This window comes from Sinohyriopsis cumingii, chromosome 15, assembly GCF_028554795.1.
Source record: "Sinohyriopsis cumingii isolate HCF-2022 chromosome 15, ASM2855479v2, whole genome shotgun sequence".
NCBI classification, from domain to species: Eukaryota; Metazoa; Mollusca; class Bivalvia; order Unionida; family Unionidae; genus Sinohyriopsis; species Sinohyriopsis cumingii.
Window position 1 is genome coordinate 75,800,646 of NC_142975.1, and position 288,358 is coordinate 76,089,003.

A 288,358-nucleotide genomic window follows, 5' to 3' on the forward strand; every position below is an offset into this window, starting at 1 on the left:
GTTGGTGTCCTGCAGATTGTTATTACGTTTAATACGTATTCGTCGGACTGCAGTGACACCTTCATCTTTCATTCCTTCGATGATATCAGCGTCGGTGACTCCAGCTAAGTCACGGCAGCGAATCACGCCTTTGGACGTATTCAGTGTGGTGTGAGCGAATGAGGTTACTGGGATATCAAAGAACGTTTTCATTTTCCTGATATTGTCTGATTGACCTCGTCGCTCACACTCAATAAGAAGACAACCCGATTTCAACTTTTTAACACTTTTAGGTGTGCCAATCGATCCTGTGATAGTCTTTTCGATGACAAATGGAGACAGTGCGGCAAGCGGTTTCGTGGCATCTTTTGACTGTATGACCATGAAGCGTGGAAATGACTCCACACCACATGGTTCATCGTCAGACTCTGATAAGGGTTTCGATCTTTTATTTTGATTTTTTTTGGAATTATCCATGATGGCTAGATTAAAAATTCAGCACCCGTGCTCCCCACCCACCAAGGAGCCCAACAAGGGGACACTTTTCAAGTGTCAGGGATACACAGATGCCATACTCAGTTGATAAAATTACCTTTGAATGACCCTGAAGTCGCCAATTTCTAAGGTCGGTAAAATTACCCCCCGATTGACCCGTTAAGCCACCGCCTTCTAGGAAGCCTTCTAAGACTTGGAAAAGGGAAATATAAAGGAAAAGAATATAGGGGCAACGGTGGTATCAAGAGAGATACAAGGAGAGAGAGAAAGAAGGTGAGAAAGTTAATAAAGACCTCTTAGGGCTCGGCGTGACCAGCCGATTTGTCGGAACCGGGCCCATCCCGACCACCCGTCTAAGAGAAGTAGAGGCCAAAGTAGTGTATTGCAGGGAAAGCCACTGCTCAACTACCAGGATCCTTTCCTCCCCCGACACGGGACGCAACCCACGGCAAACAGGTTGCCTCTACTTAGTCGCCTTTTACGACACGTAGCGAGGCACGTCGGGCCAATTCTACAACCCCGGACCCGCAGGGGGATGGTTGAAATTAAAAACGGTAAGATGGTAACGGTGCAAAATAAAGCTTCCCGATCAACGGGAGATGTAAAAAAGATGAATAGGTATTAAAATGGGACGGTATATATATTGCATAAAACTGCACAAGGTAATAGCATAAAAGTCAGAGTTTAGAGTAAATATTTACGGCTTTCAAGAACTCTATAATACGAGTGATGTTTATATTATCAAAAAGTTCTTTCATGTCATGCACAATGTAATAACGATCGCGCGTAGGTTGTAGGTCAAAGCACTCTATCATAAAGTGCTTGACAGTGAATGGTTCATTGCAAGAAACGCACTCTGGTGGGTCTTCACCTTTTAGTATGTGGGTGTGGGTGATATAAGTATGACCAATTTGGATTCTTGCAATGACTACCTCCTCCCTACGAATGGTTCTGTAGGAAGGAGTCCATTCTCCTAGAGTTGGTTTGATTGCATGAAGTTTGTTATTTACAGCATCATTCCATGATGCCTGCCACTTCTGACGTAAGAACTTTCTGATACAAGGTTTAAAATCAGTATATGGTATTTTAAAATCAGATGGTTCTTGAGAAAGGGCCATTTTAGCAGCGCGATCTGCTTTTTCGTTACCTTTAATACCAATGTGGCTAGGTAACCAACAGTATATTATATTGTGGGAGACACTCAGCTCGGTATTTTTGACGAGTATGTTTTTCAATAATGGGTTCTCCAGTTTTCTATTGTGTAGTGACTGGAGTACTGATAGCGAGTCGGAGAAGATGATACTGTTTAAAATACGGTTCTTTTCTATATGTTGCAGAGCAAGGTCTATTGCTCTGATTTCGGCTGTAAAAATTGATGCTCCATTTGGTAAGCGAACTTGCGTTGTGTGATTTCCACAAACAAAGGCTGCAGCAGCCTTTTCCTCATCCTTTGATCCATCAGTGTAAATTCTCGTGTAGTTTTTAAATTCGGTGAGGAGTTCATGGTAAGAGTTGTGGAAGATAGAAGGGTTTGTTTCGGAATTTTTTCCATCGTCTAGCGTAAAACGTACTTTTGGTTGTTTAATTAGCCAGGGTGGTGTTTCGGAGATGGATGTTTTCTGAATTTTTGAAAGATCTATATTTGTAGTGTCAAGGCTGGATGATATTCTAATGCCAAAGGAAGGTATGGCGTTTGGTTTATTTTCGTATAAAGTTTTGTATTTGGGTTGAAAAACAGCCGAAAAAGCAGGATTCAGAGGGTTTGATTTTAATTTGAGAGCATGCTGTGCGGAAAGCATTTCTCTACGATGCGATAACGGTGGTTCATTCGCCTCAGCTAGAAGGCTTTCACACGGGGATGTTTTAAATGCTCCCAGAGCCAGTCTTATTCCCTGATGATGAATTGGATCAAGCATTTTAAGATACGATTTTCTGGCAGAACCATACACAACGCAACCATAGTCTAGTTTGGAGCGAATAAACGTTCTATATAAATTCAGGATGACTTTTCTATCAGCACCCCAGTCAGTGTGCGCTACTACTTTAAGTAGGTCAAGTGCTTTTAAGCATTTGGCTTTCAAGTTTTTTAGGTGTGGAATAAAGGTCAGTTTTCTGTCAAAGATAATACCCAAAAATTTTGTTTCCTCAACAACTGGAATAGGTGTTCCGTCCAGCGTGAGTTTAGGTTCATCGTGGTGTCGTCGTAATTGACAGAAATGCATACATACCGTTTTTGATTTCGAGAATTTGAAACCGTTCGTACTGGCCCAATTTTGAATCTTGTTGATATTTTTCTGTAGTTGTCTTTCAATTGTATGCATGTGCTTTGACCGATAACATATGAGAAAATCATCAACATATAGTGAGCAATCCACAACAGGAGTCAAACACTTGGTGATGTTATTAATTTTGATATTGAAAAGTGTCACAGATAAAATACTGCCCTGGGGCACACCCATCTCTTGCTCGTGCAAATCTGAGAGAGTACAGCCCACTCGTACCTTGAATTCTCTGTCGGAGAGGAAGTTGGATATGAAAGAGGGCAGACGGCCTTTAAGACCTAGATCGTGTAGGTCTTTTAGTATCCCGTACTTCCATGTTGTGTCATAGGCCTTTTCTAAATCAAAGAAAACCGCTACTGAATGTTCTTTCTTGATAAATGCATCGCGAATGAATGTTTCTAGTCTAACCAGATGATCGTTGGTGCTCCGTCCATAACGAAAGCCACTTTGGAAAGGAGACATTAAATTGTTAGTTTCCAGGTACCATACAAGCCGAGAATTGATCATTCGTTCCATTGTTTTGCGCATGCAGCTTGTGAGTGCAATAGGTCGATAGTTGGTAGGATCTTCACTATCTTTACCGGGTTTGGGAACTGGTATTACTGTTGCTTCTTTCCATATTTTAGGTAGGTTACCAGTAATCCATAAATCATTGAAGAGTTTTAAAAGAGATGTTAAAGATGATTCTGGAAGATGTTTTAAAAACTGGTAATGTATTTTGTCAGGCCCAGCGGAAGTATCATGGGCCTTGTCTAAAGCCTCCATAAGTTCTGATAGTGAAAACAGCTGGTTGTAGCTTTCCGAGTTGTTGGATGTGAATTTTAAACGTGACTTTTCTTTTTGAGTTTTCAATTTTTGGAAGGCTTCGGAATAATTAGATGATGACGAATTTTTAGAGAATGTATCAGCAAGAACATTTGCTATGTCACGTTTTGAGCTAAGATTGTTATTGTTCACTTTTAGATGTCGGAAAGAATTGTGTTTTCTCTTTCCGTTTATTTTTCGGATCGTGTCCCAAACATTCTTAATTGAGGAACGAGAGTTTAAAGAGGAAACATATTTCATCCATGATGCTCGTTTACTTTCTTTGATTGTGCGGCGAGCTTTGGCCCGGAGAATACGATATTTACTTAAATTCTCGGGCGTCGGATGATTGTTAAATTTTTTCAAGGCTTCTCGGCGTTGCCGTATGGCTTCCTTACATTCCTTAGTGAGCCAAGGTTTTAGGGTTCTTTTACAGTTTGCTGAGGACTTGGGGATAGATTCTTCTGCAATGTCGGTTAAAATAGATGTAAAATGCTGAATGGGGTCGTTAACATTGAAAACTGTATCCTCATTCAGCCTGGTTTTACAGAGTGTTTCGAATTTGGCCCAGTCGGCCTTCTTTAAATTCCAATGTGGAATTACTTCATCAGTTGTAGAGTTATGATTTACAAGGGAGATTGGGAAGTGATCACTGCTGTGAAGGTCATCAGCGACCTTCCATTCATAGTCCAAAAGCAGCGAAGAAGAACAAATTGTCAAATCGATGCATGTGTATGTACCCGTGCCTGGGTGTAAATATGTAGGTGTTTTGGTATTATATAGACACAGATCGTGTCTAGAAATAAAGTCTTCAACTTTGTGACCTCTGTCACTTACATGATTCGATCCCCATAAAATGTTATGGGCATTAAAATCCCCGAGTAAAACAAAGGGTGCGGGAAGCTGTTGAACAAGATTATCGAGTTCGTTTGGTACTAGGTTAGTGTCTGGTGGTAAATAAATAGAGCAAAATGTAATCACTCGATGTAGAGTGACGCTTACAGCAATGGCTTGTAAATTGGTGTTTAAAGGAATGAAACTATGTGGAGCTCTGTTGTTCACAATAACAGAAACTCCTCCTGATGCCCTATCAACATTTGGAGAGCAGGTGTTAAACAGGGAGTAGTTTTTAAATGTGATGTTGTCCGTATCTTTCAAGAAGGTTTCTTGAAGGCATAGTACCGCAGGATCATGTTCGTTTAAAAGCAGGAGAATATCATTGTAATTTGCTTTAAGTCCTCGACAATTCCATTGTATGATAGTGTTTTTCATTATAAATTTAAATTAAAGATTGTGGAGCTAGGTTAGACCTTTCGCAGAGGGAATTTGTTTTGTTATTTCTCTGAAGGAGGTACGGGGGTGAATTTTTTGTTTGTAGGTCTGGAGTTCCCTTGAGCGCATGGAGCAGATTCTTCTGCATCCATGCTCTCGATGTCTCCAAACCTGTTATAAAGTTTGATGGGGTCATCTGACCCCTTCTGTTGCCTGTTTCCATGAGATTTATTTTTGTTTTTGGTGATTTAGTTTGTTGGGTATTGCTGAATGTAGTTTGTGTAGATGCCGTGTTTCTCTGTGATTGGTAATGAGGGGTGTTTGAGCTTGGTGTTGAATCGGGTGCTTCTGTTTGTGTTTGAGCGTCCTTCGTTGTTTTAGGATTGCTCTTCACTACAGTGGAGAAGGATGGGCCAGGATGGGCTGTTTTCGCCTGTACAAGTTTTCTGGCTTCTGGATAGGGAATATTATTTGTGTATTTTACCCTCTGAATTTCCTTCTCCTGTTTCCAGGTATCGCAATGCTTGGAATTTGCGTGGTGCTCTTTTCCACAGTTGACACAATGCGGAGTTGCTCTACAGTCAGCTTCCTGATGAGAATTTTCTCCGCATCGGCCACATATTTGGGTTTTAGAGCAGCGGTCTTCGTGATGGCCGTATTGTTGACATTTGTAACATCGAAGGGGGTTTGGAATGTAGATGTCAACCTTCACTTGCAAGAAGCCAACTTTGACCACTTTGGGTACAGTTGGCTTGTTGAAGGTGAGTACAATGGTGTTGGTGTCCTGCAGGTTATTATTACGTTTGATACGTATTCGACGGACTGCAGTGACACCTTCACTTTTCATTCCTTCGATGATATCTGCGTCGGTGACTCCAGCCAAGTCACGACAGCGAATCACGCCTTTGGACGTATTCAGTGTGGTGTGAGCGAATGAGGTCACTGGAATATCGAAGAAAGTTTTTATTTTCCCGATATTGTCTGACTGACCTCGTCGCTCACATTCCACGAGAAGGCAACCCGATTTCATTTTTTTGACGCTCTTTGGCGTACCAATCAAACCTGTAATTGTTTTCTCAATCACAAACGGAGAGAGTGAAGCAAGGGATTTTGCGGCATCTTTAGATTGTATTACCATGAAGCGTGGAAATGTGTCCACACTACATGGTTCGTCGTCCGAGTCAGATAAAGTTTTGGTACGTTTATTTTGATTTTTTTGGGAAATATCCATTTTGGCTAGATTAAAAATTCAGCACCCGTGCTCCCCACCCACCCTAGAACAACAGTACCCAAGCAATAATCACTTAGTAACACTTGTTTTTATGACGAATAATTAACACAAATTTACTGATTTAAAATTACGAAATAGCTATACCTGCGACATGGAAAGCGAGCAGGGAAGACTGATCTGCCGAGGAAGAGAACGTGTCATCGTATCATTCCAATGTGGTTTAGCTTAGGGGTTTTGAACCCAACCTAGGTTGAGAAGGAATTCCATGCTTTCCTAACATAAGGCCAAGGGACTAGTTATTAACCATTACAGGCCATGATAACAGTAAACATTCTTAACGTCAAAACAAAATAAGAAATGCCATTATACAACCATACATCTCTAAGCGATGTCAATAATGTAACAGGTAACTATCGCAATGCATGCAAATATTATGTTGACATTTTTATACAACTGATTTGCTAGACAATTGCTACTAGTATGTGTACAAAGTATGTATAAGATAATTATTTAACAGGTTCATCCGCCAAACTTTATACACTCATGTATTCTTCTAAATGTTAAAAAAAACAAACAGAACTATAACATATTACTAACACCTACTTTTCTCTCACTATACTTTATCACTGAAACGGTGAAAGGCATATACAATCAGCATGTAGGACACTAACCAGATATATGCAGATAATACATGGTTGTTAAGAAAATCCTTGAAATCAGGCCCCACCATACAATTCATAAATTAAAGAATAGCTCAGTAAGGCACAAAATTAGATGATATAAGGTGGCAAATTACCCTGCCATCAAATCCACACGCACAAGGCTGAACTAAAGTGATCAAAGGTTTACATATGAATCAAAATATTAACGAACTATACTTAATTGCCTCGGCATTGCTACCCAAATTAAATTAGAACATAGGAAGCCTTAACCGTTTCAGTCTTATTCTCTCTTAAAAATAGCACAGTTACCTCCCTTCAACTTTTGTGTCAAAACGACATTTTCAATCCTTTCAATCTAAAAATACCTTCAACTGGACAGCTAGTCTAGTTAATATCTCTATCATACAATAACTGTTCTAATATTCACTAATACTCTTGTCCAAGTACTATTAATACAAAATTAGAAATGTCGAAAATAAGCATGTATCACCCAAAATAAATATCAGAAATCACACAGTTATGATTAATTTAAATAACTCATCTCTAGCATATGTAGGCACAATAGGAATAGGCAATAAGGCGAACTTTAGGAAATAACACTAAACTTTAATGCAATCATATCTTTCCCAGGGAAGTACGATTTGGAAGTCATCTTGAAAATGAATGAGCCCCAAACTGACACCAAATATAACATAGAAGATACTATCCCTATATCGCTCAGTCCCATATACAAATCGAAGAGCGAACCCATCGTCCTTAATCCCCAAGGTGAGGAATATCATTCGGAAGAAGAATAAAAATCGAGTACAAAAACATAGTGTTACATTACACATGTTATCTCTATCCTCAGAAAAGAATTTTTTAAAAAAATTAACCTAGCACAAACACCCAATCTCAACTCTCAGCAAAACAAGAGCAAACGAAGGAATAGTGTCACGAACAGCATATTCATATGTCGCGATCACTAAATAATCAGAACCCACACATCCAAAACTCCCTCCTCAAAAATACCATTAATTAATAAAACCTTGCTTTTAAAAACAGCCCTTCCAAAATTGCAGTTCACCGAGGCAAACAACACTTAAAGATCCAGAGCCACAAAAAGTACAAAAACTCCAAACATATAATCCAAAGAAAGTGTAATAACTAACCGAATACAACATGAAAATGTAAGTAGCAAACAAAATAACCATGACAAAAAATATTCAGCAGTCAAACTCCTGGGCCATCAAACACAAGAGAGAGAACCGTAGCGAGAACTGCCACAACAAGGTAGAACACCCCAAAACGTACACCATACCACTAATTAGGTAAGAAAAACAACCCCTGTCAGGCTCAGACATTCAGGAATAACAACACAACAAAACCAAAACATATCCAAACGAAACGACGATAGGCATGGAAAATAACAATAAAAGGAGACTATCAACTACAAAAGAGAGTAACGCAGAGACCAAAAACACGAATATGCAATAGAAGGGTTTAAATAGGTTCATGCATAATAAAGAAGCCCAAGATTTCCTTGTTTATAAAGAAAAGAAAACTAGCATCCAAATTAAACTATAGTAAAAAATGTCTTCTCATCATTAAACCATTCAACTGATTATAAAGAAGCATCATCATCATCATCATCATCATCATCATCATCATCAATCTCGTGGTCTGGTAGACCGTTGAGACATTGCGCAAGACCGAACAACCATCTTCCTCCATTCCTCTCGATTTTCCGTCTTTCCGTCTTTCTCAGTGAGTCGCTCAATGTCAAGCCTGTCGACTCTCGAATATTTTCTTCCCACCTCTTTCTTTGCCTGTCTCTCTTTCTTCTTCTTTGTACAGTGCCTTGCTGAATTTTCTTGGCAAGTCCTGATGATCGGGAGATATGCCCATACCACTGCGGTTTACATATTTTCACTGTGATCAGGAGGTCATCTTGAGGCCCAATGGTTTGTCTTATCCTTTGACGTATTTCTTCATTGGTGACATGGTCTTTATATGTGACGCCGAGGGTCTTTCGGAAACTTCTCATCTCTTTATCCTTTTCTCTAAGTTAGCTGTTATGGTTCATGATTCGCAGGAGTAGAGAAATATGGAGGTCACCAGTGAGTTTATCAGTCTGACCTCTGAACTGAGTGCGATGTTCTTGTCGTTCCAGATGGGCTTCAGTTTTGCCAGCGATGCTGTTGTATGTGCAATACTGGAGAGTACTTCAAGCTTCTATTCTACATCTGTAACAATTGCCTCCAAATACTTGAAGATTTAGAATGTTTCTAGCTTCGTACCTTGGACCCCAATGGCAGTGCTGATGCCTTTTGTGTTGTTGGTCATCATTTTGGTCTTCTCTGCACTGACTTCCATGCCGTAGGCTGCAGAGGTTTTGTCGAGGCTCTTTACTAAGCGAGCTAATTCTTGCTAATTTCCTGCTAGTCGACCAATGTTGTCGGCAAACGTAAGTTGTCAATTGTTCTGCCTCCGATGCTGACCGTCCCTTCATGCTTTTCAAGCGCGTCTTCCATGATTCCCTCCAGAAAGATGTTGAATAGTGTGGGAGAAAGCAGACAACCTCGCCTGACTCCTACTGTCGTTCTGAACTGGTCCCTTATGCTGCCGTTGAAGTGTACCGCAATAGTGGCCTTTTCATAGATGTGCTCTATTAAATTGATGAGGTTGGCATTGATGTTGTACAGTCTCATGATCGCCCACAAGACTGCATGCCCTACCCTGTCGAAAGCCACAAAGATGTGATACAGATCTTGCTGGTGTTGAAGGTACTTCTCCCAACATATCCCGAGGTTGAAGATCTGCTCTATTGTGCTGCGCCCAGCTTTGAACCCTACTTGCTCTTTGGCAATGACCTTTTCAGCCTGTGGCTTTAGTCTGTTCAGCAGTATCCTTAACATGACTTTGGTTGGATGGCTTATAAGACTGATTGTACGGTGGTTTTGACACTGATGCAAGTTGCCTTTCTTGGGAAGGATGAAGATCAGTGATTGGGTCCGCGGCGATTTCCATTCTCCTGTTTGCCAGATGTTGTTGCAGATGTTTGTGAGGGCGCTAATCATTGCTTTTCACCAAGCTTTGATCAGTTCTGATGGGATGTTGTCCACTCTTGTTAGACGTCCTCTTTGTCAGCGATCTCAATGCGGTTTTTACTTCTTCACGTAGGATAGGGTGGTTGTCGTTGTTTGTTATTCGTGGGACATTCAGTACCTCTGGATCTATTGTGACTCGGTGGTTGTAAAGTTCTGCGCAGTACGCTGTACATCTTTCCAGAATATCTTTTTCTTCTGTGAGGCAGTTTCCGGCATCGACGTGTAAGGAGGTAACCCGCCGTTGTTTTGTGCTTGTTAGAACTTGGACCCTTTGGTATGCTTTCCTGATGTTGTTCCTTTTCAAGTCTCCTTTCTATGTCTTTGGACTGTTCTTCTATCCAGATCTCTTTTGCTATTTCATGCTTTTTTGACTTCCCGGTTGACTGCGTTATACTGCTCTGCCCCTTCTATATTGTTTTGTTTTCTTCAGTTCCCTGCTCTTGCCACACAGGTTCAGGACTTCAGCTGTGACCCAGGGCTTCTTGACTTGGCGATGTCTACCAAGGGTCTCCCTGGCTGTTTCGGTCGTTGCTCTATTGAAGGTGGTGATCAACGCGTCCACGTCGGTATTGTCAGCATTGAGGATGGTGAGAGGTGCAAATTTCCCACCAATCATTGCCCGGAAGGCTTTTGCTACTTCGAGATCGAAAATTTTCCTTGTGTGGCTCTCTTTCTTGACCTTCTTTAGATGTAGCCTGAAGGTCACCATCACCATATCATGGTCACTTTCTATGTCCGCTCGGGAAAGCTTCTAGACTTGGCTATGTTTACACTTGACTGTACGCGTCTCTTCACCATGATGTAGCCGATCCGAATGTGATGGTCTCCGCTTGGGTTGTGCCATGTCCATCTTCTGGATACTTTGCGTTGGCAGAAGGTGTTTACCAGCATAAGGTCGTTGTAGCTAGCAAATTCCAGGAGCCTCAGTCCTCTCTCGTTCGTCTGTGCATTCCAGCAGCGCACACATGTTCCTTTCCAGTTCATGCAAGCATCCTCGCCTATCTTGGCATTCCAATCGTCATGCACAACCCAAAGTCTTTCTTCGGTGTTTTATCCACATCTACTTGTAGCTGGTCGTGTAAGTCTTCCTCATCCGCTTCATCATAGTCTAATGTTGGGACGTATGCCTGTATTATGGTGGCGTTGCCTTGAGGAGGATGGTGATGAGCCTGCTGGAGACTGGCCGACATCCTATAGCAGTACTCACACTGTCCTTGTGTTCAAAGAGCTCAACTCCAAGCTCATGTTTATCTTCTCTACCAGTGAAGTACAATTTGTGGCCTTCAATGTAATTATTTCTCCAATGTTCTTCCATCGTAACTCACAGTCCTAGGATGTTTCAGTGGTATCTGTTCATGTCATATGTAAGCTCCTCAAGCTTTCCTGTTGCTCGCACATTCCAGGTGCCAATGATGATGTTCCTGACATGAATCTTGCTGCTCTGATAAACATGGACCCAAAGAAATAAAATTAAGAGAAAACATAATCACAACCGCAAAACTCTCCGGGTTACTTACGAATAAAGAAAAAGCCAACAAAAATTGCAGCACATTTTCATACAGACCTATCTCACTTTAAAACAATATGTGTAAATAATGGAACAATATTATAATTGGCTGAAACACCATTCAGAAGATAATTTTCTGTTACAAAATCAAAGCGGCTTCGACAATAATAGTTCCAATAGAGATCAAACCATAAGTTTGGATTCAGGCATAAAATTAGCTTTCGATGCTAAAAGGAAATGCAACAGAAACCTAATTGCAGTGTTCCTTGATATAGGAAAATCTTCTGATCTTATATGGACGAAAAGGTTAATTGCTAAACTTAACCACTACTGATTAACAGGACGCATATACAAATAGTTAGGGGCCCCGAGTGTCCGAGTGATCTAAAGCGCTCACCGTTCTGGATCACTGCTATCTCAACTCTGCGTGGATTCGAGTCTCAGGCTCGGCTAACGTGGGTACATGAGAAAGCTTGCCAGGAACGTCTCGTGGGTCAGTGGTTCTTCTCGGGGTTTTCCAGGGTTCTTCCTTGACCAGTTATACTGGGCACCATGTGCTGACAAAATGGCGTTAAACCTTACAACAACAACAACAATAATACAAATAGACTGCAAATTTACTAACATATCAAAGAATCCAAGTTTATCAGACATACACCAACTGACAGGTTCTTACCAAGTAGAAATGCAACAGGCACCAACCTTCAACACTGTCCCAACCACAAAATTATTGAACAATTAATCAATATCCAAACAACCTAGTTTAGAGAAAACATTCAGGAAAAATAAATGATATGCAAAACCCTATTAACCCATCCTGAATTCCTAAAACCAGGAACTATATACATCCATGACATATATCAAAATTGCCTGGGGTATATTTCGGAGATAGAAAAAATAAAAGATATAATAATCAGCTATAAAACAAAATAATGACTCAATCTGCAATAAACAACTCACCAAATTCAAACCCAAAACATAATAATTTACCAGAAGAGGCGGGGTTAGGCGGGGCTAAGGGATGCTAATCCACCGGACAAGGAAACGAGGGTTGGCCACTAGAGTTACAGCATTGATAATGCGTGCGGGCCTAAACATCCGGTGGAAATGAACACCCAATGTCCATATTATTGAGCTATTTGCGTACGTCTTTCAGCTACAGTACTGAACAAGAAAAACTATACATAATAGTACTGTGATTTTAAAACACCGGCAAATATATTATATGCAACTCAGGTTATGACCTAATCCTACATAAACAATCAGCTCATAAATACTAAACCAATCTCTTCAGTCTAGCACCTCTATGCACTAGTATCGGAGAAATGACCGAATAAAACACCCAATCAAATTGCTATTCGAGCAAACATTTAAGCAATATAAGGTGGTCATTACTCCATACAATCAGGTCCAGCCGTACAAGATGGCAAAAGATTAAACAAACATTACTACCCAAACATAGTATTTAATCTGACCCCAGTATATCAGTGTTATAAGGAGGTTCAAGCCCATTTATATACTATCCAGACAAGAAACAATGTAAGGTCCATTAAAACCGATCCCAGATTAAAATATTATAAGGTGTTTACAAGCCCAAACCACCATGCCCAACCCACACATTATATTATATATACTATTATTATTATTAAGCATATGGATCTATACTCTTAGGATAAAATATTCTACATAAATTTAGATGACATGAGGTGGTTAAAGACCCTAACCGTCAGACCCACCCATACAATGTGGCTATGATTGAACTAAGTCATGAACGATCTTAAAACTAAATTAAAACATTGCAACATAAATCAAAACTTAGTGGTTTGGCTCGATACTATCTCACGACTATTTTGCATGTCCTTTCTCACAAACGAATAACCTACAGCACACAACGGGTATTTTCTAAATTTAGTGCAACTCAGCTCGTTTCGAGCCAGTGATCCACGCATGAGTGGAAACAACCTGTGACATTGCAGCTCTTGACTTCCATGTCCACGCCCAGACATCCAACTGAGTAGTATGCTGTGCATACAGTAAAGTGTCGGTGGGCGCTGAAAAGTTACACACTGACAAGAAATTAACTGGAATGCGTGCGACATTAATCCAAGAGAAACAGCTAAGCAGGAGAGAGAGAGAGAGAGAGAGAGAGAGAGAGAGAGAGAGAGAGAGAGAGAGAGAGAGAGAATGAATTTTCTTAACATAACAGGCCATATCAGTGCATTAGGGGAGAAATGTTGCAATTGTCCAATTCTCCTAATGATGCTGATAATAGAGGAGATGAACAGAACCTATGGTATTCCGACCCAGTCCATCCGGTGCTGGATACAAGTGGACGACCTGGTGATGGTAGATCTCATCACCCACACACCAAACAGGGGCAGATTAGACAGACGTTTATACTGCCCGAACACTTAAAGCCGTTCCTGTTCCTGCTTTTAGAAGTTTGACCTCAGCCCTTTTAAGGATTGCTAATAAAAAGTTGCCATGGGGCTCCATTTTGGCTTGAAAATCCATTTTGATAATAACTGATCCAATATTCAAAATACGATCCATATGTCTACCGCTCAAAGAGCACTTAAAATTTACCAGACAAGGCTACAAAAATTTAAGAGGTCACTCAGGCCTATTCACTATTTCTTTTTCGGAAAATATTAGTAAACTAGTTACACACAATTATAAATTCACAATGATTAGGAAAATTTATAACTGGTTAACAACATCTTTATTACAATGTGTCAATTGCACATAATTGCTAGTAGAGAACAGTAGAGATAATTTGACAGAACTTGCCAGATAGTAGACCTATAGCGTTTCAGAAACGTTCCTTACACGTTTGGGGTCTCCGGGAGCACGTTTGCTTCATTTGCCTTGCCCGGACATGATTCCAGCTCGTGTGCGGTGTAAACCAAGAAAAGCAAACCCACGACACGTACTTACACCCTGAACTTAACGTCAGGTGGTTGCTCCTGTCTCACACGTGACGACTAATTCAGAAACATGCAGAGCATGTAGTAATTTTAATCCCCGAAGAGAGTGCTTGAAACGTATAGATGGGGTTGCTCGTCGAGTTGTGGCTCCATTCCCACTCTACGAGAAATTAATTAGTTCGCCGTGCGCACATTATTTTTATAAACTCTCCAAACTGGTGCTAGCACGCAAAATGGGGGTAAAGTCCCGTTGAATGGTGGCTAGTTCCACTCATACATGGCTGAATGGCCGATCACGTCCCAAATGTAAAATCAGTCATTCAGTATTGATATCATTCCACATTCATTCATTCCATTCCATCTTTTGGTCCAAGGGGACGGTGACGGACGTGGCCGGCGTTCTCGTAAGCTGGGAGAATAAGAATCTTCTTACTCTCCATTAAAACCACTGACCGCTAAGATCCGTTAGAAGTTACTCCAAGAATAAGCAGGCAGTGGTACAAAGCAGAAAGACTTCACCAACATCACCAAATCTTTCCACATCTAACCAACCCATCAACTAGAGAACCATACAGACAGCCATCCAGACTGCCAGATATCTAGCCCACCATCCAGTCAGCCACCAGCCTCCAACCTCGCCAGCCTCCCAGGACTTGCCAGCCAGCCTTCCACTTCCAGTCAACTCTGAAATTCAAAGCACGACATAATTTAGAAAGTGTTTTATTGGTTTGGATATAAGGTATGAATATTTAACAGCAAACCTTCGGGTGATACAAGGTCTTTGTGCGTTTGGCGAAATAGGAATTTTAATAGCTAAGCTAACCTATTATAATCTTTCCAAACATCTTAACAATGCCCCATCGTATTAATATAAACCAATAATATTGAACTACGCATCCAACCTGAAAGTAAATTCAATTCAAATTTCAAATTCTCCATTGACAAACCTTTTTGGTACCAAATTATGTATTCACACGTTATATAATTTTGATCTGATCGTGATGTGAGATACTAGGCAAAGCAAGGGAACGTGGTAGGTAACATATTAGCGTATAACTGGACAGAATCCTCATAAACACTCCAAATCTAGGAGATTGCTTTGAGACTATGTCACTCTGAGCACCGAACCCTGGATAATGAAGGTAATTCATGGTTGAATCTTCGCAAACGTAGTAAATGTTAATTTATACAACGAATAAAGATAACAAACCTTTATCATCCAATACTTTATGTCTTGTAAAAACCGTTGTTCATTATATCTACTTCGTTAACAAGTATTAGTACATTAGTCCCAAGTTATCTCCCTAGCAAAACATTGTCACAAATGAAGAAACTTTCAATATACTCTTAGTGAAGATCAATTACTTAACAAGAAGACAAGAATAGGATGAACAATTCCATCCCAACACACTTAGGGTCAATAACAATAGGTATCAATGAAAACGTTAGGGAAAACAGAATTTAGCTCCATTCTATCAACGCCAGAGAAGGAGAACTCATAAATTACCTTCAGAATCAAAGAGTCCAAGAATGATTCGAACACCAGTCTAAACGATAACATCCCTATGTCGTCTACACCCATACTCAACCCTAGATTCGATAACTCCAACTTATAACCCAAAGCGAGGGAAGAGTCCAGAAAATAGATCAGGCCCCAAACCTGTGTGTAAAATTGCCCATGTTATCCCTGTCAATAAGAAGAAAACATATAACAATAAAACTAATCGAACTTAATCTGACCACAACCAATAGGATAGATATAAACAAAATAACTATAACTCAAGACTCGCCAGTATCTACTCCAAGAGTAAAATGAGAGATCGGAAAACCAAATTTGCCAACATATGCCATTGGTATAAAAGAACAGGACCAGCCCTACAAAAACCTTCTTCAAACTATAACATTCATAACCCCCAAAACCCCATTAGACACAAAATCAATCGAAATTGCAGTGCAGCAAGGCGCATGACAACCAAGCACATAGACCTTCCAACAACGGAATGGCAAACCCAGAGAAAGCAACAATAAATATGACCGGAAATCAGAAACACCCCTAAAATCCAAACATCCAAAATTTCAGTGCACAAAAGCTCACAGCAGTCTAGTACCTAAGCAATCAAAAATAAGAGAAACGTCCAGTCAAAATAACAACCTAAACAAAACCCCAAACTAATCAGTGGTAAGGGAAAACAACCACTAAAAGACCCACCAAATCTAATAACAAAAAACCCCTAAACAGTTAAGGCAAATGTGAGTTACCACAAAAGACCGTTGAATCAAACAAGAACAACAGACCAAAAAGTTTACTAAGTAGCAATCCAGAGATTAAAAACAACAATAAAAATAGCTTTAAAGACCAGCCAATCCAAATTTAACCTACAAAACAAAACATAAATTTCACCCAAAGGAATTAACCATCTACGTAGTTTGTAAGGAAACCTACATCAGTATGATCAGCGACAGAGCTTCTTACAAACAGGAGGAAGCTTGCAAATTATCCACATAAAGCAAAACTACTTTATAGTTAAGTGTGCTACCACAAACAAGTTGCCGAATATGTTGAAATAAACAAAATTGGACCAATTGGCTGATTTAACCCCAAATGGGTCGTACTTTTTACCTAATATAATGTGTCTGGTGCCAGTGTTTGTTTGAATGAATTGGAATTCCGGAATTGGATCCGAGTCTTGTAGAGGTCGTATGTGTATGTCCTCAAAAGACTCACTTGAGATGGCGTCACTGACGAATGTAGCCAATCCACCTACTATCTTCCCTTGGGCCTATGCATTAGGAAGCGATTTGAAACTCCCTTGATTCTTGGGACTTGATTTACCGCTCAAGTTGATCCCCTGAAGGCAAACGATTTTTGGAATACTTTGCACTTGTTGGATTTTGTTTCAAAGTTCCCGATTATTGAGATTAATTCCGTTTCATGTCCACTGTTATGTAAAAATAACGCTTTTCGAGTTCATTTTCGGTAATAGAATTTAATATTTAATTCGGCTTAGATTAGCCTGAATTGTCTATTTTCTCTGGGAAAGAATTGTACCTCTTTTAGTGATCTTACAAAGGTACATATGGTATCGATGGGTATTTGGTTATCCACTTTGAGTTTAATAGCCCCATCGATTATATCACGGATAATCTCGAGCAATTTGAGTTGCTGATATAAATTTATTTGGTTGTTGGTTTAGTCAACTATTTGTCCGAGCTTAGTTTGTTTTAGTGAGGTGTATGTCGTCAAAAGTTTTAATACATTGGTATTCTGTATGTCGTTTTGGAATTGTTTTCTTCTGGGTGTGAGTTAATTTGATTTTGAGTGTTAATTGTTGCATATACTTCTGTCCTCTACGTTTGATTGGTTCTATTATATTTTGTAAGTCTCTATTTTGACCAGATGTGGGCGAGTTCCTAGACTGAATAGTTTTACTACTGGTTTACTTGTTTCCTAGCTGTAGTACATGAACTATTATATTGTTCTGTGTACTGTATTGTGTTGGGGTTTTTGCTTCATCGTAAAAGGGCATTTTTCTGATTTGGAATGATAACGGCTCCTGTAGTTTGCGCAATTTTTCCCTGCATAGTTACATTTTTGTACACGTGATGCTCGATATCTATCAAATTTGTGTTGGTATCTGCATCTGATCGACAAACGTCCCATCCGTTGTAATTATTTCAAAACATAGCTTTATTTTTATAGTCATGTAGTCAGTAACCAAAGCTTTTTGAAAGTTTGACCACTCTTGGGTGAGAAGTTGTTGTTTAAACTACAGCAGTAACGCAGATAATTGTTCTCCTTTTGTGACTTGGAGTCAGTTTGCCTTTTCAGTTTCAAGCCCCTTTTGTGTCATGTCATCAATTAGTTCTTGGGTGTTAATCTCATTTATAGTTTGGATGATTTTTTGAAACACATGTTAGGCTTGTGGCTTTTGTATATAACCGAGGAAAATATTTAATTATGTGTAGATTCAAATGCCAACAGTGAACAATGGGGACCCACTTGGATAGGAGAGAGAAATGTTGAAAAGTGGATCACGTTATCTAATTTAGTAATACTAAATAATGAGTCCGGCACCAGAATAAATGAACAAAACAGGACTTTAGTATCATTTGGTTTAACTATATGCCCTCCTGAGATCGCAGAACTTGCCGGCTCGGAAGTTTATCAAACGAGCACACTACGAAGTGACCACTTCCCGATATTTATCACTGAATTTATCAGTATAAATATCTAAAATATAAAATATGCCTAGATCGACTGACCTATCACCACTAAACAAACATAATGGAAGGACTTCTGCCCATCATTACATTATAAGTGTAAAGCTAAACAAGAATGAATACAATTTAAGAAAGTAAGGAGAAAACAAAGTTACAACACCTAAACTCCACGGATTAACACAAAATAAAGAAAATGCTGACAAAATGCATCCGATTCTGCCGGAATAAGTAGTAATTAAAATCAGTCAACCATATTCCAAAAACAACTCAAGCTCCCTAAATAATAGGCTTCACAATTCACGTATGTAGAAAAGCCCTTAGCCGAAAAAAGCCCCATACTTCTTCCAGGGAAGATGCACTTAAAATGAACGGCCTGCGTTGCACGACACTGGAGGTGTGACCAGTAAGAGAGAGGAATGGGCTACTCTGATTTATAGAAACAAGAGGCATTGTTCAGAATTATAGCCGATATGCTATTGTGTGAGTGTGTGTGTTGGTGTAGCGTTTACTGTGTGTATGTTTTCGCGTTGGGCTTAGCGCGGCTATAGAGACTCATGCACTTGCCCGCTTGTGTGATAATATTCTTGTTTATACGTAAATAGAGCATGTGCACAAAATCCTCTACCCATTTCGTTAAGCAGTAGACATTTATACTGGATAGTATATAAAAAAAAACGAAAAAAGCCCCATACTTATTCCAGGGAAGATGCACTTAAAATTAACAGCCTGCGTTGCAGGACACTGGAGGTGTGACCAGTAAGAGAGAGGAATGGTGGCAAAAAATTACACGGCCCTTTTCAGGGCTACTCTGATTTATATAAACAAGATGCATTGCTCAGAATTATAATACAGGTAATACACTTCTTCTTTTGACACGTCCGTCGAATGGGAACGGAACACACCGGGAGGTCCAGTGTAAATGAGTCAATCCGATGAGCATCACGTAAAGCTAATAAAAAAGAGTAGGGTAATATCCCGAATGTTCATGTATCCTTCCCTTCTCTCTATGGCGACTCAAAATAACCTTAATAATGCATTGCTGAGCGGTAAAATAACAATTCAATTCAAAATTGATCAATGTATAGAAACCTTGCTTTTATACATATTATACATATTTTCAGATAATGGTATAATTAATGATTTGACACCGTATTCAACTTCAATATAAACTGAAAAAATAAAACTTCAAACTTTTTGGAATAATTTTACTTGAAACTTGCAATATTTCGCCCGAGCATCCTAAGCAAGAGATTGCTACCAACAGAGAGCAAATAACATGATAAAATAATATTGAGCAACTTTTATTTTTATTTCCATCAGTATGGGATATCTAATAAGCAGAACTATTACTGGCAAATTCAAAATAACACATTCCACTATAAGCTTTTAATAAAGATTGGTTAATACAATATTTAACCCACAAAATCAATGTGGCCCAACCAAACAAAAAAAAGACCGCTCCAGTGGCTTAAGTGGTTAAAGCGTCTGCCTCAGAAGCTGGATGTCGCGGGTTGGAACCCTGGACGATTCACATCAAAGACTTATAAAATTAGTACTAGCAGCTGCCTCGCTTGACCATCAGCAATAACAGGTTAGTGTTAGGACTGGTCTGCCTGCTGTCAGTATAATGTGGCTGGGTGTGACATGATGCTACATGTCTGTGGCATGATGCCCCAGTGCTAGACATCATTATAAACTGCCACGCTGCAGACATCGCAGCGATATGACTGAACAATATTCATAAATATAAAACACACAAACAAACCAAAAACGAATTGCATGTTGTCTGGTTTCTACGGATGTAATAATAATGTTAGACCTTACAGATAATAAAACAAAAATAAACTGGTATTTTCACTAATTATACGTATTTACTATGTTTATTATCGTGCATATCTAATGTTTTAGTACATTTCGTTGATATATCCTTGCAAAACATCAATAACAATTCAACGTATATATTTATTTGGGAGCCTTATTTGCCTGACAGTTGGGTACCTTAACATGAGAATATACAAGGCAGTAGGGTACCTAAAAAATTGTTATATACCCAACAGTAAAGAACGTGGAAATGGCTAAATACTCGACAGTAGGACACCTTGAAATGTTTCTACACCCGCCAGTCATGTATATAGCTTTGGCCAAGTGCCAACTGCCATGGCCCCATGGAGAAAACAAACCTTCATTCTACGAAAAAATGAAAAAATGTCGCAGTTTGTCCCTAATTAGCTCTTCTATAGTGTACATCAATGCAGTTATGTATGCACATTCAGTCAAATTAAATATTAACCGTTGTTCTAAAATATAATAATAAATCAGTTAACCAAAGTCTGTTCAATCCTGAGTGGTTAATGCTCTGTACCTTAAATGTCTGAAGACACAAAAAAAAACTTCCAGATGAAAATTAGTGAGCGCTATGGACTTTTACAGTGGTAACCAGGCAATACATTGGATAAACAAAAGAGGACACCAATAATATCATAACAAAAACAGTGTAGTGTGAAGAATTTGTTTTCAGCACAAGCTGCTTTTATTGTGACATCACAGTGCGCGACGTTCAATCCAGTTTGTACATGATAACACCTTAGGTTGACCTCGTCCAAAAATATCCACGTATTTGAACATTGATTTTGCGGAATATATTTCGTGGGCCCCGTACAGAATGACTTTCCAAAGGTATGTGGGATGTATGACGATCCAAATGAAGTGAATTATTGCCAGTTTAAATTGTTTGTAATCTAATTCTTAAAATGACACTCGTTACTGGATTAAGTCGGATCTGAACGCCCACATGACCTACATGACCAGTGCCAGACTACCAAATAGGCAGCGTAGGTACCGGCCTAGGGACCCCGCGACAACGGATAAAAATAATATTGATAAAATTTATTAGAAGATAATTTGCGAGGGGGCCCCAAGATGTCGACTGTCTAAGGGCCTAAGGACCTCCACAAGTTTTAATCCGGCACTGTACATGACTTACTTTATGAACTTTCTATTCGCGCGGCTATGGTATACCAACTTTTGGAAAGACTATTCGCACGGCTGCCCGCCATGTGCGACAATAGACTATCTGCACACAAACTAGTAAATGGATTAAAGACGAGTTCAGAAAATTCTGGATGATGTAAACTTCACTAAATATAACATATACCCCTCAATATCATCACAGGTTTGGCGACAGATTTATCGGCAGTGCACGATTAACAAATAGGCAGAGTAGGCACCGGCTTAGGGGCACCGCGACAACGGATCAAAATAATATTGATAAAACGTATTAGAAGATAATTAGCGAGGGGGCCCCTAGATTTCGACAGCCTAAGGGCCTACACAAGGTTTAATCCGACACTAATTATCGACTTCAAAACGCCATCAAAAGTAAACTGTTCCATAGCATCTATTTCGTGTACTAAGTTTTACAAAGACTATTCGAACCGCTGCCGAGTTCCTACTGTCTCCTTCTATATTCGCACTGCCACCGTTTTCTGTCTCACAGTTTAGACTATAATAATTATGATATGGTGTAAGCACTTAGCGACTAGTCCATGAATTTGTGGTTTTTATAAGAGAAAACATTTTGATAATTCAATTTTACTTTAACAGTCCATATTTTTGTTTTCAATATACAGCTATAACATAAAGAAATAAATATCATTTTCTGTAGGCGAGCTGAAATATGTCGACCTGTCACGACAAAATCCATGATCGACTCTGATTCTGCTATTTCCTGTCGTGCTAAAGATGCCAGATTGAATCCCATTCAATGCATTTTATTTTTAGTTTAGTGTATGTTTTCTTATCTTAAATTTAGAAAGAAGTGCTACTCAGATTTACTTTGAGAATGTATGCAAAAAACTGCAGAACATAAACGATAAACACTGACATTACGTATGAATCTCGAATTTTAAAATTCTTAATTCACTTTAGCTAGGCAACTCGTTTGAGCATAAAACGAAGGAAAAATTGCTTGTTCTGATTTAATAACTGAAAAAGTTCATCGATTAGGTGATAATAAACTGGAGTTTTTCACCCACCATGCTAACCCAATACGTGTTCAAAAATTTATATTTCTACTGGCGGTGAACGAGTATAGCATTCTACAAGTTTTAGCAACAATGACCTGAACATATGAAATTAAAGATAATCAGTTGCCAAAATGAGTATATATCGCATATTGGGTACGTGTAAGTGTAAAGCACGAATAACCTTACGTAAATCATACATAAATTACATACACGGCGGCCTTACCAGATGAGAGACACGTCAGCTGTGCGAACAGTCTTTCCCACTTGAGGTTTACAGCAGCCGTACGAATAGGCAAAGTCTTTACATTAAGAAATATTCATTGTTATCAGTTCTTCGCTCATCCAACCATTATGAGATGTAATTGCACGTCATCTACACAACTGCTTGTGTTTCTTGAGGAATTTACCGTCACCAGCTGGATACATTCTGGCACATTAATAGATGATGAGGGTGATTATGATAGGTCTATCCATTATGTAATGGTCGCATCTAAAACCATCCACTTAATCTAACGTTATTTCATTACTGAGATATATAATCTATTTATAACATTGGAAGGACCGAGATTGTTTGCTATGACAAACACAACAAAACAACAACAACTTATGTAACTTTTCTGAGAAATTTGTACAAGCTGTTTAACCTGAAGAATTAGAGGTAACACGTCCACGAACTTCAGTTTAATATTGTTCTTTGTGCGCGGTGTTACCTCCCTTACGCCATTCATTCAGCGGTAGAAAAGATTCTACGTATAAACTATTGTTTTCTCCAAAGCGTACAAAATATATCTTGTCTACATTGCATTAAATCCAGCTGCTTTTAGTATAATAATCGCTACTAAATGAACAACTGTGTTTATACATTTATTTGAATTTTAGGTTGCTGCGACTCTTGCAAACGTACAAATAGACGCTTTCCAAGACGTTTCCGAAAACGAGCAAATATAGACCTGGACGAAGCAAAATTTAGGGTTGATATGAAGTGGAGTAGTACACCCAATGAAGAACATTATATAGATAATAATATTCGACCTTACAGCGAAATACTTTTGAAAGCCTGAAAGGAACGTTACAATCTTGTGTAACAGTAAGAATTTGATCATTTTTCAATGGTGTCTTTGTTTCAAATCTCCATAGAAATTTGTTTTTACTTTTCCCTTAAAGAAGATTGTACTATTAAACATTCGAGTTCTTCCTTGAGCTAAAATGAAAGCTAAGAGAAATAGTTCAGCACATTTATATATTAAGTTTTAAAATTTAAACTGTATGCTGGTGTCATCTATATCAGTTGCATATTGAGCACATTACCCAAGTATAGCAGAGTTTCTTCTATGAAAATGTTTAACAGTTACATTTTACATACTGATAAACCTACTAAAATTATATCTCTGATTATTTACAGGTGCATTTCACAAATGTGCATGTTTCTGGAGGGAAATCTGGCTTCTTTTTCGATTATACAGCAATAACGCAATGCGACCTATGCAACACAATACAATTTGCCTGGCAGAGATTACTGTGTTTTACAAAACAAACTACTACATACCCATAGCGTCTTCTGAAGCGAGACTGTCTATGCAAAGTGTAACTGGAAATAAAAAGAACATAAATTGCAAGTAATGTAAAACTTTCAGAAAACTGTGTCACAGTTCTGAAATGAAATGAGAGTTGACTAGACGTCACAATATGCAGCGCAGCCTGCAAGTAAATGGCGATCTTTCTATGTAGAAAAAATTGAGAAACTGGGGACCGATTTTTATTCTAAAGTGTTAAATCAGCGGTGCTCTTATTTTACACATGTAATAACGAAAATTATTTCTACTTCATATGATATCTTAAGCCCAGACTTTCCTAATAAGGTTGTTGTGGTTATATTAGTTATTATTGTTTGAGGATTCTCTTGAGCCAAACGTGCGTGAAGTTTCAACTGACATACATAGTTTCTTAAAGTGTTAATACCTGAGTATAATTTTAGTAAAGATAAGCTATTAATTCATAAAGGACGAAACATACATTCCAAAGAAAGTAGTGTTGAGGATGCTGAGGACAAAGTGGACTGAGGGGCTGAGGGAAAGGGGGATTTGGATAAAGTAATTTTAGAAGATAGTATACAGACCTCAATTCAGCAATTCGTAGGTAGCAGCTACAATATGGAACAGCATCAAACAAAGAAAGAAAGCAAGGAGACAAATAGAAAGACATCCGTTAAGACCAAATCGTATTAAGTTATGAAACATATTGTCGTAATGGTATCTAAAGATTACCTTAAAGACTTATATCACATACTGGCCAATGAAGACCTAGAAACTACATTGATAATAGTGAAGGAGGAACTTAAAAAGAAATATTAAAGGATTAAATTAGTTAAATACAGATTTAGAGAAACTAAGGGGATATTGGCCTTAAGCTACATTTTGAAAACAATAAGAAACATGGAAACGCTATTAAGTAAAACAATGAAGGATTAAAGAAACTACAAGAGCTACTAAACAAAAAACAAAAAACAAAATTAATAAAACTGGGAATATTTCAGAGGGGGCAATCTTTATATATATACAGGTTGGAATACATACAAAAGAATTAAACTTTTCTTGACGGTTAATGCGGGTAGTGGGATCTAAACAGTGCACGAAGAGCAGCTCCACTGAAAGAAACTGCTAAGAGACGAAATTCGTTGAACATGGAAGAACTAAGAAACCAAATAAAGTTGAAGGGTTCTTCCGAAATGATTAAGGAAGTCATCAACAAAAAAGTATGTCGCTAGCAGACAAACTAGCAGAGCAGTTTTATGTAACATCATCGTGGAAATTTGCCTGCAAAGTATGTGCAAAATTCATCAATAAAATAACTTTCAGGATTTGCTCAATAGAAGATTTAGGTAAAGTCAAGGATAAAATGTATAAAAAATAAAATAAATAAAAAACACCGGTTGAACACGTGCAGTGCGAAAAGACAAACCAAACTTGATGGTTATTATGCCACTTATGTAAACAAACTCGCATCTCAATGCAAGACAGAAGAATCATTTGAACTATGCTGGAAAACGTACAGTGGTATTTTATGTTTGATTGCACTACAAGTTCAAGCTTTGGTCGCCTCAGGTGCAGTATAATGAAGAATAAATGTGTCCGTTTGTTCTGCAATGTATGTCAGTTTGTGAACACAACTTTAATAATTGCTGATTGAAGTTATGAATTTTTGACGTAATTTCTCGCATAGTTTACCGCAACCGATAAAAATGCCCAGACTGTATCTTCAGAGAAAATTTGCAGATATCAGACTTTGAAAGAAAGAAGCACGATCTTCGGCCAATGCTGTTGGTGTTCCTCAAGCGGATACTTTTTACCATATCTCTTTAGAAAGTGATTGATTGATTGATTGTATTTTAACGGCGCATCAGCACTGTTTAGCTATTTAACGCCACACAAATATTATATGTATAATCTTTTAAAAATTATAAGTCTCATATCGACCAGCGATATAAAAACCAAATAGTTGAAATTAAAACGATAAGATGGTAACGGTGAATAATAAAGCTTTCCGATCCACGAGGAATGTAACTGGTGAACGTTAATGAAGAGTGATTTAAAGGTATTGAAAAAAGGGGCGGTATATATTTTGTATAAAACTGCTCTAGGTGATAGCATAAAAGTTAGAGTTTAGAATAAATATTCACTGTTTTCAGGAACTCTATAATACAAGTAATGTTTATTGTATCAAAATGTTCCTTCATGTCATGTCCCTACGCATGAGCCTGTAGGAAGAAATCCATTCTCCTAAGGTTGGCTTGATGTCGTGAGGTTTATTAGTCACTGCATCCTTCCATGATGCCTGCCACTTCTGACGTAAAGTCTCTTTGATACTAGGTTTAAAATCATTATACGGAATTTTAAAACCAGATGGTTTATGTGATAGGGCCATTTTGACGCGATCTGCTTTTTCATTTTTGATTACCTTTAATACCAACATGGCTAGGTAACCATCAGTATACGATATCGTGGGAGGTACTCAGCTTAGTATTTTTGACGAGAACATTGGTTAACAATGGGTTCTCCAGTTTTCAATTGTGTAGTGACTAAAGTACTGAAAAAGAGTCAGAGAAGATGCTGTTGTTTAAAATATATTTGTTTTCGATATATTGCAGGGCAAGGTCTATTGCTCTGATTTCGGCTGAAAAAAAATTATGTGCCATTTGGTAAGCGAACTTGCGTTGTTTGATTTCCACACATGAAGGCTTCAGCAGCCTTTTGCTCACCCTTTGCTCCGTCGGTATAAATTCTTGTGTAGTTTTTAAATTCGGTGAGGAGTTTATGACAAGAGTTGTGGAAGATGGAAGGGTTTGTCTCGGATTTTGTTTCCATCGTGTAGCTTAAAAAATGCTTTTGGTTGTTTAAGTAGCCATGGTGGTGCTTCGGAGAGGGACGTTTTCTGAATTTTAAAAAGATCAATATTTGTAACTATCAAGGTTGGATGATATTCTAATGCCAACGGAAGGTATGGCGTTTGGTTTATTTTGGTATAAGGTTTTGCATTTGGGTTGGAAAACAGCCGAAAAAGCAGGGTTCATAGGGTTTCGTTTTAATCTGAGAGCATACTGTGCGGTAAACATTTCTCTACGATGTGTTAACGGTTGTTCGTTCGCTTCAGCTAGAAGGCTTTCACACGGGGATGTCTTAAATTCTCCCAGAGCGAGTCCTTTTCCTTGATTATGAATTAGATCAGGCATTTTCAAATAAGGTTTTCTGGCTGAACCATAAACAACGCAACCATAGTCTAGTTTGGAGCGAATGAACGTTCTATATAAATTGAGGATGACTTTTCTATCAGCACCCCATTCAAAGTGCGCTACTACTTTAAATAGATCTATATATTTTAATCATTTAGCTTTCACGTTCTTTAAATGTGGAATAAAGGTCAACTTTCTGTCGGAGATATACCTAAAAACTTTGCTCAATAACTGGAATAGGTGTTCTGTCCAGCGTGAATTTATGATCATCGATATGTCTTCGTAACTGACAGAAAGGCATACATACCGTTTTGGATCTCGAAAATTTGAAACGGTTAGTACTGGTCCAATTTCGAATTTTGTTTATATTTTGCTGTAGTTGTCTTTCAATTGTATGCATGTGCTTTGATCAATAACATATTATAAAATCATCAACGTATAACGAGCAATCCACACCAGGAGTCAAATACTTGGTGACGCTATTGATTTTGATATTGAAAAGTGTCACAGATAAAACGCTGCCCTCGGGCACATCTATCTCTTGCTCGCGCATATCTGAGAGGGTAGAGCCCACTCGTACTTTGAATTCTCTGTCTGAGAGAAAGTTTGATATGAAAGAGGGCAGACGGCCTTTTAGACCAAGATCGTGCAGGTCATTTAGCATCCCGTAGCTCCATGTCATGTCACATGCCTTTTCTAAATCGAAGAAAACCACTACTAAATGTTCCTTCAAGGTGAGATATGAAAGTGATCACTGATGCGAAGGTCATCAGCGATCTTCCATTCATAGTCCAAAAGCAGCGAAGGAGAAAAAATTGTCCAATCGATGCATGTGTATGTACCCGTTCCTGGGTGTAAATATGTCGGTGTTTTGGTGTTATATAGACACAAGTCGTGTCTAGAAATGAAATCGTCTACCTTTTTGCCCCTGTCGCTTATATTGTTTGATCCACATACAATGTTATGGGCCATACCATCCAGAAGTAAAACAAATGGCGCAGGACGTTGTTGAACACGAATGTTTAATTCGTTTGGTACTAGGTTAGTGTTCGGTGGTTTGTAAATAGAACCAAAGGTAATCACTCGATATAGAGTGACGCTTACAGCAATGGCTTACAAATTTGTCTTAATAGGGATGAAGCTATGAGGGGCTCTGTTGTTCACAATAACAGAAACTCTTCCCGAGGCCCTGTCAACATTATGGGAGTAGGTGTTAAACAGGGAGTAGTTTTTAAGTGTGATGTTATCCGTATCTTTCAAGGAAGTTTCCTGAAGACATAGTACTGCAGGATTATGTTCGTTTCAAAGCAGAAAAATATCATGGTAGTTTGCTTTTAAGTCCTCGACATTTCCATTGTATGATGGTGTTCTTCATTACAAATTTAAAATGAAGATTGTGGTGCTAGATTAGACCTATCGCGGAGGGAATTTGTATGGTTGTTTATCTGGAGGAAGTATGGGAATTAATTTTGTGTGTGTGGGTCTTGAGCTACCTTGAGCAGTTTCTTCTGCATCCATGCTCTCAATGTCTCCAAACCTGTTATAGAGTTTGATGGGGTCATATGACCCCTTTTGTTGCCTGTTTCCATGAGATTTGTTTTTATTTTTTGGTGATTTCGGTGGTTGGGTATTAATGAATCGGGTAGATCTTTCTGTGTTTGAGCGTCCTTCGTTGTTTTAGGATTGTTCTTCACTCCAGTGGAGAAGGATGGGCCAGGATGGGTTGTTTTGGTCTGTACAAGTTTTCTGGCTTCTGGATAGGGAATATTAGCTGTGTACTTTACCCTCTGTATTTCCTTCTCCTGTTTCCAAGTATCACAATCTTTGGAATTGGCGTGGTGCTCCTTTCCACAGATGACAGAATGCGGAGTTGCGCTACAATCAGATTCCTGATGAGAATGGTCTCCGCATCGGCCATATATTTGGCTTTTTGAGCAGCGGTCTTCGTGGTGGCCATATTTCTGACACTTATAGCATCGAAGTGGGTTTTGAATGTATATCTCAACCTTCAATTGCAAGAAGCCAACTGTGACCACTCTGGGTACTGTTGGTTTGCTGAAGGTGAGTACGATGGTGTTGGTGGCCTGCAGGTTGTTATTACGTTTAATACGTATTCTACGTACTGCAGTGACACCTTCGTTTTTCATCCCTTCAATGATATCTGTGTCGCTGAATCCAGCCATGCCGCGACAAAGAATCACGCGTTTGGATGTATTGAGTGTAGTGTGAGCGAACGAAGTCACTGGAATATCGAAGAAAGTTTTCATTTTCTTGATATTTTCTGTCTCACCTCGTCGCTCACATTCAACAAGAAGGCAACCCAATTTCATTCTTGTGACGCTCTTTGGTGTACGAATCAATCTTGTGATTGTCGTTTCGATCACAAACGGAGATAGTGCTGACAGTGGTTTTGTGGCATCGTTAGATTGTATAACCATGAAGCGTGGAAATGACTCCACACTACATGGTTCATCATTTGACTCAGATCTAGTTTGGGTGCGTTTATGTTGATTTTTGTTTTGTTGATTATCCATGTTCGATTGTATAACATGCAGCAGCCGTGCTCCCCGCCCACTATGGAGCCCAACACGGTTTCACTTTGCTAGTGCCATGGATACACAGATGCTACATTCATTTGATAAAATTACCTATGATTGACCTTTGAAGCCATCGCCCTCTAGGGTCGGTAAAATTACATCCTGATCGACCCGTTAAGCCACCGCCTTCTCGGAAGTCTTCTAAGACTTGGGAAAGGGAAAGATAAAGGAATATAATGAAGGGGCAACGGCGGTATCAAGACAGATACAAAAAGAAATATAAAGAAAGTGAGCGAATAAATAAAGACTTCCTTCGGCTCGGCGTGACAAGTCGATTTGTCGAGACCGGGCCCATCCCGACCACCCGTCTAGAAGAAGTAGAGGCCAAAGTAGTGTATTGCATAGGAATGCTCAACTATCAGGATCCTTTCCTCCCTCGACACGTGACGCAAACCACGGAAAACAGGTTGCTTTTACTTAGTCGCCTCTTACGAAACGTAGTGACGCACGTCGGGAAAATTCTACAATCCAGGCCCGCAGAGGAATCTTTAGAAAGTGTTCACATCGTTGAGATTGTAAAGTCATTGTGCATAAAAGATGATTAGGGCTGTATAAAAGACGATCGGGTTGTATAAACGATGATCGGATTGTTTAAAATACGATCGGGTTATATAAAACAAAATGTTTTTTCAACAATCTTTCTGACTAATTTAAATCTGAAATTTCTTTACCTTTTTCTTTGTTAATTTATTTACCTCTATCAAAATTTATAACGCCATCTGGGGCCTCAAAGTTTTGGGCGCCTCTATAGGCTTCACTTGTATTTTCCCCCAAAGTTCTGCTTTTGGAATTCATTGTATAGCTATGAAAAGCAACATGGGTCAGGCGATCCAGGATATTCGGGTTTTTTATATACCTTTTAAGTCAAACCTAAGACTTGGTAAACTTCATGGAAAGTGTGTGCAGCGTAGCTAAGCAAGTCACCAATCCATATTTGCAAGTGTTTGTACATGTGTACGTGTGTGTGGGTGTGTAATATAACTGGTTTCATGGAAATTGTTTTATTCCTCACAGTGGTTTACCTCCCCTTGTTAGGATAACGTCGCTGCTTGGTTGGGTTCCGGCTCGTCAGCAAGTAGCGTGCAACTTAAGTGTTAGGTACAATTAGGTCTGAATACCCTTCTACACCACACGAAGAAAACTGTCCTTCTTGATATCTTGCTGAGGACTCTTCCTTGAAATAGATTTTTACTTTAATCTTTTGACAGAGGTGACTAATGCACAGGATATAAAGATGTTTGTACAATGTGTCTGTGGAAGCAATTCCTTGGATTTATTGCTTTCGGTGATGGACAAGGAGGCAGATAACGTTATAAGCTTACACACGAGTATGCATCATAATATGCTGATGACGTAAGTCTCGCATAACCAGGTTGTTTCTCTTGACTTTGTGTAATCTCCCCATTCTAGTGTATGAGAAAATACTTCATTGATTTGTATTACTGGTCGAAGGAGTTTCGGTCAAAGGTTGTAGTAAAACAAATTCAAAGATGGTTGTTCCCATCTCCAAATTTATCTACACATAATTTACGCAATCATCTGAGCCAAAATCCTATTGTAAGCTTTTTAAAAATAAGTGTCACTGGACACCGCTTTCTTATCCGATGACAATTATGGAGACGTGTATCAATCAATCAAGAAAACTATCTGAGTTGACAAAAAAAGATGATAATATATTGTCATCAGAATGACATAGTATGTCATTTCATCAGCCAATGAAATAACTTTTCAAACTTTGCGTAAACTTCTTTCTGCTAGTCGTTTTGTTGTTCTTCTAGAAATTCGTTTGGTGTAGGTTTCACGGTTACATGCTAGGGCTGGTTGAAAGTGACTAATACATGGCGTCACAAGGTAATGTGCTTTGGCCGCCACATTAGTCTTGTTTGTTTTACCTTGTTCATGGTACGATTTCATCACATGACACGGGAATAAAAGTTTGACTAATTCAGGGGTCTTGTGTACTAGCAGTTGGGTCGTTGGCACTTACCGGGTTTTCCCGGGTTCTTCCTCCACTAATTTTTTTGGGCAGCATGTATAGTCTTGCGCTGAGAAATGGTCTTAAAACATAAAACAAATAAACATATCTTTATCACTACAGTCGAGCTTTAAAATGATACCTCAAGACAAAGCTAACCCGTTAGGTTTGCTAATCATGGCATAGTCACGGCAACGATATAGTATGAACGAGTGCAAGCTGTGAAGTGCGTAAGAAAAGTCGACCCCCTCCAACCCAACCCCGCACACTTATATTGTTGCACAGAATATCTTACCCTTTTGCGAGATGTATAAGTATATAAAATGTAGGCTATCTCAAGTTTCAAATAAGAATTATAATAAGCAAAAGATCATAACCAATCCCTGAACTACACATGCACTCCAAACCACCATCCCCACCTATGCCAATATAGATAAACAGCGGTCACCTTCTAAGACATACATGTCAGAAAATCTGCGCCAAAGACAGTTTTGTAGTCTTTTCTCCCTCTCTTATGTCCTGTTTTCATTGCTTTAGTAAGAATTTTACCCGTCAAAGATACACCTGTCATTTTTAAGACTGAACCGAGGCATTTTGTAAAGTGTAAATTTCGAGTCTCACCTGTATACTATATGTCACATAAGTCTTACTTATCTTCCCCAGTAATTGGTAGTGAAAACACACTCAAACTAGGTTATGCACTAGAAAAATTAGATTTGGGCCGGTAAGATCGAAACGTTTATTAATATATATTCGGCATATATATATTACCATCAGCGTACACTGGGTAATTTGATTAGTATCAAAAATATATGATTTCCGAAAATTTCCTACTCAGTGTCCATTCTTTATCCCCGTTAAAATTACAGCAAATATAGAAACTCCGTGTGCAAAAATGTGTTTACCGCGATCCTAGATCGATATTACACTTGATTACTCTGTCGGAGCGAACTGTAATGCATCCCAAAATAGTTACGCTGCTGCTATCGCATGTGTAATCTACGCAGCTTACCATTAGATTGGTGTAAATCATATAAGACTATTGTAAAAATAAAATGACATCATTCAAGGTTGTCCTAACTAGAGTGAAATAAAAAGGGATATTTTGTTTTGCTTAACATGTCTACCACCGTTGTCATGCAGGCCACATTCGGAAATCCCAGTGTCTATAAATAATCTCTGCTACGCAAACTGAGCTTTACAAATGACGGATCTCCTGTTTCATGTCAATGCTTACTGTCAATGCAACATGCTAGTGGTTATGCAGTGATATATAAAACCCTAAACACATAACTGTGTTCAAAGAAAAAGAGGGACAGGTGAAGTTACCTATCCAAAGACCATCGGGGTATCCCTGATAACAATACTCTTTATTACAGAGAAGATGTGGACAGAAAATGTTGTATACAATATGTAAGTAAATACTCTACCTGTGTATTATATTTAATTGCCATGTACTTGCTTCATATTGCAAGATATATGCGTAAGTAACCGTGTAAAAGATCATCTAATATAGTTTGGGTTGGATTTGTATCATAACAAAAATTGCAATTAGCTTAATTCGAACAAAGATAATTCCATACGCCCATTAATTTGTGGATGCCTCCATAAAAAGTAGATTGATTGTTTAGAGTAAATATTTACGGCTTTCAAGAACTCTATAATACGAGTGATGTTTATATTATCAAAAAGTTCTTTCATGTCATGCACAATGTAATAACGATCGCGCGTAGGTTGTAGGTCAAAGCACTCTATCATAAAGTGCTTGACAGTGAATGGTTCATTGCAAGAAACGCACTCTGGTGGGTCTTCACCATTTAGTATGTGGGTGTGGGTGATATAAGTATGACCAATTCGGATTCTTGCAATGACTACCTCCTCCCTACGAATGGTTCTGTAGGAAGGAGTCCATTCTCCTAGAGTTGGTTTGATTGCGTGAAGTTTGTTATTTACAGCATCATTCCATGATGCCTGCCACTTCTGACGTAAGAACTTTCTGATACAAGGTTTAAAATCAGTATATGGTATTTTAAAATCAGATGGTTCTTGAGAAAGGGCCATTTTAGCAGCGCGATCTGCTTTTTCGTTACCTTTAATACCAATGTGGCTAGGTAACCAACAGTATATTATATTGTGGGAGACACTCAGCTCGGTATTTTTTACGAGTATGTTTTTCAATAATGGGTTCTCCAGTTTTCTATTGTGTAGCGACTGGAGTACTGATAGCGAGTCGGAGAAGATGATACTGTTTAAAATACGGTTCTTTTCTATATGTTGCAGAGCAAGGTCTATTGCTCTGATTTCGGCTGTAAAAATTGATGCTCCATTTGGTAAGCGAACTTGCGTTGTGTGATTTCCACAAACAAAGGCTGCAGCAGCCTTTTCCTCATCCTTTGATCCATCAGTGTAAATTCTGGTGCAGTTTTTAAATTCGGTGAGGAGTTCATGGTAAGAGTTGTGGAAGATAGAAGGGTTTGTTTCGGACTTTTTCCCATCGTGTAGCGTAAAACGTACTTTTGGCTGTTTAATTAGCCAGGGTGGTGTTTCGGAGATGGATGTTTTCTGAATTTTAGAAAGATCTATATTTGTAGTGTCAAGGCTGGATGATATTCTAATGCCAAAGGAAGGTATGGCGTTTGGTTTATTTTCGTATAAAGTTTTGTATTTGGGTTGAAAAACAGCCGAAAAAGCAGGATTCAGAGGGTTTGATTTTAATTTCAGAGCATACTGTGCGGAAAGCATTTATCTACGATGCGATAACGGTGGTTCATTTGCCTCAGCTAGAAGGCTTTCACACGGGGATGTTTTAAATGCTCCCAGAGCCAGTCTTATTCCCTGATGATGAATTGGATCAAGCATTTTAAGATACGATTTTCTGGCAGAACCATACACAACGCAACCATAGTCTAGTTTGGTGCGAATAAAAGTTCTGTATAAATTTAGGATGACTTTTCTATCAGCACCCCAGTCAGTGTGCGCTACTACTTTAAGTAGGTTAAGTGCTTTTAAGCATTTAGCTTTTAAGTTCTTTAGGTGTGGAATAAAGGTCAGTTTTCTGTCAAAGATTATACCTAAAAATTTGGTTTCCTCAACAACTGGAATAGGTGTTCCATCCAGTGTGAGGTTCGGTTCATCGTGATGTTTTCGTAACTGACAGAAATGCATGCATACCGTTTTTGATTTCGAGAATTTGAAACCGTTTGCATTGGCCCAATTTTGAATTTTGTTTATATTTTGCAGCAGTTGTCTTTCAATTGTATGCATGTGCTTTGACCGATAACATATGAGAAAATCATCAACGTATAACGAGCAATCCACACCAGGAGTCAAACACTTGGTGATGATATTAATTTTGATGTTAAAGAGCGTCACAGATAAAATACTGCCCTGGGGCACACCCATCTCTTGCTCGTGCAGATCTGAGAGGGTAGAGCCCACTCGTACTTTGAATTCTCTGTCGGAGAGAAAGTTGGATATGAAAGAGGGCAGACGGTCTTTTAGACCTAGATCGTTCAGGTCATTTAGTATCCCGTACTTCCATGTCGTGTCATAGGCCTTTTCTAAATCAAAGAAAACCGCTACTAAATGTTCTTTCTTAATAAATGCATCGCGAATAAATGTTTCCAGTCTAACCAGATGATCACTGGTGCTCCGGCCATATCGAAAGCCACTTTGGAAAGGAGATATTAAATTGTTAGTTTCCAAATACCAGACAAGCCGAGAATTGATCATTCGTTCCATTGTTTTGCACACACAGCTTGTGAGTGCAATTGGTCGATAGCTGTTGGGGTCTTCGCTATCTTTACCGGGTTTGGGGACTGGTATTACAGTTGCTTCTTTCCAGATTTTTGGTACATTACCAGTAATCCATAAATCATTGAAGAGTTTCAAAAGAGATGTTAAAGATGATTCTGGAAGATGTTTTAAAAACTGGTAATGTATTTCGTCAGGCCCAGCGGATGTATCATGGGCCTTATCTAAAGCCTCCCTAAGCTCCGATAGTGAGAACAATTGATTATAACTTTCCGAGTTGTTGGATGCGAATTTTAAACGCGACTTTTCTTTTTGAGTTTTAAGTTTTCGGAAGGCTTCTGAATAATTAGATGATGAGGAATTTTTTGAGAAACTGTCAGCAAGAATATTTGCAATGTCACGTTTTGAACTAAAGTTGTTATTGTTCAGTGTCAGATGTCGGAGAGGGTTTTGTTTTCTCTTTCCGCTTATTTTGCGTATAGTGTCCCAAACTTTCTTAACAGAGGAACGAGAGTTTAAAGAAGAAACATACTTCTTCCATGATGCTCTTTTACATTCTTTGATTATGCGGCGAGCTTTGGCCCGGGCAATGCGATATATATTTAAGTTTTCGGGCGTCGGTTGATTATTAAATTTCCTTAATGCTTCTCGGCGTAGTTTAATGGCTTCCTTACATTCCTTAGTGACCCAAGGTTTTGGGGTTTTTTTACAATCTGGCGAGGACTTGGGAACGGATTCTTCTGCAATCTCTATTAAAATAGATGTAAATGCTGAATGGTGTCGTCAACATTGAAAACTGTATCCTCATTCAGCCTAGTTTTACAGAGTGGAATTACTTCATCGACTGTAGAGTTAATATTTACAAGAAAGATTGGGAAGTGATCACTGCTGTGAAGGTCATCAGCGACCTTCCATTCATAGTCCAAAAGCAGCGATGGGGTACAAATTGTCAAATCAATACACGTGTATGTACCAGTTCCTGGGTGTAAATATGTCGGTGATTTGGTATTATATAGACACAAATCGTGTCTGGAAATGAAGTCTTCTATTTTGTGACCTCTGTCACTTATGTTATTTGAACCCCATAAAATGTTATGGGCATTAAAATCACCGAGTAGAATAAAGGGTGCGGGGAGTTGTTGAACAAGGTCGTCTAATTCATTTGTTACTAAATTGGTGTTTGGTGGTATGTAGATAGAACAAAAGGTAATCACCCGATGCAGAGTGACGCTCACAGCAGTGGCTTGTAAATTTGTGTTTAGAGGGATGACGCTATGAGGGGCTCTGTTGTTCACAATAACAGAGACTCCTCCTGAGGCTCTGTCAACATTATGAGAGTAGTTGTTAAACAGGGAGTAGTTTTTAAGTGTGATGTTATCTTATCTTTCAAAAATGTTTCATGAAGGCATAGTACTGCAGGATCACGTTCGTTTAAGAGCAAAAGAATATCATTGTAGTTGGCTTTAAGTCCTCTACAGTTCCATTGTATGATGGTGTTCTTCATTACAAGTTTATATTGAAGATTCTGGAGCTAGGTTAGACCTTTCGCAGAGGCAATGTCTTTGGTTATTTATCTGGAGGAAGTACGGGGGTGAATTTTTTGTTGTTAGGTCTGGAGCCACCTTGAGGACATGGAGCAGATTCTTCTGCATCCATATCCTCAAAGTCTCCAAACCTATTGTGCAGTTTTATTGGGTCATCAGACCCTTTTTGCTGCCTATTTGCTGTCGACTTTTTCTTACTCTTTGGTGATTTTGATGGTGGAGGATTGTTGAACGTTGTTTGCGTCGATGTTGAGTTTTTTGGGGGTTTGTAATGCGATATGTTCGAGACGGAAGGGGATTCAGGTGGGTCTGTTTGGGTTTGGGCGTCTTTCGTTGCTTTTTGATTGCTCTTTACTATGGTTGAGAAGGATGGGCCGGGGAGTGATGTTCTAGTTTGTACAAGCTTCCTGGCCTCTGGATACGGGATATTGGATGTGTATTTGATCCTTTGGATTTCCTTCTCCTGTTTCCATATATCACAATCTTTTGAATTTGCATGGTGTTCCTTGCCGCAGTTGACGCAATGCGGAGTGGCTTTGCACTCGGATTCCCGATGAGAAGGGTCTCACATCGTCCATATACTTGGTTTCTGGAACAGCGGTCTTCATGATGACCGTATTTTTGACATTTGTAGCATCGGAGGGGATTTGGTATGTATACCTCAACCCTAACTTGTAAGAACCCAACTTTGACAACTTTAGGTACCGTTGGTCTGTTGAAGGTGAGTATAATGGTGTTGGTGTCTTGCAGATCGTTGTTTCGTTTGATACGAATCCTACGAACTGCAGTGACACCTTCACTTTTCATCCCCTCTACGATGTCTTTGTCGCTGACTCCAGCCAAGTCACGGCAACGAATGACGCCTTTTGATGTATTTAGAGATGTGTGTGCGAAACAAGTCACTGGGTTGTCATGAAATACCTTAATTTTTTGAATGTTCTCAGTGTGTGCTTTACGTTCGCACTCCACAAGCAGACCACCTGATTTAATCTTTTTAACGCTTTTTGGTTTGCCGACTAATCCAAGTATAGTCTTTTCGATTATAAATGGCGATAGTGCGGCTAGGGGTTTGGTTTCATCTTTTGATTTGATGACCATGAAGCGAGGAAAAGATTCCACACTACATGGTTCATCATCTGAAACAGTTCCCGTTTTGGTACGCTTATTTTGATTTTTTTGATTTTCCATTTTGGCTTGAATAAAAATTCAGCACCCGTGCTCCCCGCTCACCAAGGAGCCCAACAAGGGGGCACTTTTCAAGTGCCAGGGATACACAGATGCCATACTCAGTTGATACAATTACCTTTGGTTGACCCTGAAGTAGCAAATTTCTAAGGTCGGTAAAATTACCCCCGATTGACCCGTTAAGCCACCGCCTTCTAGGAAGTCTTCTAAGACTTGGAAAAGGGAAAGATAAAGGAAGAGAATTTAGGGGCAACGGTGGTATCAAGAGAGATAAAAGGAGACAGATAAAGAAGGTGAGAGAGTAAATAAAGACCTCCTAAGGCTCGGCGTGACCAGCCGATTTGTCGGAACCGGGTACATCCCGACCACCCGTCTAAGAGAAGTAGAGGCCAAAGTAGTGTGTTGCAGGGAAAGCCTCTGCTCAACTACCAGGATCCTTTCCTCCTCCGACACGGGACGCAACCCACGGCAAACATGTTGCCTCTACTTAGTCGCCTTTTACGACACGTAGCGAGGCACGTCGGGCTAATTCTACAACCCCGGACCCGCAGGGGGACCATAAAAAGTAGATACTGTAGATTTAATGTAAGTGAAAATCATCAACACCACACGCTTTGCGACTGAAATATATATTAAACGTACTCTACCGTGACTAAGTTGTTTAAAGAGAGCTACAACTTGATTGGATTAGATCATGCAATACAGCCCACGAGACGTATTTCTACCTATCTCAAATGAAGCAAAAGATGTAATATTTCCAGAGATACAACTAGCCATATAACTAATAAGAATATCATGAAGACACAACCATCTAAAGCGTTTGCATTACCTAATACAATAGCTGACGGTTCAATGTACAAGTCATGACTATCAAATTAGGCAATAGGCGTCAAATTCCTGGATGACGAATAAACAAACCTTTACAACATCAAAGTTTTGTCGACGTCTTCCTCTGTAATGTGAGCATTGTGTTAGAGCAACATATATTAAGTAACAATCCAAAAACATACAAAAAATTAAAAGAAAACCAGTTTTATGATTATGTATCCAAAAATATGAAAAGCAAGTTAACAGCCAACAATTTCGTTTTCTTTAAACCCTTAGGAAGGAACTTAGCTCTGTTTTGATAGGACCTTATTTGCCAAAACAATTTCGGCTTGGAACCTGTTTGATAATAGAGTGATACTGCGACAACGGCGGATCTGTTCAAGTCTGTGTTCAACAAGTAATTTGAAATTATATTTTATGCTTTTACAAAAGTTCATTCCTTCTGTTTATACGCCAGTAATAAATACCATACAATGGAAGTCCAAGTCCATATCTGCAACACTTGAATGCTTTAACGTACTTTCCTCAAGGAACACATAATGAACAGTGTTTAAGAAAACAAGCGTTGGTGGTAATGTTAATTTAGTATAGCATCAATTCATTTAGACACATCGATATTGATTTACTTGCTGTATTTGAGTGGATACGTCACGACCTCTAGACATTAGGAAGCTATAAGTCCTGTGAGGGTCATAGTCCTCCCTTCCAAATTTGAAAGCAATTTATATGTTTGTCACCACATACGCACAATCTATATTCGTCGGTATAGGTGAACAAAATCAAGCAGAAATTTGGGTAAAAAACCCAAACAATCCAGTCAAGTTCACTGGATCCACCAAGGGATCACGTGTGTCAAGGATTGATTAAGATAAATACAATAAACTGACAACGAACAGTGCGAAACTCGTATCTAACCAGCCTGAGCGCTTTCGACTCTTTAACGAGTCTTTTTTAAAGGCAAATACAAAACACAGACTGCTCTGTATGTTCATATTGAGGTATACTTGGTTTCATGTTTCTTTTCTTCTCATATCCCAACTGGATGAATAGATTTTAAATTTTGTGTCAAGACTATAGACCCTCTTCTATACATCCATGCAATCAATTAGAATGTGCTATCAATAATGCCTAAAACCCATACAACAAAAAGTAGGCTTGAACCATTATCTCTTTATAACTAGTTTTCCAAATGAATAGTACAATATTTTAGTATGTAAACTTACATCACCTGTTTATATTCAATATCATGTGGGAACCATTTAATATACCTGTTACACAACTACAAACCGTATACATTTTAAAAAGAAGAAAAAAATCTCTTCGCCGCTCGTAACACTACAAAGTTTCCACTTACCTCGTAAAATATTTCCGTATGTCTATTCAAGAACGTAGATATACATGGTATGTCAAAAATATTAAACCATAAATGAGTAACTACATGACTTGTGCACTTAAAATAATTATGTCACTATGAACATCAAGTAAAGGATGGACAAGTTTAGGTAGGTTCGGCATTTATTAAAGTGTATTGCATAAGGACAAAGTACAGCAGCCGCCTCGGCCTGGGCTTATGAATCAAACACGGCATTCCTGCGTAAGGCTCCAGCTCGCCAACCTCCAATCTACTGTCTTTTGTGTTTGATATAGTAAGGTTCATACTGTGCTTTAATTATAGCAGCTAACTACATTTAAAAATCTTTGTTAGCAAACGAACTAGTAATACAAATTGTCTAGAAAATAACATTTAAGTTCAATGAACAAACTTAATTTTTTAGAGGCTCAAAAGAAAACTTCACAAACACACAATGATACGGCGTACATACATTGTATTCATATCACATACAAATACATATATTTGCCATTTGAACGGAGTTAAGATTTAGTACAGGCAGCTGTGTATTGACCGAGTGAATGAACTCCTTACATCCCTGTGTCCGCTACAAAATGTAGTTATATGTCTTTTGTAGCTATTCACAATCACCTCTACAGATTGATAAGTTGTTTTCTTTTTTAGTTTCTATTTTTCTTCGCATTGATTAAATCAGTATAATATATACTTATGACTGAAACATGAAAGATGTTTTTAATGATAAAAGTAGAGTGCTACAAACGCATGGCTTGCTACGTCATTCACATGAACGCTAGCCATGCACGTATCGGCACATGGAAATTAGTGTGGAATATAAACTAAACGAACTGACGAACCAACATGAGGTAAATAAAATATTTTCATATATTTACAGTTAATCCAAGTTATTATTCTGCTTTAGTAACAGTAACACCGACCATACACACTCTCTTTCTCTCACTCTCTGTCTTCGTTTGGTCGGTTTTACTTAACTTTTAGCATCATTCATACGTCCAGAGGCATCGTAGAATTACACAAACGAAAATCCTCTACGCTAGTCATTTCATAGATTTTAACCCTTATCTTGCTACGATGGTCCAGAGAGAGAGAGAGAGAGCGAGAGAGAGAGGCTTTGGGACATTTTAATATTTATTAATAATAATCGATTTTTAGAACATTATAATATGTTTAAGAAACTTCAACAACAGAGCATTAAAAGCACCACAGTATGTGTACCACGTAACCGAGAAATATACCGTATAATGTCGACATGGACTGCAACTTTCTATCATTGATAAGCACTGTAGAAAAATCCCAAGGAAAGTACACACATATCGTTATGACGAACCATATTCTTTTAGGTTACTTGGTGTAATTTATATTCAAGGTTTTAATCCACCCAAAATTCCTTTTTTCTCTCACTCCACATATCTGCGTAGTTTTTTCGCTATGCATGTGAGGCGAGCGGGGAACAGAAAGCAGAAAGGATTGTGAAAAAATGTTGTACCATTTTAAATTCATTTACAAAACGGGGATTGTTAATACTTTTTATGGTGATTTTCATACGTCACTAATGATCTAGAATCAAATGCAGACGATTGTGAGAATGTTTAAATATGCGTATTATTACGCATGGGCGCATTTTTCCTGGATACAAGATCTACACACGATATATAAAGCATACTTATGATTATATTGAAGAAATACTGGGTCTATTGCTTATATATATGGTTCCTTTCCTCAAACATTCTGACATTTTCTAACAGTACTGAGTTTCAAAAGCGTGTGATTATCGTATTCCGCGTAGAAATGCTTGACGAACGCCTCTCCTCTCACAATAAGCTTTCTTAAATCTAGAGCCACTGTATCTGTGACAGGTTTACAGAACACATATCCAAACATCATTTGTCGCAATTGCTGTCCAGGTATAAGCTCTTTTTTTTTGCAAGGCCTAAATAGCAAGGTGACAATTATTTCTGTATCACATCTATCGACGCTGAATTCGCTTTGCCTCAAAACAATAAAATATGTCCTCCTTCATAGTTTTATACCTATCTGATGACTCACTCTCTCTCTCTCTCGCTGCATTTTATTTCCCTAATGATTGATTGATGGTTCAATTTGTTCTACCCCTCTAGAAGATAATTCAGTTGTTAGTTTCTGCACTATACTCTCAGATCCCGATAGTAACAGTGCTTGCATCCACAAACAATAATCTCCTTAAGTATAGCATTGAATGAAATCATCGAGAAGTGAGAACAAAAAGACAACAACTTTAAAAACAACTGCACATTGGGAATAACAAATTGCTGTAACCACATGTAATGTGCACAATCTTTCCCCAGAATACAGTTTCGACGCGATCTAATTAAGCACTCGAAAAGTAAATAGTCTTACTTTGTGAGTCAAAAGGAAAGATATACGCTTCCATAAATACACATGGATGATAATTTATTCCCACAGTGTAACAAAGAGTCAACGAATACACCAAGTTAGGTGTAAATTTATGTGAATCAGTTTGTTATCACTGCTGACAATGACGAGAGAACGTGTCAATACGTTTTTATCGCAACATGTTTTATTACAAAGTATAGCAAAGTGCAATATTATCATAAAGGTATATTATACAAGTCAGAATGGATAGGAAGAATACTTGTATGTTAATTACCAAAAATATTTTAATTTATATGCCCACCCTTCCCCTACCCCACCTCATCCCAACCTATACCAACCCAACCTATACCACAACACATAAGATGATATAAGTATAGAAAGACAGAACATGTCTAACATTCTCATGCAATATGTCCAAATTACCAAACTTAACCAGTTCCTAAGAAAGATATGCACAGGTTAATACCAGCATACCTCAATAGCCAAAATGTATGTTACGGATGCATATAAACATATATACCAAAGTTGATTTATACCGGGCCTCTGCATCACGAAATTGCTTACCGAAAGATCCATACTTATTATTACTTAGGTTCATAGTTTATTTCCATGCATATATAGCACGTTAATTACATCTGGGTGCAAAGATTTCAGCATGTTGCTTAAACAAATATAGCACAGTCTGAAGTAAGCAACAATCGTGCTTTCAGTTCTTCCGTGAGGCAACTGGTATATACCCCGATGCAAATAGCACCTTCGGAGAATGAGTGGTAATAACCTACACGATGCAGTTGAACGGACAAAATTCAAGTTTTATGGATGAATGCACACAAGCAAATGAATACGGTCTTTTGTTAAAACGCACAATTGGTATCAAATACGTGACGAATACATACAAGTACGTTTACCATAAAATATCAATAAACTTCAACGAGCCCTTGCGTAAGTCATCTTGTGTGTTGTCGACTTTATGGAGTGTATTTTCACCCTCATTACGAACCTCGTACACACTCTCGGGTGGGACATTTCGAGACACTGCGACTTTGTATCAGCCATTTTTGCCGGACACAAGATCCACATACCATCCACGAAAGATGTGCCTCCCAAATAATTTGGTATCCATGCACATGTTTGAAGAAATACCGACGACAGTGTTAAGTGTGTTGTCTGCAACAATCAGACATAAAGGTAAAGTCAGTACAACTTATTACATTAATGGTATGTTTCCTATATATGTGTACCTGTACAGAAATACGCAACATACAAGGAAATACCTATATGTATTGGTTTCTCAAAGCCATACAATAACATCAGTAATTTCCTCATCTTACAGTTTTGGACGGTATTCGTTTACATATATTTACTGCAACCATGGCAAATACACCATAACATGCTCACAATACACCATAACATGCTCACAAGTCCACTCCCAGTAATCAGGGTTTCAGGACTGTCGCCATTCCCTGCTTTCTTCCATGCCCCATCACTCACATAAAACAGAATGAGTTGAGATCTAAATGGCATGCTCTTCAAGACACTCTAGGTTTTTAATTACGTAGCCATCCAAAACATCAGAAGCCTGCTTGTTGTGAAACGCTGCATTCTTCCTATTGTGATGCAACACATACAGCTGCATTTTACACTGAATGATAATATGGTGAACAATAGTGTTTGTTACTTTCTCTCTAGCACACACCACTTTCTCTTTTGCCAATTGACATGAAGGGTATCAGATCTTGTCATCGCAGTACTGTTAAACCTTCCCATCCCTTGATACACAAAATTCCATTCGGGCTTGCCTATATTTTGGGCTGTTTAGTCCACCAGCATTCACATCATTATATAATGCTTTTTAAAGCAATTCGTGTCTTTGCAAATGACTAGACTATATTACAATAAACACCAACTCACCCAAAGTATCCAAATGTCACATACAAATCAAACTCAATAAATATTTATCACAAAACCCAAAAAACATTTCACCAAGCACAAATGTATGTAGATAGATATATCTGTGCAAAAATTGTAGACCGGATAAAAAAAGCTTTCACTGTATGAATACACATACAATATGAAAGCAGACGCTGGGTAGCACCTGAAGAAAGATATTTTTAAAAATTGCGTACGGTGTTTATAACTCGCCGTCAGCAGTAGTTTTCCCTTATTTCACTGACAGAAATGAGTGCGTGTGTGACTCAGCCCATGTCCGCGCCAAATGGTTACATTATTTTGCTGGCAGCTTACATTATTATGTTGCAAAATGTTTCGATTGCCTTTAAAGGAACACTTTGGAGTATTAGGTCAGTCAATGGCACAGTGAAACTTCTCAAAACCGAACATCCCTGGGACCCAATTTGTTCCGGTTTTGAGAGGTTTTGGGTTTACTGAGGCTTTTGCAGATGTGAAAAAAATCTCTTTCTGAGCGCGTATCTGACGAAAGAGAGAGAGAGAGAGAGAGAGATCGGTTACGATAGCATCAGATTCTGTGTGTGTGTGCAAATGTACAAATTTAAGAAAGCTGTTATTTTTATCTTTTATTTTTAATACAAGCTTTTAATGAAGAATTAGCTGAGCAATATACATTCCAATCGAAAATTGTATCCTTTCACAAGGATACGTACAGTTGCTCCACACTGAAACACAGTCTTCGACAAAAGTAACAACTGATTAATGAAACAGTACTTTTATATCTTTACCATAAGTCCATTGGAATTATGAAATAATACTACTCTGTATAATGCATAATGTTCACAGTTCAAGAGCATGGATGGAAGAAGGCATGGACGTTTGCCTGTTGTTTTACTTATCGCTTTATAATAACTGTAGCTTGTGTTAATGACTTCATTTCTTGTTTCATAGGCAAATAAAGGTCATTTTTTGCAAACGTGAAGTTTTTAATCTCTTTATAAACTCTGAAATTTCGGAGGATGTCCTTTCCCAGGCAGGTGGCTCAAAACAATCATTGTCATCATCATATCGCTTTCATCTTTGGCCTGATTGCATTCACGAAACTGCGAAATAAGTTCACTCTCAACGTCATCGGAATTATCTTCGACATGAACATCATTGTTAAAATTTACCTAGGCACTCAGGGTCAATGTCCACTAGTAATTCATGAGCCAGTCGAGCTAAAGGAATATCGTCTTCATCGTCATCCTCAATGACGTTATCATTGTCTGCCGGACAGGGCTTTCGAAATTCAGTGGATGGCATCATACAGAGCAATTTGCTTACGAAGTTCACTAACATAGTCCGCAAAATTAATGTCAGACACAAGACAATGCAGCGAATGTACACCTATAAGCATTTAGTTCCTTATACATGTAATTAGCCATAAAAGTCGACTCTTTTGAATGGTACATTCTTCAGATTAGGCTTTTGTCATCCCTAATCTGTGTCGACGCGTATCAAGTGTTGTTTTAACTATGCGTACCCTTGGGGCAGTTTCCAGGTCATTGTCTCGTAGATTAGACTACTCTAGCACTTGTTAACCGTAATTAATCTATTCCAACGTGTGCCAGGAATTTAGCAGCTAAAATATATTTCCAAGTTTCAACTAGGTTCGGTTTTGTGAGGTATTTTAAAGTGTAAAACTAAGTTTTGGGATCGCAAATTGTTCACACGTTCAGAGTTTATGGGTTCCTGTTTACTGGGGAAAAATGATATTAAAGTAGGAAAATTTCGTGACTAAAAGAAATAGGCTTTGTGGGGATTCCGGTATCCTGAGGGTTCGGTTTTGAGAAGTTTCACTGTAGTTAATATTGTTTGACTCTAACTGTACAACTGATCCCAATGAGGCATAATATTACATGTTTCAGAGAAGAAAAGAAAGTTTGTCATTATTTTTATAAACACTTTATAGTGTTACTGTCAATACTTTGCCAAGGCAGAGAGGAGATAGCTTATGTCTCTGGAACACACATTAAATAATTTATCGGCTTTAACCAAGGACATTAACAGACGGTCGCTATTCAATATTCGAACCAACTGCCCATTTAATGAGACGATACATATGTCTGTGCCAAATTAAATAAAAAAGTACAAACAAGAAATGAATTTCTCCCCCGATGTGATGGAGCCTACACTATTATCCAGTTTATGCCGGAGTTTCAACGTTTCGTGCATTTGGCCTGACTTTTGTAGATGATTCTTGTGTCCAATAGCCTTTTTGTTGTTTTTTTTCTTCTTCTTCCCTTTGTCTAATATAATCTTCTGAAATTAGTAACGGGTGTAGTTCGTGTCAAAGATCTCTCACGTAAATGTTGACTGAAAGGTCACCTTCTGTTGTAGTGGATAATTTCAGTGAACCAGATGTTATCACATACGTGTGCCACTTCTATTTGGCGACTGCCATTGTATTGAGGAAAGCAATATCTTACGTCTTTTTTTTATTTTCCACGGATACTATAATTCAGTATTGTCCGTTCTATGTACCCTTTTACATGCCATCAGATCAAAGATTTCATGTGGGGAAAATGTGTATCCCACTGTCCTAGGTCGACATTACACTGGATGGCTTAGTCGGAGAGAATTTAGATGTACCTTTATTCCAAACCAACTGCTGCACTGTTGCTGTCAGATTGGTAATCTAAACAGCTTTCCATAAGATCGGATTTAATAATCAAAGATTCCGGACAAAACGAAATAGAAGTTTTGAAGGCTGTCCTAAACTAAAGCGAAAATTAAAGTGGATATTTTGTTTGACTTAACATGCATTCCCCACGTTATTCAATATGCTTTCGGAAATCCCCGTATCGATAAAAAATCTTAACTACGCCTACTGAACATTCCTATCGCTATTAGGCATATACTACGATCAATGCAGCCTATAAAACATGCTGGCGGTTATGCAGTGATACGAAAAACCTAAACATAATACTGTGTTCAAAGAAACAAAGAAAAGTGAAGTGTTCTATCACAAAGATACCCGGTTACAATGCCAGTTTTTTTCAAAGATGTTGATAACATACGTTGACCCATAATGTAAGTAGATACTTTAACTGTGAATTACTTTCACTTGCCATGTATATGCTTCAAACTTCAAGACTTATACATACGTATCCGTGCAAGGTCTCCTCTAATATAAATTTGGTTGTACTTGTATTGTAATAAAATGAGTCATCAACTTAAACAAGGAGATTTAAACACGCCCATCAGTGTATCGATGCCTCCATAAGCAGCAGATAATGCAGACTTAATATAAGTGTAAACCATCACACCACCTGATTTTCGACTCTAAAATAGATTCATACTGCACTAGCCATAAGTAGGTTATTTTAAAAAAAAGTGCAACTTAATTGGATTAAAACGTGCAACAAAGCCCATGCAATGTACTTCTAATTATTCTAACTGAAACGAAAGAATAAATATCTATACTGAAAACATCTCCATTAGAACTGAAAATTATATTTGTGGATACAAAACCATCTCAACTATTTACATTTTTTAATACTGTGTCGGATCTTTCAATGTAAGAGTTATGACCATCTGACGTCAGAAGCAAATTTCCATATATATATATATATATATATATATATATATATATATATATATATAAAGTGCACTGGATGCAGCAAGGGATCACGTGTGCCAGGTATTTATTAAGATAAATGAAATAAACTGTTAAAGAACAGCGCAAACCTAGTTTCTAACAAGCGTAAGCGCTTTCGACTCTAAACGAGTCTTTTTCAAAGGTAAATGAAAACACAGACAAGACAAACAGAAAGCATAAAAAGTACTGAGGTTGCTAACTTTTGCATGACTATTTAAATAGGAATAAAAACTTGAAGTTTCGATGCTTCAACTGGATGGCTTCAACTTGATGCTGCTGATGATGATGGTAATACAATTTAGGTCGCCTATGCAACTAGTGCTTTCGCGACCGGTTAAGTCTGAAGGTCAGGATTCTAAATTGGTCGGGGCTGTGAGTATGGTGCCACCACAGTCCCGTTTTTATGTGCAAATTTCGCACTCCTTAATTTTGGACATGTTTAGGTGAGGCAAGTAGGAAAGGCACCCCCGGGACGCGAAAAGTCGCAAGAAAACGGTACGCCCTAAAAGATCAAAGCGCGTATGCTCAGATTTTAGTCCAGTTTTGTTAGTGGACAATTACTTTTCCAATAGTGGGTGGGCCAACTGTGCGAGTTTCCAATTTCCTTGAACTGCATAATTTTCTTTACTATTTTGACAAAAAGTTAGAATTTTGTGTACCTTCAATTAAATAAATAGTACCAATCAGATGGATGTCAAGCACCCTATGTACTTTTTGTGTCATGTTATGTTTTTCTTTGGTCTTGAACTTTGATAGCGGTAATGAAAGAATCAGATCAGGATTTTGTGGACAGAGCTTTTATCAAAAGAGGACTTTATAAGCCAAAGGATGAACCTAATATAAGATGTCGGTTTTCTTTTCCTTCTTCTTTGTTTTCTTTTTTCCTGTTCTTTCTCCTTTCTGTTGGTATGATGTTGGAGTTAGGTGTTTTGGTTCCGACTCGACTTTCAATGTTGAAGGCCGGCCATGATTTTTGCGACTGGTCCATGGGCTGTCATTTCTTATTTACTTGTTGGAATATTGCGAGTACATTGTGCCTCTTAGTTTGTTATTTAATAATATAAATATATTTGTCTGAGGGGTAATGTTGGGCTTTTAGTGTTGTGTGTTTATAATAATTTGGGGTCTGTGTATCTGTTATTTATTTTATTTCCGCCTTGTGCGGTAGGCCTGATGATTGGGCTTTTGTCACCTTAGAGTCTTTAATTCTTTTGGGGACCTAAAACTTTATGTTATTACAGAAACAGATTTTATACGGACCTAGAAATAGATAGCCATATCGCCATCTGTTTTTAATGTACATTTGAGTAACCGCAAATTAGATCCCGGATATATCATTGTTTTAGTAGTAATTGTAGGCTGTTGGGTAACTAATAAGCAAACTGAAAGAATTATTTGAATTAAAACGCGTCTGCTGCAAAAAGGTGACGATTTTATTTGCGCGTGGTTTCCTTTCCCCGTTTTCTTGGTTTGAACTACTTGATTTCAATGTTCTAAGGCAGAGAATCCAGTACGATCCCTTTTCTTTCCTGGTTTCGGAACTCCATTTGGGGTTATGAGCAATTGCAATATGTGCGACATCACTGGATGTGTAGCCACAGGAAGAGAAGTGTTCTGCAACTGAACTTCTGTACACCTTCTTAGTCGTCCAATCAGATCTGTGAAGATTGATCGTTTGGGGTAACTTTTCAGTTTCTCCGATATACTGATGGTTACAGATCTTACATGTGATGAGATAATTTAGATTCTCTGTTTGCACGTTCTGTTTGGACCACGTATGTTCAGTTTTTCGCTAGTTGCTGTGCTAGAAAATGTGCTGGTTTATATAATATGTTGACATGTTTTGCACCTTTTATCGCCACTGGGGCCAGATTTACTAGGGTGGTCTTGGTTAGTGGTTTGCGTTAACTTCGCTCAGGCTAGGATGTCTTTGAGGTTTTGTTGTTGTTGTTGTTGTTGGGTTTAACGCCATTTCTCAGCACACGATAGGCTATGCATGGCGGCCAGTATTAATAGTGGAGGAAGAACTCGGGAAATCCCCGGAAAGAACCACCGACCCACGAGAATCTACTGGCAAGCTTTCTCACATACCCACATTGGCCGAATCCTAGACTCGAACCCACACAGACAGAGGTGAGATGGCAGTGATCCGTAACGGAGAGCGCTTTAGACCACTCGGCCACTCGGGGCCGCCTTGAGGTTTTGTGGCCTCTGGTAGGCTACTACTGGTTTATTCAGATAATGATGAGCCGGGTATTGCTATTAATTAGATAGTAGTAACAAAATTAATAATAATTCGTCAAAATTAATACATAGGCACCATCATTTCTTGTATCATACGTTAGTCACGCATATCTGCCAGTGTTTAAAAATTTAAACACCCCTTGACAACAATGACATACAGGTAATCGTTATTTGACATGTTGAAGTAAGTGCTAAAAAAGTATGGATACTGTCGCTATGTCCGTTTTGATGAACCTTTCAATCATATCTTTGTACCTGTAAAGTTTCGCTGTAATGCTGCGAAGTGTCAAATACATGTTTGCTAGCAGACGATACTTGACGTCTGTTTCAAGCGGATTGCGTTGCCGAATATTGATTTTGTATTTCTTTTAGTTTTGTTGTACAAGAATTGGTTGGTGTGAAAAGTGACTTTCTCGCGAGTGGGTTGGTGTGAAAAGTGACTTTCTCGCGAGTGGATTGGTGCACAAAATCTACTCGCTAGAACTGTCAATTGTCCTTTGTATTTTGAGGTTTGTTGTATCCATTCAGGAGTACGCATGAAATTTTCGGATAGTACATTATATGGTCCTATTGCTAGAGCAGTGCGTTGGGGTAATAGTTACTACTCGTTTTTAATGTTAGCATAGTAATTTGTAATCTGGATTTGTTGAGTTCTGGTACACAAAAATATTGATCCCCAGAACTGTCAACATCTATCTACTTGCGCGTTCCCGTACATTCGTCTGCCTTTCTCGTTTAAAATTTCAAATTTTTAATTAATGATTTAACCATTGATTGATTGATTGTTTGTTTTTTAACGGCGCATCAGCACTTGATTTAACCAATTAGTAAATTGTGCTAAGTCACCTAAAATCCATTTTCTGCCATTCCACTTGAGTCCATTTTATGTGACACCTGCGTTGCTCTTTAAGCAATCGAATGGTGTTGCAAATGGGGAAACTCGTTTCGATCTTTGTCTTCGTTTGAAACGGCGGGAAAACCCATCTGATTCCAGCATATGTCATTAAAATGTATTGACTTAGCTCCATATGTATATGATGCTCTGTGATAAAAATGTATTGTTGAAATAGAAAATTGTAAATGATAATATGTGTATTCCCCATTCCAGGACATCTTTTTTTTATCACGTAAGGTATCATTTATGAAATGTAACTCTTAAAATTTTTTTCAGCTGAAATATTCAACATGTTAAATTCATTTCATTGCTCTAGGCATGAAAAATTCAATTTGACTTCATGATTTTAATTAACTCGTAGGGTCGTAAATCATATTGGAGAGTTATAATTCCGGATTCATTATATACCTGCCCATTGTATTGAAGCCCACGTCAGGACCATATTTTCCACTATTTCTATACCGAACAGGCGAAAAATACCTACTTGCCGCGATACATGCATACTAGCAGAGATACATACCTATTTGTAGTGATACATACCTAGTTGCAGTGATACATACCTACTTGTAGTGATACATACCTATCTGCAGTAATGCATACCTACTGGTAGTAATACATACCTACTTGCCGCGATAATACCTACTTGCAGAGATACATACCTACTTGCAGAGATACATACATATTTGCAGTGATACATACCTACTCGTAGTGATATATACTTACTTACCCTCATGCATACCTACTTGCAGTGACACAAAACTATTCGCAATGATACATAATTATTTGCAGAGATGCATGAAATAACACGATGAGACAAATCGCACTCCCCAAGCTGAGCACAACGCAGTCATAGCGGTAGTTGTGGGTTTATTTTTACCTTATCGAAACTTGATAACTACTTTATCGAAACTTGATGAATGCAAGATTAATTGTGCGATGATAAAGTCAAGCCTACGCCAGTACTTAAGTCTTCTAAAGGGAATGTACTAACAGAATTGCAGTATTACTATACTGGATGTCTATTACAATTTCTTACATACAAAAGACAAACAGTGCAATCCGTAATTTAACAAAATTCGTTTTCCTGTACTGGTATTGTAAATCAACGTCTGGATTTATAAAGTAAATATAAAGGAAGGATGCTTGACCTTGATACCATTCATCTGCCCACGTGTTGTTTTTATACCTCCCTATGGGAAAGTCCCATATCTAAAAATAGACCAGCACACGCGCACCCACACCCTAAGCGCAAAATCACAATATTAGGCATGATGCGCATATATTTGTATGCACAGTATAGGTAAGTTTCACAGTGGAAGAATGTTAACCTAGCATGACCTATACAGGTCTCATGGCTTGTTAGTTATTGTACAGGGATGTTCAAGTGACATTATTTATTAGGAGTTTCAAAAGGATAAACCTTCCTCGGTTCGTCAGCATTTCCACACAGCGAAGATGGAGAGAGGGAGTGAAGTATTCGTAATGTAAGTATATATAAAAATACCATTTTCGTATGAGAATGACGTTTTCAAAACATCTGCATTTAAACACTGGAGACGGAAAACAAATGCTAGAAGTTTGATAAGCCGGGCCGCGTTGACGGGGTTTGTGGTAATATTATGTTAAGAGACAGTATATTAAATCGAAATATTACATGTTGAATTCATTGTGGAACGTTCATAACAGTGTAATGCTATATAGTATATGTTAGAATGACTAGACCCCCTTCAATTTAATGTTCAACACATGATCCATTATATCGCACGTAAACTACTTTGGATATCACGACAATGTTCATATCACAAATAAATAGACCGCTTTTAGTACATTCTGTGTGGCAATACTACCATTTACCACCATTTGTAAATCAGAGGCCCCAGTTATTTTTTATTTTGACCCCATTGTTGGCACCAAGGTTTGCTTTTCATTCAGTTTGACACCCATCCCCCTTATGACATCAAGGGGAATTTTTGTCTTCAATCTTGCACCACTATGGTAATATTTAGTGAAAACCCTCGAAAGCGAAAATAATAAATTCGGTTTGGAGAGACTCCCAGTTTACTGGTTTTTATGCAGAAGTGATAATATATGTCTTTCACACACAAACACACACACACACATCATGTATGAGATTGGTGTAGTTTTGGTCCGATCTCAGCTAAACCACACACGGTCATACTGTTTGTCATATCTGCAGGCTTCGTTGAAACGACGCTTGATTGCGTCACTGTCCTTTGCAAATGCATTCTTGTCGAATTTCATTTTTATGAGACGGTGGATATTCCTATGTGGTACTTAGTTTCTTCAACATAGGTGTCAGCACAGATTAAGTCAAATTGATCACACTAATGATATCCTGTATGGATAGTTCAATTCTACAATGTTTAGCTGGTCATTCTAACATATTGACTTATGAGTGAAGATAAAAGACAGTTATGACTTCTTAAATACATGTAGGTAATAATATTTTTCGATTGAAAATCATTTGAGTGAATCCAGCTTTTAGAATATTGTTTTGTCGGTTTCTTGCGGACAATCGTCAAAAGCGATTCTACGTGCCTGCTTAATGAAGCCCTGAGTATTAAAAAGGCAAACAGGAATATCTATATATATGCATCATGTATACAAATAAGTAGCATCAATTACAAATAAATAATAAGAAAATAAACATTATCTTTCTTCCATGACTTAACTATAAATATTTTATTACGAATAATTCGCTTTAATAGCTGTTACTTTTAGAAGGCGCAGAGACTTCTGGGTAGCCTACTTTCAGTCACACTCTGCATAAGTGATCCAGTCAAGTATTGTTTTAACATCGCGTGCCATTGAGGTATTTTCCAGGTGTGTTCTAGTACTTGTAAACCGTAATTAATCGGTTGCAGTATAAGTCAGGAATTTAGCAATTAAAACATTTCCAAATTTAAAATACTTTCGGTTTGACGGGGGTTTTTAAGCGTAAAATTTAATTATGGGATCGACTTTTGTTTCAGAGTTTCGGTTTACTGGGATAAACGATGATATTAAAGAGGGAAAAAGTTTGGATTCCCAATAAATTTGGGTATGGAGTTGTTTTCAGTAAATGACGCTTCGCTTTTGAAGATATTCGCTACACACAAACACACAGACACTCACAACTTTTACTGCTGGGGCGTTTCTTGGAAGAAAATGGCATATTCGTATTTGATTATTCTACTTACTGGAAAAAATACTAATGTGTAGCTGGTTTCAGGATCGTATCTGGTTTGTGGTTCGTGCACATACTGCGTTGCTGTTATCGATTGGCTAATGGAATGTGGAATAAAGAATTTATACGAATTTTGAATCGATAAAATATAGAATGGTTAAGGGAAACTGAACACGGTCATTTTCTACCCTCCAATCAAGTGCCCCATTATGTTTTATTCTTATAGTTAAATGAGTAATTTTGGTTTCAATGACACCACCGAGATTACACTGATTAGGAATAACGTATCAATTTTGTTTAAATAATTTGCCAAATGATGGTTAGTCTTACATATTATTAGGTTTTCTACTGTAATGTAAATCATACATATACCATCTTGGGCTGTGTTTTGGTGGTACGTGAACAATTATTTTGCCCGAAATTTCTCGCAAAATAAATTATGATGAAACAAGAATCAAATCGGACAACCGAGGATATTTCTGCGATGCAAATATATACTTCAGATACAAGTCGGGGTACTAATGTACAAAAAGTCCATACACTTGATTGCCGGAAATGTCTTTGCAAAACAAAAAGAAACCCCAATCTATTCGGAGAACCTCGGCTATTTCTATGATTGGACTGACAGTAGAACTTGCCGAGATGTTGCGCTCGAAAAGAATGGCAGTTATTAACATATAATTATGAGCCATTAGATTGACTTTGTACTTGAGAATGGTATGATCCGTTGAACGAGAAGTTGTGAATGGTTTTATGCTTGGTTCAGCGGAAGCAAGGATACCACCAAGTTAAATGCTAGAGCAAGACGGCGAACAGGAGGTCGACTTCTTTGTTGCTGTACTTCCCGTTTTTGCACTAACAGACTGTTTGAATAAAAGTCGCATGTCGACAGTTCGATCATGCGAAGTTACTTTGGGACCAGCTATTTATAATTCTTAAGCCACCTAATAGCTTTTAAACAAATTCTTCCTCTGGCATTTAGAAAAAAGAATTTATTATATCCTTTATATTAGTTCAAAAAAATTATCTTCAGGTACACGATGGAAAAATATTTTGGCTGGAAAGAAAGTTCAACCTAACCTCATGAAAATTATATATGTGTGTGTGTGTGTGTGTGTGTGTGTGTGTGAAAAGCTCATTATTTCATTTTTTACAGTTGTGATATAGCATGTCTGGCATATCGAAAAGGTCAAAGGGGAGCTTGGAAGAGGAGGTGCAGACGCTGCGAGACTAACAAAACTATTAGCCAGCCTTGTATTTCTGGTCCACTTAATATTGGTCAGAACAAACACTTTGGGGTCACAGCACCAAAATTTACACCTGTATAACTTTGGCGGTTTTCTTTTTTTTTCAGTTCATATTAATAAGGTAGAGTCCACTTCAATACTATGCAGTGCATGCACATTGTATAGTTTTCCCGAATGAATGATCTCATCCATTTTGCATACGTTATACCCATTTTAAGGGTGGACTTGTCCATTATGACAGCACATCAGTTATAGATCTTCCACATGACGTGATAATAGGTGAATTCAACATAACGTTAGAAGCAAAATCGAGCCTTCCAATCGCAAAGGCCAATGAAATATAACAAGCACGTTTGTTTTCCTAATCTGTGAAAGCAAACAATTCGTTGGCTTTTATATAACTCATCAACTTGCAATTAGAAAGACCAAAATCAACAAAGCTGTAGTCCTACACTCATTTTTTCTGACTTGAATAGAATCGCCTCATGTGACGCCATTTTCAAGCCATCTTACTCAATGTTCATTTCATAATAGCGGCCTTCTCGTCATGACAGTGTTCTAATTCTAGTAACACACAGCTAGGCCTTGTTGCCCCAGTAATTGGTATTCCACGAATTGGCGTTACTAAGTGAAATATGGATTAATTATGTCAGTATCATTGATCTATATTAGAATAAGAGAGAGAAGAGATTTTGAAATCGAACCAAGTTGTTTTTAGGTCTTTGAAAAATTTGTTGACTAAAATTTGTCAGTGTATATAATGATTTTATACGCTTTTGAGCCAATACTTCCGCTGTGAAATTCTTTTGAATTCATGATATAAAGATTACGATGACGATGACGATAACGAAACATGTTTCACTCTCCTTCCTTCTTTTGGTATTTTTCTTCTTTTTTATTCTATCCTTGGATTGACTTGATCCGAGTGAGAAATACGGCAGTTACGTAAATCTACATGAAACCTCTCCTTATAATAACGCATATATGATGTCGGTTATATTACACACACAAGTAACTTACAATATCCTTGACTTCTTCTGGTACATTTTGTACTTACACACGCTGCTGTTTATGTAATTTAAACGACTTGGAAGCGTATCATTTTGTCGATCTGACCTGGGCTCTTCCAACGTTTTAACGATCAATTGAGCCATTTATATTGACACAAAACAGCAGTTTTGGCACACTATACTAAACACCAACAGTTGATGATTATCTTTTTTTTTTGCGGAGAAAATGCTAGGATTTTGTCATACTGCTGTGGTTATGTACGTGTATGCACGAGAAGTGTCACACAGTGCAGCTATACCGTTCAAGACATACACGTTCAAACCTTATAATTTACCAATACACATGAAATACCAGTTTAGAACTTTATATATCTTTGGAGCGGAATGTAGGGAGTGGATATACTGTTTCAGTGGCGGCATTAAGTATACCTGAGAAAAGCATGGTGATATGCCGCCTTCCTACAAGTTTCATCACAATGGACTAGAGATAATTATAACGTTGGAGGAAATGATCTTCTTTCGTATTGCAGTCTTTATAAACAAGTTCAGCATTTATGCATTAAAACATAGTTACATATTAAATTTTCATGTCAGACTAATATAAGTTTGTTTCAAACACGTACAACGTAGGTATGGACATTAAAGAAAATCAGTTTTCATAGTCATTTTTAATTGGCTGGTATGTATTTTCACTGGTCACTTTTAATTGGCTGGTATGTGTTTTAACTCGTGTGACAATATTACGGTATTAATCTTTGCTTGTTGTATATGAAGCATGTTGAGGTATTTTCTGAGTTATTGACACTTTTAAACGATCAGTATTTGGCTTATGATATGCTGTTGTTGTTGTTGTTGTTGTGTGTGTGTGTGCGTGTGTGTGTGTGAGAGAGAGAGAATAATTATGTCAGTTCAAAATAGTATTCGGCAAATTTCTTCGGATTATTACACTTTACAAGATGCCGCGAAGCACTTCAAGTCTTTGGAATAGTGTGGCTTGCACAATATACGAAGAATCGGTACTAAACTGTACTAAACTGTAACCGTACTAATAGCGCAAGAGAAAAAAAATAAGATTCATTGGTCACTTGCACACGTTGTACAAGAAAAAGTAATGCTTACATATCTACGATCATACATAAAAATTATGGATATAATAATCATTAAGTGTTTAGAATATACTAAAAAATGAAACAAGACAGCACAAGTGCAGGTTCTTGAACAGTGGAAAGTCTTTTCATGTTTAAAACGGTCAAACGTGTATGAAACATCAACCAATTATGATCGTTTAACTGTTTATATATTTGAATGCAAGTAATGTTTTGTTCATAAAGCAAAAAGATGCAGCTAACGTTTGTATATGTGTCACATCATTAATCAGAGTAGGTTAACGTATTGCCAAAGCATAACTACGGTTGAAACACATGAGCTAAAATGAAATTACAAATATCTTCTTTCCTGGTTGTTCCATAGTTCAAACCCTTCTAACTTGCAAACATTTAATATTTTGGAAACTTTTTACAATTAGGTGGATGTTGTTTATGAAGTAACTCCGAATTATTTCTAATTGTATCTGATTACAGTATGACACGACATACCTCTTTAACTGAAGTGTGAACAGGAATAGAAACATAAATACAATGTTCGCTATAACTTTCAATTTCTATTACACTATTTGTAATGTTACCATATTTGTAATATTACCCTGCGTGTACTACTGTCCAGTTTGTAATTTTACACTGTTTATAATGTTGCCCTTTAATATAACAGCGTCATGATATTGCCAGAAATGTCATTGCATATCGGTGTAATGCGTTGTAATATTCTCACAATGTTTTGCATAACAGGCTTCTTAAAGGTATGTATATAAACAACTTGAATTTCGCGCTGCATGTCACCATTCTCTGTGAATGAATAATCTAGTATAGTGTGGCAGGTTACAGCATACATCACATCACCGTAACAGCTGCTAATGTGTAGTTCACAATAGTTTCGTTTTTGACCTCCTATTACTCTCGTTGTTTATTTGTGCCATTTGTAAAAAAAAAGTAACCCATTAAATATTTGTGACAATGCCGCAGATGTCGTTTTCAGAACGTGAAATGTGAGCTTGACAGCTAAACAATGTTCATGTAAAAGATCGAAACAAAATGACATTAATAGCAATGTATGTGGTACCTATTTACGCATATATATATATATATATATATATATATATATATATATATATATATATATATATATTTATATATATATATATATTAGACCACAAAACTCATTCATTGTAGATATACCTTAAATTTGATCCTGTCTTGAATACTTCTAATGGACTGATTTATTGGTCAAGGTACAGTTCTTTATCGGGTGTCTTACAATCAGATCACGTGGAGAGTAAACTTTACAATACATCTGTGCGATTATCATCTATACATTTAGAAAAAGAAAATAATTAAAGTCGGAGCTTTATACATGCTTAAACACGTAATTTTAGTGAACTCGTACAACCGGCTATGTGTAGTCAATAAATGAATAATGCATTAGGACTGTACTGAATGTAAATATCAGATGGGCGTAGTCTTCAAAACGTTGTTGACACACTTTAACTTATAGCACGGTTATGTGATGAGAGAGAGAGAGAGAGAGTACTTTCTTATGGTTACGATATTAACGCAGTACTTAATTGTCATAAAAAAACACTGATTACTATCGTGGAGCTCACAAGGATGCACGGATCGCTTATCTATTAAGTTAAAAATAGTTGTAATAGTTGAACAGCAATAATACCAACAAACAATAACCATTCCCATCTGGCTGCTAGGACGTTTAAGACGCTGGCATACACGCCCCATTTAGAAACTGAACAGAGAGACAGTCATAGTATGTGGGGCATCTACTCTCCAGTCGTTTTCACAGATTCTAGAAATAACACCCATCCTTTGCGTGCAACTTACTAAAAAGGACCAAGACAATGTGTGCATTTCCCTATAGCTCAAAGTACAATGTAGACCACACCTATATGTCGTATACAGATATTACTTACAATGCATACGACTCATTTGATGTAAAGACATCGAACAATAAATATCCAGATGATGAGTGTACGTCATCATTGTGAAGACCCTTGTCCGCAGATCAGCGTCAAGTTCAATACAGCGCACAAAAATCAATGTAAGGATTACAAACCAGCGATAAATGCACAGTGCAACAATCAATACTTTGAAACAGTTCAAGACTAACGAAAATTTCAATGCAGCGTGCGAACATCAATACATTGCAAGGGTGATAAGATCAGGATGGTGTTCAATGCAGCATCCAGAAAGCAATGCTTCGAAAGGATTACTAACCAGAATAAGGTTCACTTCAGCGTGGGAAAATAATACGTTGAAAGGTTGGTTTTGCAACCTTGCAAGTGTGGGAAAATAAAACGTTGAAAAGATTGCAAAACCAGCAAGCAATACATCACTTTTTTAAAATAACATTTCCAGCTAAATTTCTACACTTTTTGTTTCAGCAAAAAGGTGATCAGTTCATAACCACGCTCAATACTAACATAGGTTTAAATAACTTAAATACAGATAACATCTAATCAACCTTTACATTCGTTCATATGGCTGTATTATGTAACCATTATTTATCCATCAACAGAACTCAATCATTATTAACTGTTATGATTTTTAGCATGGTAATTTATTTTACTATATAACATACGACATTATTCGTTTCCAAAATTATTTAAATACACAACACAGTGTGTAAAGATTGTTTGGAGGAAAAAATCTGTTTGTGTTCTTCATATTTCACGAAAAAATCTTTACACCTCTGAAAAGGCCTCACTCATGACAACGGATTCAACACGCGCATTCAAGACGGCAAAGCGTTATTTCCTGGTTTTCTTAAGATAATTTCCTTACGAGTTGTCTTATCATGATAAGGGATATATTTTTCTAAAGTTATTGAACCTGGCCTAGGTATTGGACATACTTTCCAGAAGCAGCCTTTCTACAAAACATAATACTATGTAACATTGTTAAATGACTAGGACGTAAGTTGACATTATGTACAGATGGGCCTTTTTGATTTGGCGGTATTCTCTCTGGGCAGGCATCAGAGATTGACCAGATACGCTCGCGAAGCTGTCAATCAAAATATGCAAAACCATCGGTAATGCAATTTCACCGCTCCATCTCCTTAAAAAATAATGAATACACCGCTTGAACAGAAAGTACTTCTTAGTTAAATAAATTATCATAATAGCTTACTCAGATTGATATTTCCCAGTACCTCATATAAATAAACGAAACAAGGTTTATCGGATGTTCATAAATTACATATTGCTTCCTGTTTTAGTATTAATATTTTTGTTGTCCCTTTGACCTATTTTGTAGTTTCATTTCGTTCATTTTCGGTTGCAATTTGCTCATTTTTAGCCCATTTTAATTCATTTTCAGTAAATCTACTTTCGTTTTCGGTAATTAGACACATTTTACTTCAGCCATACCCTTTTGGAGACCCTCACTATACCCTAATTATTCTGGTGAGAAACTCTAAAGTATACAAAATTCTCTCCAGCTTATCAAATTTAACTAGATAAGATAAGCTAAATATAACATCTGTTTAATAAACATTTTTTTACACTAGTTATAATTTATCATTATTAAACATTTAATCTAATAATTCAATGTATATGACGCTATGCGCTATTTGTGTTGCAATTAGTTCAATTTCGTTTCTTCCATTTTTATTCATTATTTAAAATTTTGGTACTTAGACATGTCATACATGTATTATGCTCATTAGGTTTTATTGTGCTGAGTAGGTTCCACTATGTTCATCAGGAGCCCACACCTGTGGACCATATTTATGTTTTCTAGAAAATCAAATCGATGGTAACATCAAAAAGACTTAGATAAAGGCGACCCAAATTTTGTTTCAAATATGGATATTTGTCTGCCTTATGTTAGACGAGCGTTCAAACAGTCCTGGAGTTCCTTTGCTGTTTTGTTCTTCTTCAGCAAATGATAGGACTATACATGAAGGTCAGTATATTTGGTGGATTAAGAACCAGGGAAAACCTCGGGAAGAGATACCGACCCAAAGGAAACTACTCACATAACCACGCTGACGGAGCCTTAGACCACTCGGCCATCCGGAGTATCCAGACAACTAACTAGACCACTTCTCGGCAGATCGTAGGCAAAATTAACACAACTTTAGTCATTATACATGACCTCTGTCAGTCCAACCCTAATTGAACCGTACAGTATGACCTATTTATCTTTGAAACAAGCGTGGAGAAGGCTAAAAGAGCAAAATTCTTACATTCAGATGACATATTTTTCAGCTAGGATTATTGTTCTGCATAATATTAAAGGTTATAACGAAATGTGAAAAAGACGTTAAAATCATCCCTCAGTAAAAATGACAACATTTCCACGGCACGCTGCACGCGATTTAGAAATCAAATACTAGTATAGAGGTGGCCACCACGAATCTAGCTGGAGTATGATATTAGTTGTCAATGTTATAAATTGCAATGTTCCATTTTTAGGTGACTTTATTCAGGTATTAATTTACGATAGCTTGAATGCGCAATCTTGCAATTAGTGTACAGGATGAAAAATCTTATTGTTATGTGCGGAATGGGATCTCTAATTTGCGATCTTATCTTGGCAAACAAGGTACAAATTATATCAAGCAGCAAAGGGGATAATTTCTATATTATTAAGATTGAATGAATCTATCTCGCAAGGGGCAATGGGTTGCCGAGTGGTCTGAATCTTTAGCGCGTACCAATTACACCCACCTCACCTCTGTCGGCGAGAGTCTCATGCGCGGCCAGTGTGGACATGTGAGAAAACTTGCCAGTAGCTTCCCGTAGGTCAGTGGGTCTTACGGTGGTTTTCCTGGGTACTTCTTCCACTAGGTATAGCCCATCACGCGCTGAAAGATGGCGTTAAATACCAAACAACAACAAACAACCCATCTTACATAATTTTATCTAAAGTGAGCGTATGTGTTGATTGGATGCCTACACATGTTGACGGGTAATCTCAATGTCTTTTAATTACAAAGGGAACATATGGCTCACAGAAAGTAGAAGCTTCTATATGTTGTGCATAGCACATTTTTCTATCGCAGAAGATAATCTCATTTAACCACTGCCCGCTTTAGTTAGAGTTCGATAAATGTCACGCCTGTTTTGTGTTAGTTGTTGTTTACTGAAGCATTTTATCTAGCAGAATAATCTGTGCCTTATGACAGAGATGACAGGAGAAACACTCACACGCACGCAAGCACACACACGCGCGTAAGTTCTTAAAGCTTCTAAGTTATACTATATCTATGTTTATAAGATAGGCACCACAATTTCACAACTAGTATTGTAGGTATATACGATTTGCATTTGCTATTTATAACTAAATTACGAAGGAGTGAAATAATTCATTTCGTGATAATTATAGCTTTGATAAGACAGCCATTATTGATCGCATGGCAAGGGAGGTGAATGATGTATATAGTACGTTGATAACACACAATTATCAATAAGACTTTATTGTATCTAAAATAACCTGTTACGGATGAACATTGTTATCGTTCCAGGTAACGCAAACTTGTTTTTCCTATGCAAAGTTAATACAATAAAACATATTTTAAACTGACTTCTGAATTCTCTACACATTTCAAGCTGAGAGGTTCATATAGTAATGTAACCACTTTAAACGTGCCACCTTTTTGTAAAGGTCCATAACGTCCGGTTTAAAGATGGATCCCTTTATGAATCAAAGATTAGGCGAACTTGAAGAGCGATATGTATAGAGTACTAACTGGCTTAGCCGACATCACCTTATGTGTCAGGTTAATGTGATTGAGTGGAACATCATGTTATGTATCTGCGGCATGATGCCCCACTGATAGACATCACTATAAACTGCCACGCTACAGAAGTCGTAGCGATATGACTGAGGGCTAGATTTTTGTTTCCCTGAATTGTCGAACGGATATTCTATTAATAGAACTCTTTATCAGCCACCTTCTTTTGCCAGCGGACATTAAGGCCTTCGTTGGTTGGCATTTATTTGATGTTGGAGAACATTTATCGCAATGAAAACATTAAGGTCATCTACATTCATGAATGTCATGTACTCATTGATTATATATCTCTTGAATAGTTCAAAATGCACTCGAGTATTACCTACAGGTACGGTAACATACATCAGAAGAGCTGTATGCATTTTTTTTTCACTCCAAAATCCGCATTTAGACCTTATATCCCTTCTATGAGATGTACAATGTTTCCAGAATGTAGAAAATAAACAACATTGGTATATGATGAACTAACATTATTACTAACAGGTGCTCTTTAAAAAAATAGCACAAAAGTTTTGTTTGTTAGCTTCTTGTATAGAGGCACTATAACGTATATATCTCTCTCACAGAGGGACCCCGAGTGACGAGTAGTTCAAAACGCTCAGCGTTACGGATAACTGCTATGTTTCTTCTGTCTGCGTGGTTCGAGTCTCAGATTCGGCCATTGTGGCTGTGTGATAAAGCTTGTCCATAGCACTGTATGCAGGGTGCTTATTGTTCGCAGTTATTATATTGCCTATTTACAAAGCTTTTTCTGTTTTAATTCAATGTTCAGGGTAAGTTTGGGTTGTGTGCTACACATAACATTCTCTTTTCATAAACATTGGTTGTCTATTAACTCGACGTGAACGTTTCCGATTTCATCCATAATAGGGATGCAGAGGTTGCAACATCAAAAGTATCAACGTGGCATTCAGGATCGTAGGAACAAACAGCTAATATAAAGCGTTACGGCGAATGACTGTAACCAAAGAAATTTAATAACATGAAAATATAAGTGTACTTTTATACTGGAGAGTTCGGAAATTTTCAATCACGTTCCATTTAATGGTACTACTCTGTGAGATGCCAGAATAAATTGTTTTAAAAGAATTCTAAGCACTGCGTCGACATTTTCTGAATGAATAGTTTTAAACGAAAATTGAAAAGGTAAATATTATCACGTCTGTACAGTGTTTCATACACTTGTATATAAGCTATCAAGCAATTATCTAAAATTCTTTTGTGCCTCTTTGATACACTTAGATAGTACACACACACACACACACACACACACACATATGCACGCACACATATGTACTAAATTTATATTACTGTTCATTACTTAAAAATCTGATGAATCGTGTGATGTTTAGAATGATTTAAGATATACGAGACATTTTTAATGTACTAATTGAAAATACGTGATTTGTTCGCACGTTAATAATGAAATTATGTTGCTCATCTGGAATGAGTTACCATGGAGACCTAATGTGTCATGATGATATCAGAAGTACATAAACCTCATAACAACGTATAATTTCAATAGATTTTCGCTTCTTTCAGTACCCAAATATCTCAGATCGGATGAAACTTTAATTTCGTTACAATATCATAAGTTGCATAATTAAGAAGGTGTATATAATATAAGTCAGTACCTCCTTTATCGAACTCAGTATTTCTGTCATTAACCTGAAATCTATTTTGGGGTATTGCCTACAAATCCATTTGACCTCATTATTTAGAAGTATATTAAGACCCTTGAAATCGTTTTAGTTTGATCGAATTCGTTTCAGGAAGATATAAATAGTGTTTGCAATGTTCTCCTTCAGTGGATTCATGAAAGTATGCGATTTGTTGATTGTGAAAATAAAATAATTACAGCAACAAGTATAATACAATGAGGCACGTTATCATTTAAAACAGGATCTGACAACGATACTTTGCTTTAGAAAGTGGCGTTGGTACACATTCTAGTTCGATCATATAAAGCATACGGCCGTGTTTCAAGACAACAAAGTTAATCGATTTAGCAGTATAAGGGCAGCAGATACCGTCTGTACTTGCTTATGAAATCCGAATCCAACTCCAAAGAAAAACCAAAGTCGTGTTTTTGCCGTAGCCTAACATTTATCCGAAGAAGGTCTATTTTCTTTGTTCTACTGATTAGTGTCATAGCATACTACATGGACCTAGATCTGTCAGCACATTATTCAGCTGCAGATCTTTGTCTATATTACTTCTACTACGTGATTATATATGATAAGTTGCCTGCCAGGGCTTGCTCGTAATTCCAACAAAGGGTTTGTATGCTAAATAAGTAGAAATCTTAATTTTGAATGCTAACTAAATAGGTTTCTGACCGCTCCGGTGCCTAGTGGTTAGAGCGTCCGCCCATTGATGCGGTAGGTTGTGGGTTCGAATCCCGGCCGAGTCATATCAAAGACTTATAAAAACGGTTCTAACAGCTGCCTCGCTAGGTGCTCAGCATTAAGAGGTTAGTGTTAGGACCGGTCGGCCTTGTGTCAGGATAATGTGACTGGGTGGGACATAGTGCTACATGTCCGCGGCACGATACCCCAGTTCTAGACATTACTTTTAACTGCCACACTGCAGACATCGTAGCGATATGATTGGATAATTGCTAAAGCTACGTTAAAAATGTAAATCACATCACAAATCAAAACTAGTTTTCTGTTGATTTTATATGCTAAACAAGCAGCAATTTGTTGATTTTTTATGCCAAATAGATAGGTATCGGTTGATTTTGACTGCTAAATAGGTAATAATCGGTTGATGTTTATCTTAAATAAGTAGCATGGTGTTGAATTTTGTATGCTAAATAGGTAATCTGTTGATTTTGCACGCTAAATAAGATGTATCTTGCTTTATATTTAACCCAGAATATATGTAAGCATGTACATTTGCGTGTAATCGTTTTTCTGTTTCTTAAATTTCTAATCCTTACATTAACAAATTTAGTCCAAAGTCACTAGTTTTGTACAAGGATATTATTATGTATTGACCTACCTTTATCCAATTGACACTGCAATAAAAACAACCTTTAATTTACTGAAAGCCTTTATGTGACTAACGTTAGCAATTATTTTAAGATAAGAAATGGTTTCCAATATATATTTAATATTTTCATACATGTATGACGCTTTCGAAGCACTGCTGTACTCCAGTCATATTGAAATATTTCTTTATGTCGTCGGTTAAAAAGAGATAAATGGGAAGGCATATGGACTGAATTATGATAATAACAGACTTCTCAGAATCCTGAGATCATGAGTAGAGTTGAAGCATTAGAAGCCCGGTTCTTATAATTCTTCCCTTTGTAATCGATAAGCATTAAATGGCATAGTTTTCAAAGAATATGCTTATTTGTGTTTTTAGCAACTTGAGTCAGTACTTAATGATGTGCACGTATCTACTTAGTTAAAGTGGTAATCAACGCCACTCTTTATAACATCACATAATGCTGGTAGAACGTTTAATATCTAGAAATTATTGGCCATATTTTCTTTGTACCCGTTCTATATTTTCTACTTTTTAAAACTCCCGAATTTCACAGTAAATAAAGAATAAATTGGAGATACAAAATAATAAAATAAATGACACTTTATCTTCACTTGACATTGAAAATTATTAGAATTATTGAGGAGCACGTTCATTACTTTGTCATCTTTTCCAGCAATATTCTCTTTGGCACATCGAAACGATCCACTGTTGAGAAAAAACAAGTCCTGAATAATTAAAATTATCTACTATGTATATAAATATTTTTCCGTATTTAAATGAAACATCTAGTCTGCTACCACTTTTGTTAAATATCATAACCTTTGCGCTTGTTTTGTCACTATTTATAAATATGTTCCATCTTATACAGTATTCATGTAAGATATTCAATTATATCTGGTTTATCTCAGTATCTACTCCAGAAACTTTAAAACGTTCAAAACACAGCTGCTCGAATCATACTTAGAGTACCACGCTCAGAGCACACCTCCCCGCTGCTCTGTACCTTACACTGTTTATCCATTCAATCCAGAATCAAAGACAAAATTTGCTCTCCGTGCTACGTTTTACTGACGGAATCCAGTCCCTCATACATATCCTATCTCACCCATGTGTACACACCATCAAGATACATACGCTCCTCTTCTGACAATCATGTACTCATTATTCACACTATGAAAACAAAGTCATATGGACAGCGTTCATTGCATACCAGGGCCCAGCAACGTGGAATGAATTGCCCACTGATCTTAGACACAAAGAAACAGTGATCCCATTTAAGAGATCTCTTAAAAGTCACTTATTTCGACTGCAAGAACACACTAACTTAAAGACCTAATAATGTTTCCTACCATAAATATTTTCAGCATGTTTTTTATGTTTTCTAATTTCATGGTGTTTGTTTTTGTAATCATATCATTATATGTTTCTATGTTATAGGTGTTGCCTAATGTTGTAAAGCACTTAGAGCTTCTAAAGATTAGGCGCTATACAAAGTCCTCATTATTGTTATTATTATATCAAAGGATGCACAAAGACAATGTGCTGTCTCTCGAAATATCGTCGTATCATCAGCAAACAATAAAATATATAAAGACATTTATTATATAATGATACCCGCCTCTATATTTGATTGGAATGCAATTTCCAGATCATGTGTATAATTGGCAAACAGAAGTGGAGATAAACTTTCTTCTTGAAGAACCTCTTGCAAACAATGGAAATACTTTAAAAGCGTGTGTATGTGCTTTACTCATTAATGTACAGCACTGTAAAAATATCTTGTTATTGTTAACATTGTTCCAGCATTCAGCACTTTACTACTCTTATATCCATAGACTTGTCCTTTCCACATAATGAGATGTTTATATAAATCAATAAAGATACTAAAAATCGCTTTCTTTTCATCGAGTAGCATTTCAATTAAAAGTAAAGAAATATAAAATGGCGACTACTTCACTATTATTCTTCTTAAAACCAAATTCGTTAGTAATATCATAATTAATTACCCAAGAGGACAGTCATTGATTTAATATGCAAGTGGAAACATTTCCTTACCAAGTAAGCAATGTTATCCCTATATACGTTATTGCATCGGATGCATCACCTATTTTAAATAATTGGAATCATTAGACCTTTCTCCAATTTGAAGGATAAATACCGCTGCTAAATATCATATTAAAACGTTTCAGCATGCAAAATGGATAAAAGTGGAAATGAATCAATAGTTTATTCAAGCAAACTGTTTCAAGACCAGATGCTTCATTTTTTTTACAGCTGAGCTAAATTCTTCAATCGTAATTGGAGCATCAAACTCTACAACTAGGTTGTCTTAAATCCACATATACACCTTTCTTCTTTTATGGAACATATTATTACGTATATTTAATATTCGATCTGTTTTCTTGCTTTTCTTAATGATTAAATGATATATCTGTATTTTATACTTAACCTATGTCCAAAGTCAAGATAATTGTGTATCTTACCAGAGATATGTATTTTGGAAACAAGATAATACATAGCTAATATTTCTCTATAAGTGTAGCTTGAATATTCAGATTATTATTAATTGTAAAACATGTTTATTTTAAACTGAGTTAAATATACTGTCTTGCCTCTGACCTTAGAAACTTCCAGAATGGATATTTCCCATCAAGTTGACATATTATTTGAGAAAACAGTAATTGCGGCTTAGCTCAACTAGAGAGGTATATAATCTTTTTTATCTAAGAAATATTCATTCTTGCTTTAAACATCTCAAGCATGTTGTGCTCGGTTTTGATATGGTTGGATTTATTTATTCAAATTATTTTTCACTGGAATTACAAAGTTCTCAATATTATTCGTGGACTAAATCATTAATTTGGAATTATTGTGAGTTCAGACAATGACGTTTTGGATTATATTATTGTGATAGATCACAAGACTGTTAGCACATCACCATAATCCAGGCCATTGGCACATTTGCACATTCGAGACTACATGCACATCAACACATTCACTATCAGAATTTTTTTGGAACAATATTGAAATTCAATTGGAACTTTATAGATTTGGACTTGTGATAAAAAATTAAACTATTTGGGATTTAATTCACATAACTGACAATTCTTTTTAAATTTTCACTTTGTATTCTAGAGAATAAATTTACTGTTTGAAATTTAGAAAACTTGTTAGTTTTCGCGTTATTATGTTCTGTTAGTTTCGTAATAATACACTGGGTGAGCAATTTGTGAACACTGAGAATACTATGAGTTTTATGGGTATTTAGCACCAGGTAACCGATTGTCAGACTTAACCGCAATCTTTTTGCTCTTGTTGATTTGGAAGTCCTTGTTGTGTTTTTATGTTTCATGAGATTACCGTTAAAGATGTACAACTGGATACTTACTTGCAATGAAGAAGTTATTCACCGTGAATGTATCCTTACATTTGGACAAGCAAACGTTTTTGCATAAATCCAGCTTAATTTTGAATATATTAAAAAGAGGTATCACTAAGCTATACATATTTGTTTCCTTAAGTACAATTATCCATTCTTGGATTTTTTACAACATTATTATGACATTAAAATTCTCGAGTTAAAATGCAGAAATACAAATGTTGCATAAAGTTTGAATAATTATGGTCCAAGAGTGCGATCAGTTCCAAACGAATAATTCTAGCAAACCTGAATACCAATACAAAATTGCGAGAGTAAACGTTATTAATTATTTCGTATTACAATTAGTAGATATCTATCAATATATTACGCAATACGATTTTAATATACCCGTTATTATTTTCTCTTGTATAGCATTCGAGCAATTGTTGTATTGCAATTGATCCACGGGACTTGTTTTTGTCCATCAGACCAAATATATCACAATGTGACAGAGTCTTGTTGTTACCCAGTTTTTAACTGCAGACCTGGTAAGTTTTCTACAATGAACTTCTCTGTTCCTACTCACGATTCATAATCGTATTGTTTTCTCATGAAACATTATTCTGAAACTCAAGCCGGAAAAGAGAACACAAACTGTTCTTTATTGCGCTGCTTGCCTTTGCGACTTTAAATCTTGGACCTGCAGTCATTCGAATCTCCATTCGAATTCATCTTGCCACCACAAATCACCAATAATTAAATAAGTATTATGTTTACCGGTTCGTAATTCAAATCACCGACGTGTAAATTGCAAATAATGATTGCTGACTCATAATGCAAATTACCTATAAGTAAATTGTTTCACTTATTTATCATGTACATGCTTCAGTTGTGCAGCTTTTTTCTGACTGTTTTCCGAATGAAACAAGACTTGAACTTTCATTAGCTAATTTGCTGTTATATATTAAACGAACTATTTTGTTTGGTAAAGTTTCTGATTAATAATAGTTCTATCTCATTTTTATGTACCACAATATTTATAAAATTTATCAATCATACATTCTTTTTTATTGATTGAATTATTGCTTGTTTCCCTCTTTCAATCTGATGTATAGTCATGATCTTTCAAAAAGCTAAATTTATTTATTAAATGCAAACAGCAGTCATTGATCAATTTACATATTTTACACTGAGGAGTTAAAGTCATTTATTTAATTTTCCTCTCTATGTAAAACTCGTTTCTGCTAAATTTTTACTCTAGGTAATGGAGTGGTGTTTTGTACCATAAATGGAACAAGCGATATGTGTACACCTTGCCCTAAAGGTGAAATACAGCCTCAGCTTGTCTCCTCTCTAGATGGTATTGATGCCACCTGCTTCAGGGATGAGACTCAAGATGACTGTAACAATGGTAAGCCTAGTACAAATGTTAGATGAGTGTGTGCATTTGCATTTTCATGCCCAGCAATCATGGATATGGTTAAACCTTATGTATCTCTGTGGTGTCTACGGTATGACCCTGGATCTCAGTCCCTCGCGGAGTAACGATGTACCCGGGGATCAGTATCATCAGCATTTAAATTTGTATTTGTATGCTTAGTTGTATATATGCTTATGTGTTTGAGATCTCAAAGTTATGACCCAGCGGCTAAGTTACTCATGCAGAGATGGCCTCCGTGATTAATATCAATTGTATGCTGACATTGTCTCTCAATTATCTCTCTCTCTCTCTCTCTCTCTCTCTCTCTCTCTCTCTCTCTCTATATATATATATATATATATATATATATATATATATGGAAATTTAGATGCTAAATGATAATACGGCAGTTTCGATTCTGTGACACAGCATCACGTCGCAGGACATGACCCAGTGGTCCCAGGGCCAAGAGTGGCATTGGTTGGTTGTTGGGTTATCAATCAGACCAGTCTATTCCCAGATATGTGTGAAACAAACCGTTATGCAATTATTGATGCGAAACTCATCTATGATCCCCTAACTTCTTTTCCATGGGAAAACGATCAATATTTCAGAATTGCTGACACAATCTACACCCATAGGACTATCAATTATCCAAATCTCATCCGACTTACCCTAACGATGTAGGAACTTGCAAAAGGTGTGCAAGCTCGTGCAGACGGACGGATTGGCTGTATAATAATAACATCTCCGCGTTCTCAATAAAAGTAAATAATAATAATAATAATAATAATAATAATAATACATTAAGAATGTTTTACTGTATTTATCGTAACTAGTATGACTCTTTCTTGCCAAACAAGTATTGGAACTTGTATTCTGTCATTGGGCTAGAGGCAAGCTTATTATGCTGAAAATAATGTACTAATAAAGTGTAAGTCGCATGACCGATATAAATGCTACGAATGATCTGTGGAGTACTGCTTGAAACCTTGGAAATGTATATTTACAAACGTTATCTGCATTATTAGCAAGACTTTGCCATAAAACGCCATAGCATGTGCTATTTGACCTCCCATCGATTGTGACGTCATGGTTGATGTATGATTTTACTGTAACGGTTGTTGAAATGTATTTAATAGCGAATGTATTTAACGAAATAACGATATAGTGCACACAAATTGACTATTATTGCATTAAAAACAATAAATATATTCCAAAAAGAAACAATACTATTGGCTTTTTAACAGTAAAGATTCGGTCGATAGATACTGATTAGAGTGTGGTATGAAATTTGAGTAAAATAAATTCAATTGGGCAGTATGGATTGGTAACATCAGAATCTGAAATATAACATTGTCCTTGATAAGATAAAAGTATACCCGAATTGGCAAAAGCTATATATATATATATATATATATATATATATATATATATATATATATATATATATATATATATACATTAACGGGCAAAAACGCAAAATGGTTATAACTCAGATGAGAAAAACATACGATTTCAGGCTCATATTTCGCGATATAAATATAAACTGCACTATACGGCAGGTCGTACTTGTATATTCGTATTACCAAGCGACCAGGTGATGACAATAAATAGCATATAAGGTTCTAATACATTTTTTCAAAGTTCATAAGTTATATTTGTACTAAGAATAAATGCTATTAGAAATATCAACATAGTAAAAATATAATACCAATATGTTGATATACAGTGTGTAACAACACATCAGGGAACAGATTATAAAATAATAGAACTAGGTCCAGGATTGGTTAATAATATTTATGAGGACAGAACGGCAGGACTACTAGGTAAGAATAATGAATTTCTTGTACCTCCAGATACACACACACATCTAATATACTTCATAATTTGAAATATATGGATCGTGCAATGAGTAAAGAAGCGTTTATTAATATGTCTATAAGTGTGTGTGTGTGTGTGATTCGGATTTTAGACGTAGCTTTAACAATCTTTCTGTGATATCGCTACGACGTCTGCAGTGTGGTAGTTTATAGTGATGTCTAGCACAAGGTCATCATGTCGCAGACATGTAGCATGATGCCCCACCCAGTCACATTATCCTGACACTAGGCCGACGAGTCCTAACACTAAACTCTTAATGCTGATTGCCTAGCGAGGCAGCTGCTAGTACCATTCTCATAAGCGTTTGATATGACTCGGCTGGGGTATATAATTGCAGGAGCTGGCGCAACTGTCTTTTTAAAGTAACTATCTAGTTCATCTCTATTCCATTCTCCTACTACAAAGTAGGCCTTTAATATAATTGCATTATATTATAATATTATTATATTATATTAAATTGATGTTATTCCGGACAAAGCAACAAAATACCACATTTCTCTATATACGAAACAAGGAAAACTTTCACATTTTAATGGTATTTTGGATATATTTCTTTATGTTTTAAAAACAATATAAACAGTTGCTACTCCTTTTTGATTTGACACCACGTCTTGCTGCGTACATGTTATGCCGTATTGAGATCATCGAACAGTATAATGATATACGTCGGGATAATATTAAGTTGCTGTATGAACTTCTATTTTATTCACTTTGAATAAGGTCATACTTGTGTAGAGAATATCAGTGAAGTTGTATTAAAGACTTACTTTGAGGAGTCCAACAAATAAAATAATAGAATAATCGAATGAAGAAATGTCAATTAGAGGGAAACAATTGTTTCAATTATAGCAGATGGAGATATGCATCGGGGTTCTATGTATTTAGATTTTAATATTAGTGAAGATTTGAAATTTTATATCACTACATATCAACAATAATGTCGAAGCTGAACAATAACATCTTTTAATTGTATGTCAATTATATATTTAGAATTTAAGTGAAGTTAATGTGCTAGCGCATATCTCGTGTACGGTATGGAATCTCATGCAACGGCATATTGATTTGCTTATTTCATGTGCAATAAATGACAAATAGCATTTAGCAGACATTCTAATATTTACCATCATTACATAGGAATAGCGGAAGTTATCATCGAGGAAGGAACTGCTAATTTTTGAACATTCACAGGAAGCAATTATCTGTGCACAGAATTTGATCCTAATTAAAGAAACATAGAGAAGAACTAATGAAATCAACTGAAAACAAAACAAAACATAACCAACTGAATACTTAAACGAAAGAGTAAGTAAGCGTGCCCAGCTTTTTCCTGTCTTTGATATATATATATATATTGATTCTCAGTCAGATGCTAGTATCGCTTGTAAACAATCTCTCGCAACCTAAATTAATAATCCTTACCAACTTTCTGATAAACATATTATTTTTCAATTAATGGCAACAAGTGTTTATCTTGGCTATAAATATAAAGTTCTTAGACGTCCTAGATGAACACAATTTAACTAGATACATACAATGAAGAAAATATCGCTTGAATTATAAAGAATACATTTGAAAAAGGCTTAAAAGTGAGTAAATACGACAGAAAAACAGATGGCGAGTAGGAATATAATTATTTGCAAGGGTGTCAATTAGATCTGTAAGTTATAGAATCAACCAAATATTTCTTTGAGGTGCACCAATAGGGTAATACATTTTATGAAATAGAACACAGATTAGTAAATAAACAATAAAAAAAATAAACATACAGTTAAAGAGAAAACAAAACTGAGATGCACACAAAGAATATATATATATATATATATATATATATATATATATCTATATATATATATATATATATATATATATATATATATATATATATATATATATATATATATATATATATATATATATATAATATTGCTGATCGAAAGGTTAATATCCTGAATTGATTAAAATCCATTCTCTCCGAAAGATGTGGACTGCTGAAATTATCATAACGTCCATATTAAATACTAAATATGCACCGAAACAACAACGCTATAATATGACTATATGTCGCACTGCAGAGAAAGTATACACTGGGTTTGATTGAAGCACACCATTTAAACTGTTTGCTTTTTTATTGTAATTGTCTGACCAGCCGTTATGTACAATATAACTTATAAAATAAACTGGTTTGTAGAGACAACTGTGGAATTCTAATCGATTCTGGGGATGAATTATATAAATGGCTAGGCTTATTTATTACTGTATACCAGAAAACTAATATTTTGTTTCAGATAGATAGGTGCCTGTTTAGATGATGATTATATATATGACAATAACATTTCTTCCTGAAAAGGTCTTTTACTCAAAAGCTAAATAAGCCATGGAAAACATTTGGATTAAATTTACGTTGTAACAGCTGTTACTATTGATGAAATATTTACAAAAATAAGATAAAACCTTTTAATGAGGCTGAAAGTTTTGTTTGATTACAAGGCTTGATGAGATTAGCTACGTTGTATCCCATGGGTCAACATAGCCCCACAGTAAAGTACACATCTAATCCATAACGTTTAATCCTTGTTACCGCGGCATTGTATTTCGTATGATCTCGTTATATTCAATTGTTGATGGTTTATTATCTTATTTAGCAGACAGTCTTTTGTACGTATCTGATTTGAGATTATTTTAAGCAACATATTTTTTATTTCCCTTTCATTCTTTTTTTTTTTTATGTCGGTTAAAAAATCATATGCTTCTAAGGCCAATAATTCTAGTAATGGTTCGTCATTCATCTCATATTTGAACAATCCATCGCTCGTATTTTAACTAATGGTATTCCATATATTTTATCCCTGTTGGCTTCTGTGGGAAAATTATTTATTTTATTTAACATCATTTTAAATATTGTCAGTGGCAACATTAATGCAAGCAGAATCTTTATAAATACTTAATAACTTCATTTTATCATCATACTGATACCTTAGCAGGTTATAAAAAATTCAAACATCGGCAACTTACTTCAACCTGGGTAAAGTTGCTATAAATTGGTTTGATTAATTGTATTTTGTTGTTCTTTAAAATACTGCTAGACTTTCATTTCACACTATTCTTCTTCCAAGTGGAATATTCGTTTGAAGTTTAGAATATTTCTTTTCAACAACTCTTTTTTTCAAATTGATCAGGTGTATTTTGTTTTAAAGATGTAGTTTTACTGTGTGATTTTATCCGCGGTTCGTGTTGAAATATAAATCCTCCACGAAACATTTCAGTCTACTAATAACTTATTTTCTTTGCATTGAAGGAACTCAAAGTTTTGTACTCTTTTATCATCGAATAATTTTATTTATTTGTTCTTGTTTTATTTTGGTTTAGTGTTATTTTTTGTCGTAAAAATACATTTTCTTCACTGTAACGTTTTTGACACCAAAGGATACTCTTTAAAATAGTGGCGAAACGTTTTGTATGCTTTTAAATATAATTTTTATATTCCACCTGTTTTAGAATCTTCATTTCAAGATAAAAATTGTTTCTTCTAATTGTTGTATCACTTCTTGGTTAGCCCATTTAAAGTTTCTAACGAGCATTAGCTTGTACAAAGTCTTGGCATTACTGCATACAAATTTTCAAACGCTGGGTACATAACAAATGCGTTACTTTGACATTGATGGATCGTATTCACCATTATCTTCTTTATAATACTTATGCTTTGCTATAACATATCTATAATATAGCATTTAATCCTCCTCTGATTCCGGATTTAATCATTAAGCACATATCATCTTATTGATATCTACGTTTTTTAAGTTGATGTAATGATGTAAAAAGTAAAGAAGATATTTACAAAAAATTTGAGCTAAAGGTTTAGCCATGTTTACAATTAACAATGGAATTTCAATTGAAATGTTCAAATTTCCAAATGTGTCGCAGGTCGAGTTATATTTGGATATAAAGGGTTTGGTAAACAAAGTTAATTTTTCCTGTCATTTTGATTGGTCTCTGAGAATTTATTAAGCTTACAGTTGTGTTCAGATAAAATTTGAGGTTAATTATCGAAATCAAGCAATGGAAATTACAAAGTGCTCATTGAGTTTTGGACTAAAACACTACTTTGGGATTAATGTTAATTCGTTCTAAGATATTCTGGGATTTTAGTTCTAATCCTGTTTTGGTGTATCAGTACATTCAAGACAACTGTGGTACCTCTGGACATTCAAAACTATTGAACTTTACTCGGAACATTCTTTATTTTTGGACATTATTATAGGAAATTGAGGAGTATTTGGGATTAAGCGCACAATATTGTGTCTTCTTTTATTTTTTTGGTATTTTAGAGAAATCATTTTTGTTCAATTGTTACTTGAATTGTTTGTCTCATTTCTTTAAGACCTAGGATCGTAAAACTCTAACAATGTATTCAACTTTAACGTTATAACATTTGTCATTCATCGAATTGTAATTTTTCCTGGATTTCTATTTTCAAATAAATTTCTAAACGTTCTGCATATATCATCTCCCATTTTTAGTTTTACTCTCGTAGCTCAGATATGCATTGCAAAGACATATATTACCTTCAATATGTATTTGTATTTATGGTTGCTGTTAATAGAAAAGTAAACTCTTATTTCAAAGACGTCGGGCAGGAATTTGTCATTTGCAACGTTATCATAGTCCCATTTTTTATATCTTTGCTTCATCTCTTTGTGTGATATGTAAGTGGACTGATTTATATGTCAGTCTTAATTTCAGAATATGTTATAGGACCTGGAACTGCTATTGTCGTATTACCCCGTCTAATCTGCCTGGCAATTGAATACTATTTGCGAAAGCAACTAGACTTTCAATATCATGGAATAGATGTTTAGATGTTGCAAATATTGTTCTTGGTTAGTTTAAGTTGAATTCATGTTCATTTAAATATATAATTCAGCTTCAAGTAATTATTAAAAATGTTTGAAAATGACGATCTGCCCATACGTTGCCTTTCAGTCGAGAAAACAGACAACTTAAGAATTGTTGTGCACTGGGCGTTCTCGTGACGAAATCCATTTGGCGACCTAAGAAGCTTCAATCAATTAAAATATACAGTTGACAAAAACCCAATTGGATTATCTTGGCTGAAGACAGAAAACTTTAGAGTGTAGTCAGTTTGTAGTGATCTGCGAGCCAACCTGAAGTCTTAGTTGCACCTGAAGCTCCTAAATCACGTGTATTTAAACAATCTCAGCCCATATTGTTGCCAAATTGATTTTACACTGGCATCGCGGTCAGCAAGACTGTGTACGTAATAGAAAAAAATATGCTATAACACAGACTCGAACGCTCACCATTATAGTTTGTGAGCTAACGTTCTGCAGCTTCTTTATCCAGCCACAAAACTAGCGTAGAACACGCTTTCTTAATAACGAACACGAAACCACTAGTTGTTAATTCATCAAAATAACTACATTTAGTTTTAAAAAAATAATAATGCATACGTTCACGATAAGTTTTTTTGAACTTAATTACCTCAGCAAGATATTTTGCATATTTAGACATCTGAAAATGGATTAAAAGGACTTTGAGATATTAAAATTCTGTGAGAATAAATTAGATCGAAACTGTAATTTTTTTAATTAATGTTAACATAAATTAGTAACATAGGGAATATAATCTGCTTCTGGTTATTTGGAGGTCATTAGAGATATCTAGTAAACTTCTAAATTTGAAGATCTCTGGTTTTTTTTAAAAAAATTTGCAGACCATTGGCTGTGTGTTTGCAAATAAAATTGTGAAGGTCATTGTTTGAGGTTTGTTTCACACAAATTTTGAAAACCATTGCCGCAAGTTTCATCGCAAAAGGATATGAAGAATGCTGATACAGGCTTTTAAATTCCCCAAAAAACAGCTACTCCAGATCCAGATTGTTCTCATTAAATTTTGTATACGGGTGGTGTAGGTGTCCTAATTTTCTTAAGAAAATTTTTGAGGACTACTGGTGTTAGTACTATATATATATATATATATATATATATATATATATATATATATATATATATATATATATATATATATATATATATATATATATATATATATATATATATATTCTAAGGACGTTAACGTAGGTGACTTATAGTTATTCTGTTTTTGCTTCTTTTGAAAATTAAAGTTTTGATGCTTCGTAGCACAGGATGTTTTATTCACTTCTGAGAACCAGTGGCCTAGGATGAAGGTCAAGGATGGAAGATTAGATAAGTAGGTGACCTAGCATATGTATAATATAATGACTGTTCGTAAGCTGCAATTAGATGTGAAATCCCGCAGTTTTCAGTTAATTTATTTTAATTACTATAAATTTCATTTCGCATTATCCCGGATAAGACGTACTTAAATGACGGTAACTGCCACTTTGTCTCATGTGTATCTTTATTTTTCGCACATCTTTTACTTCTTATGCAACAATCCAAAATAATATTTACCCGACTTTGAAACGAAACTAATACTTTTTATTTCAGACGAAATGATGCCTGCTAGAACGAGACATCCTTGTGGATTTCAATGTCTCTGCAACCATAATAACTGTTACTATGGTTTTGATCCATGCAGGTGCCCCCCAAAAAAATCCAGTAGTTGTGAAGTTGATATGACTTTGGACAAAAAAACGGGAGGTAAGAGACTATGGACAAAACAACGGGAGGTAGGAGACTTTAGACAAACAAAGGGAGGTAAGAGACTATATACAAAACAAGGGGATGTATGGAACTATGCACAAAACGAGACGTAAGAGACAATATACAAAACAAGGAGAGATAAGAGACAAGTGCCAGCTGTGAAATGGAATTTTTAATTTTTATATATTTATAAAAGATAAGTAGAATTATATATGTCCTCTCATACTAAATGTACACCTCCTTGCATATATAGTCACAGTAGGTGAGCTACTATATTGATGACCCTTGTTGCTATGAAAATAATTCGAATGCTATAAAATGCAGGGAAGAAACGAATAAACAAAACCATGGGAGATAAACACAATAATTTGTGCTATTTCATAATAGCTACTTAAAATGAAAAGTTTTTAAATGAGTACTCGAGGACTCTGATATTTTATACTGATATCACTCCAGGACACTGAGACACGAGGTTCATTCATGCATATTGTTAAATCGATTTTCAAAACTTCGTAATATATGAAATTAATTTGTTTTAAATACAAATAATTACAATTATGCTTATTTCAGGAAATCAATTTAAAAAATCTGTATTTGAACCATTGTTTGCAATTATTGTCCAAGCACTCAAGAGGATGGCATGAGTACGTAAATTCTTTATGGAGTGATACATTAATAACTTCTAGTTTTCTGATGTCATGTGATGCGAGTTTAACCAATCTAAAATACTTGATACAATGGCTTGGTAGCAATGTGTAATTACGTAATGGAAAGTCCTGCATTAACGATATTTATAATGTATACTAAATGGCGGCCTAACTTTGATGCACCAATGCTTCGTCCTTTTTGTACTTTTACTGACTTTTCGGCATGGGAAACTATGCCTTAAATAATTATTGCAATCTTTCTTAATTGTGTCTTTCAGAATGCGTGAAATGTCCCAAGTACACGTTCAAGAACAATACCGGATGTGGATTGTGTCATTACAATGAAACGGAATGGTTGTAAGAAGAAAATATTTGAAATTAAAGCAAACATGTATCAGATATATTTGTACGGCACGATTTTGAGGAGCATTCGTTTAAGGTGAAACCGCGTAATATCTATAAAAAATTGCTTATCCGGCAAATTTAAATGAAGTTTAATGCTTTAATTTTAACATCTTATGACCAAAATAATATTTCTTGCTAATAATCCTTATAAGACACACGGTACTAATTGCATGGAAAAATGGGTGCCAGTCTGGAAATGGGCGAAGATCAGATAGAGTATATATGAGTTTGGCTGGTCAGGATTCGTTGATAATGAAAATTAGACATTATTTAAAGAAATATTTTGAGAGCTTATCCTAGTCGTAACTGAGCAAAATATAGAGATATTGTTTTGTTGCTGGAATTTCAGACCTATAACAGTCTTGAGTTTTGGAGCACTCATTACTGAAATTAGCATCTGACTTTTTGGTGCCGAATTGGAAGCACATGTTTCAAACACATGTAGGTCCAGAAGATACCCCAGCACATATCTTTTCTCAATACAGAAGCTGTCGTCCAGCACTCATCTATACTGATAACTATAGGTTTGATCACGAGCACGCAACAATTTAAAGTTATTGAAGTTTTAATATCATGGTGTTTGCATGGGTGTACTCTGGTAACTGAATTAGTATTGTGAGTCCTGTATATTCGACAGAGTAGTTTCCCTTTTTGCTGGAAACATTTTCTCTAGTAAGCCTATGAAACATCTTAAGATTAGAAATCGAATAGCTTTCAATTTTTAAATATTCATGACTAAACTTATAGAACCATTCCTTTCTATACTTTTCTATAGAGAAAATATATCTGAGCTGTAGCCTTTTTTAAACTACAGATGTACAACATGCAATGTATAGCCTATTTAGGACACTACCAATCACCTGTTACATTCATTAAGTGTACCTGAGTCAAGTCTGTAAAAAGACATGATTAACATCAAATAAAGATATGAACTTCTGAACAAACTGCACATTCCAGATCTAATGGGATGTTGTAAGTTCTGTGCTTAATTGTTCATTGCCTTTGACAAAAGTTCCATAAGAATCAAATGTACACGGGCTATTTGAAAACTAGTTGGCAGTTTTATTACATTTATCGCAAATATACATGATCCGGAGCTTAATCCAAAAGTATTGCCAATGTTATGGATGAGGTGTCCTGTTTATTTTTGTAATATTTATTTATAAACTTCAACTCCAATGTGAAGTACGCATGTCGGTTTTTGCCATAATTGTAACGGACTGCGGGTATTCAGGCCCACTTGATATCTGCATGTTTTGAAAAAGATTCGTGCTTATGGTGTTCATTGTAATGTTAAAATGGAATTATGGGCTGAAGGATTTTTATGCTTTTCAGAGAAAAGAACTTCTTTGTAAGATCTTCTTGAAATTTATGTACCAAATATTATGGGATGGAATAATATAGTATTATTGGCCTGGATAATACAATATTTCGTTTTAAGAAGATGTTTTGCTGACTGAGATATTGGTCTTGACAGGTTTCACTGGTTAGTCCTTTTATATATGTGCGTGTTAAAGTGTATGTATGTATGTATGTGTGTGTGTGTGTGTGTGTGTGTGTGTTGGAATCTGGAATATTACTTGCCCCTACTTATTACAAAGATTGACTCTAGTACCGAAAATATTCTTTCATTGCAATCCAACATTTTCGACCTTTGTGTATCAAAGTAGATAAATATGATTTAAATTTCTCTCTTGTTTTCTTTCATCTAGCAATGATCACAGAAAAGGAATCTCCACCATGTTTACACCGTTGACTTCCAGTAAGTTTATATTTGTGTCTCTCTTCAAATTTAAATGATCTATAATCATTATTAGTATAACAGCTTGTCATGACGTAAATAAAGTCAGATATGTTTTCATGTGTTTTGTACAGATTTATTCTCGGAATGTGTTTTAAAACTCCACAACAAACTAAACAAACTCCCAAAACATTTTAGAGTGTATAAACATATGCATAAAAAGTGATGCGGTGACAGTGAATCATGAGATAATTTAATGTATGTATGTATGTATGTATGTATGTATGTATGTACGTACGTACTTACGTACGTACGTACGTACGTACATACGTATGTATGTATGTATGTACGGTTTCTGCCTCCTAGCCGCCTGTTAAAACTTCTGCCAATGCAGATTGTCCATCCGAATTCTTGAATATTGGACATTTTAGTTTGTCTATATTAAAAGAGTCTTTAAAAAACAGTTTTTAGAACAGTTTTTATTTAATGTTAACGGAATGCAAATATTCAGTTTTTAGAACAGTTTTTATTTAATGTTAACGGAATGCAAATATTCAGTTTTTAGAACAGTTTTTATTTAATGTTAACGGAATGCAAATATTCAGGCCCACTTGATATCTGCATGTTTTGAAAAAAGATTCGTGCTTATGGTGTTCATTGTTTGGATAAGAAGGCATAAAATGTTTAAAGCCAAGGAATGGAAACGGGTAGTATTATTCTAATGGTGCAGACAAAACCAAAATGCTAACGTCTTGCTATGTCTCTTTGGTGCGAAGAGTTAACTCCCATCACAACCAAGGAATACTTTCCTCGATTTTCCATTATCGAAATGACGATATAAATCAGAACAAAGTCATTTCATTCATTTCTGCAAACTACGACTTATCTCCACTGAAGGTCTGGACCCTTTGCTTAAATTGAACGATACGTTAGTTACGACGTAGTTGAATACAAGAACCTTCAAACTACTCTCTTGAGTCGCAATGACTCACCGCATGCGCCAGATCTATTTCCTATTCATTGAAGCTACTGCAGTTAGAATCAGTGGGATACGCACTTCATTCGTCTACATGAATAAACTGCGGTTTCGCCATGGTGGTTTGGAACTTTTCATTGCTAAGGACAGGCTCCCCTTAAAGGGAAATTATACCTCTATCTGGAAACTGTCGTTCATTTTGGACTCGTCATATCAGCGATGTCTGCAGGACCACAGAAGGGTTGATGTGGTACTTGAAACCAAACTTAGCCGATCAAAATAACGAAGTTTTATTTGTTCTCACTACTGAATAGCTGGAGGGACAATATTTCTACTCAGACTCTAACGCCCTGGGCACATTTGGTTATCAGATAATACAAAGAGATTAACCCAAGACTTTATGCTCACATCAGCCAATAAGGTTAGGGCAGTCTAAGGTAGCACGAGATCGCAGATGCTCCCAAGTTAACATCATCCATGTTAACCAATGGTGGTAAGAGACGGCACTGTCAGGATTTTACAAGAAAGGGTTCAGTTTGACCGGATTGGGTCTATGCCAGCAACACCACAGGAGGAATTGTCTGTCATTCAACAACTTCATAGCGACACTGGTTATTCTATCTCTACTGGATGTGCGGGAACGACACTCCTCTCTGAAAACCACGTTCAATCATAGTCAAAGTGCTAATTCTATCCCGTATCTCCAACTGAACTCGAAACTGTTTCGCGCGTTGGAAGAATGTACATAGCTAAATTCGGTGTCAGTAGATGTAACACCCGCCCAATCTTACTTTTTCTCCCACGTATCATGAATTGGTAACATATTTAAAGAATATAACATTATTTGAGGTAAAGTATGTTTCATTTCGAAAATACCTTCTATCCGATGCCATCCCTGCAGGGACATTGCTGGAAAAGTTTCCACATTCTTTCCAAACAGTAACTGTCGATTGATGGGTTTTTGCGACAATCCCTCCATCCAAACGGAAACCATTCAGGCCTGGCTTCTGCCTAGGCAAGCATAAACGTTTTGGTGCTTTGATACAGAGAACTCCTTTTATTATCCTGGGAGCGATTGCGAGGTCTAAGATGTACTCCTAGCGTAGTATCATTGGGTACTTCGTATCAACGCAACATATTATGTTCCAAACCTTGGCTTGTCTACATTTTTTATTTCAGTCGGAGTCATTGATGAAAGCAGATACAATAATAGCAGGCATGTGGAAACTTTGAGGTAACTATGAAAATGTTATTGATCTTCTTATGTATGTTTTGTAGCTTTATTAGATTTGGGTTCCTGTTTACCTGCTTTGGTTCCTTCTTTTGCTAATAACATTTGAATCAGTTATGGGTTTCTTACATTTACACTATTGGGAAAGATATTATTGTCATCTGGTCACATTGTTATCTGTTGTTTGTTTAGTTTTACTTTTTCTTTGTATGTTTTCTTTAAAACAAAATCTGATTGCTGACAGATGCAATCCTCGTGTAGAATGTACAGTGTTTTATGTAATGTTTCTTCATTTTCATAATGCCTCTACTCTAAGCATTCTGTAAAGCCATGCTTTGTACAATTCGTTAATATTCCAAGTCGGACAAGAACACGATGTTGTCATAACATCTGGAAAAAGGTATTCTATACACTTGGTTGTCCTGTCATATTGTATTATGGGCAATGATAGAGCAGCTAAAGATGTCCTGCTGACACACGTTTTTAGTTGTTTAACCGGTATTAATCGACATGTCCTATCTGCTTGGCAAAGGATGTGGTATATATATTTCAAAGAAAATCCTAGGAACAGCATACCAAAACAAATTTACCCTATATTAGTACGATTTTCATTTTTACATTTGTATTTAATTTATTATACCCTGTGCCGAATTGTATCATCTTTATTCTTTATCTTGCATGCTCCCCTGTGGTTGATGTCATTTGCATGCTCTCCTGTGGTTGATGTCATTTGCATGCTCCCCTGTGGTTGATGTCATTGAAAAGACGTTAGTACATTTGATAAACAACCAGATAATGAGTGACAGAATTCTGGTAAAAATGATCGACCTCCCTCCTCCCAGATCCGTCCATCTCGTGCACACACACGCACTACCTTAAAATCTAATTAGTAGTATAATAAAATTTAGAGTATGTCCGATTATAGCCAAGGTGAATATTCAAGTAAGTACAACAGTTATGCACGTCTTGTGTCGATTTTAAAAACTTTGAAGAGTGACTGACCAATTTACATTCGCTTTTGACTAATTAGGTATGTGCATGTGTTTGACAAATAAATCTATTTGATCATAGGAGACCATCGTTGACCATTTAAAGACCACACTTAATTTCATGACTTTTTCCATCAGTGGCTTGGTCATTCCTATTGCTGCAGTGATTGCTATCAGTGTCGTCGTTGTTTTCGGAGTACTTCTGATCTTGGCGTGTATCTTTCGTCAGCGCCTGAAGGAGAAGTGGTTATTGCTGTACAGACAATGCCAAAATAGATCAGCTGATGACGATCCAGGTGATTATAATACTATCATGAGGCATTGTCTCTTATCATTTTCAACCATCATTTTTCTTCTGTTCTGTTCTTTTCATATTAATTAAATGCAGATTAATGTCAGCGGTGCTTATTTGGTTCAGTGGAAATACCGGATTTGTGGCATGTCGAGAACGTTATCATGCGCATCTCCTTATTTTAGCTGCACGTACTAATTTCTAACCTAGAGATTTACGCCTGTATTCGAATATATTGTGAATATTAGGTATTTATGCAGCATTCATCTTAAAAATAGAGAGGTAGGAAGTCAAAGCGATAGACATAAAACTTTCAAATACTTGAACTCTAACAAATAGTTTTAATTTTTTGAATTGTGACAGAAACTTTTCTATAATTAGAATGTACATATATTTTAATTTAGCATACAGGAGAACTTTGAAGCTGATGATAGTATTGAGAAATAAAATCTCCCGTTTATGTCTATATTTTGCAAATAAAAAAATTGTTGTTAATTGCAGTACGCATCATTATGATCCCCGTGTATACATCAAACATTTGTTCACTTTATTTGTATAAAAATACATATTACAGTCACTAATATAACTTAAGTAATGGATCATCATAGCTTTATTGCCTCCCTCCTTCTCGCGAAAAGCGTGGAACTTAGTATTTACAATTCGTTCGTCCATTCGTTTGTCCAGCCACCAACATATTTGTTTCAAATTTACAACTGTGTAGCTTTTAGAGGTTAAGAAATTTTACCGTTTATACTCTTTTCATCTTCCATGGAAGGTTTAACACATACTTTATCGGTGGATCCTGATTTCAAGGTCGAGGTTAAGGGTGAATATTTTCATCGTTGTATAACGTTCCTTTCCGATCAACTGATTAAATTTTGATATGTTTATATGCTATCATTAAATGACTTATTGCATATTAAATCGGGGTTCTGTCATTAAGGTCAAGGCTATTTGTTAGTTTGTTTTTTTTTCGCGCTTTATAACTTTAAAACTTCTTGAGTTTAAGGATGAAATTTAATTACTCAAAATAATATTTATTAACGCCTTATCTTGATGGTTAAGATTGTTATTTTATTGATTTACATTTCTCTTTCAGACTTTTCTTTGACCGCTAACTAAAATTGTATCCATTTGAGTCCAAGAGATGAAATTCAGTACATTAATATGAAGCTGGGAACTTACATGTATTATTTAATTTTCCGTCCGACCTTTGTTCGGTTCATCTGTCACGTTTTATTTCACTTCTTAATCTTGAATGTGTTCCACGTAAGTAGTATTTTTGCAAACCTGTTAACATGAATGAGTATCATTTGTTGCTTCTTTTTCAGAAAGTGAAACCCCTGTGATGGAAGTAAGACGTAAGTTTATGTTAGATTGGCAAACATGTTGGGAGTCTTTCTAAAATCATGTCTTAAGATTCCAGAATACAATAAACATTACTGAAACGATTTTGACTATAAAAGAAACACGAGTGGAAGCAGAAAGAGAGCTAAATTATTGGATAGACGTTATAAATTTAAATAGGGCGGTGTGCTTTCTAGTGAAGTATTTGTTTAGACAGTCATATAACGATGTTTACAAAATAGCAGTTAAAAGTTAGCCATGGCAAGTACTCTGCCAGGGCATGCTGCACGTACTTAACATATAATTAATTCGATGGTTGGGAAATCGCCGTAGAGAGAGTACTTACTGCCGCTGTCCAATGGTCGCTAGACAATTCATCCGTGACCTATAACTAAGTATACCAATTAAAGTATCGTATCATAATAAATGGCAAGATAGGCATCTCAACAATTCTTGATAATAATTTATCAAAAGCATGTCTTGCTATTAAAATCACCACGTACCTTTGTGAAAATAGTATCACTTTTAGTCCATGACACAAGTGATTCCCGAACACCTAACAAGCCAAGTTGAATGATACATGTGGATGCTTGTGGTATTACTATTATTTTACTCTGTTTGGCACTGCAAAGGATTGCACTGAGAAGGAACTGATCTTCAAATACAAGACAATTCAGCTCTTGATCAGTGTAATCTGTTCTGTACAGCATATCTTAGCTTGTACTATTAAAATTGTAACAGTTATTATCATTGTTTTGTTCGTTAACAAGCATAATGTTTGCATTGCTAATATGGCATACTCACTGACTTGGTGGCGTCCTCATCAAACGTTATTGGTGCGCGCATATGGTGTACACCACACAACTTCTCTACGAAACCTCTCAAGACCAGAATCTCATAAGACCAAATTACACTAAAATATGTAGACAGATGTTTATCTCTCTGTAGCATTCTGAAGAAGAAAGTCCAGAATCAAATGTTTACAACATTTGAAAGATCGTCGAGTTAAGTTTGATAAATGGGAGCCTAAATAAGCAAATGAGCTCCTAGAACCAGGACCTATCACGAGAGAGAGCAGTGCTGAAATCATTTTCATTGCAAGAAAGTTCCCTTCTTTCAGTAACATTATCACGAGATTCGCGAAACGTCTCCCCCAAAAAAAAGATTTGTGAAGGAAACATGGTGTCACCCTAATCATTCCGTTCGTATGTTGTCCGTTTTTTAAATTGACATAAATTAAATATTTAACTTTTGAATATATTCTTGTTGGTTTGTCGTAGAGCAGTGGACCATAGGAATTTACATACACGGAACTGGCTTTTGTTCAAAATAGACAATCATGCGAGAGAGAGAGAGAGAGAGAGAGAGAGAGAGAGAGAGCATTTGGAAGCGATTGACGAGCAATATGGAAGTATTATGTTATGGAAATTGTAAAATGTTTAACACACTGCTCGTAAGAAAAGTGTGTTTGTGTCTGATCACATTGTTATGCACATCATTAACAAAAAAAAAATATGTAATAACAGTAAGTAAAATAATTATTGTGTCTTGAAATGAGTTTACAGACTCAGATATTGTTTAACTGCATGCTTCAGTATGGGAAAACAACGATGAAAAGCCATTTGATGATCACTCATTCGACATATGGAAAAGAAACATTTACATTTGTGGAAGGTTCAGTTTGATAACAATACCCCTTTGTGATAAGACGTCTCATATAAAACTTTGTCACAAGACTTCTCATATAAACCCTTGTAATAAGACCTTTCATATAAGTCATGGTAATATGACTTCTTATATAAATCATGGTAATAAAACGTATCATATAAAGACTTCAGTCCTACCAAACCTCCGGATCAAATCCGATTTCTCCGGCTTTCTAACGCCGTCTCAGGATCTTCGGATTTATTTAGGTTCAGGTTTCAGCAGAGGGTTATGATACTAAATTTCATTGTATTAATGTTTTTCTCCTATACACCCGATGGGCCACTTTTGATTACTAACAATCGAAAGGAACAAATAGTTATCAATTTGAAAAACAATACGTGTGTTTTAAGTTCGTTTTCTGGGTCCTTTTTCAGGCCATCCAAATCTCCGGATGAAAGTTGGGTACTAAATAAAACCTCAAGATTTATGACCAAAACATTTTGACAGGCTGACTTTGTAATAAACTTTTAATATAAAACCTATTGGGCAGGTAAAATAAACAATTCCCTCAGCTCGAGCTTCTGGATTTAAATGTTTGGTAATGATAATAAGATTTATTATTATCTAAAATTTGTCTCTCAGTGATTAACTTGGCTAGAAAGAAGTAACGTTAGTGTCAAAATGATTCACTTGTGAGTATATATTATCGAACGAAGTGGAAGTTAATATCATTTGCAAACTTACCTAATTCTGATACAGGCAGGAAATTAAGGATAAAATAGACTTTTGTATGTTTCCAAATAATAAACGTATTACTTTCGATGCATCGTTTGTCACACATCGTAATTACCTGATATAGGAACTTTTGTTATTACCGCCATATCAGAGTAATGCCCCTTGCATAGCCTGGAATCTACAAGCGTATCAATCGTTCCCCACAATGATCAGATTTAAACTGAAAATTAAATGCATGATAATATAGACCAAAGAACAACAAATAGACATATATAATATCTTGAAGGTTTGTAATGAAGAGATGGTTTGCCCCAGAGACAATTTAGTATGTATATGCATTTTTGTGAGTATAATGCCCTCCCTGTCAACATTAGGTCATTTTGAACTATATTTGCGCTTTAATGACTTCGGTTAAGCTTTTCCTTAAGTCAACTTCGCAGATATTATTTGTCATATAGTCATACCAGTTGGTAGTAGAAGCGTCTTGTTATTTCGATCGATCGATCGATCGATCGAGATTGAACCATAAGAAACAACACAAACGCCGGTAAATAAATATTTATACATAATTGTATGTATGAATTCGTTGTTTCTACATTGAGATTCAACTTTCATGGTTGTGACATCAGACCTGAGTCGGTGTTTTAACTGTTGGGTGTACTTTGGATACGAGCAAAAACAAAGATGGCAATCAAAATTTATATCAGTGATCTTCATTGTAACGTGCATCTAATACAATGCAATAAAAGATATATAAACCGGTAATTTATTATTAATTGCAGATTTAATAGCAATTAATTTTTGTTTCTAACAAATTTCAGCTGTTGTGCAGAACTTCAATGGTGCCCAGAATGCACAAAGTGATGGTAAGAAGTCTCTATAATGTACATTATAAACATTTTAATATTTTTAGGTTTCATTAATTGAACAGTCATTCTACAAAACAACATGTCTCCAAATATTACATACAAACACATGTATTGTCTTTTTCTGCGCTTGAAGTTAAACTCATATATACACACACACATTCTTACAACTCTATGTCTGAAGTTACGTAACAGAAAGAAGCAAAACCAATAAGTTAAACAAAATCAACTAATAATTTGTCTCCCTGGAATACAAAGTCAAAACTCAAAAGACATTTTATTGTGAATCAAACTCCAAATAATCCTGACTTTTCTAAGTCCAAGAGTATAGAATGTTCCGGTTGAATTCTGATAGACTCAAATGTCCTCATGTTCTACAATGCTATAATCCAAAATGTCTTTGAATGAGTTCTCAATAATCACAAAGTAGTGCTTTTGTCCAAAATATATGAGCACTTTGTAGTTCCAATAAAAAATTTAAATAAGTAATTCCTCTTAAATTGCATCTGAATACAACTAAAATCAGTCCCAGCTTGGTCTTAAACAGGAAGAAATAATTGTTTAAACATTTTTATGCGAACTGTCACCTGACTTCTGACACAAAAAATATTCTGGTAAACGCATCATTTCTAATGGAAAAAATAACTAGATTGTAAACAACTTCACTTCCAGCACCTTTTAAAGTCGTAAACAAGGTTAGGCCTTGAACTCAGATTTTGTTAATATCTTGTTTACGTCTTAGAAATTATGACAAAAATCAGGTAGGCATAAACCCCATTTTCACAACCTTCAATCACATACATGATAAGAGTCAGATACGCAATATAAATTGAATATACATAACATGTATTAAATTAGTAAGATCGTACAACATACTGTTTGTAGAACCCGACTGCCAGAGCTCCAGAAGGTCATTTTACATGTGCGTCTTTACGTCTGTCTATACGTCCACGTTCTAAATTAATCATAATATGACAGTCTTGTACTTTCCTATTGGTTCAGTAACATTTTGTCCCACCATTCTTAGATTTGGTATGTAGCTTTAGCGGGTACTGATCTTGATCTTATACCATTATAGTTCATATGTCAATCCATAGGGTGAAGATAGTTTCTTTTCTATAGTTCTGGTACATTCAGAGTGAGTGTAACCTTGACATTTACCTTTTAACTTTGCTTAAACCTTAATAATGCATTCAGCTTCTCCAGTATAGTTAGGCACTGGGTCATTTAACTTGATTTATGAATACTGATTGATGTGTAAGACACCAGAATAACATAAGTATATCTGTGTAGCCTACATTTCACTCTTGCCTGGATCTGGTTAAACCTTTTGTTTTCTTCAGTTTCTTCTGTTCTATTGGCTAGGCAGTCATACAGCTTAGCTCCTTGATATATTTAGATCTGCAAAATAACGGACTGTCAAAATCAAGTCAATTTGACCTAGATTGAATTGTTCAGAGACTTTGTTAAAATTTTCCATTTTAGTCAGATTCTTTTGTTGCACTGGTCTCATAGTACCATAAATTGATATGTCAATGTGTTTTGATGATGGCAACCCTTTCACACAAAAATTGCGTTGTTATAATGTAATTCATGCTCTTTTGATTTCAATGCCATTCTGACACAGATATATCACTTTAACTTATATTTCATGCATCAGTCACTTGCCTTCTATGCATGAGCATCCATTGTTAGCCCTTTGAAAGTTGAAGGAGTCAAGTATTAAGGATGTATTTTCTTGCTAACTAAATACCTCAATGTCTAATCTCTGGAGATGACCCACAATGCAGGCCACGGACAATTTCTTTTATAGATAGTGGATCGAACACGAGTCTTTATTGTATAATGAGATTTAGGTCACGTGTTGAACAATAGAATACTCCACGAACTGCTTGCATCGAGTAGCATATTCCATTATTAGTCGAGGTAGATGCATGTTATGACACGGGCTTAAGATTATATTTGTCATATAATTTAGGACTTCGCATTACACAATGGCATTGCTGTGCGTTGAATTATTAGTGGTAAACACCCTGAAAATACTGATAAGGTTGATTAAAGGATTGGTTAGCATTAGTATTATGACCGTCTTTGAAGTCGCATGGGTTGATAAATCATTTAATTATGCCAAATTAAATCATTTGTTTTATTTTTTAATAGTGTTTAATTTTCTGATTTCCCTTTTCGTTTAATATCCATGACCCTTAATGAAGTTTGATCCCTATACTATAAAAGGTACTACAATAGGTTACTACAAAGAAGGAATGTTTTAAAACTTATTCACTAATGTAAACTTCATTATTGAATTACTAAAAGTTCAAACGATCAAAACGAGGACAAATAAAAACCGGACAGGGAGAAAAGAAGAAACAAACAAACAACATATATAATTGTTTCTCCTCCACTGATTTTTAACGCCGGAAGAACTTTACTTGAAATAAAAACGTGGGTGCAGACGAAATACTAGGCGGCTGAACAAAAAAGACAGATAGATAAAACGCCAGATGGATAGCTATATAATGCGTTTTATTGCCATTGTTTGATACACGATGCACGCATTATCACAACTATATATTCTGTATTGAACACCGATAACAGGTGTGTTCAACCGTTAGTTTCACATGTTAGGCTGATAGTGTCACATTACGAGGGCGAAAGTTCCTGTAAGTAGTGAATGAACAAAATTAATTATTCTAAATAACCTTTACTCTTTAAACCATTTAATGAATGGCTAAGATGATTCAGATCAACGGGATGTGGAGGCACAACTGTTATATATTCCCGTTAAAAGATGGAACGTGCAGTGTTATGACGTTCTCCATCTGCATGCATGTACAGTGCCAGGGCAAAGGTGAGTAGCCACCCGAGTCAGAAATGTCGACATCATTTAGCGAAATATGGTTTAAAATAGCCACAGCATAGATACAAAAATCATTATGCAAGAGAACTAGAGAACATCTTAACTGTAGTCTGCATTTTTTAGTTCGTAGCAAATGCTGTTTCGAGGCTTCTTTTTAAAAAAAAAAACGTTCCCACAAATGGGGTCCATAGAATTGGAAAAGTAAGCGGTCCAATAACTACGAGCACGATCAATGAACGTGCACTTTCTCGTCTTGTTCATTGCAATAGCTGATAATCAAAAACATTATTCACAGGCCTTGACCATAATGTTTAATGATTCAGTTTGTTAAAGCAATTTCGACAAAATATTAAACGGTTTGGGATTCAGAATAAGCACTGTAAGGAAGCAAACTATGATTTCTCAACAGAATCATAGAACGAGTATTTGTCTTACATGAATGCTGACTCGACCGTTGATACTACTACTACTACTACTAATAATAATAATAATAATAATGAGGACTTTGTATAGCGCCTAATCTTAAAAGTTCTAAGCGCTTTACAACATCAGACAACACCTATAAGATAAAAAACATAGAATGATATGATTACAAAAACAAACGCCATGAAATTAGAAAATATTACAAAGCATGCTGAGAATATTTAAGGTAGGAAATATTATTAGGTCTTTAAGTTTGTTCTTGCAGTCGAAATAAGTGAGTTTTGAGAGCCCTCTTGAATGTGATCACTGGGTCTTTGTGTCTAAGTTCAGTGGGCAATTCATTCCACGTTGCTGGCCCTGGTATGCAAAAGAACACTGTCCATATGACTTTGTTTTCATAGTGGGAATAATGAGTATACGATTGTCAGAAGAGGAGAGTAAGTATCTTGCTGGTGTGTACACATGGGTGAGGTCGGATAGGTATGTTGGACCAGAGTCCGACAGTGAGACGTAGCACAGAGAACAAATTTTGTGTTTGATTCTGGATCGAATGGATAGCCAGTGTAGGGTACAAAACAGCGGGAAGGTGTGCTCTGATCGTGTTACTCTAAGTATGATCCGAGCAGCTGTGTTTTGAAAGTTTTGAAGTTTCTGGAGCAGATATTGAGATGAACCAGACATAATTGAGTTACAATAGTCCAGTCTTGAAAGTACTAATGAACATACAAGTGTTTTAGTGGCATCAACTGAAAGATATTTGAGGAAGGAGCTGATGCGTCTCAGCTGAAGATATGTAGCCTTGCATATGTTCATGACATGTTGGTGCAATGTGAGAGTACTGTCCAGAGTAACACCTAGGTTTCGTACTGATTGTGTGAATTTAATGTTGGTGCTACTATTATTTATTGTTTGAGGTAAAGGATATGAATGAGAAAGTCTTTGTGTTGTAATCAGAATGGCCTCAGTTTTATCATCATTCATCTGCAGCTTGTTACGTGTCATCCATGATTTCAAATCAGAAATGCACCTCTTTACACCTTTGGATGGTAGCATGAACTTCAGTTGGGTTGCTAGATTTGTATATTTGGGTGTCATCAGCGTAAAACTGGTGAGACACTGGATGATGATCTATGACACTTGAGAGCGACTGTGTGTATATAATGAAGAGAACAGGTCCAAGAACAGACCCCTGTGGAACACCACAACATAGATCAATTCGGCTGCAGTATATTCCATTTGCAGACACAATTTGTGTCCTGTTGAACAAGTAGGACTTGAACCACAGTAAGGCTGCATCATGAATGCCAAATGCATGCTGGAGACGGTAAATTAATATATCATGGTCTATTGTGTCAAATTCTGCAGAGAAATCAAGAATGTGAGGATGGTAATCTTTCCGCTATCCAAAGCAGAGAGAATGTCATTAACTACTTTTAGAAGATTAGTTTCAGTACTGTGGAAAGGGCGATATGCAGATTGTACATTGCTAAAGTGTTTTAGTGGCATCAACTGAAAGATATTTGCGAATTGAGCTGATGCGTCTCAGCTCCAGATATGCAGCCTTGCATATGTTCCTGACATGTTGGTGCTATGTAAGAGTACTGTCCATAGTAACACCTAGGGTTTGTATTGATATTGTGAATTTAATGTTGGTTTTGCTGATATTTATTGTTTGAGGAAAAGGATGTGAATAAGAAAGTCTTTGTGTTGTGGTCAGAAAGCCTCAGTTTTATCATATGCAGATTGTACATTGCTAAAAAGACTGTTTGAACTTAGATGAGATACAAGCTGGGATAGAACAACCTTTTCTAAGATTTTTGATATGAATGGGAGATTAGAAACTGGGCGGTAGTTCTTTAAATCGTTATGGTCTAGTGTTGGTTTCTTCAGCAAAGGCTTTACAATGGCAGTTTCAAACAATGATGGGAATTCCCCGGATGAGAGAAAGGTATTAATAGCATCAATTAGTGAATGAAATACTGGATCTAAGCACTCAAGCAGCAGTGATGTTGGAATGGGATCAAATTCACATGACTTTGGTGCACTCTTTATCAGGATTGTACGTACGAAATCCATAGAGACAGGATCAAATGCTGCTAATGGTTGCTGCTCAAATTCTGTATCCCAACTGTATGGTGACGACGAGTCAATTGCAATTGTGATGTCCAGCTTATCTCTAATGGTTTGTACTTTGTCACGGAAGAAATTTGCAAATTTGTCCGGAAGGTCGACTGGAGAGAAGGTAGCTGGAAGTGGTGTAGATTTGTTCCTTGACATTAGCTTGTTAGTAATCTCGAAGAGCTCTTTGCAGCTGAAACTTTCCATGATCTTACTAGTATAGTGGGCTGATTTCGCTGCATGGACTATATTTGTGACATTCTTCTTAGCGGCTTCATAGAGTTGCTTATGAATAGTGAGTCTGGTGGAAAGCTAAAGCCTCTCGGCTTTACGGCGGTCTCTTGTATCAGTGCAAAGCTGGTCCCTAACACCGTTATACCATGGGTAACACTTTTGATTTGATACTCTGCACTCGTAGCTGGGGCATGTTCACTAGTATTCAAGTGCAACTTTTAGTGATGATACCAAAATTGTTTTGTACAAAGTTCAAAAGCGTATGCGTGGAGAACACTCGAAGAAAAATGGCAACCAGAGTTTTTAGATCTGTACAATGCAAACTAGCCATTCATAAAGAGTTCGACTGGGTCAAGATGGCTGAGTGATCGTAATCGCTCGCATTTACCGATTACTGCCATCTCACCGCAGCAAGAGTTCGACCATACTTTTAGGGTAGGTACGTTGCCTACAACGGTGTTTGAAATCTGGCACCAGAGGAGAGAAAAATTGATTCTGACAAAGGTACAATAATTGTTTAAAAGTTTGGACAGATATTGCAAAATATGTTTCCAAATGGGAAATGGACCTTCCTGGAGAATACTTGTCTGGTCCGTATTCGTACGATGTTATAACAGTGATAAATGATAAAACAGCGAATCCCTACCCTGGCCAAACTAGAATCAGGACCCTAATTTTACTGAAAACATGAAATTGAATCAAAACTCGAGAAAAGAACTATATTAATGAAATCCATTTTATTCTTGACATATATGACTCTTTCAGTCAATCTTAACCAGGGGACTGTATGACGCTGTATATAAGCGATTATGATAGGAGGCAAGATCATTTATCATCTTTATTTTCATTTATATTTTTGTCAAAACATTCTTCTGAAATTGTATTGATGTTAGTTTACGTCGTAAGTCGCTATTTGCATTTGACCCAGTACTGTAAGTCCATCTGTATACCCAATATGTATACTCTTTTGTTTCTTCACAGTAACTCTAGCTTTGTGGTATCTACCTTTATCCAACTTTGCTGAATGCTTGAAAATTTGTTAAGGAAGAAGCGTACTGAGTTGCCAAGGTGACTGAAATGAAGATATAATTGTTTCTGCACAACAGCATTATTTCTTCAAAATAGGCCTGAACGAAAATTATTTGTCTGAATCTGATGTAATGAAGTTTCGTATGGTGGGGTTAAACTGTCAAATGTTATGATCACTGATACTGAACGAAGACACATGGTTTTCGCATAATAACGTTAATTCTATGCATCTTGACAATGGTTGGTGGAGAGCCAGCATTTAAGGCAACATAGGCGTTCATTTGATTTGTGGTCAAAAATACAAATCTCAAGGTCACTTGAATGAAAGTGAAATGGATTTTGCACATGTTTTCGAATGAGTTCCATGAACAGAATTTGTGAATAGCCTTCACTTATGGTAACAACGACACCTATCTGTTTTGGGATATAAAATTCAGAGGCTAAGACCATGATAAGTCTCAAAAATGGTGATCTATTTGTACCGTGGGGAAAATGAAAGAGAGAGAAATTAATAAATTACGAAAGCTTATCTAATTTTATAATATTCGTAGTTTCTTTACTTTGACAGAAGGTAGTCCCAGAAGCGATACTGCCACAGTGACGGTTCCATTTTACTGACGCAGTGGGGATGTTCTTGCTGCTCTTAATTGATACATTTCAGCATTCCATTATCAGAATTGGAAACAAATTGATACCAAATATGTGTTCCAGATCTAAATTCAGTTTGCGGTGAAAGACCACCTGTGATTTTATCTGTTGCAGATCCCACCCTAGACAACAATTCGTGTCAGCGGGAAGAACCCGAAAGAGATCAGACTTATGTTAAGGAAGTGGTTGGTAGCCAGACTCACAATGAAGAGGATGAACTTCACAATATGACCACTGAGAGTAAGTAAAAGAGCACTTGCCTCCTATATACATATTGTCAAGTCTCAGGAATCATACGCAAAAGTTTAAAGAAAAGTTTCACATTGTTTTATTTTGTCTCTTGGACGTAAAGTCCTCTTTAACGTCTCACAGATATTCCAACACGGCTAGAGACCTCAAACATTTGGATTTAATTAAGAGTGATCATTATATTTGCAAAGTGGTCGATCTATAGGCGGTTTTGGGTTGGGTGTGACACGTATGCAGCATCATGATGGGTTTAAGGAAAACTGAGCAAGATAGGGATGCTACTGCTTTGCTGCATATTTCTAACTCGAGCTATATTTTCAAGTACATGGGAATCCCTGCTATAACACGCTTTTTATAATACATGTTCGATTTAAAACGGTCGTGACAATAAAACCTCTTCAAAAGTTTCTTCCAAGAGAAGTTTGATCTACTAAACTGTAGTTCCAAAGTAAATGAGAATGTATTTTCGTAATCTAGCGAGACGTTTTGCAATCTGGAAGAAAAAAATTATCTAAGCATTCTTTTTATAGAATCAATATGTTAATGATGTCAAGGTTATCGTGGGTGCTCATTTTAAATATACATATAGGCAGCCACTCTTTTGTTATTTTATAGTTCCAAGTATATGCCTAAACCCCCACGCCAACCCTCAATGCGTTTTGTCAGTTAGACGGAAGCTGTACAAAATGAAGAAAGAATTATATTTCACATGTATCAAACTATTCCATGCTCCGTGATGTGCTTTTCCGTCACAGTGGTAGTAGAACTTATTTGTAATGAATATTTTCTCCAGTATGCTCTATGATATACTTGTTTATGACATCATTGGTAGGACTAATTTGCATGAATATTTTCTCCAATATGCTCTTTGATGTGTTTGTTTATCACAATTGCAATAAGACCAATATTTAATTAATATTTTCTCCAGTATGCTTTGTGATGTGCTTGTCAGTCATAATGGTAGTAGGACTAATATTTCATGAACAGTCTCTAATATCAATAAGGGACCGTGTGCGCTTTAATTCTTCTTTGTGTTGTTCTCATTGTAGTATCGCTACTGCTTTATCCAGCGCAAACAGTAGATGCGCTAATATTTTTTCAATCAACCGGCAAGCACACCTGTGCGCCAAACAACGGCATTGTTGAGATACGTTTATCACCAGAATTTAAATATGAATTTATAAAAATTAAAGTCGATATCTCGGCGAACTGTTGCCGCAACGTTTGCTGCTGTATAAAAAAACAGTCACAAAATGAAAGCTGCCTTTATGCTCGCATGGCTTGTCCATGTTGTCAGTAAAACATGTATGATCGCCTAACAGAGGGATGACAATCAGTTAATTTCGAATGTCTGACCCCGATAACTAGCATGATATGTTTAGTGTTTGCGTATCTTATTTCATTAGTTTATGCAAGTTCATTAACTTGGAAAAATATATTTAGACCAGATTCGAATCTAGTATGTAATCTGCTACTGGTATGAAATTTATACAGACGCAGCTTTGAGATCTTAACTGATACACACGTGCGAACAGGACCATAATTGTGATCCCTCACTCCTGAGATAATGATTTTGCCCTGAATTCTGATACATCATGATACACGTGGGAATAATGTGAAAGTATTCTTATTTAAACTGTTTGCAATCGACTAAAATCGCATACTTGACAAAAATTTGTTCTAATCCAGTAAATATTAACAGCGTACATCACTGCTGTCGTCTGCCATCTGCCACCGCTGTCGTCTGCCATCCTCCACTGCTGTCGTATGTCATAGGTTTTCCTCCTGGGTTGTATTAACAACTAGATGATATTATAAGTAATCTTTAAATTGCGAATTTGTTTTAAAACCAAGAATATTTCGTCCCAAAAGTTGGACTTATTCGTTATATCTTTTGCATTGTTATATAATAGAATACAGAAGTATATGTTGACCAGAAGCTACTTGTTTTACATTTGAGGGGTATATATTAATATAATCGCATCTGACTGATTAAAGGGGAACTATTGAACACTACAAAATGGGGGAAATTTTGTTTACTTGTCTATTTTAAATTTCTTAATTTTTAAAACAATTTTATCAGGAGTTGATGATTTTTTATTTTTACAACTTACCTTTAATCGTGAATTTTTCTGTCACCACTTTTCCTTATAAAGGCTCCAAAACTGGTGATTGACGTCCGTTCAAACAACTTCGTAAATGGCTTATTGTTGACCTTAACTCTATGGGAATAGATTACTTGTTGAATCAAAAATAAGATATATTACCATCCTTATTAGGAATGTGCTATCATGAAACAGTTTTGGAGTAATATAAGCCAGCGGATCAGAAACAACACTAAAAGTCCACACACCTGTTCAGTGAAATGAATAATTGATGGCATGTTAGAAGTCGGCAATGCAATGTAGTTGATTTGATACTACTGATATTTAAGTGGGCAATGTAATTATTTTTTCTACTGCTATCTATGAGGAAGATGTAATTTTATACTACTGATATCTAAGCGGACAGTGTGACTAATTTTTCGTTTTTGATATAAAAGAGATGCGTATAAGTTATGCATCATGTGAGAAGTACTAGATCTTTATCTTTGTTTAGAAAACGTTTGAAAATGTTACTACATCTGTCGGACGGAATTAGCCAGGAGAAACAATAAACTGGAATGTTTTGAAATTGTATGGCACACGTATATTAATGTAACAGTAAAGAACAGCTATAGTTCTGTAAATTGGTTGAAAGTGCTTAAAAAAAATTGTACAAATCAATTTGTATCTACAATCTCGTATCGTCACTTTCGTTTTATACATTGTACATACTATCGTTAACTAGTTTAATATAATTTACATTTACATCCATTTTAAACTTAAATCTTCTTCTCTAACAATATTTCATTTTCTTTATTTATTTGGTCATCTCATTTTTAGTTATTTCTTTCACATTTTAGTGATCTCGAAAAACCTGCTTTTGACACACACACACACACACACACACACACACATATATATATATATATATATATATATATATATATATATATATATATATATATATATATATATATATATGCTCCAAAAGTAAGCTATGTACTATTGTTATATGTACAGGGATAGCACTATGTATAATTACCTTTTATCAATATATACTGCCTTCTTTCTTCTTGCTATCTACTGTTTATCTGTGTTATACTATATATTTTCCTTTCCATGGCCCAAAGTTTATATGCTTGACATGTTTATATCGACAACAAACACCAATGTGCGACAAAAATGAAATTATAAGGTAATCAGTGGGATGGCCCCTAACCCACCGCAATCTATAAAGTAGTAACACACATTTTCAAAAGTATATCATTCATCAAGTAAACATCAACTTGAAGCAATAAGGTAAAACTTTGGGATGAAAGGTTTAAAAGAAATCATTATCGCTATTGCACATATGTGCGGGAATAGTTATGTATTAATGTATTCAGTGAGATTAATTGATAAGTATACGTATGCACTTGAAACATTCATACCATTCATTTGTCAGTTTTATCTGGAAAATTGTATGCATTAATTATGTAATAAACCTATTGTATACATTAATGATGTAATTACCATTTTTCACTATTTCACGTATAATACATGTCAATATAAATCGACAATTTCGTCACTGACACATTTTCGTACTCCACCTGACACGAGTGAACACTGCGCGATTCGCTACATAGCACATTATAAGCTTATGGACCCCGACGATTGTGTTCCAGATACATTTTGTTGTATTGTTTTAATATGATGCATTATGCTGCAACGACGTATCATTAGATATTCAAACATTATCCGTTCAAGGACAGCTGAATTAAATGTCATTTTAAAATATAATACCATAGAGTGTGATGCAATTAAAATTTGCGTACTTTCATAGGTAAAGAGTGAAGCAAAACTATAATGGAATACAATAGGTAAATAAATATTAGACTATTTACTAATTAATGATAATTACCTAATAGAATGATACATATGTGATTCTTTAGCAAAGATGGAAGTAAATATAACAGCACACATGCACACACACACACACACACACACACACACACATATATATATATATATATATATATATATATATATATATATATATATATATATATATATATATATATATATATATATATATATATATATATATATATTCATAGCGGAAATGACCTAACATCTCCTAAGCTAAATGGGTTGAAAAGAAAAGACCTTTCTTTTGAAGATGCTTTTAGGACGATCTGTGCTACATTGAATTTATGTTAGCAATTTAAAACTTATGCAGTTCTCTTATTTTATATCTTACTTGAGGTAAAACAAAATGTGTTCCGTTCTAAAAGTGTTAAGCTCCTTTTTTAAGGAGTTTAAAGTTTACTTAAAGAGATTGAACTCGTTACTTAGTTGCATCTTTCTTCAATATGTTAGCACAGTTTAATGCATTCATAACTATGCATTTAATCAATATAATGGGTATTTTTATAGTCAATAGTACATAATGTACACATTAAAACATATTGAAGGCGAACATTTAAAATCCTCAGCAGTACTTCACTGTATGCTTGATTCGTGTTTTATCTCAAAACACATAGTTCTTAGAATATTGCTGGAAATATACACCTGAGTAAAATAAAAATGGCTAATAACCTCCGATTCAAAAATAAAAATATAAAATTTATGACCGATATATATGCGGTGACTGTATAGAAATATATTACTGTGTGATTTTTTTCTAGATGAAATTATTTTCCAGATAAAGACAACATTTGATTTCATTTATGCCAACTCGCTATTTGGAATATGTATCGGCCCATGGGAGGTAACTGCTTCAACCGTTTGTACACAGCTGTGTGCGGGATATATAGTGTTAAAGATGGCAAAATTGTTCCTTATACTCCGATTAACTAACATGTATATTACATATCACTGTTATATTGCACAGGATGCTGGATTCGGATATGCGAATTCACATACACAGTAACTGAAAGATAACTGTATCTCTGCTAGTTCTTCAGTAAACTGATGTGTTACAATATTTCACCAACAAGAGACTCTTCTAAATCCAAATGATTAAGTAATCCAGGTCATTGTCATCCAATCAGCATGGACCTTACTACACATATTAAACTCTATCCAAATAAATTTTGAGCTTTTTGCGACGATATTAAACCATCAACTTATAAAAGATTTCGTAGCTTAATAGGACGTAAGATTATTCCTGTTATTAGAAAAGATCTTTATAGGCTTTGAGACTTTGGCTGAAAGTTTGCCACTCCCAATACCCTATATTGTTCTGAATAGATTAGTACAAGCATTACAGAGAATTCAGCAACCGTCCGCGTCGTTTGATTTTTTGATGACTATTCATCCATTCGAGCTATCTAGGAAACTCGTCCATTTAAAACTATCGCTGTTTGTAGCTTTGTATTTAATTCGTTTCTGACTGCGACAATCAACTGAATTTATGTTTGCAATGGTAATGAAATACATACCTCAAAATTTGTAAGCATTGCGATGAGACGAATCATTGTTTGTGCTTTATAATCATCCTTGAATAAATCTATATTTATCACAAGAGGCCATCTTTAAAAAAAATCCTCACAAGCACAAAATAGGAGGTGAAATTCAAGAAAGACATACAAATCTCAGTCACGTGCATTTTGTGTTGTGACATTGCTCTCACGTGCAATCTTAACACGACAATTGATTTCAATGAAAATGGACACTTCGTACTAATGTATTCCACATGACTTAGGTACTGAGCTTGGTTTGCAACATGTGCGAACCCTCCACCCCCAATTATCAATTCAGCGACACAGGTTTTTGTTTTGTTTATTAGGATCCGGCCATAGCGAGAGAGAAAACATCGTCCTGAAAATAACTTTGTCAATGTAAATTTCTTTTGATTACAAATAGGTTTTAACCGGTGAGTAACGTACAAAATCGTATTTGGACAGTTTGATTAATATTGCAATATTTACAAAACAAAGTATGGGGGTATAAATTATCAACCTGTCTGCACAAGCAAGCTCATGTTGGCACTGACACTTTTGTTATCGTGGGCCTAAAACAGTGCCAAGTTTTGCTACTATGGTTCACCTCCCTCTTGTTTATGCTCTGGTGAAACTTGGAACTTGACTATACCAACTTTCTGTGGCGCAGATATGTTAGAAGCTTGGTACTTGAATGACTGAAATATTTTTAAAGCTACTTTAAAAATCCAAATCACACACACTTAACTGGTGTAAATAGTTTTCTGCTGCACAGGCAAATGCAAATGCGCAAGGATTCCAGCTCCTTGCTTATTCATCGGTGGCAGAATGTAACACAAACTCACGCGATTAACGAATAAGAAAACTGTTTTTTTGTGCGGCAAATATTTCGTGGAATTTTTCTTTGGTCAGATTATTCATTATTTCGGGAATAGTTCATAGCACAAAATTATTATTATTATTATTATTATTATTATTATTATTATTATTATTATTATTATATAGCGTCATGGCAGTCATTCGATCCCTGTAAGTGACTATGGTATTGTATGGAAAGTCAGTAGCCAACTTAATTGAGTTTATTTTACTTGGGATTTAAATTGTCGAAGACATTGTTCGATTTTGTAGCAACCGATTGGAATAATGTCAACTGAATATATAGCATTTTAGTTCGTTTGGTACAAACATAATTTGGTCTTTGTCGCCATGCTCGTTAATGTTTATATTTATAGAAGTTGTGTTTCCTATTGTTTTTAACTGCGTTTTCCTTATTTTTGTCTTGTCAGTGAATGGCGAATCATGTTCACCACTTTACGGACAACCATGCCAAGAATCATACGGGTTTGAGTATTTGAAAGGTATAAGTCTTCTAAATACATTGTTGTTTCAACCGATATTCTGGTATAATATTACATTACTATATGGCCTTATCAGGAATCCTAATATGCTAAAACTTCCAGTCTCTGCTGCATTAGCAAGAAGTTCATAATTAAACCATTTACGGACAAAACAGTTTGTTCCAAGCAGTCCTTTTATCATATTTTTACTCTCGTTGTATGCATGCTCACCCGTAGCCGTTTGTATCTTCACCGTAGGTGCGTGTACTTTCACTGTAGGTGTGTGTATCTTCACTCTAGGTGTGTGTATTTGCACTGTAGATGTGTTTATTTTTACTGTAGCGTGTGTGTATGTTCACTATAGGTGTGTTTATTGTCACAATAATTGTGTAATTTTGTTCTACAACTTCTTTTCAGACCAAGTGTCGGAACCTGTCGAAGCTGCAAATGACCATTGTATCAGTGACAGCGCTCACATCCTACCGGAAGAGTCTGTACGACAAAGAGAGGAAGATCAAGAAAATCAGGAAAAAGAAGTTGTACCCCTTATTGCTCAATAGAACAAACAGTCCCATTTAAGTGAGTATGTCGGAAATTACGCTATTTTGTACATTTTCGACTTCTGCCGAAAATTAAAAGTCCATAATATTAAATCTCACTTAGTAACATTTTCTGTGCAGATAAATTTTATTCCGAGTCTGAGTGAATACAAGGCTGAATGTGAAGCGACTTCAGTTGGCTAAAATGAATCAGAATGAAAGTTTGACACGGTGAAAACAACTTGCCAGACATGGCATGCAGGAAGAGCAACAACTGCAGCAAAATGAAAGTACAAAATATACATATAATATATTTGTGGGACACAAATCGTTGAATTTCGTCCTCCGATACCATTGTGTAATGTTGTATACATTTTGATGCAATATTGTACACTGACTACATGCAATGTTCTGTGGCTGAAAAGGGCAATATGCTTGGTAGTCCCTTAGTAGTATGATAGTCCCCTAATAGAATGATAGTCCTTTAGTAGCATGATAGTGCCTTAGTAGTGTTATGGTCCCTTAGTAGTAGCATGACAGTCCCTTAGTACTATGATGGTCCCGTAGTATTATGATGGTCCCTTAGTAGTATAATGGTCTCTTCGTAATATGATTGTCCTAAGTAGCATGATAGTCCCTATTTAGAATGATAGTCCCTCAGTAGTATGATAGTCCTTTAGTAGCATGATAGTGCCTTAGTAGTGTGATGGTCCCTTAGTAGTAATGATAGTCCCTTAGTAGTATAATGGTCCCTTAGTAATACGATTGTCCCTTAGTAGTATTAAAGTCCGTTAGTAATATGATAGTCCCGTAGTAGTATGATAGTCCCTTAGTAGTATAATAGTTCCTTAGTAGCATGATTGTCCCTTAGTAGTATAATAGTCGCTTTTTAGTATGACTGTCCCTTAGTAGTATGCTTGTCCCTTAGCAGTATGATAATCCCTTAGTAATATTATAGTCCCTTAGTAGAATGATAGTCGTTTAGTAGTATGATAATCGCTTAGTAGTATGATAGTCCCATAGTATTATAATTTTCATTAGTAGTATGATAGTTCCTTAGTAGTATGATAGTCCCTTAGTCGTATGATAGTCCCCTAGTAGTATGATAGTCCCTAAGTAGTATGATTGTCCCTTAGTAGTATGATTGTCCCTTAGTAGTATGATAGTCCCCTAGTGGTATGATAGTCCCCTAGTAGTATCATAGTCACTTAGTAGTATGATATTCCCTTAGTATTATGATAGTCCCTTAGTAGTATGATTGTCCCTTAGTAGTATGGTAGTCCCTTAGTAGTATGATAGTCCCCTAGTAGTATGATAGTCACTTAGTAGTATGATTGTCCCTTAGAAATATGATTGTCCCTTAGTAGTATGATATTCCCTTAGTATTATGATAGTCCCTTAGTTGTATGATAGTTCCTTATTAGTATGGTATTCCCTTGTTAGTAAGATTGTCCCTTAGTAATATGATAGTCCCTTAATAGTAGGATAGTCCCTTAGTAGTATTGTAGTCCCTTAGTAATATAATAGTCCCTTAGTAGTATGATAGTCGCTTATTAGTATGATAGTCGTTTAGTAGGATGATTGGCCCTTAGTAGTATGATTGTCCTTTTGTGGTATGATAGTCCCTTTGTTGTATGGTAGTCACTTATTAGTATGATTGCCCCTTAGTAGTATGATAGTCCATTATTAGTATGATAGTCCCTTAGTAGCATGATTGTCTCTTAGTAGTATGATAGTCCCCTAGCAGTATGATAGTCTCTTAGTAGCATGATTGTCCCTTAGAAGTACGATTGTCCCTTAGTAGCACGATAGTCCCTCAGTAGTATGATAGTCCTTTAGTAGCAAGACAGTGCCTTAGTAGCGTGATGATCCCTTAGTAGTATGACAGTCCCTTAGTACTATGATGGTCCCGTCGAAGTATGATAGTCCCTTAGTAGTATAATGGTCCCTTAGTAATATGATTGTCCCTTAGCAGTATTAAAGTCCATTAGTAATATGATAGTCCCGCAGTAGTATAATAGTCCCTTAGTAGTATGATAGTTCCTTAGTAGCATGATTGTCCCTTAGTAGTATAATAGTCGCTTTGTATTATAACTGTCCCTTAGTAGTATGATTGTCACTTAGTAGTATGATAGTCCCTTAATAGTATGCTTGTCCCTTAGTATTATGATAGCCCCTTAGTAATGTTATAGTCCCTTAGTAGAATGATAGTCGCTTAGTAGTATGATAATCGCTTAGTAGTATGATAGTCCCTTAGTATTATACTTTTCCGTTTGTAGTATGATAATCCCTTTGTTCTATGCTTTTCCCTTAGTAGTATGATAGTCTCTTAATAAATGATAGTTGCTTAGTCGTATGATAGTCCCCTAGTAGTATGATAGTCCCTAAGTAGTATGATTATCCTTTAGTAGTACGATTGTCCCTTAGTAGTATGATTATCCCTTAGTAGTATGATAGTTCCTTAGTAGTATGATAGTTCCTTAATATTATGATAGTCCCTTAGTAGTATGATTGTCCCTTAGTAGTATGATAGTCCCTTAGTAGTATGATAGTCCCTTAGTTGCATGTTTTGTCTTGTTAAAGTGTGAATGTCTCATGTTTATACACTTGTATGCTAAGAGTAAAGCCATCTAGGAATATATTAGGGTAATGACATTAAGAGCATTGATTTATCAGGAAACAGTCGGGTCATGAAATGAGCTTACGTAGGAATACAGTAGGGTCATAAAATGAAGTGCATTGATTTATCAAGTAATAGAGTCGGGTCATGTAATGAACTTACGTAGGAATATAGTAGGGTCATAAAATGAAGTGCACTGATTTATCTAGAAATAGAGCACGGTCATGACATGAAGTGTACTAATTTATATAGAAGAGAGCAAGGTCATTAAGTGCATTGATCTAATTAAGAACAGAGCAAAATAATAAGATGGAATGCATTGATTTATCTAGGAATAGAGCAGGGTCATGAAATGAATTGCATTTATTTATCTAGGAATAGAGTAGGGTCATGAAGTCAATTAATTTATGTAGGAATATAGCTATGTCATAAAATGAATTGATGTAGGAATAGAATAAGGTCATACAAATGGTGTGCATTGATTTATTGAAGGAACATAACAAAATCATCAAATGGTGTATATTGATTTATCTAGGATTAGAGTAGGGTGATGAAATGAATTGCATATATTTATCAAAGAACAGACCATTGACATTAAATGTATCGTCTTTATTTATGTAGGAATATAGTTCTGTCATCAAACGAATTTATGTAGGAATAGAGTAGGATAATACTATGAAGTGCATTGATACATGTAGGATGAGAGTAGGGTAATGAACTGAATTTATGCTGGAACATAGTACGGTCATGAAATGAATTTACGCTGGAAAAGAGAAGGGTTATGAAATGAATTTACGCTGAAACAGAGGAGGGTCATGAAATGAAGTCCATTGACTTACGGACTGTGTTCATCCTAGCACGTTTCCGATTATCAGTTTGGTCCAGCATAAGTCAGTTTCATGAAAATAATCCATCAAGGGATCGCGTGTGACAGCGATTGGTTAAGATAAATGCGATAAACTGACATCGAACAGTGCAAAACTAGTTTCTCACTAGCTTGAGCTTTCCGACTATGAGTCGTTTCCAAAGGCAAATGGTGAACATACAAGCAATAAAAAAAAATGCGTTGAAATTACAAAAGTTAACATACCTATTTCTAGTGGAATCAAACTATTGAAAATGATTTATGTTTCCACCAGTTGGCAAAAGCTTGACTGATGATGATGTGTATTTATTTATATCGACTTAGGTTCCAGGGGACAGTTTCGTAAATTGGCCCATGGCAAATTGCTTAACTTACGGCTTTTGTTTGACTTTTTGAGCTATTATTGTCTGATAATAACATACATGGATATCTTTATGAATTTGGTCTGTCCGGCTTGTGTTATTCTTGAAATTCATGTGGGGCATGTACACCTCATGTAGTCATTGCACAATATGTAGCCAGTGAAATACATGTACCAACACCTCTGTCTGCGGCGGTTCGAGTCTAAGATTCAGCCAATGTGGGCATGTGAGAAAGCTTGCCAGTAGCTTCTCGTGGGTCGGTGGTTCTTTCCGGGGTTTTCCGGGTTCTTCCTCCACCATTAATACTGGCCGCCATGTATAGCCTATCGTGTGCTGAAAAATGGCGTTAAACCCCACAACAACAACAACAACATGTACTAACAGTTGGTTAGGAAGCAGAGCTAGCCACTTATAGTAGCACACACGCTGGTTCAAGGCAGGTAGAATATCTCAAAAACTGCCTGGATTACAAATATTTTGAATTGCATCAAGCTATTAAGTACACAATGTTTTTCAAAATTATTACCTAGGGAAAATTGACCTTCGGACATGAAAAATAAATGTATAAATTTGGAAGTGGGGTGAATCAACTGTTTTAATGTATGAATTTCTACTGACTTGTCAGAGCAAGTGAATGATATTCTTATGTTTTGCATTATCATATATATCCAGAAATATGGACCTTTTTTTTACCTCACTCATATATTGTATTTGTTATGAATTTGTATATTAGGTAGGTGTATGCAACATCAAATCTGTGCACCCTTACAAACGGAAGAGTCATATCGGTATGTCTTGTTTTTTATTTAAATTGGTGTAGCCGTAAATTATATCCCGGATGTTTTATTGTTTTAATGTTAATCAAAGATGAGTGAGTGACTAACAAAAAAAAATGAAAAATAACTTTTTAAAATGTAAATGTGTTGGTTATAAATGGTGATTTGATTTGCGCGCAGGTGTCTCTTTCTATTCTTCTTCATTTAGGCCGCTTTGTTTCACTGTTTAAAGGCGGCGTATCCAGAACGCATTTTAACACGGTTTAATTTTCATTATTTTAAACGAGTTAACGACACAAATTTCTGACCATAAGAAAGATGCATCATTAGAATTTGCTAGGTTATTTGAACTATTGTATGCGGATGACTTCGTTGCATTTGCCAAAACTGATATTCAGCTACAAAGAGTACTAAACAACTTTAAAAAATATTGCAAAATCTGGAAGCTAAAGGCAAACTGGAAAAAATATTTTTAGTGTTTTAAAAATTGGAATATTTGATAATGACAATGACACAAATTTATTGGTTATGTAATCCATACGTCCTTAATACTACAATTGCACAACAATATTGCGATGATGTAGAACACCATTTTAGAAATAAATCTAACACAGTGAAGGTGAAAAAGGAAAAACAAGAGTAAAATTCCAGCACACACAATATAAATATATAAGAAAATAAAACGGAACTAGCATTACACAGCTGCGATCTTCAAAAAAATGACAATAGTGTCACATTTACAACTCACCTCGTCCGTAGAATGCTGTAAAAATTATTGTGCAAGTTGAGATATAATAACAGGGTTCTTAGACTTTATACAAAATTAAAGATTTCTTAACATTTGTGTTTCTCGTTTTCCACAAAATTCCTGGTATTAATCTGTTTATAAGATCTGCATAAAATGGCACTGCAAAACAAAATGATATTCCTCTTCTATCTGTGTTTTTAATCACATACGATAAATATACGTTGATTGGAGTGGGGGTGGCGTTATATCGCTCTTCCTCTATAGCTAAATCTTAAGCAGAACATCGGAGTATGATTAACTCATTTTGTAAATGGGTAGGTAAGTTTAAGGTTGCATAAAACTGAACTGAAAATTTATCATAACATTTAATGTAGTGATATATATTTTATGCGATGTATTTATGCCTGAAATCTAATCCCGAATTAAATTGTATTTAAGACGTTGTCTGAAACTGAACAAAAATAATTTTTCATTTCTTAAATCCTGTGGGAACCAGATATAGCCAACTCCACATCATAGAGGTATATCTTTAACTGTGGAAATCCATGTAACTTTACCTGACTAGTCCATTTTTTGGCAGCTATAATATAACATTGCTTTTGGTAATTCTAGTCAACCCAATCCGATACGTAATAAATTTACCGTAATAAGTAAAATATAAAGGCGATTGTCTACATTTTCCTAGTGGTAAAAGTGTGAATGTTTGCCTCGGAGGTTTTAAGAATCTAGTATGGAACCTATCATGCATCTTTCGAATTGTATATGAATAGTTATGCCAACAAATTTCAGTAATATATGTTAATAAATGTGTGATCATAGTTTGAAAGCTTCTGCTACGCAAAATTCCCCTAATATATTTTGAACAATATTCACTGTATTTAGAAACTTGTTTGATTTAATTGCTTTGTAAAGAAGTGACTTATCAGCAACGTCATGCGCATACCATAGCGCAATAATGTCGGATATGTGTAATACAGATACCATTAAGACACTTGTACTGGATATCTGAGAGTACGTCATTTATGAATAGAATGAGCAGAAGAGTGATTTGCACGCAGGCTTGTCTGGTGCCAATATTGCCGATGAAGACTTGTGAATATTGCCCTTTCATATGAACGCGTGAACGTAGATTTTGTAGATAGTCTAGAGCATTAAGCAACTTACAACATATACCTTTGTTGACAAAACATTTTAATAGTTTTATATGATCTGTACATCAAAAACTTTGGCAAAGTCTTCAAAGAGATAATCAAACGACCTCAATTTTACTTGGATATTTCTGAACCATTGTTAAAAGCGAAAATATATGATGTATTGCAGGATAGCCTTTTCGGAATCCCACACGTGCTTCTTCAATTTTGTTTTTAGCTTCGCATCACTGAACGAGGCGTTGGTTTAAAATACTGGTAAACTTTTATTAAATTTGTCATTGAGAAATACCCCTGTAATTGTTCAGGTCATCTAAAGAGCATTTATTGTGTGATGGGAAGATACGTTTTCGTCCCATGGTTTAGAGAAGTGTCCAGTTAAAACATTTCGTTAAATAATATAACTTAACAGGGACCTATGTTTGAAGTCATATTTTTTTTAATCATTTCAGCTATTTTTTCCAGCCCGTCCTCCAGACGTTCCAGATTCAGCATTCGGATACTTTCGAGAACTTCAGCTTCAGTGATAGGAGTTTCAAAACTTTCATTTGAAGTTTAAGCAATACAATTAAAAGGGAAATATTTAAGAGGATATGAAAGTTGGTGTTAGGGTGACTGCTTAATATAGACAAAACGTTATAAATATCTAGTTTGTGTACTCTCTTCTAAAACCAGGAGTGCATATGTCACAAAAAGGCTAGATGTACAATGCACAAGCAGCATAGGAACTTTACATAGACACACTCATTTTGATAAACTGTCCGCAAACACTTTGTTCTAAATATTTGTGTTGAAACAATATGCCACTATTTGACCATCGCACGATCATTGTAATGTAAATCACATAAGGTTATAAAACTTTTATAAAGTATCGATATTAATGATTTACATCCTACATATTCTTGATGTTTGTTAAGCAAAATCTATAAAAGCCGGTGGCTTAAATTACAAGAAGAATAACTATAGAAGATATATATATATATATATATATATATATATATATATATATATATATATATATAGACATAGGAATTAGAAACCCTCATATATACATGATACCAACGAGTGATTTATTAGCAATTTCTTTAGTTGCCCTGAGTATTGTTGTTGACGTTTAATTAGTAGCATTTATTATTGTACAAGTTTCTTCATTTTTAACTTTTTGTTGTGTGACATATTCTCAATATTTTTATAGGTTACATCTATTGCTTTTTCGTATTCACCTGTCAGTCCACTCTCTTTGCTGTTAGTAACGAAAAATAGAAATATCTAGGAAATAAATATGGGAGTTACCAATAAACGTATTGGGTAATCGAGGAGACCATGCATGGGAAGAATCTTAATGGGACATTCCAAAGTATTGGAATGTCTTCCACATGAACTACGTTTAAAAATATTGAGATATTTCTGTGATATTAAATACGCTTAACACAATGTGTGCCCAGTTACGTCGAATTGCAATGCATAAGAAACAGGAATAAGATTATATTCAGAGGTGATGTGCTGTAGTGAATGATTTGAACAGTAATATTATCGACCAGATGAGGTCAGTTAAGATGTGTCGTATCCATTGTGGCAAAGCCTGTAGATATTCAGAGTTATAGTGCATCATAATGCCATTGAAAATACACTTGAGTTGTGTTGACATTGTTATCAGAAATATAAATATCATTCAGAGCTATGGTAACTGTGCTTTTAGTGTTATCTTACTGCCATTAAATCTAATCATTGTTGCTGTGTCGATAATAAACGTGCACTTATGTAAACACAATAGTAAGCATTATTTGTTTATCCAGCAGTATTGCTTATCTAAAGAAGATAAATAAAACTAATTATGTCAGATAAATTGAGTAGAACGCATTACCGTCATATATCTTAAAGCAGTGATCCTAGTACCACAGGTTGTGCGATCTATCTTTATTAGCTCACCTGGCCATAGGCAGTGATCCTGTCTAACAGAAGTTATTTAATAGGTGTTTATTAGCTCACCTGCTCATAAGCAGTGAACCTATTCACGTACTTCATTCAATCTTCATTAGTGTACTTTAAACAGTGATTCTATTAATACATTGTGGACAATCTGTCTTGTTTTGCTCATCTTGCCATAAGCAGTGATCCTATTCACAAATGTTATGGAATCTGTCTGTATTAATTCACCTGTCCATAAACCGTTATTCTATTCACAAATATTGCACAATCTATCTTTATCTGCTCGCTAGGCCATAATGTAAAATCTGAATTATTAAGTCAGTCAGTGAGATATATGTAATATTAATCATTGCCTAATCGAGATTGTACAAATAAACACATAGAGGCATAATATTGCTAAGGATGAAGATTGTACGAAAATTGGAAACATAACTTTTATAAATATTTGCATAGTAATAACCTCATAGCTACAACAAGATAGTCGTTCTTTCCTGTTCTAGATATAGCTTGTGTTCTTGAACAGTGTATTGATATTTTCAAGGTTTTAACATATCAGTGGACATTCATCATTAATTATTTCAAATGTGATTGAACCCAAAACTATATGTCAGTTTACAAAATCATTTCAAACGTTAGATGTACCTGGCTTGCTTTTGTGGATGACTCTAACGTCGAATAGCCTTCAGTGTTCTTCAAGTGCCCTATATAACATACCAAGAGAGAAACGGGAGTACTTCAAGTTAATATATCTCAAAAGAAGTCGACATAAATATCACCTGCTTATGCAACGAATATTCTCAGTGCTCACCAGAGCGTTTTTAACGACTCATACGTGTGTCACATTTAGCCGATGTTGCCGTTGTTTTTCGGAAACGTAACTTTTCTACATTTTCAGAGGATGACGACATTAAAGAGTTATTGCTCGGTTTTCATTTACTCGTTCTTTGTTCCTTTTTAAAAGTCAGAAAGTGTCGAGATGTCATGCGGGAAAATATGGATTATGCGTCCCTTGATAGACATTGCTCATGATCACTCAGCGGCGTGGAGTTCCATTGACCTTCTTCCAAATCTAACCGATTGCGGTGTTGGTGTCAGAGATGTAATCAACACAGAATTCTTAATGATCGATTTAAATTATACTTTCATCCAAATATAACGATTACATGGTTACTATCAAAGTAACCCACACAGTTTTCTAGTTCATCGGTTTTAACTTACATGCCTTCCACCCACGCCATTCAGCCCACTTTCGGAAATTCTCATATCTGCAAGCAGTCCTTACCAAGAATACTTCGCGATCCAAACAATATTAGTCATGACTCTTCTCCAGCTCTATGCACCAGCTGCATATATACGTGATTGCTGAAGTCGACGAAATTTAATGTTACTACGTACGACCAGTGCAACTGATAAAATATGCTAGTGAATATGCAGTGTTAAATAACAACTGAAACAAAATACTGTGTTCAGAGAAAGAAAGGGCGGAAGGTGAAGTAACCTATCGAAATACTATCACAGATTCCTCGTTACAATGTCATTCTTTGCAAGGAAGATGTCGATAGAAAACCTTGTTCCCATAATGTAAATAGATAATTACCTGTGCATTTCTTGTACTTGTCGTGCATTTTGCTTCAAGCTTCAAGATATACACATAAGCAACCGCGTAAATAGCTCATATACTATATTTTGGGTTGTAAGTTTGCTATACTAAAATATGCAATCAATACATAGCAGCTTACGAGACGGTCTTAAGCGCATCAATTTGTCGATCCATCTGTAAACAATAGATAGCGCGGACTTAAGTGAGTGCAAGCGATAACCACCACCCAATTTGCAAATCCAATATAGTATGAAAGTATACTGGCAACAACTATGTTATTGTAACAGACTTACAACTTAAATGGATCAGAACCTACAATATGGTCCGATGGGACTATATACTACTTATATGAATAAAGATGAAAACGATAGAATATTGAATATTCCATATGAACCAATATGAATTTTTAAGGCAAACGTTTTGAAAGCATTTACATTTCTTAATAATGCATATGACATTTTATGTGTGGAAGTTCAGATCGTCTAATTGTACAACATGACAATTTTCTATATGAACAATGAAAATGGAAAAGGCCTTTAATCTGCTTCATCCGCCATAAATTGTCAATGGGCTCATACCGGTTATATTTCGTACGTATCGGAAACAAAAGAAAATAAACCTATAACGTTTTGGAATTATTTACCCATAAATGTAAATACCAACTGAATTGCTTATAACCGGTTGTGTCTTTCAACTGGTTGTGTTTGAAATCCTTGTAAAGAAACTCAGATATATTTAATAACCCATTGGTTGCCCAGTTAATTAAGGCTTGGAATCACCTTGATGACAACATATAATTAAGGCTCGGAATCACCTCGATGACACAGTGATACTCGCAACATCTATATAACAGTTCTGACTGAACATTCTCTCTTTTGATCTATTCGCCAGTAATGATTATTCGTCAGGCTGAGTTTGTCAACCAGATACTTTGGCTTTAAAGGATAAGTAGAATATGGGTATTGATTGGCCAAAGACCCGGACTAACGTTACAATTCTGTATTAAACCCGGTGATAAAGTATATACTTTTTATTAACTGCGTCCAGAGTTATTAAATCGAATGTCTGCAATCAATGGGCTTTGTTATTTCATCAATCAGACGCCAAGAAATTAGCACCTGTCATAAGTCATGTCACCTGTTAATCATGTAGATTGATATTAATTAGGCATGAAAATCAGATTGATGTGTGATGCAAATAGAGCAAATCAGGCCAATTGTTATTACAAACTGGAACACATATTCCCACAACCGTTGAAAGTAGATCTGTCATAGTTCTTTCTTGTATCAGTGTTTAAAAGGCACTCAGCACAATAGTGTGTGTGGTCTCAAAGCAGTTACACTGAATTTTGTACAATCAAAGTAGCATCAATGTGGGTCCTGTAAATAATAATGGTAGTCACCTACTCAAATGCTACCATGGGTTAAGGGTCCGTTATTCAAGTGTCACTAGGAAACATTGATGGGATTCTCCTAATCTTAGGTCGGCAGATAAAATTGATGAGGTTCTGCTATTCAAATGACACTAGACAAGGCTGGTGAGGGTCTCCTATTCAAATGCCACTAGGTAACATAGATAATGGTCTCCTATTCGAATGACACTAGGCAAGTAAAATGACCTTCTCATGTTAAAGATCCACAAGCAAAACGTTATGAAGTCTCCTATTCAAACGCTACTCAGTAACATTAATGAAGTTCTTCTATTAAAATGGCATCAGGCTGATGAATGTACTTTATTCAAATGAAAGTAACGTTGATGAAGTTATTCTTTTCAAATGCAACTAGTCACGGATGATGAGAGTCCTCTATTCAAATGCCACAAGGTACTTTAGATTAGTGTAAACTAATAAAATATTACTAGGTAAAGAGATTAGTTGTATTTTATTATCAAACGTGTTGTATCTTAGAAACATTAAAATATAAAATGTTCTATATGATTGAGAAATTCGAATAAAATCATATGATCAGAAAGAAATATCCATAATAATCCTTCTGCTTAGGTAGGAAAATATGTGATACGCTAATAATGTTCAATTTTCCCTTCTAACGTCGAATATGCCCTTCTAATGTCCAATATGCCCTTCTAATGTCCAATATGCCCCTGTAATTTCCAATTTGCTCTTCTAAACCTTTGTGTGGAGCTGATTGAAACTGCGTAGGTATGTTCACTGTATGATATCCGCTGAGGGCTTTCGTTTATTTCTCTCTTCAGTGGTTTCTAGGATGGGGTCAACGATCAAGTGGACATGCAATTCATTTGCAACAGCGTTTTATAGTATTTGTTAATGAAACGTTATTAATGCAATAGTTCAGGATGACACTTAATATATAACGCTGATCTTATATCAAGACTCTTGTGTTACTCAGGGCGTGGCGGGCAATATTTAGAGGTATACAGATAGAGTTGGAATATTCTGTAAAACGTGTAATAGTTTCAAATTGCAAACTATGTCAGTTTGTACAATTTAATGATAACGCACATCAGCAATATCAGTATGACAAAACCTTTTTCTTCTGAGAGCTAGTCACATGACATGATGACTCTTGCTGACGTTTATGCATAACATTTCTTCAACAATTCTTTGAAAGCTAAAGGTCGATATTTAACGATAGGGATCGAAGACAAAAATAAAACATTTGTCGCTTTACCTGAAAAGGAAATGTTCATGAACCATCTTTCATACGTCAAACTGCATTAACATAAGATTTGGACTAAAATTGATAAAGGTTGATAAATATGGTCTGAAGGTCAAATACCAGAGAAATAAATGGATTAAAACGAAATCGAAACTTCAATTACCTTTATATCTCGAAATATAACGGGCATAGGTTCATATCACCAGAATCATACCATTATGGGTACAGACCGCTACATTTTATATGCATTTTATTACGTTGTCAATATCATCACGTAAGCAGTAAGGGTAGACAATTTCAAACGCTACCTCGTTTCTTGCGTAGAAGTTCATCATACTAACCACTAAGCTACGGCATTTCTTGCGTAGGAGTTCAGCAAGCTAACCACTAAGCTACCGCGCCTCTTGTGTTTGGTATACTAAAACTAATAATTAACTTTATTTATTGAAGCAAATACAGTTTAGGAAACATTTGTTAGACAATGGATGCATGATAAAAATTGCAAAAAAATATATTAAAGTCCAATAAACAAAGTTTTTCAATGTAAAGTAAATTATCATTAATTACTTATGTCAGCATGAAATACGTACAATCATGTAATACCCTTATGACAGCGACTCTGTCATTTCATCTTTAACTGTTGTCCCAGTCTTGGCCTACCAGACCTATCTGCATAACAGATTTACAGATGGCAGTCTCGGGAATGGTTCCATTGCGATGACAGCCGAAGTTGACGGGGCGACTCGGGATAATATTGCTCTGTAAATTTTCCTATTAAAAACATAGTCAACATACGATAATATCTGACACCGTTTATATATATTATACGAATTCCAATTACTACTAACAGAATTCTTGCAAATGTATTCATTGTAGATGACAAATAATACACCATTTCTCAAATTTCTTCTTCCTCTTCTTAGTCATCGAATCTTCTGTCTCGGTCTTTGTGAATTTTTTCATTTGGGAAAGCATCTTTTTCATGAGCGAAATCTTATACAAGTAGTCTAGCAAAATGTGTCAAATGTTAACTGTGCATATGTATCCAAACAGCTAGAGTGGTGGCATCCGATATCTAAGATTATCATGCTACATATTAACTGTGTCAGAAAATAATCTGATTGCTCATGTTGCAGTTACGAGGTCGACTCTGTCGTTTACAATTATCAAAGTTTAAATGAATATGTAGGCTTAATCTCGTTTTGCTTTGAAATAACTTTGGTGTCATATATATTGATATTTTGTTCACCTGTCAGAAGCTACGAGTCAATGATGTGTCAGAGCATATTTCAAAATAAATAGGAAAACAAAAGTCTATAATTGCATGCCTCAAATATATTAAAATTGAATGACATGTTTTCCTATTATATCAATCAATTACACACACACACATAATTGACTCAAAAGGTAAAGCTGAACAGACCAAGACGAAATATGGTAAAAGACATATCTTAAAAGGTCTTTGTCATAATTATGCGTGTGTGTGTCTTTCTCTGTATGTGTATGTGTGTGTGTGTGTGCAGTTTGGATTTTGAATGTATTTTTAACAAATTTTCAGTCATATCGCTACGATGTCTGCAGTGTTGCAGTTTATTGTGATGTCTAGCACTGGGGCGTCGTGCCGCAGACATCATGTCCCACCCAGTCATTACCCTTACATCAGGCCGACCAGTCCAAACACTAACCTCTCTAAATGATGCACAATGATGCTCGTGGGCTACCTTGGTAAGAACTGTTGCGTCCAATCCCTTGCACCACTTCCAGTTGAAGATGCCATAGCATTTGGAAAACTACAGCTTCAAATTTTCCGCATGACCTTGATTATAAATATCTACTATTAAGTCCTTACTCACTGTTCTGGAGACATGCTGTAGAAACATATTTCACAGTCTTTGCCTGCCATTACTTTTAATCAATCAAATGGTGTGACGCTTCTTCTGTACACCTTGAACTGGGCATGTTGGTTACATGAAATCATATGCACGTGTTTTTGAAAACAAACCCAGAAGAAAAATAGACGACGACACGTTTTGTCTTTGTGGTTGATTCTGATGTCGAGTGTCGTTTAAAGAAAATATCTTTCATACATAAATCAACAGAAGCATTACCTGCTTATGTAATGGCCAGCAAACCAGCCAGGTTCCATTCACCTTCATTCCACTCTAACGATTATAATGTTGCTAATGTGCCAATGTAATCTTCACAGCTTTCTTGACGATTGGATAAAATTATACGAGAATTTGGTAAAAATGAAAACAAGAACTCTTGAGGGTTTATAAGCTAGAGTGCAAATCAAAGTGGCTGTCTTGGGTTATTTAGTATTTTTGTCCGCCAAGTCATGCAGCCAACTTCCTGAAATCCACATATCTGTAAATAATATATACTACATCTATGCAAAGTTCAAGATGATGTGAGATGTTTCGCGTCTTTATCTCTCTGCGCGTTTTGAATATTTATTTGGTAGCAATCGGCCCATTTACGTGTTACAGCGCACGATAAGTGCAACTACTTACTAATGCTATTGGGTTTGCAATGACATTACAACCGTAACAGTATAATGTTCTCAATGGATGAGAAATATGATTCCCTCGTTACGAAGTTATTCTTTACAGGGAAGACGTAGAGCCCTAGTATAAGTAGATACTGTCCCTGTGGATTACCTTTACATCGCCATGCACCTGTATGAAATTCAATACATGTAGATACTTAACCATAGGAAACTATATTGTTTAATGTACTTTGGGTTGCACTTAGATCATATTAAAATGAGCAGTTAGCTCCGCTCGGCCAAGGGGACTTGACATGTGCACAACTTTGTCGATGTGTCTCTAAACAGTAGATAGTTAATACTGCAAGTGAGTGGAACCCATCACAACCAAACGATTTGCGATTAAACGTACACTTAGCCACAATTATGTTATATTAATAAAGTTACAACTTTGGGGGATTTTAACCTACAATAATGTCCTGTGCGACACAATTCTATATATTTCAACGAAGATGACAAAGATATAATGTCTCTAGGGAAAACGTTTACAAGCATGTCCATTTCTTAATAATGTATTTGACATATCAAAGTTGAATTTAGGGCGATTTAAGTTTACATTATATGAAAATCCCCGTATGAAAAATAAACATATAAAAGCCTTCTAACTATACAGTGATTAGTGAGTTAGTGCAGATTACATTTTTGTTCCAATCCAAAACAAAAGAATTAAACGCTGAAAATGTTGTGATTATTTATCTATAAACGTAAATAGCAAGTAAACTGACAGGAATTGTATGTTTAAATCCTTGAAATGGAATTACGATCTGATAACTTTCAGAACACCTTCTCTTTAATAGCGCTTACTAGCAACAACGACGGAACAGTTATGATCTGCGCTTAAAAAGACTTTTACAAACGTTAACTCGTTCGGTTTATACGCCAAGTGGTTGCCATACCATATAAGTCCATATCCAGATACAGAAAAACTTGAACGTTTGAATGTACTTTTCACAAGGAACATATGATGAACAGTGCTTAAAGGAACATGTGGTGGTGGAGGTCGTAGTTGAGCATATCATGAATTCATTCAGACAGTCAGTCAATCTAACTTTTGTAAATTCCAGTTCGTTTTAAATTACATTAATACATTAAATCTAAACATCCTTAAAAGGCCTAAAATAAGGTTATATAAAAAATAAAAAGCTGGATTCGTATTTAGTACTGAAATGGCGAAAAGGACTCGTTTACTATGGCCTCAATGAATCCATACGCAACAGGAAACTCCTTCTTTCCGACAACTCAGGATAACACACGTATGCGTGTTTGTCAATATATTATTTCTCTACACTCGTTTAACGACTGACACTTTGTGGAATACTTAATAGCAATAAGATGCTGGCATATTACCCGTATTGACGGTATTACTCAAGGTTGAGTTTCTGAACCAGTCGAATTGACTAGCAAGGAGACGTAGGATATGATGGAAATGGGCTGTGATTTGTCAAGGGGGTGGGGGTAAGTTGCTTTTCAATATCAAACAAATTGTAAAGCACATAATATTTATCAAATGAATCCATCTGCGGACTAATATGGACAATAGGTGAACATTCGAGCAGAAGGTCAAACAGGGACACGTAATAGATTAAAATGAAACCAAAAGTGCATATTGTCTTTGAATTTCATGATTTATCTGACATAGATCATCTGACATAGATCCAAAAATCCTGAAATACTGGATTATTCATAGCAATCATGGGTACGTTCCGATAAGTAATAACTGTATTGTTCAATCATACATGAGTAATTCTATTTTAAATGTGGTGTGTGCAGGTAGAACACCTGTATTGCCGTAAACATCACGTAATGGAATTTGGTATAATAAATATTAGTGATTATTCGAGAATAGAACCCGTCACGTTTGTATAGTTGGCGTGCGGCCCGCTAACCAAGAACTCAGTCTCCTGCATAAGCCTCCAGCACGCTTAATATTAGGTTAACACGTCTTTTGGTTGTAGTATAATAGCATTAATATTATGCTTTATTTTGGGAAGCTAACTTAATTGTTAAACTATTGTTAGTTAATGAATACGTCTTAAAAACATAATGCCAGGATGATAATGAACAAATCGTTTTCATTACATATTAAATTATCATTATTTCATGCCAGCATGACATAATCACAATAACATAATACTCTTATGAGTGTAAGTCCATTGTGCTAGATTTTATCCATTTTCTTAGTCTAGCCGGGCCCAGACATCAGTCCGTGGGTTGACAGTTTACTGCAATAAATGCCGGAAGTTGACCGAGTGAGTGGCTGCATTATTTTTCTACCATTATAAACATCGTCAACACTGATAATGACTGACACCGTTGTTTGATTTTATACGGCAGTGAAAATGTTTCAATAGAACATATTATCCTCTTGTAAACAAATACACATTCGACGGCCAGCAGTACACAACCGTGATATCATCTTAGCTAATGTTCTTCGAAAAATATAAAACGGCTTATACCAATATATACAGAGATTAATTGAAGGAATGAGAGGCACATATATAAGTACAAAACAAAATTAAACAGCCGCACAGAAAATACGAAAGGGAGAAAAATGTTTGACAAAGAGTGATAGACAAGTTTATTTAAATAAACAGTTAAAAATCAGCGACATTTCAACACAAATAACAAAAACTCTTTAATATATTCGCTCAAGGTATGCAATAATAATATATTTAAGTTATGAGGCAGGACGAGGTTTTATCAAGGTCCTGAGCACAAAAGTATAAGGATTGGGTAAATTTGTTGTTTTTCCCATTCATGTATCAACACATATAGTAGTGATGGATTATTCGCAACATGCTGCAGAAGAACTGTAATATTTTGATGATTTACGGCATGATGTTTCTTTAAGGCCATCAGGTGCGCTGTACACTCAAGCGAGATAGGTGTTTTTCACATAACACTCACCTTCGTCAGTGTCATGATATCATATTGGAAAATATTGTCCGCTACACTCTGACAACATCTGGTATCAACATCACTCCTGTTCGATAGATTTGTTTGATAATACAGTATGCAAGCAGCCCGTGATACATTGCCTTGCGATTCCATTAATACATTGTATTATCAAATGAAAACTCCTGGATGATTCACTATGCTCTGTATTATTTTCACACCCTGGTAGAAATAACATAAACGAATAGAAATTAGAAAACATACAAAATGTATATTATGTTGTTGGTATATAAGTGATGGATATCGGATATGATTTATTTCTATACAGGATACCACTTAGTGATTTTTTGACATTTTCTTTAGTTGCCTTGAGTATTGTTGTTTACCTTTAATTAGTAGCATTTATCTATTGTACATATTTATTCAATATTACGTTTTGTTGTGACAGATTATCAATATTGTTTTTGGCAATATTTTTATAGGTTACAGCTTCTGATATTTCATATTCACCTGTCAGTCCACTCTCTTTGCTCTGACTGAAGAAATATGAAAATCTCAAGGTAAAAAATATGGGAGCTATCCTAAACGTATGGAATAGTAAGGGAGACCATGTGTGGGTACAATCTTGACTAGACCTTCACAAGTATTGGAGTGTTTTCCACATGAACTCGGTTTTCAAAAATTGAGATAATCCTGAGCTATTATCTACGTTTAACACAATATGTTCCAAGTTAAGTGGTGTTGCAATGCATAGTAAACTGGAAGATTACATTCAGAGGAGCTGAGCTGTAGTAAATGGTTTTTACAATTATGTTATCAACCAGGTGAGGTCAGTTAAGACGTGTTGTATGCATTGTAGTAAGGACTGTAGATAAAATTCAGAGCTATAGTTCATCATGATGCCATTTAGAAGTCACGTGACTTACATTGTTATCAGAAATATAAATATCATTCACAGCTATGGTTAATGAGCATTTATGTTATCTTACTGTCAGTTAAGTCTAATTACTGTTGCTGTGCCTATAATAAACTTGTATTTATGTAAACATAATATAGAGGCATTATTTTTTATCTGGCAGTAAGACTTATCTACAGAAGATAAATAACACTACTTGTGTCAGATAAATTGAGTAGAACGCATTCCTATTATATATCCGAAAGCAGTAATCCAAAACCCACAGGATTTGCAATCTGGTTTTATTAGCTCACCTGGCCAAAAGTAGCAATCCTTTTCACACAGATTATGTAATATGTCTTTATTGGCTCACTTGGACAAAGACAGTGATCCTTTCTCACAAAGGTTATGTAACAGGTCTTTATTAGCTCACTTGGTCATAAGCAGTGCTCCTATTCACGTACTTCATGCAATCTTTTTATTAGCATACCTGTTTATAAACAGTGATTCTATTAATAAATTGTGGACAATCTGTGTTTATTTGCTCACCTGCCATAATCAGTGATCCTATTCACAAATGTTGCACAATCTTTGTCAGCTCGCGTGGCCATAATGCAAATTCTCAATTATTATTTCAGTCAGTGAGATATATGTAATATTAAGCATTGCCTAATTGAAATTAGACAGCTAAACACACAGAGGCATACTATTGCTAAGGATGAAGATTATGCGAAAATTGGAAACATAACTTTATTAAATATTTATATAGTATTAACCTCATAGCTGCACCAATATATTCCTTCTTTCCTGTACAAGATATAGCATGTGTTTTTGAACAGCGTATTGATATTTTAAAGGTTTTAACAAATCAGTGGACATTCACCATTTACTATTTCAAGTGTGATTGACCCCAAAATATATACCAATTTATGCAATCGTATCAAAAGTTAAGTGTACCTGGCTTCCTCTTGTGGGTGACTCCGATGTCAAATAATATCCTTCAATGTTCTTCAATTGCCATTATAACTTATGCAAAGACAATAACTGGAGTACTTCAGTAACGATATATCAAACAGAAGTCGACAGAAACATCACCTGCTCATGCAATGAATATTTGCAGTGCACACCGGAGAGTTTATAACGACTCATACGTGTGTCACTTCTAGATGAGGTTGCCATTTGTTCGGAAAAGTAACTTTTCTACATTTTCAGAGGATGTGGACATTAAAGAGTTATTACTAAGTTTTCGTTTACTCGTTCTTTGTTCCTTTTTAAAAGCTAGAAAGTGTCGAGACGTCATGTGGGAAAATATGGATTCCTCGTTCCTTGATAGACATCACTCATGATCACTCAACGAAGTGGAGTTCCATTCACCTTCGTCCAACTCTAACCGATTGCAGTGTTGCTGTCAGAGACGTACGCAACACAGCGTTCTTAAGGATCGATTTAAATCATACCGTAATCCAAATCTAGCGATTGCAGTGTTACTATCAAAATAACCCACAAAGTTTTCTAGAGGATTGGTTTTGATTTGCATGTCTTCCACCCACGCCATTGAGCACAATTTCGGAAATTCTCATATCTATAAATATTCTTTACTAAGCCTGCTTCTCGATCCAAACAATATTAGTCGTGACTCTTCTCCAGCTATATACACCAACTGTATACATATTTGATTACTGAAGTCGACGAGTTTAATGTTACTCCGTACGACCAATGTAACTGATTAAACATGCTAGTGGATATGCATTGATATATAACAACTTAAACAAAATAATACTGTGTTCAAAGAAAGAAAGGAAGGAAGGTGAAGCAACATATCGAAAGACTATCACAGATTCCTCTCGTTACAACGTCATTCTTTACAAGGAAGATGTGGATAGAAAGCATTGTTCCCATAACGTAAGTAGATAATTACCTGTGAATTTCTTTTACTTGTCACGCATTTGTTTCAAGCTTCATGGCATATACATAAGTAACCTCGTAAATAGCTCATATAATATATTATTGGTAGTACGTAGGTCATAATAAAATATGTAATCAATTCATAGCAGCCAAAGAGACGTTCTTAAGCCCACCAATTCGTCTATAAACAATAGATAGCATACTTAAGGTGAGTGCAAACGATAACCACCACCCGAGTGGCGACTCCAAAATAATGTGAAAGTAGAATGGCCACAGCTATGTTATTGCAACAAAAATAAACATTAATTGGGTTAAAACATTCAATACGGTCCTGTGGGATCAAATACTACTTATTTGAATAAAGATGAAAACGTTAGAATGTTGAATATGTCCAAATGAACCATTAAGACTTTACAAGGCAAACGTTTTGAAAGCATTTATATTTCTTAATAATGCATTTGAAGTTTTTTGTGGAAGTTCAGATCGTCTAATTATACTACTTGGAAATTTTCTATATGAACAATGAGCATGCAAAATGCCATTAATCTGCTTCTTCCTCTATAAATAGTCGATGTACTCATGCCGGTAATATTTCGTACCAATCGTAAAGAAAAGAAAAGAAGACCTAGAAAGGTTTGTAATTATTTACCCTTAAATGTATACAGCAATTGAATTGCTTATGACTGGTTGTGTCTTTCAACTGGCTCTGTTTTAAATCCTTGTGAAGGAACCCATGTATATTTAATAACTCCTTCGTTGTCCAGATAATTAAGGCTTGGAATCACCTTGATGACACAGTGATACTCGCAATAACTATATAACAGTTCCGACTGAACGTTCTCTCTTTTGATTTATTCGCTAGTAGTGGTGATTATTCGTCAGGCTGAGTTTCTAAACCGGCCAGTCTGGCTAGTAAGCATAGGTAAAATATGGAGTGTGATTAGAAAAGATCAGGAATAAAGTTACATTTCTGTATTAAACCTGGTGATAAATATATACATTTTCTTGACTGAATCCGGAGTTATTAAACCGAATGTCTACAATCAATAGGCCTTGCTATTTCATCAATCAGACGCCAAGTAATTAGTCCGTGGCATAAATCATATGCCACTGTCAATCATATGGATCGATATTAAGTAGGTATGAAAATCGGATTTGTGTCGCATGAAAAATGAGCATGCCAGGCCTATTGTTATTACAATCTAAACCACTCATTACCACAACCGTTGAAAGTAGATCTGTCATGGTTCGTTCTTGTATCAGTGTTTAAAAGGCATTCAGCACAAAGTTGTATGTGGTCTCAAAGTAGTTACACTTAAATTTTGTAAAATCAAAGTAGCATCAATGAGGGTCCCGTTAACGTTAATGATAGTCACCTACTCATATGACACCATGGGTGAAGGGTCCGTTCTTCAAGTGTCACTAGGAATCAGTGATGGGGGTTCTCCTATTCTAATGTCAGTAGCTAAAATAGATATGCCACTAAGTAAAATTGATGAAATTCTTCTATTCCAATGTAACTAGTTAAGAATGATGAGAATTTCTTATTCAAATGCTACAAGGTACTTTAGATGAGGTAAACTATTAACGTATTACTAGTTAAAGGGATTAGTTGTTATCATACGTGTGGTGTCAAAGAAACATTAAAAGATAACGTGCTCTATATGATTGAGAAATTCCAATAAATACATAGGATCGAAAAGAAATGACCATAATAATCCTTCCGCTTAAGTAGTAGACAATGTGATGCGCTAATAATTTTCAATATTCCTTTCTAATGGCCAATATTCTCTTCTAAACCTTTGTGCGGAGCTTAATGAAACTGTGTATTTATGTAGTTATGTTTAGTGTATGCTATCCGCTGAGGGCTTTCGTTCTTCCCTCTCTTTAGTGGTTTCTAGAATGGGGTCAACGGTCAAGTGGACATACAATTCATTTGCAACAAAGTTATATAGTATTTTTTTGATAAAATTTTATAAATGCATTATTTCAGGAAGACATGTCATTTATAATGCTGATCTGATATAATGACTCTTATGTTACTCAGGGGGTGGCGGGCAATATGTAGGGGTATAGAGCTGGAGTCGGAATATTCAGCAAAAAGTGTAATAGTTTCCGATTGCAAACTATGTCAGTTTGTATAATTTAATGTTAACCGACATTAGCAATATCAGCATGACTAAACTTTAATCTTCTAAGAGCTAATCACCATAAGATGACTCCTGCTGACGTTTATAAACAACATTTCTTCAACAATTCCTTGAAAGCCGAAAGTCCATATTTATTGAGAGGCATCGATAACGAAAAGAAAACATTTGTCACGGTACCTGAAAAGGAAATGTTCATGAACCATCTTTCATACGTCAAACTTCATTGACATAAGATGTGGACTAAAATTGAAAAGGGTTGATAAATATGGTATGAAGGTCAAATACCAGCGAACTAAATGGATTAAAACGAAACCGAAACTTCAATTACCTTTATATCTCGAAATATAACGGGCATAGGGCCATACCACTATAATCTTACGATTATTCATAGCAATAATGGGTACAGTCCTCTTAGTTTTATATGCATTTCTTACGTTGCCAATATCATCACGTAAGCCGTAAGGGATGACAATTTCAAACGCTACCTCGTTTCATGCGTAGTTTAGGATGCTAACAACTTAGCTACCGCATTTCTTGCGTAGGAATTCAGAACACTAACTGCTTAGCTACCGCGTCTCATTGGTTTGGTATACTAAAACTAATAATGTGCTTTATTTATGGAAGCAAATGCAGTTTAGGAAATATTTGTTAGCCAATGAATGCATGATACAAATTGTCAAGAAAATATAGTAAAGTCCAATAAATAAAGCTTTTTCATTGTATAGTAAATTATCATTAATTTTTTTTGCCAGCGTGAAATACACACAATCAATTATTACTCTTCTGACAGCGACTCCGTCATCTCATCTTTATCTGTCGATCTATTCTCGGCCTACCCGTCTGTATCTGCATAAACAATTTGCACACACCAGTCTCGCGTTTGGTTCCATTGCGATGGTAGCCGAAGATGACGGGAGACTCACGCTAATATTGCTCAATGAATTTTCCTAATATAAACATGATAGATCTTATACAACAGTCAATTAATTTTAACAATATATATATATATATATATATATATATATATATATATATATATATATATATATATATATATATATATACATATATATATATATATCCTTCTTACAAAGGTATTCATTGTATGTGAAATATATATATTTATATAACTGACTCTAAAGATACATCTGAACGCACCAAGACAAAATGTCGCAACAGACAAATATTAAACGGACATTTTTCAGAATTATTTGTGTGTGAGTGTGTGTCTGTGTGTGTGTGTGTGTGCGATTTATAATTTGAATGTAGCTTTAACAATTTTTTCACTCATATCGCTACGATGTATGCAGTGTGGCAGCTTATTGTAATGTTTAGTACTGGGGCATTGTGCCGCAAACGTGTAGCATCATGTCCCACCCAGTCTCATTATCCATATGTCAAACCGATCAGTGCAAACACTACCCTCTCTAAATGATGCGCATAGTCTTTCTTCGCAAGAACTGTTGCGTCGAATCCGTTGCGCCACTACCAGATGCAGATGCCATTATTATTCTTTGCCTACTCGCTGTTCTGGAGACATTCTGTAGAAACATATTTCACAGTCTTTGCCTGCCATTACTCTTAATCAATCGAGTGGGGAGACATTTCCGTACACCTGGAACTGTGTATGTTGGTTACACCTAATCATATGCATGTGTTGTAGAAGAAAAAAAACACAAGAAAAACAGACAACCAGGCGTCTTGAAAGGTATCATAATAATAGAGAATGAAAGGGAGAAATATGGCATCATATTATACCTAAAAAGCGTTTTGAGGACTTCATTTAATTGAACCCGTCTTCAGAAATTACCAGCGTGTTAGATTGATATTGATACTGACCAACTGTAGAGTTTGAAGACAGATATAAATAGGCTTTACGGCAAAGGACAAATATTAAATGGAAATTTACGAATATTAGTCATAAAAACGTGTAATTTTTTTCCTCATAACCACGTCAAGATAGTTGTTCATCTGGATGGAATATATATTTTACCTCAGCTTGGTTTCGAAACGATTACGATTTCATTTATTTGCGATCTTTGAGATTATAACTTATAAGCCTATGCCGGGTCAATTCATATTATACATTGCAGGTAAACAAAGACGTATTAAGTCGCAAATATCTCTATTACCTTTCATTGCAAAATCTGGGTTGTTATGTCAGTCATGGACTGATATAGAATGTTAAGTATTGCCTGATCAGACTTGAACACATTAACACACTAAGTCATAATACGGAAAAAGATAAACGATTAAATGGAGATTTGTGAATATTACTTTCATAAAACTTGCATGGATATTTTATTCTGATAACCACTCCATGATAGTCGTTCTTCCGTAGATTAGATAGCTTGTCTTTTAGAACATCCTATCAATAATTTAGAACATCAATCGACAGTCATCATTCAATATTTCTAACAAAGTCCCGTTAAAGTTGAGAGGACATTTACCGGTGAGCGAAAAATGCACTCGAGGTCGAGTGTCTTTTTGGCTGTGATGGAGCCAAAAAAAGTTATATGTTAGTTTATGCAATTGTTTCGAGCGCGCTTGCTGCACATTGCATGCCTTTGTATGTGATTCTGATATCGAGTGTGGTTCCAAGAGAATATCTTCATCAATACGCCAACAGAAAGATTAAATGCTTATGTAATGAATTTTCTTAGTGCGCGCAACAGAGCGTTTAACCATGCATGCATGTCTCAATTAAACTTGATGATGCCAATGCCTTTAGGTAACTTGTTTCAGATGATGTGGACACTAAACATTTCTTACATCGTCCTTAGCTGCCTCTCCTTTATTCCCTGTTAAAAGGCATAAACTGTAGCGATGCCAATTGAGAATGTGGATTCCACGTTCCTTGATGTATACAACTCTTCATCACACAACCCAGTCAGGTTCCATTCACCTTCATTCCACTCTAACGATTATATAATGTTGCTAATGTGCCAGTGTAATCTGCACAACTTTCTTTTCGATCGGTTTAAATCAGATGAGATTTTGGTAAAAATGGAAAATAAGAACTCCCAAAGGTTCATAAGCTAGAGTGTAAATCAGAGGGAATATCATGGTTTACATTTTTGTCCGCCACGTGATGCAGCCCACTTGCGGAAATTCCCATATCTCTAAATAATCTCTCCTACATTTAAGCAAAGTTCAAGATGATATGATATGTAACACGTCTTTATCTCTCTGCACGTTTTGCATATTTATTTCGTAGCAGTCGGCCCAATTGCGTGTTGCAGCGCTCGAACAGTGCAAATAGTAACTAATGTAAGTGGCTATGCAATGACATTAAAACCTAAACAGAATAACGTGCTCAAAGCAAGAGAAAGTGAAGTGACTTATCAAAAGGATGATCGTGGATCACTGGTTACGACGTACTTTTTTACAAAGAAGAGGTTTAGCCCTAATATAAGTAGAGACTGTACCTGTGAATCACTTTTACATCGCCGTGTACCTGATTTAAACTTCAAGACAGATAGATACTTAACCATGTAAAAATATCTCGTTTAATATACTTTGGGTTGCACTTATATCATAATAAAATGCACGGTTAGCTCAATTTAACCAAGGGGACTTCGACATGTGCTCAACGTTGTCGTTATGTCCCTAAACAGAAGATAATATGTACTTATGCATACCATCACAACCAAACGATTTCCGATTAAACGTACAGTTAGACACAATTATGTTATATTAATAGATTGACGTTTTTGGGGGAGGGGATTTAAACCTACAGTACGGTCCTGTGTGATGCACGTCTACTTATTTTAACGGAGATGAAAAATATATAATGTCGCAAATTTTCGTATGAACCAGTGCCATCTTTTCAGGCAAAACGTTTAAAAGCATTCCATTTCTTAATAAGGTATTTGACATATCAAAGTTGAATTTAGGACAATTTAATTTTACATTATATGAAAATCTCCCTATGAAAAATAAACATATAAAAAGCCTTCTAACTATAAAGTGATCAGTGGGCTAGAGCAGATTACATTTTAGTACCAATCGAAAACAAAATAAATTAACTCATAAATTTTTTTCGATTATTTATCTATAAATACAAATAGCAACAAAATTGACAGGATTTGCTGAAATCCTTGCAATGGAATTACGATCTGATATCTTTCATAACACCTCCTCTTTAATAGCGGTTACTAGCAAAAGCGACCGAACAGGTATGATCTGCGTTCAAAAAAAACAAAAAAAAACTTTAACTAACGTTATCTCTTTCGGTTTATACGCCAAGTGGTTGCCATACCATATAAGTCCATATCCAGATCCAGAAAACTTGAATGTTTGAATGTACTTTTCACAAGGAACATATAATGACCAGTGTATAAGAAAACATGTGGTGGTGGTGGTCGTAGTTGAGCATATCATTAATTCATTCAAACAGTGAATCTAACTTTTGTAAATCCCAGTTCGTTTGGAATTATTTTAATACAATAAATTTAAAAAAAAGGTTCAGAAGGCGTAAAATAAGGGTGTGTTATAAACACAAAGCGGGATTCATATTTAGTACTGAGATGGCGAAAGAACTCGTTTATTATGGCCTCGATGGATCCATACGCCACCGGAATCTTGTTCTTTCCGACAACTAAGGATAAAACATGTATGCATGTTTGTCAACATATTATGTCTCTACACTCGTTTAACGACTCATACTTTGTAGAATACTTAATAGCAGTATGATACTTGCATATTAGCCGTATTGATGGTATTCGTCAAGGCTGAGTTTCTGAACTGATCAATTTGATTAGTAAGGAGACGTAGAATATTTTGCAAATGGTATATAATTTGTCAAGGGGGCGGAGGAAAGTTACTTTACAATAATGAACAAGTTGCAAAGCACGTAGTATTTATCAACTGAATCCATCTGAGGACTAATATGGACAAAAGGTTAACAGTTCGATTAGAAGCTCAAACACAGGGAAACTAAAAAGATTAAAGTGAAACCAAAAGTACATATATTCTTTGTTTCTCGTGATTTATCTGACATAGCTCCATAACACCTGAATCTTTTGATTATTCATAGCACTCATAGGTATGCTCCGCCACGTTATATCTGTATTGTTCATTTATAAATAAGTAGTTATGTTTTAAGTGTGGTGTGCGCAGTTAGAAGGATTGTATTGCGGTAAACATCACGTAATGAACATTTGGTATATTAAATATTAGTAATAAACCGAGAATAGAACCCGTCACTCTTGAATAGGTGGCGTGCGGCACGCTAACCACGAACTCAGTCTCCTTCGTAAGCCTCCAGCACGCTTAATACTAGGTTACCGCGTCTATTGGGTTTAGTATATCAAGGTTAATACTATGCTTTATTTTTATTGTTAGATAATGAATGCGTCTTAAAAATAAAATGCCAGGATTATAATGAAAAAAGGTTTATCATTACATAGTAAATTATCATTAATTATGTCATGCCAGCATGACATAAGCACAATAACACAATACGCTTATGATAGCAAGTAAATTGTTTCAGCTTTATCATTTCCATTGTCCTAGTCTAGCCGGGCCCAGACATCAATCTGTTATTTGACAGTCTACTGCAATAAAACCGAAGTTGACCGAGTGACTATGGCTGCCATTGTTCTACCATTATAAACATCGTCAACACTTATGATGACTGACACCGTTGTTAGATCTTGAACGGCAGTGAAAAAGTTTTGATAGAACATAGTATCCTCATGTAAACATTTACAGATTATACGGCCAGCAGTTGACAACTTGAGACTTCTTCTGAGTTAATATTCTTCGGACAACATAAATCGGCCTATACCAACATATACAGAGCTTGATTGAAGGACTGAGAGGCACATAGAGAAGTACTAAACGAAATTAGACAAACGCACAGAATAGACAAAATACAGAAGGGAGAAAAAGAGTTTAACAAAGAGTGGTAGACATGCTTTATTTAAATAAACAATAAAAAACAGAGCCATTTTCAACACAAATAAAAACAAAAAAATTCAATATTATATTCGTTCACGGTATATAATAATGCAGACGTAATATCGTAACAAATTTGTTGGAATTAATGTCATGTCCCAGTAATATGTATTACGTTACTAATATCAGATATATATTTTAAAAAAGTGTTGTATGTCTAAACCTGGTAATTCATGATACTTCAACACTTTTACCGAAGTATATCTTTTGATCAAATAAACAATAATACACATCATTTAAAACAAGTAAAACTGTGTCTCGTACTCATTATGCTGCTAAGTACAAACGAAGAGGTAATTTTCTTTGCTTAATTATACCCCCTATTCATGTTCACATACGTTATTGATGTAATCTATAGACGAATTGACACGTACATTATTTGGTTCACATAAAATAAGCTGTAAAATATAGACTTATTAACTAATATATATATATATATATATATATATATATATATATATATATATATATATATATATATATATATATATATATATATATATATAATGTTTAACGATACTAAACATGAATTGTCTCTAGCGTGATACATGCAGGATAGTTTTTGACCACAAACTGCGTCCCTTTGTCACAGTAAATGTAGTCAATTTAGCAACTAAAATACGTTGGTATATTTAGGCCTGGACAAAATACTGTTTTCAGAGGTGGAGATGTGAGATGACCCATCCAAAACTATTGCGATTCACTGGGTACAGTTTGTGGATCGTATGCATCATAACCCTAAGTTAAGTCGATACTTTTTTTTATCCTAAATCGCATATTTAAAATGTACTCGCTAACAAATTTCAAGACACACACAAGTTTCACTGTACAGAGAGTTCATAGAAAATTCCCTTATATGATATTAAAACGCATAATTAAATTGCTAAAGCCAAAGATGCTTTCACGTGCCACAACGTTTTAATGCCTTGGTAAAAAGTGAAGGCTTTAACTTTAAGGCGTGTTAAAATCACCACCACCTCGAGATTTACAAAATTGTTTGTATATAAGACATCGGAAAGAAATCAAATGCAGCATGCACGTTCCTTAATTTCCCCTTTCGTATAAGACAATTTATATCTAATTGTTATTATCTGACAGTGTAAAAGATACAAGAGTGTATTGACAGTTCCGACTACTGTGGACGTTTTGCAATTTATTTTAAACAATTAGGCACATTTTATCCCGATTTTCAAAAGCATATTTGAAAGAGAGTTCTACGTGCTTTTGAAAGAAAAATAAAAAAGATGTTACTTTTGCTGACCAATGATAATCAGATACTTTACAATAGCCGCTACTCTTAATGCATAAATCAATTCTAACGACTGGAGAAGATACAAAGGAATGTTGAAGGGAATGTTGACAGCCCCATTAGAGGTTCCTAATGATAATTCTGACGAAATCAATAGAAGTTAACGCCTTCACATTATGACACATTTCAGTATATTATACACTTATTCTGAAGATATATATTTTGATAGATAATCTTGGTTTGTCAATGCTCGAAGATTTATTTCTTAGAACTGACGAGAACGACTCCTATCAGATACTGGTTATAACGACGTTTGGCTCATTGTGCGAAATACAAACAAATGTAGGAAATCCTAGAGGATCAGTGTATTCTGTAAATTAAAGAAGGTAAAGTGTATTAACTTTCTATGACTGACTGAGGACAGACTTCATTACAATCAATGTGGTGAACAATAGCTAAACGTACATAATTTCAAAAGAAAACAAATACTTGTCAGATATGTTATTTTTCAACATCAATGCAGCCTCATAACATATAGCCACTTGCAGTATCTTGTGATATTCAGTTTAGAAGGTACGTTCATATTGAAAGTCGCTCTTGAAAGATACAAAAATAAACCTGTCACGATTATGATTTGATTAAGCTAGACGGGTAGTTGAAATGAAATTATTCAAGTTAAAATTCTAAAGGTGATCCATTTACAAAGCACCATTTTAGCATGAATACAAAAACACTTGCACTTTGACGAAATATCTTCTGTGACTATGCTGCTACGGTGCCATCCATATGTATAGACGGAATGTTTAATGTCACACGTTTTGGTAATGAAAATTGACAGATGTTAAATCCTATTTCGACTATTTTGTCATTCCCTGGTTTTGTTTTATGAACAACGTTACCTTTTTCCACTATAGCCTGGTCAGATATTGACCGGCTCCGGGATTTTTTAGTCAAATATAATCGACATTGAAGTTAGAATTCCTACTGAAAACTTCAACGTGTAGATTATCTTATTCTCTGTGCTTCCTTTTCCATATAATGCCAAAATAGGTGGCTAAGACCTTTGCACCTGAAAATGCCTTAAATGAATAAGCTGTGTTGGCTAAGTTCATCTTCTGTTGCATAGTTCAAGATGTTAATTATGCAAATTTGAGTTTTCGTGACATCTAAAAATGGTCGCCACTAGAACTATGTCATGCCTATTGCAAGTGTCTGCCAATGAGTAGTACAAATTCATCCAACAATGTCAGCACTTGTCCGGCTCGACCACTTGATCTTCCATGTGACAGTATTTATTTATGTTAGCCCCATAACGTGCTATCTATGGCTACTGGTTTAAGCTAGTTAAATAGGCATTGGAACAATTGAATATTTGGTACATATATGTATATTCTCCAAAACAATTGCTCATTTTATTAAGTCAATCTCATGAAAATAATTTGTCGGTTTTGAAGCTCTTTTTGAGACACACTAATCCATTTCGCACAATAGTTACACTGTATATAACATAATAAGGATTAACTGCAATCTATGAATACTCCACTTTCCTGATTGGATCTTTAAATGTAGTAGTATAGTAACATTCGATAGTACATTGTTCAATACTAGTAACATCTGAATAATCAGCACGTTTCCGATGTTATTATTTTCTGTTGGTCGTTAACATTGTCTGTGATACTTTACTCTCTCGAAACAAAGCTATGAACTCTGGGAGATTGTCCATTAGGGTCTTGACCTTGTTTTATCTGCTTATTAGCTAAACACATGGTCAGGAGACCTTAAATATGGTGTGTCTGTTCGCTTCATAATCCTGACGAAATGACTAGTAATAAAGCAAAGGTTATATATCGGATTATTGAAATTTAGGAATACAAAGTTTAATCAAAGAAGATCGAAAGCTATACAAATGTTTGAAAATATTTAGTGATACTCAGATATTTGTCCTTTATTCAAATACTCGTGTGGCCTACTGCATGCATTTATCGATTTCTCGAACGTTTCAAACTCTCTTCATGGCTTCGGAAATGGGAAAAAACTGGACATAATTCATGTAAGGTTTATATTTATTCCTGTTGTGACTGTTGCTAATGGCCAATACCACCTCTTTGGTAAGCATACTAACTAGCTATACTGAGATCAAGTAATCAACAAATAGAATACAATTTTTAAGGAATAGCTGCACTAATATTGCTTCTAAATTCGCTTGTGCTGCGAATGCCGATACTGGAATTAATCACAGTGTTCTTGATCAAAACTTACTATGTAGTGTTATGGGACGTGCTTCTACTAAATTAAATATAGGTTAAGTGGAGGGGTTCGAGAAAAGAAAAAGGAGCACTGTAAGATAAAACGATATTCATCTTGTATTTGTTTCTTTTAATTACGTAAGATACATATACGTTGATTGGGGGTTGGGTGGCGTTATGTCAATCTTCCTATATGGATAAATTATAAGCAGCACATCTTAGTCTGAATAATGCATTTTGTAAATGGGAATGTAAGGTAATGGTTACATAGAACTGAACGGAAAAATGATCATAGTATTTATTATAGTGATATGCCTTATGCAAAGTATGTATGCCTGCAATCCAATCCTGAATTAAATTGTCTCTAGGACTCTGTCTGAAATTGAAAGAAAATAATTTTGTCGTCTCCTAAATTCTGTGCGAATCAAAGAAAAGTAAATCCATATTTTAGAAATATCTGTTTAACTGTGGATGTTACTTTACCCGACTCGTCCATGTTTGTTATCAGCATAACATAACATTAACTTTGGTATCGGCTATCAGCCATTCTAGTCAGCATACTCCGATACTTAATACATTGACAGTAATAAGTAAACAATAAAGGTGACCGTCCACATCCTCTTCCTGGTAAAATGGAGTAAGTATAACCCGGAGGGTTTGAAAATCAAGTGCAGAAATTTCATGCACCTTTTCAAATGTATGTGCATTGCTTTAGCCCCAAATTGCAAAGGAAGAAGTTGATATATTTTTGACTATATTTAGATTTGTTCTGTTAAGGAAAATTCACCTAACATATTTCAAATATTATTTATTGTATTTAAAAACTTGTCTGCTATAATATTGCAAGTTCTTTCTGTGTCTTCATCTAAATAAGATAGGAGTAAAATATAATCCCATATATTTATACTCATATACGATTTGGATTTGTTAAACCGTTATAATACCACTTTTCGTTACTCTTAAAAGTTCACCTTTTCTGAATACGATCAATTTAGTTTTATCTAAACTAACATATTCAAATGCTTGCACAAAATGTCTCCACAATATTAATTTGCCTTTGTAAAGATGTGACTGTATCAGCAACGTCATCATCATACAACAGCGCAATAATGTCGGATATGTTTAATAAAGATACCATTAAGACACTTTTATTTGATGCTTGATACTATGTCATTTATGAATAGAATGAACAGAAGAGGGATTAGCACGCAGGCTTGTCTGGTGCCAATATTGCCGGTGAAGTATTATGAATATTGCCCTTTCATCTGAACACATGAACTTAGTGGTTGTACATCGAGTCTAGAGCTTTAAACAATTTTCAACATATACCTTTGTTCACAAAGCATTTTAATAGTTTTACATAATATGTAGATCAAACGCCATGGAAACGTTTACAAAAAGACTATTAAACTACCTCCTTTTTGCCTACATATTTCTGATCCATTGCTAAAAGCGAAAATATATGATCTATTGCTGAGTAGCCATTTTGGAATCCCACATGTGCTTCTACAATTTCTTTATTAGCTACACATCACTAAACATGTGCTTCTTCAATTTAAATAGGTTTAAAATACTCGTAAAATTGTATTAAAGATGTCATTGAGAGTTACCCCTGTAAGTGATAGGGTCATCTAAAGAGCCTTTGTTGTGATGGGAAGATACGTTTTTCTCCCATGCTTTTGACATGTGTCCAGCTAAACAGTTTTATTAATAATGTAACTTCACAAGGAGCTATATTTCAAATCGCATTTTTCAATCATTTCAGCTATTTTCCCAGCCTGTCCAAAAGTCTTTCCTAATTTTATCGTTCGGATACTTTAGAGAACTTCAGCATCAGAGATAGGAATTTCGAAACTTTCATCTGAAATTTCAGACATACAATTAAAAGGGGATATTTAAGAGAATAGAAAAGTTGGTATTATGGTGACTGCCTGATATAGACAGAAACGTATTATAAAATCTAGGTTGTGTACACTCTTCTAAAAACAGGGATACATATGTCTCAAGAAAGGATAGCTGCACAAGCAGCAGAGGAACTTTACATAGACACACTCGGCTTGGTGAACTATCTGGAAACATTTTGTTCTAAATATTTGATACTAAAAGAGCATCCAGTCCGAAGGCAAGAATTTTACAAAGCAAATGACACTGAAAGTGTACATACGATATTATAGTTACTATTTCGTTGGCATTACAAGAACACTCTAAACATGTTTATCTTTAATGAGTAAGATAGAATGCCTATGTAAGTAATAATTGTTAAATACAGGTTCAAATTACTAAAAATGACTGGTGATAGGTTCGGAGAAAAAGCTATAACCTACAAGTGAAATGTAGAGATGACTCCAATTGCTGAGATAAATAAAGTCAAGGATCTGGTGTTTTCATAGGGAATGTGAGAAGTTTTGGTTAATCAATGGGAGTGTGATGAAACCATTTTTTCTATATATTTAAAACAAAAACGTTGACAATATGTCGATATGTTTTTCTACAAGAAAAAAATGGAGACTTACATATATAGATATAGATCAAAGTTGGCATATGAATTTGAAACTTTCATATATATATATATATATATATATATATATATATATATATATATATATATATATATATTCTTTTTTATTCTTCTTGCAAACTAAGCCATCAGCTTCTGTAGATTTTGCTTACCAAAGATCAATAATCTGTACAATGCAAAGCATAAATATCGATACTATTCAATTTATATATATATATATATATATATATATATATATATATATATATATATATATATATATATATATATATATATATATTGAATTAGGAACCCTCCTATATATATATATATATATATATATATATATATATATATATATATATATATATATATATACCCAAGAAGACTAAAAAAAGACAACAATGCACGCAAAACGTTATCTATTGCAGCCGACACATTTTCTTTAAAATAAGTTTATAAATTGGCTTAATAGCCTATGACTACCTTAAGAATGAAATATACGGGATATAACATGCGCTTGCATAAATTTACATCAGATAACAGATGTCGTTATGGCTCGTCAATTTCTAGGTCAATACAAATATTTTCCAGTATAAGCAGGATATCTGAAATAAACTAGCTGAAACTGTCAAAGTAAGCCACACAATTTTCTAGAGGATCGGTTTTATTTCGTATGTCTTCCACCCACGTAATTCAGCCCACTTTCGGAAATTCTCATATCTATAAATAGTCTTATATATATAAATATATATATATATATATATATATATATATATATATATATATATATATATATATATATATATATATATATATATATATATATATATATATATATAACCTTGAGTGTGGTTTTCCCAGCCAACACAAATACAACATAGTATATGACCTAACAAAAAGATCAAAATTTTGAGGTAGGACGAGGTTTTTATCAAGGTCCTTAGCAAACAATTATGAGGATTTGGTAAATTTGTTGTTTCGCCCATTCATGTATCAACACAATCAGTAGTGGCGGATTATTTCCAACATGCTGCAGAAGAATTATAACTTGTTGAGGGTCTATGGCCACATCATGTTACTTTAAGGCCACCAGGTGCGCTTTACACTCAATCGAGATAGGTGTTTTGCACATAACATCCACCTTCGTTAGTGTCATGATATCATGTTGGAAAGTAATGTCCGCTTCACTGTGACAGCATCATATATCAACAGCGATGAATAATACAAAGCCCTAATGTTATATCTTTGAGAATATTTCACTCCTGTTCTTTTGACTTGTTTAACAAAACAGTATGCACGCAGCGCGTAACATATCGTTATGCAATTCGATTAATAGATTTTATAATCAAATGAAAACACGTGGAAGATTCACTATGCACTGTATTATTTTCACACCCTGGTAGCAATAACATATACGAATAGAAATTAGAAAACACACAAAATGTATATTATGTTGTTTGTGTATGAGATACGGATATATGATATGATTTTTTTCTATGCATGATTTCAGCTAGTGATTTATCGGCATTTTTTCATTTACCTTGAGTATTGTTGTTGACCTTTACTTAGTATCATTTATCTTTTATAAAAGTTTCTTCATTTTTAAGTTGTCAAGATTTGGTAGGTTACAGCTTTTTCCTTTTATTATTCACCTGTCAGTCCACTGTCTTTGCTCTGACTATTGAAAAATGGAAAGCTCTGGGTAATAAAGAACATGTAGGAGCTATCCTAAGCGTATGGATTCGGCGAGTAGACCATGAATAGGTACCATCATAATGGAAAGTTCTAAAATAATGGAAAATCTTCCACATGAACTCGGTTTTCAAAATCTGAGTTAATCCTGCGCTATTATATACGCTATTATATACGCTTAACAAAATATGTGCCCATTTAAGTCGTATTGCAATTCATAGTAAACAGGGAGAAGATTACATTCAGAGGTGCTGAACTGTAGCAAATGTTTGTTTTTTTACAGCTATCTTATCGACTAGATGAGGTCAGTTAAGATGTGTTGTATACCTTGTAGTAAGGACATTAGATAACCAAAGCTGTAGTTCATCATATTGCCATTGAGAAGTCGTGTAAGTGGTGTTGACATCGTAATCAGAAATGTAGATATCATTCACAGCTATGGTTAATGAGTATTTATGTTATCCTACTGTCAATTAGGTCTAATTACTGTATTTATTTAAGCACAATATAGAGGCATTATTTGCTTATCTCAGTATGCGGCCTGTAAATACAGCTACTTATGTCAAATAAATTGAGCAGAGCACGTTCCTATCATATATCCTAAAGAAGTAATCCTATACCCACATGATGTGAAATCTGTCTTTATTTGCTCACCTGGCCATAAGCAGTGATCCTATGCAAAATTATTAGGTCAGTCAATGAGATATAGGTAATATTAAGCATAGTCGTTCTTTGCTGTACCAAATATAGCTTGTGTTTTTGAACAGCTTTATCATATTTTAAAGAGGGATTAACCCATCAATAGACCTTCACCATTAACTATTTCAGATGTGATTGAACCCAAACTATATGTCAGTTTATGCAATCGTTTCAAGCGTTAAGTGTACCTGGCTGGCTCTTGTGGGTGACTCATGTGTCGAATATCCTTCATTGTTCTTCAATTGCCCTGTATAACATATACAAAGACAGTAACTGGAGTACTTCAAGTAACGATATCTCAAACAGAAGTCGACAGAAACACCACCTGCTTATGCAATGAATATTTTCAGTGCACACAGGAGAGTTTTTAACGACTCATACGCTTGTCACTTCTAGCTGACGCTGGTTACATCAAATCATATACACGTTGTTTTGAAAGCATACCCACAAGAAAGAAAAAAAAGGTATCACCATACAAGAGAATGAAAGGGAGAAACAGGGCATCATATTGTACCTAATATTCATCTTGGGACCTTCATTTAATTGAACCCTTCTTCAGAAATTACCAGCGTGATAGACTGATATTGATATTGACGGACTGTAGAGTTTGAAGACAGATACAATTGGGCTTTACGGCAAAGGATAAAGATTAAATGGAAATTTGCGAATATTATTTTCACAAAAAAACGTGTAATGTTATATTCATAACCACGTTAACATGGACTGTTCTTCCGTATAGAATAGATAGCTTTTGATTTTGAGGACACCCTGTGAATAGTTTAGGACATTAATGTACAATCACCAGCATATTGTTGTTGTTGTTGTTCTAGGGTTTAACGCCCTTGTTTCGTCACAAGAAAGGCTATACATGGCGGCCAGTATAACTGGTGGTGGAAGAACCCTGGAAAACCCAGGGATGAACCAGCGATCCATGAGAAGATACTGGCAGGTTTTCCCACGTTCGCACGCTAGCCGAGCGTTGGAATCGAACCCACGCAGACAGAGGTGAGACGGCAGTGATCCGGAACGGTGAGCGCTTTAGATCACTCGGCCACTCGGGGCCCCATCACCAGTATCTATATTGAAAGTTAAAATAATGCTATATATATATATATATATATATATATATATATATATATATATATATATATATATATACATAGCATTATTTTAACTTTCAACGCGCACCCAATAATTTATGACAGCAAACATATGTGCATCGTTCTCACTGATGCTTTGAAGGTTTGAATGTGACGTGTGATAACGAAATTTGTGTAGACACTACGCCATACTCATGTAGGTGATATATTTAATTTCTCTCATCGTAGTATCGTGGCATAAATCAGTTTTATTTAGAAATAAGTTTAGTTTCAGATATACGTAAATTTTATATTTTGACAATTTTTCAAATTTTGAACAAATGTCTTACCTCAGTTTGGTTTCGAAACAATTACAATTTCTGATAGACATTTATTTGAGATCTGTGAGATTATACCTTATAAGCCTACCCCGGATCAGTTCATATTATAAATTGCAGGTAAACAAAAACATATTAAGTCGCAAATGTCTCTATTACCTTTCATTGTAAAATTTGGGTTATGTCAGTCATGGACTGATATAGAATATTAAGTATTGACTGACTGAACTCGAACACATGAACATACTAAGACATAATACGGAAAAATATAAAAGATATTCGTAGTGCACATCATCAAGCGTTCAAACACACATGCGTGTCTCAATCCTACTTGATGATGCATTTAGTAAAATTGATTTCGGATGATATGGACATTAAAATATTCTTACATCGTCTTCAGCTGCCTCTCCTTTATTCCCTGTTAAAAGGCATAAACGGTAGCGATGCCAACTGGGAATGTGGATTCCACGTCTCTTGATGTATACTGCTCTTCATCACAATACCCGACTAAGTTCCATTCACCTTCATTCCACTCTAACGGTTAAAATGTTGCTAATGTGCCAATGTAATCTGCACAGCTTTCTTGGCGATCGGTTTAAATCAGACGAGATTTTGGTAAAAAGGAAAAAAAAAGGAACTCCTGAAGGTTCATAAGCTAGAGTGCAAATCAGAGGGAATATCTTGGTTTACATTTTTGTCCGCCACGTGATGCAGCCCACGTACGGAAGTCCCATATCTCTAAATACTATCTACTACATTTAATCAAAGTTCAAGATGATATGACATGTAACGCATCTTTATCTCTCTGCACTCTTGGCATGTTTATTTTGTAGCAGTCAGCCCAATTGCGTGTTACAGCGCACGATCAGTGCAAATAGTAACTAATGTAAGTGGCTATGCAACCTAAACAGAATAATGTGCTCAAAGCAAGAGAAAGTGAAGTGACTTATCAAAACGATGATCAGGGATCACTGGTTACGACGTACTTCTTTACAAATCTTTACAAAGAAGATGTATAGCCCTAATAGTAGTAGAGACTGTCTCTGTGGATTACTTTTATATCGACATGTCCATGTTTTAAACTTCAAGACATATAGATTCTTAACCATGTAAAAATATTTCGTGTAATATGCTTTCAATTGCACTTATATCATAATAAAATGGGCAGTTAGCTCCACTCAACCAAGGGGACTTCGACATGTGCACATCTTTGTCGATGTGTCTCTAACGAGTAGATACTATGTGCTTAAAGTGCATGCACACCATCAAAACGAAACGATTTGCAATTAAACGTACAGTTAGCCACAATTATGTTATATAAATACATTTACATTTTTGTGGGATTTGAACCTACAATACGGTCCTGTGTGATGCACGTCTACTTATTTCTACGAAGATGAAACAGGTATAATGTCGTAAATTTTCGTATGAACCAATGCCATATTTACAGGTAAACTGTTAAAAGCATTACCATTTTCTTAATATGGTATTTGACATATCAAAGTTGAATTTAGGACCATTCAATTTTACATCATAAAGGTTCATAAAGGTTACTGTACTTCTAACTATACAGTGACTTTAGACCATAAAGGTTAGTATACTTCCAACTATACTCGTGATCGGTGGGTTAGTGCAGGTTACATTTTAATACCAATCCAGAACAAAATAATTAAAAGCGGAAAATGTTTTGATTAGTTATCTATAAACGCAAATAGCATCTAAACTGCCAGGAATTGCATGTGTTTAAATCCTTGCAATGGAATTAAGATCTGATATCTTTGATAACACCTTATCTTTAATAACGCTTACTTGCAAGAGCGATGGAACAGTTATGGACTTTGGACTTTTTTTAACGTAGCTTTAACAATTTTTCAGCCATATCGCTACGATGTCTGCAGTGTGGTATTTATAGTGATGTCTAGCACTGGGGCATCATGCCGCAGACATGTAGCACGATGTCCCACCCAGTCACATTATCCTGACACCAGGCCGACCAGTCCTAACACTAACCTCTTGATGCTGAGCGCCAAGCGAGGCAGCTGTTAGTACCATTTTTGTAAGTCTTTGGTATGACTCGGCCGGGGATCGAACCCACGACCTCCCGCATCCGAGGCGGACGCTCTAACCACTAGGCCACCGGAGCGGTTGAACAGTTATGATCTGCGCTCAAAAATATGTTACTAACGTTAGCTCTTTCGGTTTATTCGTCAGTAGTGGTTGCCATACTATATAACTCCATATCTAGATCCAGAAAACTCGAAAGTTTGAATGTACTTTTCTCAGGGAACACATGACGAACATTGTTTAAGAGAACATGTGGTGGTGGTGGTGGTAGTTGAGAATGTCATTAATTTATTCAGACAAGCTGTGACTCGAACTTTTGTAGCTTCCAGTTCGTATTGAATTAGATTAATACAGTAAATCTAAAAATCCTATAAGGCCTAAAATAAAGTTATGTTATAAATACAAATCCGGATTCGTATTTAGTAATGAGATGGCAGAAAGCAGTCGTTCATTATGGCCTCGATGAATCCATACGCCACAGTAAACTCGTTCTTTCCGATTATTCCGAATAAAACACGAATGCATTATTGTCAACATATTATTTCTCTACACTCGTTTAACGACTCATACTTTGTAGAATACTTACACGCTACATACATTTTAGAGTGCTTGTGTCAACCCAATTTTATGTTGCAATATACGACCAATACAACTGATAAAACATGCTAGCGGATATGCAGTGATATATAACAGCTTTAACAAAATATTGTGTTAAAAGAAAGAAAGAGAAGTGAAGTAACATATCAAAAAGACCATCACAGATTCCTCTTTACAATGTTATTCTTTACAAAGAAGATATGGATAGAAAGCATTGTACCCATAATGTACGTTGATATTTTTCTGTGAATTTCTTGTACTCACCATGCACTTATTTCAGTCTTCAATTCATGCTTATAAGCAACCGACTAAAATGCTCATATAATATACTCTGATTTGTACGTATACTATAATAAAATGTGTAATTAGCTCAAAGCAGCCAAAGAGATTTCCCCACGTTCATCATTTTTTCGATGCATCTATAATCATGAGATAATGCAGACTTACCGTGCGTGAAAATGATAACCACCACCCGATTTGCAATTCCTATTTAGTATGAACGTACACAAGACATAGCTATGCTATTGTAACAGCATTACACCTGAAATGGGTCAGAACCTACACTACGGTCAATTGGGATGCCGTTATTCATTAGGATGACTATGAAAATGATATAATATTGAAAGTGTCCACATGAAACAATAACATTGTTTTATGGCAAACATTTGTAAAGCATTTATATATCTTAATACTGCATTTGAAGTTTTAAAATAAAGTTGAAATCATCTAATGTTTAATAACTCCTTATTTGCCAAAACAATTATGGCTTGGAATCACTTTGGTGATATAGCGATACTTGCACTATCGATTGAACGGTTCCAATCTACGGGCAACCAGACGTTAACTAAAGTTCTTCCTTTCGGTTTATACGCCAGTAGTGGTTATTTGTCAGAGTGTTTAAACCGGCCAGTTGGCTTAAAAGGATAGATAGAATATGAGCTGTGATTGGTCAAGGATCCGGTGTAAAGTTACTTTTCAGTATTAAACAGCTGAAAATACATACGTTTTATTAACTGAATACAAGTTATTAACCCAATGACTACAATCAGCTGGATTTACTATTTCATCAATCAGACGCAATGTAATAAGTACCTGATATAGTCACGATGTCAGCTGTCAGTTACGCTGGATCGATATTCATTAGGTAGAACATCCGATTCTGGTGAGAAGCAAATGCAACAAGCCAGGTCCATTGTTATTGCAAACTGAAAAATATACCTACAAGCGTTGAAAGTAAATATGTCATGGTTCCTTCATGTTTCACTTTTTAAAAGGCATTCAGCACAACGGTGTTATGTAGCCACGCCATTATTCAAAGTAGTGACATCTACAGTTTGTACGATCAAAGTAGCATTGTTGAGGTTCCTGTACTAAAAGTACACCAGTTAACACAAATGATAGTCACCTACTCGAATACAGAAGCTGAAGGGTCCGCTATTCAATTGTCAATAGGTAACGTTGATGAGGGTCTCATATTCAAGTGCTTCAAGATAACATTTATTCAAATGTCATTAGGGAAGACTGATAAAGTTCCTCTATTCAAATGCCACTATGTAACATTGATTCGGTTCCTCTTTTCGAATGCCACTTGGCAAGGTTGATCAGGGTCTTTTATTCAAATGTCACTAGGTAAGATTGATAAGGGTATCATATGCAAATGCCACTAGGCCAGGCTGATACGAATTCTCTTTTTAAATACGTCTTTATCATTGATGAGTTTCCTCTATTCAAATGCCAACAGGATAGGCTGATGAGAGTCCTCTATTCAAATGCCACTAGGTAACATTGATGTGGTTCCCTTATTAAGAAAATCAGGTAAAGTGATTAGTTATATTTCGATATCATACGTGTTGTATCTAAGAAATGTTAAATGATAAAGTACTCTCTTTGTTTGTGAAATTCCAATAAAATCATAGATGGGGAAACAAGTGTCCATAATGATTCTGTCGCTTTGTACGGGATACTGCGATACGCTAATAATGTCCTATATGCCCTTCTAAACATTGCTTTAGAGCTTAATCAAACTTTGTTGTTCCGTTCCGTTTGTATTATCCGCCAGAGGGCTTTCGTTCTTCTCTCTCTTCAGTGGTCCCTATAATGGAGTCAACGGTCAAGGGGACAAAACTTTCAGCTTCAAACACGTTTTACAATATTTTCTGGCCAAAGTATATGAATGCAGCATTTCAGGAAGACATATATGATTAGTGATTTTTGTCTCCTAAGAGCTAATCCCTATATAATGACCCTGGCAGACGTTCATAAACAACATTTTTTCAACAATTTCTTGAAAGCTATAAATCCACATTAAACAGTGGGATCGATGACGAAAATAATTTGTTCCAATACGTGAAAAGGAATAGTTGTTAAAGAACCATTGTTCATCATGCATTGAGTTCACCTTTGGACTAAAATGGAAAAAGGGTCCGAATGTCAAACACCTGGACACCAAATGGATTAATATGAAACCGAAACTTAGATCATATTTATATATATCTTGATTTACCTGGCATGTATCCATAGCACCTGAATCATACAATGATTCATAGCGTTCATTGATACGGTCCGAACAGTTTTATATGCGTTTTCTTTTACCATAAATGGGGTATTATGTGTTAAGGCTGATGTGTACAATTAGGACGATTACATTGCCATTATCGTCACGTAAGGCAGTGGTTCCACCCTCCGGGTAGTGATCCAAATCAGGGTCGCAAGGACGTTCTGGAGGGTCGTGGAGAGTAGCTAGGAATTTATTTATAGTGGCAAAACTTATCAAAATATAGAAACAGTTTCGTGAGGCTCGGACAAAATATTTGTAGGATCTCAGCCAAAAAAAGTTGGGAACACTGATGTAAAGGTAACAATCCCATGCTACAGTATCTCTTGTGTATAAGATCAGCACGCTAACCACCAATCTCTTGCGTTTGGTATGCTAAAGTTAATGATGTGCTTTATTTTGGAAAGCAAGCATAAGTTATGAAGCATTGTTAGTCAATGAATGCATGATACAAATTTAGAAAAGATACATTTACGTCGAATCAAACAAGTCCCGTTCGTTGCATAGTAAATTATTATTAATTCTTTTATGCCAACATGAAATATGCACCATCAGGTAATACCGTTCTGACAGCGAGTCCGTTATTGCTCTTCATTTGCTCTCTTTGTCTCAGCATACCAGACTGTATCTGCATATATAATTTGAAGATACCCGTCGCGGGCTTAGTTCCATTGCGATGAAAGCCAAAGATGACCGAGCGACTTGGACTAACATTATTCTACACGTGGTGCTGTTATAAACATAGCCAACACATGATAATAACTGACACGGAATAAACATTTTATACGACAGTCAAATAATTTTAACAAAACATATTTACATCTTGAAAAGGTGGGTTCAGTGTAAATGATTAGAAACAAACAACTTCTGTGATTTCGTCTTCCTCGACGTAGTCATTAAATCTTCTTTCTCGTTCCAACATACATCTTCATTTGGACCCGTCTCTTTTCTTGAGCGAAATCGTATATACGCAGCTTCACAAAATGTATGTCATAATCATTGTGCATATCTATCCAAAAGGCTAGAGTGACATTCGTTATCAGAGATAGTCATGCTACATAATACCCGTGTCAGTAAATGACCTGATTGCTCCTGTAGGGTATGCGAGGTCGGCTGTCTTTCACAATTATTGACATTCAATGGGATAATAATATTTAGACTCGTTTTGGTTTGAAATAACTGTGGTGTTATATACCCATATTTGTTTAACTAAATTACGAATCAGTGATGTGTCAGATTTTCCATAATACACGTAAACAATAGCTTATAATGTCATGTTCAAATATTTACCTTTGAATGACATGTATAGCTGATAATGTCAGTCAATGAGCTATATGCATAATTAAAACTGCCTTACTCAAACTGTACAGATGAACACGCCAAGACAAAATATGGCAAGGACAGAAATAAAACAGAACTTTGTAATACTTATTTGTATACCAACATGATATTATTGTCCTCATAAGTACGCGTTATGCAAAGTAGATTCGCTCTTTCCACTAGAGTAGACACCTTGTATATTTCGTCACTTTCTACATTGTTCAGTATTTGAATGCCAACATCAATCGGTCGTCATAGTTAAAAATGTAAAAGCAACGTCCCCTCCCCTCAGGTGGTGGATTATCTGCGTCCTCTCTCTCTCTCTCTCTCTCTCTCTCTCTCTCTCTCTCTCTCTATATATATATATATATATATATATATATATATATATATATATATATATATATATATATACCATGCTGTCGGGCATTTCTGCGCACCTAAATATATATATATATATATATATATATATATATATATATATATATATATATATATATATATATATATATATATATATATACCATGCTGCCGGGCATTTCTGCGCACCTAAGGTTTCCGACTCCAATATTGAAGCAAAACGCATGCCGAATTCGTCCGATTGAAGAAAATAAATTACTGCATTGCTTACCATTTGAAAAGAGGCAATTGTCACCAGAATATACTGTCCAAAATAATATTAATTTTGGATGCACAGGATACCACTTCCGTGTTTTCCTGACTCGCGATATGTCGGCCTATTTTGCGCACAGATTTGAAAAGATGTAATGTTTATTAATCGGGCTATGGAAATGATATAAATTATTTTGGACTGCTTCTGTCAGCAGTTCAGTCAAGTAATTAGGTCATGTTTCCAGCTAGTTTTACAAATTTCAACATAACAACGCCAATAAATGGAAACACATATTAAGCAAACTAACCGATCTTGTAAAAACTTTAGTAAAGTTCAACAGTTTATAAAAATAACCTATTATGTGGAAGAGAAACAACAATGAATAGGATGTAATGTGTTTACAACGTCTTGTTTATGGGGGAAAATGATTTTCTGAGTTATAGGTTCAAGAAGGTAACGGAGTGGGTCTTCATGTCGACCTTTAGAAATCACATTTTCATATGCATATCGAGTCGAAATGTGGGACATTTTTGTACACTTTATGAATGTCACTTTTCTCAATTAAAGTACGATCTTTCTTACTTGATAAAAAAATGGATTTTTGACCCAAAATAACACGTGATCCAATATTTACAGAAATGACGTATCGTTGCACAGAATTGGCCAACATGGTGGTATATATATATATATATATATATATATATATATATATATATATATATATATATATATATGTATGTGTGTGTGTGTGTTCCAAGACGTATTGCAAAAGAAGGTAATTTAGGGTGATATTTATCCTCTAAAGTGACGTAGATAATAATATATATCAAAATTTATGTCAGCGTTTCATAAATTTGATGCACTTGGTCTACCTTCATAAGGAACTGTTGCGTCGAATCTCTCTTCTTTTTCTCGGTTGTCCAGTTCGACCCACCAAGTCAGTAGCAAACGTGGTTCAAGTAAAACAAACAAAATCTCAAAAACTGAAGTCGATGGAAATGTCACTTGCTGTTTGCACGTGTGTCTTACATGTTTCTGCCACTACTAGTTGAAGATGCCATAGTATTTAGAAAACTAAATCTTAAATATTTCCGCAGGACCTGGGCTTTAAAAGTTTTTTAGTTAGTCCTTACTCATTATTCTGGAGATTTTGTGTAGAAACTTGAACTTCACGGTCTTTGCCTGCCATAAATCGTGAACAGTCAAGTGAGCAACGCTTTTATACACCTTGATACGTGTATGCTAATTACCTCAAATAGTATGTCACATCCTGTTAGCAAAACAAAACGTGAAAAAACACGAGAGATTTTGAAGGCTGTCATAAAAAAGAGTGAAAGTGAGAAACATAACATTCTATTTTATATAAAATATATTTCGATGACATCTTTAAATTGAGTCTACCTTCAGAAATTCCCAGGGTGATACATGCTGCATAGTTGTTTATCACATAAATCGGCCCTGTGTCACAGTACATGACACGATCAATGCAACTTCCAAAACACAATTATTACTAAATTGTGATATAGTAAGGCCTGGAGAAAATACTGCAGTTTCAGAGAGAGAGAGAGAGAGAGAGAGAGAGAGAGAGAGAGAGAGAGAGAGAGAGAGAGAGAGAGAGAGAGAGAGAGGTGAAGCGCCATATCAAAAGGGTACCAACTGAGCTACCGCGGATACTCAAGTCAGAAACAGCCGAAGGCCTCTGCATTACTAAATTGTAACTTTGTAAAATATGGCTCTTGCAGTAGTCCAGAGAATTCTGACATAGTCAATAAAATGTTGTGTTGGACGATTAACCATCTCAAAACCGTTTAAAAGTTTCATTTCATAAAATTATGCAGCTCTACTCTTGACATCTTCAGCTACACCAAGTCTACTTAATACAATACAAAATAACCTATCTAGTTCATACATCGAATGCAGTCATTATACACCACTTTAGGCATTAATTTAAAAGTTAATGTAGAAATGATATGTGCAAAATGTGATCAAATTTAGGTTTGTTGCCTAGCTCTATTTATCAATGCACGCAGTGTCCACATAGTTTTAGACCAGCCCTCTTACGAAACACTGGCATAATATATTTAGCAGTTTTGGTTATCTGGGATATGTCAGATTGTATCATATTCGCCATGTCTTGGAAAAGTTAGAAATTATTCGACTCTGTTTCATAAATTTCATTGAAATGAGCACTTATTAGAGATCATCAATATTGTAATTTGTAATCAGGATTTGTGATGTTCAAGATGGGGATGCGCTAAAATATGACTCTCTAGAACTGTTCCTATGTATATATTTGCATGTGTTCGTGATCTTTTGTTTGCATTTTATCAATAAACTGTTAAGTTCCCATTTTATACTATTTGACTACTGTAGCAAGTTTTCTAAAAACCCTTCTTTGCCTTTCCGTTTGGTTTTGATTGACGTGCAAATTGTTTTGCTTCCTTAAGCACAGCAAAAATGATCAGTTTGTTGCAAATGAGAACTAGAAAATTTGTTTCGATTGTTGTCTTCATTTGAAACTATGACAGAGCCAGTCTGATTCATGCTAACGCAAACATGAACTGTAGTCCTTAAGATGAATGACTTTGCTCAATATTTCTAGTGGAGAAATATGGATGTGATGTTATATGATTAATATGTTGTATGTGTTACTGCAATAACAAATTCTAATGATAAGTTTTGTATTGTTTCATTTTACGGCGTGTTTTTTTCACTCAAATAAGAAAACATATACTAACACACTTAACGGTTTTAAATATTCAAATTTTTAAATTCATTTCGATGGACTTGGTAGGAACAATGAAACGTAACGGCACAAGTTGAAATAAAAACCCTGAAAATCACAAGTTAAAAAAATAGTATTTCCTGTCACATGATTTATCTGCCCCTTTGCTGTATTGATGTCCCATTACGAACTGCGGTTTATCAACTTCTAAAACATCACAACCAAAAAATACCCGTCAGAAGTATAAACTATTTCACGCGAATACACGATATGCCGACTCACGCTCCCGAAGTTGTGCTTGTTGCATAATTTGCGCAATTTTAGTCATGTTCAGTAACTGGTGAAATATGATAGGATTTTCTTTCGGACCAGAATTTCATTTCTTTTATCTTGAGGGTCTATTTCGTTGTTGTTTTAAAACAAAAAACTAATATAATGCATATAATTAGCAGGTTTTTTCCCCTACAAATTAGAGCAATAATATATTTCGAAGGTTTTTGGGAACCAGACATATTCTTTAAAAAATCATTCGTCAAGCCACCACTAAACAAAAAAAGCAAAACGAAAAAGATTTTTTTTTAAATTCAAAATGCTCGGCTTCTTAGGTCTTCTGAAGGGACGTAATAACAGCTATCAATAGGACATCATTGGATGACTGATGACAATTACTGCCATAGAAGAGACGATGTGCGTAATCAGCAATTTATTTAAATCTGTTTTTCTGTGAGGGGTGTTTTAAACCAGGATCTTTATTTTTTAAAAATAAATATGAAGGAATGTGTAAGACGTACTTGCTAATTTGCTGTACAAAAAACTTTCTTTTGGAAATTTACATATCAATAAATAGAACCGGCACAGGCAAACTACTCTTGCGTAATCCCACAATTAGGAATGACGCACTTCTTTACATTGTAGATCACGGTATCTGATATGTTTCACAGAGGGAAAATCTTAATCTAGCATGACTAATGCAGTGGCTATGACTTGTTTTTTATTTATTGTGCAGTAATATTTAAGTGACATTATGTACTGAATGTTCCGAATGGAAAACCTGCATCTGTTCTTTGCATTTCCACATAACGACGATAGTAAGAAAGGGTGCTGTATTTCATACGTAAGTACATGCAAATATATTTCTGCATGATAACGTTATATCCTTTGTACTTCCTTTTAAACAGTCAAAACGGAAACAAATTCTAGAAATGTGATAAGCCTAGTAGTGTTGACAGGGATTGTGGCGATATTATGTTTACATAAATGAAGGACAGTAAATAAAACCGAAATACTGTATATTCGGTTATTCAATATGCAACGCTAATAAGGTACCGCCGTAAAACCCATTTATATATATATATAAATATACCCCTCTCATTTAATGTTTAAAAAACAATTCATTTAAGACGCACGTAAAGTACCTCGAACACAATACGGTTCATATAATTGAAAATTAGTGATGCATATACTGTTTTTAGAACATTGAATCGGCCTTAATACAGAGAGAGAGAGAGTAAAATGTCCATTACCCATTGGGGTATATAGGTGTCTCGATAATCGATCGTCTTGACTCACATATTCTTTATTTACATTTTGTATCGTACACAAATAGACATTAATTATTCCAGTATTATATAGCAGTATGTTTGTATCTTTAATAAAAAGAAACGATGAGTATAACTTTTTCGTATTTCAATGTTCAAATGTATTTTAATGGCAACTATGTCCGTAGTGAAAATTAGATTTCCTTGAATACAAATTTAGGAATAGTTTTAAGCCGATGTTCTCTGACATCCAGTTAAGTTCATGAGAAAGATTATGACGCTGATACAAATAGGGCTAAGAATTGATCTCACTACGTTAATTTTTTTATGAAGCTTCTCCAATATCAACACGTGTATGACACAGACTATTTAGTAACATCTTTATAACATAACTGATATTATACAAAACAATTTAATTAATAACTTCCCTCAACATTTGCTGACATTTGATATACATATACGCACAAAAGACTTGTAAGCATGCCATTTATAAGATCTGACCTGGTTATGTTTATCTTTCTAACGGATCATTAGGTAATTTTTGATTGACACAAAGCAATCAATTGTGGCACCACTTACTAAGCACCACCATTGGATAATTATCTCTTAAATTATTTCAAAACATGCAATTCATATACGATATATTAAGTACATTGCATCATAATATATTTTCAAACAAAAGACAGATATTATGTTTGTTCCATCGTGATACGTGCGTGCGTGTGTAAAAACTGTCTGACGCCTTCTGATATACCGTTCATCACAGAACCCATAAACGTTTGGAATATGGAAAACTATGTCGATCTATTGATGTTGTTGTTTTGGGTTTCAAGCAATTAATCAGCGCAAGATATAATATTAATGGCGGCCAGAAAAAATGGTGGAGGAAGATCCCAGGAAAATCTCGGTATTATCCACCCACGCGAAGCTGTATTTCATGCTTTCTTATATGCCGCGTTGGTAGAGCCTGAGACTGATGAGAGGGCAGTGATTGATAAAGTCATAGGGTTTCGACAACTTTCCCACCTGAGTCCACATCGGTAGATATGCAAACCGATTAAGACTTTATATATGTTCTGTTGAGTCGAAACTTAGGGTGTGGATATACTTTTCCAAGTTGAAGTTAAGCGCTAACGAGAAAAGCAATGTGATTTGTATAAGGCATGAAGCTACGAATACTCTTTTTATCATTTGCAATCCTTTTAAACAAGTGGAGTTTTTATGTACTAAAACATTAAATATAAACCTTTCACATCAAAGTGGAACGTTTGCTGTAGATTAGCAACGGACACATTTATATGACCGCTGTTGCAACTTCATAAAGGATACGAAAATGTTCAGTTGGAAATTACATACCTGTATTGTATATATATATATATATATATATATATATATATATATATATATATATATATATATATATATATATATATATATATATATATATATGGCATTGATTGTTAGATTTTTAATTTTTTTTATTTCATTAGAATCTATTGTAAAGTAAAACTGTATGTTGAAATTAACCTTGTCCTAAATCAAGTTTATTTTCTACTTGACCCGAATTATTGATTTTTTGTTTAAATTATGTACGCAACCAATTCAATGCTAAAATATTGTTTTTGTGTTTGTGTCTAATATCCGGATAATCATCAATAGAAGTAAACATATTTATTTGGGTCTGGGTCTAGGTCATTGGACTTAATTTGGATTTCCACTAAAGTTTATTCAGGAATTTAATTTTTAGAAGTTGTGTCTGTGATTCTAGGATTATTTTTGGTTTAATTTGTAATACCATAAGTGTCCCTTTTTTCATTTTCACTTTTGTATACAGGTGATAGATTATTTGTTGAATTTTACAAAGCTTGTTGCTTTTCACTTTCTTCTGTTTCTTATTTTAAGAGCATAGACATAGACTCACAACCAAAACACTCACACACACATTTGGCTGGTCGGTTTATACTGAGTTTCTTACAAATGCGCATAACGTTAATAATGATATTCAAGAGCATCAGTTTGCATGGGTACATTTGATTGGATGGCTTAGTACGTGTTTGTACTCAAGTTCAGCAGCAAACCACGTAGCCATACTTTTAAAACACCATAATAACCCTAATACTACCTTAGAATTATAAAATATAGGTTTTGTACTCTCTTCTAAAAACAGGGATACATATGTCTCAAGAAAGGATATCTGCACAAGCAGCAGAGGAACTTTATGTAGACACACATGGTTTGGTGAACCATCTGGAGACATTTTGTTCTAAATAATTGATACTAAAATAACACCCAGTTTGAATTGTGGGTCAGATTGCAAGGGTTCTACAAAGCAAATGACACTGAAAGTGTACATAGAATATTATACATACTATTTCATTGGCATTAGAAAAACACTCTAAACATGTTTATCTTTAATGAGTAAGATAGAATGCCTATGCAAGTAATAATTCTTAAATACAGGTTCAAATTACTGAAAATGACTGATGATAGATTCCGAAAACAAAGCTATAACCTACAAGTGCAATGTAGAGATGACTGCAAATGATGGGATAAATAAAGTCAAGGATCTGGTGTTTTCGTAACAGAAAGCGCTTTAGACCACTTGGCCACTCGGAGCCCCACAGACAGTCATGTAAGGCTTCGCAAAAGAAAACGTTTTTTTTTTTTGTTTTTTGTTTTATTTGTTTGTCCTGTAGATGTTTTGTATTTGCCATTTTGGAAAAGACTCCTTAAAGAGTCAAAAGCGCTCAGGCTAGTTAGATACTAGTTTCGCACTGTTCGTTGTCAGTTTATTGCATTTATCCTAATCAATCCCTGACTCACGTGATCCCTTTATGTATCCAGTGCACTTGAATGGATAGTTATTTGCCATAAGATTTAATTATCTGTGTGTGTGTGTGTGTATATATATATATATATATATATATATATATATATATATATATATATATATATATATATATATATATATATAAAACACCTTGAGTGGGGTTTCCCCAACCCACACAAATACAGCATAGTATAAGACCTAACAAAGAGACCAAAGTTCTGAGGTAGGACGAAGTTTTATCAACGTCCTTAGCAAACAATTATGAGGATTGGGTAAATTTGTTGTTTCGCCCATTCGTGTATCAACACACATAGTAGTGGCAGCGTATTCCCAACATGCTGAAGAGGAATTGTAACTTTTTGAGGGCCTATGGCCAGATCTTGTTTCTTTAAGGCAACCAGGTGCGCTTTACACTCAATCGAGATAGTTGTTTTGCACATAACACCCACCTTCGTTAGTGCCATGATATCATGTTGGAAAGTAATGTCCGCTTCACTGTGACAGCATCAAATATCAATCAATCAATCCTTTCTGCACCGTCTGGTACTTGAGGCGACAGCAAGGGAGCACCATTTTGGTCTGTCGGCTGCTGTTATGGGGGCGGTCTGCAGGGTGATGCCTCTGATCTTGAGTTCTCGCTCCACGGTTCGGCGCCAGGTCTGTTTGGGTCTGCCACGGTTCCTTTTCCCCTGTGGAGTCCATCTAGTGGCACCCTTGGTAGTAAGTCAGGGGGCATTCTGCAGACGTGGCCGAGCCATCTCCATCGACGAGTTGCAATGGTCTCAGCGATGCTGCTTGCGCCCGCTCTGTGCCGGAGTTCCTCGTTCGAGATCATGTTTGGCCAGAAAATCCTCATGATCCGTCGCATGCACTTGGTCTGGAAGACTTCGAGCTTGCGTTCTATGTTAGCAGTGGTCTTCCAACCCTCTGACCCGTACAAAAGGACGCTCAGCACGTTGCTCTTGAAGATACAGATCTTCGTGTGGGCGCTAAGGTTTGTTGTCCTCCAGATGGGCTTCAGCATTGCGAAGGCCTGCTTGGCCTTGCTGATTCTTGTGGTGACTTCCCTTGTGCAATCTCCATCCGTGGCGACCTTGCTACCAAGGTACGTGAATTCGTCTACTTCTTGCAGAGGCTGGTCGTTGATGGTGATTGGGTCGCCCACTCTAGTGTTCTTCCTCAAGACTTGTGTCTTCCCTATGCTGACTCGAAGACCTATGGTGCTTGCTGTCTGTACCAACTGTTGTGTCTTCTGTTGGATATCCTGGTGTCTGCTTGCCTGCAACCCGATGTCGTCGGCATAATCCAGGTCATCCAGCATTGAGGTCAGCGTCCACTGTATTCCTTGCCTCCTGCCCTCTATGGTGCGACGCATGATCCAGTAAATGGCCAGTGAGAAGAGGATCGGCGAGAGAATGCATCCTTGCTTCACTCCGGTTTCCACCTTGAATGGTTCAGTGAGTAGGTTGTTGTGAATGACCATCAAATATCAACTTCGATGAATAATACAAAGCCCTAATGTTATATCGTTGAGAATATTTCAATCCTGTTCTTTTGACTTGTTGAACAATACAGTATGCAAGCAGCTCGTGACATATTGTTATGCAATTCGATTAATAGATTTTATTTTCAAATGAAAAATCGTGGAACATTCACTATGCGCTGTATTATTTGCATACCCTGGTAGCAATGACATACGAATAGAAATGAGAAAACAAACAAAATGTATATTAGATTGTTGGTATATGAGATACGGATATTGGATATGATTTTTTTTCTATACGTGATTTGAGCTAGTGATTTATTAACATTTTTTTCATTTACCTTGAGTATTGTTGTTGACCTGTAATTAGTATAATTTAACTATTGTACAAGTTGCTTCATTTTTAAGTGTCCATATTCGATAGGTTACAGCTTTTTCCTTTTCCTTTTCATATGTCAGTCCACTGTCTTTGCTCTGACTAAAGACAAATGGAAAGCTCTAGGTAATACAGAACATGTAGGAGCTATCCTCAGCGTATGGATTCGGCGAGTAGACCATGAATAGGTACAATCATAATGAAACGTTTTTTTAATATTGGAATGTCTTCCACATGAACTCGGTTTTCAAAATATGAGTTAATCCTGGGCTATTACATGAGCTATTATATACGCTATTAGATACGCTTAACAAAATATATGCCCAATTAAGTCGTATTGCAATGAATAGTAATCAGGGAGAAGATTACATTCAAAGGTGCTGAACTGTAGTAAATGTGCTTTACAGTTATCTTATTGACTAGATGAGGTCAGTTAAGATGTGTTGTATGCCTTGTAGAAATGACTGTATATAACATTCAGTGCTATAGTTCATCATATTGCCATTGATAAGTGTTAGTTGTGTTGACATTATATCAGACATGTAAATATCATTCACAACTATGGTTAATGAGCATTTATGTTATCTTACTGTCAATTAAGTCTAATTACTGTTGTTGTGTCTATAATAAACCTGTATTTATTTAAACATCATATAGAGGCATTATTTGTTTATCTGGCAGTAAGACTTATTTACAGAAGATAAATAAAATTACTTGTGTCAGATAAATTGTGTAGAACGCATTCCTACCATATATCCTAAAGCAGTAATCCAAAACCCACAGGATGTGCAATCTGTTTTTATTAGCTCACCTGGCCAAAAGCAGCGATCATTTTCACACAGATTATGTAATATATCTTTATTGGCTCACCTGGACATATGCAGTGATTCTTTTTCACAAAGGTTATCAAACAGGTCTTTATTAGCTCACTTGGTCATAAGCAATGATCCTATTCAGTGGTCCTATTCGTAATTAATGTAATATTTGTATTAGCATACCTGTTTATAAACAGTGATTATATTAATACATTTTGAACATTCTGTCTTTATTTGCTCACCTGGCCATAAGCAGTGATCCTATTCACAAATGTTGCACACTCTTTTCTAGCTCATTTGGCACATAATGCAAAATCTCGATTATTAAGACAGTCATTGAGATATAGGTAATATTAAGCCTTGCCTAATTGAAATTGGACAACTAAACACATAGAGGCATACACCAACATATTCGTTCTTTCCTGTACAGAATATAGCTTGTGTTTTTGAGCAGCTTTATCATATTTTAAAGAGGCTTTAACCCATCAATGGATCTTCACCATTAACTATTTCAGATGTGATTGAACCCAAACTATATGTCAGTTTATGCAATCGTTTCAAGCGTTAAGTGTACCTAGCTGGCTCTTGTGGGTGATTCATGTGTCGAATATCCTTCATTGTTCTTCAATTGCCCTGTATAACATATGCAAAGACAGTAACTGGAGTACTTAAGTAACTATATTTCAAACAGAAGTCGACAGAAACACCACCTGCTTATGCAATGAATATTTTCAGTGCACACCGGAGAGTTTTTAACGACTCATACGTGTGTCACTTCTAGCTGAGGTTGCAATTTTTTTGGAAAAGTAAAGTTTCTACATTTTCAGAGGATATGGACATTAAAGAGTTATTACTCAGTTTCCATTTACTCCTTCTTTGTTCATATTTAAAAGTCAGAAAGTGTCGAGATATCATGTGGGAAAATATGGATTCCGCGTTCCTTGATAGACATTCCTCATGATCACTCAGCGGAGTGGAGTTCCATTCACCTTCGTCCCAATCTAACCGATTGCAGTGTTACTGTCAGAGACGTAGTCAACAGAGCTTTCTTAAGGATCGATTTAAATCATAACTTAATCCAAATCAAGCGATTACAGTGTTGTTATTAAAGAAATCTACACAATCTTCCAGGGATCGGTTTTAATTTGTGTTTTCCATCCACGTAATTCACCCCACTTTCGGAAATTATCATATCTATAAATAGTTTTTACTAAGCCTGCTTCTCGATTCAAACAATATTAGTCATGACTCTTCTCTAGCTCTATGCACCAATTGCATACCTATTTGATTGCTGTAGTCGACGAGTTTAATGTTACTACGTACGACCAATGCAACTGATTAAATATGCTAGTGGATATGCAGTGATATAACAACTTAAAATACTGTGTTCAAAGATAAGAAACGGAGGAAGGTGAAGTAACCTATCGAAAGTCTATCACAGATTCCACGTTGCAACGTCATTCTTTACAACGAAGATGTGGATAGAAAGCAATGTTCCCATAATGTAAGTAGACAATTGCCTGTGAATTTCATGTACTTGTCATGAATTTGTTTCAAGTTTCAAGACATATACTAAGTAACTTCGTAAATAGCTCATATAATATATTTTGGGTTGTACGTATGTCATAATAAACTATGTAATTAGTTTATAGCAACAAAGGGGACGTTCTTAAGCGCATCAATTTGTCAATCCATGTATAAACAATAGATAGCACACACTTAAGGTGAGTGCAAACGATAACCACCACCCGATTCGCGACTCCAATATAGTGTGAAAGTACAGTGGGAACAGCTATGTTATTATAACAGAATTACACTTAATTGGATTAAAACATTCAATACGGTCCTTTAGGATCAAATGCTACTTATTTGAAAACGATAGAATGTTGAATATGTCCAAATGAACCAATAAGACATTAGTAAAATGAATAATACCAATGCAGTTGATGTTTTGTTGTAATTATACTAGATAAAATTTGAAATGTGTTCCTTCTTGGAATTGCTCTTTAGTTTCAATAATAACACATAATCTGGCAATGGGGCTAATTCTCTTCCAAGTCATTTTTGCTAAGCTGTTCTCATGTATATGACAGAATGTTTTAATGTCAAGAGGTTTGGTAACAAAAATTGACCTATGGTAGATCTTCCATATGCCATCATCGCATCCTTTGGTTTTATCTTATCATGAAGGTTGACTTTGTTCCACAACTGTGTGGTCGGATATTGACCGGCTGTAGAGTTTGGACACAATATAATTGTTTTACGGCATAGGTCCTATTAAAATCCTAAACACGTGTATAGTGTATTTTGCTGCTTTATCCACATAATATCCAGAAGAGTCAGTAATAACCCTTCTCTGTGAAAATGCCTCACATAATACATTTAGATTAACTCAATTTAGTTTATGTGATGATCATTCGATATATAATTCACACACGCTTGACATAATGTTGATCTATGCATCCAGAAGAAAGCAGATATACTCTACTGGCATCAAAATAATTGTCCGAACAGAAATACATTAAATTAATGTATGAATAAAAAAGGGGGAACTATAAAAACGTACAAAACCACATGGGTGTTTTATTCCGCGACAGGTGAAAGAATTTGTTCGATATTGCCTCGACATGTTCCTACGCCGTGTCCACTCATTCATTCCGCCCACTCGGAATAAAACACATATTGTCTATTAATCAACAGTTCCTGTAAAGTTGTAGCTCCATTTCGAATGAGAGGAATCAATGCTGAGAAAGGTTGTATCTTGCCAACAATGGTCATATGTCCAGGTGTAATATAATTTAAATAATGGTATACAAGACCTGTTCATAATGTTGACGATAGGGGTAACAACTGGATTACAATGAAAAAAAAAAAAAACAAACAAACAAAAACATTGTATATTTTCAAATCTCTAGGAATATCCTGGCATAGGTCCCCATCAACTGAATTATATGAGTCAAATGTTTCACACGGTAAATTGGATACGCTGTGACAAACGTAGCCAACCATAAATTATTTACTATATTTCCCACACGGACCTTGCACTTACAGTAATTATGCCGCCATGAACGTCACTTCATTGGTAACAACAGCTTTGGTTTATTAGGTTTCTATTGAACACGCATTTTAGTAAGTTAATAACTGTTAAAAGTACCACAAAGGTACATTATGGTGGGAAAGCAAGGGTAAATTATCCATATATTTTGTAAGCGCGTTCAACTTAAAGGAATAGAAAGAAACAATTCCTGTGAATTCGTTCTAAATAAACCTCGAAACATAAAGCTATATAATCATATAGTTATAACAAAATCGATGGAGACACAAATACAGTAATAATTAATCACACGAGAAGAAAGAAAGAAAAAGAGAAAGAAGCAGCAGAAAAAAGCCCGTCATGATATTGTCGTTAGGCTCTTTTTCTTTAAGATGCTGTGTAGACTGTGCCATAAATGTAAAGCCGTCTAGAAACCCGATGGTCTTTTAAGTACTATTTCTTTCCTTCCTTTATTAACCTATCAGCTATACAATCTTTGTTGACTGAAAAATATTTGCCATCGTTTTTCAGTATAACTTGTTCCGATTCATTTAATCATTTGTAACGAATGTCTAAATGAATATATGACGGTCATAACACGACAAGTTATGAATGAACTACGGTATGTTTTTGATAATTTAAAGTTGGATCCCATTTTTTATGTGATGGTGATCTGAAACTTTCCGTTAAAAGATCGTGGTCACACATACGATTATTATTTCTTATTTTACCAAGTTTTTTGTCTGTGCAGAAGGTACACGTCCTATATATTGTGATTTTGCCATGTTTCCCATCTCAAACATAGCGTACGTTGGTTCAATATAAATATAATTTGCCTCCCTCTTTGAACATCCTAGGTTATGTGGGTTTTTGTTTTATGCCACAATGCTTCATTCAACAGTTTTGCAATATTGATCAAAACATAACACAATGTTTTAAGGTATATTTCTATATAAAACTATTGGTTTATGTCTTTTTCATTTTGCTTTTAGGTAAATGCGATTTCATCTTAGCTGCAAAACGAATCTTCGCTTTATATAATATTCATCATATCTGGATAAACGTGTCATAATGTGTGAAAATTATTTTCGTTTCGCAAATATAAGTTTTTAAAGATTACAGACAATGACCAGGCGCAACTAAAGTAAACGCTTCCATTTATACGTGAACAATTTGTAAATATGATTTACATGAAAAATATATCGGCGAATGGTAGTTTTGTGTTACAGAATGATGAGCCTAAATTGTGACTTCATTGTGGTATATAAAATTGTATTTTTATCGGATGGATCCAGTTTCTCATATACTTTTAAGTGCGATGTATGAAATCGAATTCATGTGGAAACGTGAAGTCAAAAGAAAGAAATGCAACTAATCACCACATATTACTGCACAATTCGAGGACTAAACATTGTAGATTGAAATAGAGATGCTGAATGTTTTCTGCATAACTCATCGCATTATGTCGCCTGATAAATGTAAGTGGCCAAGTGATTTTTGGAAGAACGACATTCACGTTTTTGTTGGATTTGATGGCATTTGTAACACATTATCTGATATATTATGTTGAGGAAAATGAATGTAGGTAGAATTCGTAAGATACACCAAGGAAACAAACCGGGACTGGCGTGGAGGGTATCGAACCCGCCACCTTTGGATCAAGAGACCCACTCTCTACCAACTGAATTACGGTGGATACTCAAGTCAGAAACAGCTGAAGGACTCTGAATTACTAAAGTGTAACTTTGTAAAATATGGCTCATGCAGTAGTCCAGAGAATTCTGACGTAGTCAATAAAATGTTGTGTTGGAAGATAAACTATCTCAAAACCGTTTAAAAGTTTCATTTCATAAAATTATGCAGCGCTACTCTTGAAATCTTCAGCTATCCCAAGTCTGCTTATTATAATATAAAATAACATATCTAGTTCATACATCGAATGCAGTCATTACATAAGGCTTTATACATTAATTTAGAAGTTGATGTAGAAATGATATGTGTAAAATGTGATCAAATTTTGGATTGCTACTTAGCTCTATATATCAATGCACGCAGTGTCCACATACTTTTAGACCAGCCCTCTTACGAAACACTGGCATAACATATTTAGCAGTTTTGATTGTCTGATATATGTCAGATTGTATCATATTCGCCATGTCTTGCAAACGTAAGAACTTATTCGACTATGTTTCATAACTTTCATTTGAAATGAGCACTTATTAGAGATCATCAATATTGTAATTTGTAATCAGGATTTGTGATGATCTCTGTCATTATACAAGATGGGGATGCGCTAAAATATGACTCTCCAGAGCTGTTATATATATATATATATATATATATATATATATATATATATATATATATATATATATATATATATATATATATATATGCATGTGTTCTTGATCTTTTGTTTGCATTTTATCAATGAACATTAAGTTCACGTTTTACACTATTTGCCTATTGTAGCAATGTTTCTAAAAGCTCTTCTGTGCCTTTCCGGTTGATTTTGATTGACGTGCAAATTGTTTTGCTTCCTTAAGCTCAGCAAAAATTATCAGAAGGTTGCAAATGAGAATCTAGAAAATTTGTTTCGATTGTTGTCTTCATTTGAAACTATGACAGAACCAGTCTGATTCATGCTAACACAGACATGAACTGCAGCCCTTATAATGAATGACTTTGCTCAATATTTCAGGTGGATAAATATGGATGTGATGTTATATGATTAATATGTTATATGTGTTACTGCAGTAACAAATTCTAATTCTGATGATTTTTGTATTTTTCATTTTACGGCGTATTTTGTTCACTCAAAGAAAAAAGCATGTACTACCACACTACTACCACACTGACGGTTTTAGATATTCAATTTTTTAAATTCATTTCGATGTTCTTGGTGGGAACAATGAAACGTGACGGCACAAGTTGAAATAAACATCCTTTGAATCACAAGTTAAAAAATAGCATTTCCTGTCACATGATTTATCTGCCCATTCGCTGCCCCACTATGAACTTTGCTTTATCAACTTCTAAAACATCACAGCCAAGAAATACCCGTCAGCAGTATCAACTATTTCACGCGAATACACGATAAGCCGACTCACGCTCCCCATGCTGTGCATGTTGCATAATTTGCGCAATTTAGTCATTTCAGTAACTCGGGAAATATGATAGGATTTTCTTTCGGACCAGACTTTCATTTCTTTTATCTTGAGGGTTTATATCGTTGTTTTTTAAATACAAAAAAACTAATATAATGAATATAATTAGCTGGTTTTTCCCCTACAAATTAGAGCAATAATATATTTCGAAGGTTTTTGGGAAATAGATATATTCTTCAAAAGATTATTCCTCAAGCCACCACTAAGCAAAACAAGCAAAAAGAAAAAGAGCAAAAATTATTTACAATGCTCGGTCCCTAAAGTCTTCTGAAGGGACGTGATTACAGCTATTAATAAGACTTTATTGGATGGCTGGTGACAATTACTGCCATAGAAGAGACGAAGTGCGTAATCAGCAATTTATTTAAATTTGTTTTTCTGTGAGGGGTGTTTTAAACCAGGATCTTTATTTTTCAAAATGAATATGAAGGAATGTGTCTGACGCACCTGCTAATTTGCTCTACGAGAACTTTATTTTGGAAATTCCCATATCAATAAATAGAACCCGCCTACGCAAACTACTCTTGCGTAATCTCGCAAATAGGAAATGACGCGCTTGTTTGTGTGAAGTACATTGTAGATCACGGTAACTGATATGTTTATCGTAGGGAAATTCTTAACCTAGAATGACTAATGCAGTTGTTATGACTTTTTTTATTGCGCGATAATATTTAAATGACATTATGTATTGAATGTTCCGAATAGAAAACCTGCGTCAGTTCTTAACATTTCAACATAACTAAGATGGTGAGAAGGACTGCTGTATGTCAAACGTAAGTACATGCAAATATATTTCTGCATGATAACGTTATATGCTCTGTACTCGCTTTTAAACAGTCAAAAGGGAAACAAATGCTAGAAATGTGATAAGCCTAGTAGTGTTGACAGGGATTGTGGCGATATTATGTTTACATAAATGAAGGACAGTAAATAAAACCGAAATACTGTATATTCGGTTATTCAATATGTAACGCTAATAAGAAGGTAACGCCGTAAAACCCTTTTTTTATATAAATATATCCCTTCTCGTTTAATGTTAAGAAAACAAGTCATTTAAGACGCACGTAAAATACCTCGAACACAATACGGTACATATAATTGAAAATCAGTGATGCATATACTGTTTGTAAAACATTCTGTGTGCTATAACACACACACAAACAGAGAGAGAGAGAGAGAGAGAGAGAGAGAGAACAATTTCAAGCCAATGTTCTCGGACATATAGTTAAGTTCAAGAGAAAGAATATGACGCTGATAACAATAGGGCTAAGAATTGATCTCACTACGTCAACCTTTATGAAACCTTTCCGATATCAATGCGTGTTTGACAAAGAATATTTAGTAAGATCTTTATAACATAACTGATATTATTCAAAACAAATTAATTAATAACTTCCTCTAACATTTGCTGACATTGGATATACATATAGACACAGTTATTTATGTAATGCCAAAAGACTTGTAGGCATGCCATTTATATGATCTGACCTGGGTTATTTTTATCTTTCTAACGGATCCTTTAGGTCATTTTTTATGACACAAAGCAAGCAGTTTTGGCACCACATACAAAACACCACCATTGGATGATTATCTCTTTTAATTGTTGCAAAACATGCAATTAATATACGATATATTCAGTACATTGCAGCATTAGATCGTTTCCGAGAAAAGGCAGATACTATATTTGCTCCATTGTGGTACGTGTGTGCGTGTGTAAAAACTGTCGACGCCTGCTCATATACTGTTCATCACAGAAAATATAAAATTGGAACGTGATATTGAAAACTCTGTCGATATATTGATGCTGTTGCTGTTTTGGGTTTAACGAAACTTATCAGCGCAGATATACTATTAATGGCGGCCAGTATAAATGGTGGAGGAAGAACCCACCCACGGAATCTTCTGTCAAGGTTTCTCATATACCCTCATTTTTGAGCCCGAGACTCGATCCCACGCATAGATGAGAGGGTGGTGATTGATAAAGTCGAGGGCTTTCGACAACTTTACCACTTGGGTCCCCATCTGTAGATATGCAAAACCGATTTAGACTTTGTATCTGTTCTGTGGGGTCGGAACTTAGGTGTGGATATACTTTTCAAGGTGAAGTTAAGCGCTAAGGAGAAAAGCAAGATCACATTTAAGTATGGATTTGTATAAGGCATGAAGCAACGAATATGTACTAAAACATCGTTAAATATCAAACTTTCACGTCAAAGTGGAAAGTTTGCTGTAGATTAGCAGCGGGCAAATTCATATCTTCCGCTTTTGTAGCTTCTAGGTAGAGTTTATATAGCTTCATTCTATTATATATATATATATATATATATATATATATATATATATATATATATATATATATATATATATATATATATATATATATATATATATATATATATATATATATATATATATATATTCGCATTTTTTGTTAGATTTTTAATTTTTTTTATTTCATTACAAGCTATTGTAAAGTAACACTGTATTTTGAAATTAACCTTGTCCAAAATCAAGTTTATTTTCTACTTGACCCGAATTATTGATTTTTTGCTTAAATTATGTACGGTACCAATTCAAAGCTAAAATATTGTCTTTATGTTTGTGTTTAATATCTGGACAATCATCATTAGAAGTAAACATATTTATCTGGGTCTGTGTCTAGGTCATTGGACTTAATTTGGATTTTCACTTAAGTTTATTCAGAAATGTAATTATTATGCGTTGTGTATGTGACTCTAGGATTATTTTTGGTTTAATTCGCAATTCAATAATTTTTTATTTTATTTTCACTTTAGTTTACAGTTGATAACTTATTTGTTGAATTTTACAAAGCTTGTTGCTTTTCACTTTTTTCTGTTCTTTATTTTAAGAGCATATACATAGTCTCACAACAACAACACACACACACACACATTAGGCTGGTCGTTTTATAATATTTTATGAGTTTCTTACAAATGCGCATAACGTTAGTAATGCTATTCTAGATTATCATTTTGCATGGATACATTTTATTGATTGCCTTGATACGTGTTTGTACTCAAGTTCAGCAGCAGAACACGTAGCCACACTTTTAAAACACCATACTAACTATAATTACCCACAACTGCAACTGGAGATCCGAAACTGGGAAAGAGAGAGGGAATCTTGCTCGATATACCAACTTAGAAGATTGAGACAAATGCGGCTTAAAATAAGAAGACTCCAAACTGGCACCCTGACGCAAACTAAAACAAATTTTTAAAAAATAAAATAAAGTTTCAACTCAGTTTATTTCATTTAGATCATTGCTTTCTTCACTTGTATATAATTATTACTTTTTGAATTTTTTAATGGTATCATCATTCAAGTTTTGATTATCGCGTTTAAGAAACAATGAGTTATGCGGGATATGGTATGCATCATTTCCTATTAAAACATAGGTATATATTTTGCTCCTCCTCCCAAACGAACTTGATTGCAATTTTACCTTAATAACTGAAGAGCATCCAAAACTCTAAAATAATGCAGCCTGGTGTTCAGGGCTTCTTATACAAGAAAGATAACATACATCAAAGCCCGACAATTGGAGGTTTCTCCACCCATATTCTAGAAACGTTTATTTTTACAGATATTTTTTAATTTCAGTTCTTTTTGTTTACTTCATGCCATCGACGGGACATGCCTTTCTACATCTTTTTATGCAAACAAATGTAATACCATATTTGGCCGATCGTACATGCGACCACATAAAATGTCCTTATCCATGTATATGTTTTTATTTGTATCTAATTCGTCAATTTAGACGATATGTATATCAACAGTCAGAATTACAAGGATGCCTTCTCTTCACCCTTATCGATCGAGAAATCAACAAATCTTTGCAAAAATTGTAAATGTTTGTCATAATCAATTCATTATTGCCACAAGCAGCTTGTCGGAGGAAAATGTTGTACGTAAGCATTGCCTGGAGATGTATCTAATTTATGCTTGCTGATTGGTTAATTAATCAGTATGGTTGACAAATGGCGATACCTCAGTTGTATTAGTGAAACAAAAAAGTCACTTCATCTGGATCTTATGACTAATACGATGCTGGCTTGCACTTTCCGTTTATAAATTGTATAGAATGATAGTCATACCATGCGGAACATCTGCAGTTATATCTCCGGTATCCTTTGCAACATTTATACTTTGTCATAGATTCTAGGAATGACACACTCCTCGCACGCAACTTATTCAAAAGGATCATGGTTAACTTATCTAATTCGTTGGTATTGCAGAAGACTAATTCTTGAAGCTTTCTTTGGAAGTAGAAGGAGAAGATGTATGTTTCTCAAGTGTTCAAAGGAAAATAATAAGTTACCTATGTTTGACAACTCGACAGTCTTGTACTACCTCGAATGCAGACAACGTAATGTTTACCAACACAACGAATACTAATTAATCAAATCATGCTTGTACAGAATAACAGAGGGGGAACACTTGTCCGACAATCTGCCGAAAGTTAAAATGCTACGTGAAAATTTAATATATTGAAAGGATAAAATGTTTGCGTAATTCATTCTTTGTTATATCTCCAGCCAAGTTCCTACACACTGTTTCATCAAAGGGAACTAAATCCGTAACCACGCCCAATTACTACGTAACTTTGAATACATTATTGACAATTGCGTATAATTAGCCATTACACCCATCTGCATGGCTATCTTATTCAATTATTATTCATCCATCATGGGTAGTGGTAGTGTCTTACGTATAAAAACTATGGTAACTTATTTTATTTTGAGGCTTAGAACTTAATTCTGTTTTGTAAAATTAATTAAATATGCCACTCGCTATCAGCAACAATTTCAATTAGATTTTTTTCCTCATGAAATGTCAACATATGCAAAGTTGTTAATTGATAGGTAAAGTTAAGTGTACCATTTTGAGAAGTTGGTCGTAAGCGCCTTGAAAACGTGGATTACAGTTTAGTAAAACAACTGGGATATGCAGATGTGAGTGACCGGAAATGTTCGAGAGGTTCTGAATATCTCCCCTACCAAAATATAAATGAAACAATGAGGAAAAAAACTGTCATCAATACTAAATACGAACATATTTCATGATCAACAAACTGACCATAAAAGGTTATTCATTTTCTTATGTTTCCCAATGCCTCATTAAAAAGCAGCAATACGTCTGACCAAGTGCTCTTAGGTTATAATGTGATTTCTATTTTTCAGTAATACGACCTTAGATATCTCCCCATGACCCTTGTTTTGGTTCTATTCTTACACTAATTTTTGGTTACAATTCATTCATGTTTGGTTTCCTTATTTCAATTTAGCGAATCTTTATTCATTTTTTTCTTTTCATTTTCTTTTGTTTTCGCTGATTAAGCATGTTCTGCTTCAGTCATTTCTTACAGTCCACAACTATGGCCTTATTATCTTGGAGAGAAAATCTAAAATACACAAGATGATTGTTGAACGCATGTTCTCAGTGTCAGTTATATGAGATCGACACATATAGCACTTTTTCCAATAAGTCAAATGTATCTTCAATAAACATATATTTTCAAAGCTGGGATTAATTTCCGTTATTTACACGTTTGGATGCAATTCAGTATATTCATTTTGACTAATGATTTTAATTGTCGGAGATATGGCATGTCGGACTTCTATGTGGATCAATAATTCTGACATATTTATATCTGCTGAAAAATCAAAATAACAGTATAAGCAGAGGAAATTACATGTAGATAAGTACAATTTTGTTCTAAATATAATTATTAGTCTGGCCTTTTTATAAAAGTGTCTCAAAAATATTAAATGCGTTCAAAAAATATCAGAATAACCATGCTAGCAGCTTTGCATTACTGTGCCAGGTCACGCTATGACTGCTATAGTAGATGTTACGACCTGTAACTGTTGACGCAGAGTGCATCAGGTAATACAGCGAATATGCTCATCACCCGTACTGTGAAAGCAGATGGCAATAGCTGTGTGGACAGTACGCAGATTAATTTCATTGTGCAGGCCAACCATTGCATCCATATTCATCTCCAGGTGTCGTGACCTTGGCTTCAGACAGGCCTGAACCAGAGAATGATGATGTCTCTGAGTAAATTAGCCTCTCGTAATCCTACTAGCATGCAAGTCATGCCAGTATCCTTCTCCCCAATCAGATACCTTCAGGTGCAGTGGCGATGGATAGTAGAAGATCAGCGGGTGTGGATACAATGAAAGCTGTAGCCGGTGACCTGCACAAAAGCGCTTTAAGACATATCGTCGCCTTTCACTGAACGTAATTAGCGGTGGAACACTGCAGCCCTATTTAGGCTAATACTGCTCAGCTCTACAGCATGATTTAGGGGCTAGAAAGGGTGCCATTAACATTGGATTCACTGTACTCTTGATCAGCACTCCGTGGTCAAAAATCTAACAAGAAGACAAAAGTGATGACACTCGTCGGTGCCTGGAATTTGCTCACACTAATTTACAATACACCAGCAGATAGACCATAGAGTGAACAGCTCTAGTTAGTAGGAACCGATTCGATACAGCATATTATAGCGGCACTGAGTAAAACTCGCCGAGCTCAGGAAGGAGAACTCGCTGATGTAGAGGCTGACTGCGCGTTATGAAGTGGCCGATGTAACGAACAGTGATGTAAATATCGTGTTGGGTTTACTATCAAATCACACTTAGTCAAAAGATCTCCCAAATGGCCTGACTGCTGCAAAGGAGACCCAAACAGTCTGGGCAGAGACAAGCAGCTATCATAAGCACTTATGTAGACACCATAAACAACCCGAGTTATATAAAAGGCAATTTTTGCATGAAGACTCGAAGTTACTTATCGCAGAGGTCCAGAGGGGCAGATGACCTCATAATCCCTTGATGGTTTCATTGCTAAAGTTGGTGCAGGTCACCCAATATAGTCAGATGTCACTGGCAATTTAGCCAATGCAACAAAAAACGGACTCCTGCTACTGAGAACTTGCTCTGATCAATGCGCCCTAGTCACCAACGTCGTTAACATGCCAGACCGTTACAAGACGTTTTCGGCATTAATTAGGCAGTAAGAAGGCGACCTAAAACACAAATATCAGGGCAGGCATTCTACATTGTAGCACTACTATGTGTACATGTAACTCGCCGTATTCTTCTTGAGTTCTGGAAGAGTCCGTTTTTAATACAGCCCTGAGACTTACGGGAACCGTCGCGTGCCACTTGTTAACAAACATTATCTGCATCGCTATGAATTAGCATTTTTCTTTCATTTAACATGGCAATGTTAACAACACCAACAATAAAAGCATCTAGCACAAATACGCCTACAACTAATGTAATCAGTATTTGAATATATGCACAGTAAGCAACTTTGGATAATAAAGAATAATAGTTACCATGAAAAATGCCATGATGAAATATTTTACTTTTTCCAGAAGTTATCTTAAACAATATTTTAAATAATTTCTAGTAGCTAGACTTCAGTGTCTTTTTTGTGATTTTGTAAATGGTAAATCATGTATTTATTTATTTAAAACCATATTATTTATTTTCAACACTCATATTTAAGTTCCACAATAACATGACATCAGTCATTTAGTCTCTTTAGTTTCATTTCACAAGTCCATTTATTTCATGGCTACCTTTATGTACATAGCTTTAATCAAATAATAAATTCAGTTTCTTGTTTAGGGAAGGTAAATCATTATATTTTCAATACATAAAATATTAACAATTGTGCCTCCTATTTCAAATATGAATAGACCTTGTTAATTAAAATGAGTATTATATACCCCCACGAATTTTGATAATTTGGTCGAGTTGTCTATTGTTTTCCTTTTTTTAAGAAACATAGTTTTGCAAGTCTGGCAATACATATTATGATATTGGCAATGGTATGGACTCAAAACCATGCTATCGTTGGGGCAATGTTATGGACATAAATCCATTCTGTAATTGGGGCAATGGTATGGAGTTAAATCCATGCTATAGTTGAGGCAATGGTATGAACACACATCCATGCTATAGTTCGGGCAATGTTATAGCCATAAATTCATACAGCTGTTGGAGCAAAGGTATGGACATAAATCCATGTTATAGTTGGAACAATTGTATGGACACAAATCCATAATATAGCTGGGGAATAAAATATTTTTTAGTTGGATGTGGAAAAACTGTAATACTTTTGGACAAGTAAAAATGGTTATTTATTTCTGGGCTCAGTGTTTAAACATTTTCTATATTTTTATGTTTTATCTATGAATAAGAACCAGACATTATCAATTGCAACTACAGTATTTTACAATATTGTAATACAGACTGGTGAACATCATAAACAAAATCTTGAGAACAAAACGGTGAAAATAAATTTCAGTAACATCAGTCTTACAACTAGATTAGGGTGTTACTCAGACTTGAAATAATTACGGTGTTACACAGGCATGAACATATTACGTACAAGTACAGATTTCAACTAAACTTAGGGTGGTTACTTAGGCTTAATAATATTAAGTACGAGTACAGATTTCAACTACGGATACTTTACTTGGCAGTAATATTTTAAAACTGCTGAACAACAAAATGTGTCCAACTTTTCTCAAATATGTACGTTTTGTCATTAACGTTGGTAAATATTTCTCCAGTTATTTCTAGCATAACATTATACTTATGTAACCTGTAGAATTTCTTACTTTTCATGCTCAGCAAGAGTTATAAATTAGATATATTACAATCATAAAGAAATAATCAAATTAGATCACTAAACTTGTCATTTAAAAAGGAGACCTCATTCTTTGAAATCAAACTATTTGGCATGTGATTCTTAATCCATTCAGTGTAAGATTTCCAAATATCTTAATCCACTCAGTAAAGGATTTCCGAAAATCTTAATCCATTCACTAACGAATTTTTAAAACACTTCAATAAATGAACAATCATAAAATAAGGTCTGTATCTTTGGTGTACATCTTTGCTAAAATAAGAGATTTTTCAAGTTTGATCAATTATCTAGCCTCATAATTGACTTGATTATGCTTCATATTTTATGTAAGGTATATTTGTTATACTCTGTACCATATATTTATATACAGATTTTAAATTCTTTATTGTCATTAGTAAACCTTGTCTGAATTTACATTTGTAGTTTCAGTTGTTAATGTAATAATGTTTCTTAATAATTGAAAAGAATTCAGTTAAATTAATGGTGTGGGTTCTTTGACATAATGCTTCAAAATATAAGGAGGTTCTTTAATTATCACAACGATTTTTAACACGTTATTCCGGTTGACTGCCATTTGTAGAGGAATGAGGATTATTAATACAAACAAAATTTAAGATATCATGAGCCAAGCTTTCTTTCATTGAGAGGGTCTCTTTTGCAATCATCCTAAGACAAGAAGTATAAATGAGTAAATATTGGCAAATTCACTGATTTTGTCAATTTTTGTTTGTCTGATAAAGGACAGATTTAACATTTTCCAACAACCCAGTATGTTTTTAAAATCTAATTAAACTTATTGGTCACTTGAAAATAACTGTAACAATTAAATATGACGTCTCATATTCTGTTAGTAAATCTAATGAGGAGTTGTGTTTTGATTATATGCTACTATACACTTGACTATATTATTACAGTTTTCTTTTCACTTGGCACGCTAAGTATTGTAATAAGTTTCAACCATTTAAAATATATGGGAATATAAACCAGATACCAAGGGAAACAAGAAAACGTTCATACAGATATCCACTTGTAGACGTAATATTTATTATATGCTTCGAACATAATTTAGCATTTACCCATTCTTATTTTCTTCTCCACAGCATTCAAACATTATTACTGCTGCATTTGACGTACGGGACATTTTTGTGTCCTTCGGACCAAATATATCAAAAGGTAACTGGGTCCTGCTGTTATCCAGTTTTTAACTGCCTACCAGGTAGGTTGTCTACAATTAGCTCGTCTGTTCATATACAGCATTCACAATTACTTTCTTTGTCCTGAATCTTTATTCAGAAACTCGAGTCAAAATTATTAACCCACGAACCTTTGCCTCGTTTCTTTTGCGCTAATAACATTTGCAACTTCATACCTGGACTTGACAGAATTTCAGTTCTGCATCTGATTTACTCTTTTAATTTATAACTTTGAATGAGACAATAGCTTTCATGAGATAATCATATAAGTATGCCAATTATTTAACCTTCAGAACTTAAGTCACAGAATGAGACAAGAATTAAACTTTCATGAGATAATCATGGAAGTGAGCCAAGTATGTAACTTTCAGGGGCTAAATCATAGGATGAGACAAGAATTTAACTCTCATGAACAAAATACCAGAATGAGACAAAAATTTACTTTCATTTGATAAAGCATTGAATGATAAATAAACTTTCATGAGAAAAATTATAGAATGAGACAATAATTTGACTTTAATGAGCTGAATCTTAGAATGAGACAATTCGACTTCATGAGAAAGATCATATAATGATAAATAATACAAGTCTCATTAGATAAATCATAGAATAAGACAAGAATGTAACTTTCAGGAGTTAAATCATTGAATAAAGCGAGAACTTAACTTTCATGAGATAAATCATAGACTAAGATAAGAGATTAACGTTTCAGATTTTAAATTATTACTGTGTCTTTGAGAATTTGTTTACAAGATCATCTTTAACACTATACTTACAGCATTCCAAAATATCATACAATTTACCTACTTACTCATTCAAGCACTTTCTGTTATTGATTTATTTCCTTAGATCAGTTTGATACAGAAGCATACTACTTTTTAAAGATATCACAATGATTACAAAATTGCTCATTGAAACACTTTATATTGTTGATTTAGTTCCTTTATTCAGCCTGAAAAATTGGATCTTTTGATTTAAGCATCATTTATTATACAATTTACATCTTTGACATAGTATAATGAAAATCAGGACTCTGACTTTGTTGTCTTTTTATGTAAAATGTCATAGGCTGATGTTTCGTTTTAGGTACTGGAGTGGCATTTTGTACCAAAAATGGGACTAAGGATATGTGCATACCTTGTGAGAAAGGCAAGATACAACCTCAACTGGTTTCTTCTCTAGATGATGTCGATGCCATGTGTTTCGCAGATGAGACTGGAGCTAACTGTAACAGTGGTAATAATAATAATAATAATAATAATAATAATAATAATTGTAAAACCTACTCTGGAGCCAACTTCATGACTCATTCTCAAACATTTGTAACACGTTCAGCTCAACACTATGTGAATTAAAGATCGCTGTGCTTGTAATTATAGCTATACTTATCGTATTTAATTATACGTTTTGTTTGTAAAGTAATCGTCGGTAATTAAATTACACTGCAAAATGTTGACTCCACTCAATTTATCCTCATGTTTGAACTTCCGACGCTTTTTAATAAAAGTACTCTTTATTTACAAATTAGATTTGACACATTGATGGCAGCATTATATTTATATTTACTAATATGTGTTTGTATTTGATTTACTTACTTACAATTCAACTATGTGATGATCTTTTTAAAAGAGTAATGTATCACAGATATCTGTCTTTCATATCAAACTTCTTATAAAGGCTATCGAAGGATAAAAAAATCACATTTAATGTAACTTTATTTCTATATGTTGACCATACCATTACACACACACACACACACACACACACATATATATATAAAAAATATATATATATATATATATATATATATATATATATATATATATATATATATATATATATATATATATATATATATATATATATATATATATATATATATATCGAACCCTCTTTACAGCCAACAGATTGCAGCGATTTTAGAAAATTACTGCTTTTAACCGTTTGGTATCTTCCTAATTTACGATTTACAATTATCATGTGATTTCTAACTCGTCCACCATTTCATTTTTTTGTATATAATTATATCCGGTGTTTTTAATCAAATCTAAAATTTGAGTTATTTAAGGAAATACATGGAAAGGGTAAATCTAGAATGATGTACATATTTTATTATTGATATTTTACTAGGCAAGACTATTTCCATTTCAATCTAACTACTAACCATTACTAAATTGTTTTCCATCATTTTACAAGTTTTTGTTTCAGAATTAATTTCTCATATATCATACAAATTTTGGAGAAATACACTGCCAGTATTTTTATTTAACTTTTACCACAGTTTTAAATAATAATTTTCCTATTATTTCATAATTTTAATTTTCGATGCCGACCATGAGCCTACATATATTCGACATTCAGTTTTAATAATTGTAGTAGTAGTATTCCTAAATAGACTCTGTCTAAAGGTGTGTTTCATGGTATTTGTAGCTCCCGTTCTAATTATTAATAGATATGAACACTGTCTGCAATCTTTAACTAAAGAATTTGCTTATGTTGTTGTTTATAACCACGCAGAAATGTATACTGATTACTCAGGCAACTTAAAACAATCAATCTTTATGAGGTGTATAGATCGAAAGCATTTTTTAACTAATAACTGATTTGCCAAAACATGAATTAGCATACATATTCATGAACGTTTCTTACCTGCTGATCTAAACGATTTATTTTTACTTATTCATTGGAATGCCCTAAACAATGTTATTTGCATGCTCATGACAAAACTCACCTTACAGGAGTATCTTTTGGCAGTGTTCTGGGCTGAAACGCGGTTGACATTAATAGCTAGATGGCTGTTTTTTCGATCCTCCTTGTGATTGTATAATGTAATTAGTTTGATCAAATTTTAATGAAGGTCTATGCTCTGTTCAACAGAGGAAAGTGACCTCCATACTATAGGCTAGTTTATATTCTGACGCAAAATGGTAAACAGGAGGTCATTATCTTTGTAATTACTGTTGTCTCAATGACCAAGACCATATTATTTTAGGTTGAGCAGTTCTAGGTCGGAGCAGACATATTTAACACGAAGGTTCGACGCAATACAGCTTTGGGTGACAGATATTACTAGTTGGATTGTTTCAAAGTTGAGCATATGATTTTAACTTGTTTCAGGAAACGAAACTGTATTTTTGGCTCTGTATCTTCTTACAAATTTGTTCTTCAGAATCACATTTAAGATCTGAAATCGCATGGAGCAAGTAGTTCCTTCAATTATTTTATTCCACACCATTTCATTCTGACCAAGATCTGAGATCAAAATCTTCAGGTTTTAGACACACGCTTATTCTGTATAACTATTTATTATTAATAATTTTCTTCTCAATCGAAACTGTTCCTAGGGTTTGAGGTGACCGATACACTTTTTGTTTCAGCTGAGTTAATGCCTGCACGAGAGCTGAAATCGTCTTGCGGAATACGATGCGTTTGTAACTACGGTAATTGTTACTATGGTGTTGATCCATGCAGCTGCGTGAAAAAACCCGAGGATTGTGGCTTTAATATGACTCTGAATAAAACAACCGGAGGTAAGCGACAAATACCATCTGTCAGATAAATCTATCTGTTTCCACATAGATATGACAGAGTATACATCAACCGTTATGTTTGCTTAATTTGCACTGTTTGTTACTTTTTGTATTTCATTACATGCTTTGGTTTACGACCATTTGTATTTTACCAGTGATGTTGTCCAAAATCAAGTACATTGTTTAACTGACCAGAAGAGTTGATTTTTTAAATTCTCTGAACAACTAAAACACAGCTGACATTTATCTGTGAGTGTAGATTAAATATTAGGATCATTATTATATAGAAGTAAACATATTTATTAGGGTCCGGGTCATGGTTATAAAATTTGCCCCATAAATACCTTGTCTAACTGATGTGTAGCAAATTCTAGGTTATATTTTTAGCAACAAGATAGTCCAGAATGCAATACTTCCAATTAATCATACTATTTTTTAAAAAAATAATTCTGACCTAGGTCAAGTAGAGGGGTAAATAATCTTGTTTACCTTAAAATTATTTATTTGTGCTATAATATCTTGAGATAGAATCTTTATATTGCAGTGTTTAGCATTTGATTTGGTTGAAGTTATTTCTTTACATTATTTATTCACTGGAAATACAAAGTGCTCATAAAATATTATTTGACAGAGATATTATAGTGAAATTTAACAAGGACATTTTGGATTATACTAATGTGATTCATCAAAAGATTTTCGGCATATCATTTCAGTTCAGGTTATTGGTAATTTATTACATTACAGACTGCAGGCCCTACAGACACATCAACACCTTCAGCATTGGAAACTATTAAAAATATTAGTAACGTATATTCAGAACTTTCTTCATAAGGAATTTTCTTTAAAATTCCATGATTATTTGTGATTTTATTGGCAATACCGTAAGTTCTTTTATATTTCACTTTGTAAACTAAGAAAATAAAGTATTTGTTGCATTTTACAAATCTTATTGTTTTTTGTTTTTTTTCTATTAATTGTTTTAAGACCACATAGTGCTAGTACAATATATATATACATATATATATATATATATATATATATATATATATATATATATATATATATATATATATATATATATATATATATATATATATATATATATATATATATATATTCTCTCTAATAATGCACTTCCTATCCTAAAGTAATCACGCTAGATAGTGAATGAGGAAGATCAGCAACGCTATAAAAAGAAAACGAAAACTCATAAATACTAAGAAGAAAAGAATATATTGGCTGGTTAACGTGATAACTTTGCCCATTTAATAATAGCAGCGCACAGTAACAAGGTCCAATTTAAGCATGATTGCTCATGGATTTTGTGAATCTTCACTAACATTAATCTTGCATGCAATTATCATCCCATCTCTTCAGTATCGGGGTTATTGGGATACCCTACTTTGTTTGTGTGTGGTCCTGACCGTAACTCTGTTATACGATATACATATATTTATTTCCTCTTGTACTGGGTACGAGATTGTAAATATTCCCCAGATATGATTTAATACAGAAATTGGAAATATTATAGAAGTATTATCGTTGCAAGGTTGACCATTAAAATAACGCAAAGTTGGAAACCCGTGTGAAATTAAAAGTCATAAAATCAAGTATTTTTCGGTGTCACGTGATACTGTGAAATATAATTTAAATGCTTGCTACAATGGATGGTAACTGTTTAGTTATATAATGGTTGCTGTCAGCATATAGCGACTTCATCTTGATATTATGATACATTTTTCCATTTGATGTGTTAACTGCTCTCATGGCATGGCAGACTGCGCCTTAGGTGGTGTTGAACGTTCCTTAATTTTTATGTTTACATTTTCTTTCTTCCAGTGGCCATGAATCCCCAAAGCTAAGTAACACATGTTTCTTTTATCTTGATTCATTAATTTTGCCCTTCAGAATGCATGCCATGCCCAAGATATTCGTTCAAAAACACTACTGGATGTGGACCGTGTTATTACAATGAAAAGGAATGGTTGTAAGTAGAAACTCTATCAAACTAAATGAAACATTTATCTATTACATTTGCAAGGCCCTTTGTCGATAATCGCTCCTTTAAAGTTACACTGTGTCTTAACAAAATCTTTGTTTACTTGGCAAACGTCAAATGAACCACGGGTGAAATTGACCCAACTATTTGCCGAAGACTATTCAATTTCTTTGATTATTCCTTGGGATATAAGTTGAAAAGAAACGCAAAAATACTTTCATTTATAAAATTTTAAGAAAGAAATAACCCATCAAAGTAAATCTCGCTCTTGGTAGAACACAGTTACTGTCTTTTTTGGTTCCAGCATTGGCTAAAGTGGAAAGATACAATATCCCACTGTGAGCCGGTAGATATACCATTAGATTAAATCAATAACTTGCTAATCAACCTATTGTTTGTATGTATAGAAACAACCGTATTGAAATTTTTTGTATAGAGAAAAGAAAATTGATCCTCTGGAAATCTGGATCCTATCACAGCTTAGGTAGCTGGGTATGTGGGTGTCCTTGTTTGAATATATGTATGCAAACAGTGCTTCTGCTTATGTGTATTCTATATGTCCGAGTTCAAATTGTGAATATTTCATTACATGTCAACATAATGTTATGAATAATGTACATGCTCATGATAATATGATACTTTGATGAAGTTGAATAACCAGTTGATGCAATCACCTCTCAGTAGCGTTCCTGAACGTTACGATATTTTGACCTACTGATTGCATAAACGAGTTGTTATTGATTTGTTTCTGAAAAATAAACGTGAAGATGTCGCATTTGCAGCATTCATTGGCATGAGCGTCAAATTTGTGACCGCATGTATAAACACAAATACACATGGAACTGTACAAACGTAATAACGTACAATAATGTCGCTTCACCCAGATTTAAAAGTTATTACAATTTAAAAGTTATTACAATCCCTACCCACATTAAGTGATTATGCCCGGATTTGTTTTACCTTGTATGGAATACCTTACGGTGTGCATGTCCGGTTTTATTTTACTTTGTATAGAATACTTTACCGTGTGCATGTCCGGTTTTGTTTTACTTTGTATGGGCTACGTGACGAGTTGATATATATATCTTTTGAGGCTTATGACAATAATTGCATTGTAAACGTTATCTTTCATGTTGACACTTCGTTCTTATCTCATAGTCATGTGTATCTATTGAATCTTCTTGAAATTAATATGAGAAGTATTCTGAATCAGAAATATATATCAATAGCAGTTTGGGTTAATTGAGATTTTGGTCTTGTGAGGTCACCATTTTTGTCTGAAAGCAAGCAATCTGTGACGTTATCCTTAACATACCTTTTTTCCTTTATCTAGAAATGACCACATATATGGAGACTCAACCGTGTTTCCGATTTTCCCTTCTAGTAAGTATCTGTTTTCTTTGTTTGCATTAAGGACTGTATAAAAAGCCATTCAGTACAATGAAATCATGAAATGGTTCAAACATGCTAGCATTCAATTCAGATAATTATGTGACTCTTTATCAAATTAAGTAAGCATCTATATTTATCACTTTCACGTATTTATTTTCTTAACCCAAGGTTAATTTTCAATATATAACAATTATGAATGCCATGCTTTTTTTAAATGATATAATCAGATATGAGATAAATAAATTAGGTATCAATCATATGTATTTTGAAATTAGAGGTAGTATAATTATTACTATCTAAGCTTTGTTGCAAACAACAACATTGCAGATCTTATGTCGTCGCCTTTAGATCATAACTATGCTAATTTAAAACTATTTTGAAATGGTAATCATTTATTGTTATTACAATTTTGTACATGTGTTTAATTTGCCAATCATAATGTTGGATAACAGTTAGTCTTTCTTCCTGAGTTCGGTAGTTAGTCAGATCTTATCCTGCCCTTGGTACATCTCTACCTTTGTTTAAAATACGTTGTTCTTACCAAACAAATATTTTTCTGCGAGAACATCATCCTGATCGAAATTATACGTGTATATGCATAACTAACATAGATAATGTTCGTCAATGTGAATCAAGGCGTATATCGTTTTTCTTTGCTTGTTATTAGTTGCTTTAATAACTTATCCTTATGGTAATTAACTAAGGTATAGAATTTCAGGAAAGCAAGGTCTTAAAAACAACTGCATTGTGTCCACCTGAGTAAAATACTCCAATACATTATTTACCTACAAGTTCCGACTCTACTTCGAATGTCCTGGATAACCGATACAAGATTCTCTCACTATCAAGTAAAGTGTCTAACTGAAGCTTCACGTACCGGCACCTCGCGGATTCCCGCTCCATACAGTAATTGTTATTATTAAAAGAAGACTATCCTTCTTTTAAATAATTTTCATAGTCTGGTCGAGTGCTTGACATTATACATTGTTGTCATAGACATATTTAAAGCCTAAGTGAAACCATGCTTTTCGTTTCTCTGAGGACTTCCACTAAACATTGAACCAGGTGTTGACAGAGAAGACCTTGCGAGCCTTGGAACGTATAAATTTCTTTGTGCTTATGGATCAACAATCCTTCGCCACAAATAGCTCTTTCGAAATAAGAAAAGGATAGATCCAATGCTCATTTTGGTCTCAATTACTGTTTCTCAGCCAGCAGTCTGATTGCACCCTTGACAATTCTGTCGAGAATCCTGCTGAGAAACAAGCCTGGGAATCAGCCTCAGGAATGAATTGTTTACTCATTACCACCGTTTTGCCAACTAGGTCGGGGAGATTATGAAGCAAGCCGCTAAAGAGGCACACCTTTCGAGAACTAGATATCCAGAGTCCAAATACCATTTTCACAGATAAATTAGAAGAACGGATTAGTAGGTAGGATCACTCTAGATCATTCAAAAAGGAAAAATCCTACTCCAATTGCTTTCCTTTGGCTAGAACCGAGTTTCCGGGAGCCACGTATGAGATAACACGGGGAACTAAGGGATAGTTTCAACACATGGTTCATACGAGAGATGTTGAGATAGGTAGACAGTGCCGTTCAGGTGTGAGGATTCGCAGTTAGCCTAACCCTCCAAAATGTGTACGTTTTTATTTCCATTCACGTGTATTCGGGAAAGGTAAAAGATTTGCTTACAACAACATCATGTTGCATTTCAAGTCACCTCCTTTCGATCTCAAACCCTGGATCTTAATGACAGAGAACCTCCCATGAGTCAATACACACCGAATGGTCTTCTCATCCCCTTGCCTTTATTCTTTATTCAAATCTGCGCCCATTGGGGTCCATCTCTTGTGAACCTGTTCATAATGAGGAATAAATGACTAACTGATGATCATCGTCTTTCCAGTTCCAGTTACAAAATACTGAGTAACAGATGCCAAATGAAATAATCTAGACTCATACGAAATTCTCCTAGACTGTTGAGGTACAAAAAATATGACAGAAGGTTAAACCCGATGCTACCATCTGCTAGAAAAACTATGGATAAATGACCTTTTGTACCTAGTATAAAGTATTTCCAGGAATATCCTGCCTTCTGCCCACCTGCTGAAACAGCCATGAACAAAGATGTTGAAATCAAAATATGTATGCCTGGTCGATATCTTATTACCATTAAAATGAAGCAGTTCTTATATCAAGTGGTGGGCCGAACTGATCGGGTATCAAGGCCCGATCAGATTGAAAACCTTTAAAAATCTATGAAGGGATATAGTGAGTTTTAACTAAGTGACGCGATCAAAGACATATGTCCATTACCAGCTATTGTTTTGTTACGAACATTTTGTACGTTAGTATCCATTCGTTTGTCATACAATTTTGAGGGACTTTGCAGACAATTTTTTTAATGAAATATTAAGTGTTATTAGACTAGGGTTTTCATTAATTGTGAAGGTTAGTGTTCGACAGTTTTTCATTACATTTCGCATTTAGTGGGTGAACGTTTCTCATAAAATGTTTTAATGCATTTCCCTTTGGCTGGAGAGGGTCTTGACTATCCCTCACCATCGTATCCACCTATTCTGGGCTGTTCTCGTCAGTATAGCCCACATTGTTTTGGCTGCGTTTGGTCTTTCTTGGTCTGCAAACCTTTCTCTTGCCTTTGGGTTTCCATTCTAGAGCCTATTTGTGATGCTGTTTGGTGGCTTTCTCAGTATATGCCCAAGCCCAATCAACAACGTTTTCTTTTGGCATTCTTTGTGAATAGGTCGCTCACTAGAGGTTTTAAAACGTCGGTGTTACGGATCTCTGAGTACTGGAATCTGAGGAGGCGCAGAGGCATCAGTTACCAAAGGACTGCGTTTTGTTGAATGTTTCTTTGTCCCCCTTTTATGTCACTAAGCCGTATAGCAGGACAGATTTAACGTTTCTGTTGAAATCGTTCGTTTAAGAGATGGGTTATAAACTCCATGCCTTTCTTGTCTGGCTTTTCCAATTCTATTCCAGGTGTCTTGACTGGTCCCTCTATCGGTCGAGATATTACAATATGTTTACTCCATCTAGTTGTGTTTTGCTGTGATACTTATTGTTGCATTTTATTACGAGTGTCTTCCTAGAATGTATAAGCGAAGCCCAGTCTTTTTTTTACTGTTTTGCAACGCATCAGGTTTTGGCCTGCATGCGCCGTTGCTTTCGGGACAGGAGGCACAAAACATCGGCAAGACCAGGTACTCTAGCTTTTGGTGAAGTTACATTGTAGTCCAGATTGCGTGTTCTTAGTGGATTCCTATACTATTCAGTCTATCACATTCAGGAGCATCATTGGTTAGAGAAGGCATCCCGGTCTGAATACAGTTTGAAATTTGAAGGCTACTGGGTTTACCAATGTGGATCACTTGACAAGTGGAATTGTCGTATATCTGTTTTGTTAAAGACACGTACTTTGGTTTATGAGCTCGCTGGGTTTTATACTTTTTGGACTTTAGAGTCCGACAGTATTTTATAAATTTTACGGCCAGCAGATAACAGTTTCTCGTTAAATGATTTGTATTAATTCATAACATTTGTGAGTGACAGCACCCTTATAATCCTGGCGTAGGACCATTTTTATAACTTGGAAAATGCAAAATTGTAGCAAAAAAGTGCTTTAAAACAGTGTTTCAATGAAATCGATCAAAAACTGTTGGTGAAAGAGAATGTTTAATGTACGAATGTGCTAGGACCTATGTTTTCTAACTACTCCTCGGATCCACAGATCACCAACGTCCTGATATGTCTCTTTGCTGCTTAGCTGAGGTTGTCTACCCTCTCACTAAAGAGCTGATGTTCCGTTTCATACAAGGTGCGTTAAAGGTTTGAAGCAACATTAATTTATCTTGTCATAGGTCCTTGGCTTTTTTCCCAACATTGAAAGTTTTGACAGTGTTGAACATAAAAACCCTCGACACTCTCTTACACTTCTTACTCACCTCTTCCAAAAGATCTGATCATAGTCACTTTATCACATTAGCTACAGCAGAAGCACGTCACATCTGCAATCCTGCTAATGAGGTTTGAGTTATTTCATTGCTATTAACATTGGAAATCAGCAGCTTCAATGGCTACTCTACTAGCCTTTAAAATTGCTGGATCGAAACATTTCTCATGGACCGCATTCCTACGTAGTCCATCTGCTTACTTTATCCAGTATATCAAATAAGGCCAGAAGAGGACTTACGCTCACAGGTCTGAGACAAGGTGAGATTAGAACTAAAATGATGTCACTTTCTCTGAATTGTACATATTTTAATAACTTATCATGATCAGCAAAAGTATTTGAAGAAGAGAAGAATTTCGGAGTAAAATATGTTTTGTATGATAATACAGTCTAGGAATGACTGCTTGGTAGAGGATGCACTCTTAAGGCATGACGATTGGTGAGTATGTCAAAGAAATATATTTTATTCTTGAATTGTATTTTGCTTCTTCATATTTGTTTTCCAGTTGGAATGGTCACTGGGAGGGAAAATAATACTAAAATGAGCAATGATTCAACAGTACCTGATACAAAACAAGACGAAACTTCAAGGTAAAAAGTATTTACTTTCATATCCAGCAAAATCTCTCTCTCTCTCTCTCTCTCTCTTGCATGAGATTTAATATTAAGAGATCAGCTCAGGTTTACTTTTTCTATGGTTCCTGTTCGACTTTGAATTTTGCACTGCCATGAAACGCAATGTAAACTACTTAGGCAATAATTTCAAAGTCATCCTGGCGTTTTCTAAACGGTGATTGCTGGCAGATGTCGTCCTCGTGCAGAATTTATATAATAGTCCCACATTTTCGTAGTTGTGTTTACACTTAAATCCTTGAAAATTCTGACATTTTACAATCTGTTGGTATCGCAAATCTTATAATAACATGATATCTTCATTCATCTGTAAAATGTATTCTCTACTGATGTCTTAAATGTCATAGTATATTAAAGATAACGAGTTTCGTTTTGTTTATATTGATTTAAGTGAAACCTTAGGCACAACACTGGCTATAGGATGCCAAAGAAATGGGAACTAGGTTGGCACATGAATGTGACTTATAGTCAGCTGTGTCAGATTACACAATTAGGCATTTGACTATTAAATGGATCAGCATGTCTTATCTATGTTGCAAACTTGTTTGAATGTTTACTCCACACACCAAAAAACGTCAGGATATCAATCCTAGTTCAAAGTCCATTAACACAGCAATATGTGCTTGAATATTGCATTCTCATCAACGCTTGATTAACAATATTTTTGGGGAGGTATAGATAAAATAAAATCTTTCTGAAAATTTGCATTTATTTAACAAATTATAAAGAATTTTAACATATATATTTTAAATCTTAACTTGTAGGAGAAAACGTTACATTTATTTTAAGGGTTTATATTCCTTCAGATTTATCTATTTATACCATACCTTTCGCCAACCTTTAGTTATACTGCATAGCCAGCATTGTGTCTATATGCAATTAAAATCTTTTCATACGTACATACATACATACATACATACTTACATACATACATACATACATGAATGCATGCATGCATGCAAATATGACTACAACTTGGGAAGCCGCTTTTTTTTAAATTACACCCACCACAGGTACGGGTACACATAAATAACCTTCCTCACAAGCTCGTGGACACTCTAGCGTCCATGTTTAATTTTATCCATTTTGCTTCACAACCAAATACACTGAGATAACTTCTATGATGTTCACGTTTACCCACAAGTGTTTATAATCTATTAACTTAATCAACACCGTACTAATTATTCGATCAGTAATATAACGATCACGTTCCTTACAATTCAACCAAATATGCTGCAAAGCTTCATGCTAAAAAGGGTTTACTTGACCAAAAAATGTTGACATACTTTACTCACTTCTGACTCTTCTTTAACTTGTTCAAACAAGTTTGCCGTTAAGCTGTATCATAACAAGGTCTCACTTAAGACAGATGATGGCAAAACAATTGCAATACTTTTGTCGAGTTCTCTCCTTTGATTGGCTCAATGTATACAACTTGCTACCTTACGTCCACTCTGTCATTCACATTTCTTGTTCAATGCGAACCGATTTATTGAAAAGCTTGAGCTTAACAAGGTGTCAGATAACTGTGACGATGAATATAGATGTTATTTACACCCAAATGACCTTTAATTGACACAGAATAGCCATCCTAATGGCTGTCACAACTCCTCTAGTATTTCAAAGTTTTCTTTATTTCGAAAATCTTTGCTGTGAAAGCTTCATGCAGAGCTTATACAATCTGGCGATCAAGATATTTTGACCAAACCTTTACAGGTTTATTGCATTTGATAGACGTAGGGTAATACTATAGATTGCACACAGGCTAGTATTCACATTTAATCAATGATTCATCAAATTGAGCTGTAAATCCCTATCTCAACACCGTTTTGCATGAGTTTGATGATGATAAACTTTTAAACATCTTGTAAGATTGATTTCCATTCATCGACTAAATATAATCATAACAATGCCACGTGATCATTCAAGGTCACACATGTTTTCTTCTTTTCAACAAAGTTTCCGAACAAGCTTAATCCCCACAAGATTGCAAATGATTTCAATGATATGTAGATATTAACCATATTTTTACAGAATTGTTTCCTCTTAAAATATCTTAATTTCTTGCGAAATCTCAAGACGGACATTTTGTGTTTTAATTGTGTCAAATTTAGATGAATGCGTTCAAACGTATCAAATATTAGAATGTGTTTGACCGTATTGTACTAATTTAGTGTCCAAACTTAATTAGTGTCCAAACTTAATGTCATTCTCTCATCTTCAGTATTCCAGAATATTGCATAGATGGACATTTGCCATGTTAGTAGCAACGTTGTTCTAAGCACAAGCAGGCACTGATGCAACCATACTAATCCATTCTTTTTATATGATTAAATTATTCCCGTCTTTAAAACATTCCCAACATTCCACCTTCTTCTTCACTTATCAGCTACCATAGTGAGATTCATAGCATCCACAAATTATTATAAGACAGAGAAGAAATGAATCTCTAATAATTGCTTTTGCGCAGTATTTATTACATGATTTTATTAGCAACCATTCTTTGGACACCAAGGTGAAGAAAATGTGACAATTACTCAAGTTATTTTTAATTGGAACACATTTACAATCATCATTAGAAAAAACACAAAGTCTGGATATTATAATTCTTTTTTGATTTTACACTTGTAGCCACGTAGCAATAGCAAAAGAGGGCGTATTGTATTCGCACAACCTGTCTGTCAGTCCGAAACCTACTTTAGTGTGAAGAATCAACAGTTTACCATGGTCATTTGACTGTGGTCATAATCTTATAGCAGCCATTTCATCATAAGTCATAAGTCGATGATTTGATTAGATTTTCAGGTCTTGTCAGCAATGTTTCTGTCATTTACTGATACTTGAATGTCTTCGGCTTTCGAATATTTGATGAATTTTGTTTAACAACAGTGTTATGCACACAACTTTGTGAGCTTCATGAATGAAATTTGGATGTATGTTTGCATGCACATGTAGATTTTCCGGCCTCTGAAGCCAATTTTCTTATTTGTCAAATTGTTTGAATTTTTAGGTCAATGAGTGCCAATGATAGTGCTAGCTACAGGAATAGTGTTTTGTCAATTAATACATTGGTGTTAAGTTATTGTCACATTGAAAGAGATACAGAAATCAAGGTGCTCGAATGAATATCTCTGTTCTTGCCTTCCTCGTTATGTTCGCCTTGCTAGATATTGTAAAATATTATTTATGGACAGTTAATAAAGACAATTAACCTCATGTAATAATACAGCTTAATTGTGATACCCTTTTCCGGCAGTGGCATGGGTATTTCAAGTGCTACAGTAATTGCGGTCAGTGTCTTCGTTGGCGTTGGAGCATTAACAGTTGTAATTCTGGTGTACGCCTTCCGCCGACGCCTGAATGAAAAGTGCCTATGGATATTTAGAAAACGTCAAATGAGACCAGCCATTGAAGATCCATGTGATTGCAAATGTTACGGTACAATTTCTTATTTCTATTGTTATTTCTCAATTGTAATGTTGTTTGCTGTTATTTTTCTATTAAAGAATTCAGGACCGAATTAAAGCATTGGGGACCTGGGTAATTTAAGATGGTGTGGGTGGCGGCCAATCGCTCTACAAATACAACCCAAACCCTGAAAGCAGTCTTTAATCTGTCCTTTATATGTGTATATATGGTCTATGTAAACACTTGAAAATTAACCACGGCAATAGGGGAAGTAGGTTGGGGAGGGCACAAGAAAAGGCTCTCATGAGCCGGCTCTGAACAAAATGCAAATTAATGTCCATGCGGTTGTTTGGTTCAATATAGATAACAAATTGTGGGTTTCGTACAGTAGTTTTATATCGATAATGCATCTTTACATATGTTTGCAATTTGTTTTTGTTTTTTGTGTTTCGTTTATTTCTTTGTTTGCTTGATTACCTTTTATAGCTTGGCAGATTGTTTCTTGTTGTCTAATAACCTTTACAATCGGGCTTTCAGCTGAGTGGCAATTAGTCTGTCGTTATGGTGTGTCTGTCTTAACAATAAATAAATGTGATAAAATTAACATTCTTGAAAATACATTTGCACATAAACAACATATCTATGTTATTATTTATCCTTATGTTCCAAAATAAATCAGCTCTCTGGTCATTTTATTGTTAACAAACACACCTATTTCAGTTTTTAATGTACCTCAAGGAATTGATTGTCACAATTTTAGTCTCCCCTGCCTTTTTTTTAGTTACTTTGTCGCTTTAAGGCATTGCGCTCTAAGGTTTAAAGGAATTTTAGATTAAGGGATAAAACTTTGTATTTTAATATCAAATCAATTCTTACAAGCAGCAATACAGTTTCCTTTCATTCACTGATCAGTCCAACTGTCACTCTTCGAGTCTACTCTTAAAATATATGGCCATTCCAGACTAAGATATGAAACTGTATGTTTCTTTCTCATGAATAGGATCTGTGTCACAAACCATATTTGGATTCCTATCTTCAAGTTCAAGGTCATGAGTCGATTCTACACCAGTATTCTTTCACTTACCTTCAAACATTTTGGGATTGATTGATACTGATAAACCTTTGCACACTTAGTTTGATCACACGGATGTTACACTTTGCATATAGTGTGTGCAGTTTGATAAGATTGATATTACAACATGTTAAGATATCACTTTATGTGATTTTAATTGGTTCAGATAATTCCATGAAATACTTGTGCAAGATTCTCTTCATTGATTGTCTGCGACTTGGGAATTTTCCTTATACCGCCTTCTGGAACTATGTTTTTTTACTATCAAAATTTTCGTAGCCATTTTATGAATAAAGTACCTAAATGGCATTGTGAAAAAGGTTAAGTCTGTCGGAATATGGTCAATTTACCCCCACAGGGTATCAATAAATTACGACTGAGGGTACTGGTCAATGGATAGATCTGTGTGTGTGTGTGTGTGTGTGTGTGTATGTGTGTGTGTGACCTGTTACAGACACTACGCTATGACAAGTGTGGCTTAAATTATAACTCCAAAGAGTAACTGCACTAACCTCTGTCTTGAAAAGAGTGTGGATTTAAGCGGACTGATTTTACGTGGCAAAATAGATCCAACGAGTTCAGTTTTCTTATTATGAGATGCATTTCCGACTCCAAATAAAACGCGTCTGTGTCTACTGTAATGTACTTTTCCAATTTAAATAATGCGAATATCAAGTCACAGATACGTTACAGTAAATCCGGAATTTCTGCATCCGTTAACCATCCCATCAAATGAATATCCAACAAATGAAATGTCTAGTAGTGCCGTGGAACTGACACACCTTAGATGGAAACATTGAAAACATTCTCATCGAATACATGTAATGACTAACCAAAATCAGTCAACTGTGTGGCATAATAATGGAATTTCCTTGCTGTCTGCTGCTGCTGCTTGTGCCAAATTTTCTGTTGATTTTGATTGACAGTTAATGTTTGATTTATAATTTGTAAAACTATCTACATTTAATTGTTACTGGTTATAGAAGTGCACTTTACTAATTCATACTATTTTAGTATGCAAAACAAACGTCAAGTGTTGCATTTAGGACAGTATCGAAATAATTATTTCTTCTTCATTCCTTCTAAACGAATTTCATTAAAATAATATGCTGTAAACAGAATCTCAAAGGGATAATGATTTATTATTACATTTATGAAACTTGAAATGAATTATTACACTTTACAAATAAAAGGACCTTCAACACTACTTATAAGACAGAATGATATATTCTTCCTTTGCTATAAAATATTTCCACATAATCTCAAATGGGTAATTATGTAATATTAAATTTATGAAACCCAGTCAATAATGTCCAGCTTTTTGCTTGCCAAGGCTCGCAAGAGCTGTACTTTGTTTGACTCAGCATTAAACAATTACCCATTCAAAATCCTCTACGTCATCACTAGCCGATGTGCTGCATATCACATGTGGGTTTCATTCTTGAAGATCAAGGTCAAAGTCACATGCCATTACGTAACGTTTTATATAAATTTCCTTTCTTTGTTATGATATTTTAGAGCTTGCATAGTTAGATGAATGAAGCATATGCTTTAAATTGAAAGTATGTCACTTAAACCAATTTATAACCTTTTTCAAGTTAAAGGTAACGTTTTTAGGTTTGAGTTACATTTTCCATTCTTTTCTATAAATAGGTTTAGAGATGTTTAAAATTAAAATAAATCAATGAAGCATGGTTTACACATACACGTATATATTGTCAATGAAATATGTCCAGCCATTGGCATGTCTACACAACCTTTTACGTGCCTACAAAATTTACCAACTTTGATATGTCTACACAATTTACTAGTCTTTTACATTCCTACACAACTTACAAGCCTTTTACATGCCTACACAATTTACCAGCCTTTTACATGCCTACACAATTTACCAGCCTTTCACATGTCTACACAATTTACCAGCCTTTTACATGCCTACACAATTTACCAGCCTTTTACATTCCTACACAATTTACCAGCCTTTTGATTGCCCACAATTTACCAGCCTTTTGATTGCCCACAAAATGTGACAGCCTCTTCCATGTCCAAATAATTCACCAGCCTTAGTATGGCTGAAGGAGTAAACGGCGTATCTACCGTTTAGGAAGCAAATTATTAAATAGTTATTTAGCCTGAACATGCTATTATTTTACTTCCAAACCCAAAGTTTAAAAATGCATTGGGGCGGGGGGGGGGGCTAAAGTTAGTTTTATCCCCTAACATTGTGCAATTTAAAGCCCTTTGTCCACATAAAATATAAGAAGAACACTATCTACCAAAGTGCTCGGTGCCGTTTGAAATAGTTACTATCCAGCCTGCACTTATTCATCTTTCTTGCCTTGAACCACTGAGGTTTGTACTACAGATGGCTATTTCTTCTGTGATATCACCTTGAAAGAATACTGTACAATAACAATTGGAGGGGTACATAACTCGTACCAGTTTCGATAACAACAGAAACCTCCAACAATCTAATGCATGGAAAAATGCATATCTGTTATTCCTAAACAGTCATAGATCAAACATATGTATACTTAAAATAGGAATTTCGAAAAATGCCAATTGACGAAGTTATGTCGCTGCCACCCTAGATTTGTTCCCAGCTTTGTACGCTCTTTGCTAAGCACTCCGCTAAACAGATGCTGCAGGATGCGTAGAAGGGAGCATACGAATTAGGGAACCTAATGCCCTCAATATGAAGCAAATTTACTATTTAAAAATGGCTGCATTACTAGAATGAGCAAATGCATTAAAGTATTTCCTATTAAACAAACCAGTAGGCAGAATTTAATCGAATGTTTATAGAAGGCCCCCTACCGCCCCAATCTGAACATCTTTCATATTTTTGAAGACGTTGCTTGTCTGCTTTCCAATATGGCCAACCTGAGTAAATTATAAAAACCTTTTAAAACTTATTTTTAGAAGAAAAATGTTCCAATCGTATTATTGAATTTTACAGAAAGCATCATGGAATAAGGGACTTTGAGTTTTGTTTAAACGTTGCTAATATGGATGAAAGTACAATGCAGTAAAGAAATAAAATGAAATGAACTAATCTTCAGATAAATGATTTTATAACCAATCAAAAGAACTTTTAACACTTTGCACGCTACTGACCCAGATGTTCTGACCACCACTTTTACATTTGGATGTTGGGCACATGTCAGTTAGTTGAGCAATCTTAAGCCCACTTTGGCCTCTTGCTAAAAGTGTAAAATGTAACCTATACTATTTGTATAATCATGTTGGCATGAACTCAGTATGGACAAAGGCTTGGACAGGAAGGCCTAATTTTTACTTGTTGCTTCTTTTTCAGAAATACAAAGGCCCATTCTGCAAGTCAGACGTAAGTTTAAGTTCATTTTACAAACATAGTATTAATCGCAATAGAAAGCCATATCATTTGTATTGGATACATGCTGCAAAAATTAGATGGTAGTCATCTGGACTGTGGTATAAAATCCTTAAGACCGTTAAGGACTTTACATACTGCTGTTATGTTTTGTTTACCTTCGTTTTGACATTTGAGCCAAACACATTTACTTTAATGACTTCTCAGTACTTCAAGTAAAAGTTGGTTTAATTTATTGTGCAGTATCTATTTCTGGATATATTAAAACAGGGGATGAATGTCATGTACTTAAACAGTTTAGGATGGTTATGATGATTTTAGTGCATCAAATTGAGTTGAGCAAAATTAAGAGTATGTTGGGATTGTTTTTACTTAGCCTTAAAACATTTTCACTCAAATCACTTCAACGCATGCAGCGTGCCAGTTTATAGTGATGTCTAGCACTGGGGCATCATGATGCTGACGTGTAGTACGATGTCCCACCCAGTCACATTATCCTGACACCAGTCGACCAGTCCTAACACTAACCTATTAATGCTGAGCGTCTAATGAGGCAGAAGTTAGTACCATTTGTATAAGTCTTTGGTTCGAAGCCGCGACCTCCAGCATTCGAGGCGGATGCTCAAACCACTATGCAACCGGAGCGGAATATGCAAGAAGAGTGATATAGTTTTAAAACAATTAAAACAGCCCCCACCAAATATAACGCAAAACAAAACTCATACGTTTTGTTTATAAACTTCATTGGGTTTTGGACAACTGTACAATAATGTCAACACATTCAGTTGATTCGCAGCTCCTGTTTTCTTGATAATTGTCATAACGTGAATGTCAAATTATTAAACATAACGATATATCTTTGACAAGAAAACAAAAATTAAAAGATGTATGTAAAAGTGTTGAGTAAGTGAGAATAGTCATGCTACATCAAATCTGAAAATAGTGTGATATACCACATCAAACATGTAATGTGCAAACTTATTGTAGTCCTAGTAAAATGGACAATGACTACATCAAAGTCATCATGGATATCCTTAAATCCTAAATCAAGTGACTGCTATAACTAGGTCTAACAGCTTTATGAACAAATAGCTGAAAGCTAAATATTCTTTAGCACTTGCTTTCATGGAGAGTCATAACATCATATGTGTATCAAATATTCTACAAAATGTTGTCCAATCGTACTGCTAAAAATTATGACAGTTAACCAATCAGAAATCACGCTACATTTCTTATTTTTCTTAGAATGTATGTAACTACACGTACTGTAATGCATAGTCGCATTGGTATTATATATAAATGATACATTTCATGTGATTCGATATAATTTGCAATGCGAATTAATGTATAAAATTAAAGTACCATTAGAAGGAAAAAATGAAATTCTCTCCATATGACTTGACATCAGGAAGATATCGGTTGTAACAACAGCAAATAAAGTAAGTTTTAAAGTAACTTCCTAAAGTTGTATTCCCTAACAACAATGATCGAAACTTGGATACTTTCATGATATGATTTTGTTGGTTTATGGATAAATAGCGCTAAAATATTTTGAAAACGGTTGATTCTAGTCAACTAGCAACTGGGAAACCAGTATGAGACCTAAAGTACAACGCATACAATTTAACATATAACCAATGCAGTTTTTTTCAGTGCATTTTTCGTGACCCACAAATACACGATTTTAGCACATCAATTATACTGTCACCGCGGTACATGAAATTATTCACAACCAGCCAGCTGTTACTCACACTGTTCAATTGGAAGAGTAAGACAGTTTTTGCCCGCCTTTTCAGCTTGCCAACAAATCTACTAGTGTAGTGGACCCAGCCAAACTTCAAAGGCAATCGTTCAAACACAATGCATGTTTTCGATTTAAGAAAAACTAATATTATTGCCAAATCCACCATGTAATTGAGTGTAGTCCACCACAAAGGCTTTCCAAAAATTAAACAGGTCAAAACTAAATGGTCAGCATGAATTTTGGGATAATGCCGCCATTTTGCATTGTAAGGTGCTGCAAACAACTTAAAAAAATAGTGTTGTAAAATTCAGCTTTGAATGTTGGATGCTACATATTTTGCTCATTACACGGTTTCCTGCACTACTGTGTTATTGAGAGCCTACATCATACTCCCACGATTGTGCATGAGATGTTACGTTTGACTCCTACGACTTTGTATGAGATCTTATTTTATACTCCCACGACTGTGTGAGATCTTACAATTCGCTCCAGTGGCTCTGCCATAGATATTATGTTGGATTCTCACGACGGTATATAGGATCTTACAGTGTGCTGCCACGACTTTTTATGAGATCTTAAATAATCCTCCCATGACTGTCATGAGATCTTATGCTGTATTCGCACAACTGTAAATTATATTTTACGCTGTACTACCACGACTGTGCATGAGATCTTACGCTGTACTCCCACAACTGTGTATGTGATCTTATGTTATACTACCAAGACCATTCAAAAATATCATATTGTACACTTTACATCTGTGCTTGTGTATAAGATAGTATGCTGTATTCCATGACTGTAATAAAGATCTCATGTTGTACTCCCATTATTGTGCATGAGATCTTACTTTGTGTTACCATGGTTGTGTATGTGATCTTACTTTGTATTACCATGGGTGTGTATGTGATCTTACTTTGTGTTACCATGGGTGTGTATGTGATCTTACTTTGTATTACCATGGGTGTGTATGTGATCTTACTTTGGTCACTAACGACTATGTAGGAAATCTTTTGCTCTACCCCCACGACTCTGTCCGTCATTATTACTACTTGGCATCAACAAACATATAAGTTTGTCTTCTAAATCAAACTCTTGGCAGCATCTTCATAAAACTGTAAATGTGTTGCATTTGAAGGTACACAGCCTTTCAACTGAACCTATTAAGACCAAAGCCTCGGTTAGAGACCAAATTCTCATAGACCACCTTATGATCTGACAAGCAAACAACCTCGGTAGACTAAATTCAGATAGGTCTTGTTACGACTTTAGGTCTTCAAATATGTCACAGAAAGAACGTGAACCACCAAATTAATAAAATTTCACCAAAACATTTCTCTTGAATACAAAAGTAAATATTCAACCGAGACTTACGGTAATGCGGATAAATTCCTAAACAATCCTAAATTTCCTATCACAGTATCCAAGAATATAGATTTGAATAATTTTGAATGTCCTGATATTCAAATAGACTCGAATTTCCTGATATACCAATGAAGCAAATAATAATGTATTTAAATAAATTCATAGAAATGCAAAGTAGCGTATTTAAGTATAAAGTTCGTGCATAAATTTCAATATCAATGAACATTATAAATAAATATTTCTTTGAGCAATATTTCCGATTTCATCAACAAAAGCTGTAAAACTTGACGGACACTCAGAGACTTATTTAAAACAAGTATTATTTTGATTTTCAGTTCCCTGTTTAAATACACTACGACTTGACCTATGACGGAATAGAATGTTCTGGAATTTTAATTGAAAATTCCTCTAACTCAAAAATAAGGCTGTGACACGGATTAAGTTTTGCATTTATATCAGTTTTTTTTTTTTTGTATTTTGTGCCACGGAATCATGCAAGTCGTTACGTAGATGTGTCTTGCTGAATACGAAAAATAGGTCACTGCGACATGCAATTAGAGTTTCAGTGACATTGGTAACATTTTTCGTGTAATGAATTTTATATGGATTTTTACTTGGTGAATAAAATGCCACCTTGACATAATCCGGTCATCATGATGTGAGTTTGTTTTCATTTATGTCAGTCTCTGAGACACATTTGACTCCTGGGTTTTACAAACAGGATTCGCAACATTAGTGTTCTGTCAAAACAATTCTTGTTGTTATATGGGAATATTATCTGCGTTTCAAAATTAAAGGTTCCTTTTGCTGTAAACTTTCCTCTAGTTGATCATTACTGAAGCAGAGAACTTTTTGTTTTACTTTCCTTTAGGTATCTGTTGTGTAACATATTCGTTTTTCAATTGAATCTCTCTAATTAACTGACTTATTACTATGGAACTGAAAAAAATATTCTTTTTTGGTAAAGCCCAGCATCGAGATGCTGGGGCTGTATAGGAATGACCCTCTCTCTCTCTCTCTCTCTCTCTCTCATGAGGTATTGATCATTTTCTCTCAGCTTGAAATCGCCACTATTACAGAACCTTCTACTCACGTTCACTTAAAAACCATTCAAGATATTTTGATGTACTTGTTAAATGTGATTGTTGTTCTATAGACTTGGATGCGCTTTTCATAGGTTTTGGCTCCTCAACTCCATTCCAGGTTGAGTTATTGCCCTTGACAATTAATTTCATCCTTAAGGGTTTTTGTTCGTAAATTCTATTTCAAATGCAATTACTGTCCTTGACAAGTAATTTCATCTTCACATCCAATATTGCTTGTAACGAGTATAGTTCATGAACCATGCAACATATTCTGATGCATTTTGCTGTTAACATTTGTCTTATACTCCTTTTTGTATGGGTTAGTCTCAGAAGAGTTATGTTCCCATGATTACATGTCCACCAGAGTTTGGTTGTTGTTGTTGTTGTTCTAGGGTTTAACGCCATTTTTCAGCACAATATAGGCTATACACGGCTGCCAGTTTAACTGGTGGAGGAAGAACCCTGCAAAAACCAGGGAAGAATCACCGACCGAGAAGCTGCTGGCAGGGTTTACCACATACCCACGCTAGCCGAGCCTTGGACTCGAACCCACGCAGACAGAGGTGAGATAGCAGTGATCCGGAACGGTGGGCGCTTTTGACCACTCGGCCACTCGGGGCCCCCCCAGATTTTGGTGTCTGTCAGAAGGCTTCACTACAATTTGCTTGTTTTCAAATTAGGCATCTCGATTCAGAATGGTAAGGCCATGAACGATTCCCGTTTCATCTTAAGAGTAATGGCCCCAAATTGCCCATCATTCTGCAGCCTAAATATATTAAGTTATTTTGGAGCTTAACGAAATTAACATGATGTTTAAAACTGATTAGTCCTTGAACTAATTACGTATCCATTATTTCCAGAACTTCGTTTATAGGAAACATGACGTCTGATTAATTTCTCTTTGCTGTGGTTTCCGTAGCATAGTACTTTAAAGTGTTATTGAATTTCACCTAAATCTAACTACTTACTGATAAGACTTGTAATGTGTTTAATTTTTGAGTATTCAACTTCATCATTTAGAGGAGTTATGTTCCCTTGTTATCTATCCTCCTGATCTTATTTTCTGTAGGATAACATCACTATGCTTCGTTGCACTTCAGTTTGATTTGGCATGATATTTTATACCTATAATGCCTTGAAAGAGTTTATTTTAGTTGTAGGTGTTCCAGATTATCATGTAGAATAGATATGGTCCCTGATTACCTGTCCTCCATGCCTTTCTTTCCACAGCATAATTTCCCTTAAGAATCGCAACCAAGTTTAACATTTACATTTATGCCAATTAGACCTTCAATGAAATAAATTTGCATCTTTCCTCGTCACTATTTAGAAGAGAAATGCTCTTAAATGCCCATTTGAAAACTTTGGGTTCTGGTATGAACTCTGCTTAAAATCCATGTTGAGAAAATTGTCCTGCACTTGGCTAAGTAAGGCACTCATTCTTAATAGTTATAGTTGATGGATGATATTCACACACATATTATGCACATTCAGATGCATCATTTATCTATTTATCTTTGCAGCTTTGTGAGAGTTACATTTATTGCAGTGATAGTACTATTCATCCAGTATTTGTTCAATGTCATCAAGGACTTATCCAACCTGAGCATTAAATATTTCCTGCAGATTTGGTCATGATTGTATTTGTCTCTTATATTCCAGCCGTTGTTTGGAATGCTGATGCCCTGGATACTCCAATGCATGGTAAGAAGTCCTTTTATGTGTACATTTTTAAGTTTGCTTTTTAACTCCATTTAGGCATAACGGAATGAACAGTTCAGAAGCACTTGAAGACCCTCATCAAAGCAATATTCATTTTTATTAATTTCCATACTAAAACGTTTCCTTGTTGTCTCGCTCCTCGAAACATCGACGCTATATTTGTTGGTAATTATGTATAATATTTTATATAGATTTACGACATGAATCGCTATATTTATTGGTAATTATGTATAATATTTTATATAGATTTACATGTTTTTGCCAAGCTGGTCTTATTTAAAGCTAAACTTATGGACCACCTTGGCATCAATGTGCTAATCTGTACATCTGTCCGTTTCTCCATACAATGGATCAACCTCAATGTTAACATTTCTCCTTTCCATTAATTTCAGTAATGAACATGTAAATTGTATCTAACTTGATAGTAAACAGGAACAAAATACTGTAATATCACAAACTTCCATGTCACATAGAGTGTGTGCTTTATGCATATGTGCACGCGTGTGTGTGTGTGTGTGTGTGTGTGTGTGTGTGTGTGTGTGTGTGTGTGTGTGTTTTCTTTTTCTGTAGATTATATTTATTATCCCTAAATTATCTGATAACCAGAAATGTTTGATTGTCAGGTGACCTTGGGATGGTTACCCGACCCAGTGGTCAACCTATTGCGAGGTTAATATAAAAAAAAATTCATAAGCATTGTATCCGAACATCATCAGGTTTTGAATCTTGCTTTAGTGTGCACTTGTTTTTATGTTGCATTATTCTGAATCATGGGTCATCCAGTGGGTGAGGATTTTGTCTTCCGTTTTTCACACCGTCGGCACTTTTAGCTTTTGAATAAACTTTATGTTTAAGTTTACTGCTTGGCTCATCCTTAGTGATGTGGTATGGTTAACAACAGCTACGACACCAGCTTTAAAAATGTTGGTTTGTTTGGCCTATTTTTCATTTTTCCTTAACTTTAGTTAAGTTTTTAATTTGAGTCTTAAGTACAATTTGTTCCAGTTGTTTAGCTAAGTTCCTGGATAAATCTAGCGGGGTCAAATATCCAATCGCCAAAAGTGTATTTTTACTTGAATTTCATGTTTCATTAACGTTGCTGGTATTTAGCAGTCTGATCAGTTTCTTGAGTGCATTGGCTGCAGATTCCTGAAAATTGTTATTTCGATTCATCTTGGTTGGTAAGATTCCATCCAAAATATATCGCAATGACCTATTGTACATCTTTGTTTTACTTATTCAGTTTCACGTTCACTATTGTTCAGCATACCATGCAAATTATTGCGAAAATGTGGTGAGTTTGAAACCATTCTACTAATTTGTAGGCTACTATGTTTTGTTATATTTCATGCATCAACTACTTTTATATGATTTAGGAGAACTCCTGGTAGGGCCATATGAAAGTTGATGGAGTCAGGTAAACTGTATCCCTTTGCTTTTTAAAACAATATCCTCATTATCAAAGCTTGGCATGCAGCCAATGGCCATTTCTTGCATATATGATGGCTCTTAAACAGTGTTAATTTGATACAAAATGTTAACAAAGAGATGAATAATATTGATTGCAGCCAGTGGCATATTGTGTTAATGAACAATTTGCATAAACATTTTGTAACAACATGTAAGACTGAATAACATTAAAGACCTTTCATTATTCAGTGACATTAATTGGCATATTCATAGGTGTTATTCCAGAGCACTCCTTATTCAATGACATTTATACGTATATGTGATATTTCTATGTGCTATTCCAGAGTTTGACAAATGATTTTCATTATATATCTCCATGATGCTCATGTACACAAGTGATGTTTGATAAAATAGAATATTGTTGTCTCAGCTACGTTTGTTTCAATCACCGTGGATAATTCGAACTGGTGTTAAAGACTATGAAAAGTTTCTTATTTAAACAAACTTATTTGCATACAGCTAATTGATCATCAACATGTTTTTGACCCCATCAACTTTCTCATGGCCAATACATTAAGTTTGTTACATGCTTTACACCAAATACATCGCATTATAAGTCAAAAAATGTTGTATTTTCTAAGATTACATTTTCAGTGTATTGACATAGTGATGATGTTAATGTTTCTCGCACTGATGCATTTCAGTATTACTTTATCAAATAATTATGTAATACATTTCAATGCCAAATATTTGTTCCAGAGCTGAATTCAGTTGTTACCAATAGACCACCAGTGGTATTTGAAGGAAACACCATCGACAACAATATGACTGAACAGGAAGAATCTGAAACACAGACTTACTTGAAGGAAGTGGTTAGTAGCCAGACTCAGAATGAAGAGGAGGGCCATCAACGTGTGACCACTGAGAGTAAGCAATACAAAAATTGGCTACCATATGCTTTGGCATAGATATAATACAGAATTTACTGCACATATATACCTTTGTCCAAATACTAGGTTTTCTGCGTATTCAAATGTATTAATTTTAATCTGATGTTAAAGTACTGGTGGCGGAGTATGTTTGAACGACTACCGGTAAGGTCTTAAATTTATTCATCGTAATAAACTGTGAACTTCGGTATCGGATCAAATTAGAGTTTTGCAAGAATTGAGATTTTCTCTATAAAAAAACAATCCCTAACCATACTTACTTCATATATTGTTTAAATAAAAATCTATAAATTACCGATACTTTTTGCCATAACAACCATCTTCATTGCTTGGGAATTTGATCATTATTCATCCTTGGGAGCAACCTAGGGAATTCATTCAATTGTAACACGTTAGTATTTGTAAATGTGATTATTTTGTATTATTTCTAGAATAACTTCATTCTAACTCTGATTAAGATGTCGCCAATTAGCACCAACGATTATGCACAATTTAAATAGGTAAAGCCTCATCTGGTGCGTTCAGTTTTAAAATAATGCATTCCTATGATATTTTATGACAATGAATAATTTTAATAAAAATGGATATTTTATACTAATCTATGAAATCAGTATGGAACATGGTTTATGGACTATGTTAGCGAAAATGCCGACATGTGCAACAACTTTTTTTTCTAATTAGCCACATAACATTATGTTCAATTCATTAGGATTAAATAGTTTTTCAAACGTTCGCCTTAGTCGTCAGGACCAAAATGTAACACTGACACATTTTTAATTAGATAACAACTAAAATGTTCTTGCATAAAAATATGCAAAGTCATGTCTCATGTTTAGACAATTTAATTTCAACGGCAATATATACAAGCGAAACAAAATACCCAATTAGGAATGTAAACCAGTCAACACAGGAAAACCCATGTCATATCGGTCGCATTGTTATGGTTTTATTTGATAGAGTGTAGCTAGGTACTTATATGCACAGATTCTTTGTACCCAAATTATGTTCACACTCCGACGAATTTGTGTTTATTCATTAGAGTACAGCAAGTCTTCGACAGAAACTGTACAGTTGATTGTATGCATTCTGAAGGGTACTATATCCTTATGTTAAAAAAAAAAAGTTATTTTACTTGCTTTTCTCGAGATCCAGTGACTAACATCGCTTATTTCCTTTGACAGCGTCATGACTTTGTAACGTAATAATAATAATAATAATAATAATAATAATAATAATATTAATAACAATAATATTTAATAATAATAATGTTAAGTATATCTATATTGTGTAGTTGACCTTGGCCAGGTATTGAGACTGCTTGTCAGTCATATCATTTTTGTCTTGCTTTTAAGTTTGCAATAGGTTTTTAACAGATCTTGAGTTCAATGTCTAGTTTTTGTTAGAAATTAGGAATGTTCAAACGCACGATGTTTATTAATTTAATGGGAAAATGGTCCCAGTCTTGGTTCTTTTATTGTGTCTTAGCTTTGTATAATAATTTTTGTTTACTTCAAATTATAAATTCTTAATTTTAATATCTGTCTAGAGGAATCAGACTTTTAGTTGAGTTCGGTTGAGAGGATATAATGTATTTATTTATTTAAATTATTTATCGGAATTACAGAGTGCTCATAGGTTTAGGACTAAATCACTACTTGGAATAATTCTGAAATCATGGAAGATATTTTGGATTATGTCGTTGTGGTACATCAAGACTATTGTCACATTAGAACATTCCAAATTATTGACATATAATTACATCCAAAATTGGACTTCATTCAGAACCGGCTATAATTCATTCGGTATGCTCTGTATTTCGGACCTGTGATATGACTTTTAGATATATTTGGAACTTAACTCACGATACTCCAAGTTATTTTTAAATTTACACTTTGTGTTCTACGGAAATGATTTTTTTTCTTCAATTTTACATCATTTGTTAATTTTCGCTCTTTTCTTTTTCTTTTGCTTTTCTCAAGACCAAAGAGTCTCAATAAAAATTATAATAATGATAATAATGATGATGATGATATTGATGATAATGATAATAATAATAATAATAATAATCATAATAATAATAATAATAATAATAACAATAATAACAGCAGAAAACATATCTCAGCTATAAAATTATGTTTGAGACATTCAGAATTACGGTGTTTTTTCTATTTCCGGTTAATAAAAAAATAGATGTTTAAAAAAAAATTTAAACAAAATTTGTTTAAAAAAGAAATTTATCATAGAGGCAGATACACGTCTTGGAATATAGGTGGAGTGTATATACATAAATATTCCTAATTGCTTTAATTTTCAGTTGCACAATCCATTGCAAATGTACAGTATTGCAGCTGCATTTTTTGCTGTTGTTTGCTTTTTTGTTTTATTTTATTTTATTTTGGCGCTTAATAAATTTGCATTCCTCAAAAATGGCATATCTTAGAAAAAAATCACTAACGAACAAAAATCATTACACGATATTTAAGCAAGTAAAGGTTTGTCTCATGCATTCTATTTTGAAATAATGCATTCACGTGTAATCATGACAAAAGTAATGATTTCAATAATAATGGGCATTTTGCATTAATTTAATTCACACGGCAATGGTACTGAGATTGGTTTATGGAGTTCTTTTTCTGCAAAAAAATGTCTACACCAAATTTCATCTGACCAGTTACATAAGTTTACATTCTAGGTTTGTACCTGTTTCATTTTTATATTTTATTAGTGAATGACGAGTCATAGTCATTATTATTCTGGCAGCCATCTTGTCAGCGTTTTCAGATATTGTACGGGTTTGCGTCAAAGTTTGGGAACGGTATTTGTTTTCTACATGAGTTTTTGCCTCAATCAGCTTGAAATCTGGTATAATATTACAGTACCATGTGACCATGTGACTACAGTACCATGTGACTACAGTTGATATCTTAATATACTTACCTACATTAGCAGAGGGTTATATCATATAAAAAAACATTTACAGGCAAACCAGCTTCTTCACAGCAATTTTATTATCATCTCAGTACCATTGCTATTAATAATATCATTTCACAAACTTATGTTATAACTTCTTTCAGCTTTACTGGATCCCGTATCAGACGCGTCCATTTTGCCTTCAAATGACCATTGGTCCAATTGTAGCAGTGACAGTTCTAATCAGCTACAGGAAGAGGCTACATCACAGGCTGAAGAAGAACAAGTTCCGTTTATTACTCGCTAAAGCAAATATTAATGTTTAACCTGGCATTATGGAAATCATATTATCCGATTTGTATGGATGACTAATGTTCCAGTTTTTATGAATGCGTCATATCACAATTTGTATGAATGTGTCATGTCCCAATTTGTATGAGCGTATAATTTCCAAATTTGTAGGAATGTGTCATGTCCAATTTGTATGAATGTGCCATGTCCCAGTTTGTATGAATGTGTCATGTCAATTTGTTTGACTGTGTAATGTCCCCGTTTGTATAAATGTGTCATGTCCAATTTGTATGAATGTGTCATGTCACAGTTTGTAAAAATGTGTCATGTCCCAGTTTGTATGAGGGTGTCATGTCCCTAATTGTATGAATGTGTCATGTCCAATTTGTATGAATGTGTCATGTCCAATTTGTATACATATGTCATGGCCCAGATCATGCTCATGTTTTATAACCCAACTTGTATGCATGTTTCATCCCCAATTTGTTTGTATACAACATTCCAAATTGTATGCATGTGTCATGGCCATATCTGTATACATATGAATGTCTCTGAGTTATGCACTTTTTTCTAACTAACGTCTTTTTAAATACATATCCTAAATGAGTTTTGTCTTTTACTCTATTTTGTTTCTACTTTTCAATTGTTATCACAGGCATACATCTAGATCAAACTCTTGTCCGAGGGTGTTCCAGTAATAAATATATTAGAAATATGAATAGGAGGTATTAGTTGTAATTAACAATGGAAAGTGATTTACAGAGCAACCTTAGTGTTTTAAGTTGGGAAAGAAGGTACGATGAGATGGATGGTGGAATCATTAAGAAAAACGTCTTCCAACCATCCAGGATAACCCTTCGTGTTAACGTTTAGTACAACTCTTGTTAAGTCATAGATATACAGTGTAATTGACTTTATCCAGCTCCACTTAACCTATTGTCATGTTTATATGATAAACTAGTATACACTGGATGATTCCTTACTTAAAAACTATTAGTTGAACCAACCATCTCATGCTTCAACTCTGACCTTCAAACGTCCTTGAAATACATTGTACATGCACCACTTCTACATTAATGACGTACTAATGTTGATGCTTAAAACAATGCGAATCCAATTAAATTGTGTTTCTATGCACTGTTATTAGGAAAATAAATAACATTCAGAGTTATAGTGAAAGGTTTTACAGTTACTTTCTTGCCAATTAAGTCTAATTAATATTTTGTCTAATAAACCTGAACATACATTTGCAGTATATACACAATATTCGTTTATCCTAAACTATATTTTATATGCAGAAGTTAATTGCAGCAACCTTTGTCAGCTAAATGAAAATACAATGTTTATCCTACTCACAAACGTTATGTAATCTATCTTTATTAGCTCAGTTGCTATGGTATCATCCTAGATTCCGTCATCTGTTGTTCATAGTCCGACTTGTGTTGTCCATCAACAATTGTTTTTTTAAATCTCTTCTGAAAACAAATGGACTAGTATTGAACAAACTTTTCAATGAGTATCTTGGTATGAATACCTTTCGAGGTTTTTAAATGATCCGGATATGCCATCAAACATGACCACAGTACTAAAACTAGAAAAACTCTTTTAAACGTCTTTGTCTATATAAAGAAAAACGCTTAACAGAGTTGAAATATTTTAACTGGAATTATCCTTACATAAAAACTATTCAAAGTGTTACAGTTCATTTCGACAAAAAATTTGTGGACGAAATGAAGTTGTTGAAGTCTCTTGCAAAATTGATCTCCCCATCTGGTTTAATATATAAGCTGGTAAATTAAATTGCTTACTTAAATCATTTTCAACAAAACTGTATCTCATTGTTGTTACTTTTGTTACATATCTGGCTATATTATTAGTCTGTCCAGACAACGCGTGGTAGAGAATATTATAAATTTCAGCAGTTCATTTTAATAACATGTATATGCTTTATCTTGTTGATTAGCGTCGCACTGTTTATGAAAATGAATTCCGGGTTATAATCATTGTGGATCTATCCAAGATATTTGATTGGCTGCCACAAGAACCATTAATCTGAACGATGGATGCTTCTGGTGTGTGAGATATAGCTTGTAATAAGATTTCAAAGAACATTTTACTAAACAAATGTAAAACATATCTAGATATATTAAAAGAAGTTCACCAAATTATCGGTTATTGAGATTTTACAGTTTAATATTAACACACATATAATTTACTTTGTCAAACATTATATTTGTGGTGGATTTTCTTAAAACTTTGAGTGACATGGTCCTTGAATTTTGTATAATTTTTGATGGTTCAAGATTTTTTATAAAATTTGAGGATTGTTATTGAGCAGTGTTCTACGATGTTACTGATACTTTGGATAGTAGCTGCCAAGGACTTGCATAAAGATTTAATTGTAAGATTGTCTAGTATTTTGAAATCAATTTTGAGTGTCGGGTACTTGTTTCTATGATATTTTTTATTTTCGGCAACTTTTGATTTCTACTGGTCTAGTATGTTTCAGATTAACTTGAGTGGTCTAGAACTATTTTAAAATTGAAAGTGGTGGAGAATCATATGTTGATGGTGTCGATATTTTGCAACTTTAGAATGTTAATGGTTAGCCTTTTTCATAAACAAATTGCTTGTCGATGATTTTTGTAAACAAATGGGATAGATGGGGAAACAAAGGATATCAGTTTTCCGTGCTACTGTTCGAGCCTCAAGGAAGCAACGGAAACCGAAAAAAGCCTAACGTTTCAATTACGGACACAATATGATAAGTGTTTGGGTTATTACACGAAAACAGAGTTTAATTATCAAAATATTTGCAATGACTGAAGATTCTTCGCTGGTTAACAGGAGAAGGGTAAAACGGCCCCGTGAAAAGTATATTTGATGCAAATAACGTGGTACCACGAAAATAAAAGACGAAATAATTGAAACTTTATAACAGAAAGAAAAACACAAATATTTGAAAAGGATAAAATTTCAATAAGACATTTGATACATGTTTTACTTTATTTTCTAAGACAAAAATTAGCTCGCTTGTCTATTTATTGTTATGACTTGACGGTTACGAAATCAAAAGACCAATTCCACTGCAGTACTATAACGTGAGTTTTACACAGTATTTTTATAACATGTTTTTACACAGGCATTTCACATTATATGGAGACAAACTTCATGGTATTAAGACTGTAATCTTGTAAATCAGTTTTCGTTAAATGAAAGAAAGAAGCGAAGCCAGCTCGTTTGATTCAATCAAATTTATCAAGGACCTAGCATATTGCGAATGAAATCCCAAATAATCCTAAATGTTCGATCACATAACATTTAGAATACAGTATTTGCTCATGAGAATATAAACCATTTGTCCAGTTTAACAGACGAATACTAGTAATAAATGTGGCTTTATTACTTTTGGATTTAATTCTCAACCATCAAAGACGTTTAAGACAAAAATTTGTAGAGGTGAATTTGTAATCCTGATACATTATTTGACAGAATTATTTCATAATCAGCACTTAGTAAATATATTACCATCATATACATGAAAATCATTTTTTAAACTATTTCATTTCAAATACCAGAACCAATTAAAGCCACTAACTAAACCATTGATATATATATATATTGAGAAGAGAATGAGGCTCAATATATAACCTTGCTTAACACAAATGCTTATTTTAAAGTTGTTTCTTACTGCCATGTTTGTTTTGACATAATTTGATCCAAAGGACTAAATCATATAGTTTTCCACTTGTGCGGGGGGAAAACAAACAATATTTTCAGAGCGAGGTATGTTATTGATCGGTAAGCATATGTCCATGCCATCACATTAAATATGCAGTGAGGTTTATTAAAATATCTAGATAATGATGCACTTCTATAATTGTATCGGTGATCATTATCACACTTGATGTCTTCATACCTTTGGTTAAATATGTTGATCAAGTTAAACTTGAATACGTCAGCATACTATTGAACAAATAAGAGCACAGTTAGTTTTAACACTTTTCAGGATGATTATTGAATTCATCTAGAGTTGGCAATCGTTTTAATTATCGACTGCTTTGAGGCAACATTGTACACTTCAGATCAACGTCATCTAACTCCAGTTGTTTTTCACCGAATCGAGTCCTAAAGCAATAATATTTGAATCGAACAATCAATGTTCAATATAGATCTGACGTACATGACCCATTATGGATATCCGACGATGGACCAAGATCACACACACACAGACACACACACACACACACATAATAAATTCTCATCTTAGAAGCAACATCTGACATGTATACACGCGGCACTGAATAATTGCACATAAAACTCATAATTGGACTCATTCCCTAAGCGATTCCACCTGACTTCCGATGGAATAATGTCTTCAGTTGGTGATAAGTAATACCACAGTTCAACATTAAAGACCAAAATCAAAAATGTATAACATGAATGCAGCTTTATAGAGATACAAATGTTTAATGTGCATATAATTCCCCTTGGAAGATTATTTTTTGACATTTAATCCTGGTTAATATTTTTTTTCTCCCTCAGCTAATGAATGGAAATAAAAGAAGAAATACAATATCTTTTTTCAGAATGTTTAATGAAAATTTGATGAATGTAATAGATTTTCTAACATAAATAAAATGTGACACTGCCCAAAACAGATTTTCCATCATACGTACATAAGCAAAGCATTAAATACATATATAGTAAAAGGACAGTTCAAAGATAAATGATATATCCTACCTGCAGTATGCGTATAACACTGAAAATGATGATGTAATAATCTTTAAAAGACCCCTCAAAGCTGTCAACAATTCAATCCATATCTCAGAAACCTACGTTTTGCGTAGCCTTGACTGGCGAAAACACACTGTCATGGTAAAAGATTTATGTGTGTGTTGCTTTTTTTAATGTAGCTTTAACAAGTTTTCAGTCTTCTCGTTACGATGTCTGCAATGAGGGAGTGTATAGTGATGTCTAACACGGCGACATCATGCCGCAGACATGTAGCATCATGTCCCACCCAGTCGAGTCACTAACATTTTAATGCTTAGCGCCTTGCGAGGCAGTTGACAGGTGGTATGACTCGGCCGGGATTCCAACCCGCGACCTCCAGCATCGGAGGCGAACGTTCTAACCACTAGGTCACTGGAGCGGTCTGTACAAGATTTAAGCGATATATAGTATCAAAATTCAACGATTTCGGGTGACTGATTGGTCTCGGAGCCCGTTCAGAAATTGTTGCCTGTCCGGGTACATAACCTAGCTACTTTCAGACTGAACCTACCTTTTATCTCTCTCGCTTGCAAAAAACGACTCGTCACAGCTGGTACCACTAGGCAATGAAATCATAGTTGGTGATATCGTATCCTTTCTAACCTCCATAAAAAATACAAATAAATTAAAAGTATTACCAGTACAAAGACAAAAAAACAACATACTGCTAGCTTTCATAGCCTACTGGACGTCGGTCTTATTCTCGTTGAAACAAACTATAAAATCCTTTAATAATAATAATAATAATAATAAAAATAATAATAATAATAATAATAATAATAATAATAATAATAACAATAATAATAGTGATAACGATACGAACAAGAAGAAAATGAATAAGTCAAACGTTTAGGTCCAGTCTGAAAGTAGCTGTTATGTTGCCGGATAGGCAACAATTTCTGTACTGGAGCCGAGGCCATCCATCCACCGGTTATGGTTGAATTTAAATACTAAACTTCTGTGACAGACCCGATCAGAAGCCTTTGTTTGGTCACAGGGTACATTACAAGACATGTTAAGGAGTTCATGTATCTTGCATATACCATGATACGTTTAAATATGTTGAAAATCAGTGGACTAACCTGAAAGGATGTTTCGCTGACACTTTAAGCATTCTATGACTTATACCATCAGGCCTAGTATCTTTATAGACAGACATGGAATTAATACTACATTTAATATCTTTCTCTGTGATAGTAGTTTCGTTTAGGCTGTCAGAGAAAATGTTTGAAAAAATAGGGATGGATATGTTGCTATAAGCTATTTTTTAAATCAATGTAAAATAATCATTTAATACGATAGCATGTTCTTTTTCATTATAACTGCACGATGAAGCACTTTTTGGTAACTTTAGGTGATGGCAACGAATTTTAATGATTTACGTCTTTCAAAAGTGATTTTTAATTTTCGAAAATGTTTTGGGAGTAATTTTCTCAGAATTTGTGCATGACTAGTATCCATATGTTGCTCCTTAGCATAGTTTTTCATGTTCTTTGTTTTATTTCGCACTTGTTTTGAATTTATTCCAGTCAATTCGCCTACCACGATTTAGGGCATATTAATTTGTCGTGCTCTGTCCCTTATTTTGTACTATCTACCATTGCAAAATATTCCAATGTTTACTCAAAACTGGGGGCAAAATAAAAATCCATACTGGCTATCTTCCAAACTTGTCTCTAGTACTCTTCGAGACTTCTATAACGTATGGAATATTCATCTGGTGAAAAGCTGGTGTCAATATTGTTTTTTATTAAGGAGGATGAACTATAACAATATTTGCAAGATGGCATTGTGGTAGCCATATAGGACATCACAAACTACTTTGCATAATACTTTTCTCTTTTATTTGTTTATATATATATATATATATATATATATATATATATATATATATATATATATATATATATATATATATATATATATATATATATATATATATATATATATATATATAGTCATTGTCCGTTTCTTCTGTTCTAAATTGTTTGATGGCTAGGTACAAAATCAATCCTACTCAATATAACTTTTCGATGCATTTTCAAATCATGCGAGAATCGATAGGTATGAAAGACACGTAATGGATGTCGCATAGAAAAGAAGAAAAGCAAATCGTACCAAACGTTTTTCAAAGTAATAAGAAGTCATTCAGTGAAAATCACATGTTAATATGCCTATCCATTCGGTTGGAGAAGCAATACAAACGTTTCAAGATGTCTGTTGTGGTGGCTATAGTAGACATCGTATCGGCACTAAAGTCATTCAGTGAAAACTCAATGTCAGTGCGATTTTATATTAAGGAGGCATAATGATACTAAGATTAAATATGGCTGATTTGTTAGCCACTTTAGATTTCAGAGCAGTATCATTTTCACTTAGGACCGATAAGACATGCTGATGGGACCAAGCAAACATCATACGAAATCTTTACGTAACATGCCCTGTTGTACGACCATCCGTTTACGAGTAGTACCAATAACAAGATTCTCAAGATGGACATTTAGGAGTAGTACCAATAACAAGATTCTCAAGATGGACATTTAGGAGTAGTAGCATTAACAAGATTCTCAAGATGGACATATTAAACGTCAGGTCTATCTTGCATTTCTCCCCCAATTTTGTTTCAGGATAGCAACAATTATGGAAACATTTCAGCAAAATGTCGGATATTATCTATTCATATTCGAAGATTGCATTAGTTGCCTATTGCTAACAAGAACTGGGAATTCACAACAACCTTGACCATAACTTCAGGTTTCACTTGACCTTGTCCTGCAATATGTTCTAAAAAGGTAAAGCACGCACGATAAATATCACTTCCACCTAAAGTACTTGTCAGATTGGTATCACTGACTCAATCAAATAATTTTTGGATGGTTTCTAAATAATATTTTAAGGTGCCGTTGTGAATGATGACGTCATCATTATACGCATCGCATCACTTTTATGTACACAAGATTGTATGATGTTCAATAAACGTTGGAATATGGAAGAAGTTTTATACCAAAGTGCATTACTTTATATTGATAACGTCCATCAGTATTTGCAAATGTAGAAATTTCATTCACCAGTTCCGTGAGTGGAATTTTCCAGAATTCTTTTAAATGATCAAGCTTAACAATGCGTTTATCTATATATTGACAACTGGACTGACTGTTTCAATGGTACATTTTGCATTTATATAGTCAGTACATATTCAAAATGTATTATCTGATTTGGGCACTATAATGTGTTGAACGATCCACATTTACTTGGTTCTATTAAATTATCCTCCAACCAATAATGAATTTCTTTTTAAAAACACGTCTGCCTGATTGGATTCATCCTGTACGGATGCTGTTTCACAGGTGTAGAATATTAGACATAAAGTTTCATACTCACATTGTAGTTGTGCATGCGAAAGTTTATGATCCAGATTGCTTACTATTTCTACATTTCTAATTTCTTAAACCAAGTCAGTATAGTCATATTGCATTCTATTTATACGACAAACTTATTTCTGCTTCTGTTTCTCAGGAGTGTTAATGGTATACTTAAAGTTATTTACTTTCTTTTCAGTTGTACAAGGGCCAACATATTTAGCCCGAACCGGATCCAGATGTATGCACAAGAGAGCAATCATTTTATCAACAGACTGAATATTTCTTTCCTTTGTAGTTCTGACATATCTTAATTTCATTTTGAATTCGTGGAGTGAATACTAGGCTTTGTTAATTCATACCTCTTTGACAATTTATATTTGAAATCAGAGATATTATCTAGAAGATTAATATCCGAATCTTCAGTTGCAATACGTTCCTCTTTAGTAACTTCAATGTTCCGAGGATAGCATGTCCAAAATCTGGTTCAAATGGACCACAATCAAAATATTCTTGATATGATTCTCTAAGAAACAAAACAAAAAACAGCAAATTAAAATCTTTATCAAAATGCTTTCCTTGTCAATACTATATAATCGAATCAAATTCTTCAAAACTGACGAACTCTTTTCAACGTCCTTCGAGTTCCAGGGTGACAGAATGTTTAAAGCTTAATTCATGTATGACTTGTTGGTAAATTTAAAAAAATAAAGTTTGACCTTTGATCAGACTGGACAGATTTGTGACAGCTAACAAGCATAAAACTTTTTCGAAGCTTTAACTATAGTGTTTGAGTTAATCTTGCCGACTCACACATTATGGTCATCAAGCATTGGTTGCCGGATATTATCTGACGAAGTTTTATGAGCTAACCTAAGCATTGCTGTCACTCTCAGATTAAGGTCTCATGGTCTATTCAAAGGTGTTGAAGGAATAATTTCAACGTCATAGTGATTTTATTTCTTCTTGTTGGAAATTTGGAGAAAATGCTCATAATCAAATAATAGCCGTTTAATTCATTCTTTTCTCTTGCAACAGTTGTAAAAGTTTTCTGTCCAGACTATTCATAATTACTGAATTCTGAAGATTCGTTACACCAAAGTCACTACAGTCCGATTGCATTCCAACGCTTAAATACTCATTGCGTGGGATATGTACAACTAAACTGATTGAATGATTAACAAGAGCTATCTCTATCAACATACTCCTTTAACATATTTAAATGACACAGTTATTTTTGTTTTGCCTCCATGGAGGGCTAATGATATAATTAAAATCACTTTCCTCTTCAAGTGTGCAAGGACCTTATTATCTAGTCTGAAGATGATTCTGAGGTAAGGGTAAGAGAGCCAGAATTCTATCACCAGGCCGAGAACTCCTTTCCTTTGCGGTTTTGTCATACCTTGATTTGATTTTGGACGGAGTAGAGTGCAGATTTGTTCTTGCAGTTTCACGGACCTTTGACAACTTGTATTTAAAATTAGAAACAAAGTCGAGAAGATTAAGTTATGTCTTCATTTGAAAGGTGTTTCTCTTTTAACAACTTCAATGGTTAGTAGACATTATGTCGAAAAACCTGTTTCAAAAGGACGAAATCATAATGATCCCTGAACTGATTCCCCAGCATTAAAGCGAACACCTTCGTACCAATCTTTTCCGGGATCGAAAAAGAATAACCAAGTCCTATTTTATTATTTCAAAGTTGATGACATCTTTTTAAATGACCCTGGCTTTCAAGGTGATAGGCAGAACACTTAAATTGTTGAATGATTTATCCATTCGTAACACGCTTGGAATTTCCAGACATAAATTTGATCCCGGATCAGACTGGATAGATTTGGGTAAGGCAAACTGAGTAAAGAAAAGACTTTAACAAAGCTTTTACTGTACTATTAATATTCCTAGAATTTCTTTCTGATAATATTGTGGATGCAAACATTTTAGTCAACAAGTATTGGTTGCCTGATTTTGCCATAGTTAAGGTACCAACACTGTCTACCGGTGTTCAATGGTTCGTCAAATGCAGGAATAAATTGCAGATGAGCTTTATGTACCTTGTGATTGGATTTTCTCCCCTATTTCACAAGTTTGACAAAATCTGCAGCTTTTATAAATATCAGTTTTACTTTTTTGCCAAAATAATTGATTAAGATTTTGTGATAAGTCTTGCTGTCCCATAATGAGTGACCAGCTAAAAGAATGTCATTGACTAGACAAAAAATATCCTGTCTATACGATTTAAGAATACGATTTTGAAAGCTCTCTGATCAATCGTCACCATTATTGTCTCATAAGGACCCCATTTTTAACAAAATAAAAAACAGTTATATGTTTGGATTCATTTTTGCTAATAACACTCTGAGACAAACATGATCCTTTTGGACAAGTGATAGAGTAAAGAGAATGAGTAGTAAAATGAGGATCACTGTGATCAATAACCTTTGATTGATCCATACCAGCTGCAAAAGTGACCTCATCAAAAGCCTATCAGTAAATGTGTCAGATAAAGGAATACTCTCCTGATCAGCACCATTCTCAATGGCTTTCTGTCATAGCCCTAGTAACTGCAGAAACTGGGTATAAATCTGGGATTTCAGTTTTAATAGGATCACCTTTCTGATCCAAACAAGGATTGTCAGTTACAAGTGAATTAACCACAACCTCATCTTAAAGCTATGTCATTGTCTAATAATAAATGGGTATAGTCAATGGGAAAAGACGTAACCCTTCCAACCATCACGGGAAGTGAGATTAAGACTGATCACAAATTTACACAGTGGAAACGAACAATAACAAAGCCGCATTCTAACATATGAATAAGAACACTTTCATTAGAAGAAGACGAGAAAAAGGCAAAGAAACTGATAATAAAATCCTCTCAGAAGCTTCTGTGTCCATTAAAATGTCAATAGAGATTCGTAATAGAGATATCCTTGGCAGAATCACCAAAAAATGCTATAAAATCTGTTGACATGACTGGTTCATACTTATCCATAATGAAATTTGACTGGGGTTTCTTTGATCCAACTAACGTAGTGCTTTTCAATACAAAACGATCATGGCAACATTGTCGAGGCAACTCTTGAACACTTCAACTAATATAAGCTTGTCTGAGGTTATTGGATCAACACTACCCCTCAAATACGTGTTCTTTAGACATGGGTCTGTCCATTTTTTTTCTACGATTCCTTAACCTTTTGTTGATATACTTCAGCGACTTATTCGTTACCCTTCAAGATACATTCTTAAACCACATCATAATCAGCAATTTAGAGTAAAATGAAGAATTCACGAGCTTTGCCGATAAGTACAATTGGTGATAACAACGTTCAATGTTCACTTGACCATTTCAGGTTTTCAACAATTGTCAAAAGGTTGGAGACGAATTTGTCCACTTCTTTCTCTTTCAAATGGGGCGGTACGCTAATTTTTCTAGTAACATCAAAACCTGCACTTTTGTATGTCGTGGACGGGGCGGGAAGACGGTTATGCCAGTTCTTTTTTATCTTTTGATCTTTATTGCATTTACATTTCTTCTCTCTGCACCTTAATTTGCGTCTCTTATCTCTCTGTTTGCATTCGTATTTCTTTCTTTTGTTTTCTCTCTACCGCTGCTTTCTTTTCACTGCATTTTATTTGACTCTCTTCTCTCTATATTTGAACTTGCCTCTCCTCTTTGAGAATTTGCATCTCCCTCATTTCCGTCTGAATCTGAAGCTTTCTTTACTACATTTCCATGTGACTTTTAACTGCACTTAATTTAATTTCCAATCAATACCTAACACAGACATTTGTTCTACCAAATACTGAATCAGAATTTTCTTTATTATCTGTTTTGTTAAAGAAGCTTTCGCTTCAGAGAATTTATAATATCTGGCAAGCTCAAACAACTCGTCCTTTTTACAAGACCATAACCGTTCCTGTACAGGATTAAAAAATTAATTCTCCACTTTTAGATGTCGTTTGTGAATGCATGCTGGTTTCACCAAAGATTTGTCAAATGTATAAAATTATAATCTTTACCAATAATTGTTACAATTCCAAAACAATGTCAATTTGAATTCTCACAACAGTTTTTAATATCTCCAAAATATCTTAAAGAAATCAAGATCTTGGAATGTCCCCCAATTTATGCCACTTCTATATGGGTTTAAACTCAGTAACAGAAAGAAAAGAACATAATAAGTTTTATAAAATTCAACAAACAATTTATTTTATTTACTAGAAGACAAAATGAAAATTGAAAAGTCCTTTAATGTATTTTAAAAGAAATCCGAAAAATATATTTAAACGTTTATCACAAGTTCGAAAATATAGAATGCTTCGAATGAAGTACAATAATCTTGAACGTGTTGATGTACCAATAGTCATGATGGATCACAGTGATAGACTCTAAAATGTCTTTGAATAAATTCACAATAATTCCAAAGAAGTGTTTTAGTCCAAATTGTTAATGGCCACTTTGTAATTTCAATAAAAGTTTATTCATCTCAAATAAAGGTTTGAACTTTAAAGTTAGTAAAAAAACGGATGCCCAAAATTAAATACACACAATTCTCAGACATAACAATTGTCAGGTAGGCCAAAACCCAACCCTCAATCTCGGAAAAAGGTCAATGACATAATATAAATTAAATATGCATAACATTTTACAAGCCCATGTTACAAGTTCAACTGAAGTCTAATTAGAAGCATGGACCACAGAGTGATAACAAACAATTGTTGTTAGATAGGCACACATTTGTGGGAGACGCAGAGTCACACCATATGTGCATAAGGCACTAGATGTGCTAAAGACGTAAACATTACGCCATCCACAAAGATATGTTATTCAAAGAAAGGCAGTGATGCAAAGAACAACACAAATACCACATTATACAATCAACCCATGTTTAATATTCCTCAATGTAGATGCAGTACAGCTTAAATGATTTGACATTTCTACACAAGATGCGCTGGGGCATTTAATCCCTCTTCCTGCGGTTAAGGGATGGGTAAATACATACACATCTCAGCTTCGGAAGTAGGAGATAATCAACATCACTGATTAACGTTTAAATGGCCAAAAAGAAAATTAATTTTAAAGAGTTTGGTTATCCAATAAATGTGTGTTTATAACAATGTACATCAACTTCCTTGATATATATTTGCAGTTATTGCCGATTTCAAACATTTTTGTGCATTCCGACTTCAGTTAAAATTTTTTTCCAATAACAATTATATCATGGTTTGTTGAAAGCCGATCAAAGACTGCTCTATAATTCTATAAATGTTACGTCTCCTTTTCAGTTTATTCATTGCAAACTGAACGACCTTGATGGGAGGCACATATTTCAGCTTCCTTTGATCACATTCTTATACACGATGAGTAATCCACTGAGGCATAGACAGTTAAATTCCAAATGACAGCAAAAAAAAAAACATAAAGACTTGAATTTGCACTGATATACAAACACCGTACGTAGACCTTAAGCCAAGATGGTGATACATAATGTAAACAACAACACCTGTTGAATATACTCATTCATACAGCAGCTCGAGTCTGATGCAACAGGGCCTACTACATGTGTATGTTCAGTGACTGACTGACAATTTAATTTTAGGAAGCACTGGAGGGGGCTGATACTAGTGCTTATGTTTTCTTTATTGTTTCAAATAAACTGAGATATAGAGTAAGAAAGTTTCTTAACAAATCTCACTATTACATGTTTAATACCATGCACAATAACAGTTATGTGCAGACGTACATACACAGGAATGCAGACAATGTGGAACGGAAGCAAGTTCGTAAGATATTCAAACATACGGTAGTCATGCAGTTAAATATACATTGTCATAACTAAGAAAAGTCCTTTCGGTTATTTTAGTTCCTTGCACAGAAAGAAGCTCCAGATCTGACAATTTTCTTCGGCACATGTTATATTTAGACAGGTACATTTCATTATTTAGTCTTCACCCTATAAGTAAATTTAATAAAAACTGGCCTTGTTTAAGAGGAGTACATATGGATAATGTCAAGTGGTGCCTTTCTGTTCAGGATGTTAAATGCAGCTAGAAAATTTCAACTGTTGAAATAGACTTATACATTTTCCAGTGTATATGGTTGGAAGAGGGAGAGAAACACACTTAGATTGAAACATATCACGCCTAAAGAGTTATTTATACATAAATTGGGTAATTATTTCATTTTAGACCTACATTTCAATTATATTTATTTTTAAGGGTTTCGATGTGTGTGAAACCATCATGAAAACATTAAAGAATATTTGAAAAGACTTGACAATGGTTCAAAGATAAAGTGACATTAATGGTAACAGCGTCTCGATAGAACTTTCCTATGAAAAATGCGGACAACACTTTTGAAGACCCAATGTTTATTTTTCTGGTGGGGTCTGAGATGCTTTCAAACTAAGATATATATATTTTTTTTATATACTGCAAATCAGCTTTTAATTCATTGATATAATTGGTCTTTTTTCTAGAAATCGAGAAAGACTAATTTGTTATTGAAGGTGTATGCACGCTGAATTTTTTATCCGAAACATCTCAGACACAACAACAATCAATCCAGTGGTCATTGTGTGTATGTGTGTGCGTGTTTGTGTGTGCGTGAGTGCGTGCGAGTGTGTGTGCGTGTGTGTGGGTGTATTTCATGATGTTTTTCTGATGTTTTCATAAATCCGTATTTTTCATTCCGTAGCCGATGAACATTATATATTATTTGATCTTATTCCTCTGACATATGTAACATTTCAAGTTGGTACACGTTGATCCATATAGGAAGAAGCTTCTTGTATCATCCAGGATACCACACTCATTAGCAGCATTGTCATCAAAATCCCCGGCAGTCTCGAAAAATAGGCCACCCAGAGTTGAGATTGAGCTGCCGTTCGAACTTGACCAAACTCCGTTGGCCGCCTCGGTGGCTCCCACCCAGAAATCACAGGGACCAGAACCTGCCAAAAGTTAAGGTTTTTCTCAGCATTATTCTAATTGAAATATCTTAAACAAGTCTTTGAAATGAACTAAAACCCACGATACAGTATGCATATTATGCTTATTAAATGAATGCCAATAAATAATATGTCGTGCTGCATTATGTTTAGCTTTAATATCACAATATAAGGCTTAGCTACCATAGTGAGATATACATACTGTTTTATAATGTAAGTTTGGTCTTTATACTGCACATATAAGTAATATGTACGCCCCATCACATATGTATTTACATCATTACGTGAATAATATGAACGCCCCATCACTTCTGTATTTACACCATTACGTAGATAATATGAATGACTCGTGATATTTGTATTTACATCATTATGTGAGTCAGGGAATGTTCCATTACGTCACTATTTACACTATTATATGAATCATATGAGTGTCATATGACGTCCCTATTTACATCATTACGTGAATCATATGACTCTTCCATTGCGTCCGTATTTATATCATTATGGGAATCATATGATTCATATGATTGTCCTATGACGTCCGTATTTAAGTCATTATGGAAATCATTTCATTGTCCCACGACGTCCGTATTTAAAACATCACGTGAATCATATGAATGTTTCATGAATTTAGTATTTACATCATTACGTGAATCATATGAATATCCCACGATGTCAATATTTACGTGACCCCTATGAATGTCACATGATTTTTGTATTTACAGCATTACGTGAATCGCATGAATGTCTCATGACTTTTGTATTTACACCATTACGTGAATCACATGAATATCCCATGACTTCAGTATTTCCACAATTATATATCATACTACACAATAAATTTGTAATATCCCATGAGTTCGGTTTTACAGAACTACATAATTATATACAACACTACACAAAGTATATGAATATAATATGACCTCTTTTACAGAATCACACAGGTCTTAAGAATGTCTCATGGTTTCAATGAGCATGAAATTATATCTCTAAGATTATTAAATAATATTTATATTAATTTGATAGATATAAAAACAGATTTAAGAAAATAATTGCAGATATACAAAAATCTATCTTACCTGCACAGAGATGATAGAAATTAAGAATAGACGAAATATATTGACTGCTTTTACCCAACATGTTACCAAGGCTATAATGTCCACTGAACTATTCCGTATGAATAAATTAGGAACCACTCTAAAGTGCATTAATTTGCAACAATATAGTTTAGTAAACGCTGACATATTTAATTTATTGTGAACGTGGGCTAATTATTTAACAATAATGCATATTTTCTGAACAGGTCATTGCATTTGTAAAGTTACGTTGTTCATATTTTTATAAAACAGTGGATAGATAGATAGATATTACCTTTATTTGCGTCGGCGAATGCTCTAACCATGTCAAATGTTACTAGATCAAGTCCCAGAAGGTCTCCACCATCAGTCTGACACGCCGTTCTTGCATCTGCGAATGATTTTCCAGTGGTGAAGGCTCGGATGCAAGTACTTGATACCGGAGAAGCAGATATGTAGTTAGTAGGACACTCTGTGGCGAAATAAGTTTATATATCGTATAAAATATAATCGTGAATGGAATAAACTAATAATATATCTCTAATGTGCAGTCCTTTCTGACTAGACCAGTCTCAAATGACTTTGATCACGGTAGACTAGGCTAACGCGGATTCTATTGACACGAATGTTGGTAGGTAAGTTTCTTTTATCGGTCAGATGTACGTAATGATCCCCTAGCAAACATCTTTTATCTTCGTTGATCGGGTTAATATTGCTTTATGACAATTTCATTTGCAATGAGCATTCATATAAGATCCATTAAAAGAGGACAAACATGTGGTGCATTTATTTTTAAATATCCTTGTACAATCGTCTCACAGACAGAAAAAAGACAATAATACATAAGTAAGAGAGAATTCAAGCATATATGTATGAATGAAAAGCACTAAAGAACGAATTTTTATATAAAAAAACAAACATTTCAAAGGATAAAATGATTTAGAGAACTTACGAGGTCTCCTGGAGATCGCAGCTATGAAAACAAGAAGGATGAGGAGACCTGAAATAAAACGCAAGAAAATGATGCGTCTATGAATGATCGTATAATTAATAAGGACTATAGTCAGCTGAATAAATTGATTTTAGCGAAGAGCAACGCGTTATATAATTAATTAAGGGGGGGGGGGAATAAAATAAAACATTAAAAAACTGAACATAATGTCATTGGAATGATGACAAAATATCACGTTCCACTCTGTGATTCTCAAGACAGAGCACCTACCTATCAACGGAAAAGGAATTATTTTATTTCATAGCTAAAGACAGTACCTAAGCACTACATTGTATAATATCAACCGACATGTATAAAGACACACACGCGCATATATATATATATATATATATATATATATATATATATATATATATATATATATATATATATATATATATATATATATATATATATATATATATACAAGCCAGGGGTCTTTACTTGACCGAGTGGTATCGAACCCTGGCTCGATTCCTGCTAGAAGTCATAAGTTTATTCGAAATTTCCGAAGTCTTCCATACAACATCAGTTTAAATAAGAAAGCCCGACCTGTCCGTTCTATACATAAATTTTTCTCTTAGGAATGCAAGACCACATATCTCAGAACCTGCCAAATATCTATCAACGCTCATCTGCATCGTTTATCTTCGTTAGGTTTCCGTAACGCCAGCAGTTCCCGCTGTAGAAACTATACAACTATCCCCTAATGCAGGAAACTATTTTAGCTACTCCACCAGGCACATTTCGATAGTACTACTGCATCATAGTTGCCACCATGGCGACATAAACGGTATCTGCTGAGTTCCTTCCAACTGTAAATACTGCCACTGCAGTCACACTACCAGAGTACACCACTAGATTTTATTAGGGACTATGGTATTCCAGGGTCCTTCATTCAGCTTTGACCTGAATTGACTATTATTTCACCACGGCATAATGGAAACTCACTAATATTTCATTCAAGGACGTTTGCCCCTAGTAATTGGCTAATTATTTCGGGCCAAGGAATATTTCCATTGCACCGAACTCAATAATCAGACAAGTAATCACAAGGAATTCCTAAAAACGCAGCGCATATTCCAACTTTATTACAATATATATAGTTACAACTATCCGAGCGAAAAACCAAGAAGTTCTGTAAAACTCAACAAATAACTGATTTCTCTGGAATACAAAGTAAACATTTGAAAGAAACTTACAGCATTGTGATTTTAAACTCAAATAGTCATAAGATTTGTATCTCAAGTCCACAAGTCTAGACTTTTCCGAATGAATTCCAATTGGTGTTCTGAATGAATTCAAATTTTGAATGTGTTGATATGTCAATAACCTGAAATGGACAAATGTGCCAATAGCCTACAAGTATCACAATGATATAATTGAAAATGTCCTTGAATGAATTCACGAAAATTTCAAAATAGTGATTTAGTCCCAAATCAACGAGAACCTCATAATTTCAATGAATAATTTAAATACATAAATTAAATCCTTTCAAATGAGCAGAACGAAAAGAATGATTCCATCTGACAGCTGTTACGATTAGGAATGAATAATTATGAAGAAAAAAAATGTTTATATATAAACAAAGACACAATAACAGATCCAGGATGATTGTTATTTTTCAATCGAATTAGTAAGCAAATTGCTTCTGTCACAATCATAATTTCTATATAGAAAAAAAAAACACTGGACCTTGAACACAAGAACATATTTATACCTTACAAACAAGACAAAAAAGTTGCGAGTAATCAGGTGGGCCTCAATCGTCAATTGCGGACAAGAGTCAACTGCACAGTATAGATATACATACAAATATGTTTTATACTATATGTGATATCAAAAGATGGGTCTGAAAGTACGTCGTATATTGTTTTATACTATATGTAACATCAAAAGATGGGTCTGAAAGTACGTCGTATATTGTTCTATACTATATGTCACATCAAAAGATGGGTCTGAAAGTACGTCGTATATTGTTTTATACTACATGTGATATCAAAAGATGGGTCTGAAAGTACGTCGTATATTATTTTATACTATATGTGACATCAAAAGATGGGTCTGAAAGTACGTCGTATATTGTTTTATACTATATGTGACATCAATAGATGGGTCTGAAAGTACGTCGTATATTGTTTTATACTATATGTGACATCAAAAGCTGGGTCTGAACGTACGTCGTATATTATTTTATACTATATGTGACATCAAAAGATGGGTCTGAAAGTACGTCGTATATTGTTTTATACTATATGTGACATCAAAAGATGGGTCTGAAAGTACGTCGTTAATTTATGATCACTCTAAAGCAGAGTGTAATATTATAAATACATGGCAGAACAGGATCAACAGCGATAGCTAATCATTATGAATCTAATCCAAACCAGTTTCAGTTTAGGCTCTAAAGATCCCTTTTGTTCCATCAATAACGTACAAAGAATAAAGTCTCTTAAGATGAAACCTGTTACATATAAACATGTAAGGTTTCCTATAAATATAAACTATGTAACCACACTCTATGGTTCAGTTGTGTGTATGCATATTGTTTGAGCCAAATCTTCAACATTGATAAGTGTCTTTTCCTAGGAATCAAAAGTATTTCAAAATGTTCCTATGATTGCACTCTTGGAAATTTGATATTTAGTCCTTCTTGGTATTGCAATAGAGAGTAAAACATGCTATTATTCATAGCATTAAAAAAGACTGTATTAACTCGGCATTGCGTGACATTAGTGCATGAGAGCAGCGGATGGACGGATGGTAAACTCTAGGATATTATAATATTCACGTGCGTTTTTTAAACAAGCATGGGCTTACAAATTCTATCAGAAGTTTTAAATAGCATCTCGATACAATGTTACTAGTGATGAGAGCATATAATGATTAATATAGCGTTTGTTGAAAGACAAATTATCAAGATGGTGGACAAACTTGGATAGAAGTAATTTAGTTTATGTCAGCAAGCAGGAGAAGAGAATAGCTGGTAGACAAAGGATTAAAAATAATCCAAAACACAGGCATATTAATGAGTAGCCAATAATTACAAATTATCATAAATTAATTTGATTAGAGATAAGAACACCTAACAAGAATATATAATACTTTAAATTAACTCGTAGGAAAAATACAGGATAACATATGGATGAGACATTTATTTGTTTTTATTTGGTAGTTTCAATGTTTGGTAATTAATACATCCCAAATTAACCTCACACCAAATCAGAGGCAATAAAATTGGTTTAGAAAGGGTGATGGGGTGGTTACGGTCTGGAGAAGACTTTCGATAGATGAGTTTTAAGTCGTAGAAAACATACCAAAAATACCACTAAATCCTCCAAATCCTCCAGGGAAACCATATTGTTGTGAAAAGACTCCGCCGACGAAAGCAGACAATGTCATACATAGAAATCCGACTTGTAAAAGCTTCATGATGCACCTGGAAGAGACACGAAACGGACATTGTTGGGAACTGGTGGACACAGGTCATAAGACATATATCGGAATCAGTACATTTCAGAGTTCAATTTTGAATAAGTAAATGCAGCTATTATACACGGAAATTATGTGCGACATAAGACCACGTATATAAATCATAGTACTAATTATATGCATTTCGGAACCAGTTTAGAAATAGGCGAGCGGTAGGAGTATACGGGTTCGGACGAATCTGATTAGTTGATAATGATAAGTAAAAATTCAGTAAACTTATTTACAAAGCTGAACCTAATATTAATTGAAGTGAGGCTAAGAAAAGGTTAGGTTCATGCAATCTCAGGTTTCTACTAGTTTGGTTTAAGAACCCCAATAATCAAAGCCGCAGTTGATTCCATAGGTTTGGTACGGGTGATACAAGTTTCAAACACATGTACCTTCAAAAAATGTCATAGCTCACGTGATGCTTTTACACATAAGCACAGGTATCAACGACGGTTTGGTTTGGAGTATTTTAGTATTGAAAGATATTGAAGTTTGAATAATATGATATTTCAATAGTTTTATTGCAGAAATTAAGTTAGTACGGCGTGCCTTCTAGGACACACATTATTATTGATACCAATATGTTAAAACTAATCCAGAAGTGTACACAAATATATAACAGAGGAAATACTTATTTTGGACCCCGTAGTTACAATCGAAAGTAAGACAGAAAGTAATGTTAACTTTATAAAATTGCAACGATCTTTAACTTATGTTAGAGTTTAGAAAAGGGTAATTTTCTTGACTCAGCCAGGCTAGTTTAATTAGCCTGGTTGAACCTGAATAATGAATGTAATTGTTTTTTCCTTATGTGCGGAATAAGTTTCAAGCACATGTAGATTTATATAACGACGCATCTCAGAATGTTTGATATATATATACATTCTACACCACATATGATTACAGATAGTTATTCTTGATAAATGGATATATCTATAGTTAACAATATCCTATAGCTTTTCGTTCTTATAATAATAATAATAATAATAATAATAGTGTGGACTTAATGCAGTTCCTAATCTTAAGACGATTTACAATATTAGATGACGCATCACATAAAAAATACATTATGACAATATTACAAAAAAAACGAATACCATGAAATTAGAATACATAAACATGCTGAAAATAATTTTGGAAGTAAACATTAAGTTTTTATGTCTGATCTTGGCGTCGTAATAATTGGGTTTTAATACCAGTTTTTGAATGATATAGCAGAGTGCATGTGTCTGAGGTCAAAGAGCAATTCGTCCCACCTACGTGGGCCCTGCTATTCACAAGAATATTGCTCATCTGAGTCCGTTTAAACAATGGGAACAATAAGAATACGAGTGTTGGAAGATGAGGGTTACATGGAAAGGAGCCAGTCTACGAAATGTACCGTACAGAACAGATTTTGTGCTTGATTATGGATCGAACTGTTTAAGTTAGCCAGTAAGGGTTATACAGCGGGGGTGGGGGGATGTACTAAGTACTTCGCACTCAAAGAATAATTAGAGCAGCCGTCGTGTTTTTAACGTTTTGAGGTGTCTGTAGTAGATACTGAGAAGATATATCTATTCTTCGCCATATATGTATAGCTTGTCCTTCTTTATATATGTATCATATACCTATTGCTTACCATTTTTGATATATTTACATTTAACCATATACTTATAGCTTATCCTTTTTGATATATTTGTACTGCACTATATGTTTCACCAGATACGTATAGCTCTTCACTCTTGATATATTTATATTCACAGTATATACTTGATGATATTTCACTATATACTTACGGCTTGTAATTCAAGATACATATATATTTCACCATATTATTATTTTTTGTCATTAGTGAAATGTCTGTTTCTTACCATACACATATAGCTTTTGATTCGTGATATATATGTATTTCACCATGTTCATTTAGCTTCATTCTTGATATATCTGTACTTCACCAGATACTTACAGCTTTTCACTCTTGATATATCTATATTCACAGTATATACTTACAGATCATCATTCTTGATGTATCTATACTTATCCATATGATTCAACATATACATATAGCTTATCAGTCTTGTGATATCTATATTTCACCATGGTCTTATGCTTTATTAATCTTGTTGTGTCTTTACTCAATCATATACATTTTTTATTCTTGCTACACCTTGATTTTTCCTGACTCATTGTCACTGGCTATTGCGTAATATTCTGTAATAAACTTAGGTTATGTGTTATTTCGATTTACGCGTCCTTCAGTAGATTTGTTAGATTTAGTATATTACTTATTTTAGTATGGGAATCAGTGATGGAAAGATTTTGCTCAAACAGAGTAATTAGCCGATTATTAGAAGCACGCGACATAATGTGCAGTAAGCATTGGTCTTTATGGTTGCATGGATTAGTTTCATAAAATGACCTCTCCTTAATTTCTTAACATAAACAATTCTCACGTATATTTAATTAATCATTTGAGATAATAATAATTAATTAGGCCTTAGGCTCATGTTTCCTCGCACGCGTTATGAAATACTGCTCAGCGTATCAAAAAATCTTACTGATGTGAAGAAAGGAAAATCAGTTAAGAGTGAAATTTTAGTTTCGTAAATGTGTCCTCGGTAGTTTGATTAGAGGAACATTATTTGTGGTTTTAGTTCGTATTTGGACCCTTCAGCTCACAGCGATTGAAAATATCATCCTGAAGCCAACCTCTTGCAGGTGTGCGACATCGTTTGTTTCTTTCGGTCAAGTTATGATGTTACATCCCTGGTGTGTGACAATGCTTTATTATTATGATTTAATTCTTATTACATCATTACTCTGCCATATAGGCATCGATTAATCGGATAGTAATATTTGGCATGCTGTTAATGGTGTACTTTATGCTTCACTGTTTTCCAAATATTTATATTTATGTTCATCTGTCCCAAATTTCCAGTATAGCAATTACGTTAGTATCATTTATAGTTGACTGATTTTAATGAATTTAATATTTGTGTTGAAATGGGTGTGTGTTTGTTTGCAGAAAGAATTTCGTTCCTTTTAGTTAACATGATTCTTGATCTCTGCAAATTAAGACCATGCCTTCACCTGTATACGTCTTGGTTGTGGTGAAATATATAGTTTGACAAGTAGCAATATTGTAAAACCTTATAACGTATTGTAGCAAGTAATGAAATATTGTTGTAATATGGTATTTATAGTAATTAATTCAATCCTATAGTAAGATAAACACTACTTTACTAAGTATAATAAATGGGGGCACCTATTTCAAGTTCTAAACAGTTTAAGTATATCATTGTAAATAGAACTGGTGTTTTTAGTGTATGGAATTATCAGTATACACTTAAACGAAATAGCAAGAAGATAGAACATTGCTATTATAACGGTATAAATATAAACTCAATCAATAATATTAGTAAACAAAGCTGATAAATAGTTTGTCCCATCTAGCGTCATCCAATGAATAAAAGTAGCCCAAACCTTTGGCAGAATTAACAACATGTTTTGATGTTTAACTATCTGCTTATGGCATTATAAACTTGATTCATTTAAACAACATTTAAATACTAATGTATATAGATTCTTAGTTAATTCATGATCAAATTTATCACTATTTATTTTTTTCCTGTTCATATTCTATTGGTTAAATTTGAAAGAAAGAAGACCAACTTACGTCTTTATCAAGATGACCACACTTACGTCTTTATCAAGATGAGCAAGGACAGCCACGGAATATTGCTGTTTGCTTTCGAAAGAAATACTTATATAGGCCTCAAAATCTCACATATGTGCATAATTATTGAGTTGCCTTATAGTTTAATATTCACGTTTACCACAGCTGAATAATAAATCCACCGTACAAGGTCTTCAATAAGATTTAACAGAAACACTGTATTTTTTGTAGGACACCACTAGCATGAAACATTATTGCCTACTTAATTGTTTGTGAGGGTGGGGGTGAGAGAGGTTGGGTTCTTTTGATTTGATTTTTGTTTGTCTATTGAAGGGAAGCAAGAAACCGAAGCGCTGATATTTGAATACATACGACGGTAGTTGAAACGGTAAAGATATTTCAGGTTTGGTAAACAGGAAAGGTCAATAGTTTAATTGTAACCGGACACTATTTTAAATAAAAGTATCATATCATTCATCAAGCTGACATTTTAAAAGTTAGAAGGAGTATAGTATGACATAAACATTCTACGAGGAGAAAATTGAAATATGTTCAAAATCACTTGCATTCGTGGCAATATGAACTTGTTTACATTTAGGATGCATGCATTGCTGCTGAGGATATTTCGACGTTGAGTTATACGATTGAATTTACAAACAGAGACATGGGCACATAGAATATATTTCGCTTTTACACGGGGACAGGTAATGATCAAGTATTTTATGCCAAATTCAAACCTGTTTTCTTTCGTATATACCTACTGCAGAAATTTGAAGTAGAATGCATATTTCTAAAAATGGTTGTTTAACTTTAACCTGCTTTTATTTCCTTTGGTTCCTTTTTATTTTACAAATCTTCATGTCCATATCACTAATGCCCGAAGCCTGGATCATTAGCTCTTAGCACATCATTTCAACCAAATTATCGTGCCATCTAACCTAAATTACTCTCTAAAACTCATCATGCGACGCAGTAACTGCTTTCTCTATGTAAGAGTAAGTGTGTAGATGGCGAATCCGTATAAGCTATAATAATGTACGTATTTATTTCGTCTCTTTCCTGCTAAGGCACGTTACTGTTAAATTTTATATATTCAATAGCTATGGTTACCTACCATTTAATGACATAACTTGAAATCCTTCGTACTAATATTGTGACAAATTGCGCATTGAAAAGAAATGCAAATAAAACCAAAATATTTTATTATAGGTTAATGGGAAATTCGGAGGGTGAGGGGTGCGGGGAATATGGCAAGAGAGTGGTCGAAACTGCTCGCTATTGCCGATCACTGCCATGACACCTCTGTCTAAGTGGGTTCGAGTCTCGGCCAATGTGGAGATGTGATAAAGCTTGCCAGTAGCTTCCGCTGAGAAGTGGCGTTGAACCCAAACACAACAGACTATATAAATGTATTGGTACTAAGTTATTTAGCGTAACATAAAATGTTATAGGTATTCTTACTGATGATTATGCATGGCTTGTGTGTTGTCAAAGAAAGACAGTTTAGAGGATATTCATATTTTATAGAGTCTCTTAGTCAAGCACTGATGTTACCTTCGAGGAGTAGTGTTAGCTACCTGACAAAAAAATATTTGTATGATAGGTCTACATAGAGCATTCAACAATAGTGTTTGCTGCTCATATTTATTCTCTTTATTCACTGTAGTTTCCCTTCAATCACAATAACTAGAAATCGCCGACAATAATTTGTCAGTTGAATTTCTCACTCACGGGGAAATCATACCTTTGTATTTCAGCTTTTTTCTTCAGTGCCATGGTAATGAAACGTGCTATCGTAAAATGAGTCGCAGATCCAAGGTCTTTTATTTTCTTCTCCTGATTTCGCAAGTCTATTCCAGATTCCAACATCTGAGCCATCGAGAGTGAATATATGACGTCTCAGTAATTATTTCACAATAGATTCAACCTAAAGAAAGTGCTACATCTTAAGTCAGTTCTTTTTGTATTTTTTGTTATTATAAAGTTTGCCTTCTAGGAATGATTTACAGCATCTGATATTGACGGATTGCTTTGAACATAACATTATTATAAGCAAAAAAACTACAAATTTAAATATAACATCCTTTTTATAATTGATTAAATAAAAGTCATTGAACTGACTTTAATGCATTGCAAGAGCGAAACAATAGGCTTGAAGTTGGACTAGCGAACAATTATCAAAGTTTCCTATAATTAGTTATAAGACAAGGTGTTGTTGTTGTTGTTGGGTTTAACGCTATTATTCAGCACACGATGGGCTATACATGGCGGCCAGTATTAATGGTGGATGAAGAACCCAGGAAAACCTCGGAAAGAACCACCGACCCACGAGAAGCTACTGGCAAGCTTTCTCACATATCCACATTGGCTGAATCCGAGACTCGAACCAGCGCAGACCGTAACGGAGAGCGCTTTAGACCACTCGGCCACTCGGGGTGGGTAAAGAAATTCAATTAAATGTTGATGTTAATTAGTTGTAAGAGTGTGTGCGTAAAGAAACCCACAGCACTAGTTTAGATCTAGACAATAAATATACAAATTGAGGCCTAGGCATGCACGTTTTGTGGGTTAACCCGGGTTTGACTCCTATTAGTGTCTTCCAGGTTGACTATACGCCGCCCAGACATGTCATGCGGACTATCAATTGAAGGTAAAATTAATTATGCTGGTTCTTGATTTGACGCCTAGATAAGTTGTGCCAGGTGTCCATTCGTCGCCTAGATATTGTATACATTATTTGTGGCACAGATATGGTGTCATAAATACGTTTATAAATTTCTAAATATTTTGCATCAAACTTGAGTGTATTAATCTTGCAAGGTACATTCTATTTTATGCGATTAAAATATATTGTTTATCTGCCAAAACGAAAATCAATTGAGTAGCTTAAATCTTAGAAAGATGGGTTAACGTTTGTCTTCCTAAGCACGGCATAAGAAACGAAAATGTAAATAATTATATGGTCAGTCTAAACATGTATTTACTATTAGTTGAACATGGATGCAATGTATTAACTTCTAGAATCAACACAGACGCAATCAAATTTATTTTAGTATGAACATCGATACATCACATATACGTTAGGTTAAGTGAATTCATGAATCCAATATTTTCACTAGATGGTTAAGAGCTAGACTCATTGAGGTGTTTCTGAAGGCTCCAGATTTCCGTAGTAGACATATTTTACAGTGAATGAAGTTCTTCTGGATCCTCTAAGTCATTTTGCTTTTGTATTTTGCTGGTTATATCCCTATTTTGGTATATCCTTCATCTTTGTACAGGTATGCAGGTTGGTGTATTGGATTAAACAATCCTATCAATATATATTTTTTAAAACAAGCAATATATAATATGTGCTTTGAACTTTGAACTTTGAACTCAGTCAGCTCTCAGACCTAGCCATGAAAGAAGGGAATCATTGTTATTCAGTTCACATGAACGTTACAATTTGCTCGTGTAGAAACGAATATACTTCAAAGAATATGGGAGGAACACATGTACAAAGTGATGAAAAGGGACGGTAATGGTTGTTGAAGAAGGTAATGGTGATGAGAAGGATAACCATGGTCATTGCTGGTACTAATATATGATAGGCGCAAACACCTGTCGCCTTAAGTAGCAAGCGACATTTATGATGATCAGTGTTAAGAGTTATAGCTAGACATAACACTCTGTCGATCAGTTCGATCAGCCTTTGGCAAAATTAAATTTCAGGCATTAACACTGATTGAAAATTCAGGTTTCTAATTTTATGTATTTAATTTTCGTTCTTTCATTTTTAATCTATTTATTTTTTTATCTGTGTAAAGTGGATATATTCACAAGATGGTCTAGTACTAACGCTATTTACAATCATGGAAAACTTCATAGGGTGGAATGAATATTGCTGTATGAGACATAGTTAAATTACCCATCTTAACATTCACAAAGCATACAAAACAGTTCACTGTTGCCACATGACTGAACGAAAGGAAAGAGCTAAAACTTCCACATCACATGTGGTCGCAAAACTACCAGTTTCATTACTTTAAGATAACTACATTTCGAACTGTAAAAAGTTCCAAAAGCGTGGTATATACCTTTATTATGGACTTGAACAAAGCACGTATGGTATGACTCAATACTTTTAAATTAGTGTAATTTGCACATTATTTTTGTTTCCTGTTTTTCACTTTGGGACAAATCAAGCAATCCAATTTATTTAAAGTTTTATCTAACAATTCCCTCCTTGGATAAGATAGCACTTTAACAATTACGATTCAAATGAAGTAATGAAAGGAAATAATTCATTAGTACAGCTTTATAACTCTTTGAGGAAGTCGTTCAAAGTAGTAAATGTCCACAACTGTCTATCCCCAGAGGAAATGGAATATTAGCATATTTAAACCGCCGAAAATTATCAATTTTGATAACAGTGATGAGAAGGGAGGGGTTTTCTGTATGTACAAGGAATAATGTCTAAATTGAAATATATTTATTCCAAGTAGGAATTAAACTTGTCCTTTAAGATATGTATCACCAAGTTCCGTTGCACGACGTCCCTAATCGATAAGCATGCGTATATTTTCCCACCGTACACCTCCAAGTACAGATTTGTCGTCACAAAATATATTTATCATCTAGCTACCATGACAACTCCACACAGCCATAAATTCAACCCCTCCCCAAAATCAAAAGAAACCCACGTGTATAGCCATGCGCGTATGTCCCGACGCCGTAATACATGCAGCCAACGACAACCTCCCAACAAGTCCGTGCTGCGAATAACAATATGTAACAACCAGCTCCATGCACAAGAGCCCAAATTAACTCAACCACGCGCTCATTCCCATCCTCCACCTCTAACTACTTATGGAGTAAGGTCGAAGAAGAAGGTGCAATGCGCATAACAAACACCTTCGGTAGGCAAGCTGATTTGAGATTTACACATGACAAAACAGGATATCTTTGTATAAATGCAAAGTATGCTCCTGAAATTAGAGTATAAATTAATAAATATATACCCAACAGAGAGGACTAGTATATCTGGATAAATATTTAGTGACGTAGTAGTTGGATGTGGAGGGTGGGCTCTGATTGCTCAAAGTAAATGAACTGTTCTTCAAAAAATAAACTTATCGCATAGAGAAAGGAGTTTAAAGTCTACAGATAACGGGAGTTATGGTACATTGGTTATTTTTAATACAGAAGTTACTTCTTTTTTTGAGGGTTGTGTTTGTTTGTAGCAGATAAATAATGAGAGATTTGGGACTACAATTAAATTAGAAATTGTAATTACGTTTCTGATGCAGACTGTGCCCACCGAGAAAGAAATATAATAAAATAATGTGTTAGAGGTATTCCGTACTTTTGACACAAAATCAATAATGTCTGTATCAAAAGACAGCTTATACGTTTTTACGATTTTGGATGGGTTAAATCTTGTCAAAATCACGTGTGATACAAGAACATTTTAAGATAATTAAAATTATGATTTGCTTGTTTCAAAATTTAAATATGTGGAGAGAGTATGCTGATTAATGCACTGATCTGGATTCACCTCATAAACTTCTCAAACTGAAATACGTATCAACTTCCCTGGAGAATCTACATCGTTTCTCAAACAGAGGTAGAAGTTCTTGGAAACAGAATTAGAATCACAGCAGCAAATAGTAACGCATTGTCTGCATTAACTGTTCTTTTTATTCAACCAAATGCATTTTAATAGTTAGAATATATCTGAATTTGGTCATACTCTTGAAAACAAATTGACAAATGTTGTATATAGCTGAAAAGAGTATCTATTATAAATGGATTTTCTGTTCCTTGTCTTACTCGGAATATTTATACATCTAGTACTCCCGGCACTATTTGAACCGTTTCTTTTACTAACATTCTAAACGGTGGGGCTATACCAAAACAAGGACCTTGACAAGGGAAAAATGGAATACTGCTTAAGAGAAATTTGCTGCGATCTTAAATGTTCATGTACTTATTAAAACATAAATCAAGAGTGGTCACAAATTAAACAGCCAAGAAATAATTTACAAGAGTCAATCACATGCATAATTAAAGAGCAAAAATTTGTGACAATCTACAAAAACTCAAATTGGTATATGTAAAAACTTTGACAACCGAAACCGCGTTACATTTTGTAAAACCAAGAGTACTCTTAAACCAACTCAGGCAAGAAAGCATCGATTTTTGAAAAAAAATACATTTGGACACTAAAAACAAGAATGTAATGCTATTTGACACAAAGACAAATCAGTAGTGAGTTTAAACTAAAAAATCAATATATGCATAGAGCTATTTTCGTAACTTCTCGGGGTTGAAAGTTTCAAGATTCGACAAGCTAATACACTGGACATCTGGCAAATCGGAATGCTTAACGAAAGCGGATATGACGGGCTCTCAAGACAAGCAGTGTTACGAGAAGAATATTCAAACGATTATGAAGATCAGGAGAATGAGTGGCAAAAAGAGAGTACACATGCGATACAATGAATCATTTTACACCTGGGCACTACAAAATGTGTAATCAAATATTGTTGTAGGAGCTGGCGTTATTCCAATGTTCAATTTTCCTCGTTATAGGAACTATGACGAGACTTTCACAGTAAAGTGCTCTAGCATTACTACTGTTCTTCATTCATTGCAAGCCCAAGATGTAACCGTTCCCTGTTCTTGTAACAAATCTCATCGAAATGTCTTATAAACTAGCAATTAACTGAGCTACCTCTGTGTTATAACCGATTGAAAATCTTTATTTGTCATCTATATCACTGTCCACTACACCACCATTTTCGTTCACACTATTTTCATATTGTTTCTCTAAAACAGTTTCATCACCTTCAGCTCCTTTTTGGGTATTTAAATTCTCCTAAACTGGATACGTCTCAATTCACTTAAGATTGGGATAGATTGAAGACAAAACTAGCCCCATTTAGCGAAGAAATATTTATGAAATTCTAATAATGAGTTTCCAAAAGGGATCTACGAATGATATTTCAATTGGATCGTACAAAGAGATAAAGTGTAAACGTTTCACTGAAAAACCATCGATGTGAAACGCGTTGGAAGTGCATGTAAACTATTTGTTAATTCTAAGTCAGTTAAATCTAGAGCCAATTGTCAAATGTAAAGATTGTATGTGTCATGGATGATACGCAAACAACGTGTCCATTGAAATGCTGGATAGTTTGGACAATAAAGTGAAATATGAATCACAGATTAATCCTTGATAAATTTTAGCTAGGTATCATGCAGCCATCGGAAAATATGTAAACAATATTAGCAATTAAATTGATAACTGGTTTCTTTGTTGCTGATAAGTTTGCATTTTCAAGCACACTAATTACAATAAATGAACAATGTCATTAATTGGATCAAAGATGTTATTACCAAAAATAGATGAGTGTACTTTATTCTTGTGATCATAATATGTTGATTGGACATTATTTCGCTTTTCTCGAGATGTTTTCATTTTACCACACGAAACGAATACTGGTTAAGTGACATGTTTGTCAGATTCAAAAGAAGGTCCGACATGGCAATAGGAATGACATGACTCATATTAAGGTCGTTTATTGACATTCTTAGACCTTGTGAAGTGTTACCACGTTGTGAGGAAATTAGTTGATTGCGCATTTAGTATCTTCAAAGTTTTTTTTTTAATTTGGAGCTGCCTCTTAAATTGTAACTATGAAATATCCTAATACTTACTAAATAATCTCAACTTATTGACAGTGTGGTACCTTTGATTCAAGTATGTTTATCGATATGCATCTTAGCGGCTTTTGTTTATCTTTCTTTGTTATATACCCTCAGACAAAGCTTAAAATAACTGTGTGTTGTAAAACCAATTACTTTCGTATCTTAAAAGGTGGTGGAACAGCTGGTTTACATATGTTATTGATTGACAGGCAATGTTAACTTACTACTCAGCACATAGTGGTAAGAAATTTTGAATATAATAATGAACAACCAATGAAAATACAGCAACGAGATAAAAACAAATACTTTGTCCAACAAAATACAAGATAAGCTTTAAGTCAGCTAACAGTTTTGCTAGATGAATAACAATATGTCCTGTGCAGAACAACATCATCAAGGTAATTTACACGTCGACGACAAGCTGTCTTTACTTATACTTTAGCATCCTCTAAGTGAAGGTTATCGCAACAATACCACAATAGACCACCTAATCGCTAATGCACGTTCATCTGACAAAATTGGTATGCATTAATCGAGAATGCGTATTTTACAATAAATCAGTTTTGACGAACCTGAAACGAGTCTATGAGAAATTACACAGATAAAATGATTTGTAAAAGGACAATGGACATTGCAAAGTTAAGAACAAAGATTAAAATGTATAATACAATCTTTGAAAGATTACGATCAAGGGTGTAATCAGGTAAGCTGGAAATGGTATATACATAGCTGCATTGTGCTTATCTGGACATGTTGCTTGTACAATAGTCATTGGACATATGTGAAAGTCTTGAATGAAAAAGTGATTTGCAAGTTTTGAACTGTGAGGAACTGCTGATATCATTCATCTGTAGATCGAACGGTTTTAATGAATTGATCACCGTATCTTCCGTATACCAAGTTAACATACTCAAGCATAATCGAAAAAATACTTTGAAATCAATATATATATATATATATATATATATATATATATATATATATATATATATATATATATATATATATATATATATATATATATATATATATATATATATATATATATATATATATATATATATATATATATATATATATATATATATATATATATATATATATATATATATATTACCGACCCAAAAGGCCAAACTGAATAAACTTTTAATTTCATTAGTGAGAATACATCTTGTTCTTTGGCACTACACTGTTTTTGATAACAATTAAACGAGGACGCAATTACTGGCATTTTCAGAACTTTTATAGAACAATGAGGGATTTGTGGCAATAATGAAAGGTTTCATTTTCATGTTTGAAGCGTCGTTTAAAGCTGCGATTAACACATACGACAGAAAACATAGAAAAATATAAGGCTACATGACGCAGAGAAATGAGTCCAAATGGATCACACTGATACATATTGAAAGAACTGGTGCACTATTAAATATGGCCTTTAATTTCTCAAAAGAATCTTAATATGTGTCAAACCAACGAGTCTTATATTTCCTGCTCAACAAATTTTTCAGGTGATCAGCAATTAGTTACACATTTAAGGGATAGCATCAAGCCATACCCGAATTTTCCCTCAGTTGCGTTTCATTAACAAGCTCTGGGAATTCAGAGATGGCCTTAACGATACTTTATACGTCTTTAACTTTACCTTGTCCCACAATATGTATCCAAATGTTACACAAACAAGGCAGAATTCATTTTACTTAATGTAATTGTCAGAGTTGCATCACTGATTCAATCACAAAATTTCCGAGAGTCTTTTAAATATTACCCTTCTGTAGAAAAAAGGTTTAGAAGCTCTTTAAAAACTGGAATGTTGACGGAAAAGTTGTCATGCCAACGGGCATCATTTTAAATTGATAAATTCCATCTGGAGTTCTTTTCAATTGAATAAGGACCATGCAATTTAGCACGAACAGTATATTGAAGTGTTGCACGAAAGTCGTAACTTTATCACCAGGCCGAAAATTTATTTACTTTTTTGTTCTGTCATATTTTAATTTCTTTTTGAATCAGTAGAGTAAATATTATTTCTTGCTACTTCACTTCATTGACAACTAATATTTCAAATCAGAGACAACATCAAGAACATTAATGTCTAAATCTTCGGTTGAAAAAAAGTTTCCATTTTTTATAACTTCAATGACCTAAAGGCATTATCTCAGAAATCAAAAGGACTAATACCCAAAGATTCTTAAAAAAAAAACAACAGCAAATCAGGACCATCCTCCCAATGCATGACTTTGTCAATGCAATATAACCGACTAGTATTCTTCAATGTTTGATGAACACTGTCCAAAATCCCTATTGTCACAAGATGAAGCCGGGTTGGGACTGGATTAGGGAAGACACTCAAAGCAACTGCGTTAATAAGATATTTATTTATAAACGCAAATAAATATTTACAAAATCTGACACCATTATAAACAAAAAGATAAGGAAAATTATAAGGTTCCTAACATGGAACTATCAACAACAAATAACTCAACGAAAAAACTCAAACATTAATTAAACAAATGTAATTTCAAACAAACTTGAATTAAGTCCTATCACCGATCAACAAAATAAAAGTATATGATCTACACCCCAATATAAAGAAAGTCTTTAATGTATCGATCATATAACGATATTGAAATGCGTGTAAATTTTAATGTATCTTTCATATAACGATATTCAAATCCATGTAAATTTGAATGTATGGTTCATATAACGATATTGAAATGCATGTAAATTTGCTCAGATAGCAGTAGTGAAAATAACAACATGGAACACATAATATATATAATTATCGTGGCGCCCATTTGACGTCCACGATGTAACTCCGGTTCCACTCGCTCTAGTCAATGGCCAGAGAAGCGCTCACGCACGGTCCACCCATCTCAGTCTCTTGAAGGATCCGTCGAGAGCCCTCACATTTAACACAGACCCGATCGTCGCGAAGCCCTGGTCCCTCGCATCGAGCAAAATCGTACACCCTTCCGAACCAACGTCACCAGACACAGCGTATACGTCACATGAAACCACACAGAGTTCTGTAACTCCACATCAAACCATGTATAAGGCAGATAAAATGATAACAACTAAACCGTGTAGTACACATGACACGGTTAAGTACTTCTGCATTGATATATGTTGCGCATGCGCCCACGTGAATTCGTTACCCATTACATTAATCGTTTAATGCATGCAGCGTATAATTAAATTCAATTTGTCTGTTCAGTTAAAACAAATAGCTAACTCCAACCAGACTATAGTATTTCTAATATGGCTTTGTATAACCTAGGAATTGATTCTCTGTAGAATTTAGAATAAATTCTAAAACATCTAAAGTATGAAACAATTATGTCATATAAAACAAATAGTAATAAAGAATACTTAAATTTCATTACCTCTACAGCTGAAGATTTGCTCCCGTAAAGGGTTTATTTGTGTGGTCCGTCTCAGAATTAACATCATTTGACGGACCCCCTAGTTCCGAAAGTTTAAAGGTTTTATGTTTATTTGTTTTTACCTGCATAGTGTGTATGTTTGTTTTATTTATATTAGAGATTTCATTTTGAAAGATTTTGATCTAGGGTTTCTACACCGGCCTAACTATTGTATCATTTCTCCTCAACCCAGACTGGTTTTTGGAGTTAATGATATAAGTGATCCAGGCCAATGGATCAATGGTGTCCAATGTGTGCTATGTATTTACTGCTATACTGTTTGTATGTTTTTATCCCTTTGTGTTTTTGTACGGACTGGCTTTTATGATCAAATTCCATTCGAGTTGTTCTTATTTTACTTTGTCGGAGTTTTTAGAAGCATTTTATTGTAGGTAGTAGGTTGGAAGATAGTAGGTATATATGTGTGTGAGAAGGTGTACGCACATGCTGTATGGTTTGAGTTTCGCTCAGTATTTCGAAATAGCTAGAGCCGAAAAAATATACCACCCTCGGGTGACGCTGTACGCGGCAACGAAACCCGAGTACATTTTTGACAACATATACATATTGATATAACTCATACATAATTCCGTGACACCTATATTTTCACGGTGATAGACAGAAGATTTAAACGCTATAAAGAGTTGACTCGTTGGCAAATTCCAGAAATAAAATTTCACCCTTGATCAGTCTGGATAGATTTGAGAAAGCTAAAGAGCGTAAGAAAACGTTATCGAAGCTTTTATTATGGTTTTAGTTTAATATTTCGCAAAGGATTGCTTCTAAAAATCGTGCGGACAAACACTGTATGGTCAACAAATATTGATCGACTTACTTTGTCTTAAGAAAATAACCATTATTCTGCTAATGGTTCGCCAAATGCAAGAATATGTTGCATGTGAGCCTTAGGTATCTTCTGATTGAGGTTTCCTACCATTTGACAAGTGTGGCGAGACCATAGTATTTAGCAACAGTACTTTTATATTTCAGCCAAGGAAGTTTCATGCGCGAGATTTTGTGTCTCCTGTCTCCTGTCTTCGGAAAAAAATTGATAGCAAAATCATCACTTGTCATCAGAGGGTACCTCATGAAGTCTCCGTTTTCTCATAAGGACCGCATTTGTTTAACAGATAACTAACTGAGACTTATGTGGCTTAAAGTTTGCATATAGACGTTTGAAACAAACGGAAGATCTCGGTTTGCTTCAAAGAAATTCAGATATTGGAATGGCACCAAATTTCTGTTGTGAATCTATGATCTTCAGTTCAGTAACAGAAATAAGCAAAACCAGCACGTTTTGTAATATTCGACAAACACAATTAATTTCCCTAAAATAAAAACTGAAAATTCGAAATACACTTACTGTATTGAGAATTAAGTCCCTATTAATCATAAATGTTATATCAGAAGTCCAAAAATGTAGAATATTCTGAATGAATTTCAATAACCTTAAATGTGCTTATCTACCAATACTAATAATGGAGCATAATGATATAATCTAAAATGTCTTTGAATGACTTAACAATAATACTAAAGAAGTCTTTAGTCCAAAATGTCGATGACAACATTGTAATTCCAATATATAATTTAAATAAAATGTTACTCTCAAAATACATTTGAACACAAAAGTACATCATTCGACAGCCTGAATTTCCAAAAGGACTGCCCCATTTGTTACCACATCATTATATAGAGACTGTCACCTGACCTATGACCGTTTAATATTTACTGGAAAACGCCACTAACTCGTAAACAAAGTCAGGTGTGGAACTTAAATTTTAGTAAACATTGACACTTTACTAACTCGTAAACAAAGTCAGGTGTGGAACTTAAATTTTAGTAAACATGAAACAAGTCAGACAAGCAAAAGCCTCAGATATGACAAAGATCTGGTAGGTCAAAACTCTACCTTCAATCACAGATTGGTGACAATTACGCCGTATAAATTAAATATGACTAACACGATACAACCTATGTTACAAGTTTGATGGTAGCCGATTGAGAAGCATAGACCATTAATAATAAAAAGTAATTGTTGACGGACAGGCACACAATGTACAGACGCAGGACCTTGTCATAAGCTCCCTTGGCCTTATGACCAGGTGTACTAAAGACGAAAGATGTACACCATTCCTATAGATCTGCTAATGACAGAAAGATAGTGATGCAAATATTAATAAGAATAACACGAATCCACATTATACACTCACCCATGCTTAACATTCCTCAATATAAATACATGGCAGCTTGAATGTTTTGACATTTCTCCGCACATGCAGTGAGGTATGTAATCCAGTTCCATATCTGTGTTGGGAAATAAATGCCTACAAATCTCAGCAGATAGTGAATCAGCAGGTGGGCTGTGTCAACATTACTGACTGACATCTGGAGAGCCAAAAACATATTTGAAAAGAGTCTTGTATATTTAATACATCTGTGTTAGTATTCATCAGCTTCCGGACAATACATCTATTTGCAGTTATTGTCGATTTCAAACAGTTATGTGAATTAACAAGTTAGTTCAAACAATATATAAAATGAAAGTTATAGCATGATCTGTTGAAAGTAGATTATGGATTGCTCTTGAAATTTTGCATTTCATTTTTAATTTATTTAACGAAATCTGAACAAAATTATCGTATCGACTTGATGGGAGGCACACCTTTCAACCTCCCTTGAACAGCATACATGCTATGCTTATAAAAGATGAGTAATCCACTAACAAAACAGTTTTTTAAAAGCCCAGGTGAAAACCGAAACAAAAATATAAAAAGAACCGCAAGCGTTAAATTTACACTTTAATCTGAACCACACCCTCAGACCTTAATCGGTGATGGTGGTAAGCAATAAATACAACATCACGTGTTTAGGGAAGTTGAATATATGCACTCATGGGGCAGCTCGAGTCTGATACAACATATGTATGTACAGTAGTTGACATTGTTTAATTGTTCGGCGGGCGGCGTTGGCGGTGGCTGGCGCTAGTGCTAGGATTTTTATTCGACCAGGATAGTGTTTCCTTTATTACAATATACGATTGTTTTAAGTAAGCTGAGACGTAAAATAAGAACGAAAAATCCAACAATTGCTGTGTTTCATGTTTAATGCCATGTAAAATTACATTACTAAGCTGGCGTACATACACAGGAACGCAGACAATTCGCATATGGTGTTATGTATATTTAATTTAATTGTTTGTTAGTGTTACATTTCTTTTCATTACATCCTATTTTAATATAACATTGTATTAGACTTGACCTTGTCCAAAATTAAAATCATTTCTGCTTGACCTGTTTGTCTTTGTTTGTAATTTTGTTTTATTTCATTTTATGTAAGCAGCTAATAATAGCTTCATTATTTTATTTGGGACAGGGTTTTGGAATTTCCGAAGTGAATTGTACAGGTTATTGTGTTATAAATAAACAAAGCTCATTAGATTATTCTGAAAGGTCATTTTCCATTAAGTATTGGGTTTTGGTTTTGAAAATGCTAATTGTGACCTAAAGTCAAGTAGATAACTATATAATCTTGTGATTGTGAGGATTGGTCATTCGTGCTTTAACATCTAGCACCTTCAAGTTGTATTATGTTTTGACTAGTTTGGGCTGATTTTCTTTTCTTCAAATTATTGAAATCAATTGATTTTTTTCGCTGGAAATAAAAAGTGCCTTGATAAAATTCTCGGATAAAGATATTCAATGAAATTTATAACTTATTCAAACCCGGATTTATATTACTGTGAATCAGAAAGAGACTGCTGACACATAAGCACACCATAATCTATAACAGACACGTAATCGCCTTCAGTTTTGGATCTCTTCGGGACTTGACATGAGTTCTAGTCAGGAATTTAAATTACTAGGACTTGTATCAGATCTAATTCTTAGATTCTTTTGGGTTTAATTCGTAATACCGTAAGTTCTTTTTTCTCATTTTCAATTTGTATACTAGGAAAATAAATTATTTCTTAAATTTGTCAAAGATGGTTGTCTTTCTTTTTCTTATTTTAAGAGCATAGACTCATAACAATAGAAAAACTCATCAGATTGCCAAAAATCATGTAATCATAGTTAAACGTACCCTCTCGTAGCCGAGATAAATCCTCAATTTACAACAGGTTGTTTCAGTTCGCTGTACAGAAGATCAAGAGCTGATAATTGTCTTGGATAAATCTTACGTTTGGATATATACAGTTCATTATTATATATACTTCTGCCTGAAACTAAATTTAATCCCAAACTGGTATTGATTAAGAGGTGTGGAAATGAGTTGAAGTCAAGTGACTTTCAACTCAGGATTTTCCGACAATAGTGACGATGTAGCAGAACAGACTCAACTGTTGATATGGAATTTTAAATGTTTCTAATTTTACGAACTCTGTGTGTGTGTGTGTGTTTGTGTGTGTGTGTGTGTGTGTGTGTGTGTGTGTGTGTGATTCCTCATGTTTATACGATGTTCATAAGATGTTTACATAAATTAGTACTTTTCATTTCCCAGCCGATGGACATTTTTAACTAATTGATCTTATTCCTCTGACATATGTAACATTTCAAGTTGGTGCACGTTGATCCATAAAGGAAGAAACTTTTTGTAACATCCAGGATGCCACACTCATTAGCAGCATTGTCATCAAAATCCCCGCCAGTCTGGAAAAAGAGTCCACCCAGAGTTGAGATCGGCTTGCTGTTCAAACTTGACCAAACACCGCTAGCAGCTTCTGTGGCTCCCACCCAGAAATCGCAGGGACCAGCACCTGCAAGAAGTTATGGTTTTTATCAGCATTAATCTACTTGAACCATATTCAACTAGACTTTGATCTCGACAAAAACAATATTTAATATCTAAATTATGTTTACATAATGAATGTGAATAACAAATGTGTCGCGATGCATTATTTTTAATGCGAATTAGTTAGATTAGATACGAATAATGTCTCATGGATCTGCCAGGTTGAATATCACAATACAAGTCTTAAGTACATATCTGAGAGTTATGTGATGCTGTATATTGTAAGCATGTTCTCACCAACCGACACGACACCCATTGAGTCTACTTACCGCACACAAATTTAGTCTACTTAGAGCACACCCAACACAATCGTAGTCTACTTACAACACACAACATCCATTTAGTCTACTTACAGCACACACAAAACATTTTAATCTACTTACAGCAGACACATTTAGTATACTTACAGCACACACAACACACATTTAGTCTACTTACATCACACACATTTAGTCTACTTACAGCACACACAATACACATTTAGTATACTTACAGCACACCGCACACATATTTAGTCTGCTTACAGAAGACACAACACATGTGTAGACTATTTACAGCAAACTCAACGCATCTTTTGTCTACTTACAGCACACACAACAGACATTTAGTATATTTACAACATACACATTTAATCTACTTGCAGCACACTCATTTAGTCTACTACAACACACACAACACGCATTTAGTCCACTTACAGTACAAAAAATGCAGTTTTAGTCTTCCTACAAAATCGTACTTAATCTACTTACATCACGCACATTTAGTCTATTTACAACACACACATTCAGTCTGTTAACATCAAAAACAACATATATTTAGTCTACTTACAGCACACACATTTAGTCTTATTACAGTAGATACATTTGGTCTACTTACCGTACACACATGTATCTACTTAAAGGACACATATTAATCTAATTAAAGCGCACACAACACCCATGTAGTCTATTTACAGTACACACAACATCCATTTAGTCAACTTTCAACACACACAACGCACATATACTATATTACGACAGCTCCGGTGGCCAAAGTGGCTAGAGCGTCTGCCTCGGATGCGGGAAATTGCGGGTTCAAACCCCGACCGACTCATACCAAAGACTGACAAAACGATACTAACAGCTGCCTTGATGGCGCTAAGCATTAACAGGTTAGTGTGTGTTAGAACTGGTCGGCCTCGTATAAGGATAATGTGACTGGATGGGACATGATGCTACATGTCTGCGGCATGATGCCTCAGTGCTATACGTCACTATAAACTGCCACACTACCACACTACAGACATCGTAGCGATATGACCGAATATTTTTTTAGCTACGTTAAAAAATCCAAATCATGCACATACTATACTTACAACACACATATTTATTATACTTACAAAATACACCACACATATATAGTCTACATACAACACACACAACACACGTATAGTCTACATACAGCATGTACATTTAGTATACTTACAGTACGCGCATTTAGTCTATTTACAGCATGCACATTTAGTCTATTTACAGCTGACACAATAAAAATATAGTCTATTGACAGCACATACGTTTACTCGACTTAAAACAGACACAACACACATTTTGTCTATTTACAGCACACACATTTAGTCTATGCAATATACATATAATCTACTTATAGCAAATACTTGAGACAAACATTTAGTCTACCTACAACATTCATTTAGTCAACTTAAAAAATACATTTAGTCTACATACAGTATACATTTAGTCAACGTGTAGCGCATATTTAGTGTGCATACAGTATACACTTAGTCAAGGTTTAGCAAAGAAATTTAGTTATCTTGAGAAATACATTTAGTCTACGTACAAAATTCATTTAGTCCACTTACGTAATACATGTAGTCTATATACATTATGCATTAGTCAACTTACAGCTAACATTTAGTCTACATACATTATAAACGTAGTCAACTTTTAGCAAACAAATTTAGTCAACTTGAGACATACATTTAAACTTTATACAAGATAAATTTAATAAACTTAGACATATATGTAGTCTGCCACAAAACATTTTTGTCTACTTACAGCACATGTTTAGTCTATAAAAGGCACACACATTTAGTCCACTCACATGAGAATTATAGTTAGTCTCCTTAATAGTTAAACTTCCTAAATCATATATTAAGTCAACTTTCGGCACCATCATTGTGTCTTCGTACAGCATGCACTTGGTTTACTACTGAATACATTAAATCCATTATCAGATTCAAGAAACTAAATGGTAAGTTGAAACAATGGAAGTGCCATGTACATGCGTACAGCAGACAAGGTGTTAGTTCTTTCATTGGCTCAAACACTGTGTTGAGGTTAGGCGAACCAGGAACAAACTAGCTTTAACGGATGAATCGAACAGCACATTTCTTATGCATCTGTGTTTACGTCATAAGGCAAACCATATGCTTGTCCCATGACTTCAGTGCTTACATCACTACGTGAATCATATAACTGTTCCATTACTTTTATATTTACATCATTACATGAACCACATGAATGTCCCATGTCGTCCGTAATTACATCATGACGCAAATCATATGAATGTCCCACAACTTCTGAATTTACATCGTTACGTGAATCGCATAAATGCAACATGACTGTTGTATTTACACATTTACATACCACACTACACAGGACATATTAGTATCTCATGACTTCTGTTTTCAAAATTACATAATTACATACAACACTACACATGTCGTACCAATATCAGGTGACTTCTGTTTTACAGAATGACACAGATCATAAGAATGGCTAATGGTTTCAATGAGCATGAATTATATCTCAATGATTACAAAATATTATAAGATTTTAATCTGATAGAATACAACAAATTTAGGAATATAAACGCTGGTCTATACAAATCTATGTTTTGTGCATACCTCGTTTAGAATTTAAGAACATACTATATATCTTGACTGTGTTAACTAAATATGTTACCATGTCTACAATGTCCACTGTATGATACAGCATGCATAAATTAAGGGCCACTTTAAATTTAAATACTTTTCAGTATAGTGTAGCTAACCTTGACACATTCAAATAATTGTGGATATCGGCGAAACAGATTTAGGAAAACGCTAATCATTTAAACGATAATACATATTTTCTGACCAGGTTCCTACTTTCACAGACAGTGGATAGATAGATAGATAGATAGATAGATAGATAGACATTACCTTTATTTGCGTCGGCAAATGCTCGAACCATGTCAAACGTTACTAGATCAAGTCCCAGAAGGTCTCCACCGTCAGTCTGACATGAGGTTCTAGCATCTGCGAACGTTTTTCCAGTGGTGAAGGCTCGGATGCAAGTACTTGATTCCGGAGAAGCAGATATGTAGTTAGCAGGACATTCTGTGACGAAATCAATTTTATGATAGAATTACAATGATATTGGAATATATATATATATATATATATATATATATATATATATATATATATATATATATATATATATATACGCACGTAGTATAAACTGTTTTTAATACTCCGAATATCTAGACCTATAGATGATGGATATTATCAAAGAGTGGCTCTGCTTCACCTCTTTCGGTTTTTCTCATGGTCTTGTAATTGGATTTAATATGCAGTTTAGGAAGTTCTCTATCTATCAAGATTAAGTCGAGCGGTATGTTTCAACCTACTGCGGAAGTGGGATAGAGTGGACGTAGGAGAAGGCAAAGGGGTATAGTGACCATGACTTCTGGATTCCTAATGTACATGCCTATTGAATGTCATCAATGTTCGGTAAAAACATGCCCATTTTTCTTTTTATGCACACGTTTCGACTTTTGTAATCAAATCGTAATATTTTATTAATATATCTTTAAGAAAGCCAGAGTTATTGCTTGAAAACCATTTTGCATTCACGCGTCACATAACCTTTTGATGTTTTATTTGAAAGCCTAAATATTAATAGGTTCCATTCTATATTGCAAAACAATCCACGGTTAAGGTCTCTTGAAAGTATATGAAGCAAAACTGAAGTTATTGCAGTGAAAATAAAATATCAGCAAGGCGCAAGACATTATTATGACGGATATAAAAATAACATAACATTCTGCAATACAGCGGTCAGATAAGAATGATAGAAGTAAAAGAAAATGATTAGCAAAGAGAATTTCAATCAAAACTTTTTGTGACATTATGCCATCAAACTGACAGATTATTATAAGACACGATACGTTATTGATACTGTTTAATTGTTGACAGATTCGAAATTGTTTTATTTTCCACTAATATTTCAGATGTCTGTTTTGTCTTTATTTCATAGCATATTCATATTCATTCAAGTGAAATAAACATAATAGTAGTTTCAACTTGAATGTTGTTTCATTTCTTGCAGCAACAGGTACAATAATGAAACAGGTTTTCCTTAGATGCAACAATCGTTACAATGTACAACCAAAATCATTTTGTTACGTTGCTAAGCAATCAGCTTTGATTATTGTACGACACCCATTTCTATACTTTATCACATGGTTACTATGTTATTAACGTTATTATACATGTATCATACTTTGTACATGTGTGGCATGTGCAATAGCACGTTATGACGTCACATCTTACCACATAACTTTACGCAAGCACGTGAGGACCGAGATATCTGAATATATTTCCAAGCCGTTTCTCTGCACTCATCTGTGGTTCAGCAAAATATATCAGTAATTTTCTTCATGCGACCAACGTATTTTTTCAATTGCTCTCATTATTATTTATACTTATGAAATTCGTTGAATAATGGCAACAAATAAACGTATCCGACTTTGTTCATAGATCTCATTTGCAATGAACGCACATATAACATCCACTGTACAGTGGAGAAACGTCTGATTTATTTATTTTGAAATCTCGTTGTGCAATCGTCTCAGAGACAGAAACAAAACAAGAAGATATAAGAAAGAGAGTTTATATATATATATATATATATATATATATATATATATATATATATATATATATATATATATATATATATATATATATATATATATATATATATATATATATATGCATGCATGCATGTATGTATGTATGCATGTATGTATGTATTTACGTACGTACGTATGGACATACGTATGTATGTATGTATGTATGAAAAGCACTAAAGAACTTGTGATGCATTTTTTAAATGCATTAGTGTAACTGTCTCGAAGACAGAAATACGACAAAAAGACTTATGAAAGAGAGCTGAAATATATATGTATGGCTGCAAAGCACTTAAGATGAAATTTAAACAGCAGCGCAAAGGGGAACATGAGTTAAAGAACTTACGAGGAGGTCTCCTGGAGATCGCAGCTATGAAAACAAGAAGGATGAGGAGACCTGAAATAAAACGCAAGACAATGATGCGTATATGTATAATTATAAAATTTCATAAGAAATATAGCACCTGAGTAAACTGTGTTAAACGTACAATGTCTTATAAATTGATTGAGGTTGACCGAAGTAAAAAAATAATGCACATAAGCGTGGTCTTTAGAATCAGGATAAACTATCACCTTTCCCAAACAACAAGTTTCAAGATAAAGCACCAATTCATCAACTGAATTATAGAGTTATATTATTTCACAGCTGATGTCGTGTTTTAATATTCAGACTCTAACCAATATATGATATATCAAACCACCCACCTCTCTCTCTCTCTCTCTCTCTCTCTCTCTCTCTCTCTATATATATATATATATATATATATATATATATATATATATATATATATATATATATATAGTTTCAACTCTACGAGCAAAATACTAATGTTCCGTAAATTTCAACGAATAATTAAATTCCCTAACTTACTATGGGAAAGTTTAACAGGATCCAAGAAAATTACGAATGCAAACCCAAATAGTCCTAACAATGTTGTCACATATTTTCCTGTATGAATTCCAACTGGTGTTCCGAATTTTGAATGTGTCAAAAATCTGGAATGTGCCCTAAAGTCTTGATGTATCACGATGATATAATCCAAATTGTCCTTGAATGAATTCACAATAATTCAAAAATAGTGATTTAGTCCCAAATCAATGAGTACTTTATAACTTCAATGAATAATTTAAGTAAATAAATAATGTATATCCTCTCATCTGAATACAACTAAAATATGGATTCCTTTAGACAGATGTTACGATTAGGAATGTGTTATTTTGAAGGAAACAACGTTAATATATAAAAAGCAAAGACACAATAACAGAACCAGAATGATTTTCATTCTCCTTTAGAATCTGTGAAGAACTCGCTTCTAGCACATCCTTAATTTCTATTGAAAAATTCTGGACTTTGAACTCAGTATCTATAAACAACCTATTTATAACTTGCAAACAAGATAATAAAGATGTGAATAGTCAGGAAGGCCTCTATCTCAATTATTGACGATGGTCCGCTACACAATATAGATATACATAACAATATATGCTTTATAATATATGTAATTTAAAAGAGATTAGTCTGTTAGATATATGATAACTAACAAAGGAGAGGATACTCTAACAACAGCATGGCCGAACAAGGTCAAATGCGATGGCTAATCATTTTGACTCTAATTCAAACCAGTCTCGGTTTATAATCTAAAGATCCAAGTGCATATTTAAGTATGAGATTACATTAATTAGAGAGTTTAAAGAAGATCTAGAAATAATGTTATGATGACAGAACAGAATCGTTAATACAGCCCTTGTTGGAATACAGATCATCGAAAAGGTTCACACACCTGGATAGAAACAAACTAGGTTATCTGAGAAAGCTGGAGAAGGGAATAACTGGTGGGAAACGGTTGAAAATAATTAAAAACCTGCATATCAATGAGTAGCCGATAATTACAAAGAGCAAACAAGTTAAAATAGGACCATATAATACATTAGATTGACTAGAGGTAAGAACAACCAACAACAATACAAAATACTTATAATTACTTCTAGGAAAGATCACAGGGCACATATACATATCTACAGACATGCATACATGTACAGATGAAATATCAGTTTGGTATTTTCGTACGTACGAATTATTTTTTAAAAATTCTTTCTATTATCATTGCATCGTTCTTTAATATTTTAAATTGTATTTCCGCGTTCGTGTCTGAGCTCTATTGGAGTTGAATCTGTTTATTTTACTTGTTAATGTCAATGATTGGTAAGGAATATCTCCCAAATTATCATCATTTCATGTCGGACGCAATAAACATGGTTTAGAAAGGGGGGGGGGGGGTTAAAAGCTGGAGAAGACTTTGGGTAGTAGAGTCTTGAGTCGTAGAAACATACCAAAAATACCACTAAACCCTCCAAATCCTCCAGGGAAACCATATTGCTGTGAAAACACTCCGCCGATGAGAGCAGACAGTGTCATACATAGACATCCGACTTGTAAAAGCTTCATTATGCACCTGGAAGAGACAAGAAACGAACGTTATTGGGAACAGGTGACTAAGGTCATAATTAATATGTCTGGATCAACACACTGGAAAGCTCAATATTGAATCAGTAACTTCGGGTAGTATACACAGACATTATCTGTGACGTGAGTCCACGTATATAAATCACAGTACTAATTATACAAAGTTTCGGAACCAGTCTAGAAATAGGCCCACGTTACACAGGGATATATACTGGTTTTGACAATTCTGAATGGTTGATACTGATACGTAAAATTGCAGTAAACTTATTTGCAAAGCTAATCATTTCATTAATTGAAATGAGACTGAGAAACGTTGTACTCATGCAATGTCAGGATTTTACTAGCTTGGTTTAGGAAACCCAAGTAATCAAAGCCACAGTTGATTCCATAGGTTCGGTAAGGGTGATATAAGTTTCAAGCAAACTTACTTTTAAAAATACCAAGTCTCATGTGATTTTCCTGACACATAAGCAGTCATTGTTTTGGAGTATTTTACAAATTGAAAGATAGTGAATTTTGAATAATATGGTATTTCCATAGTTTTATTGTGGGAATTCAGTCATTCTGTGTGTCTTATAGGACTCGTGTTACTAAAGATACCAATATGTTAAAACTAGTTCAGAAGTGGAAAAAGAGGACTTAGAGTTTTGGACCTGGTAGTTGATTGGCAATCGACAGTAAGACAGAAAGTAATGTTTGCAAACTTGTAGCTCTTATTAAATGCAGTGAGAGTTTTAAAAAAGGTATGTCCTTGACTCAGCCAAGTTGTGTTTCACTATCCTGGATGAACCTTAACAATGAATGGAATTGTTTAATCCGTATGTGCTAATACGTTTCAATCATGTAGATTTAAAAAATGACAAACCTGTCTTTTCACTCTATACTAACCAGAATAGTTTTCGATTGTCATTCTTCATATATCCACCATATACATATAGCTTATCAGTCTTGTGATATCTATGTGTCACTATAGTTTTATTCTTGATCATTCTTGTTTTATCTTTACTCTGTCATATACACCTTCATTCTTGTTACATATTTACTTTGCCAGATTCATTATCAATCGCTATTATTAAATATACTGTATAATAAACATAATGAATGTGTTATTTCGACTTGCGTCTCCTTCAATAGCTTTATTAGATTTAGTATATTGCTTATTTTATTATTGGAATCAGTGTTGGGAGGATGTTTCTCAAACCGAATAATTAGTCGATTATAAGAAGCATTCGTCATAATGGAGTATTTTTGGGTGTTTATGGTGGGATGGATTAGTTTTCTAAAATGACCTCTACTTAATTTCTTAATATAAAAAAATTACTGAGATATTCTCACGTATAAGTAATTAATCATTGTGATAAGAACTATTAATTAGACGTTTGGGCCATGTATTCTCGCACATGTCGGTAGTTTGATTAGAGGAACATTATTTTTTGTGGTTTTAGTTCGTATAAGAACCCTTCATCTGAAAACGACTGACAATATCATCATCAAGCCACCCTGTCGTAGGTGTTCGACATCGTTTGTTTCGCTTGTTCGAGGTATGTTGTTGGACCTCTGGCGTGTTCCAATACTTCATCATTCGGATTGCTCGACAGCTATCCACAATAATTTAACATTCTTGTTGTATCATTACTCTGTCACATGGATGTTGATTTACCGGATAGTAACATTTTGTATGTTCTTAGTGGTGGACCTTATGCTTCACTGTTTTCTAAACATTGATTTTTATATTTATCTGCCGTATAGATAATATAGAAATTACGTTAGTATCATTTATAATTGACTGGTTTTACTGAATTTAATTTTTGTGTTGAAATGGGTGTGCGTTTGTTTACGGAAAGCATTTCCTTCTTTTTAGTTGACATGAATCATGATCTTTGAAAATTAAGACGGGTTGCACATGACTGAGGATATACAGTAAACATATAATAATGGAGGCTAGTAAAACGTAATTATCGATGTTACTTTTACAAGAGGATCGTCCATGAAATATTGATGTAATACAGAATTATAGTAATTATTCAATCTAATAGTAACTTGTACAGTACATTACTAAGTAACATGGATTACAGCTATTACGAGTTCCAAAACAATTTAAGTATATCATTGCAAGTAGAACTTGTGTTATTAGTATATGCAAGGATCTGTGTAAGTTTGACTTTCAAGACTGAACTATTGTAAATCAGTTATGTCTGGTTCATCTCAATATCTACTTCAGAAACTTCAAAACGTTCAAAATACAGCTGCTCGGATCATACTTAGAGTACCACGATCAAAGCACACCTTCCCATTGCTCGGTACCCTACACTAGATATCCATTCGATCCAGAATCAAACACAAAATTTGTTCTCTGTGCTACGTTTCACTGACGGACTCCAGTACAACATACCTATCCGACCTCACCTATGTGTACACACCAACAAGATACTTACGCTCCTCTTCTAACAATCGTATACTAATTAATCCCACTACGAAAACGGAGTCATATGGACAACGTTCTTCTGCAAACCAGGGCCCAGCAACGTACAATGAATTGCCCACTGAACTTAGACACAAAGACACAGTTATCACATTGAAGAATGATCTTAAAACTCACTTATTTCGGCTGCAAGAACAAAATTAAAGACCTAATAATGTTTCCTACCTTAAATATTTTCAGCATGTCTAATATGTTTTTTTTTAATTTCATGGTGTTTTGTTTTGTTTGTAATAATATCATTATATATGTTTTTTATGTGATATGTGTTGTCTAATGTTGTAAATCGCTTAGAGCTTCTAGAAATTAGGTGCTATATAAATTCCTCATTATTATTATTATTATTATTATTATTATTATTATTATTATTATTAAATGTAAGTGTAAGACCATAAAACATTACTATTATTACGGTATAAATATAAACTCAATCAATAATGTTATTAAACATCTTTGATAAATAGTTTCTACCATCGAGCGTCATTCGATGCAAAATAGTCACCCAAAACTTTAGCTGAATTAACAATAAGTCTTGAAAATTAACGATCTGCTTAGGACAATATAAACTGGATTCACTTGACAAAGATTTAAATATTTCATGAATATAGATTCTAAGTTAGCTAATGATCAAATGTATCATTGTTTATTATTATTATTACTTGTATCCTGTTCATGTTGTATTTGTTAAATTTTAAAGAAAGACCAACTTACGTTTATACCAAGATGAGACAGCACGTCCACCGAATTCCAATTTTTGCTTTCGAACAAAATCCTTATATAGGCATCAAAATATCACGACTGTGCATAATAACTGAGTTGTCGTAAAGTTTAATATTCACGTTGACCATAGCAAAATCAAACATCCGCCATGCGAGACCTTCAATAAGATTTAACATTATAACACTGTATTTTCTGTAAGACACCACTAGCATGAAATATTATTAACTATTTAAGTGTTTTGGTGGGAATTTATTTCGTTTTTGTGGAGGGATTTTGGAAGTAAAGCAAGAAACAGATGCACGCACACTTGCATATATACGACAGTAGTTGAGACGGTAAAGATATTTCAAGGTTTGTTAACAGGAAAGGTCAATAGTTGAATTGTACGCGGACACTATTTAAAATAAAATGATCATACCATTCATCAAGTTGACATTTTAAAAGTTAGAAGGAGTCCAGTATGAAATAAACATTCTTCAGGAAAATCTAAATGTGTTCAAAAGCACTTGCATTGGTGGCAAAACGTACTTGTTGACTTTTTCGTTACACGCATTGCTGCTGAGGATATTTGGACATTGAATTGTTATATGTCTGAATCTGAAACACAGAAGCATGGCGACATAGGCTATATCTCGCTTCTAAACAGGGCCAGAGGGTCAACTCGTATTCTATGCCAAATTCAAGCTTGCTTTTTTTCGTCCATACATGAAGCAGACATTTCAAGTAGAATGCAGATTTCTAAAATTGTTTATTTAACTTTCATTCAATTGATTTTTATTTTTTATTTTACAAATCTTGATGTCCATATCAGTATTGCCCGAAGCCTGGATCATTTGCTCATAGCACATCATTTCAACCAAATTACCGTGTCATCTAACCTAAATTACTCTCTACAACTAATCCTGTGACGCAGTCACTGCTATCTCTATATTAGCATATGCGAATAGATGGCGGATCCGCATAAGCTATAACAACTAATGTATGTTTTGTCTCTATTTCTGTTTGGTAGACTGCTATTAAATTTGGAATATTCAAGACATGTGGTTATTTAATAAAATCTGTCATATGGTATAATGATTTTCATCCATAATTTTAATGACATAACTTGAAATCCATCATGTAATCAATTACGTAATGAAAATAAAGGCAAAGATAAACAAAACATTTTATTACCGGTTAATTAGAGATCCCAGGGTTTATGCGAGTGGTATAAACTGCTCGCCTTTACCGATCACTACCGGTTGTCCATTTGTGGCCTAGATATTTATATATTATTTGTGACACAAGTATTGTATCATAAATCCATTCATAAATTTCAAAATATTTTGCATCAAAATTGAGTTTACTAACCGTGCAAGGTACATTATATGTTAGGCCCAAAAACTATATACTATGAGATTAAAACATATTGTGTATATGCCAAAAATAAAACCTTCAAGGGACGGGTCAACGTTTCTTTTTCTTTAAACACGACATAAGAAAAAGAAATGTAAATAATTGATATTTATTTGAACTTATATCGTCAGTATGAGCATGTATTTGCTGTTAGATTGAATATGGATTAACGTTTAGTGTAAACACAGACACAATGATATTTCTTCTAGTATGAACATGGATACATCACATATACGTTAGGCTAAGTTAATTCGTGTATTCAATACTTTCACAAGATGGTTAAGAGCTACAGTTCAGTGAGGTGTTTCTGAAAGTTCCAGATTTCCGCAGTAACCATATTTCACAGTGTATGAAGTTCTTCTGGATACACTTAGGCATTTTGCCCTTAGTAATTTGTCGGTAACATCCCTATTCTGGTATATCCTTCATCTTTGTAAAGGAAGTAAAGGAATTCAGTTTGGTGCATTGGATTAAATAGTCTTATCAACATAGGTATTACAAAACAAGCCATATATCATACAATTTTTTAACTTTACTCTTTATTCTTCTATCTTAGTGCACTCACTGACAGCCGTGAAGGAAGGGAATTATTTGTATCCAGTTCTATGATCATTACCATTTTTACGTTTGGAAACGAATATGCTTCAAGGAATGTAAGAGAAACACGTGTATAAAGTGAAGAAAAGAGAAGGCCAAGGTTGAAGAATATAATGGTGTTGAGAAAGATAATCTTGATCATGACAATGAACATAACTTGTATTCGTGTATTGTAGGTGCAATCACCTCCCACCTTAAGTAGCAGTCACCATTGATGATGAGCAATGCTAGGAGATAAGGCTATTCATACCACCTTGACTTCAATCAGCCCATGGCAAAATTAAATTCCATGAAGCTATACTTGATTTACTATTCGGGTTCCTAATTGAATGTATTCAATTTTCTTTCATTCATGCTTAATTTATTTATTTATTTGTTGTGCAAAGTGGATATTTTTACAAGATCGTTTTGCGCCAACGCTATTTAAAATGGTGAAAAATTTCATAGGTTGGAATGATTTTGTTGTGCTCGACTATGTTAAATTACCCATCTAAACATAGAAAACAACTACATGGCACAGTGTACGAAACATCCCACTGTCGCTACATGATTAAATGAAATAGAAGAACTAAACATTCTGTAAGACATGTGGTCGCAAATGTATCAGAATAATTACTTTAAATTAAATACATTTATAACCTTGAAAAGTTTCAAAATTGTGCTAAATACTTTATTATAGACTAATACTTTCAACAATGTACAGGACAGATTCAGTTTGTTTGCTGTTCTTCTGTACGACCCTTTTGTCCCCAAAAGGTTCGGAAATATATCGAAACCAGCAACGAAGAATGAAGATCATAACAACTTTGCGTACTTGTGTTACATAAACAATTAGCTAAAATATTGTAAGGCTGATTTTGTTTTGTGTTATTTTCAATTTAGAAGAAATCGAGCAATCATATTTAAAGCAAGGTCGATGTAAATAAGTTTCCTCCTTGAATACGACAGCATAATAACAACTAAGATACAAATGAAATAATTAAAGGAAAGAAATTATTTTTTTACTGTTTTATAGTTAATTGATACATCCCTTTGAAGAAGTCATTTAAAGTGGTGAATCTCCACAATTGTATCCCCACAGGAAAAGGGATATTATCATATTTAAACTGCAGAAAATTATCAATTTTGAGACCAGTTATGGGAGCGGAGGGATTGTCTATATGTACAATGAATGGTATCAGTTAAATATATTTCTTCCAAGTAAGATTTAAACTTGTGATTTCAGAAAAGTATAACAAGGTCCCGTTGCAACAAATCCCTACTCGATATAATCATGCGCATATCTTCCCACCTTCCACCTCCAAGCTAACTTGTGTCGTAAAGTAAATATATTTGTCATTCAGCTACCATTCACAGGCCGTCAAATCCACATCCAGGGTTTCACCCGCCTATACAACCTGAAAACAATCCGAAATGTATCACGTAGGTCATATGCTCTGGCGCCCTAATTCACTCTGCCAACGACCACCACCAAACGAGCATGAGCCGCGAATATCGATAATGTATTGCCTAGATCCATTCACAGGAGCCACAATCCACTCAACCACGTGCTCATTCCCATTTTCCACCTATAAACAATAAAGGAGAAAGATCGAAGGAAAGGATGCCGTTTGATTGAGAAATTTCTTCGCTAGGCAAGCGAAATTGAACACTCAGCAATATGTATACGCCCATTGCACATCTCTTTATAAATGCAAAGAATGTTCATGAAATTAGAGTTATCAATTGACAACTATACACCAAAAGAGAGAAATGTGCGTATTTCTGAACAAATATTTACTGATGCGGTAGTCAGATGCTGATGATGGGCACTGTTTATTTAAAGTAAATGTCTTAAAAAATATAAACTTAACGAATAAAATAAAGGACTTCAAAGTCCATAAATAACTAGAGTTATGTTACAAAAAATTCTATTGTTCAGGCATTTGTTTGCTTGTAGTAGATAAATAATGAGAGATTTGGAAGAATACAATTAAATTCAAACGTGTAATTACGTTTCTTGCGTAGACTGTGGCTAACCCGTAAAGAAATATAATAAAAACGGTGTGATTGAGGTATTCCGTTTTTTAACACAAAGACGATAATGCGTACAATTTTGGACGAGTTAAAAAATGGTCATAATTACGTGAGAAACAAAACCAACTTTCAAGAGAATGAAAATTTTGGTTTGCTTATTTCAAGCAATATTCGTATCTTCGTATATATCAGACAATAGTAGACTTACAGAGTATGTTCAATGATAACAGCATCGAGGTAAGCCGAATCAGCCCTGATGGCAAAGATATCAAAATCAAAACATGTGGAGAGATTAAATTTCGTTTATCATGCTCATTAATACTCTGACTGCGTCCACCTCATTAACTTGGCCATCTGAAGAACGCATCAACTTCCAAAAAAGGTATATTTTGAAAAAAAGTATTCATTACGTTATGTAATCAACCATCAATTTAGAGTGCAGTGAATTTAACTTTAAGTACTATTCCATTTCTCAATTTTCAAAGTCCACTGGGGTTTTGTGCAGCTCCGACTTATAGACCTTTAATAATTTTAAAAAGGTATAAATACAGCTGTAGTACAATATGCTTAAAACTTTTTCCTTGTCTCTGTTTTGCTACTTGTCGCTTAGACAAGAAAAAGGTTTTAAGCATATTGTACTACCAGCTGTATTTATACCTTTTTAAAATTATTAAAGGTCTATAAGTCGGAGCTGCACCAAAACGTGGACTTTGAAAATTGAGAAATGGAATAGTACTTAAGAGAAATTCACTGCGCTCTTAAAAGTTGAGTGGCTGATACAAACGTCAATCAATACCTGGGACAACTTAAACGATTGAGAAATAATATGCAAACTGATATCACATACATCTCTAAAGGGTGGGAATTGGTGACATTGTACAAAGTCTGATATATATATAATGGGTTTGATGCTCTGAGAAAGGTTACATTTAAAGTTAATCAGGCAAGGAAGCATCGATTGTTGAAAAAATATATTAGGACACTTACGAATCTAACATTATTTGACAAAAATCAGTCGAGAGTTCAAGCTACAAAATAATATTTGCAGAGAGCTATCTTCGTACCTTCTCTGGGTGACAGCTTAAAGATTCACATTGGTTAAAGTAAATATGAAGGCTTAAAGAAAGCTGATATTACGGGCATTCATGACAACCAGGATGACGAGTAGAATATTCAAAAGATTATGAACATCAGAAGAATAAATGGCAAAATCAGAGTACACACTCGATATAATGAATTCTTTTATAATTGGGGACCAAACGAAAGCATGCCGCAGTTAACATTGAAGGTAGAAGGGCAATACATAGGTAGAATAATCAAACGGTACAAAATCTTTAAATTGTAGCAAAATAACGAGTGTCTAGAATATGATAGATCTATTAACATCAGTACATTAGAAAATGAGAGAGTTGAATCATGCACAACACGTAAATGTAGTATTAAAAATTAAAATTGTGTAGACGTTAGTGAAAAGATATAGATCACATGGTGACCTGAAATGCTGGCAAAATTTAAGAACTATTCAATGTGGATGGCAACAGCTACTTGCAAGATTTCATACTGGCAGACCAGGGTTAAATATATAAGAAAATGGGCAATAACAGTATGCAGATTATACGATTATTTCCATATGCGAAACTTGATGTCTGAAAGAAAGATGATGGTGCGTTCAAACTGAAACACAATTAAACAATTTGATCTATAACAATTCATAAATCCACCACTTGGTGATTGGATATATATTGATTGAAATAATGAAGACCTCACAAAAAGTGAATCAGAAGAGCATAAAACTTTGCACCTTTCCTGTTTTAGCTTTTTACAATGATGAAGTCCTGAATGCTAACAGTATTTCAAGGTTTGAAGGTTAAATCAAACTAACAGATAATATACAATCTGTACAGTTGGTGCACAGGTACAGCAAAATGAAAAGTGTTGCTCAGCCAGTTGAGACTGCGTTCGATCGCTATTAAAATATGATGGGGCTACTGAACTTAGGACCGCAATGATGTAATGCAGGTGAAACATAGTGATACAATTCCAGCAGTGCATAATCGATTCAAACCAGAAACTTAATTAAGCTGATGGAGGTGACGGTTCCTATTTGTTAACAAGTGATGTTATTATGACATTGGGTGATATGATGAATACAACAACGAATAGTAAATCATGTGGTTCGTTTGAGATTGACCTAATTCCAAAAGTCAACATTGATATATTTCCAAGACTTAAAAGAAACGGAGGACTTAGGATAAAAGAAGATAGAGTGGGTAAGATTATGTTGATGCAATGGCATATGATACTAATGTCTTTACTGTTGAAGTCCCTGTGTAAAACCATAGCTGCAGAACAACAAGGCTGAAGTCCCTCAGGATTTTAGTTGTTTCTACTGTCAGTTCAATTGATCACGCACGAGTTTCCTCTCCACGCGGCCATGGGTGATTTCAAAACATTCAAACAATAAAATAATAATTAATTTTCAAATCTACGCAGATGCTTTATTTTGATCCTCATTGTTATGAACACTGCACTTGTTTTCCTATTCGAATAGGTTCCTCACTATAATAATGCCAAACCCAACGTGCGTTCAGTATATCATCGTTCTATGCATCAAAGCTTCCATCGATCTTATTGATTGATTTATTTACAAATTTGGCCAAAACAGAGAGAAAATACCTTCTATGAAACTACTCTCTATATCAGATGATTGACTAATCAAGCATTGGCTGTTTCAACCCGCTGCAAATGTCTATTGAATACAGTCAGTTGTTATGGTCTTTTTCCTTATCGATGCACACGTTGAGATCTTCACTGTGTTTTTCACGTATTAACATCAAATTTCTTAAACTGTTCTTTAGATTTGATTAAGTTCGCAATTTTTAGCCTCTTAATTTGTTCCTCAAGAAGAGTGAACATATCGTATAACGTCTTTGATTAAAGATGTTATATACTTCTCTGTCAGGTTAATCATACGGATTATGTTTATCGTTTGAATATGTATGTTCTTGCACACGTGTAGAATCTACTTCGCACAAAAGTATGTTTAATATGATAAATGAGTTGTGTCAACCCACTAGGTAACTTGGAAGTCCCATTCCCTGTCCTGTCTTGTTCAGCTGCAAATGTGTCATCAAATATTAGTCTAGGAGCATGCACTGTTCTAATGTTCCCTTTCCTCGAACTGTCAACTATGACGAAACGTTTCACAGTACAGTGTTCTAGTTTTGTTAGTGTAATTACGAATCAAGTTCAGCAATTCATTTATTGCAATTCCCAGATGTATCCGTTCCATGTACTTCTACATACGTGTCAACGAAATGTTTTCTAAACTACCAGTTTATTGAACTACATCTGTGCTAAAACCGATTGATAAACTCTTTGCATCATCGATCCATATCCTATTGCTATCCGCCAAATTATGATCTTCCTACGCACGATTATCATAATTATTTCACTACAACAGCTTCATCACCTTCAGCCGAGTTTTTGATATTCGAATTCTGAGAAACTGCATACGTCTCAATTGGTTTGAGAATTTGTTCGAAAATGAAAGTTGATCCATTTAGCCAGGAAATATACCTGAAACTCGGAAAATGACTTTCCAACAGGAATTCTATAATATTTCAAAAGGAAGGGCGAAAGAGATAAAGGGTAAACGTTCACTCAAAAATGCTTTGGAAAACATCGATGCGCAACGAGGTGAAAGTATATGTAAAATATTTTTCAATTTTAGTGCAGTTAAGATCTAAAGCCCATAGTCAGTTTGGAAAATAAAGTGAACGATAAATCAGAGATTTATCCCAGATACGTTTAGCTAGGTAACAAGTAGCCATCCGTAAACCTGTGAAAAGATCATTCGCAGTTAAACTGATAACTGTTTTTTTGTTGTTGCTGATAAATCTATATTTTCAACCACTCTAGTTAAAACAGCTGAACAGTGCAGTTAGCTTACTGATGATGATAACGAACATATATGGTATTACTTTATTCTTGTGATCCTAAATCTATTCATTGAACGTAATTTAGCATTTGTAGATGCTTTCAATTTACATCAAAAAACGAACATTTAGTAACAACATGTTCAGCAGGATCAACAAAGGTCTGACCAAGCAATAGGAATGATATGTCTCATATTCACGTCGTTTTGTTTACATTCTTAGGCCTTGTGACGTGTTGCTAGATTCTGAGGAAATGAGTTGATAGTGCAGATAATATCTTTAAATTTTATTTGGAGCTGCCTCGTCAAGTTTAACGATGTTGTAGATTATTGATTCAAGTGCGTTTTTCGGCATGTATCTTATCGGCTTTTGTTGTCAATCCTAGGTTCTTTGTTATATACTCTCAGACAAAGCTTGAAATAATTGTGTGTTGTAAAACCAGTTACCTTTGTCTCTTCAAACACTTTGTGCCAAGTTTTGTTGTCATTTAATTTACCGAATTAATGTCTCTATAATATGTCACTATACGTCATCTTGCAATACCTTTGATAGCATGCTGTACTTGTGTATTGCATTACCGAATACAAGGAAGAGCATCATGGCCGACAAAAGTAACAACAAGGTTGAAAAAGAGCCTGACAAAGTTAGTTCGGGAAGGAAAAGGAACCCATGTAGGTGGGTCTTAGTAGGCAAATTGGAAGAAGCAGCAATATAATGTGAAATTATCTAAAATAACGTTACGTAACAAAATTGAAATACGATCAAACAAAACAATTCGAGGTGGTGGAACATATGCTTTAAATATGTTGCTGATTGCCATACAATGTAAAGTTGCTAGTCAGCAAATAGTGGTAAGAGATGTTGAATATAATAATGATCTACCAAGCAAAATGCAGCAAAGAGATTGAAACAAATACTTTGTCCAACGAACTACAAGATAAGCTGCAAGTCAGCTCACATTTATTGCTAGATAAATACAAATATGCCCTGTGAAGTAAAAACATTATCAATGTAATTTACAAGACGACGCCAAGCTGTCTTTATACTGAAGATATTTGTAACAATATCACAATAGACCACCTATTAGCTAATGCACTTTCATCTGACAAAACAAGATGGAGTATGCATATTTCATAAGGAAATAAATTCTGACGTGCTTGAAATGAGTCTATTCGAAAGTATACAGATAAAATGATTCGGCAAAGGCCAGCAATCATTACAAAGTCAAAAGCAAAGATTAGAAAATGTAAGTTTTGAAAAGATTAATATCAAGGGTGTAAGCAGGTAAGCTGGAATTTGTTTATAAACAGGCGCATTGTGCTTTTCTGGAACTGCAGATGGTACAATAGTCATTAAACATATGCGAAAAGTCTTGAATGAAAAAGTGATTCGCATTAGTATTTTTATCTGTGACGAACAGTTCAGACATAGGTAGGTCAATCGGTATCAATAAGTTCATCACCATACCTACCGTACACCTAGCTGGCATGCTCTAACATAATCGTAAAAAGAACGAAGACATTGAAATAAACCGCAATCGGATGAAGAAATTTAAATAAATATAGCTGCATTACTATTTGTTGGTCAAAACAAAGCTCTCTCTCTCTCTTTATATATATATATATATATATATATATATATATATATATATATATATATATATATATATATATATATATATATATATATATATATATATATATATATATATACTTAAACGAGGACGTTATTACTGGTATTTTAAGAAATTTGATATATGAAAGAACGAATTGTGGCAATAATGAAAAGTTTCATTTTCATGTTTGAAACGTAGTTCAAAGCTGAAAGTAACACTTATACAGTAAACATAGACAAATAGAACGCTATATGAAGCAGATACCTGAATCCAGATGAGTCATACTGATGCATAATACAGCTACAGTAATTTATGGTGTGGTTTTACGACAGTCATTAACTTTAAGTGATGGTAAATATAATGTTTTTAAATCATACGCAATTGTACAACCCATGTATGGGTGAGCGCAAATAAACTGTCGGGCAAGACAGTTTCATTATTGTTGTTATAGTTCACTTTACATGTCCTCGAAGTGAGGCTCAGTGCAAGAAATATTAAGTCAGTGTTTGGCCATCGTCTCAAGGCACATATGACAATCCGCTATATGCTACTCTAAGTATCCATAGCTGACAGTAGTGTTATTTCCTCTCTATTCACAAGAAGGCATGTACAACAGTTCGTCATCTGCAAAACAATGTAACAATCGCCTACACATCAATGAAATTCATGTTTACGTGATTCTTTGTTTGCTATTGTAACTTCGATTACTCATTCGACCAACGCAAAAGGTCATGCAATATTAAAATGAGCTGTTGAAAGGGTGTGTATCAGCGATTCAATGTGTAAATCAAATGCACAGAATAAGTATCGCTTCTAAGAATAAATATTCAGAACCGGAGGATGTGTATCGTCAACTGGATCTCTTATGAATGTATACTCAACTAGAAAATGACATTAAATCATAATTTAATTTCCCTTTTTATTGTAAGACCAAGTGCACAAGTCCAGCGATATCATTTTCGCCATCGTCAGCGCAGACCAAACGTGGCAGCGACGTTAGCCAGTAGCGAGGTCAGCTTTTCAAATATATAAGACCGTGGTCTCGCTCGTTTTTAGAGCCATAAAGATGATTGCTCTCATGGAAGAGGTTACTGTGGAAAAAGGAATTACCCAGGATTGCCCTGCATGGCCGCCTCCACACGTTGTTGCTGCACGACAGCCAAATTCATACCAAACACTTGGCAGACAACATTCAACGAGAAGACCGCTTAAAGGACCGAGGATCTGGTAAATGATCTGGCCATTGTTCCTAACCTGGTCATGCGACTACAATGCAGTACACATAATCGCACTTATCAGCAGCTGTGAAATGGCGATATTTAACGGCGCCAGATACATATTTGGCATCCACTAGGTGTATGCCTGCGTCGACCACGTTGGAGTCATCACAACTGTCCTTGATTTGGTTAGATGCTTCCATGTTCTTCAAGGATGCAAATTATAATGCTGACGACATCCAGTTACCCTCGAAAACGTTAGGAATGCGGCTGCGGATGCATAAGTTCCAACAATGTGCGTAATAAATATCAACTTCAGCCTAGTCCAGGCGAAACACAAAGGGCTGATAAGCGCACTCGACAACGTTTTCTGCGTCATCCTGTTAAATTATATCGTTGACTTCTGCTTGAAACTTTACGTCATCTTCTGTACCAAGGACACTATGACTCTGACCCACAAAAAATGATGACAACTCAATTATCCGCGTCGTAGAAGGCCTGTGATTGCTATCCGTAACTCCAGACGCTAGGAGTGAAAACCAACGTGCTAAATCACATGCGAGAATAACAGGTCATGACCACAGGAATACAACCCATCCGGTTCTCCTGTCAAATAATCCCTCAACAGGGCATCTCTGCATTCACGCTCGTATTCCTAGCCCTCCTACTCTGAGCGCGTAAGAATTACCAGGATAAAACCCTAATAACTAACAGCGCGACCTTTGCGTACCGTCAGATAATGAGCCAGATAAGTCGTTACTAGAACGAGGATTCGGGTCTGTAGATTATCCAGAAATATTTATCGGACACTAGTCGATCCTTTACTTCAGCTTGCAACACCGTCACTTGTTCAAGCATTTGTTGTGGTAACGTAATTGAAGGCGTGTGTCCTCCAGGATCACCGGAGCAGAAACTTCCGAATCCTTACCGCCTACTTCTTGGAAAGAACAATGTTGATCGAGGTGGTTGGAGAGTGAATGAGAATGGTCGCGGCTCCACCAGATCACTCAGATTTATACTCAAGGCATATGTACTTCTACGCAAAGCCTCCTCATTTCCCCATAAAAGTTTATATTATATAGTAGTAGAATCAATTGATCAACCTGGATCATATGTCAGGATTTGCTTCCTTCTATGACATTATCTTCTTTGCATACATTTGTCTCCGTTCTGTTCATATGTAATGTTTTGTAGCCAGTGCTGAAGGTTTTCGATGATTGTGTTCGAGCTTTTAACTGTTTGTTCCATTGTTCATAGAGCTTGAGTATTACCTTTACCTTGCAATTAAAGCAGTTCCGGTTAAGAGTTCATCCCATTAACCTAAGATTTTACTGTGTTAGCATATTTGACGCACGTATTACTCCCTTTTCTATTCTTACCTGCTTTTACACTTTATCTCTCAGCAATTGTAATCTTTTTCTTTCATTCAATGATTGTAGTCACGTATCTAGATGGATTCAAACATCAGTGCATTTTTATAGACATGGTATTCATACTCACATAATTGTTCTTTTCTTGGAATTGTGCGTGTGAAAGAGTTTTGGTATGGCTGTTTAATATTTCTAAATTTCTTGCTACTTGCAAGTCTTTATAAGCAAATATTTGATATCAGAGACAGAGTCAATAACATTAATCTTTGAATCTCGGTTGAAACAAGTTTCCCTTTTAATAACTTCATAGTAGGTGAGCGATTATGGTCCATATTCTTTAACAACCTTTGAATATTGGTTTAACCTAAGTCACTATAATCATTTTGCATTCTATCCTTTAACATATTTATATGACATATTTGTTGCTGATCCTGCTCCCATGAGTGTGAATAGCATACTTTAAGTCATTTTCGAGGTTTTGACTTGAACAAGGATCGTGCCACTTAGTCCGAAAAGGATTTTGAGGTGTGGACAAGAGATTCATAACTTTATCACCAGGCTGAAAACTTCTTTCCGTTGTTGTTTTGTCGTATGTTAATTAGATTTTTGAATCAGTAGAGTTATTGACACTTCACAAGTCTTTGACAACTTCTACTTAAAATCAGAGACATAATCAAGAACATTAATCTCTGAATCTTCGGCTGAAAGAAGATTCCATTTTCATAACTTCAATGATCTACGGGCATTATCTCCAAAATCTAGTTCTGACTGAATCTCTATCAGCAAATACAGCAAATTAATACCATCTTCGCAATGCTTGACTTTGTCAATGCAATATAACCGAAGAATATTCTTCAAAGTTTGGTAAACCCTTTGCAAAGTCTCTAGATTTTCACTGTGATAAAAGATTCAATCTGTACGAATCCTAATTCATGCTTGGCTCGGAAAATTGCAGAAATATAAATTGACTCTTGATCAGTCTGGACTGATTTGAGAAAGCTAACAAGCGTTTTGAAAAAACTTTAGAAAGCTAACAAGCGTTTTGAAAAAACTTTATCAAACCTTTTATTATGTCTTTAGTTTAATATTTTGCAAAGGAATTGCTTCTGGAAATCGTGCGGACAAACTTATTATGGTCAAAATGTGCTAGTTAACTGACTTCGACTTAGGTAATGGACCATTATTATGCTACTGGTTCGCCAAATGCAGCAATAGGTTGCACGTGACCCTTATGTATCATCCGATTAATCTTTCCTCCAATTTGACAAGTGTGACAAGATCTACCGTATTTAGCAACATCACTTTTAAATTTGCAGCCAAGGAAGTTTCATGGGAAAGATTTTTTACACTACTGTTTCCTGTCTTCGGAAAGAAACTTTCTTAGTACAATGGTTACTTTTCACCGGTGGGTACCCCAGGTAGTCTCCATTTTCTCATAAGGACCGCATTTGTTTAACCAAATAACACATTGAGACTAATGCGGCTTCGAGTTTGCTAATAGACGTCTTAAACGAACTGAATGTTGTTTCCAATAAATACAGATCTTGGAATGGAATCCAATTTCTAATAATCCTAAATGATCTATCACAAGTCCAATAAAGTAGAATGACCTGAATGAATTCCAATAACCTTAAATGTGCTTATCTTCCAGTAGTATTGATGGATCCCATTGATGTAATCTAAAATGTCTTTGAACGAATTCACGACAATCCCAAAGACTTACATTCGTGCAAAATGTCAATGAAGACTATCTAATTAAAATTGAAAATGTAAACAAATGGTTACTCTCAAAATACATTTGAACACAAAAGTAAACCATTCCACAGAAGGAACTTCCAACAGGACTGCCTTATTTGTTTACGACATCCTTTATATACAGACTGTCACCTGACCTACGGCGCAATACTATTTTCTGGAAAACTTCACTAACTCGTAAACAACATCAGGTTTTGAACTTGAATTTTAGTAAATATGACACAAGTCAGGTAAGCACAACCCTCATATATGTCAAAGATTTGGTAGGTCAAAACTCTACCTTCAATCACAGACAAATATTAATCACATCACATAAATTAAATAAGCCTAACATGATATAACCCATGATGCAAGTTTGATTTGGAAGCCGAATCAGAAGCATGGACCATTTAGTGAGAACAGGTAATTGTTGACAGATAGCCACACAATGGGCAAGCACAGGACCCTTTCATAAGCTAACTTGGTCTTGTGACACGAAACTAAAGAAGAAAGATGTGCATCATTCCCATATATCGGCTAATCACAGAAAGATAGTGTTGCAAAGATCAAAAGGAGTACCACGAATACCATATTATATACTCACCCATGCTTAATCCACCTCAATGTAAATACATTACATCTGCCATGATTTTACATTTCTACGCAAGATGTAGTGTGGCAGATAATCCCCTTCCACGCTTGCTCTGCGACGAATCTCTGTGTTGGAGGATAAATACCTACAGATCGCAACATACAGTGACTCAGCAGGTGGGGAGTTCTCAACATTACTGACCGAAATTTAGAGAGCCAAATATTTTTTGAAAAGGGTCTTGCATATTGAATACATCTGTGTTTATATTTATCAGATTATTTACCGTATGCATCAATACGCAGTTATTGCCGATTTAAAACAGTTATTTGCATTAACATTAATGAATCCACTAAAAGTTATGTCATGATCTGTTGAAAGTAGATCATGAACTGCTCTTGAAACTTTGCATTTAATTTTAAATTTATGCAACAACGTCTGAACAAAATTATAGTACCGACTTGATGGGAGGCACGCCTTTCATCCTCCCGTGAACAGAATTCATGCTAATCTTAAAAAAGATGGGTAGTCTACTGACATAAACAGTTTCAAAAAATAATTCCAGGTGAAAACAAAGTCAAAAATGTAACAAAGAACAGAAAGCGTTGAATTTACACTTTAATGTGAATCACAAGCTCAGAGATTAATTTCTGATGGCGGTACACAATAAAAACAAACACACGCGTTTAGGAACTTAATTATATTCATCCTTACAGCAGCCCGAGTCTGATTCAACATATGTATGTACAGTAATTGACTGATTGTTTAATTGTTCGGAGGCGCTGGAGGTGGCTAACTCTAGTGCTAGGATTTTATTTCGACCATGATAGTCTGTTTTCTTTATTACAATATACGATTGTTTCAAGTAAACTGCGACATAGTGTAAGAACGAAAAATCAAAAATAGCACTATTCCATGTTTAATACCTAGCAAAAGTACACTACTAAGCAGACGTAGATACACAGGAACGTGGACAATGCGTTTATTGAAAAATTCATCAGATTTCCAAATATCATGTAGTCATACATTTAAACATATACCCTCTCATAACCAAGATACATCCGAAATTTATAGCAGGATTTTTGAGGTCACTGTACAGAATATCCAGACCTGATAATTGTCTTGGATAAATCTTAAGTTTGGATATGTACATTTCATCATCATTTAGACTTCGACCTGGAACTAAATTTAAACCCAAATTGTTCTTGATTACGAAGCGTGAATATGAGTTAAAGTCAAATGACGTTCTGGTCAAGATTTTCCGACAATGATGACAATGTAGCAAGAAAAGCTCAACTGTTGAAATATACTTTTAAATATTCCAGGGTATATGGTGGAATGAGGGACAAAACATTTTTGCAAGTAAAATACGTCATGCCTTAATATGGATATGGGCATAACTTGGGCCCATATATCACTTCGACCTAAATTAAATTATATTTCCTTTCTCCGGGTTTCGATGAGGGCGAATCTTTTAATAATTCAGAACCTTCTACAAAGAAATGTGGACAAAACATTTCAAGACCCACTGTTTATTTTTGCCAGTTTTCAAACCAAGATAAATAATTATTATTCTGAAAATAAGGTTTTAATTCATATAACGGATATAAATGTTGTTTATTTCTTTTCTTTTCTAGAACTCAGAGAAAGAATATTTTGTTCGTTGAGTTACTAGGACGCTGATTTTATTTATACAAAGTATCTTAGGCATAGCCACAAACAATCAAATGGCCTGTAGCTTATTGACATTAGCTCCTAATTGTACGAACTCTAGCGAATGTGTGTTTCAGTGTTCTGCATGTGTGTGTGTGTGTGTGTGTGTGTGTGTGTGTGTGTGTGTGTGTGTGATTCCTGAGGTGTATTCAATGTTTACATAAATCAGTACTTTTCATTTCCCAGCCAATGGATAATATAATTAATTGATCTTATTCCTCTGACATATGTAACATTTCAAGTTGGTACACGTTGATCCATAGAGGAAGAAGCTTCTGGTAACATCCAGGATACCACACTCATTAGCAGCATTGTCATCAAAATCCCCTCCATTCTGGAAAAAGAGTCCACCCAAAGTTGAAATCGGCTTGCTGTTCAAACCCGACCAAACACCGCTAGCTGCCTCTGTGGCTCCCACCCAGAAATCACATGGACCAGCACCTGCAAGAAAGTTATGGTTTTTCTCAGCATTATTCTACTTGACCCATCTTCAACTAGTCTTTGACCTGGACAAAAACCACTATATAATATGTAAATTATGTTTACAAAATGAATGCCAATATCTAATGTGTCGTAATGCATTATGTTAAAGGAGAATTAATTCGATTAGATCTTGGATCTGCCAGGTTGAATATCACAATGCAAGTCTTAAGTACATATCTGAGAGTTATGTGATGCTGTATATTGTAAGCATGTTCTCACCAACAGACACGACACCCATTGAGTCTACTTACCGCACACAAATTTAGTCTACTTAGAGCACACCCAACACAATCGTAGTCTACTTACAACACACAACATCCATTTAGTCTACTTACAGCACACACAAAACATTTTAATCTACTTACAGCGCAGACACATTTAGTGTACTTACAGCACACACAACACACATTTAGTCTACTTACATCACACACATTTAGTCTACTTACAGCACACACAATACACATTTAGTATACTTACAGCACACCGCACACATATTTAGTCTGCTTACAGAAGACACAACACATGTGTAGACTATTTACAGCAAACTCAACGCATCTTTTGTCTACTTACAGCACACACAACAGACATTTAATATATTTACAACATACACATTTAATCTACTTGCAGCACACTCATTTAGTCTACTACAACACACACAACACGCATTTAGTCCACTTACAGTACCAAAAAAATGCAGTTTTAGTCTTCCTACAAAATAGAATTTAATCTACTTACATCACGCACATTTAGTCTATTTACAACACACACATTCAGTCTGTTAACATCAAAAACAACATATATTTAGTCTGCTTACAGCACACACATTTAGTCTTATTACAGTAGATACATTTGGTCTACTTACCGTACACACATGTATCTACTTAAAGGACACATATTAATCTAATTAAAGCGCACACAACACCCATGTAGTCTATTTACAGTACACACAACATCCATTTAATCAACTTTCAACACACACAACGCGCATATACTATACTTACGACAGCAGCGGTGGCCAAAGTGGCTAGAGCGTCTGCTAGAGCGTCTGCCTCGGATGCGGGAAATTGCGGGTTCAAACCCCGACCGACTCATACCAAAGACTGATAAAACGATACTAACAGCTGCCTTGATGGCGCTAAGCATTAACAGGTTAGTGTGTGTTAGAACTTGTCGGCCTCGTGTAAGGATAATGTGACTGGATGGGACATGATGCTACATGTCTGCGACATGATGCCTCAGTGCTATACGTCACTATAAACTGCCACACTACCACACTACAGACATCGTAGCGATATGACCGAATATTTTTTAAGCTACGTTAAAAAAATCCAAATCATGCACATACTCTACTTACAACACACATATTTATTATACTTACAAAATACACCACACATATATAGTCTACATGCAACACACACAACACACGTATAGTCTACATACAGCTTGTACATTTAGTATACTTACAGTACGCGCATTTAGTCTATTTACAGCATGCACATTTAGTCTATTTACAGCTGACACAATAAAAATATAGACTATTGACAGCACATACGTTTACTCGACTTAAAACAGACACAACAGACATTTTGTCTATTTACAGCACACACATTTAGTCTATGCAATATACATATAATCTACTTATAGCAAATACTTGATACAAACATTTAGTCTACCTACAACATTCATTTAGTCAACTTAAAAAATACATTTAGTCTACATACAGTATACATTTAGTCAACGTGTAGCGCATATTTAGTGTGCATACAGTATACACTTAGTCAACTTTTAGCAAAGAAATTTAGTTATCTTGAGAAATACATTTAGTCTAAGTACAAAATTCATTTAGTCCACTTATGTAATACATGTAGTCTATATACATTATGCATTAGTCAACTTACAGCTAACATTTAGTCTACATACATTATAAACGTAGTCAACTTTTAGCAAACAAATTTAGTCAACTTGAGACATACATTTAATCTTTATACAAGATAAATTTAATATACTTAGACATATATGTAGTCTGCCACAAAACATTTTTGTCTACTTACAGCACATGTTTAGTCTACAAAAGGCAAACACATTTAGACCACTCACATGAGAATTATAGTTAGTCTCCTTAATAGTTAAACTTCCTAAATCATATATTAAGTCAACTTTCAGTACCATCATTGTGTCTTCGTACAGCATGCACTTGGTTTACTACTGAATACATTAAATCCATTATCAGATTCAAGAAACTAAATGGTAAGTTGAAACAATGGAAGTGCCATGTACATGCGTACAGCAGACAAGGTGTTAGTTCTTTCATTGGCTCAAACATTGTGTTGAGGTTAGGCGAACCAGGAACAAACTAGCTTTAACGGATGAATCGAACAGCACATTTCTGCATCTGTGTTTACGTCATAAGGCAAACCATATGCTTGTCCCATGACTTCAGTGCTTACATCACTACGTGAATCATATAACTGTTCCATTACTTTTATATTTACATCATTACATGAACCACATGAATGTCCCATGTCGTCCGTAATTACATCATGACGCAAATCATATGAATGTCCCGCGACTTCTGAATTTACATCGTTACGTGAATCGCATAAATGCAACATGACTGTTGTATTTACACATTTACATACCACACTACACAGGACATATTAGTATCTCATGACTTCTGTTTTCAGAATTACATAATTACATACAACACTACACATGTCGTACCAATATCAGGTGACTTCTGTTTTACAGAATGACACAGATCATAGGAATGGCTAATGGTTTCAATGAGCATGAATTATATCTCAATGATTACAAAATATTATAAGATTTTAATCTGATAGAATACAACAAATTTAGGAATATAAACGCTGGTCTATACAAATCTATGTTTTGTGCATACGTCGTTTAGAATTTAAGAACATACTATATATCTTGACTGTGTTACCTAAATATGTTACCATGTCTACAATGTCCACTGTATGATACAGCATGCATAAATTAAGGGCCACTTTAAATTTAAATACTTTTCAGTATAGTGTAGCTAACCTTGACACATTCAAATAATTGTGGATATCGGCGAAACAGATTTAGGAAAACGCTAATCATTTAAACGATAATACATATTTTCTGACCAGGTTCCTACTTTCACAGACAGTGGATAGATAGATAGATAGATAGATAGATAGATAGATAGATAGATAGATAGATAGATAGATAGATAGATAGATAGATATTACCTTTATTTGCGTCGGCAAATGCTCGAACCATGTCAAACGTTAGAAGATCAAGTCCCAGAAGGTCTCCACCGTCAGTCTGACATGCCGTTCTAGCATCTGCGAACGATTTTCCAGTGGTGAAGGCTCGGATGCAAGTACTTGATTCCGGAGAAGCAGATATGTAGTTAGCAGGACATTCTGTGACGAAATCAATTTTATGATAGAATTACAATGATATTCGAATATATATATATATATATATATATATATATATATATATATATATATATATATATATATATATATATATATATATATATATATATATATATATATATATATATATACGCACGTAGTATAAACTGTTTTTAATACTCCGAATATCAAGACCTATAGATGATGGATATTATCAAAGAGTTTCTCTGCTTCACCTCTTTCAGGTTTTTCTCATGGTCTTGTAATTGGATTGAATATGCATTTTAAGAAGTTCTCTATCTATCAAGATTAAGTCGAGCGGTATGTTTCAACCTACGGCGGAAGTGGGATAGAGTGGACGTAGGAGAAGGCAAAGGGGTATAGTGACCATGACTTCTGGATTCCTAATGTATAAGCCTACTGTATGTCATCAATGTTCGGTAAAAACATGCCCATTTTTCTTCTTATGCACACGGTTGAACTTTTGTAATCAAATCGCAATATTTGATGAATATATCTTTAAGAAAGCCAGAGTTATTGCTTAAAAACCATTTTGCATTCACGCGTCACATAACCTTTTGATGTTTTATTTGAAAGCCTAAATATTAATAGGTTCCATTCTATATTGCAAAACAATCCACGGTTAAGGTCTCTTGAAAGTATATGAAGCAAAACTGAAGTTATTGCAGTGAAAAATAAAATATCAGCAAGGCGCAAGACAGGATTATGACGGATATAAAAATAACATAACAGTCTGCAATACAGCGGTCAGATAAGAATGATAGAAGTAAAAGAAAATGATTAGCAAAGAGAATTTCAATCAAACCTTCTTGTGACATTATGCCATCAAACTGACAGGTTATTGTAAGACACGATACGTTATTGATACTGTTTAATTGTTGACAGATTCAAAATTGTTTTATTTTCCACTATTATTTTAGATGTTTGTTTTGTCTTTATTTCATAGCATATGCATATTCATTCAAGTGAAATAAACATAACAGCTGTTTCAACTTGAATGTTGTTTCATTTCTTGCAGCAACAGGTACAATAATAAAACAGGTTTTCCTTAGATGAAGCAAGCGTTACGGTGTACAACCAAAATCATTTTGTTACGTTGCTAAGCAAACAGCTTTAATTATTGTACGACACCCAGTTCTATACTTTATCACATTGTTACTATGTTATTAACGTTATTATACACGCATCATACTTTGTACATGTGTGGCATGTGCGATAGCACGTCATCACATCACATCTTACCACATAACTTTACGCAAGCACGTGATGACCGAGATATCTGAATATATTTCCAAGTCGTTTCTCTGCACTCATCTGTGGTTCAGCAAAATATATCAGTAATTTTCTTCATGCGACCAACGTAGTTTTACAATTGCTCTCACTATTATTTATACTTATGAAATTCGTTGAATAATGTCAATACTTTGGTCATCGAGGCAACAAATAAAAAGTATCCGACTTTGTTCATAGATTTCATTTGCAATAAACGCACATATAACATCCACTGTACAGTGGAGAAACGTCTGATTTATTTATTTTGAAATCTCGTTGTGCAATCGTCTCAGTGACAGAAACAAGAAGATATAAGAAAGAGAGTTTATATATATATATGTATGTATTTACATATGTACGTATGGACATACGTATGTATGTATGTGTGTATGTATGTATGTATGTATGTATGTATGTATGTATGTATGTATGTATGAAAATCACTAAAGAACGTGTGATGCATTTTTTAAATGCGCTAGTGTAACTGTCTCGAAGACAGAAATACGACAAAAAGACTTATGAAAGAGAGTTGAAATATATATATGTATGGCTGCAAAGCACTTAGATGAAATTTAAACAGCAGAGCAAAGGGGAACATGAGTTAAAGAACTTACGAGGAGGTCTCCTGGAGATCGCAGCTATGAAAACAAGAAGGATGAGGAGACCTGAAATAAAACGCAAGACAATGATGCGTATATGTATAATTATAAAATTTCATAGCACCTGAGTAAACTGTGTTAAAAGTGCAACGTCTTATAAATTGATTGAGGTTGACCGAAGTAAAAAAAATAATGCACATAAACGTGGTCTTTAGAATCAGGATAAACTATCACGTTTCCCAAACTACAAGTTTCAAGATAAAGCACCAATCCATCAACTGACTTATAGAGTTATCTTATTTCACAGCTGATGTCGTGTTGTAATATTCAGAATCTAACCAATATATGATATATCAAACCACCCACCCATATATATATATATATATATATATATATATATATATATATATATATATATATATATATATATATATATATATATATATATATATATATATATATATATATATATATATATATATATAGTCTTGATGCATCACGATGATATAATCCAAATTGTCCTTGAATGAATTCACAATAATTCAAAAATAGTGATTTAGTCCCAAATCAATGAGTACTTTTTAACTTCAATGAATAATTTAAGTAAATAAATAATGTATATCCTCTCATCTGAATACAACTAAAATACGGATTCCTTTAGACATGTTACGATTAGGAATGTGTTATTTTGAAGGAAACAATGTTAATATACAAAAACCAAAGACACAATAACAGAACCAGGATGATTTTAATTCTCCTTTTAAATCTGTGAAGAACTCGCTTCTAGCACATCCTTAATTTCTATTGAAAAATTCTGGACTTTGAACTCAGTATCTATAAACAACCTATTTATAACTTGCAAACAAGATAAGAAAGATGTGAATAGTCAGGAAGGCCTCTATCTCAATTATTGACGATGGTCCGCTACACAATATAGATATACATAACAATATATGCTTTATAATATATGTAATTTAAAAGAGATTAGTCTGTTAGATATATGATAACTAACAAAGGAGAGGATACTCTAACAACAGCATGGCCGAACAAGGTCAAATGCGATGGCTAATCATTTTGACTCTAATTCAAACCAGTCTCGGTTTATAATCTAAAGATCCAAGTGCATATTTAAGTATGAGATTACATTAATTAGAGAGTTTAAAGAAGATCTAGAAATAATGTTATGATGACAGAATAGAATCGTTAATACAGCCCTTGTTGGAATACAGGTCATCAAAAAGGTTCACACACCTGGATAGAAACAAACCGGGTAATCTGAGAAAGCTGGAGAAGGGAATATCTGGTGGAAAACGGTTGAAAATGATTAAAAACACCGGCATATCAATGAGTAGCCGATAATTACAAAGAGCAAACAAGCTAAAATAGGACCATATAATACATTAGATTGACTAGAGGTAAGAACACCCAACAACAATACAAAATACTTATAATTACCTCTAGGAAAGATCACAGGGCACATATACATATCTACAGACATGCATACATGTACAGATGAAATATCAGTTTGGTATTTTCGTACGTACGAATTATTTTTTTAAAATTCTTCTCTATTACCATTGCTTCGTTCTTTAATATTTTAAATTGTATTTCCACAGATGTGCTTATAGTTGATCCGCGTTCGTGTCTGAGCTCTACTGGAGTTGACTCTGTTTATTTTACTTGTTAGTGTCAATGATTGGTAAGGAATATTTCCCAAATTATCCTCATTTCATGTCGGACGCAATAAACATGGTTTAGAAAGGGTGGGGTGGGGTTAAAATCTGGAGAAGACTTTGGGTAGTAGAGTCTTGAGTCGTAGAAACATACCAAAAATACCACTAAACCCTCCAAATCCTCCAGGGAAACCATGTTGTGAAAACACTCCGCCGATGAGAGCAGACAGTGTCATACATAGACATCCGACTTGTAAAAGCTTCATTATGCACCTGGAAGAGACAAGAATTGAAAGTTATTGGGAACAGGTGGACTCAGGTCATAATTAATATATCTGGATCAACACAATGGAAAGTTCAATATTGAATCAGTAACTTCGGGTAGTATACACAGACATTATCTGTGACGTGAGTCCACGTATATAAATCACAGTACTAATTATACAAAGTTTCGGAACCAGTCTAGAAATAGGCCCACGTTACACAGGGATATATACTGGTTTTGACAATTCTGAATGGTGGATACTGATACCTAAAATTGCAGTAAACTTATTTACAAAGCTGATCATTTCATTAATTGAAATGAGACTGAGAAACGTTGTACTCATGCAATGTCAGGATTTTACTAGCTTGGTTTAGGAAACCCCAGTAATCAAAGCCACAGTTGATTCCATAGGTTCGGTAAGGGTGATACAAGTTTCAAGCAAACCTACTTTTAAAAATACCAAGTTTCATGTGATTTTCCTGACACATAAGCAGTCATTGTTTTGGAGTATTTTACAAATTGAAAGATAGTGAATTTTGAATAATATGGTATTTCCATAGTTTTATTGTAGGAATTCAGTCATTCTGTGTGTCTTATAGGACTCGTATTACTAAAGATACCAATATGTTAAAACTAGTTCAGAAGTGGAAAAAGAGGACTTAGAGTTTTGGACCTGGTAGTTGATTGGCAATCGACAATAAGACAGAAAGTAATGTTTGCAAACTTGTAGCTCTTATTAAATGCAGTGAGAGTTTTAAAAAGGTATGTCCTTGACTCAGCCAAGTTGTGTTTCACTATCCTGGATGAACCTTAACAATGAATGGAACTGTTTAATCCGTATGTGCTAATACCTTTCAATCATGTAGGTTTAAAAATGACGAACCTCTCTTTTCACTCTATACTAACCAGAATAGTTATCGAATGTCATTCTTCATATATCCAAACTTCACCATATACATATAGCTTATCAGTCTTGTGATATCTATATGTCACCATAGTTTTATTTTTTATCATTCTTGTTTTATCTTTACTCTGTCATATACACCTTCATTCTTGTTACATATTTACTTTGCCAGATTCATTATCAATCGCTATCATTAAATATACTGTAAAATAAACATAATGAATGTGTTATTTCGACTTGCGTCTCCTAAAATAGCTTTATTAGATTTAGTATATTGCTTATTTTATTATTGGAATCAGTGTTGGGAGGATGTTTCTCAAACCGAATAATTAGTCGATTATAAGAAGCATGCGTCATAATAGAGTATTTTTGGGTGTTTATGGTGGGATGGATTGAGTTTTCTAAAATGACCTCTACTTAATTTCTTAATATAAAAAAATTACTGAGATATTCTCACGTATAAGTAATTAATCATTGTGATAAGAATTATTAATTAGACGTTTGGGCCATGTATTCTCGCACATGTCGGTAGTTTGATTAGAGGAACATTATTTGTGGTTTTAGTTCGTATAAGAACCCTTCATATGAAAACGACTGAAAATATCATCATCAAGCCACCCTCTCCTAGGTGTTCGACATCGTTTGTTTCGCTTGTTCGAGGTATGTTGTTAGACCTCTGGCGTGTTCCAATGCTTCATCATTCGGATTGCTGATCAGCTATCCACAATAATTTAACATTCTTGTTGTATCATTACTCTGTCACATGGATGTTGATTTACCGGATAGTAACATTTTGTATGTTCTTAGTGGTGGACCTTACGCTTCATTGTTTTCTAAACATTGATTTTTATATTTATCTGCCGTATAGATAATATAGAAATTACGTTAGTATCATTTATAATTGACTGGTTTTACTAAATGTAATTTTTGTGTTGAAATGGGTGTGCGTTTGTTTGCGGAAAGCATTTCCTTCTTTTTAGTTGACATGAATCATAATCTTTGAAAATTAAGACGCGTTGCACATGACTGAGGATATACAGTAAACATATAATAATGGAGGCTAGTAAAACGAAATTATCCATGTTACTTTTACAAGAGGATCGTCCATGAAATATTGATGTAATACAGTATTATAGTAATTATTCAATCTAATAGTAACTTGTACAGTACATTACTAAGTAACATGGATTACAGCTATTACGAGCTCCAAAACAATTTAAGCATATCATTGCAAATAGAACTTGTGTTATTAGTATATGCAAGGATCTGTATAAGTTTAACTTTCAAGACTGAACTATTGTAAATCAGTTATGTCTGGTTCATCTCAATATCCACTTCAGAAATTTCAAAACGTTCAAAACACAGCTGCTCGGATCATACTTAGAGTACCACGATCAAAGCACACCTTCCCGTTGCTCGGTACCCTACACTAGATATCCATTCGATCCAGAATCAAACATAAAATTTGTTCTCTGTGCTACGTTTCACTGACGGACTCCAGTACAACATACCTATCCGACCTCACCTATGTGTACACACCAACAAGATACTTACGCTCCTCTTCTGACAATCGTATACTAATTAATCCCACTACGAAAACGGAGTAACATGGACAACTTTCTTCTGCAAACCAAGGCCCAGCAACGTACAATGAATTGCCCACTGAACTTAGACACAAAGACACAGTTATCACATTTAAGAATGATCTTAAAACTCACTTATTTCGACTGCAAGAACAAAATTAAAGACCTAATAACGCTTCCTACCTTAAATATTTTCAGCATGTTTAATATTTTTTTTAATTTCATGGTGTTTTGTTTTGTTTGTAATAATATCATTATATATGTTTTTTATGTGTTATATGTTGTCTAATGTTGTAAATCGCTTAGAGGTTTTAGAAATTAGGCGCTATATAAATTCCTCATTATTATTATTATTATTATTATTATTATTATTAAATGTAAGTGTAAGACCATAAAACATTACTATTATTACGGTATAAAATTAAACTCAATCAATAATGTTATTAAACATCTTTGATAAATAGTTTCTACCATCGAGCGTCATTCGATGCATAATAGTCACCCAAAACTTGAGCTGAATTAACAATAAGTCTTGAAAATTAACGATCTGCTTAGGACAATATGAACTGGATTCACTTGACAAAGATTTAAATATTCATGAATATAGATTCTAAGTTAGCTAATGATCAAATGTATCATTGTTTATTATTATTATTACTTGTATCCTGTTCATGTTGCATTTGTTAAATTTTAAAGAAAGACCAACTTACGTTTATACCAAGATGAGCCAGCACATCCACCGAATTGCAATGTTTGCTTTCGAACAAAATCCTTATATAGGCATCAACATATCACGACTGTGCATAATAACTGAGTTGTCGTAAAGTTTAATATTCACGTTGACCATAGCAGAATCAAACATCCGCCATGCGAGACCTTCAAAAAGATTTAACATTATAACACTGTATTTTCTGTAAGACACCACTAGCATGAAATATTATTAACTATTTAAGTGTTTTGGTGGGATTCATTTCGTTTTTTTGGAGGGATTTTGGAAGTAAAGCAAGAAACAGATGCACGCACACTTGCATATATACGACAGTAGTTGAGACGGTAAAGATATTTCAAGGTTTGTTAACAGGAAAGTTCAATAGTTGAATTGTACGCGGACACTATTTAAAATAAAATGATCATACCATTCATCAAGTTGACATTTTAAAAGTTAGAAGGAGTCCAGTATGAAATAAACATTCTTCAGGAAAATCTAAATGTGTTCAAAAGCACTTGCATTGGTGGCAAAACGTACTTGTTGACTTTTGCGTTACACGCATTGCTGCTGAGGATATTTGGACATTGAATTGTTATATGTCTGAATCTGAAACACAGAAGCATGGCGACATAGGCTATATCTCGCTTCTACACAGGGACAGAGAGTCAACTCGTATTCTATGCCAAATTCAAGCTTGCTCTTTTTCGTCCATACATGAAGCAGACATTTCAAGTAGAATGCAAATTTCTAAAATTGTTTATTTAACTTTCATTCAATTGTTTTTTATTTTTTATTTTACAAATCTTGATGTCTATATCAGTAATGCCCGAAGCCTGGATCATTTGCTCATAGCACATCATTTCAACCAAATTACCGTGCCATCTAACCTAAATTACTCTCTACAACTAATCCTGTGACGCAGTCTCTGCTATCTCTATATTAGCATATGCGAATAGATGGCGGATCCGCATAAGCTATAACAACTAATGTATGTTTTATCTCTATTTCTGTTTGGTAGACTGCTATTAAATTTGGAATATTCAAGACATGTGGTTATTTAATAAAATCTGTCATATGGTATAATGATTTTCATCCATAATTTTAATGACATAACTTGAAATCCATCATGTAATCAATTACGTAATGAAAATAAAAGCAAAGAAAAACAAAACATTTCATTGCTGATTAATTAGAGATCCCAGGGTTTATGCGAGTGATATAAACTGCTCGACTTTACCGATCACTACCGGCTGTCCAATTGTGGCCTAGATATTTATATATTATTTGTGACACAAGTATTGTATCATAAATCCATTCATAAATTTCAAAATATTTTGCATCAAAATTGAGTTTACTAACCGTGCAAGGTACATGATATGTTAGGCCCAAAAACTGTATACTATGAGATTAAAACATATTGTGTATATGCCAAAAATAAAACCTTCAAGGGACGGGTCAACGTTTCTTTTTCTTTAAACACGACATAAGAAAAAGAAATGTAAATAATTGATATTTGTTTGAACTTATATCGTCAGTATGAGCATGTATTTGCTATTAGATTGAATATGGATTAACGTTTAGTATAAACATAGACACAATGATATTTCTTCTAGTATGAACATGGATACATCACATATACGTTAGGCTAAGTTAATTCGTGTATTCAATACTTTCACAAGATGGTTAAGAGCTACAGTTCAGTCAGGTGTTTCTGAAAGTTCCAGATTTCCGCAGTAAACATATTTCACAGTGTATGAAGTTCTTCTGGATACACTTAGGCATTTT

General features: G+C 34.9%; 2 protein-coding genes across 10 annotated transcripts; both read left to right on the forward strand.

Annotated features, from left to right (window-relative positions):
- Nucleotides 1–33,007: 33,007 nt before the first annotated feature.
- Nucleotides 33,008–115,353, forward strand: LOC149782096 (uncharacterized). Of its 5 annotated transcripts, none has more exons than XM_089933530.1 (14): nucleotides 33,008–33,205; nucleotides 70,639–70,754; nucleotides 71,468–71,617; nucleotides 79,999–80,151; nucleotides 81,080–81,158; nucleotides 82,919–82,968; nucleotides 85,103–85,157; nucleotides 86,282–86,439; nucleotides 87,767–87,796; nucleotides 90,986–91,030; nucleotides 98,457–98,582; nucleotides 105,384–105,455; nucleotides 105,852–106,013; nucleotides 112,945–115,353. In XM_089933530.1, the coding sequence occupies exons 1-13, from the start codon at nucleotides 33,177–33,179 to the stop codon at nucleotides 105,992–105,994; spliced, it is 1,206 nt and encodes a 401-aa protein (XP_089789656.1). In that variant the 5' UTR covers nucleotides 33,008–33,176; the 3' UTR covers nucleotides 105,995–106,013; nucleotides 112,945–115,353. The 5 variants fall into 5 exon arrangements, with proteins under 5 accessions (XP_089789656.1, XP_089789657.1, XP_089789658.1 ...); XM_089933531.1 differs by lacking the exon at nucleotides 33,008–33,205 and adding an exon at nucleotides 52,774–53,018 and having other exon boundaries at nucleotides 112,958–115,353; XM_089933532.1 differs by lacking the exons at nucleotides 33,008–33,205; nucleotides 112,945–115,353 and adding exons at nucleotides 52,774–53,018; nucleotides 110,554–112,938.
- An 11,334-nt stretch (nucleotides 115,354–126,687) lies between these two features.
- On the forward strand, nucleotides 126,688–217,361 carry LOC149782097 (uncharacterized). Of its 5 annotated transcripts, none has more exons than XM_089933536.1 (13): nucleotides 126,688–126,897; nucleotides 177,725–177,840; nucleotides 178,904–179,053; nucleotides 181,195–181,347; nucleotides 183,256–183,334; nucleotides 184,680–184,729; nucleotides 189,221–189,305; nucleotides 192,604–192,785; nucleotides 197,144–197,173; nucleotides 203,033–203,074; nucleotides 205,262–205,429; nucleotides 208,527–208,648; nucleotides 216,988–217,361. In XM_089933536.1, exons 1-13 carry the CDS (start codon nucleotides 126,869–126,871, stop codon nucleotides 217,009–217,011), a joined length of 1,230 nt encoding a protein of 409 aa, XP_089789662.1. In that variant the 5' UTR covers nucleotides 126,688–126,868; the 3' UTR covers nucleotides 217,012–217,361. The 5 variants fall into 5 exon arrangements, with proteins under 5 accessions (XP_089789662.1, XP_089789664.1, XP_089789661.1 ...); XM_089933538.1 differs by lacking the exon at nucleotides 126,688–126,897 and adding an exon at nucleotides 155,698–155,801; XM_089933535.1 differs by lacking the exon at nucleotides 126,688–126,897 and adding an exon at nucleotides 163,001–163,233.
- The last annotated feature ends 70,997 nt before the right edge of the window (nucleotides 217,362–288,358 follow it).

Excerpts from the sequence above, each read along its gene's own strand:
- LOC149782096 (XM_089933530.1), top strand. The coding sequence starts at position 33,177 with ATGTGGACAGAAAATGTTGTATACAATAT. Across the intron at positions 80,152-81,079 it reads TTTGGACAAAAAAACGGGAG|AATGCGTGAAATGTCCCAAG; the intron begins GTAAGAGACTAT and ends TGTGTCTTTCAG. Across the intron at positions 91,031-98,456 it reads CCAGAATGCACAAAGTGATG|ATCCCACCCTAGACAACAAT; the intron begins GTAAGAAGTCTC and ends TATCTGTTGCAG.
- LOC149782097 (XM_089933536.1), top strand. The coding sequence starts at position 126,869 with ATGTGGATAGAAAGCATTGTTCCCATAAC. Across the intron at positions 179,054-181,194 it reads TGGAGCTAACTGTAACAGTG|CTGAGTTAATGCCTGCACGA; the intron begins GTAATAATAATA and ends TTTTTGTTTCAG. Across the intron at positions 192,786-197,143 it reads ATGTGATTGCAAATGTTACG|AAATACAAAGGCCCATTCTG; the intron begins GTACAATTTCTT and ends CTTCTTTTTCAG.